Source organism: Dipteris shenzhenensis, chromosome 13 (assembly GCF_047967505.1).
Source record: "Dipteris shenzhenensis isolate YYH24624 ecotype China chromosome 13, Dip_SZ_1.0, whole genome shotgun sequence".
Taxonomy (NCBI): Eukaryota; Viridiplantae; Streptophyta; class Polypodiopsida; order Gleicheniales; family Dipteridaceae; genus Dipteris; species Dipteris shenzhenensis.
In genome coordinates, this window is record NC_141608.1 from 37,432,644 (window position 1) to 37,721,001 (window position 288,358).

At 42.2% G+C, this 288,358-nt stretch overlaps 3 protein-coding genes and 1 long non-coding RNA gene across 8 annotated transcripts; 1 reads left to right on the forward strand and 3 right to left on the reverse strand.

Annotated features, from left to right (window-relative positions):
* Positions 1 to 10,368: 10,368 nt before the first annotated feature.
* On the reverse strand, positions 10,369 to 13,197 carry LOC147895370 (metacaspase-6-like). Of its 2 annotated transcripts, XM_087383521.1 has the most exons (4): positions 12,523 to 13,197; positions 12,240 to 12,356; positions 11,784 to 11,857; positions 10,369 to 11,571 (listed from the first exon to the last, which is right to left on the reverse strand). In XM_087383521.1, the coding sequence occupies exons 1-4, from the start codon at positions 12,866 to 12,868 to the stop codon at positions 10,888 to 10,890; spliced, it is 1,221 nt and encodes a 406-aa protein (XP_087239647.1). In that variant the 5' UTR covers positions 12,869 to 13,197; the 3' UTR covers positions 10,369 to 10,887. The 2 variants fall into 2 exon arrangements, with proteins under 2 accessions (XP_087239647.1, XP_087239646.1); XM_087383520.1 differs by having other exon boundaries at positions 10,369 to 12,356.
* A 41,192-nt stretch (positions 13,198 to 54,389) lies between these two features.
* Positions 54,390 to 189,257, forward strand: LOC147895371 (putative gamma-glutamyl hydrolase 3). 4 transcript variants are annotated; one of them, XM_087383637.1, is made up of 13 exons: positions 54,390 to 55,373; positions 55,458 to 55,532; positions 70,844 to 70,910; positions 85,873 to 86,053; positions 97,558 to 97,650; positions 123,308 to 123,397; positions 123,758 to 123,852; positions 143,158 to 143,218; positions 165,413 to 165,502; positions 182,627 to 182,689; positions 183,267 to 183,355; positions 183,444 to 183,536; positions 188,210 to 188,266. In XM_087383637.1, the coding sequence occupies exons 3-13, from the start codon at positions 70,900 to 70,902 to the stop codon at positions 188,253 to 188,255; spliced, it is 912 nt and encodes a 303-aa protein (XP_087239763.1). In that variant the 5' UTR covers positions 54,390 to 55,373; positions 55,458 to 55,532; positions 70,844 to 70,899; the 3' UTR covers positions 188,256 to 188,266. The 4 variants fall into 4 exon arrangements, with proteins under 4 accessions (XP_087239763.1, XP_087239764.1, XP_087239762.1 ...); XM_087383638.1 differs by having other exon boundaries at positions 54,390 to 55,355; XM_087383636.1 differs by lacking the exons at positions 54,390 to 55,373; positions 55,458 to 55,532; positions 70,844 to 70,910; positions 188,210 to 188,266 and adding an exon at positions 188,874 to 189,257 and having other exon boundaries at positions 85,679 to 86,053.
* A 36,746-nt stretch (positions 189,258 to 226,003) lies between these two features.
* On the reverse strand, positions 226,004 to 228,835 carry LOC147895372 (uncharacterized). The gene has a single exon (XM_087384290.1). The coding sequence runs from the start codon at positions 228,199 to 228,201 to the stop codon at positions 226,294 to 226,296; it is 1,908 nt and encodes a 635-aa protein (XP_087240416.1). The 5' UTR covers positions 228,202 to 228,835; the 3' UTR covers positions 226,004 to 226,293.
* A 22,739-nt stretch (positions 228,836 to 251,574) lies between these two features.
* LOC147895373 (uncharacterized) lies at positions 251,575 to 252,991 on the reverse strand. Its single transcript, XR_015542025.1, has 3 exons — positions 252,248 to 252,991; positions 251,978 to 252,062; positions 251,575 to 251,762 (listed from the first exon to the last, which is right to left on the reverse strand). It is a non-coding gene; the product is annotated as an uncharacterized LOC147895373 (long non-coding RNA).
* Between the last annotated feature and the right edge of the window lie 35,367 nt (positions 252,992 to 288,358).

A 288,358-nucleotide genomic window follows, 5' to 3' on the forward strand; every position in this document is an offset into this window, starting at 1 on the left:
AAGTCATGCATTGTAAGATATATGTTCAATATAGAGGTAGGTTTTTTGTCAACTAGTTGGTGGTTCATCGAAAAAGTGGTGCATTCATTCTATGCATTAAATACTCATCCTATCCTTGCCACACCATCACCCACTTGCATCCAAGCATACCCATCACATCAATTTTAAATGCGAGTTTTAATAACCCATAGCTATTAGTAATCGTAATGATGATTACGTAATAAGAATTTATGGCCCTTAGAAACATGCTCTAGAGGTGGACCAATGGGCATGATACATTGAAGAAAGACATGCTCTCTACTATTTGTCTTTATTGCTTGGAACATATACTCATGGGTTATGCCTATGGGAATGGTTGCAAGTGGAGATTCTCATTATCATTATGTAGGCAAAAGTCCATGCAATTATTTAGGGGACTAATTTGAGGTTCACTCTACTTGGTTGGGGATCACTTCACTGTAATAGGTTGGTCATCATTTCGCTCCACTTGGTTGGGGCCACATGGCTTCCTTTTTATGTCAAGAGTGCCTCCTTTTCTGCCTCTTTTTATGTCAAGAGTGCCTCCTTTTTTTGGAGGATTCAACTTGCCTTACACTTTTATAAGGGCATTATCTAGTACATCCACAAAGGTTCAATCAACAAGTTAATGGTGGCATAGCCATGGTGATGATGAAGCATGCGATGTCCATATTGCCTAATCACAATCTTTCAACTTGGGCTGCTATTGTTGGAGGGAATTTGGAGCATTGCCAAGGTGATTCCATGATCACCTTGAAGACTTTTTAACAAACCTAATACAATTTTTAATGTTCCGAAAGCACTATCGCTACACCTAGTTGAATATACCTAGATGCTTTCTTTTTTGTTCTTTATGTTGATTTGTAGTTTGGCTTCCCAACTTAACTTGCTCTAGCACTCACATTCAAGACTGTTGCCATTAAGGCAAGATTTTTAAATGTTCTCCTTTTTTTGGGAGTAAGGACCAGTTTTAACTACTTTGAATGCACTGTGTTATGCGCACCTTAGACAATCTCTCTCTATGTAGGCATCTTAATTAGGCCAATTAGGTTACTAATTCAAGCATTGTGGCATGCTTCCGAATCGCGATTTCATTTTAAGAAAAACAACATCAAGCTTCACAAGCATGGGAATACGTTTGTGCATCAACCCACCCTTCCGATTATGGATGTATCGACAAACATAAGCCATCCTAGATTGTGTGTAAAAGTCCCTGTTCCTAGGTAGTATTTCCCTCAATAGGGCCTCCATTAACGGGGTGGTTGTATTGATCCACTTTTGATGATCATAACCTATACCGTTTCAGTTATGGATGCATTGATAGCCCTATTCCTAGGTAGTGTCACTCTCAATAGAGCTACGCAACTTTAAACTTTTTGTTACAATGATTGTATTGTATAATGTTTTTGGTGGTTATGAAAACTATCCTCTTCTTTTCTGCAGTCATTGATGCTTTATTATGTTTGGTCACAAGTTAGCTCCTTCACATCTTTATCACGCGAGGGTTACTATATGTTCATAATGCTTAAAGAAAGCACCACCTTATTGACATTGCAAGAAAAGCTCACAAAAAAATTGCCCCCGAACAACACATGGCATAGTGCCACATGTATGGTGCAGAAAATTATTATTGCACCATCCTCTCAAGGACCTAACACTTTTTCATTGAACTAGAGTTGAATTCTTGATTGAAATGCCTTTGCAATCCATGAGGGAATTATCCTATCCATGATGAGCATAAGCCCAACAATCACCCCACAATGCTAAATGGTTGTAGTAGTCTGACTTGATTCTTAAATATTCAATTCTCATGCATTGTCAATCACCCTTTGAAGAAACAATTATCCTATATACCAAGGAGATGCGTACATAGGAAAATTTTCTCCTTTGCTAGGAATATAGCTACTGGATTGTCGATAGAACATAGATCCTCTAAAACTTGTTCTTTTTTCACCAGTTCACGAATGAAGTAAGACCCTCGTGTGCTATGCCAACTCATGAAATAACCTTTTGAAGCTAGACCGCTTTGCATACTGCCGCATTTGTTGCCATGTACCTAGGTGTGTGGTTCTTCTATAGTTGGCCCAAATTTGTCATTTCAAACTCTTTGCATATTGTTGTCTTAAGCTGCTCTAGTTTTGATCATTGGCTATAATGATAATATCATCCACACAGAGCATGACAAGTATGAAGCTATCATTAGTATGTAGCATAAGAGATTGGGATTAGAAGTTGTATTTTTCATGACAAGTATGAAGCTATCATTTTTATGTAGCATAAGAGATTGGGATCTGAAGTTGTATTTTTCATGTCAAACCTTTTCAAGAAGGCATCGGTGCTTGCTTGCGCCCTTTGAAGCTTGCAAACCTTCTGCTCTTGCCCCTTCTACACAAAGCTAAGCGGCTAATCGATATAAATCTCTTGATCCAAATCCAAAAAGGTTGATTTGACATCCATTGTAATAAAGGCCATGAAACATTTGTCGGCTTGTCCATTTTTTGCCATTGTTTTGGAACATGTGCATAACGAATACATCCAAAAACTCTCAAATGGATGACCCTTGGCCTCTTTTTTTACCAAGCTTCACAAGGTATCATGTTCTTTAGTACTTTGGTGGGGGACACCTATTAATCACATATGCAACTACAAGCGAAAGATCAACACTTTCATGGAGACTTGGAACTTTTTTGAGTTTATATTCATTGAATATATAGTGAATTTTATCACGAGTTCAAGAAAACTAATTGAAACTCTTCATTGGTTCTTCAGGATTTAAGTGAGTTTTCTCTTGATCTATGATGTATAAGAAGGGTGTTGGGATGAGCGTTTGGAGCTTTCTGATCGCTTTATTTTCATTATCGAGATGTATTGTATATCCCCCTCTTAATAGAATTAGGGTTTTATTTATCTCAAGTTCTACTAATTTGAATCAAATGTTGTCTTGAACATTGTCATCATCTTATCCAAATGTCTAGCGTGACAATGATAGGCTAGGGTTTGCGAAACTTTAAATCTATGAAAGGTTCATAGTGAAGGCCACATGTCACACATGCACACCACAACACATGCACCAAGCATGAGGGTCCCACATCCTGCCCCATAGCCATGCAAGGCCTCGAGCTCCCAAAAGATTATGGGACTGATTGCTCAAGAGGCCACACTACCACGTATATATATATCCAAGCTACACATATGGTCATTTATCTATATGGGACTAAATACCCCCCAAGTCCACGTGTCCCATAGTTCTTCAATGACCTTTCTTTTCCCCCTTCCCATAGTAACTACAACGGACTCATAGGGCCTCCATTTTCCTATGCAGGGTTGGACTCCACATGCTCCAATATCCCCTCATGGACTAGCAGTAAAACTACTAAAAGCCACCCACACAGCCATGCTGCAATTTCAAGTCAAAATTCAACCACCACATAATGGACCCTAGTTCCCACCTCCTCCCATTGTTACAATGTTGGCCCTCAATGTCTCAAAGGCATGCATGCTCTATGAGAAATGTGTTGAAATCAAGTCCCGATACCAATGCATTGTTTACCTCAATGCCCAGCTCCCTGAAGCTCAAGAACCAAGCCAATACATCAATACAACCATAGCACTATCTCGCAATGGCACTATCATATGTCGTCATGAACATGCGTTTCACACCATCTAATTCAAGTACGATCTCTAGGTACACCCAATTGTCCCCCTATAAATTTAAGAACCAACTAGACCTTGAAAGGCACCAAGTCCTTTGGGTCTTTTTTATTCCCTTATGCAATTTGCATGAATCACAAGATACTTCCAAAAACCCTAAAATCACTCCAAGTGGTCTCTAAACATAAGCTCTGAGTGAGCTCCTCTCAAGTTCAAGCCTTGACACCACCAAAGTCATCCTTGAGAAGTCTTCATCATTAGTATCACCTAAAAGTACCAACTCCGTTGAGCTACCCACACCAACAAGATCCACCAAGAACAAAAGGCTCCAAGTGCCTCTGTCAAGAAAGCTCCTCTTGTACTTGTTATGAGCAACATACACTATCCTCCTTATCTTCTAGCAAACTTGGATTTATTTACCATTGCTCTATACTAAACAGTAGTGCTATCACACCTAGATCTATGCATCCTATCAACGTGATACATGGTGTAGTCACCAAGAACAACTCACCTTCAATAGTATGAGTTGAAGCTTTTTCACGTTCATGTCCCTTGGACTTTTTTCCTTGCTTCTTATTTTGACCAACCTTTTTCTTTGGACAATCTCTTGCCATATGTCTAGGCATATCACAATAGTAGCGCATTTTCATCTTCCTCTTCTTACTTTCTCCGTTAAAAAAGTTTTCGTCCTCGGAAGTGTCATTTTTCTTTTGGGCTTGCCTTTCCCTTTACTTTTAATGATGTTGAACTGCCATCATCCTCATGCAACTTGTGCCTTTCTTCCTCCTGGAGCAACAAGGGACAAAGTTCCTCGAAGGTCAATGGCCTTAATCTCTTCCAATTGTTAGGCTTGTCAATAACCTGGTGAACCTCCTTGGCAATTTCCTCTGCATGAACATGGCCAACTGATTGCTATCCACCTTATGACCTACAATTTACTCTGCATGAGCATGGCCAACTGATTGCTATCCACCTTATGACCTACATTAGCCATTTTATCCTTCAAGACTTTTACACTAGATGATCACTCAAGACTTTTATCCTTCAAGACTTTTACACTAGATGATCACTCACCAGGTTTTCTTCCATGTTCAACATGAATAGCTCATTTTAGCATTATGATGCAACCGATCCTATCTCGTACAAGTCTCTCAAGATCATTCATGCCTCAAGTGAGGTCTCCGCCAATTAAATGTGCAGATACACCAAACCTTCAGTCATCCCGATGATTATTACCAATGACTCAGCATCCTTCTTCATCCATTCCTCTACATCATTTGGATCTATGCTTTGCTTGGTTACCTTCTCTATCGCATCCTTTATGTCTAGCAGTTTTGTATCTCTTCCTTTAGTAATATCCCACAAACTACGCGTAACCATGTGACTCTTGATCTTGAACTTCCAGTTTGGGTGATGTGTCACCCCGTGTCACACCAAAATTTGGTATCCTCAAGGTCCCCATCCGCACGTGAAATTTTACTTCAAGGAGGATTCTTACACAAACAGTGACCTTGTCACCTAATCAAAAGTTGCCTTCCTCTTTTAGTTGTCGAATTCAATATCTTACTTGGATGGCTTGATCACCAAGGCATACACCAAGAGGCTTTAGATTCCTACTTCCAAGGCAACCCTAGTCTCACAGATCTCACTCCCAAGCACACTACCGTCGCACAGCTCTCCACATAGGCAGTCATGGCTCTTATACCATGTTAGAAAACTAAGTCTTTATTGTGCTAGTTTTCTCACACAATGGAATATAGTAGATGGTTAAGGTATGTGCCACACAAGAAACTATAGGAGAGAAGGGAATGCTGTAAATCACAACTTTTGATTATGCGTCTACAAGATAGAGCTCACAAAACACCAAACTTAAGAGAAAGAGACAAATGGGAGAGTAATTTGCAAAACCACTCAAAATATATTGCAAAATTTGAGTCAAGACAAGCTTCACAAGAGATCCCAAAACCTGTAGCAATCTGCTGCCCAGATGTTGTGTGGTGAGCACAAATTTTGCTACTACTTTTATCCTTGCAATCTCCTTAATTGCGTGCTCCTACATGAGCTTCACTGAGCTCGTGTAGTACTAATTCCTTGGACAGCTTCCTCTTGCAAACTTATGCTATTCTATTGGATGTAGGTATGCATGATGAACTTGTGCTATTCTACTAGATGTAGGTATGCATCGGAATCATGAGGCATCACAGTGTCGATATCCTAAGATCATTCCCCAGCCAATGTACTAGTAATAGCTACCTCCTACTATCTTTACTTGTGATCCATGGATGTCCTTTTGAGGGCTAGAAACCCACTAGACTGATTGACTTGGTCTATGGATTAGCCAACCCACTCTGCCAGCCCATCAGCCAACCAAAAGGCTTTGCTGGTAGCCCTGTTGAGTGCACAATCTTCTAGCATAGTTTTGGCCTACCTCAACCTACATATGTTGACTGCACCTTCTCCAAAGAGGCACTAACTTGTCACGTGGTAGCCCTAGTGTAGTTGACTCCTTTCTGCCTTGTGATGCCTTGCTTGGGCACCTTGACCTACTCCATTTCTTGTCTATTTGTTGCATACTCTGCAGCCCACTCGCATTCAACCTACAGCTTCAATTACATGGCCAAGAATGCTCTCTACTACTCCACGTAGGTGTTGATGTCATTGCATTTGCTTGATAGTCTTCCAAGCTCTCTTTCCTCTTTGACCTGCCCATGTGACATCGATGTTTGATGCCCACAGAATAGGCTCTCAAACCCCCCCAAACTACCTTGGTACCATGTCCCCTTACTCTCCTCAGTTAGGGGCTTACAATTGGGACAATGGACCCTAATTCCCAACACCTTTGTGGTAGATATTGAACTCCTTGCTTGTGGGAATTCAGGTGGATTGTTACCCCATGGAAGCTACCACTGCTAAAGTTGTTGCCTTATAGCTCGAGCCACAATAATCTTGAGTTGTCGCCATTGATATTGTCCTTGCTTCCATGTCCCCATGTTAGATGGTTCTGTCTCTAAGCGTGGTTTGTGGGGCTCTCCACTCTCTCCTTGTTACCTTTGTCAGTGTCCCTTGTTAGCTTTCAAGTGTCAGTAAGGTTCCCACACTACATCCCATAGCTGTGCAAGGCGAAATTCCAAAAGATTCTAGGAGGGATTTCTCAAGACACCAATATATGTCGATGTATGTATAACTGACTAAGTGTCTCCCAATTCCACATGTCCATAGTTCTTCAAGGGCCTTTTTTGTCTTGTATCAACCATAGTGGGCCTATAGGGCCTCCATTTAGAGTTGGGCGATATATGCTCTAACACAAATTTCCCTTTCTAATTTGCAAGTTCTTTTTTTGTGTCATTAATCCTTGCATATCTTCCAAATATTTCAATCTCTACTCCACGATGCAATGCATGTTTGGGATAATTCATATCATTTATAGAGATGGTGTGCAATCTGTGTGCATAGTTGGCGCTCAAATTGACTCAGTTGGGCTCTAGTTTATAAACGTCCCCAAAATAGATATTGTCTGGCTTCTCGTCGCCACAAAGGATACTATCCATAAAGATTTCCTTTGAGAAGGTACAATGCAATCAACCTCAAACAAGGAGGTCCGTCCTTATGCAATCACCTCTATCTTGGTCAGTACATGTGGAGGTGATTGCATAAGGACGAACAACAGTGTCAAATTAAGCAATAGAGCTTGACAATGTACCTCCAATGTGAGCTTTAGGGTAACATCCCTTGAGCCTCAAGAAACATTGTTTCTCAAGTGACACATCAAAAAGATGTTTCAAGGAACAAAAATTTCGTATATTTTTGGTAACCCATAATTTTATGATCTATTTACAAGGTGTTCAAAAGTTTTTTGAAAAAAACAATCCTCAACAAATCTTACGGTTACATTCAGATTTTCCATGTAGCATGCATGCTTGATTTGCTTAGGTGTGCTTGTAGTTAAAACATTACCAAGTTCCATCATCTCTTCCATATGCAATTGAACTCATGATATAGTAATGCATTGTTTGTTTGAGATTAATTGTTTCTCTCTTTTTTTAGCAAAATTTGTACATTCCTTCTTAAGTATAGCTATCTGCATTTTAGCTAATGACATGCATATCATTTCATGCAGGTCTACGTCAGGTGCCCTTGTTGAAGGAGAAGATGCTTCAGAAGAGTTCAATATATGTCCTGTACTAAGTAGAAGAAATTATTCTTCTTCAACATGCAAACTTGGTGCATGATTGCAACACTTGTGTATAGATATTCTAGATAAAGAATTACCAGATGCTCACAAGGTAATAAATGAATATACAATTGTGAATAACTTGGATCACCACAGAATTTATGTACGAGACAAAAAGTTTGGCCAATCAGTCAGGTCATACATACTAATGCTACCCATCTATCATCCATGTCTATTGACCCTCTACAAGCCTCTCTGTTGTTCATGGTCATTCTTCTAACACTACTGTTGCTCAGGGACACTCTTCAGACACCTCTGCTGCTCCTACATCAGATGCTCGGGAAGATACTTTCAGCTTCTCATTTCATCCTTGAGATGTTTGCTATAGGAGTTTATACTTTTGCTCAAGATGTAAGGGCTATGTTAGCCACAACAGACACTTCTGGTTCTATCTTTTTTGGATGTATGACATGATATAAATTAATAAATGCACGCTACTTTTTCTACCCCAAAAAAAAGAAAGTTTGGCGAATCTATCCTTGTATCTATTTCAAGAGCAATCCATCCACAATTTGATTACTTGTTGATTACGGTGATGACATACTTGTTTGTTACGGTGATGATAAAAGCAATAATGCTCATGACGATGAGTCATATTCAGTCACATTTTGGACACTAGTTTCGACTTGTTCTACGAGCTCAAAATTGGCTGCATTGTTTGTGTTTTCATCGGAAAGCCTCTCTCTCTCTCTCTCTCTCTCTATTTTTTAGCATACAAGAAGAACACTCCAATATGTGAAATGCATCTTTCCCAGGTTTACGTATTCATGTCTGTTTATGGCAATTAATTATGGGTTGGACTCGCTTTGACAAGGCTCATATTCAATGCTAGATCTCATTCATGGGAATAGTCTTCATTTTCTTACCTTTGTGAGACCTAATAAGAGTGGTCATTTGTGAGCCAATTCGATGTACTTGTGGCAAATCCTTTGAACTTTCCATCTGATCTTAAATATCATAGTAGTATGGCCAAGTGGCTCAAGCAGAAAAGTCCATGGACAATTGAACACCAGGACATTAGCAATATTACCTTCCACGTCAGTTTTAAGTAAGGAGATCGGGTTTATGTGTGAATGGGAATGTAGCAAGGGAGGAGAAGTTATGCACCTTGAAGGTGGAAGGATGCTGGTGGGAGCTTACTAGATTTCCATTACTGGAGCTGTTCTACTACAACCTAATTATCATATAGCTTGGACATCATAAAAGACCTCTTCTAATTCAATGAAATAGCTTCACAATTTTTGTTTTGCTATTCTTTACAAGCCATGCCCAAATACTAAGAAATATATGTCTTGATTAATTGTCCCACCAATATTTCATCAGATTAATAGGATTTTCTGATAGGTAACTATCTTCTTTACAAAGAAGTGTGCATCATGTACAAGAGTTTGTCGTTCATGAAATAGATGCACCTTATATGAAGGTGCAAGTAGAAAGAGTGCCACAATGCTTAAACTTAAAATGACCTAATGAAGAAATAGACCGAATCAAAGATTGTCGTATCACATTATACTATTGCAATCACAGTCATTAGAACAAGTCTTTACTTCTTGAAAAGCGTACAAAGTCTTGATTGTGAGTTTTAGAGCAACCTAAGTCGAGAATCCTAACCGCCCTTACTCAGTCAAATTACAAAACAACATAAATAAAAGGAAAGAAAAAACCTAGATAGATTCATCTAGGCATAGTGATAGTGGCAATGAATATCTTGTATGCTTGTGGAACATAAAAAATTGTGTTAAGGTGTGAAAGGCCTATAGGGTGCTCACCTTGTCAATGCTCAAAGTTCCCCATCGATAGCCTAATTTGAAAGGTTGTGATGAGGCAATATGGACATAACATGTGCAAACTAGCTTATGGATCATCATCATGGCTATGCCAACAATTACTAGATGTGCTAGGTTAATTGATAACCTTATAAAAGCATAAGGCAAGTTGAATCCTCTCAAGACAACTATGCTATAGCTTCTTGAGACACCTATGCTATAGCTTCTTAGGAGATATAAAAGGACTTGTGATCCCAAATGAATTGGAGTGAAGCAATCCCCGATATTTAAATAATCCCCTTCGCTATGCCTAGTGGCAAATTTACTAAGTTTTGAGTCCGTGGGAACGGCCTCTAAATGGCTATGTAGTATGGGTACTATAAAATTGATGATGCAAGGAAGGCACACAATAAATGCACCTGTATTACAATAACTTACCAAAGAGTTGACAATAAACTACCTCACTTTTCAAGTCCAACGTAAATTCAAATTAGTTTGAAATTACTTTAGAGTAAAGCATTTATAACGAGTACAGAATTTTAGAACCAATATCTCTCTTTGAGAGGACGACGCAAACAGATTGAGGGAACATAAGAAAATCAGAAAGCTAACAAGGGCACGGAAAATCGGCTACTCTGCGTTTATGCTGGAAACTTGAATGACATCGAAAGAAAACATTTTTGTGATGAAAACATTCCAACATGAAAAGACAACAAGTTTTACAAAGAATTCGAACTCAAGCTTTTAAAGCGTACAAAATTTGAGAGGGAAGGAGAACAACGGAGAAAAGTAGAGATGCGCCCAATCGCCAGCGATGATGAACGGCAACGCCCAGTCGCCAGCGATGATGAACGGATTCAGCGTTGTCGTCGGTGCAGTAGGGCTCGAAGCACTTCATGAAGCTAAACATGTCTCGAATTTGGAGAAAAACGGCACTACAGTCGCCAGCGACGATGACCACACAGTCCAGACAGACGACAGAAAACGAAGGAGCTGAAAGGCAAAGCAAAAAGGGGCACTTTCTGTGAGAAAAAGATGGGTTGGTGTTGTCGGCGAAATGTGGAGGACCGCGGAGAAAAAGTGGAGGACGGCGGAGATGATGAACACAGCGTACAGACGACGGAAACGAAATGTGGAGGGAGGACGGCAACGATGAACACAGCGTCGAACAGACGACGGAAACGAAAGGCAAAGGCAAAGGCGCTAATTCAAGATTGGGTTCTAACAGATGAAGACGGAATCGGCGAAATCGTCGGTGCAGTAGAGCCCGGGATGTTGGGTGAAGCCCTGGGAGGCGAGGAGGCGACGGACTTCCAGAACGAGCTGGCGGTTGGAGATGGGACGGCCGGAAGAGGAAGCGAGGACGGATTGGATGGCGTTGCTGCAAGCGCCGTAAGCCTGGGCGGGGTTACCGGAAGGATTGGCGTCGGCGGAGGTCTGGTCAGATTGGCAACCACTAACGAGGATTCCGCGATCGGCTTTGACGGAAGGAATTGAGACGCCGGCGTAGGCGGCTTTACGGCCGGGGGTGGGCGTTTGGAGGGCCGGTTGGGCGTAATCATCGGGCTGATCTTCCAATTTCTGCTGGAGAAATTGGCCCGCGAGGGAGGAGACCATGTTCATGATGCCGGAACTACCGCCGGAACCACCAGTTCCGCCGCTTCCGCTGCCGGAACCGCCGCCGTAGAATGCCGACATCGCTCCTCCCAGGCCTCCCGCGCCGCCCCCCCCGCCGCTCGCCGCCAGTCCTCCCATCAACACCTTGACGAACATCTTCACTTTAGAGCTCGAATCCTCGCCGAACATGTCGTAGAGCGTCGGACGGATGCTCCCGATTTGGATATCCTGTCGTCCGGTCTTCTCCTTGAGCATCTCCAGCAGCGTCTCCAGCGGTAGTCCCCGGCTCTTGGTCCCCCGCGGTTGCATATGGTGCTGCTGCTCGCTCTGGCTATGGCTATAGCTATGGCTATGGCTTTGGCTATGGCGATACTCCTCCTCGTACCCTCCATGGCGCCTCTCCTCATTCTCATGCCTCCGCCGCCCTTCCTCCCCTTCATACCTTCGTCGCTCCTGCTCGCCATACCTCCCGCCTTCCTCCTCCTCCTCCTCCTCGTAGCCCCCACGGCGTCGTCTTCCATGCTCGTGCTCATGCTCATGCTCTCCGTAGCGTCGCCTTTGCTCCTCTTCATGCCTTCGCCCCCCATACCGCCTTGCTTCCTCCTCCTCCTCCTCGTACCCTCCATGCCGCCTTTGCTCATGATGCTCATACCCCCCCCCATACTCCCCCTCTCCCCCCCCATAGCTTCTTTCACTTACCCCGTAGCTGCGCTCGTTGCCTCCGTAGCTGCGCTCGCCTCCCTGATGCTTCTGCTCATGCCCTCCCATCCATCCCTTCACATCGATCCCCCTCTTCTCCATCGCCTCCTGCACCACCCCGCTCTCCAACGCTTGCTTCATCCCTTGCTTCAGCATATCCCCCCAGCCCCCTCCCCCCCCTCCTCCTCCTCTGGTGCCGACCCCCCTTGACCCGCTTTGCTGATCTGCCCCTCGTATCTCTCCGTGCTGCGTGTTGCTATTCCCAATCTGCTCCTTCTCATGGGCGATCAAGCCCCCGCTGTGGCAAGAGTCTGACACTATGGTGAGCGTGACCCCTTGAGGCAATTTATCCACGAATTCACGGAAATCCTCGTCTGCACAAACAAGGACACAGTCAGTTGCCACTGCAAGAAAGCTCGGAACATTTTCGCTCCTTAACACAAATTTCTGTGTAAAAACAGGAGCTCCCCAAACTCCTCCAGAGTTTAGACATTCTTGCCTAATTTAGAAACCACAAATGGATCGAGATCAAGGGCATACCGTTCATTAGATTCATGTCGCAGGGCACAATGCACTCATCATAGCCTGTGTCGTCCTCTTCACCCGTCTCTGCAGGTAAGCGTGTTCCATGACCACTGTAGTGGAAAAACAGAACGTCTCCAGGTCTAGACTCGGATATCAGCTTGTTCAAAGCCCTCTTGATGTTTGCGCCTGTGGGCTCGGTGTACCGCCTATCCGTGTCGATTAGAACTGTGATGTCTTGCTGGTTGAACCCGAATCGTTCGACGAGGGCTTTGTGCATTCTCCAGACGTCGTTGACACAACCGTGAAGCTCGGCCTTAGTGCCGGGGTAATTGCAACCCACAAGAATGGCCTTCTTCGCCATGAGCGCCTACGAAACGAAGACAACCAGAACTTGGCTCCTCCTAAGTGTTGTAAACTGGATCTGGGCTACTCTGCTCTCTCAGGCCGCCTCCAACGCACCCTGACGTATACTATCCACCCAAACAAAGGTCGCACGACCTCACGATCTACGATCTGGATGAGTCGAACTGTTCGGCAAGAATCGTCGAATGTTCTGCAAGAACCACGAAGGTGTTCAACGACTCAAGGTGATTCTTGCCATGCTGCCTTAAATGCGATAGAGAAACACGGTTTGGATGAACGGGACAGATGCTGGAAGCGCGTCCAAGGAGGAAGGGAAGATTGAAGGGAATGGGGCAAATCGACATACTATGTGTCGGTGATCCGAATCATGGAAGGATTTAAGGTACCCTCACTTTTCCTGTGAAACGAATATAATTTTTAGAGGTAATCGACCATGGGATGTGATTGTTGAATGGAATTAGCTCAACTAATTGCATGGTTTTTGGCTACAAAATGGGAGCAAGAGTAATTTTTAGAGGTAATCCACCATAGGATGTGATTGTTGAATGGAATTAGCTCAACTATTTGCATGGTTTTTGGCTACAAAATGGGAGCAAGAGTTAGCCGGCAGCTTAAAACTTCTCTCAAGGTTTCAAGAATATCTACTCTCAGATTCACATTCTTAGATTTTCCAAAAATTTATTTCATGTTGTGGACTTCCTCGTCCACATCCTTATGGTGGCTGAGGCCCTCTTCTACTCGCTCGTTCGGAGTCATGGAAAAATACAAAGATTTTTCAGATGGTGTATTTGTTTTTCAATCAGAGACACATGTATAAGCTGGCCATAGCTTACCAAATTTATCACGTGCTTGTTCCCATGTGATGTGAAGATCTTGCTGGGCACAAGATCCTTGCACTCTTTGGCTTTTGCCTTAGCCTTTGAAGTCTTAATGGCGGACTTTCCCACACGGGATGCTATGGTAGAACCTATGGCTTGAGAGTCTATTAAAGGAGGTGAAGTGTTCATTGTCACTACTTAGGAGAGCAAGGAAGAATACATTGATAGAGGGTTAACATCTTGCGTGGAAGGCACAACATCTATGCTATGATCATATATAAACTCTTGAGAGTCAAAATTAAGATCCACAATTGCAACACGAATAGTGGTGAAGGGTAGATGTGCAAGATGGGTGGCTGGTGGATTCATGAAATAGGCACATTGCCAATCACCTATGTGTCATTGTGTTGCATATAGGGGCATGCAAAGGAGAGGAATGTGTAAAAGAAAAGGGGGGGGGGGCGGGGGCGGGGGGTTTGGGAGCAAGGAGGCTCAGAGAGGCATGCACTGGAAGGGATTTGGAAAAGAGGAATGGGGGGGTTGTTGGGAGCGAGAAGGTTGAGGGGGTGAGGAACTCGAGTAGCCAAATTGAAGTTGATAGGCCATCTTTGCTCTGCATACACAACGATAAAAGGCATAAGTACTGGCTACCCAGGTTAGCAGGCAACTCAGGCAATGGTGCATTTGCCCACCTGAGCTAGCAGCATAGGCAACCGGCAAATGTGCCTCTCGTAATTAGCCATGGGTGTGTGAGTAGTGTGTTCTCGGACAGGGGGGGGCGAGGGTGGGGAGCAGAGGGCACTTTGACAAGAGTTGAAAACTCATTCGATTCAATGAAGTGATAGAGCACCTTTCATCCTCCTTATTCCTCCTCGATTTCACGATGTTAAAGTCCTATGCCTTGGTGCAAAGGGTGAAAATCTCGATTTTGGGTTCCCACAAATGCTAAAATCCTTAGTTCCTTGAAGTGGGAATGTGCTCTTAGAAAATACATAAAATTTTACTCTAAAATTGCACATTGGAGTGCTCCTCACAGACTCCGACCACTAAATAGCGGTCCCCGGCAAGAAAAACTCGCCATTAATTAATTAGACAATGAGGGGGGGGGGATTAACGTAAGCGACCTTCGATTAAAGTAAGGCGGCTGTCGATTAAAGTGAGAGCGTTGTGGTTCTTCTAAAAGCGTCCTCATCTAGAACGTTCTAATGCTCTATGTAGTATAAAAGGAGGAGGGGGGGGGGGGGGGACCGAGGGTAGAGTCAGTGAAGGGGGGCTGTGAAAGCCTCTCAAAGACAAGGAGGAAGAGAGGGGGTTTTGAGCAGAAGACAGGGGAAAAGGGGAGGAAGGCAGAGAGAGGGGGGAAGGGAGAGGAGTGGGAGAACTGAGAGACGTGAGGGGGAGGAGGGAGGGGGGAGAAGGGGAAGCTGTGGCTAAGCACAAGGAGAGGACGGGGAGGGAGAGCAGTAGTAGGGGAGCGGCACACGGTGAGATTAATCGATGAATAGAATATGCGAATATATTATTAGAATGAATAGATTAATCAACACAGTGGAAAAGAGCATGAAGAAATTAATAAATAAAATAGGTTGCAATGCAAATAGGGTGCAAGACACCAACTGAATTAGGCTATGGTTATAAAGTGACCAAATAAATTGGAAATTCATGGCATCGTACTACCTAAATGTTCGGGTGCTACCATAAAGTGACTTTTATGCATATCAGTTGAAGCAACCCATATTAAAAAATTCAAGGTCAGCCTTTGAAGAATCAGAGTCAAGTTCATCTTGAATGGAAATACAATACTTCAGTCACTACCAAAAAGTCTGCTTTGCACACATAGCAATCAATAGTGGAAAAACCACAGTCATCTATGTTCACAAGTTAACACATCTGGCAAACATCTTAAACATGGTCATGCCATGCCTTACTTAGTTGTAATGCAAAGTTAATTATTTGGCAAAATTCATCTTAAATACGGTCATGCCATCTGCCTTAGTTTGTAATGCAAAGTTAATTATTTAGCTGTGGTGGCTAATTAAATGAGGTTACACATAAGATGAGTGTACCTATCTAGTTCCTTCACCCATCATGTGTGCAACCTATGATTGTTGCAATGCCCTACTTCAAAAAAAGGTTACATATAAGAAATCTATAGTCACATTTCCCTCACTTTAATTTGGGCCTCTCTAGCCTCATGCATCCCATTAATGACTGCTTACATGAGTATTTCTAATAATCAATGAGGGACAACACCTCTCCCCATTCACAACTTGAGCTTGTAAATGGAGGTTTGTAAAAATAGAGGAAACAATGTGGATTCTATAAGAGGCAACAACGTGGATTCTATAAGAGCCCTTATTGTATAGTTGCTTTGGAGAGAATCCCTAATTGAGTTAATCCTCTTACCTAAACGGAATTGTGAGAAGCGTTCTTCATGCCTGTCTAGCTTTCTTATTGAGTTTTGTCTAACCATCCCCATCACTTCTCAATCTACCTCCTAGTAGGGCTTACCCCTTGTAGCTTCCACCTCACCCATGTCCCATTTTGGGTTGAAAATTAGTAAGTGCAAAGTGGGGCATCTTGCTACCAACTTAGTTATTCATCAAGGTGACTTGTCTTGACTCTTAAGCACAAGCATTTTTTTAAATTTGAATGTGGTTATATCTCATTGTCATATAAGGTCCCTAAGGGTACTCATATGCTTGCTCTTTGTACAATAAGAGGGGTCTATGGTCACCTTGCACAACTTATTTACAGATGAAAAAGTCTTTTCGGTTAACTCTGTGTCATCCTTTGAAATGAGTGTACACATGATCACTTAAGGAATGTTGCTATATGAATTCGGCATAGATACTATCGGCATCATGTGCTATCTCCTTCAAATTGATGGGTAAAGAGGCCTATTCACACCTACTTGTTTAGGCAAAGATGCTTCAATTCTTTTGGTTTTCAGAATACAGTCACAGTTTTGGTAAAGTGTGCATCATTTACATAAGTAATATGCTCTTGAAAAGGACATAGCTTACTTAAATGAGCTAAAGCAACATAGCAAAAGAACACTTTCTATGACATGAAATCATTCTGATTACTATGGAATACTAGTATGAAACATTAGCCTATATGTTGGCAATTCAATATCTCATAGCATAATGCCTTGTTGAGCCCAAAGAAAACCTTTCACCACCATCAATATTTTGGTAGACCATGTTGAATAACATTACTTCAACAATGGTAGGATGATCCAAGGTAAAAGATAAGAGGGGAGCAATTCACATATCCAAGAAACTTGTGAATGAGATACTAACTAATTAAAACAATTAGGAATGAGATACTTTGATCAAGGCTCCAAACCTATGTCTACGGAAGCATATATCAAGACCATGTCGATATGTATATGTATATGATATATATATAACTAGGCAAACTTAGCTCCAATGTAATTGAACTATTGGAACTTAGTTTCTAGAACTATTGAAAGGTAGTGGTTTTGACCATCAAAGTGTGGGCTATCAACTTGTGTGCTAACTAGATATGATGAATTAACTAGGATAAGATGAACTAACTAGTTAGTGAAATTGGTGTGCTAACTCATGAGTCGTCTAATTGCATAATTCCAACTACCAATTGGGATGTAACTAGATAAGGCTAACTAGCAGTTAAAGGATAGTTGCCAAAGTTGTGGGCCACAAAATTTTGGGCTCCAAGTTATGGTCTTGATATTGTAGGCTCAAAACGCGTGGGCTAACTAGGAAACCAAGTTGGATCCAAAGCAAGAGATCTCTATATAAAGGGGAATACCCCCTAGTTTGAGAACACTCTACCCCATATGGGGTCAATGCACCCCGATGCTCCTAAAAAGGGATCTATAAGTATAATTTAAATATTTGAAGGTTCTTATGGTATCCTTTAACCCTTTTTCTTGAAATTAGCATGAATTACAACATAATGAACAATCAAAATAAGGTTTGAATCTGGTCTTTTACATGATATTAAGTTCCCTAAAAATTCATGCTACTCCATAATATCCTATGGAAGACATATACAAAGTATGGTTGAGTTTAGAGCTTGTTAGGCATGTCAAAGAATGTGCAAAAGGTCAAATTTTGCCTTGCTGTCAACATTTACTAAAATTACATTTGAGGCCATAGATCATAATAAGTATGATATCCAGGTCCAAAGCAATCTAGACATATGTGTTATAGTTGTCCTTAGACTCTAGGACTTATAGACTCTAAAAAACCTCATTCTAATTTCAGTAATATGGCCATTTTATCTCAAAGCTGAGAAAATACTAGTTAGGTTGACCTTAGAACTTTAGGTAGAACTCAAAGTACTAGGTGCAAGTTCCAATCCACAATAATTTCAGCATAAAAGCTATTATGGCAAATTATCAAAAACCCCCAAAGAAGTGGCTAAGTTAATAGGACAAAAAAGTGCCCTAGGATATTTTATTGTTCTTTTACCAAACTAGTGTTAAGGAAGAAATGATGACTATGTTTCAATTACTATGTACATGAGAGCATTCCCATATGCATATGCATATGCATATTATGAAACCTTATCCATGCATAACACTAAGAAAGTATATATGATTATTACTATGAATTCTCAATTAAGAAATGGGTTCCATTTTCATTTATTAAGAGATAATTCATTAGCATCATGGATTGAGTAAAGGACTACTAACTGGAGGTGGATACACATGCACCTCTAACCATGGCTGGTAACATAAGGTATAAGAGCACAAAATATTGTGCCTATGAATTGTTCAACTCTTTTTCTTGAGTTATGAATGCAAGGAGATGGATTGCCAAGTTGGCACAAGAAGAATTGAAATTACTTTTTCTTCCAAAGTGCGGGAATCAAGGATAGCATAAAGTCGGTTACCGAATTCATAATCGAGCCTTCCACAAGAGCCAAGAATTTATTCCCCTTTTTTGCCTCTCTCCCCCCTTTCATAATTTTCCTAGTAGGTAGCTTCTCCAAGGGTATATTAAGTGAGACCTTGTACGTTAGTGGGCAAGAAAACATTCTATTCATTTTTTCCACAATTAAGAAAAGAGTGAGGAAATGGATTTTGAAGACTGTATGCACTACATGGAAATCTCCCCTAACAATGAATATTGTCTTGGAATCTCCACTAGTCAGGTGGTTGTGCCTCTAAGAGGCATGTGATAGGGAAACCTATGTCCCCATTGTCAACAATGAGAGAATCCCTTTTGTATAACCATCAAAATATGTGTTGTGATACATGATATTAAAAGTGATTGTGTTTTCTCCTCTCCTCAAAGTGACTTTTCAATTAATAAGTACTCATGCCGCTAAGAGATGATGGAAAAACCTATCATGCATGGACCATGTCCCATTTCCCACTTGTGAAAGCTCCATTTGGAGAAGGGAATATTATGTTGGGATATACATAAATAAAATTATTTTTCCCATACTTTTGGCTCATATGTTCCATCTTCTTAGGAATCCTCATCAGGCAAGCAACAAAGTCACTAAGTGATATCATATCAATGTCCACACAATGACGAGGAGAATTCTTCCCCAAAAGATGTTGTAATGTAGACTATATATAAGTACTCTCTTCTCACAAGAGAAGAAGGTTGTGTATCATATGAACTTTGTACCCCTAGAATGGACTCTATTAATTGTCTAACATCACAACTACTATGGAAAATCCTTCAACCCATTAGAAGTGGCTCAACCCCCATGGTTATGGTGTGCCATTTGCAATGTTGTGGGCAATGACATAAATACATGTTCCTACAATATGAGGGTAGCAAAACCTCAACCCCAACAATACCAACAGCCGCCAATCCCAGTATATAGGCAATCGGCATTAGCACCCCAACAATACCAACAGCCGCCAATCCCAGTATACAGGCAACCAGCATTAGCACCTAATGCACAAGTGCCATGGTTGAACCCCCTCCCAGTGAGGGAACAAGTGCCTCAACTATTGAGGAATCCCAATCGTTCGCAATATCCTCAAGCTCCCAATCTTGCTCCAGTAGCTCCAGTGTAACAACTCCAACCTGAAGAGCTCAAACCTCACTATGAGTATGAAACAGAATACCCTATGTGTCGGACTCATTCCAGTGTATGCAAATCAAGTAAGTCCCATAACATATCGAACAACCATCAAGTGTTTCAGTTGTGGGGAAAACCATCGCATAGCAGAATGCCCACATAAGGGTAACCCCATTACATTTGAACCTGTGTGCAAAGAATGTGGAGTTCGGCATGCATGCATGGACTACCCACTAAGAGAAAAAGACTCAAACAACCAAGGAAGTAAAACCTGATGTATCCCTGGGGATGATCAGTGTGGCAACACAAAGTGTGGTATCATAGTCAGTCTTAATCATAACAAGACAGCAGAATGAAGGGGCATGGAAAAAACTCCTTTCCACTCAAAAAGCAAAGAGCACTCTAGCAAAACAGGCCATGCCAATGCCACAACAACTCAGTGAGGCCATGCCTAGCACATCTATGGATAATGCCACCCAAGAAACAAAGGAGCATACCCCAATGCTAAAACTAAGAAAGCTCATTATCAAGCCTTAAAGCAATGGGTACAATGAGAGCAAGAGAAATTCGAGGCGACAAGACAACAACAGAAGAGTTTGGAGCACTCTCATCCCCAGTATTGACACAGTGATTGACCTTCCATAGGGTACTTGAGCAAGATGTAATACATCCCCAATTGGATGGTACCGCACTAGCCAACTTGATAAGCTACCCTGAAATGATGCCAATTGGAACCCTATTGAGAAATTGCCCTATAACATGGGATATTTTCAAGGGATGGATAGAATCTTCACAATGTCTGCCCTTACCTAAAGAAAAGGAAATGGTTGTTTCAATAAAATTGAGTGCTAGGGATGACATAAAAAATGTAACCATCCTGCTGGAGCATAAAGCCTTTGGCCAATACCCTGCAATAGTGGATGACAGGGCCGATGTAAAGATTTTAGCAAAAGATCTTGATGAAGAATGGGGCATACCTCCAATGCAAAAGGCTACATTCAACATCCACCTAAGCTGACCATGCTTAAATGAAGGGCATCCTTGACAATGTGTCAAAAACATTTGCTAGAGTCAGGTTCACTCTGCAGTTTACTATCTTGGATCTTCCCAAGGGAGCCACAACATACTAGATATTGTTGGGAAGACCATGGCTTTGGGAAGCTTCAGTACTCTATGATTGGGGCACTGATAGAATCATAATCCAAAATAGAGAAACTGCCGTCAAGATGAATTTGGGACAGGGGAAATCAAACCCACTATTCCCAGAAATGTTGAAGACACTTCTTCCACTACAGCCACTAGTCATGCATCCTCTGTACCTACAAATGTACTAAAACCCATAGAAGGGGATACACAAAGTGACATCAACAATTGGATACATGCATTGGCTACAATAGATAACTGTAAAACAACACATATGTCAAAGCTTTTCAAGAAGGCATCGGTGCTTGTTTAAGCCGTTTGAAGCTTGCAAACCTTTTTCTCTTGCCCCTTCTACACAAAGCCAAGCAGTTGATCGATATAAATCTCTTAATCCAAATCCAAAAAGGTTGATTTGAAATAGTATTGTGCCCATTGGATATGCTTTGCATGGTCGATCACGCATTATGCACCGTTTTCCCCCTAGTGTTATGCACAACCGTAAAAAATGTGCTCCCAGGTGTGTTTTGTGAACAAGTACTTATGGGATGGGCACGCCACTTTGCATGCAAGTAAATACCACCTAGGTTGAGGTGCGTGCAAAGTATTGTGCCCATCGGATAGGCTTTGCATTGTCGATCGAGCATTAAACACTATTTCTACCTCAGTGTGATGCACATCCGTAAAAAAACACACTCTTCTAAGTGTGTTATTCGAACAAGTACTTATCGGATGGGTGCATCACATTGCATGCAACTCAATACCACCTAGGTTGAGGTGCGTGTAGAGTATTGTGCCCATCGGATATGCTATGCATGATACACCATTTTTCCCCTAGTGTTATGCACAACCATCAAAAAACGTGCTCCCAGGGGTGTTATCTGAACAAGTACTTATGGGATGGGTGCCCCACTTTGAATGAAAGTAAATACAACCTAGTTTGAAGTGTGTGCAAAGTATTGTGCCCATTCGATATTCTTTGCATGGTCGATTCTCACATTAAACATCGTTTTTGCTTCAATGTGATGCACATCTGCTGTCAAAAAACACGCTCCTAGGCATGTTATCCAAACAAGTACTTATCGAATGGGTGTGCCACTTTGCATGCAAGTCAATACCAAAACCCTAGCCTGTCATTGTCATGTCAGACATTTGGATAAGATGTTGACACTTTCAGGACAACATTTGATTCAAATTAGTAGAACTCGAGATAAATAAAACCCTAACTCTATTACTTGTTGGATATACAATACATCTCAATAATGAAATCAGAAAGCTCCAAACACTCATTCCACAACCCTTCTTATTCATCATAGATCAAGAGAAAACTCACACAAATCATGAAGAACCAATGAAGAGTTCTTGAGTTCTCTTGGCCTGTTGGTATAAGATCTTGCAATCCTCGATCATGTAGGCCTTACAATGGGCAAGTACCTATCATAGATCCTCCTTCTCTTCGTCCTCCTCCACTCCCCTTTGGGGGGTATTCCTCTTGGGCCAAGAGGGAGCCTTTGGGCTTTTGGAGGTTGGCAGCTTCACGCCTAAATGATCCAGCTAGAAGCACTAATCTGGGATGACGAATTAGAAAACGTGGAAATACCAGGTTTCATGGCAAGTGTCGAGTGGGACAATGATCTTAAAGAGGCCATAATTGAAGATTACAGTGCAGACTTTGATTGGGATCTAGTAACAGAAACTGATAATGCCACCTTGGAAGGCCAAGTATTTGACAATGACTTGGCAATCCTGTAGGCACTCATGGTCATAGAATACCCCAAGATAGACACTCTAGCACTAGCCAATAGCAATCGGTCAAGGAAAAAGAAGGAGGGTGTTCAACACCAAAAGGCCAAGATAGAGCACTTTAATGAATTTGAAAGAATGCAAACTAGAGTGGTGAAATTGTATTTAACTAGACCCACAAAAGCACCTGAGCCCCAAATTTTGAATGGGATCCTACACACACACACACTCTCTCTCTCTCTCTCTCTCTCTCTCTCTCTCTCTCTCTCCCCACTTTATCATGGTACCAAAGCCAATGGTGCTCTCAAGCCCCTTGCTTCGTTGTCAAGGCACCAAGTCCTCCTTGTGTGAGGCATTATCTGATCTTTGTGAGAGTTTTCTGTTAGAGAGAACACAAGCCCTTGTTCCATCAAGGGATACAAGAACTTGATTCATTGAGGCAGTTTGCCCTTCATTTAAGGCACCTTCTTCATCCTCTCTAGCTCTTCGTGTAGAGCTCATTCTTCTCTCCATTTTGGTTTAGAAAGCTCAAGAATCCACTTCCTAGAGCTTGAGATCTAGTCTTTTGAGTGATTATGGTTCTTGTGAGGTCTTATTCTTCATGCTAGAGATTTTTTTCTTTAATAGATTTTGGGTTGAGAGTGAAAGAAAATTCCTTCTTCTTTCTTCCATGAGATATAGAGGTTTTTTTTAGTGTTCACTCAGTTGATTGAGAGAAAGAGATCCAAGTTCAAGATTCAAGATAGAAAGAGAGAGCTTCTCCTTGTTCTCTATCCTGCTAAGAGTTCCTTACAATCCAAGGCAACCAAACAATAGCACAACGTGCAATCTTTAACAACCACAAAGGGCTGCATCAACTAAGGCTCCTCCAACTAGCACCACACTTAGCTTCTCTAACTACTCCAACATCTATTTGAAGGTGCATGTATGGCCAAAGAACCTCTCCTTAGGAGTGAGACTCCTATTAAAAATCCATCACTAGTCTCACAAAGCAAAAAACTTTGCAACTTCAAACCCAATGTGAGAATGAAGAGTGAAATTATGAAAATTAGGAAAAAATAAGAGCAACAGGACACAACTGAATTGGATCAAACATCTTCCACTGCATCCAGTGGAGCTCGCAGCCAAGCAAGCACCTCAAAGTGCCATGAAGGCCTAAGGGAAGTTACAGATTACTTCAAAAACTACACCAGGGGAGAAGCAACAATAGCAATGCCTAGGCCACAATCATGGAATTAGAGATCACAGAAATAGAGTATATTGAGGATACCCCAGTGTATGAAGGACCCGCCAAGACAAGGAAACTGAATCTTGCCTGGGATGGAGAAGAAGAAAAGCTTGTATACATCGGCGGCGGTGAACAGCTCATTCTAGAAGAAGAACAAGAATCAAAAGCATTGCTGATGGAATATAGAGATTATATGGCTTGGTCCTACAAATAAATGAAAGGGATTTCTTCTGTAGTTGCAGTACATACCATACCAATTAGGGAAGGATCCAAAGCTAAGGTATGTAGACCCTATAGGACAAATCCCAAATATGTCACCCAGGTCTATGAAGAACTAGAAAAGTTACTGGATGCCGGTTTCATTTATGAGATCAAGCATACCAATTGGGTGTCACCGATTGTGATTGCATGCAAAGAGCTATATCAAATGAAAATTTTTGAGTCTTTTTACTATCGGTTTGAGTCTCGATAGTCACCACTATGTAGGCGCTGATTTCAACCCGTCAATTGCATTTTTTTGCCATTTTTGGGCTACGAAGGTCGGAATCAATTACAGATTTCAAAGTCAAATGCACTCACTTGAAAGCTACAATTAGGAATTGTGTATGCACCTCAGATCTAGACGAAGACTAGAACTTGCATACTTTCACGAACTTTCTTCTGCCCTCGACACTCTCCAAGAATTCAATCTCTCACCATCGACAAGAAGCATGGAGGACCTAAGGGTTGAAGAAGAAATAGATAAGGACGATATGCATCTCGCAGATAACTTTGGTCAATGACACAACTGAAACAACAACAACAATGGCATAAGACACTTTGGCAAATTGGAAATGCCAAAGTACTATGGGTGAGGGGATCCCATCAGATTCCTCCTTCGACGTAGCATGTTGTGCTGGGGGTTATCGATCAAATGAAACCAAAGCCGTTGGGTTTCTGATGGCCCTAACTGATGAGGCCTCTGAATGGTACCTCAACCTTCTCGTGGAAGAAAAAGCCACATGGGCACTGCTATCTGAGCAATTCAAAAGAAGGTTCCAAACAAAAAGGCTACAAGATGACCTCGCATTGCAACTAGGAAATATAGAAGTGCCCAAGAAAGAAAAGGTCAGAACATACTTAGGAAAAAAATGAAAAGATTAATAGCGAAGTTTGTTCCCCATTCGAACAACAAGTACCTCATAGCATGGTTTATCTCTGGACTGAAAAAACCCATTTGTAAGGACATGAAAAAAGTCAGTAGCTATGCACATTTCAGCAACGCAAATGAAGCTACAATTGAAATTGAGGATGGCATGATTCTGACAGTGATGGTGATGACTATAAATCAAGTCATCGCGACAAGAAATCTTCAAAGAAGGGAAACACTTCCAACAAGGATCACACTACCGATGAGGACAAAGTGGAAGCCATGGCCTTGAGAGTAAAAGATGAAATGATGTAGGCCATCGAGCAAAAGTTGCTCGTCTCTCAACCACCACAGTACCCACGAAGAGAAAATGTTTGGTGCCCAGGACACTAGAATGGATAAGAGTGGCGGACCATAAATAATGGGAAGCATGTTGTGTTTCTCTTGCAAGTGAGACAATGGCCAAATGTATCGATATGGAAATCTCCAAATATTCTCTTATAGTGTGTGACCTTTACACTTACAACCTACTCCATTATGTAAAAGGTTTCCTATTTGGGAAGGGGAATGAAGAATAACTTTTTCATGTTTCCTATAAAGATAAAGGTCAACTTTGCATGGATTCTTACTTGGGAAAAGAAATTAAAGTTATCTTATCATGTTTTCCTATTTGGCAAAGGAAATGATTAAGAGTATTTACTCTTTATGTTTTCTTTTGAGGTGGAAGGCCTGTATTTACCTTCCAAGACTAACATTTGACGTTAGATGTGCAAGGTTAAGCCAATTCTACTAAGCAACAATGATGAGCTAAGTATACCTTAGTGTGGGTGGGCCTTTAAAATGGGGCAAGACTATGGGTAGCTAATAAGTTAGATGAATATCTCAATTGAATGAAAGGTATGACCATATGGCTACCTATGCCACTAAGGAAAAGACTAATACAATCAGGAATATGACCTATGGGTAGCTCTAATGATGAAGTATGTACAATCTATTGAGAGCTTCTAGATTAAAAACTAACTATGGTATTAGAGTTCTTACCTATATGACTGGAGTTTGGTGTTAGAGACACTAGTGAGTCACATATATTAGAGAAGTCTTTTGCATCATGCTTGATGGTGATATATAAGACAAGTCATTTTCTCTCTTGACAAGATTTTGAGATATTCACAACTTCATGAGATCAGAATGACACTCACTATGGACTGAGATGAAAAAATATAGGGTCTAATAATAAGTACTTTTACGATTCTCTTAAAACAACATTGCCATGGTACAAGCATACCCTACCTCAAATGGATGGATTTAGTGGGTGAATGATGCTCAGTATGGATTCATGAAAAAATGATGAGAATCATTCTGGTTCATTGGGTGGAAGCAAGAAGAGGTGGAAAAAAACGTGTATCCTTGACATTGCTTTTTTGTCTTCATTCAGTTCATAATTGAAGATTGGTTAGTTGTATATGCATGGAATTAAATGTGATGGCCAAGCACCACCTTAGTAGCCCCATGTTTACATACTCTCCATTCCCTTCTTTCAGCTGCTCGATTTGAGTTACGTAGTACTCCAATTCCACAACCCTCAAATACAGATACTTTTGAAAGATATTTTACTTGATTGTTGGCAATCTCTCTCTCTCTCTCTCTCTCTCTCTCTCTCTCTCTCTCTCTCTCTCTCTCTCTCTCTCTCTCTTCTTCCTGGTATATAAGCCATCCTTCCCCACCAAGTTTAGTAAAACCCGCGTGGGTCTTGGTGGTTAAGGCTCTAGTTCTTGTCGTTGGGTGTATTGTGTTCGATCCCCCGGGATCGCGTCGGATGAGTCAGACTGGCTCCTTGGGATTGTTCCTACGACGTAAAAAGACTCTTCTTCCTGGTGTATAAGCCATCCTTCCCCACCAAGTTTAGTAAAACCCGCGTGGGTCTTGGTGGTTAAGGCTCTGGTTCTTGTCGTTGGGTGTGTTGTGTTCGATCCCCCAGGATCGCGTCGGATGAGTCAGACTGGCTCCTTGGGATTGTTCCTACGACATAAAAAGACTCTTCTTCCTGGTGTATAAGCCATCCTTCCCCACCAAGTTTAGTAAAACCCGCGTGGGTCTTGGTGGTTAAGGCTCTGGTTCTTGTTGTTGGGTGTGTTGTGTTCGATCCCCCGGGATCGCGTCGGATGAGTCAGATTGGCTCCTTGGGATTGTTCCTACAACATAAAAAGACTCTTCTTCCTGGTCTATAAGCCATCCTTCCCCACCAAGTTTAGTAAAACCCGTGTGGGTCTTGGTGGTTAAGGCTCTGGTTCTTATCATTGGGTGTGTTGTGTTCGATCCCCCGGGATCGCATCGGATGAGTCAGACTGGCTCCTTGGGATTGTTCCTACGACATAAAAAGACTCTTCTTCTTGGTGTATAAGCCATCCTTCCCCACCAAGTTTAGTAAAACCCGCGTGGGTCTTGGTGGTTAAGGCTCTGGTTCTTGTCGTTGGGTGTGTCATGTTCGATCCCCGGGGATCGCATCGGATGAGTCAGACTGGCTCCTTGGGATTGTTCCTACGAGTAAAAAGACTCTTCTTCTTCTTCTTCTTCTCTCTCTCTCTCTCTCTCTATCCTTCACAGTTTTCTTCTCAATCCCTCTCTCTATCATTATCCTGCTCTTCTTGTTTGGATATTATGTCTTTGCTTTTATCTTTTTGAACATGAATTTTTTGTCTACATCTATGCTTTGGGGTCGAGTTTCCTTTGTCTGGTAGTTGACACGTGGGTGTATGCCATGGAACCAAGGCTAGGGTGGAGGCGAAGGTGGAATTTGATGCTGACGACGATGACAGTACAGAACGTTGACAGAATTTTTGGTGGCAGTGACAGAGTGGGGTAGCACCCAACGGTGCTCTCGTGCATGTGCATCATGCGACGCATTGCATGCCTGACAGCACTGTGCACTTGTGCAATGCAGCCATCGAGAGCTACACACACACGAGCATGGTGCTCATGTGCACGTTGAGAGATACACACACATGTGCACGGTGCTCATGTGTGCTTGTGAGACGCAACCACCGAGAGTGATGTGCACACGAGCACGACATTATGTATGTGTGCAATGCAAAGGGTTGTGTGCTCTCGTGACACGATTCTCGAAGGGCCGATGCATGAGGCATTGTGCCTACATGCGGCACGGCCATCGAGGGTTGCATGCCTAGGTGCAACATGACTGTTGTTGAGGTGCTCCACCTAAGGCGGCGCATTTGTCGAGGGGATTGCCTACAAGGGCATGCATGGGGGTGCATGCGGGGTGAGGGATGGGGTGGGAGTGAGAGAGAGATGGGGCGGGGGTGAGAGAGACGGGAGAGAGGAGGCGCTGAGAGAGGGAGGGAGTGGTATGTTGTCTCTATTTCTCCCAAGTGCAGGTTCTAAGGGTGTTGGTCACCTACAATCGTGTCATTGTTCATTGTAGCATGGATGTTCACAACTGTAGCATAGGTCCTCGGGTCGTAATCCGGTGAGAGGTGTAGGCTAAAGCATAGAAAACAGAACTCATGCATGCATGGGTGAGAAAGAGGGCTTGATCACAATGATGGATGGAGGCTCTTGCCTCCACAAGAGTTCAAGGGTTTAGAAGGGGGTTGTAGGGTTCAAAAAGGGGACATGGTTGAGAGAGCTATCTCGGAGTTCCAAGGTTCAGAGGGGATTGCATCTCATCGTTGTTGCCCTAGACTGCACTTCTGGCCCTTGTTGCCACAGGGTTAACAGGTATCATAAAGTTTTACTTTAAACATGCACATTGGAATGCTCCTCTCACAAATGATCACTAATCTTACAATACCCCAGTACGCAAGCTAATTCAGGCTAGATGGGGATAGAGTGGCCCAATAAATTTAAATTCATGGCATCGTAATACTTCAATGCTCAGATGCTCCCAGAAAGTGACGTTTGCACATATCAGTTGAAGCAACCCATAGTAGAAAATTCAAGGCAAGCCTTGTGCAAAATTGGAGTGAAGTCCATTATGAATGGCACCACAATACTTCAATATCCTAAGGACACTGACAAAAAGTGCACTTTGCGCACATAGCAATCGATAGCAAAAGGCCATGGTCATTATGTTCACAAGTTGACACATTTGGAAATATTCATCTTGAATATGGTCATGCCATCTGCCTTTGTTTATTTAGTGGTGGCAGTTAATTAAATGAGGTTACACATAAGATAAGTGTACCTATCTAGTTCCTTCACCCTTTGACATGTGTTCACCCTATGAATGCCGCAAAGCTCTGTTTGAAAAAAAGGTTACATACAGAAAATTTGTAGTCCATCTCCCTCACTTTAATTTCAAGCCTCTTTAGCCTTATGCATCGCATTAATGATTGCTTACATGAGTATTTCTAATGACCAATGAGGGACAACAACAACTCCCCAATTCACAACTTGAGCTTGTGAAGGGAGCTTTGCAAAAATGGAGGCAACAAGGTGGATGTCATAAGAGCCCTTAATATATAGTTGCTTTGGAGAGAACCCCTAACTAAGTTAACCCTATTACCCATCCCTTGTAGCTTCTACCATGCCCATGTCCCATTTTGGGACTTGAAAATTAGAAGGTGTAAAGTGGGGCCTCTTGCTACCAACTTAGCTATTCATCAACTTGCAACGAAGGAGACTTGTGTCTTAAGCATAAGCATTTGTTTTAAGTTTTAATGTGGTTATATCCCATTGTAAGGGTACTCATATATTATGCTTGCTCTTTTGACAATAAGAGGGTTTATGGTCAACTCGTTTACAAATGAAAAAGTCTTTTTGGTTGACTCTCTGTTATCCTTTGAAATGAGTGTATACATGATCACTTAGGGAATGTTGATGTATGTCTTTGGTATGGACACATTGGGCAGCACATACTATCTCCTTTGAATTGATGGGTGAAGACGATTACTTCCTCCTATTTATTTGGGCTAAGATGGCTCAATTCTACTTGTTTTAAGAACATGGTCATAGTTTTTGCATCATTTATGTAAGTAATATGCTCTTCAAAAGGACATAGCTTGCTTAAAGGAGCTAAAGCAACATAGCAAGATAAGCCTTGGCATGACATAAAATCTTTCTGATGATTGTAGAGCAATGGCAGAAACAATAGCCTACACATTGGAAATCCAATATGTCATAGCATAATGCCTTTAGTGAGTCCAAATAAAACCTTTCACCATCAAACTGTTGGCATGCCATGTTGAATGATGTTACTTCAGCAAGGGTAGGATAACCCAAGATAAAAGATAAGAGGGGAGCATAGTCTCAGCATAGTTATGGAAGTGTAGGTCATTGGGTAAATCTTTTCATAACATGTCTATGGAAGTGTATATCATTGGGTGAAACTTTCCCCAATATAGAGTTACAAATATTAGCCCATGCTACCATTTTCAAGGCTGCAATGGGTTTGAGTATACTCAAACTTCATATACATGTTTTTAATAAGCTAAAGATTGAAAATTTTAACATTATAGGCCATAGTACATGAATGTGTCATTTTGCCCTTATTTTTGTGTCTTTTTAAATGATGATTCAAGAAACAACATGCATTTTGTTACATGTATGGTTCAAATAACCATAACTTTACACATAGGAAGGGTTAAAGCTCCCCTTACATGTGGAATTTATATGCAAACCTTGACCATGGACCAAGGTTAATATAATGCAAATTGGATCACAAATCTCTACACCATTGAGTTACTACCATGATAGTTACTATGACAAAGCTGTAACATGATATGATATGCCCTATAAATCTTCTCTATACTCTAAAATGATAAAGAGTACAAAATTAGTGATATGAACATTCACTTTTAAGTTATCATATTGCACAAGGCATGATCCATGTTAGGGCGTACAATGGCCATATCCTAGGGAAAGGTAGGTAATGATTATATCCCTAGTAAGGGCAAGGATTTCATATGAAGAGCCATATGCTCGTGAGGCTAATCCTACCAATGTCTAGAGGGAAAAACATTTGTTAAATGTTGCAATGTACATGTGCCAAGGCTTTGGAGACACCAATAGCCCAATTTACTAACTGACACACTTATGAGAAATGTGAACCTTTGATGATTTACATAATTACATTTGAATGGATACTCGAGAAAAGCTAAACTTCAAGAAAAGCCCTACATAGACATGCATGTGCACATGCACGCACACATGCATGCATGCATGCACACAGGCACGTGCATGTGTGCACGTGTGCACACACACACACACACACATGTATGCACACACGCATGCACACATTTACACACACACACACCCTTTTGGAACTAAGCTCCACTATCTCAATTACATTGGAGCTTAGTTTACCATGTAGTTGAATGGGAACTAGACATCCAAAATGGGAGTCAGAATTGGCATCTAGACATCCAAAAATAGAAACTGCTTCCATCATGAGGTAGCCAAGATAGGAAGGTGGCACCCTCACTGAGCAGATTGCACCAAAAGACAAGGGCAAGGCCATGGTTGAGCCACTAGGTGACCAACACCAACATTGTGAGCCAAGCCTCATCCCTAGCAATCTCCCTTTGACCAAGCACTATTTCTGCCACCTAGTGCCTCTGAGAAACTAGGCATGGAGACATTTTTCTTTAAGGAAGTAGGTGTTTCTATGGCTGAGCTACAGGAAATTTGATGCGCCTTATGCATAGAAGGAGGCAACACTCTAAGGATTTGTGAAGTATCAGGTCCCCCTTGGATGCTCAGAGGTGCTAGTAGCAAGTAATATGGGACCCAAGAGATGGTCACGTAGGCAGCCCTCACTCAGCTCTAGATAGAAAATGAGCCTCTTAAGGTTGCGTTAATGTCTCTAAGAGAGATGAATGAAAAGCTCCAGGCCATGGAATGATTTTTCCAAGTTATATTTGTTAAGAATATAAACTTTTACGTTGGTGTCGAAAGTTTGTATGCCCTACAAAAAATAAACATTTGAAACATTCGCCAAGATTTGAAACTTTTATGCAAAAAAATTTAAAGATTCCTGAGGATTTACATTTTTTACTTCAAAATTCACAAGAAAATATATATAAGAGTACTCCGTGCTATCAATATTGTGAAACTAAAAAAATGAGTTTCATAAACTTTTGCCAAGATTAATATATAAGGCGTAGCTTTGATAAAAATATCCATACTCTAGGCCATCAATAAATCCTTTACTCTTCAAGTGCAAGAGCACTAGACCTCTCTGTACACCTTGGAAATGGAGCTAGCAGATGCCTAGAAAGGGGGGTGGACTCAAAAACAAGTGGCAATGATAGAACAAACTCCAACTATTGCCTCTTCAAAAGAAGTGACTCGGTTTCAGATCCAAGAATGCCATGCTAAAGGATAAGAACAAAGTGCTCTAAGACAGGTTGCACACTTTGGAATAAATCAAGCAATTTATGCAAATTTTATTAGCACCAGACGAGCATCCCAACAAGAGGCCAAGCTGATGGCTCCCCAATGATGAGTTTGATCCTTCCCTTTGATGCCTACAAGATTTTCTAGCCTTTGGACATCTAGGTCCTCTTTTCTTTGGTTGGCCTTGGGATTTTCATCCCTATCCACTCCATAAGACCTAATCAAAATGGTAAGATTGCTACGTTGGATGCCTTTGCATACTTAGATATCATTTCCAAACCATCTCATGCATGCCACATCTATATGCCTTCTAACACTTTGGGAGACAATTCATATGAGAAATATGACATAGTGAGGATGGGGTGGCAAAGGTCGAGATTGCAGTGGAGGATGGTTTGGAGTGCATTGGGAGGAAGGGGGGCAGTGAGGTCTATGTGGAAGATGAGGTTTTGTGCATGGAGTGTGTCGAAGTGCATTTGGAGTGTTTGGGGGACGGTGCGTGGGGCAAGAGTGTACATGGCAAGTTGTGGAGAGACCTCTCGATACATCTGGAACTCATGTTGCTCCCTGTCTTCCAATGTTGATTCCTTTGGGCGGCCAGAGGTACACAAGTGCTCATTTTCTACTTGCATGCTTGAGCTTGGTGATGGAGACTTCCAGATCTTCCACCTTGGTTTGATACTCCTTCGCTTTGTCGAGGGCAGTTTGCACTGTAGCTTGTGTGGCGACCATAAGCGTGTGGCTATCATGTGTGCTAAATTGTGTTGGAGGAGAGTGGAGGATAGCTGGGAGGCGTGCTCTTGCCTCCTTTTCAAAATAGTTTGCACCACCTGTGGGAGCTAGGCCATCGCATCCAGCAGCAAAGCTGGAGCTCCATTTGATCGACGTGGGAGTTGTTCAACTGACATGGTGCTATAGCCGCCTATGGTTTGATATACTGGGGTGCACTACAAAATTGGAGGGCCTCTATGAGCCTAGCCCATGGGGACGAGGAGGAGCCGATGATGAAGGAGGTGGTCTCCAGGGAATGGGCAAAAGCTGAGAGGCCGAGACTTGGAGAGCAAAGGGGTGGCCTAAGTGCCTTGGGCTCTGGGGTGGAGGCTAATGTGAACAGTGTCATACCCAGGGAAGTCATCAATTTCGATGGGGTTTTGGGTGGTGGCCTTGCCCTTGGAGTGTGGATCGAAGTGTTCGATTCTTAGTGATTCCTACATAGGAATTCCTGCACCTATCAGTCTTTGTATTGGGCGTACATCTGGTTGTGAAGAGACGGCTAAGTGGGGCGACTGGTAGGGGTGGCACTTGACTCTGTCCTTGGTTGCTTTGGTATGACCATTGCCTCTTCCTCAATGGCTTGCACGGATCCTATGGTTGCTTTATCGGACAGTCCATATCCCATTGGCTTGCACAGATCCTATGGTTGCTTTGTCGACTAGTCCATATCCTACATGCCAGTCCACATGCTGCAGCATGTGGTAGAGCACTGGCATGTAGAGCATGGGGTTGCCGAGGGCTTCACTATGTGTCTTAAGGTCCTCCCACATTTAGGTGCAGAAGTAGTCTGCCTAGTTGGTGACCTATGGCATTGCCAATCATGTGAGGATGTTGGGCATGATGGATTGGTTTCTCCAACTCTGGCTTGAGAAGTGGATGCAGCCCTTGCTCTTCTTCCAGTCATAGTTGCAGATCTGGCCAAGGGCTTCGTGCATCTTTTCTTTTTGAGAGTACTTCTCTCCGATGATGGGGAGGCCGAAGGTAGTGCGCACCACATCCACATTGAGGTGGTAGAAGTGGGGGGTGCCTATTGTGTCGTGCAGGATGCCGACATTGGTGTTTGAGTTGTAGGCCTGGAGGAATTCCCCAAGTAGCTTCATGTCCAGGTGACAAGGGAGGTGGTCTGCCATGGATCCAAGACCTATCAATGTTAGGGAGGCTTGAACCTTTGGCTCCTTCAGGGCTTGAGACACGGCCACCTTGTGGTAGTGGAGGGTATAGTCATGCCCCTTGTAGGCATATCGAGAGTAGATCATGCATCCATTGTGTTGATCCAGCTAGGCTTCTCCAAGTGGCGAGTACGTCTGGGGCCACACAATCTTGTACTCTGTTTGCATTGGAGCTAGAGTACGCTTTTTGGATGTCTTGGAGGGAGTAGTTACAGCTGTCATTGATGGATCCTGAGTGGCCTGCTGTGTCACTGGAGTACGCTTTTTGAATGTCTTGGAGGGAGTAGTTATAGCTGCTGTTGACGGATCCTAAGTGGCGTGTGTGTCAAGATCTCTTTCTCCATTTAGAGGTCCTCTACTCGAATGTCAGAGGGCATTCAAATTGTCCCTAAGGGTGTACTCTGGGATTCGGAGGGGCCAATGGGCTATGGATTTAGGGGGTGGAGTCTGAGCTCAGCGTTGAATTCGAAGAATTTTTTCTCAGGATCCATGGGGAAAAATGCATGAGAAGAGAGTCAATGGAGGAGGAGGAGGCTAAGGACATTCAATGGGGGCTAGAATGTAGGCTGGAAGAGGTCATAGGGCTAGGGAAGGTCTGGTAGAAATTTGACAGAGTTTTGTTGATTTTGCTAAGGTGATGATCCAGGGGGATAGGGGGGCCTTTTATAATTTTTGGTATCCCTACGATCAGGGGGATAGTGTAAGGAAACGGGTCATGGGGATATGAGCTATGGCAACAGTTGTTGGTGGGATGGGAGTTATGGCAACGGTTGGCAGGTTTGTAGCTATGGCCACGGTCAGCATGTCAATAGCTATGGCAACAGGCCCTGGGGATAACAGAAAGGCAATGATCGGTAGGATAGAAGCTATGGAAATGGGTCGTGGGGATAACAGAAAGGCAACGGCGGATGCTATGGCAACGGGCCATAGGGATAACAAAAAGGCGATGATCAACAGGATAGAAGCTATGGAAATAGGTCGTGGGGATAACAAAAAGGCGACGACCGATGGGATAGACCACATGCCAAGCGTGTGGAAGGCATGTGGAGGAGTGTGAAGTTAAGAGGAATCCTTCTAGAACTCCTATGTGGAATAAGGAGGACATGGACATGTGGAAAAGAGAGGGTCCCTATGGGCTCCATGTGAGGAGACTCTTGACTTTCTCAATATTTTAAGAGTCTTGAGCATCTTGTGATGGGACACATGGCAAGAGTAGCCAAAAAGGACATGGATGGTGACATACGTGCTTATGTGATTGATGGGGAAAGGAATCTACAGGCAGCAATTATAAATGGGTGAAGGAGGGTAACAAAATCTCTATAAAAGGAGCCCTCCTCTCCCTTGTTCATCAATCTCTTCCACCATTAGGCCTCATGTTGTTGTAGCTCTAGTCTCCCCAAGCCTCTTCCATGAGCCTTCTCTCCCTCTTGTAGATATTCTCTTATGTAGACTCTTAAGTCCATCTCTCTCTAGTTTATTCTCTCTCTATAAGTAGTCTTGGAGCTTCCGCTCCCTCTTGTATGTATGAAACCTCTTCTTCTCCCTTGTGTTTGTAGTGTTGGAGTGGATTCTCACTCTATTTGTAATGAAGGTCACTTCAGGTTCTCTCTCTCTTGAGTGTCTCTTCCCTGTTCTTTCTTTCAAAGCCTTAAAAGTTCTTTCTATTCGGCTACTCACTGTGCACACATGGTCCATCTGTTTCTCGAGCCACCATGCAAACTTCTTTCCCTCTTCTAGACGAAATCTATGAGGGGTGGATCGTTGATGAAGGTCGAGTCTTGAGGGAGCATCCTGCTCAGGCGAATTAGCATGGGTGGAGGGTAGTTTTCATGATAGTTTGACCCCCTGTTAGTATTTTGCTCATAACTTTCTGCTCGATAGTCCGATTTTAATAAAATTTATATCAGCACAAAGCTCTCTTTAAGGCGCATGTTTATATGTGATCAGATCTTGAATCAGATACTGCTGCAAAAAGTTATGATTCTCTATGTCTGATAGTCTGTTTTCATGACAATTTTTACCCCGTCTAGTAAACTGTCCATAACTTTTTAGCTGCTTCTCTGTTTCTTATGAAACATATATCAGCGCAAAGCTCAATTTAAGGCGCATGTCTCTAGGTGCTTAGATCTTGAATCAGATACCGCTGCAAAATGTTATGAGTCTTTGTGTCTCACAGTCTATTTTCATGATAGTTTTTACCCCCTTCCAGTAAACTATCCATATCTCTTCAACCGTCTATTTGTTTTTAATGAAACTTATATCAGCATGAAGCCCATATTAAGGTATATCTCTTTGTGTGCTTGAATCTTTAATATCATGTCTCTACTGAAAGTTATAGGCCTTTGTGTCTAATGACAGTTTGTAGAGTGTTTTGAGCTAAGTGTAAAGGTGTCTATGAAGGAGGTGCAATGTTACCTCGGAATCTACCCATCCGACCTAATCAGCCCCTTCAAACTCCTCGATATATATCAATTCATGTCATGTTGAGCCACAAGATCTTCTTTTAACAACGTATCGCTCTTCTCTTTGGTGCAGACCGGCTCGCTGAGATTATGGCCTCTGCTGATCCTTTCCTTCTCCCTATGCTTGATTACAACATCACTTGGGATGTTACCATCTTCATTCTCATATGAGGGAGGAAAGTATAGTGTGGTATCTTGGCATAAAAGCTTCTTTTTAATGTCCCATTCTCAATGATAAATATCTTTGTCAGTCAGTTCGAAAGCAGCAGGAAGTGAAGAGGTGCGTGAAGTTTATTACCCCCAACTTCATGTCACACTGTCATAATAGAATTGGGAATGCACCATCACACCTGGTAGCTAGTGTGTTATGATAGTATTGTAGAAAATCCTTACTGCTATAGTGGAATTGGGAATGCACCATCACTCCTCCAAGCGCTTGCAGTAATTAGCACCAAGAGGCATGAAGCGTGTAATCCAGATCCATGTAGTTTTTGATTGATTTCACGTCTGCGGTGTGGTTTTTCTTTGTGGGGTTGGATGTAGAGTGCTGAGCAGATTGCTCACCTTAGGATTCGGCTAGAATTTGGATGGATCCATCTCAGAGGGAAGGGAAACAGAGATGGAGCAAGACCTGGAGGGTGTGGTAAAGGTCGGAAAGAAGGAGAAAGCTTCCTTACTTGGAATCTCTCGCTCAAATCCAAAGATTAGCTCGTCGCTCAAAAAGAGATCATTTACCCCCATGGAGTATGTGGAATATTCAAATTTCAAACATAAGTCGAGAAAGTCGGGAGGCAGTTTGGAAGGTAGGTGGAAGATGGGTAAAATCTACAGAAAATTTGTAGTGTTTTGGTACAATTGCTAATGCAACAACTGAGGGGTGGACTGGCTCCTTATACAGAAAATGAGCTAGCGCAGTAGGTTGACATTAGCCATAATGCAGTGGGTAGGCATTCTATTACAGTGAGTCAACATTAGATCATAGAGGGACAACTTTATATTGCAATGGTTGGAAGTCATTGTGTTGACCTTACAGCTACTAGGGTCATAGCGTTATCCAGTTGTTGCATTAGCCTTATTGCAGTGGTTGGAGTTAGATTGCAGTGGGTCACCATTATATCAAAATGGGTTGGAAGTTACTACATTGCCCTTAAAGCTATGACTTGGATGTCACTACATTAGCAATCTCACCACATTGGTAGTCTCGTTGTGTTTAGCATAATGCAGTGAATTGATTCCTCTAGCCTGTTTAGGGTTTTGACTAAATGTGGACCTTCCTAGATATCACCCACGGACTTGTGAGTGCATGGGGGGAAAGCTTCATGACACTATGATTGACCTTTGTGGCTAGAACAACTCACCTGACATTAATTGTGGCAGGAATGACCTAGGGACCCTCAAACTTGAACTGTCTGTAATCCTGAACCCTAGTCACCTAAGTTGATTCATGAGATGCTAATTTGCTAATTATGGGCTTGCTGTGCTCGAGTTGATCTCAAGAGGGTGCTATTTTCACCTTAGACCCGGGATTCTATTGTGACGATATCTTGTTTTCACCTATCCTTTGGACCTTCTATTTTTATCTAGCCCCTATAACTTGATAAATGAAATCATAATTATGGATGCTTGGGGAACCTTTCCTCCTTCCAAGTCACATATGTGTTGGGAGCACCCTTAAGTAGGGTGGATAGTGATCTTAACCCATCATCTCACCAATTGCTTTAGAGTTTGACTTGTCTCATGATGTAGCAGGTTCTTGTGTCTCCACGCCCTTTTTAAGAGTAGGTTCTTATGGGATTGCCATGGTTGTTGATGACATTCTCCCTTGCAACATAAGGATTCGAGGGCAAAGTGATGTCATATGTGACTTTGTAGGAGTGGTCCTCATTATTCGATTAATAGGTTCTTGTGGTGCTACCTCCTTTTTAGAGGTAGGTTCTTGTGGGTCTATTGATGTGGTGCCACTTGATGAGGTAGAGGATTATCGAGTCCTTTTGGCCTCCATTTGGGTTGCTATAGAGAGTAGGATTCTTGTGCCTTGGGGTGGTTGATGGGAGGTGGGGTAGCCATGTGGTGGGTCCTTGGTACCTAAATATAAGCATTACCATCATAGTAGCTTGAGCTTTAGGGATCCATAGGGGATGAATTTATTTCTTGCTAGGATTCAGTGCTCGTCTTCTTCTTTGGGGTTTCCTTTGTCTGGAGGCTTGAACTTGGTTCGGCATGGGAAGCAAGGTTGGAAGTGAAGTTGCATGTTGAGGCTATAGTTCCTTAGGCACTCTGGTCTACCTTACGAATGAGTTTACCATGTTGAATCAGACCAACTAAACCTCCCCATAATGTTGGAGATTGATTCCCTGAGCCGTGGGGCTGTAGTTGAAGGTGTGGGGAAATGGGGTCTAATTGAACTAGATTTAGGGGCCATAGAGGCCCTAGGATTTGAGTTTTCATCCATTTCTACTTCAAATCTCATTGAGTTCTTAGAGCTCAAGATGTTAGTGTGTGCGGGACCATGCATGAAGTTTGAGCTTAGAGCTAAGATTCCAAATGGGATTGACACTAAGGTGGATACTTGGCCAGGTATAATATTATCGAAAGCACTATCCTCCAACTTTGGTTCAAATTCAAGCACTCTACCAAACCTCAGATGCATGTGTTGGTCACCCTAACAAGATGCTACAGTCAATTTCAATCATTGTGCGTACCTGGTCTTATAGCAGCAAGTTGCTACATTAGCCTTGAAGCAACAACTTGGAAGTCGCTACTTTAGACTCGGTCGTTGCATTGCAGTGGGACCCTTAAAGCAATGAATCAAATAAAGCAACAAGTTGGATAAAGCAGTGACCTTGATAAAGCCATGACTTGATTAATGCAATGGCTTGGGAGTCACTATTGACGTAGAAGAGGGAGAGAGTAGGAGTTTGGGAGTGAGGAAAGGAGACAAACCCACAGTAGACACCAATAGGTGGGGATAAACAATGAGTGGTACCTCCCCAAGTACACACAGTAGTATATATATCTTTGGATAAGGCTAGGACCACTAGGCACACTAAGTACAATGCATACTTAGTGTACTTAGCAGTACTAGACTAAAAACTGTTACATAGGGTGGCCAGTGCCTTTACCCCAACAACCTCCCACTTAAAGGCAATGTGCCCTCAAGAGAAAGAAAAGAAAGAACAGCATATACATCATAATGTACAAGACCAGTAGACTGGCCTTAACCTATACCCATTAGCCGTCTGCAATGTGCAAACCGCTCAGCAGCCAATCCTTTGGTCAACAGATCTGCTAGATTGTCATCAGTGTGAACTTTCACAAGCTGAAGTTGCTTGTTCTCAAGCACCTCCCTGATAAAATGATACTTCACGTCGATGTGCTTCGTCTTTGCATGAAAAACACGATTTCGTGCCAACTGGCCAACTGCATGGCACTCTGACTGTCACAATGCAACAATGGAGTATCACTAGAGTAGCCCAAATCTGCCACTAGCTGAGATAGCCATATAGCTTCCTTGCATGCCTCAGTGGCTGCAATATATTCAGCTTCTGTAGTAGACAGAGCAATGCACTGCTGCATTCTAGATACCCACGACACTGCACCTCTAGTGAAAGTGAAAACATATCCGGTAGTAGACTTCCGGGTATCAGGGTGACCGGCATAATCAGAGTCTGTATAACCCTGCACTTTTGCATCTTGACTACCGAAACATATACACAAATCTTGTGTACCCTTCAGGTCTCTCATGACACCTTTCACTGCATTCCAATGCTTCTTGCCGGGGTTTGCCATGTATCTACTAACCACTCCCACTACAAATGCAATATCAGGCCTGGTTGCAGCCATAGCATACATAAGACTGCCACAAGCTGATGCATACGGAATCTTTGACATCTCAGCTCTTTCAGCATCTGAATGAGGGCTGTCCAAAGCACTGATTTTCACATAAGGAGGCAATGGAGTACCAATACTCTTCCCCCCTTCCATGTGAAATCTCTGCAAGACCTTGCCAATGTATTCCTTTTGAGACAAGTATAGCAACCGCTTTTCCCTATCCCAAAGTATCTGCATGCCCGGTATATGGTTGGCATCACCAAGATCCTTCATATCAAAGGTCTGATGCAATCTCTTTTTTAAGGCATTCATCTCTTTATGAGATTTTCCAGCAATTAACATGTCATCCACATACAAAATGAGGATCAGTAAACTGCCATCTGAAGCTTTCTTGGTATACAAGCAGTGATCAATGTCACTTCTCCTATAACCTTGGGTTCGCATGAATGTATCAAACTTATGATACCATTCTCTGGGTGCCTGCTTAAGACCATAAAGACTTTTCTTCAGTCTGCACACAAGCTTCTCCTTTCCCTTCACTGTAAAACCTTCTGGCTGCTGCATAAAAATCTATTCATGTAAATCACCATGAAGAAATGCCGTCTTGACATCCATTTGGACCAAGTCCATATTTGCATGTGCAACCAATGCTAATACAGTTCTGAGAGTTGTCATCTTAACGACAGGAGAGAATATCTCATCAAAGTCAACACCATATTCCTGCTTGAACCCCTTGGCAACCAGTCTGGCTTTATGCCTTGGCTTTTCACCAAGTGTGACTTTAAGTCGATAAACCCATTTGCATGGCAGTACTTTCTTACCAGTAGGCAAGGGTACCAATTCCCAAGTGCCATTTTTGTGAAGACTGTCCATTTCAGACTTCATGGCAAGATCCCATTGAACCTTGTCTGCCCTCTGCCTAGCCTCTCTGTAGCATGAAGGCTCTCCACAATCAGTGAGCATTAGATAATCAAAGCCAGGAATAAATCTGTCTGGCTGCTGTGTCGATCTGGTTGACCTTCTAACCTGATGACCATCATCGTGAGGTGGCTGTCTAGCCTATTCATTACCCAGTTCTGGCTGCATTTGCATGTCAGGAAGATCATTTAACTGTGGTACATCCATTGGGATATCATCTGCCATATCTGGCTGTCCATTTGGACCTGCTGTAGCATCATTTAATGGCTGATTATGCTGCTGTTGTGGCTGATTTACAGCCGGTCTGTGTTGCCCATGATGCCTGTCATCATCAATAGTTACTTTTAAAGGTCCCTGTTGTACAACAGGTTCCTTGAACATGATGGTTTCATCAAACACGACATCATTGCTGCGTATAAGTTTTCTGTTTGTGGGATCCCATAGTCTGTAGCCCATCTCACCTTTGTCACCATACCCTAGGAAAATGCATTTCAGAGACTTTGGATCCAATTTAGTCCTATCTTCCCTACGTACATGCACATACGCGACACAACCAAAGACCCGTAGGTGTTTGTAAGACGGAGGCTTACCCGTCCATGCCTCTTCAGGCACACCACCACATAATCTCTTATTCGGTGACCTATTTATAAGGTGCACAGCTGTCTTTACATCTTCAGCCCAAAAAATGTGGGGCAATGCAGCATGTGACAACATAGATCTGACCTTTTCTTGTGGTCCTGAACATTTTCTCAGCGGTACCATTCTGTGGGGGATCATACGGTGCAGATAACACCCTTTGAATGCCCTTTGTCTCACAGAATTCCTGGAACTCTTTGGACAAATACTCTCCACCATTGTCAGACCTCAAAGCTTTCAGTTTCTTGCCTGTCTCATTTTCGACCAGTGCAACAAATTTAGTGAAAGCAGTAAAGGTATCACTCTTTCTTTTAAGAGTGTAAACCCACACTTTGCGGGTGGCATCATCTATAAATGACAAAATGTACTTTGCTCCTCCTAAAGATACAGTAGGCATCTCACATACATCGGTATGGACAAGCCCCAAGAGCTGTAATTTCTGATTTGATGCCCTCTTATGAGGAATCTATACTTGATGACCGTAGAGACAAAATTCACATTTCTTTAAATCTGAAAATTTTAGACTCGGCAAGTAACCAAAATGAGCCAGTTGCTCCATTCCCTTAACACTCATATGGCCAAGCCGGCTATGCCACAATGAAATCTTTGGCAGCTCGGCAGCATTTACATCGGAATGCAGACAATGTCCTGCATGAAGTGAATACAAAGTATCAAGTTTAGGACCTCTGGCTATAGCCATTGCCCCTTTGCTGATTTTCCACTTCTGATTACCAAAGGTGGTATGATAACCATCGTCATCCAACAACCCTGTGGAAATCAAGTTCTTCTTCACCTCAGGAACATGCCTGACCCCTTTGAGCATTAACTGCTGGCCATTTTCAAGAACAAGCCTGACATCACCTATGCCAGTGATGGAACATGCATGGTTATCACCAAGAAAAACAACTCCCTTTTGCCCACCTGCATATCTGACAAACAGATCTCTGTAGGGTGTCACATGAAAGGAAGCACCTGAATCTATAATCCAGGAAAGCATATCTGATCCATCTCCAGCATGAAGTGTATGAGCCTTCAGTGATGAAGTGAAGCATACCTCACGTCCACTGTCACTGTCACTAACATAAGTAACATGCAGCTCCTCTTTTTCTTTGCCCTTTGACTTGCCTTGAGCCTTGCCTTCTTTGGCTCTTTCGTCGTTCTTTTTCTGAAAACATTTTTTCTCTACATGTCCCTTCTTGCCACAATAATTGCAGACAAGATCTTTCTTCGAGCGGGACTTGCTCCTTTCTCTTTCTTTGTCTTTTCCACGTGTTTTGGACCTGCTGCGTGCATTCAAAGCATTTGACTTCCCAACAGCATTGTTCTTTCTGTTCATCTCTTCCTGTAGAAGAGTGCTCTCCACATCAGCAAATAACAGAATGGCATTCGAGTTGCTAGTAGAAGTCCTGAATGTATCCCATGACTCAGGTAGAGAACATAGGATGAGTGTAGCTTTCAGCTCATCATCGAGCTTCAACCCTTGGTTGATCACCTGGCTGAATATGCTGTTGAACTCAATAATATGAGTGGACATAGGTGTCCCCTCCTTCATCTGAAGCCCAACAAGCTTCTTCAACCAGTAAGCTTTGCCCGTGGCACTTTTCTTGGCATATGTATCCTCAAGACGCTGCCACATTCTCCACGCAGTAGGTTCATCTCTGATGCCTACAACTAGTGAATCAACAACTGTAAGCATTATGGTTGACATGGCCAAGTTGTCCATCTTCTCCCACTGCTCACTCCCACTGCTCATCAGTAATGTTGGAGGGCTTAACACCCTTCTCCTTTATAGGTTTGTACTGGTCCTTCTGCATCAACACATTGTAGCACTGTGTCCTCCATATGTCGTAGTTTTTAGCTCCTTCGAGCTTCTTTATCTGAAACAAGGACGACACGTCGCTGCTGGAACTCATGGTAAAGAAAGAAGAGTTTGTTCCTCAATGGAACTACCTGACTCCCTGAATGTATGTGCAGTGAAGCACAAATAAAAGATCTCTCCCGCAAGCGGAAGCTTCAATGAAAAGAACTCTGTTTTTGTGGCATAAACCACTCTTCCCCCGTGCTGTAGAAACAGTACAGCAGCCTGTTTTTGTCGTCCAGAGTGTACAAAAAATAGTACAGCTGTAATAAAACAGCCTTCGAACAGTCCAGCAACTTTATGGATTATTTTGGAGGCAAATGACACTGTTATAACAGTGATTACAGAACTGATTTGATTGTCATAACAGTCCCAAAACTATCATTTAATATTCAGACCTGCATTATGGCACGGTTGCCCAAAAAAAAAACTGCTGTAAAGTGACCCGTATTGACTTGGAACAGTCCTTCTACTGCAATTATACAGTATAGGACTGGAAGCCAACAAAAGCCCCTTGTTTGAACAGGGATTTTGAGGGATTTTGTCACAATTTTAGAAATGCACGGGTTCCAATGTAGAATGAGAAGAGCATTAGCTTCCCCCCAAACAGTAATACACTGGAGCAGGTGCAAAGCCCCAAATTTTAGAGTGCTGCTGTGCTCTAGAATGGCATTTTTTACAACATTTTGTAGACTGCCTGCATTTACTGCATGTGTGGGTAACACCCCTGACTAATGCATCTGTCTCTGTCAACGAATAAGCATACACACTGCAAGTGACAATGCATACACCGCATCAAGATGGCATAGAATTCTGCTCAGGTAATAGGCATACACACTGCAAATCTGTCAATGCATATGCTATGTAACCCTTCACTGGCCAAGTGAATAACCTGTCTCAACTCTGTTTGCGGCATAAGCTAAGCCTCAGAGTTGAGTGATGCCCTGCCATTGTAGAACACCTGTACATGCCTTTGCAGTACAAGATGCGTATTGAAATGACAGAAAATCACAGGATACAGTGCATAAGAAAGTAAAGTACCTGGCAGTTACAAAATAGGGCTTGCACAGTAATGCGTCTCTCTTTTCAAGAGTAGTGAAGATAACTTGCAATTTTCAGCTTGACAAAACCTGTGTAAAACAGGAAAAGTACAGCAAGTACAGTTGTACCTGCGTACCTTGCTGCGTCGCAGAATTTTCTACGTAATGTGCCTGTTGCACGTTTTCCAAGGAAAAGTACAGCTGAAGCTGCTATAGCTGCTCCAAAAGTATGTGGACACGGGTACGGTTGTACTTTCGTGATGTTCTGCTGCTGCACGTTGGCTGGCTGAGAACAAGCGTGACTCGTGAGGATGGAGGGGATCGGGAGAGGAGTAGTAGAGCAGTGGCTCTGATACCAGTTGACGTAGAAGAGGGAGAGAGTAGGAGTTTGGGAGTGAGGAAAGGAGACACACCCACAGTAGACACCAATAGGTGGGGATAAACAATGAGTGGTACCTCCCCAAGTACACACAATAGTATATATATCTTTGGATAAGGCTAGGACTACTAGGCACTAAGTACAATGCATACTTAGTGTACTTAGCAGTACTAGACTAAAAACTGTTACATAGGGTGGCCAGTGCCTTTACCCCAACAACTATGTTGGCCTTAAAGCAACGACTTGGATATAGCAGCGAGTATTAACACTGTGCGAGAGTTATAGCAGCAAGTCGCTACTTATATAATGCAATGGGTCAAATATAGCAACAACTTAAATATAGGAACGACTTAATTAATGCATCGAGTTGGAAGCCGCTGTGTTAATCAATGGCTAGTGATAGGTGAACTATCAATGGTAAATAGGTGCGAGAATTTAATGCATTAGGACATTGCATTATTAATGCAACAACTTTAGAACTCGTTGCATTAGCTTAACGCAATGACACATAGGCACACATTTTTGTCGAGTATTTTTTGTTATTTTCTTGATTTTTAGAGTTTTTATTCAGGGTTTGTGGGCAATGGGGGATGCTATACTACCTAATCTACCTATTCAATACAAACAACAACAACAAACAATAAATTTTAAGATACAAATGAGAGATTTTTTGAAAAGATGACTGTCTACTCCTTTCAAACCACTCCTAGATTCATTTCTAAGTATCTTTGATTGGATTTGTCCTTGCAAACTGCTTAGCAATCACCTTAACTGCACACTCCTATGATTTAACAACAAAAAACATACTAAACAAGCCCCATTCACTAAAAAATGCTTTCCAATTGAAAAAACAGCACTCTCACTTTTCTCTCCTAAACCACTTCCTGTACACCAACTTCAACACTCCTAGTTAAGCTATATAGGTTGAGCAATGTTTTGTTTAACAAAAGAAATCAGAACACAATGCAAAAGCATACTTGGCTAATCCTTGACAATGGCGGCAAAAATGTGGTCTCTTGGGTGTGACTCGCATGTCATGGGGAATTTCACCAATATGCCGAGGGAACTCCCTTCTCAACTCCCATGAAGAGGAGTGATGCATAAATTGTTGAAAACTTTTGTCATGTAAGGAAACTTCAAGATTGTTGCAATGTGACTCCACAAGAGGGAAAGGGGAGAGGGGAGAAGAGAGGGGAGGAGGAGCGCAAGATGGGGAAGAAGGGGGAAAAAAGTGGCCATCAAAAGGACATTATGAAAAAACACGAGGACTCAAGACAACTCATGGAAGAGAGAAAGAGAGCTTGTATTCCAAATGTGTACATACAACAATTAAGATCAAAGTCAAATCTTTGGCTATTCATAGATTCCACCTTTTGAAGGGAGGGTCAACCCTATTCTTTCTTACCACTCTCTCTCTTTCTTATTTTTACAAGGCACTTGGCTTTGGTTATTGCAACCACACATCTAAGGTATTTTAGCTACTAGATTTGTTCCCAACAGACATTTTCTCACCTTGATAGAGATTTTGAATCCATTAGATGCTTTGGTAGACCAATCATTTCTTCCTTTTTTGGGAGAAATGGCTGGTAGCATTAGCAACTAATTAAATAATCCAATCTCTTGGTTGGATCACACATTTAATTCTCTACTTTTGGTACTTAAGCTACTATATTTAAAAACTATCTCATCTTGGTGGAGATTGTGAACCCACTAGACACTTGTTGAGCCCACCTTTTTTCCTTTTTTCGGAGAGATGGTTGCTTGCATTAGCTACTAGATTAAAGGATCCAATCGCTTAGTTGGATCATATATTTATTTGTATCTCTATTTTTTACCAAGGATACTTGGAATCTATATGATCTATTTTTTAAACCTTGATGGTTTATATGAAGTTTTAAACCATGGTTGATTATCTTAAAACATTTTTTATCAAATCTTAAATTATATGGTTAAGGGATTTATCTTATATACCTTATACGAATATTACTTGAGACATAAGGTTTCATAATTAATCACATGTTGTAAGGTTTCGCAATTGATGACATGGTCAATGATTAACATGGATTTTGAACTCATTGTTAACATCTACTACCAAATCTTTGGCTTTCAATGCTAAAGTTTCATTCATTCTTTTAAAGAATGTTTTAAATATATTCGCTTGGTTCCATCTTATTCCCTCAACATGATTTTGTACTGAATTTAGATTTGATTTGATAGATCTTTATGTATCATATGATTATCAAGGTTTATCTTACAGGGTCACAAAATCTTCCATGAAGGATCTTTGTATATCTTACGGATTCACAAAGTCTTCCATGAGGGACCTTGATGTCGATTGCATAACTACAATGTATTTGAAATATGTAACACTTGTATCATTGATAAAGAAGAATTCAATGTAGTGACTATAGTGTGGAAGTGTACTAGTTCATATACCTTATCAATTTACTAACCAATAGGAGGTAAACAAATGCTAACCAAAATGGATTTAAAAAGTTAAATGGATTAGGCTTTGTTTTCTTTTTCTAGAATGTTCATGTAAAAAATTTCTTGGGTAAATCTTTATCCTAAGAAGATAAAATATATTTTTTAAGTTTCCTTACGAATTTCAACTTATATTTGTTTCAAAAGTCCTTATGTAAAACGTTACTCAGTGAATGTGTATATAGTAGTAGAAAATTAACCTTTTTTGTCTTCTTATTAAAAGTTGGCCATGTTTGTGAACTATTCATAAGACCCTTAAATAGCATGGAAGCATGCTTAAAGAATGAAATGAAAAAGTAGAGTTTGAATGCTTGGCTAGACTCTAATTAATTGCTTCATGATGCTAAAAGAAAAGTTGAGTAAGCTTATACCAATATAAATTTCTTAAAGTGTAGCTTATGTTAAAACACAATGATCTTGGCAAAATTGAATGGTGAACATGACACTTGCTTGTACTTGTTTGATTTTAATAGTAATAACATAAGAGAACTTCACTTATGTTTAGTAAAAAAATTAAAGACTTGTAAGTATTTTCGAAGTCAAGGTCATGTTGTAAAGCAATGCACATCTTTTATATTATTATTTTGTGCTAATTAATTAATAAAGGGGTGGTGATGAAAACCTAAAAATAGAGATAAGGACATTGTATTGAAAAAAAAAGCTATATCAACTTTTGAAGATAAGCTTGATAATGAGTATTGTTGACATTTTGCTATTATTTTTGGCATTGATCCATGAGGGGTGGATAAATTTGCATAATCCTAATGATGAGTCCATCCAAGTGAGCCTGTCATTCTATATGCACAAGATATGCATAGTGTTAGGTTTGTTTTCATAAGATAGATTACTTCTATGTTTTTGTCAATTGGGATTGCACATATACCTTTTATTTAAGTTAATGCTTATAGTTTCAAGTGATGGTTGGTGTAAATGAACAATTGGCGCTCTCAATAGCACAACAAATATTCAAGCATTCGACTAGTGATCCTTTTGATATCCTTGCCATGTGAAGTTAGTTTTCGCGCATTGTAATAAAATTGGATACTTTTTCACTTTGAGACTTAATTATTGTTTGGATAGATGTAGTAGAGAGGTAATGGTTAATGTGATCTAAAAAAAAACTTACTATCTTCTCTCAAATAAAACTACATACCATTACAAGGCAATTAAAACTAATTCTAGTGTGGTAAATACAGAAACTTGCATCATCTTGTGCTCAAATTTACTCTTGATAAGGTGGGTTTATTGACCCCCTCAAGAAAGGAGCGTCTAGCTATGAATGTTTTGCTAGTCCATGCCCCATATATCTCTTTCCTGCTGATGGTGATATGTTCTAAACTTCATTTGTATATACCCAATTTTCCCTCACTCTTATGTTTTCTAAATTGATGGATTGTCCACAATCCCTTTTATGATGCATTTAGGAATCATTTGGGGAATTATCTAAGACAGTGTGCCACACAAGAACAACCTTTAATGAATTTGTGTGTGTGTGTGTGGCGTATGTGTACATGTGCACATACATATACATACTCATACATACATACATACTTACTTACTTACTTACATACACACAAACACACACACACAATAATTTTGATTAGTAAATGTATCTCACACACACAAACACTTATTTCTTTACACACACACACACATGTATACTTCCCCAACTATGAATTGTTCTTTTATGTAGCCCCCGTGAAATCTCCCCTTTACACTCTCTTTTTAACCACCCCACACACCAAGCACACTAATCCTCCCATACCTGCACTAATCCCTTCTCAACCTATGCACTCATTCTCTCATTACTCCACTTGTGACTTACTTTCTTTTAATTATCTAAGAATCCATATGGTTGTCTATAGGGTTGTCTATATTCCTAGGTAAAGCGATAACAAGCCGGGGAAAACAAGCATTACTTGTCTTTATTATCTAAGAAAACTTAAACTTAATTATCTAAGAATCCATATGGTTTTCTATATTCCTAGGTAAAGCAATAACAAGCCGGGGGGAACAAGCATTGCCTATCTACCCAAACGTAACTATGATGTTCTAACACTTAGTTTGTTTGGATGGTGGCAGGTAAGTGGACCCCAACCTCGGACCCTGGACTACCTGAGGATTTCACATCTTTTTTCACATCCATTGGATAATTCTCTAGCATGGATAATCCCTAGTCATTTTGTGATCCAACTTATTGTTTACTAACTTTTGTATCTATTTTGTAGAAGTGGTTAATGCATTTACTATTGACATCATTCTTTCATTTTGACACTTATCATACAGTTCCACTTTTATTCACTTATTATCAATAGGTGGGGAATAAGTTCCACATGGTGGACTTACTCCCCACCATGTGGTCTTACCGTCTAGGTTGGGGGTGGGCCACACACACACACACAATAATTTTTATTAGGAAATGTATTTCACACACACAAACACTTATTTCTTTACACACACACATGTATAATTCCCCAACTATGAATTGTTCTCCCCTTTACACTCTCTTTTTAACTGCCCCACACACCAAGCACACTAATCCTCCCATACCTCCACTAATCCCTTCTCAATCTATGCACTCATTGGTGGGTCCATACCCCACTTGTGACTTAAAACTTTTTTTAATCATCTAAGAATCCATATGGTTGTTTATATTCCTAGATAAAGCGATAACAAGCCACCAAATGTAACTATGATGTTCTAACACCTAGTTTGTTTGGATGGTGCAGGTAAGTGGATCCTAACCTCGGAACCTAGATTGCCTGAGGATTCGACATCTTTTGTCAATATTGTATTCGTGAGACTCAATATAACTAAAAGTTCTTAATTTAGGTGGAATTTTTTGCAAACTCTAGTTGTTGCATTTTTCAACTTAGATGTCTCAAACATTTTTTTAAATATGTTTCCCTTTTTTTTACTTTTTATCCGATTGATGGACTTAATTGTATGGCTCAATTATTGATGGGACTTTTTAATCTACACACACACACACACACACACACACACACACACACACACACACACACACACACACACACACACACATGCATACACACATACATACATATATGTGTGTGTGTGTATAATATATATATAAATACATATACATATATATATATGTATATGTATGTATACATATATATGTACATGTATACATACATATACATATATATATATGTGTATGTATACATATATATATTATACATAATATATATATGTATACACATACATATATATATATATATGTATATGTATGTATACATGTATATGTATATGTATACATACATATACATATATATATATGTATATGTATACATATATATATTATACACACACACACATTGAATTTTTTTGCACCATGTCACTGATTTCAAGTGTCTAATTGGTACCCAACTTGTAGAGCAAAACAAGATTGATGTTAAAAAAACACCTCCCAACTAATTGTGATGACTATCCCTCAAAATATTTGGAAAATGTTGCTCTTGATCAATGAGAAAGCGGGGAGAAAGCTATCCCATTATTTTGTTTTTACCATGACCTCGTCATCTAATGCCATCATTTTTTGTGCACCACACTAACAAAAAGCACTAAAAAAGGATCTATCTCATGTTAATAAAGTCAAGGTGAATTTTGGCTCACATCTGCATGATGGTTATTTTTCTTTATCCAAATAATCACTTTAAAATTTAAAGTAATGAAAGTGGAACATGGATCTACTTAAAATGGACCTTATAAATGGAATCTCTTTTCTTATTATTGACAACCATATTTAATGCTTTATAAAACAAATAAGGATAGGTACATTTATTTTGCACGTACGTTTTATTTTCAAAAGAGGTGGTCCATGACATGCTCCTTTGGTAGCATATTATAACTTGAGTCTTATTTTTATAAGTATTATGTTACCCAAAACTTATCATATAAACAATTTTTGCACGTAAGCTTAGTATTTAAAAGAGTAGTCCATGGCATTTTCTTTTGATAACATATTCTAACTTGAGTCTTATTTTGTGCACATTCTACTCCCCAAACCTTATCTAAATGATAGGTTTTATAGCCAAGTAGATATAATATCTCTTATAGAGATCTTACTTGGAGAACTAGAGTTGACTGGAATAAAATTTGCATGAGTTTGTGTATTTTACGTCTACTAAAGAAATAGCCTTTACTAGCATCGGGATTGGCCAAGTCTATCCCGATTGCCAAAATTTTTAAAGGGAACACAAAGGCTACATCTCTCTTGAAAAGATGGTTAGGGTATAAGTTTGTTTACAATAATGCTTTGATCTTGTGAGCAACACTGGCTAGAAGCAAGGTACGCACTGTGATTGCAAAAGTAATCCTTGACCAAGGCTACTGATATAATTGTATAGAGTATTTAATGTATAAAGTATATAGATTGGCACCTATGTTAATAAAGCCATGCTTTACATATGTGTGAGTCACCATAGGTTAACTATATAGAAATTTCAAATGTATAAAGTATATAGATTGATAGCTAGGTTAATAAAGCCATGCTTTACATAGGTACTACTGGTCAACAATATCATACAAACTGTTCATAGGATCCCTAGACATGGGAAATCTCTCTTTATACTAATATTATTGCCACCCTTATTCTATTAGAAAGTTCTTTTTCCACTATAAAAGAGGAGGGTTGCACACTATGGTTGATAATAAATAGTAAAAAGGAAAAGAGCAACTCTTAGTAAGAAAGCTATCAAAATTTAAGATTTTTTATTAATATGATCTAATGGTAATATAAACCATAATAAATGACGTGCATCAACAAGTTGGCCTAAAAGACAAATACAATTTTGCATCAATAAAACTTAATGTATCCTTAAGGTTCTCAAACACTAGCATGACAATGTCTCATATTGGTGGAAGGCATCTCATGGTGATGTGATGTAGATGAAATAGGAGGCATATAATTGGGTGGGCTTTGGGAAATTGAAAGACTTGGTAGGGTTCTGAGCAAGTGAAAGGAATTTACATATAAATCCTATGAGATGAGCATGTGGGATCATAAAGATGAGCATACTAGTTCTACAAAGGTTGGTTCCTATACACAGTACTTTGGTGAGATTATACCTTTTCTAGTCCTCATCCTTGCTCCAACAACCACTACATTCAAGGTTGGGTTGGAGATTAAGATTCATCTTTCCAAAGATGCCATTCTTACCGTGGTTTCAACATTTTTTATTAAGTGTTTAACTAGTGGAAATGGACAAGGTGTATGGCTTCTTGGCCTAGGTGCCCACACATGGGACTTAGCAAAATTCAAAGAAAAATGTGAGCACTCAAAAAATCAAGCATATAGAAAATGAGAAGAAAGAAGGCATCGAAGTGTACTCCAACATGAAATATTATTTCTTGCATCAAGCTTGGTGAATTCACAAAACATAATCATGCACTCTTAAAGTTATAAGATAGTTGAAAATGCACACACCCTTTAAAGGTACAGTACTCTGTGCACATATCAAGTCCTATAAGATAATATTAACATAATGATGAAGGGACACACAAGATACTTCATTGCCAAGGTCACCATGTGCATGTAAAGGTGTAAGAAACATGCACATGAGCAAATTTTGTATGGATGGGACTTGATTCTTTATAAAGGTCCCAAGGTTGGTGGACATAGTGTCAACTTGCATAACCACCTAATTTTGAAGGGAGTAGGGACTAGGGGGCACTAGAGGAAGTGGAGTGCAAAAAGAAATGTATGTAAAGGAAGAGGTATGGTAAAAAATGTATGTAAAGGAAGAGGTATGGACAAAAAGAATGGGCAAGTACTCCCAACAGATTCATAGAAGATGCCTAGAGTCCTATAGTGGAATCTTGCTGGTATGTACAACCTTAGGATCTTGCATGGAAATTGGGCAACTAGTAAATTGCATGAGGTTTGAGAACTACCCTTAACATGGGTAATATGGTATGAAATGGGAATGGGCATGTAAGAATAATCAATCTTGCAAGGCAACATTCTTTGTAATTCTACTAAGGTATATAAATAGGCACTTTGTAATAGCGGGCTTGCAAGTTCGAAAAAAATGGCTAAACATGGCAGGTGTTGCTACATATTAGTGTGTGTGGTGTGTGGAATGACCATAATTCTTGGAGAACTAATAGAGTCCTAATAAGATCTCATCATTATATAGGGTTGCACTATGGGTAGCAACACCACTATATGAAATGTGAATCATGCAATAACCAATCCTGAGTCTTGGATAGAAGTACCATTTTGAGCTCTCTCTACTTTCTCATTCCTTTTATTCCTAAGCTGAAAAAGTGTGTTTGTATTTTAAATTTAAGATCCCACACTTACATCATGAGTGCAAAAGGTTGCACCATACGAGTGCTTTTTCACAAAGAAGTGCATCTTGAGAAGGGAGGTCTTTCTCATTCTGATGAAGATTTTGAGCTGTGTGATTTGAGAGCTGTCTCTCTGATTTTGAGCTCTGTCTTTCTCATTCTTGCACATTCTGGGAGAGTCTTGCATAGATGAAGGTTTTGAGTTCTCTGATTGGAGCTCTCTCTTTCTGATTCTCTGATTTTGAGCTCTGTTTTTCTCATTCTCTGATTTTGAGCTCTATTTTTCTCATTCTTGCAGAGGCAGATGACTCTGTCTCTGTAATATTTGTGTTGTGTTGCCTGAGGGACAGTCTAAGTAGATGTGGAAAATTTCTGTTGTGTCTGTGTTTTGTGTTTGCATGTGACTCACGTGCCTGCCCTCTGTGCATTATATCCATTTGATGTCTCTATTTCCTGGAGATTTGTTGGGCATTCGACGAACACACACCTTGCAAGCATTACAGCCTCAACAATAGCTCTCCCCACATACGCTCATTGCTCACTGTTTCCTGTCATTCCGTCTTCAATTCAATTCAATTTAATCCAATTTACAACAGATTCGGCCTCTAATCGGATGCTGGAAGACGATATCTTTTTGCTTGCCCGTCAATTCAATTCAATCCAATCCAATTTACTTCAGATTCTGCCTTCTCTCGGATACTGGAAGACGCTATCTTCTTGCTTGTCCGTGCTACTGCATATCCGTGCAATTTGAAAAGCCTGTAACCGTAAAACGTTCTGGTTGCATCGCAGCACCATCATTACCACTCCTGACGTGCCGCAAACCCTGCTGTCCGCTCTCCTCTTGTGCTCAGACGCCATTTTCTGGCCATCTCCTTCACTTCTGCGAGGTCTCTACATCACACCTCTGCTGCCCACAGCGAATTCCGTCCGTCCCCTCTGCACAAGTCACTCCATTCTTTGCCTGTTACATTGAAATGGTAATGGGTGCTGCCTAGGATTGCACAAATGGGCAATGCGTGCGCAACTCGATTGGCTTAGAGGGAATTCATGGTGCCAATAATCTATCCCACACGCATTGCGGGCAAGAACGTCTCAACAAGCAAACAACAATCTGAGGTCGCCGTTTGGAATGCCCCTCATTGTTTCGCTTGCACTACAGTTTCGCGGTGGGCTCTTCTATTCCAGTAAGTTAACGTGCGTGTAATTGGCATTCGTATGTTTGAGAGCTTTTGACGTCGACTCTCTAATATGTTGACTGCTGCTATCAGGTTCTTTGCTGAAGGTGCTAAGCAGACGAATTATTTTGTTTTCTGCTGTCTTGATTCAGACATCCACCAGACGCGGTCAGTCCCACTTTTAACACGCCAAGTGATAAAATGTGAAGTTTGATCATTAGGGAAGTTATATGTGCAGAACGCATCAGCCATTTCTGTTCAGATATAGCGCTAACGATCCTTTCACTCCGAAACTCACGCCTTCAGTCACAGGAAATATTACTTTTTCACCATTTTGACTGTGCGTGAATTACGTGCAGAGGCGTGGTGATGGGCCAATGATTATATACATGACAGACCCACTGTCTACGTTGCTATAGATATCTACCTTCCACTGAAATTCCTGTCAGCTTTCTTTGTAGGATCCCAACCAATACACAGTCAGAGAGAATGTCAATGCTAGAATGAGATTCTCGTTACCAAATTGCATGAATGCTCGGCCACTGCGTTGTGGTTTATTGGGGATGAGAGTTCTGTATGAACTATGGGGAGAACGAGTGCACGCTCAAAACGCTTAAAACCCATTCTCAAAATAGAGCTAGGGGAGGACAATCAGTCAACACATAGGAGTAGAGCAACTATAAATTCTGGAAAATGTCAAAAACATGCGGATTCCAAAGACGAAATATTGAAAGTTTTAACCGACTACATTGATTGATTTTGTATAATTCACAGAACGTTTTGTAGCTAAGTGAAACGGAGCATCATAAAAACGGCTGATGAAAACCAATGTGAGATGTTTGCAGGCAAAACCTGGAATGGTTGTAATTCCTAATCCTCAGGAGAACAAGAGTGCAGCATAGGTCTCTTCGTTGAACAAAGGTGCCTTTAAAAAATAGTCGTTATGCATTAGGTCCAGTAAGTAGTCGTTATGCATTAGATCCAGTAAGTAAAGATTTAATTCCACACACAGAGGCAGCCGTAGTTGAAACAAGGTACTGACCAATAATAAATCTAAGAATTTCTTGCAGATATTCATTTTGAGCATGGCACCAAGCTAAACAGGTCCCCACATCTCTTTTGGCAAACAAATGTGGTCCTAAGTCCTTTGGCACCAATTCTTCTCATATCGATGAAGGTCTAGAGTCGTTTGATATGGCCAAATAGTGTACTAGGCCAGAACGTAATCTCTTTGAATGGTTTTGTATCTCATGGAAGTTTTGTCTTTGTCAACGAGGAAATGTTGGGGATGATAATCGCCGTGGAAATATAATAATGCATATACACTGTGTCCATAGACTGTATCAGCACTCACAGATGACCTGGTTTTCAATTTGAAACTGTCAGGGAAACAATTACACTGAAGACTGGTTCATGGAGATCAGTTTTACAATATTTTTCTAGCTAGGTGAAGTCCTGCATTTTCTGCAAAGGACTTCTTAAGCGTCAAAGCCTTCTATCATTTTGTGAACTCTTCCTTTGGGGTGAATGTTGAAGAATTTAATCATGCATCTAGTTCAAATCCTGGCTTCTAGCACCATGTTAGAACAGGTGGCGTAAAATAAATCATCAACGAGATCACACTTGAGAACTCTAGATTGTACTGGAGATGTGCACACATACATGTAAACGAATACCATACTCAGAACTAAAGTAGATACAAAAGTGCACTCGCTATCTGCACACTGTGGACAGCAGGGTGCTGCTCCACTAGTGCTAGATCTGAAGCACGTAGTTTGCCCTATCTGCGCTCACTACTGCTGCTGCATGCCTCTCCTACAAGGTCTTCAGTGGCTTAGGGAGGAGCCCAAAAACTCTCCATCGGCACTCTTTCTGCCCTGAGGCAATCCGTTCACCTTATGAGCTCTCCATGTAGGCTAAGGGATGCTGAATCTGCTGGTGCCTCTGCTGCACCCTGCTGGAATCTCTGTCTGCACCTTCTCTGGTGTCTTTCCTGCACTTCTGAGGGCTGGATCATGGCTGACTGTAGTGCCTTTCCTGCTGCCTGGATCTGCTTCTTCTAGTGCCTTCTGTGCACTCCTGAAGAGCTGGACTGCAGCCTGCAATGAGCACTTGTAATGACGTTGTGCCCCCAATGGGGGCCTTACATAGAGGGCTGGGAGCCTCTGTTCTGGCCGACTATCTGCCCCTCAGCCGGGCCAGATTCAGGGTTTGGCTGACTGAGACAGACTGCTGGCTGAGCAGAGCAGGCCCTTGTGTCCTTTAAATACCCCCCCTGCCCCCAGTCTGGGCTGCATACCTGCCTACATGCAGGCCTATGCACAACCCTTCATGCCCCTCCAATGGGGTGATATTCTGGCTGCAATCCTGCCCCCTGGGCATGTGTGGCCCATGTCCACTGTGGGACAGATCTTCCCTTAAGAGATGGATCATGATAAAACTCAACAAGGAAGTCTGTGAACTGCCCACATGGCAGCCTTTCTCTTCCCTCCATGTTACCCCTATCATGCTACAGGTCTAGCTATTGGCTCAAAATCGCTCACTCATTTTGCATAAAAATTAAGCACGTGGCTATGTGTAGTAAAAAATAAACATGCTCAGAGAGGCCTGTGAAATGGTTTCCAGTGCTAGCAAGCTCCAGCAAGGGGAGCGAATAGCTTGCAAACAGTGAGATGTATGCAACTCTTGTTCCAGTTTGATTGGCATATGATGATACAGTATTGTCCTTCAGTTATAAGCAATTTCTGAATTGTCTTAAAACTATCATTTTCTAAGGATTGACATCAAGGATGTTTTGCTTAGAAAAAGGAACATCGTGCTGCTGGGGAATGAGTGCGTAGGTGAGGCCCAAGTTCCATCAAGCAGTCGACAGAGCACAAAATGGCTTGCAGCCACTCTATCTAGCCTCAGGGAACTGGGTACTTGTTTCACTTAAGCTGCATCATGGGAGCTAATAGGGAAGTATTCTACCCTAATCTCAGAAACTAGTTTCATCTCACATAGGACTTGAATGATTGATACATAGGAGGTGGTTTATTTACACCACAAATGTCATCGGCTTTTGAGAGGACAATCCCAGATTTCAGATGTAGCTCTAGACCTACTAACTCGTCCAGAAAATGTGAGCATGACTTTTTAAACATCTTTGGTGTGTACTTAACACCCATTTGGACTGGATATATAAGGTGGCAAACTGTGAGTTCATGTGCTAATTGTGAGAGTCATCCAGAAAGTCTTCCAATACAAGCCCAGGTGCCAATTGGGTTAGTTTTAACCTAATCTCTGATACAACCTGAGATGGCCCAGTGATGGCTACATGGGGTTGAGTTAGGAAGTGACAGTTATAGTCAGCGATTACTTGAATCTACAATTAAAGATTTAGGTACACAGACAAATTGAAGTCTGACACCAGTTGACAGGCCAAGGTAGAGCTCCCTTCCCAGAAGGCCATTTTATGCAACACAATACACCTTTGTGCAAAATGCAACAAGACTGTGGGAACCAAGACACATGCAAAACAATGACTGCACACTAACAAGATCAGGCTCAACATAAATGAGCCAGGCCTGTTATAATAGGCTTGGCCTCAAAAACACATATGAATAAGGTCGAAGACCAGAACATTGTGGTCAATCGTCTAGAAAGAGGTGTGGAAGATTCTCTGACTTTCTCTGATACATTGCAGCCAAAAGAATTGAAAACTTGTGGCTCAAAATCCTTTCAATATCGACTATAATCAAGCGGCCGCCTTGTAGGAATGAAATCAGGTCAGTGGTTGCAGCACCAATAGGTACTTCAAAACAGTCAAGAGAGGTGATGAAAAACAGTCTCTTATTTTATTGGCCTTCAGTTGGAACAATTTTGCAGCCACATAGCCACCTCAATGAAGTTAGAAAGGTGCCCTCAGATTCCTCAGCACAATGAGCAGATGTTTTTCAACAAAAAGAGCAGTGCATACTAAAAGTGCCGAAGGAGTCCTCAAAGCCATAGCTGAGTGCATGCAAAGATTTCTGCAGAGCACATGCCTTTTTTTTTCCCATTTTCCTTATGCAACAAGGACTTGTGTTTGGGAAACATGGAACAAACTTCAAGTAGAGCAGCAATGAGAGCTGAGAGCTCCAAGTCCAGCACAACCTCAGAGAAATCCTTACAGAAGAAAGTTGTTTTCTTCTCTGTTCAATCCAGCAACAATTCTCCATGCTTTGGGGTTTGATCCAAGCCCTTGTGTATTGAAGCAAAGTGCAACACTTGCAGAGGTACCCATGACTTGTTGTAATTGAAAAACCAGCTTCAAGGATGTATCAAAATCATTTCAATGAGTCATTTTGCCCCTGGTCGAGGCTGAGCAATGAGTTTCTGGAGAGGAGGGCAGGATGGCTGGAAATGAGAGTGCAGCTGCTAGAATGGGGCTTCCATGCAGGTCAGCAGCAAAAAGGAGGTGATGGGTGGTAACATGGGCTTAAAGGAGGAGACGAAGATGGCAACCTTCTGAGAAGGAGCTGCAGGTATGGCGGCAGGTGTGGGGGAAACAAACAGGCTAGGTGAAGTTGCCAAGCAGGGCAGAGAGGATGGAGAAGATGGCAACTGACCAGGGAGAGGGCAGGGGCTGTTGTGGAAGGCCTGGGGGTGAGGAAGAGCTGATGGAGGGGCTGTTTGTGAGCCAGCTGTCAAAGCGTGGGAAGAGGAATGAGGGAGAAGGAGCCCAGGGGTGGGCCTTTTGTAAAGGTACAACCTGCATGTAAACAGAGTGAATTTCTTGGTGAGGTTTTCCCCCTAGTACATACAAGCCTATATCATCTTGGTCTTGCCACCTTATGGGTTGTATTGTTTTAATCCCTCAATTGCAAGGTACAGCGAAACACCCACAAACCGTATCAATCTGTGTTAGGATATCTAGCAACCCCATATTCAAAGAGACTTGGAGGCGGGGGCATGTATGGGAGGCATCCAGCAATCATCTCAGACACAGAATACACTTCTAGCTGGGTTGCACGTTGGGTTCTAACTGAACTAGTTTGAGCGTGCCTTAACCACAGCTGGTCTCCTAACCATGATGGTTCGAGGGCAGGGCTTCCGTTACCCAACTCCAGACCTTTCACCCCATAGTTACAATTGGGGTGGACTTCGCGTCCCCAACCCAAGCATCATCAATGATATCTGAAATTGCAAATAAGGGAAATTTAAAAATCATAGAAGAAGAATACTTATTGCTGCCATGAGGCGCGAGGAGTGGCAGAGGCATGGAGGTACTCCAGGCACGCAATTATGTTCTGAAAGATGTTGAGGATAAGCTCACGGTGCACAAGTTGAAAGGGCACACTTGAACCTCTAATGAGCTTGAGTAGTGGATCACAAAGCTAGAAGATTATTTGTGCTTCTATCTCAAAGATTTGAGGAGCGAATTATCTTTTTTGGTATGCATTTACAGGATTATGCCCACACTTGCTGGTGCTACATGAGAGATTCCCAGTTATCTAGTTTGCAGTACTGCAGCCCATTGCAGCCCACAGCAGTGGGACAGCAGCAGTCCATGTGGCCTGCACAAGTACAACAGCAACAGACGGGGCAGTAACAAGGAGCACAGTACCAGGGCAGGAGGGGGCTATTTATAGGCCTCCCCAGTCAGTCTATGGATTTACAGACTCAGCCAGTCTGTCGAAGGAGTTTACCCTAAAGGTGCAATGAAGGAGAAGGGGCAGATTTGGGAAGGCCAAAGATGGCAGAAAAGGGGGAGAGGGTAGGGGAGAGGGAGGAGGAGAGAGAGAGAGAGAGAGAGAGAGAGAGAGAGAGAGGATGAGGGGAAGAGGAAGATAGAGAGAGATTGGGGAAGAGAGTGTAGGCAGCATGTAGGACAAAGGAGTTGGGAGTAGAAAGGGCCTCTAAATTGGCCCTTTTCCCCCCTTCATTACAGCCATCCCTCCATAGATTTTTGCCCTCAATATTTCACATCCTGGCTGTCCAAAAAGTGCAGCAAACAGCAACTACTAATCAGCCTGGTAGAAGGTAGGGGTGGTCATGAACAATGCTTTATGGCTGCCATGAATCCTCATCCTCTAGGAGTCCCCAGCACTTGATGAGATACTCTATGTAGACCTTGTTTCGGAGTACATGGTCTCTGAAACCCATGATGCGCTCCGGGACATAGAGGATGTGACCCTCCTCATCCATAGGTGGTAGCTCAGAAAGAACTTGGACATGCTGTCCTACATGCGGCTTCAGCAAGGACACATGGAAAACATTATGAATCTTGGAGGTTCTGGGAAGTTCCAACTCATATGCCACCTCTCCAACTTTGCAGATGATCTTGTAGGGACCGTAATACCTATGAGCAAGCTTCGTGTTGGTGCTACCTTTCAGCGAGGCATAACGGTTCTATGGCGGCATAAATGCACATAATCTCCTTCAAAAGACAGAGCAGTAGGCTTGCTTCCTGGCTTGGCATCTGATGGCCTGCATGGCTTAGCATAGGGCATCTTACTCCCTGAAATAGTAGGAAACCGTGGAAAAGGTGTTGCTGCAAATTTCCTATCATTCCAATCAGTCACCTTAGGCTTCTTCTCAGCCTCATTTGCATTCCCGTATGTGCTACCCGCTGCTATTTTATACTTGCTGACATATTTGGGCTCAAACACTTATGCAAGTTGGGATGCCCTCTCAATAGTCTAAGGGTTATGTGCCTTCAGATCTGCAGCTATGGATGAAACGCAGCAACTTCCCTTTCTCAGATACGTCCTATACAAACAAGGAAAGTCTCCAAAAGCGTTGCAGAAACTCTTGGACTGTACCAGTCTGCGACAATGCATAGAATTCAGCCCCAAGTACCGATCCAAGTTGAGTGGGGATACGAAGGTAGTAACCATCATTTCTTTAAAACCCCTCCATGTGGTTGGCCTTTGAGGTGAATCCCTCATATACCGCCACCAAGTATGTGCATAGTCCTGCATGTGCATACCTGCAAAGATTATGTGGTCCTCATCCTCTTATGGGTAGAAGCGGAAATAATCTTCCAGCTTCGTAAGCCACTCCTCCAGCTCAATAGGTGTGCGACTATCTCCTTTGAACTTATGTAGTATGAGTTTGTCCTTGACATCCTTGGCTGCAAATTTCCTGTGTGCGTAACCTCCAGAAGTGCGGGCATCATCACGCTTGAGGTTCACATAATTGGAGAAAGACATCTCAAGTTTGATGGCCTCAGGTAGGGCCTTATATGAATGCAAGGAATCTGATAGCATCTCATCCAAAGTGGCCTGCTGCCCACCACTAACCCCCTGCTGCGTAGTAGCTGCTATAGTTTGATGCACTGGCTTCGTCTAGTTGTTTGTGCTCACTGGCAGAGCGATAGGTGCATGAACCCCTGGCTGGGTCTCTCTACCAAATGCATCTCTCCAAAATGATTGCATGCTAACGGGTTGAGAAATGGGCATCGGAAACAGGTGCAAGAGATTTTGTCTGTCAAGCCGAAATCTATGGCAGTGGATCCGTCCCGATTGTTGGAGCTTGGTGAGGCATCTTTGTTCGTGTGGGCTTGCAAAGCTTGGTGTTTGTTGTGAGTCACGGGACATATGGGAGCAGCCGTTCGTGTTGGTTGCATCTGTGTTTGGAGAGCCGCCGCTCGAGTGTTGATGGCAGAGTCGTGGCGTTGATGAAGCTCGACGGCGTTTGCGTTGGTGGAGGCTATGGAGCTTGTTGTTCGCTTGCTTCAGGCCTGGTGAAGCTGTCGATTTGAAGTTGTTGAGAGCATGGTTTGCTGCGTTGCAGGGCCAAGACGCCGCATGGATGTGAGCGCAGTTTGCCAATCGAGCTGGCGTGAGAGCTTCATCCATTGATGGAGCGGCTGAGTCGTTGATGGATTCGTAGAAGGAGGCGCTGTTGTGGCTGCGAGTTGCTGATGAAGCCGTTTGTGTAGAAGATGGCATCACTTGTAGTGAAGCTTAGGTGACGGCTTACAACAGTGGACTTGGCGATCGACAGCAGTGCGTTGCAACCCGCAATCCTCATGGGATTTTCAGTTGATTTTGAAGCTGATCGTCGACACTGTTTTGCTCCATCTTGCAGTTGGTCTTCGTTATACTTGCTTGACGCTGAACTGCTTCTGCTTGCATGGAGTCTGTCTGGTAGACAGCACTGAGAATGAGAAGCACAGGGCCCTAGGAAGGAGCTCTGATACCAATGCAATGAAGGAGAAGGGACAGATTTGGGAAGGCCAAAGATGGCAGAAAAGGGGGAGGGAGAGAGAGAGAGAGGGAGAGAGAGAGAGAGAGAGGGGAAGAGGAAGATAGAGAGAGATTGGGGAAGAGAGTGTATGCAGAACGTAGGAGGAAGAAGGTGGGAGTAGATAGGATTAGATGTCACATCAAAAAGTGTACAATAGGGGTGGATGGGGACTTATGTAGTCCCTCCACATTTTCCACCTAAAAGGCCTCTAAAGGGCCTCTAAATTGGCCCTTTTTCCCCCATCATTACAAAATGCCTATATAAGGGTCATTTCCGCTCATTCCATTCATCAGCCCTTTAGTCTCAAGACATCCCTCAGTAGCCTGCAGCCTCCAGCAACTGCAGGGAGGACCAGCAGGTTTTGAGCGGTAGATAGGGAGAGGGAGAAGAGGAGCAGTCTGCCTCTCTCTGTCTCCTCAACCTCAACTCCCAAAGATACGATGGCATGAAGGATGTCAGAAAGCTCTTTCTTCCACCAACATACTCGGTACTTGTTTGGAGACTTAATTCTTTGAACTGTCCCAGGGCCCCAGTAAATCAGCTAACCACTATGTCAACCAATTCAAATGGTAGCCATTCAACTACAAAAAGAGGAATGAGAGAAGATCACAAAGGTTCCTCATGGCCGTGATCAGACATAAAGGGGTGCATTCGCAGCTTTCGTCCCAAAGAGTATGACACTACTTACGATCTTGCCTAGAATTTCGAGCTCATGTGCAAGGGTCAAGAACCCGGGTCGGCCCTGAGCAAGTAGGATTGGACTCTCTCTGGAGACAACATATCGAACAATGAAAATAAGCTTGGAAACATATGGAGGATTCTTGGATGCCAAGGCATGTGTTGGATGCAACAACGGAAATGGCAATGGGTCTAACTCTACATCGTGAAGAAAAGACTCAAGAAGATTGGGAAGAAGTGTTTGAAGATCTCACATCAAAGCTTTGGACCCTTTCTGATAATTCAGGTCATCGATGAAGTTTCCATCAAGTTGCAGTTACCTACAACATGAACCATGCCTCCACTGTTCAGTTTGTCTTGGCTCAAGCCTTATGTGGTCGTGGCACTAACAGTGATCCCAGATGTGGAGCAGCTTGAGATCGTGGACGGGGAGAGGTGGTTGAGCTAGAGGAGATTTTGCTTCATCGGTTCAAGAAAGGTATAGTTAATGGCCAACATTTGTACATCGAGGCTCCCACAAAGCAGAGTTTTTCTTCATCAGTTCAAGAAAGGTACAAGTGGCTGCTAGTGCTTGTACGCAGTCACGCTCAATCATCGAGGCTCCCGTGAAGCACCATTGGTGGACAAGGGTTTCTTTTCAGATTATCCTGTAGTGTACAAGGAGGCTTTGCATCTTCCTTATTCCAGCTTCGGCAGAAGGGGATGTGATGGGCATCTATAGCCCATGGCATGGGTGTCTATGTGGCAGCCCTGCAGCCCACTGTAGCTCACAACAGGAAACAACAACAATCAATGTGGCCTGCACAGGTACATCAGCGGCAGGGTACCAGGGCAGACGTGGCTATTTATAGGACTTCCCAGTCAGTTTGGATTTACAGACTCAGCCAGTGTATAGATATACAGATTCTATCTGTAAATCTACAGGCTCAGTCTGTGGATTTACAGGCTCAGTCTGCGGAAGGAGTTTACCCTAAAGGCCTATATAAATGGCCATTTCCCCTCATTCCATGCATTATTCCTTGTAGCCTCAGTACATACTTTAGAAGCCCGCAGCCTCCAACAGCTCCAGGGAGGACCAACAGGTTTTAAGCAGCAGATAGGGAGAGGGAGAAGAGGGGCAGTCTGACTCTCTCCGTCTCAACCTATCGGAAGGGATCTCCCTTCACCTATAGTTGTTTTTCTCAGCCCTTTGGGTTATAGTTGTTTTGGCAAACAGTAATAAGAACAGTAAATATTCTCTACAGAGATCTGGCTTGTAGAGGATGCCCATTCGGGTTCTTTGGCAAGGCCATTCAAAGATGTAGTGCAGAGTTGCAATCCCAGGCCCTGACACATAGACAGGCTTAGGGGAGAGAGAGGGCCCTCAGGTTTTGGCATCTATAGAGAGGTTGAGGAAGCAAGAGTGGGACTCTCAATATCTTGTAGATAGATATGAGTGTGTCCACTTGACTCTGCAGGGATCGAGGCTAGACATGCAGATACTTTACCACTCCTCACTGCATGTTGGGTACAACAGGGCGAGGTGCTTTCAGACTACAAGTCTACGGTATGTTCACAGCTCCAGAGGGTGAGAGATGAGATGGGGCAGCCCCACTCCAATCCTCAAGAGATCTTAGAGATGTCTACTTCCTTCTACTGCCAGGTATTCTAGGTAGAGGAGGAGAGTCCACAGGTGTGGGAAGCCAAGGGGGAGTATGAGCCCACATCCCCTCAATGGTTCATCCATAGATGATGAGTGACTTGGAGAACCTTTTCACTGACGTAGAGCTTCTCAAGACCCTCAAGCCCCCCAGTGTAGAAATGTTCTAGGGAAGACGCCCTCTGCCTTCCTCCGAACTCTTGGGAGAACCTGGGCACGTTGTTGCACTTGGCTTTTCTGAAGACTTTTGACTCTAGCCTGAATCCCTTGCCCATTGATGGATTTCCCTGATCCGGAAAGGGGGAGGACAAACATTTGACAGTGTTGCCCAATCACTCTTTTGGATAGATCTGAGACCAAGATCGCACTAGAGTAGGGTGATAAGGCTGATGGGCACAAGACAGCCTTCCACACAGAAAGGAGCTTGTATGAGTTCAAACTGATGCCACTGGGATTGACCAATGCACCAGCCACCTTTAGGCATCGTTGAGAAGATATGCAGCCACTTCTATTCTAATATGTGTTGGCTTTTTCTAATGACATCCTCACTTACAACAAAAACAAATAGGAGCACATTGAGCATGTCAAACAGGTGCTGGAAATCTTGAGGTTACAACAGCTGCTAGCCGGCAAAATGCACTTTTTATACCCCCTCTCTCTCACCCTCTTCAGCCTTTACATAGATGAGTTGGCCTCCTTTGTAGACACAGTAGGAGGTCGAGGATAGACTCTAGCATAGTGTGTCATACCAGTGTCATACCCATCCTACTATATGCAAATGATGTAGTGTTGACATGAGAGACAACATAGGGACTACAGATGCACTTGACAGCCTAACCAGGTTTTTGTAGTGGTAGAAACATGAAGGTCAACCTGGGTAAATACAAGATTATGATCTTTAATACTAATAAGTCTCAGCTCCAACGGGAAGCCCCCACACTTGTAGAGGTTGATTGCAATGGGATAGTCAAATCGTACTTTCATCATCTGAGCAGCTTTTAGCTAAGGGGCATAAGCAGTTGATACATGTGAGTCTCCAAATGGTTCCATTCGTAGGGCATGTCTATTGATCACTTGTTGCCATACCAATACTCACTAGATGCTCCTTTCTTGTGCATGAAACAAAAAGAGAATCATCAGATCATTTGGGATGACCTTTTGGCATGAATACATCCCTGAGGCTGCCTCACACCACTCACGAGTGCATCCTTCAGAGAGGATCAAAGGACATCAGCCATAGATTTTAGACATGTTTCAGGGACACTGCAGCTCCAAATGGCATCGTAGTCAGGCCCATGCAGAGCTCAGGTCACTCATGCTCGACACATGATATAAGACACATGACAGGTTATGACAGGAACTCCTCGAACTGAGAGTTTCTTTCGTGTAATTCCCACTTTCATCAGTAAGAACTACACGAAAGAAACGCTCTGAGACATGATATAGGACACATGACAGGTTATGACAGGAATTCCTTGAACAAAGAGTTTCTTTCATGTAGTTCCTACTGTCATCAGTAGTTCTTTCTATAGAGATCTGATAAACACCTGTAGTATCTTCCATAGGGGTTGTATTCTTATGATGATTTTAGATTCTCTGGTCTCATAGGCTTATTTGGCCTTCTTTAGACATTAATAAACACCTCTCTCTCTCTCTCTCTCTCTCTCCCCCGCTCCCCCCCCCCCTTCTATTCCATGTCCTTTCCCATATCTACTCCATCCCCCTCTTCTACATTACCTTGCCACCATAGCAAGAGAGCATGCAAGGAGCAAGATGCAAGGATGAACAAAGGAAGATCAAAGAAGCAAAAGTTATTCAACTCTAGGTTAGGATTGGAACGAGCCAAGTGGAAACCTGAAAGCTAAGAATGTTAAAGCTAGCCAATCATTTTGACAAATGTTGCATAGATTAACTAGAGTTAAGTTTTAGAAAGAACTATACTTTAGTGTATCATTAAGGTTGAGTAAACATTAATAGTACTGTAAAACATTTTCCCACGAGTCAGCTACTCTTACATCTAACTAATGTTTTCAAGTCAAATTTCATAGTTAAAACACTAGAAATCTTTGTTATATTGCAAAATTTGGCCATAGTCTATTGTTAAGCTTGACAAGTGCATGGGTTAAAGCTTGACAAGTGCATGGGTTAACCTAGACAACTATCAAATGCTCAAGGCTAACTTGCTTATAGGTCACTTCACTATCACTCTCATAGGTATTCACCTTACCTCAACTTGCCCATCAACTTTTAATCTCAAGGATGAAGGTGCTAGAAACTACTCAAGTGGACATGGAAATTCGTGGATGTGTGGAGCTCAATCTCATACTGCATGTTGATCTATGAGCAGATGGAGGGTGATATTGGTGTAGGAACTTTGAATCGAGCTCATCGCCCATAATGCAAAGCAAGAATAGAATCAACCCCATGCTTGTCTCCAAGGAAGGTGACTCATCTACACACAAAAACATAAGGATATCGAAAGTGGCCAAGTAAAACAGATGGTGCTACAAAGAGCTTGTCATTATAGCAAAAACGGTGAAAGCCAATACACATGTCAAGAAATCTCTAATGATGTCTGACTAGACATTATGTAAGGAACACTCACACAAGGTCAGAAGCATAGGTTAAAAAGATAACATGAAATGTGATTATATTTCATTGAAAGGACTTGGTAATGAAGTGGGCTTTTACAATTATCCAAAGGAACTTTGTTATTAATATACATAGGCAACTAGCAATCTATAAGGAAAGGCATTTTTGCCCTCAAAGACCAAAGATGCTTTTCATAAGGAACTGATGCTTGATGTTGTAGCCAAAACTTTAATTTTGAGGGAAAGGAGCTAGAGATAAGAAAGACCCAAGGGGGCAAGAATCAAGGGATGTTTCATAGATTGAAGGGAAGAGACTTGGCACAAAGGTCTTGTTAGAGCATGGTAGCGAAACATGGAGGTAAGTACACATAAAAAACAATGGATTGAATCCTATGCAAAATCATAGTTATGGTGCAAATTGAGAGAATCACTATGAAAATAGAAGAGTGTAGGGACTTTGCGTAAAAGACTTGCATAACAAGGGACCATCTTATAATAGCTAGATTTGATATATGTTTCTTTGGATTTATGTATATATCAATATATCTGTGTATGTCTTTGGATTTAGTGCTAGCCTTCGTCATGGCTGAGTTTGCCCTTCACCTCCAAAGTGCCGACAGAAACTCAGTACGAAGACTTTGTATAAATGGATGCTCAAGTATGTGTGGGTGTGTGGATTTGTATGTGTGAGAGCATACTTTTATACTATGGTCTACACCCACTATTGGGCGCTGATGACGTCAGTGGGGATGTCATAGTAGCTAGTCCCTGCTATGCGTGATGGAGTTTATGGTTTTCAATCTGATGAGTGACTCTCGTGAGATTGAAACTGCACTATGTTGTGTTTTTATAGGATGAGTTTGGGAATGTTCCTGGATTCATCTAGGTATATACATATGCATGTGTATATGTAAGTAATTGTGTGTGTGTGCGCATGCGTGTGTGTGTGTGTCCCAAGGGGTTCAATATTCAAAAACCATAAACACAGGAACTCAATGATCCTGAAAGACGGAACCTCTTTGTCAGAACTTGGAACTTGAAACCTTACACCTCTTTGTTGGGGATCCAAAACACTCTTGCTGAGACTCAGATTCCAAAACTTCAACCCTAAAAACCTCTTTAAGGACCCCAAGATCAGCTTGTCAAAACCCAAGACTTTGGAACATGGAACCCATATCTTGAATTCCAAAACCCGAAAATCCTTATATCATTAGAATGTGCCAGAAAAGAACAGATAGCCGCGAAAACAGAAACCCAAAAAATTCACCCTCTTTGTTGAAACCCAAAAGCCTCTTGTTGAAGCTAGAACCCACTGCTAGGAACTCAAAGCCCATTTGATGGAATTTGGGGCACTCTTACTAAAGACCAAGACCCAAATTTGGGAGCTCATAATCCCCATGGAACAACCTGAAACCTGGAAGCCTCTTGTCAAAATGCAGACTACGAAAACCAAAAGCTAGAATCAAAAAATCTATTAGTTGTTGTTGGGTCTTTGTGAAGCAGAGGAAAAACCTTAAGGGTTCGTATCCTCATTGTTAAAAATGAATGTGCTTTTGGAGATCCATATGAATCAGAGTGGATGGGATCTTATATGTTTGCATTCTTCTCTCTAGGTCTTTGAGGTTCTAGGTTTTGATGAGAGAATGTTGTCCCATGAGATGGGATTCAAGTATCTAGTTCTAGGATTTCCATCTCTGGCATCATACCTTCTAGCTAACAGCCTTCATTTGAGCTACTTTATAATGTGTGCTTAGGGTTTTATGATATGCTAGTTTATCCCAATGTATAGTGTATCTCAAAATGTGAGTGCCTTTTTTATAATATAATATCAAAGTGTTTTTGTGTGAAACCCTAGATAGCACGTGCATTCAAAGGGTCAAATTTAACACGCTTACGCTTTCATCCCAATCCTTCACAGAATTTCAACTTTTTTCTAAAGTCTAATTTTAAATCACTTCTATAAGTATACTTGTGTAAAAAAATATGTGCAAAATGTGCAATCAATAAACCCCTTCTGATGAATACATGTGCTATCTTATGCATTTCTTAATCCCCTAGAGGGTGTGTATGTATGTGATGCTCTTCTTGTGCGATCTTTAGATGTTGGAATGAATACTTTTTAAGAAGGGATGTTTGGAAACTTATATGTGAATGACTTAGATTGTGGCGGTGTACCCCTGTGTTCTTTGTCCTTGTATGTTTAAGGTCTTTTTTTGCTTGTTCTTCTTTCTTTTTTCCTTCTTTCACTTGTATTCAAGTATCTTATAGTATCCTACATTTTAGAAAAATAGTAAACATAATTTTTGAATGAGGGAATTTACCAATATGCTCCCAATAGTTGTTTGCTTTATTGGCAGAGTGAAGGAGGGTGTTGTCTCCCATTTTGGACAGTTGGTGTGCAAGCTTAGCAAGTATGGTAACTAGGTGGGAACTCCATAGACCCTTCTCCTCATGTCAAAATCTTATTGTTCTAGTTTTGAAAAGATTAATGAAAGAAGCTTTTCTAAGATAGTCATCTCTTTATCTATTTTCACATTACTTTGTTTCCATAAAGTTTCTCAAAAAAAGAAACAAGGGGAGGCTGAGAAGGGGGGGGGGAGTGTGGACCTAAAACTTCACATGAGTTTTCATAAAGGAACCTCTCATTCATTAGATAGAACATGCTTTGATAGGCTTAGACTCAATTCATTGGATGCAACATGTCCATTGAACAAAAGTCTTGGCAAGGAATGTTGGCCCTGATGTTTATTAAAGGCTTACATGCTATGAACTTTAAATAGATAATAGAGAAGCTTATATGAACATAGCTTGCATGGACCTTTCGCATGGAAAATCTTCCTCCCCCTTCCCTCTTTTAAGAGGTTGTCATAATTTGCTTCAAGCTAGTTCTTAGAGCCTCGCTAAATGCATAGATAACCCTTATCAGGCTATTGACAAAAATAGACTTGATGACTTCAAATGCTAATTCATTTACATGAAACATAATATCACTTCTTTGTTTCTTCTTGTAGATGATTGGGAGACTTTTTCCCATTTTGCGATGCACTCATTCTCATCCCTATGCTTTTCAATGTTGGATGCCAAGTATGCCTTAGGCAAGTATACCACAATTAAGGAGTTGCTGGCATAATTTCCTTCTTTCTTTAGCGCTAGGTTAGTTCCTCAAACTTTTTGTTTATAGTCTCAAACTATTTGCACTCACTCTCATCCCTATGCTTTTCAATCATTTCAATGTTGGATGCCAAGCATGCCTCAAGGCAAGTATACCACAATTAAGGAGTTGCTGGCATAATTTCCTTCTTTCCTTAGCGCTAGGTTAGCTCCTCAAACTTTTTGTTTATAGTCTCATTGGTAGCAATATTCTTTGTTAGAGAATGCGATACGTGCATACATAACCAAATTTCCCTACAAATGCTATAGAAAGGGTCTATCAAGAACCAAGCTGCCTTCACATGGAAAATAAGTTAAAGAGTATTTAATATTTAGGCACACCTTAGAGGAATAAAAACCATTTGGAACATTTACAAGCCAAAGTGCATATTATTTAATGAAAATTCCCAAGCACAAGCTTTTATATGTTTTTAATTTGGACATCCATTATGGGGCTTGAGTATAAGCTTAACCACAATCCAATCATCATAGCCACAATAAACACCTTTTAACCCAACTTAACAATTTATGAGTGATAAGCAATCAAGAGAAGTGTTGCAAAATCATCTTGTAGATAAGGGACGACATGGAAATGTTGATTAAATTAGAAATGTCAAATTTTTGCATGGTTGTTAACTTTAAATAAAAGATAAAGTGAGAAGCAAATGCATTCCCTTTAATACATCTCTCTCTCTCTCTCTCTCTCTAACTAAAAAGGGATCCATCTAAAAAGGTCAAACCAAGACTGATCACGATGAGAGAGGAGGGTGTTAGAGATGGGGGTTGAAGGAGCATGCATAAGCCATGTTGAACGTTGGGGATAAAAAGGAAGCTCCATGATAGTAGCTTGAGGTCTTCTCATTGAGATTCGAGGAAAGGTGCCACGGCAGTCGCTTGAGTTCTTCTCATCTATACTAGACTCTGATTGTGTGCACCACTACTGCTTATTTAATGAGATATATAACAATTTGTGTCAAGTGTTCACCCCACAATAACTCGTTGTTGGGAAGAGAAGCACATAAAATAAAGATGAGCAAATGAATGGAGTTGGGTGGCATCTGTGGGCGCAATGAGCAATGTGACAATCTGTGACGAGAACTAGATAGAGAAAGCTGTTATAATGTTTCCACTGCTTTCCTTGCTCCCCCAACGGCAGCCTTTGGAAATTCTAACAAGGCAGCAAACATGAAAAATCGTGTATTAATTAATGGCTTGTCAAGGCGAGAGGGTGGCAAAAAATAAGCTAAGCAAATGGGCACTAAAATTAAGGTAATTTGGGGTGGCATATTCGAAAAACAGGTGGCGTATTCTGGAAACCCCTAAGGGACTATATAGGGATGTGAATGAGTGACGGAGAGAGAGAGCGAGAGGGAGGTGAGTGGAGAGATTTGAGTGAGCGGCTCAAAGGGAGAGCGACAGGCAGGTGAGCAGAGGTAGGGGATGTGAGTAAGGGAGAGTGACAGGGAGGTGAGTGAGAGGGTTGAGTAGAGGGAGTGAAGGCAAGGAGGAGCTTAGCTCAATTTTTTCCATTAAAGGTGAGCGATCACGGCAGAGCTAATTAATACATAAGAATTTTTAGAGCGAATGTGCCCCTAGCACAAATAAAAAATTGTGTGCTAATTAATGGCTTGTCGAGGCGGGAGGGTGGCAAAAATTAGGCTAAGTGAATGGGTGCTAAAATTAAGGCAATTGTGTATCTTTTGGAATGGCATATTCGAGAAATGGGTGGCGTATTCTAGAAGCTAGCCCCTGAGGGACTATATAGGCATCTGAGTGAGCGATGGGTGAGCGTAAGATGTGAGTGAGCGGTAGAGAGGGAGAGCAAGAGGCAGTGGAGATGTGAGTGAGCAATGGAGAGGGAGAGCAAGAGGCAGGTGAGCGAAGGAAAGGGATGTGAGTGGGGGAGAGCGAGAGGGAGGTGAGCAAGAGGGGGCTAAGCAGAGGGAGCAGAGGTGAGGAGGGGTTGAGCGGAGGTGAGGAGGGGCTGAGGAGATTAGCTTAATTTTTGCCATTATAGGTACCTGATCAATCACGCGGCAAAGCTATTGAATACATAAGAATTTTTTCAAGTGATAATGTACCTGAGCGTGCGGATTGAATTGAGCAACATGGCTTGACAAGCGCTTTTTATGTGACATTAAACTTGTGTTTTATGTCACCTAAAACTTTTGCTCACCTCCCTCTCGCTCTCCCTCTCCATCGCTCACTCACATCCCTATGTAGTCCCTTGGGGGTTAGCTTCTAGAATACACCACCCGTTTCTCGAATATGCCATTCCAGAAGATATGCAATCGCCTTAATTTTAGTGCCCTTTCACTTAGCTTAATTTCTGCCAGCCTCTCGCCTTGACAAGCGAATAATTAATAGACAATTTTTCATTTGCTAAGGAGAGGGAACGGCGGTGAGCAACAAGTAGCCAGAAGTGTCCAGAGCCATCGATGAATCACACCATTTTTTACTTACCTTAATCAAGTCTATCAACATCCACCAATAAATGAATAACTCATCGTGGGGGCCTATTTGGGATGCTAGATAACAAGTTGCTTTGTCTCAAGGGACAGATTTTTTGAATTTGCGTGTGTCTAGGATTGGAAGGCCATTTTGCTATAATAAAGTTCTACACCCTTGGGTCGTGTATTCCTCTCCCACCTAAGAAAGAGAGAGACAAAAATAAGAGCAAGCCCAATGGGCTTGAGTCTACAAAATTGGTACAACCTCTCTTTCCCTCCCTACTTCCATTCTGCTTATGAACAGAAAACGTGAGTGCGTCCATTGATAAAACATACATGACTAGCTGTCAAATTATCCGATGTGTTGACCCTATAGAAAGCGGCATCGAATTGTCTGTCACCCATCTGATAAATTGTGTCTCTAATGCTTCCTGATAGCTGTGAGCAGAAGGATATGTGGCAAAAATTTCGAGCACAAGACATCAAATAATAAACGCACCAAGCTTAAGCTAACAAAAATGGCCAAAAGCAAAAACATTATACTCACAAGTCACCACAAGCCTATTTAGATGACAAACTTAGTGTTATGCGGATGCGGAACCCAATTCATCTGGTGAGACTCTTGGTTAATTCAACCTTACCATGTGCTTATTGTTTCAAGGTGAATGGAGAGCTAAGACCCTTCTAGTGGCATATCTCAAGATACAGCAGGTGAGGCATACTTGCAAGGGCAGCTCTTTGCTCTTGGGGAAAAAGCACCAAACAGACAACACCACATCGAGTCACCATATAAGGCAACCTTCCTTGCAACTAAAGGCTTCATAACATTCTAGTAGTTTTTACACCATTGAGGTCATGCCAAACAAGACAATGGCACATGGAGAGTTAGGTGACTTCATGACTACTTAGCAACCAAAAGGCTAGAAAGACATAGCAACATAGTAACATGCTCTTTTAGAGTGGGCTTTTACTCGCGGATGGGGACCAAATTCTAGTAGCTTTTCTTCTAACATGACACTTTAGTTCTTTGCCTCTCACAAAGGCGATGCACCAATTCCATGGCCATGCATATTGTTGAAATCATGAGCATCAAGCAATAACTTTTATGGCAAGTTCATACAATTAGTCATGCCAATCTCTAGGAGTATCGCTGCTCAACTGCACACACATATTGCGCACATGTACCAATCTCTTATACCTTTGTTTTTTGTAAAGGCAACAAACTATGAGAGAATGCTACGCTTAACATAGGGGCGATCCTAGGTCTAAGCAATAAACTAGAGGTACATATGGAAAGCCCAAAGAGGGCATCAAATTTCTATGGCCTTTGGAGGATCTCGCAAGAACCCACACCACAATCATTGGGCTAGGTAGCCTTAAACCTAAACATAATCCTAATTCTAATCCTAGCCCTAACCCTAAAGAGTTTGTATATATTGATTCTTACAACAACTAATCTAGGATACAATGAGTCATTTGTGAAGTGCTCTCTAGTTGTGCCCCCTCTTTTTACCTTCATTCTTCTCCTCTCCCTTTGATGTAGTCCATCTTTGCTACTAGTGCATAAGTCTCATCATAACCCGTCCATATTGCTATGCAAAACCTTTTGGTACAAGCTTGGATTTGTATCTCTCAATGGTGCCTTTTGGAGCATACTTTAGTTTGTAAATCCACTTGTTTGCAATTGCCTTCTTTCATTGCTGCCACTTCACATATAAAATCATCTACATACATAAGTGCAATGGTGATATTTTGCCCATGAAATTTGTAGTAGGGAGTCTGGTATGCATTGAACTTTATGTATTCCAAATCAGCAAAATACTTGTCAATTTTGCTATACCAACTTCCAGCTGCTTGTTTTAATTCATAAAGACTTTTCTTGAGTTGGCAAACTTGATTCCCTTTGCCATGTTCCCGCCATGTTCAACCACTAAGTTCAACATACCCTGGTGGTTGTTGCATGTATACTTCATCATCTTAGTAGCCATAAAGCATCTTTGACATCTAGCTGATATACATCCATTCGTTGAGTGTGGCTAAGGACATCGAAAGTTTGATGGAGACCCTTCTTGTTCTAGACGACAATGGGAGTATGCTTGTCAATTTTGCTTTTGGATGCTAGCTCTAATCCTTAGAGATTTTTCTAAAGTGTGGAGACTGCCGGTATATCTTCCATTTGCTGAGTGTGGCTAGAAAATAGATGGTCTACTCCTATACCATCTAGTAACCCCATAGTGCATCCTGCCACTGCTAAGCGTAGGCAGAATGGGATAAGAAAGACAATGTGCTTACCACTTAATCAAGCAGAATGTTGAGGATGTTGTGCTTGGATAATATAATACAGTTATCACATCCAAGGTAGCATGTGGTGTGTTTCTCACTCTTTGTAAATCCAAGAACACTTCCTAAGATTTTGACACTAAAAAAATGAGATTAGTCAAACATTTCCACAATAGTAATGATTGTGGTCATGCTTGTGTATTCAAATTCAAGGATATCAACAATCACTTGTAGCTTGGCAAAAGAGAATATGAAGTCAACAAAAATAGTCCAAGTCATCCTTAATAGACTTGGTGAAGGTTATGGAAATTTAGTCTAGAATATTACCATGCAAAAGCAAGTTCCATCACTTGGAGAAGTATAATTAGTTTTACTCAGTATGCAACTCAGGACACAAGCCATTGAAGCAAGAAAAGGTCAAGCAAATGAATAAGCATTTATAAGCCTCAAATAGAGGTAGAGGAAGAGGTAGATCATCATCTCATAGAGTGGAGATCAGCATTGATAGACAAGTCAATAGCACAATATGAATCATGGCAACAATCAGCATTAACATTCAAGAGGTAACTCTTCAAATACTGAAATATTTCAAGGAAGAGGCAATTTTTCTAGCAACATGTCGAACATAGTGCAACAAGTGCCATAAGTTTTGGCATTATGAGAGAGGTCGCCACAAGAAGCAATATGATCTAACGAATTAATCAACAACAATTGAGGAAACTTTTGTGAAAAGGAAATCATCATGCAAGACAACAAAGTCAAAGTCATTATGCTGATTGATCTGACAGAATGTATCTTGTGATTGAGCGTATGCAAACTGATAGTAAAAGTTGAGAATATGCAAACTGGCAGTGAATCCATAGTTGGGTGTAATTGTCATGTTGACAATGCAATAGAGGGAGATCAAGTTCCATAGAACATTGATAGTCATGTATCATCTCATATGATAGGTCACTAAGAATGGTTTACAAAGATCAAATGATTAAAATGATTTAAGAATGTTGTTTACATTGCAGATACTCTATGTTCCTAAACTTAGCGAGAATCTCTTGTCAGTTGGACAAATGACAAAACACAATTATCAACTCATCTTGGAGTGTATAATCCAAGACAAATCCGAGCGAGTCTGCTAGTTGGAAAAGTAATGCAAGAAGGACATTGATTCCAAATGCTAGCATCAGTATCATATGCCATGTAAGTTGAGTATCAACGTATGCCCCTCTTATGCCACTTTCCACAACATGGCACAAGAGGCAAAGACATGTCAAGTTTTGAACTTCATTGGAGTTGAAAAATCAAGATATGGTAGTCAACACTCTAAAAAATCAGGATATGGCAGTCAACACTCTGAAACTTACATTTCTTAAAAAATCTTGCAAAGCATGGCAAACAATCAAGAGCCAGCTTTGGAAGAAACACTTCTAGGGCAAGACGGACTCGTGATTTGATTCACGTAGATGTTTAGGGTTATGTACAATTGCAACACAAATGGTTCAGTATGCTACCATTATGGCTACAAAAGAGCTTGTGTATTTTTGACAATGTAGTGGACAAGCCAACATGACAAACTGGTATGAATTAAGAAATAGATGTCTTGTACAAGAACAACAGTTCATATTTATGTGACTTGCCACTAGGACAAAAGGCAATTGTTAATAAGTGGGTTTACAAAGTAAAGTGCAATCCAGATGGCAACATTAACAGAGATGAACTCCAAAAATTTTTGCATGGTATCTCTAGCTATAGAGATACCAAATGGAATGTGTACCAATCAGATGTCAAAAATGCTTTGTGAATGGCTATTTAAATAATGAAACAACCACTAGGTATGTTGAACATGGCAAAGAGAATCAGGTTTGTCGACTCAACTTATGGATTAAAGCAAGTAACCAGAAGTTGGTGTAGCGAAATTGACAAGTATTTTGATGATCTAGATCACATTAAGTCCAATGCCAATCATACTCTCTACTACAAAGTTCATGGGAAAGACATCACCATTGTACTTTTGTATAGATGATCCAACTATAACTGGTAGCAAATAAAAGCTTCATCATGGAAGTATAGCAAGAATTATTTGTAGAGCATAAAAGATCTTGGATTTATGAATCATTATCTTAGCATTGAGTTTTGGGAGACACAAAAAACATATTTATGAGCTAGGATAAATATGTGGACAACCTTTAAAATAACTTTCATATGGCAGATTGCAAAATTGCAACTAGTCCAAAGGTGCAAAATTTGAATTTGAAACTAACAAAAGATCTAGAAAAGCCTACCATAAATGACAAGTTTTATACTAAGCTCATCAGATCTATTATATATTTGACTATCACAAGGCAAGATATTTGTTATGCAGTAGTTCACTAGCATAGTTCATGGCAAATCCCAAACAGTCTCAATGGAATGCAGCCAAGAAATTCTTGAGGTATAGCAAAGATACAAGATACTTTGGAATCGAGAATACAGAGGCAATCACCTAAGGTTGCATGGATATTGTGATGTCGAAAACCACGAGACCAAGAGATCCACATAAGGACATGGGTTTTTTCTTGGTTAAGAGCCAATATCATGGCTGTCCAACAAATAACCACTGTATTATTTGTCTTCAACCAAAGAAAAATATAGAGCTCTCACAATAGATGCATGTGAGGCTATATGGATTAGAAGACTAAAGTCATAAACAAATTATCTAGATGACACATAACAAACAACCATATACTATAATAATCAATTGGCTCAAGCCTTATCCAAAATATGTATATCATTCAAGGACAAAGCACATTGATGTCAGTGAGTACTTCATTAGAGAAAGACTGTTACTTAGTGGCATCATATTGCAACATTGTGACAGCAAAGATAAGGTTGAACAAATCTTTACCAAAGGAAATAGCTTTTTGAGAAACACAAAAGTTTGACTCAAAGGAAGGACGTTCCCATTAAGGGGGTGTCATGGAATATAATGCTTAGTCCTTCGTTCCCTATAATAATTGTCTTAAAGGATTACCTATTTCATGATGTTGATCGTGAGAGAAGGTGTTGAGGATCCATCTCAACATCATATTTTATATTGTGAATAAGCACTAACCCAAAAGAGTGCTAAATTGAAAAAAGGGTCAGAACCCCAACCCTAAGCCTAAAGGGTATGTATATATTGATTCTTTATAACCAATCTAGGGTACAATTAGTCATTTGCGGTGTGCTCTCTAGCTGTCCCCTCTCTCATCATCTCCACTTTCTCTTCTCCCTCTTCTCCATCTTCATACCTTATCCTGGGCTTATCTCAATAGACTTTCAGGCTTGTGTCAGCTTTGGCGAGATCATTTTAAAAAGGAGCCCAAATGTCAATTGTGGAGTTGTGGCATATTGGCAACCAACAAGTACTTGGTCAACTTCCAAGTAGACCCTTAGAATGTTTTGAGGTAATGTCAAAGCATAATAGATGGCTTCAAATATCTTTTTATCAATGTGAGCTGTGTGTTTTATCTTGGAGATTCGTGGAACTTGTTAAAAAAGGAAACTACCAACAAAGATAGGGACACACACACACACACACATGGAGTTTCACATGGGCTACATCAGATTTTCAAACATTAAAGTTGGCTCATAGTTTTGAGTCTCTACAAACCTTAGCAATCTGCCACTTGAATGGGGATGAAGAGCATCAAGATCACAAGGCTAAGTTGATTATCTTGTTCAAACTAGTTGGCAAGGAGGTTCTTACGATGCATGCCTAGGATTGAATGAAGGAGGTTGTAACAATGCATAACTAGGATTCAATGAAGGAGCTAGGAGCTCATTGGTCCATGGGTCAGGACATAATTTTGAAAAGTTGATGAAAAGAGGTGCAGCTGAGTAGATATCGAATGGAATAAAAGACACGATAAGCCTATGAAAAGCAAAGAGGCATGATTGAGTGACTTGTAGAGGCAACTAGTATAGGCAGAGACAAAGACAAGATAAAAATCTCATCGATTCTATCATAAAATCATTTGTGGAGTTGAACAAGGTGATTTGGCATAAAATCCATATCACATTAAGCTAAAAATTCATGTTACATCCTGTCTTTGTCATTTCTTTTTTGGTTATTTTCCACCACTTGAATTTCATTTTTGCAACTTGGTTATCTTCTAAATACTAAACTTGAGTCCAAGAGCCATACGATGCATATTAGGAGTTACAGGAAGCAGTATCAAGGCAAGGAATCTTGAGCTATGTTATTAGCTTTAATTTTCAAAGCAATTATCAATCCAAGGCCTTGAATTAAATAAGAGGAAGTGGAATATGATTCTTCTTTTATAAACAAATTTTTTTTCAGAAGAAAATTTCTTTTATTTTGGAACAAAGAAAAGATTTCTCGTATTTTATTATGGAGAGCATAGATGTAGAGGAAAGAGGGAGTGCCAAGCGGCAAAGGATGGGGCGAGCAAAGGGTGGGGGGGGGAGGAGGGTTCGTGGGGGGGGAGTAAGGAAGGGGTTCAACATGGACACATTGATGGGGGGGGGGGATAGGGAAGGGGTTCAACATGGACACACTACATGAGGTGATGAAATGTTAACCTTCAAGCATTATGGAATACTATAGTTGGAATATACCAAAGTCAAGAGTCTAACTGCTGAAGTGGAAAATCAGTTAGAGACCATTTCAATTACGCTTTAAATTCTTACTAGTAGTTTACAAAAGTTAGCTGATTATCAATTACCCAATCCAAGTGTTATTACAATATAGTCTCTACCATATGCAAAGGTACATCTCGCTCAAGGGAACTTGCAATATTATGGACCCATTAATGCATTTATCCAAAGTAGCAAGAGTTAAAGAAATAAAAAATACTCCACTAGAATCCCAATTGGGTAGTCCATCTCTTAAAAATAAGACCTTACAATTGGCACACCTAGAGAAAATGATAAAACTTCTAGGACATGGGCTGAATTTTAACAAGCTTTCTTGATAGAGCTTGAGTGAGCATGGGAGGCATGGGATCACAACATCATACGTACAATCCCTTAAATTATTATGTTGTAATTATAGGATGGTTATGCTCAAGCTTAAGGCCATAGATGAATGCCAAAAGATATGGGTTTGTGAGGTGACTCAAAGATGCAAATTTGAGGTAAATTCTCCAAAGATTTTGGATCTAGCCCTAATGCATGCCTATATACATCATGATATGATAGTGAAACAAAAAAGGAGTTAATGATGATCAAATGGGGTTTATACCCACATCGATAACCAAAACCAAAATTTACATCCAAGACACTTGGTTTCCATGTGACAAAAAGAAAGGGGCCATTCAGAAAGACATTTCTCATGTACCACCTAAGAAACTAAACAGTAAAGGATATCCATTCCTAAAATGGGAATACTTTGAGAAAGCAAAATAAGAGAAACTATGTTTAAAGTTATACATAAAGACCATTATGCTTGGAAATTATCCCGAAAATCCAAGAGTGGGGACTAGTAACTCTTTATTAATCTTAACAAAAACAATTGCATATCAATACAAATATTATCATTACTGGGCACTGAAAATAATAAAAAGGTGAGATGATCACAATGACAGTTTTTATATGTGTTGGCTATCATCGGCAATATGGAAGCCCACTTTTGGACTGAATGGAGTGCACACAAATATCCTTAATTATGCTAGATTTTTCGCATTTAGATTTTAAAAAGCATTCACATCTAATTAATATAAGTTGTAGCTTTTCAAAAATTGTAAGGGAATCCTTTTTGCCAAAAAGAGAAGTCATATTAAATTTGCCCCTTTCTCTTGTCTCCTCTTAGATTTTTACTTTTTGGGAGCATTGTGGACACCTATTTCAACTTCTTTTCCCTTCTATTAAAGTGTGAATATTTCATTAGTATCTTAAAGAAGGAGCAGGTAAACGAGGGATGAGGAGCAACTGCACATCAATTGAAACATAGGTTACCTTCTAGAGCTTACTAAAGAATGTATCATTGTAAAGCTCTTATGCTATTTTTTATTTTCTCCAAGCTCAAGTTCCCAAGATGATTCAAACTCGGGTTGTATAGATATATCTAGAGCCCATCTATAGGCAACCTCATTATTCATCTAGAATTATTTGGACAAAGTGTTCACAAATAACAACCTCAACCCCTACACAAGCATTGCATGTTTTCTATCTTTTCATATTGGTAGACGAAGCTCTTCTTTTAAAGGTTTTAGTGATTCTTTAGTCAATGGGATGAAATGAAGTGAACAAGGAGTTATTCGAAATAGTTTACGAATTGTTAAACAAATGAGCTGCTATCTTTGATTGTAAAAATGCTAGAATTATCCTTGTTCTTCAATTTCTCTACAATTCGCTAATTTGTTGTGGAAAATGGGTTGGAGGATGGAGTTGCACGTATACACCTACTAGGTGACGTACTTACGTACACGCATATGTGTGCACATGCACATGCACGCGTAAACGCACGTGCATGCACACGAACACACACAGACGCGCACGCACGCACACACACACACAATTTGAGCACATGTCTCCTAGGCTTAATAGAAGGGAAGCCCACCTAATTTGGCAATTGGGTTTCTCTTTTTAGCTCTCTCACTTTGCCCCTTCTTCTCTTTTCCCCTTGCCCATTTTCGGAGTGCATATGGGAACTAAGAGGCCCCAAATAAGGCCCTAGTTTGCAAAGTCTGAAAGATTGAATTGCATGACATGGGTCAAAGAGTAAGATTGGTGATAATAGACCATAATGGTCTAGCTTTCTAGGATATGTTGTATACACAAGATGGGAGTGTGGTGAGTAGTACATGGATTTACACACATATATGCTCCAATAAGCACTTAACACATGGTCAAAAGAAGAAGAAGAAGAAGAAGAAGAAGAAGCAGGAGGAGGAGGAGGAGGAGGAGGAGGAGGAGGAGGATGAGAAGTAGGGGAAGGAGAAATAGTAGGAGTAGTAAGAGCAATTGTACGAGTAGTACGAAGTAGGAGAACGAGAAATAGTAGGAGTAGTAAGAGGAGAAGGTGAGATGCACAAGGATGAGGAGGAGATTTTTATGTCATTCGGATAGCTCTCACCTAAGGGTATGTGTGTGTGTGAAAGAGAGAGAGAGAGAGAGAGAGAGAGAGAGAGAGAGAGAGAGAATGCTTATTAACACTACTTAGTGTTGAGGAAAGTGGTTTAATGATAGCTTGAAATTATGAATTTCCACAGTATTTTGTTTTTTGAAGAATGTCTCACACCTCATTGTTGATGCCATGGTAGGTTTTCGATATGCCTTGCTAAGGGTCTATGGAAAGATGGAGATTTTTTTCGCTAATCAAGACCAATGTTGGAAAACTAGTTCAAAACATCATGTTGACTTTCTTAATGTTGCTTAGTGTTAGTTAAAATTTGAGCTAGTGGCAATTTAGTTGATAATAAAGGATTGCGTTTTTGGCCTTATATGGAATTATCTTGTCTTTAAGCATCTTTATTGAAAGCATGTTATTACGTCTCAACTCATATTGAATAGTAGATCGCCTCTCTCCTCTCCTCTCTTTTTACTCATCTGCCTTTTCCCATATTTATTCACCTTCAATTGGTTTTTTCTCTTTCCCTTTGTTTCCAATTTGCACCTTTCCTTGCCCTTCTACAAATTATTAGAAAATTCTATTGTAATATTTATCCAAGCTACTTTACATTTTCTCTAAATATGGACTTAGTGATTGCCTTGTTAAAAGTAGAGCCGTAGTGGTTTGCCACCTTGTTTATGTTAGGCTTTCTACCTCCCTCTTTCCACCCTTGATAACTCAGTGTTGCTCTCATAAATAAGCCACTTGGTAAAAAGCAAACTTGCAAAGAATCCAAAATTAAAAGCAAGCTTACATTAAATCTAAGCAATTGGACTTGCAACTTTCCAATAATTGTTTGTAAAGTTATTTGGTTGAAATGGAGAGTTAATTTATAACATATTCCGCGCCTAGCCCTCCCCCTCCCGCTCCCCCTCCCTCTTCCTCCCCTTCTCTTGCGACCTGCCAGCCGCATCCTTTTTGTCTCTTAAGAATATTTCATTGATATTTAGTAGGGGGAGGTAAAACAATGAGGAGGTATGTAATTGTTTAGAGTTGTTTAAATAATCTAAGCTATTTTTGAATATCATGCATTTTTTTCTAACCTTTCATATTGGTGAACTAGGTTTCTCTTTTACGAGGTTTTAGTAAACTTTTTAAAGGGTTGAACAATGGGATGAAATCAAGTGGTATTGGAATTACTCTATGAAATGTTGTCTGCAAGTATGCTATAATTTCTATCGTTGTTTAATTTCTTTAAAAATTGCAGATTTTAATGCAAGTTTGGATTATTACATATTTAATTGAAGTAATTGCACGTGCACACACTTATGGGTAGAGGTCTACTAGCCTTAGGAAAGGGGAAGCCCACCTAGTATGAAAGTTCTTTTCCTTTTTTTTGGTGTCCCTCTTACCCTCTCTTATCTTCTCCCCTTGCCCCTTTTTTTTTGGTGGAGGGCAAAGAGGATTATTTCCCAAGAGTGAGACCACGAAAGGCCCTTATTGGGTGCAACCCTAAAGATTGAAATGCAAGACATGAGTGAATGAGCAATATTGTGGGAAAAGAAAAGAAAACGTAATCATCTTGTGTACACGAAGTAGTATTCTAGAATTGATGGTAGAGGCCCCAGAGTAATTTTTTGTATTGTTTTTGATAGCTAGCTTTTTCCGCACCCACCAGACTTCTCATGGAGAACTCTTTCCTCGTGATTATCCATTCGGTGCCACCTCAAGTGATGGGTCCACACAAGTTAAGGTTGGTAGCATATGCTCCAATTAGTAATTGACACGTGTCCAGTCCTTGGGTGGTGGTGATACGAAAAAAGAGAAGACGGTGGTTCGGAAACCGGTTTCCAAAAATCGCGATTTTTCAAAAACGATTCCGATTTTCCAGAAAACCGAAAGCATTCGGGTTGTTTGGTTTGGTATGAGAGGTGATGTTTCTGTGTGTGGGATTGGCACCCATCATGGGGGAAATTACCGCCCCACCCGACCGCACCCCCCAAACCCTCGCTTTCATATATGTATTCACTGCCAAGTGGGTGTAGATTCTACACACAAATGGGTTGGTAGAATGCTCCAATTAATTGGTTGGGGAAAAAAAGAATGCTCCAATTAACAATGGACACGTGTGCAGATTTATTGTGTTATATTATAGCGGAGATAGCGGAGAAGAGGGGAAACCCGTTTTTCAAAACCGCCGGTTTTCGAGAAAAAGGCTAGCGGTTTTCCAAAACCACTTTTGGGCCAATGCCATATATATATATGCTGCAGTGTGGGAGCTCGCATCTGCCATTTTGGCTATGGCGATGCGCAGCTTCATCGCACTTCTGTTGCTTTTTGTTGCCTTCTTTGTTGCCCTTTCTTCTTCCCAATCTCCCTGCCTTTGCGATCCTTCCCACTTCGACCCTTTCATCGATCAATTTCGCTCCCCTTTGCTTTACTCCTGCCCTGATGATCTTTCTCCCGACCTCCATTTCAGGCCCCTCATCGGTATCCTCTCCCAGCCCGGTGACGGCGACCGCGGGCTCATCATCAAGCGTAAAGGCTGGAAGAGCGACAACGTCTCCTACATCGCTGCTTCCTACGTCAAGTTTGTGGAGATGGGAGGCGCTCGCGCGGTGCCCCTCATTTATAACGAGCCAGAAGACATTCTGCTACGGGTTTGAATCTCGGTTTTCTCTCAAGCCTATCTTTTGTTTCTGCTGCGTCTTTATGCTTTCAATTTCACTTGTTTAATAAGCTATCTGCATACACACGGTATTTCAATTTCTTGTTATGGTCCAATTGATTGATCGCAATCGTGTTTCGGAGATTGTCTTTTCTATTGCTATAATATGCAGTCGTGATAAAAGGTTAATGCTTAAGTTTCTCACACCTAGCTGTTTTATGAAGCGAGTTCTGGAAAGTCCTCGCTTCTCGGTGTTTACTAGACCCTACCATAGCTGGAGGCTGTTATGGGCCTCTGGATGAACGTGCACAGCGTACGGGGCGTAGAGCGTGTGTTTATACCTTTTTTACAAATTTATAATCGTTTGAAATGGAGGTGGCAGCAAGCAGCGTGGTGTACTCTGGTGGTGAGCTATGTCCAATATCCATTATTTGCACATTTTTTGTGTCCAAACATTATGTACAGATTGCACACTTGCGGGTGTACGCATTTGTATGCAATTTGTGAACGTATTTGTCCACAAAGTGTTATATGCAAGTGAGACGTGTGTAGCTTGGGTAAACTCGGGATTTTCTTTAGCTTCGTCCAATTCCCCTAGTATATTTTCCACAAGATCATGGTCCGAGGAGCCTTTCACGCTTAAAACAAAAGAGTAAGCATGTCGAAAATTGTCCTTGGCCGTTTGGCCCGTTGTCATAGTAGCTAGTCCCTGCTATGCATGATGGAGTTTATGGTTTTCAACCTTGTGAGTGACTATCATGAGATTGAAACTGCACTATGTTGTGTTTTTAGAGGATGAGTTTGGGAATGTTCCTAGATTCATCTAGGTATATTGCAAATGAACTGAGTGCATAACGAAATAGATCAGCACTCATTTCCTTCATCCATTTCACTCCATAAAGTTTGGATACATATCGTTCAAAATAAGATAGTTTGCACACATATCGTTCAAAATAAGATACTGGAAGTGATCTCCATAATGATGCTTGTATTAAAAGGGGATGGTGATGATCTTGATTTGAATTGGTAGAATTGTTGTCAGTCTTTACAAAGAATTATCGCTATTATTGGTGCATAGTTTGTCTCTTAGATGGTCTGTTAGAGAAGATGATGGTATCCATCTACAAACTTGTATCTAGGTTAAGTGCCACCCCACCAACAATATTTTTACTCTTTCCCACTAGTCCTTGTACAGAAATATGTACATATAGAGATTCAAAAAAACCAATGAGGTAAAGTGTAATGCCATCTCATATAAGGAAGATGACAAGATCTCACTTTAGTCAATCTTCCACTTCCAAGGAACATTGTTACTCTTGCTCAAGCTCTCAGTTGTGCATTTGACTCTCTTGGATCAATAGTCTTTGACTCGATATCCATTTCCTTCATCCAATCACCCCAAATTAGTTATACAGTTTTCACATAAATCAAAGATACTTGAAGTGATCTCCATAATGATTCTTGTATTAGAGGGGGATGGCGATGATCTTGGTTTGAATTGGTAGATGATCCCATAAATTGCCTCCCCATGCAACAATTGTCGGTCTTTACAAAGAATTATCGCTATTATTGGTTCATAGTTTGTCTCTTAGATGGTCTTTTAGAGAAGATGAGGGTATCCATCTACAATACCCTCATCTACAAACTTGTATCTAGGTGGTCCACAGTTAAGCGCCACCCACCAACAATATTTTGTAGTGTCCCTTTTTTTTGACAATATATGGAGTCATTTCTTCCCAATTCCATAGATTTTCCCGCCTTTGTACAACTAAGGAGTCTTTTATCACTCATTGTAGTAATTTGATCACTTTACTATTACACAAGAGGTATAATCCAAGGAAAATAATGAAAAAAGTTCGCACATTCTTAGATATGAAGTCTTTTATCTATGGTGTTTCGGCCTTAGGTTTGTTTAGAATGATTGAACTTAAGCTGAAAACAAAAAGCGGGGAGCTGAATAGCCCGTTTTTCTTTTAGTTTCAAAAGAGAGTTTGTTTGAGTATACTTGTGCTTTCTAAGTTAGAAATGTATTTTTGCCTCTTTGCAGAAACGAGACATAAGTGTAAAGTGCCTTTTAACTTTTTATGTTTTAAATAAGAGAGAGAGAGAGAGAGAGAGAGAGAGAGAGAGAGAGAGAGAGAGAGAGAGAGAGAGATATTCTAGTTTTTTGGAAGTTTTTGTTTCTTGACTTGCTTGTTTATTTTTGCTTAAGTCACCTGCTTCGTTTCTTCTTTATTTCTTGTTTTCATTCTCTTTTGTTTATTTGACGTATTTTAGCAAGCACTGGGTTTGCCCAAGAGACTCCGCGGGTCTTTAGAAACCCAGTATAGCTGCTTATGCTTGGGCACTGATGACGACATAAGTGTTGCTTTGCTTGCTAAGTATGTCTTCCTTTTGCTTTTCATAAAAGTTTTTGTTTACCTCTTTTTTCTTCTCTTTCATTTTCTCTTTTATTTTCTTTGTAGATTTTTGATCTTTAGAACAACAAAAAATTCTAAATTTGTATGATTGGACTTATTCTAGTCTTACAAAGGTATATTTCATTGAATGTTGTTCCTATTCCTTTGATCACTTGATCTAACATCTTGATCGAGAACCATATATACTTGCAGCTAGTTCACTAGTTATGTTATATCCTAGACCAATCAATAGGTGTTTTATTTTTTTAAATTGCATTCATTGTGAATAAGTCAAAGATGTGGTCCTATTGGCATGCAAATTGAGTCAAAAAATTTGAGAAGATTCTGGATCATGTGATTTTTGACATTATGAAACTATAAGGTAGTTTACACGTTCATGTACACGTCAGAAAATGAATACTAAGAGAAGAATAGAGTCATTTAAGTAGCAGCAAGGTGCATGCTTGACACTTTGGGTAGAAGCTGGTAACAGTTTAGTATCTTTGATGAATAAAGCCATGACAATATAAGAAGCTTTCACAGGACTAACACAAAGAGCCAACATTTGCGGACCTTTGGATCATTGGTTCATTTGCAGGTGGACTTTCTAAAATCAATAGAGGGAGAGTCGTGATGTCAAATTGAGGTTGTGCATATGGATAAAGAGAAGAGCTTAAATGTGGAAGCTGATAATACTGCAGTATTTTGATGAACAAAAGCCTAAAGCACCATCTTACTACAAGAAGCTTTCTTAGGAGTAATGCAAAGAGTCAATATTTGAGGACCTTTGGATCATTGGTTCATTAGCATGTGGAGTTTCTAGATCATGAAAGGGAGAATTTTGATGTTGAATTTTGGTTGTGCATATACTATTCGATAAAGTGAAGGGCTAAAAGCTTAGACTGATTGATCCATAAAAAATGATGATATTTTAAGAGATTTCATTGCTGAATTAAGTCATACCAAGGAGTACCAATTCCATACAATAGTGGACAATCCTCGTTAATAATGGCCACAATGGCAAAATCAGTCATTCATGAGATTAAGGACAATGTGAACACAACCAACCAAGTAGAGAGTTCATCAATACAATTGAGAAGAGAAAAAAAAGCAACAGAACACCTAGAGAAATTGACATGGCTTTGGATGAAGTTTTCACCACTCTCTTTGGCAAGAAATAAGGGAGTAGATTACATATATTGGAATTAGATGCTATAAGATTTATTTGAGTTAAAAAATATAATTGGTTGCAAATGGATTTACAGAGTGGAAGTGAACATTAATGGTTCAATAGAAGATGTTTGAATGTGCTAGGTATTACACAAAATTTGTTGCATTAGAGCAAGAAGAGTAGAGGTCATACCATCAAAGATTGAAAGATTATTAATATATAAATATTGTGGCTCAACGATTAAAGTTGGTGGATCGTTTAAAATGATGTATGTCAATAGGCGCTAGTTGCATATCATCAAACTATTAAGTCTTTCTTAGTTCCACTTTGGCACAAAAATTTATAGCCATGTGGATCACAAAGGCCCTATCTAGAGCAAACATAGTACATGGTCTTTCCCCCAAGCTGATGTACCCGATGCCTGGGAGCCCCTTTGATGTAGATATACATCATACTTGCATGGGAGGTGGAATTGACCTGCTTTTTACAAGAGCAGGTTTGCTTCACTCAGGAGCAAGCATGTATCTTACAACAGTAGGCTAGTCTCATACAACAGCTTAGGCATGATATTTTACAGCTCCGAAAGGAGGTGGGAACAGCCTCGGGGGTACACCGGTAATAGAGGCTTAGAGAGCCACCATGCAGTCAGCTATTGCAGAGACATCCATATGGGTGGGCGTGGCAAAACAAGAACTTGCAAAGGCAATTGTCTCAGCCACTCTCTTGGAGCAACGAGGCTCTTAATATCAGAGTTCGTGAGATTCCTCGTATTGTTGCCGCACTGATGGACGATGTGACCACCTTTGTGGCTACCACCCTATGGGTCTCGGAGCATGCAATTGAGGGAGCCTGGCATGTGGGGAGAGACCCAACCGAGAGTAGCATCTTGTCATATGCTTCCGCACTCAGCCCCGATTGGTAGCTCTATGCCATAAATCGGTCTTGTGGGACCACCCATCGATTTCCATGGACGAGGACCTGACACCCCTAGAGATTAAGGAGAGACGCATTTTGATACAGTAGCCGGACCTTGCACTTGGCCTGCAAGGAGAGGTAAGTGTACGGTAGTACCAGATGGATGACCCCCCCTCGGGCACCTGCACATAGGGGGGCAGGGTCTATGAGACTCAGGATACCAAGACCCTATCCTGCACCATTTGGAACTGGTCGGAGCTAGAAACTTCTTGGAGTCCTACACAAGACGAGACATAGTCTTTTATACAGACACATCAGAGCCCAGAGCGCCCACTACTTGTGGTTTGCGGATACACTTGGAAGACAACAAACATAGATGAGACGAGGGATACACACAGAGTGGCGGTACTTTATAGATCATTCCTTATCTGGGCAATCTCAGTACAGAGGAGGGACACATTTCAGATTCATCTGGATTCGGATTCTACGCACAGCTAGTCAAGACCTTTTTATCGCAATATGCTATTTCCCACCTGAGGCATCCCACTTTGCGAGAGATGTACGTGAGGAGGCCGAGACATCACCATAGCAGGCCTTCATCCACATATAATAGACTTCTTGAGCCATGGAGAAGTCCTTCTTGTTGGGGACTTCAATGCAAGGATAGGCACACGTCGGGTACCGTTTCTGGAGTCTCGAGACAATGCCATCTTATTCTTGATCTAGATGATGCAGGAATGATCCGAGTTTCTGCTAATAGATAGGCCCCAGTCGCATTATACGGGCATGCGCTTTTGGATATGAGTATAGTGCATGATCTTATCATTGACAATGGTCTTCTCATGTGGTTGCACCTATTTCCCACATGGGGGGGGTGTAGCATAGTTGGGTACATCGTGGGATCCCGAGCGTTCACATCCCATATCACTGACTTCACTGTTTCACCCCCCTTTCCAGGGGCATACCACACGTACCTCTTCCTTAGCATCTCTACTCCTCGTCTCACGACACTACCCACACTACCAATCACTCACACCACCTACCATGATATACACTTTGATCGTAATCTCTCACCCAAATATGTTTCTGATGTGACCACGGGACCATGGATCACATACTTACACTCAAGAGTGTCATTGAGGAGGCCAGGGCGCGGAGGCAGAGGGTCTATTGTTGCTTTGTGGATTTTGGCAAAGCCTTTGACACAGTACTGAGGGCTTGTCTTATTAGATTATTATAGGAGGGTTACGACTAGGAGATCATATGGGCTGTTGTGGCACTCTGTCTCAGGCAGAGTTCGGAAAGGGCCTAGATGGACAGAGGAGATCATGAGCACTAACTATTGGCGTGAAACAAGGCTGCCTACTATACCAACCCTGTTTGGCCTTTACATAGACGAGCTCGAGATATTTGTGGAGACACTAGCTGGGGCTGGATGCTCTCTCGCTGGCTCCTTGATTTAGATCGTATTATATGCATATGACGTGGTGCTATTATCTGATTATGTAGAGGGCCTCTAGAGACACCTAGATGCGCTATAGGCATTGTCTGTTGTACGATTTGAGGGTCAACCTCGGTAAGACCAAGGTTATGATCTCCAACACATCTCGGGCAGCTATGCATAGAGTGCGGTTCAATTTTGATGGATCACTGGTAAAGATTGTTTCATCATATACTTATTTAGTTCTCTTCTCTGGTTCTATTTTCATGATAAGTGGATCTGATTTGATATGATGATGATGATGTCGTCATGACTATGTAGCACTTAGCATTTAGCATGGGTGATGATGCTCGTTTAGTAGCTCCAACCTTTCAGCTTAAGTTCCAAATTTCAACACTTTCAATGCCAGTTTGAAAATATTAAAGAGCCAAGACTCAAACTTGAGTCAAAATAAATATGAACATAGATGGTCCATGGATCATAAGTTCATAACCCCCCCCCCAAAAAAAGAGTAGCTAGAGCCTGCAGTGCGTTGCCTACTCTCTAAACCTGAGGGCCCAGAGTCTAGAGCTAGTACCTACTCTAAGGTTTGCGCTAGTACCCTCAACCCAAATGCTATCTCCTTTGAAGGGAAATATGAATAAATATAATCCTTAAACCAATCCCTCGCTTGCATTTGGTCTTACTCCTCCCCTGAATTGACTTTGACATCTGTAGGGGCTGAATCCTGAATCTGAACTGCCTCCCCAATCTGCACCTCAGCTTTCCTCTGGTGTTATTTGTGGATAGAAGTCCTTGGGTCTCCTTGAGAAGAAGTTTGTGCTACCGGGTCTTGCAGTCATCATTATATCAGTCATTTTGCTGGAGTATCCCTGGTGTCATTGTTGTGCTGGTCTGTATTGAGCATTTGTAACCCATGTGGTTTTGTGCCAGGTTGTTTGGTAGCATGATTAATCCTCCACAAAATCAATTAAATGTACCTCTTCCTCACGTTGCAAGTGCTTCGGGGATACATTCACCATGTATGCGTTTGCTGTTTCTTTCCATGCATCCAGCTTTTGGTGGCTTGCCAACTGACAGTCCACCTACAATCGATGGCAAGATACTTGTAGTTCTTGAGTGATCTCTCTCTCTCTCTCTCTCTCTCTCTCTCAGCTTCTCTCTCTTCTCACTCAACACAAACACCAGGGCCCAGGACGACGGACCCCCCCCTTCCCCCCCACCCCAAAACCCCCCCCAAAGGTCTTTATTAATTGAGAGAATCTGAATACAGGTTTTCACTGCACAGGCTGTTCTTACAAAATCATACGCGAGTCATTTTTTACAAAGAGCTCTCGGCTCTCTATCTTGGCAACATGCCACTTGTCAGAATCTTAGACTAAATTTTAGTTACATGCCTCAAAAGGGCAAACTCTGGAGTCTTCGTAGCCCGCGTCACATGGGCATCTCCTGGTAGCCTGCTAGGCTTCATACTTGGTGGATATTCAACCAGACTATTCCTAGTCACTGCGGTTGTCCCACTAAGCACATGTGCACACATAACATAGAGAGGTTGACCGAGGCTAACCCTCTTGACCTGAATGAAGGTGCTTTGACTGAGGTCAAGGCGCCTTAATTAAAGCCAAAACTCTCTGACCGCGGGGTCGGGAATAACTTGGTTGACCCGTAGTCAACTCTCCTTGGCTGAAGCCAAGTCTTGTTGGTCGAAACCAACACTCTTTGACCGAAGTCAGCTATGAAATACTTTGGTTAATTGTAGTTAACCCTCTTGGCGTGAGCCAAGTCTCCCTAACCAAGGTTAGACTTACTTAACCAAGGTTAAGTAACTTTGATTGAAGTCGTTACTTTGACTAATTAGAAAATAACTCTTTGACCATAAGTATATAAATGGAGAACTCTATAACTATGATCGAATAAATGGTCAATTGAAACTTTGACTTGGAGTATTTACAACTTGGTGACACCACCGACTTTGGCAGGTTTCTGTGCTTCTGTGGAAGATTTGGACTGTGCATCAACCACTTTGAATAAGCACACTTGTGTGCAATAATTATTGGCTTGATGTTGAAATGTGTTTGATGATTGAGATCAGTCTTCAAGTCTTGACGTTGAAATATGTTTGATGATTAAGATCAGTCCTTTTAATCTTTTGAGTCGTCAAGCCCATGGTGCCTGTCATTATCAGCTGTATCTCCCTAACTCTTCTTGAAAAGAGGGACTCCCGGGTTTTCAGTCAATGAGATCCCAAACGAGAGTTGCTAGTACATTAATGGTTATATGAGGTGGCTCTATGTGGCGTTTGTTCATGCACGTTTATAGAAGTCGGCGTTCCTGATGTAGTGGATAGAAGGTTGAGTCGCAATTGTCAGAGTTGATGGCAAAATCAGAGAATTGATGGCAAGGTAAGGCAACATGGAGCGGTGCAAATCAAGGCTTCCCTTGAGCTATTCCGATTTGGCATAACAACATTAGTAAGGTCTATCCTACAATATTGGTTATTGTATACTATCTCCGTGTCTTCTGTTCAACCATGAGAGCTATATTTCTTTTGTTTTGCTACAGTTCAATGTTGCATATGCTCAGATGCTAAGTGAGAGACGTTTTATCAGCTATAATATCTGCCCTCAAGTAACTTTGAGCCATAGGCCTAACCATTGTATGCTGCTCTGTGTGTACTGCTCCTTAGACATAGCACCCTATATCAACCATTGGGTGCCAATTTCGTCCCCACTACAAGTCTTTGATCTGCTCCTGCAAACATTTGAGCGCTATGTACAACATTGGCAGACTTGCATTTTAAGGTTAAAAGCCACAATAGTCTGCTTTGAATCTTGCATGGCTTGAGACTTGGGACTATGGTGTGCATGCCTTTGTCCCTTACTTTAGCAATGGCTGAACTTTGGTGGTACAAAGTAGCATCACTTGTAATGGAAATCATGCATCATCTATTGATAGGGGAGATGCAAAAGATGTCCATTCTGCCACGGGAGTGGTGCGGCTGCAAAGTGTGAAGTGCACCTGCTGTGGCAGCCTGGCCATAACTGCCTTGCCCATTTTGGAATTAAGCTAGTGGAGTGTATTCGACGAAAGATTCGGAAGAGCCTTGACCTCTTGTGTGTGACTTTTAGAGGGAGTCTTTGCCTCTTCTGCACCGTATACCTTATAGCGCATCTAGTGGTTACAGTACAACTTCATGCCAACAGGAATTAAATTCTCTTTTTTACATGATGAGCATCTAGTCATGCGGATGGTCTGATATAACTTGACTTTCAAAGTCTTTGGCACCTTGAGACGAGGGCAATGGTGGATGCAGTGGTTGCTTAAAGGGAAAATTTTTTGGTCTCTAATGGAAGTATCTGAGTTAAATGCCGAGGTTGTTCCTCCTTTTACTCCTGCAAATTGTCATTCCTTATGGACTAAGCGCTTGTCTGAGGAAGATTGAAGCATCTAGAGCAATTGAGCCTTCTTGTTGGAGATGTGAAGTGTGGACTGTGTGCAAAGGGTTCAACAAATGTTTATTGCTTTTCTTTGCAAGGCACCCTTGTGGCATGCCAAGGAAACACCTACTTGTGCAGTCTGTTGAGGGAGAATTCAGGCAAAGCATATGCCTCAACATTTTGGTCATCCTGGGAGGCTCCCTCATGCATAGATTGCTCTTCTTGCTCATCTTGGGAGGACTGCCCCTCCATATCCTGGAGTTGTGTGACCCCACATGGGCTGCTGGCAACAACTCCAAGTCTTATGCAGGTGTTTGAAAAGAGAGATGGATACCTATTGCCACTGGGGTGTGAGAGCAGAGCCCAGCAGGGTTGAGGCCTTCTAAGAGTGGGAAATGCATTGAATGCAAGTGAGATTGAATTCACTGTGTATCTTATTTGCTGGTCTCTCCAATTAATAAAGAAATACCGAAAGGGGTGCCAAGGGTTTGCGACCAATCTGAGAAGGAGCACTCTAGCTCCCAATCTGTGTTTAAGATATTTGCTGAATATTTTTTAATCTGAAAGCATTGGCTGGTTAGTTGTCTAATACCGCCCTCTTGTTCGCCTTGAGGCCAGTTTCATGGTTCCATTGCCGGGACATCACCATATTCCTTAAGGAGGTGAGCCTCTGATTGTCGAGGGTGAAGTATTGCCTACTGTAATTGGATTACAGCAAAGAGGAATTCAGCAAATATGTCTCTTACAGATGATGATCCCTTATTGCCGCAGGTTTCCACGGATTCACTGAAATACCCAAGCAATTGGTGAAAGCATAACTGGTCTGCCCACAATGTCGGAAGCAAGAACTTGAACTGCAAGCATCCACGGTGGACCACTTTGCCAACTAGGCCTCTCCAACACAGTTCGCAACCAAAGAGCAAAATCAAGAGGAAGCAACCAGCTTGTCCTGGTCATTCTGGGCGCTTCCAACTAAGCTCATACACGAGCTTGTGCAACCCAGTCTCAATGATGCATTATCCTGCCTGTAAATCAGCATAACCTGCCCGTACAACAGCAATGACTGAGGAAGAGAAAGAGAAAGAGAAAGAGATGATGGAATACGACCAGCCCTTTCTAGAGCAATTCCTGCCCCGTGAACTTGGCCCTGTGAGCAGCCAGGCCCTCTAACAGTGGAGCAGTCAGCCCAGGGCATTCCGGTCGTGTCTTTGTGTGTCTGTGTGTGAGAGAGTGGAAGCGGGAAGAACAGGAGTAGGGGCGTGTGCTCCTCAATTTTGCATACTGGGAAGTCAGGTGGTCTATTTAAGGTGCCATCGGCAGAACTCTGCCACATTGACCTTGTCTGCTACATATACCATGTGTTGTCCATGTGGCAGCCTTGCTTTCTCAGTTAGTCCTGCCCATGTGGCAGGCTCAAACTCTGCCCACATGTTAACTAACCTAACCTGGTCCACCTCCCCCAAGCATGCCTCATTTGGGGGCTCACATGGGGAGGTGACAATCTAAACTGCAACAATTTGTTTACTCATATTAAACTTTGCCTTTGGTGATTTGTGGGTATTAAAGATGATAGCTCCCTCTTGATACCTTGTTGTTTGTTATGTAACTCCATTGAGCTCATCTTTTTATTTCAAAATAGTTTGCATATTGGTGTGTGCATGAGCTATAGAAAAGGTCGAATTCTTTTATTTATTACCTGTAGAGGACTATCGAAAAAGGGTGAAGGAACTTATTAAGCAGTAATTGATTACACAGAAGATCAGTTTTCTCTTGGAATGGCCAGAATCCATGTTACTGTTTGTGAAAAGAAGAAGCATTCAGATTGATGTATGCAATGATGCATGTTCTTTTTGGAATCACAGCTATAGTTGTGTTTTGGCTACAAATTAATCGACTGTACAAGTGACTACAACATACCTGTTTTTGCAGTGTGAATTTGTTTTTTCCAGAGACCTTACTAACATTCTTAAGGAAACCCTGCAGAATTCTTGCGAACAGAATTTTCTGGTTTTATGGATTTCCAAATGCTTTAGGGTGATTCAAAATTTCCTCTCATTTAGTAATCTAAATACTTTCTTGACATCAGTCTGGGTTACTCTTAGCTACTATGCTGATACAGTTTCTGTCTCTCAGAAATTTGCAGCAATTAATGGGATCTTATTTCCAGGAGGATCTGCTAGTCTGCAAGATGGCCCATTCTATAGGACAGCAGAAAAACTTTTCAAGGTGATTGAACAACATGATTCCTCTAGAAGTCATATTCATAAGCTGTGTTCTGTAAAGTGAATCTGCTAGGCACCACTATGTGAAATTATGCTTTTCCTAGTTATTAAGAATCGGCTTTGAGTTGCTTTTCCAAGGTATTGCACACAGTATCCAGAAAGTGGAAAAGATTTTAATGATGTAGTGAGTTTCCTTGCTTGTTGATCACAGATATAATGCTAGGTGGGTACAATCAATAAATGTGCTATGTGAGTTTTGTTCTTTAAACTGACAGTCCTATTTAGTTGGTACACTTGTTATGGTGCAGTTTTTTTAACCAAAAGGCTTTTAAGCATCCCTTGGGATTTGCCCACTCGGATTACAAAATGTTATATACCAGTACTTGCCTTGTAAAAGTTTTTTTGGTTGCTTGCAAGCACCTGAAGCTCCTTTTTAGGCCATTGTATCACCTCTAAACAGGTTTTGCAGCCCCAAGTGCACTTTTGACTCCCCCTTCCCCTAACAAACCCCCGCCCCCGTGGCACTGCCCAACGGCGGAACAACCAACCAAACCCCCTTCTTTATAACGTTTTCGGCTTCTTTTTTTGAGGGTCCTAGTTGATCCTGTTTCCTTAAAGACAATTGTTTAAACAAAGATAAGATTATTACAGTAGTTTGTAAGGTTAGAATGGGTACAAGAGGCTAGACCAAAATGTCCAAGCGTAAATCTTCAGGCTGTAGGGAAGCTCCCTCCTGCCTTCTTTTGGTTCAGGGTTCTGGACTATCTTGAGCTTGTTAATGCAGTGACAGATGGCAATCTTCATCTGAAGTTTGGTGCAGGGAGTATTGAAGCATATCTAACTGGCGCAATTCATAAGATGAACCTCAAAAACAAAGGAGTGATATGGTCATTCTGTGGTCGAGTCAGACATACAATAATGAAATGTTGGAAGCATAAGTATTGCAAAGGAAAGGCAAGCCCATGATAGAAAACAAAGGCAGCATATGTGACTGAAGAAAGTTCGAATGATGGTGGTGCTGCAATACCTCTTTGACAGTTGTGTAGACATGTTTGTATTACTAGAGCTAGTAGAAATGCACCATGAAGCTCATCTTGGATGGCACTCTTAATTGCTATTTATCCTTGGTAGTCTCTATCATGCTCGTTTAAATTAGACTCAACAAACTCTTCATAGCCTCAATGGTAGGAATTTTAGACTTCATAAGCCACGCCATTTCGTTATTACCTTTTTTTTCTCCTTTTTCCAGAGAAAATAACTTTCTCCTTTTTCTAGAGAAAAGAACTTTCTTGATAAAACCAACCATACAAATCTGTCATCTGTGAGGCGCCGATTGAAGAAGAAAACATGAGGAGAAAAACCAGTTGCCAACCATCCCGTTTTCAGAGAATCTAGCTTATTGCGTAGGGAATCTATGAAATAGGGGCCAACAACTAGGGTGGAGGAGAATACATTCAGTGAATGCCTTGCTCAGTGAATACCTTGCTCAGTGAATACATAGAAGACACTTGCAGGCCAAGCCTCGCGGAAACACGCCCACCTCTGAACAGTCCTCTGAGATCCTAACTTCTTGGGCTTCGATATAGCATGCGGGGTGTAGATGATGTCTTTCTAAAGGGCAAAGGAGGTGGCTTCCTCCCATCACCAAACTGTAGCGGGCGACCCAGATGTTCCAAGCAGTGATGCTGGACACCGTCTCCCATAAAACTATACTATGGCAATGCCACAAGACGTGGTTGGGGAGGATTCGCGTTCTGTGTCTCAATCCTTCTGTGCTACAAGGCAGCTCCAAAGACAATGTAGGATTGTCTCCAAGTCACTTTATTCATGCAGCGATGGCACTTCCGCACATTTGCTCCAGCCAAGGACTGACAGGCAATTCTCCATGGGCAACTATCCCGAAGAAATATGTAATCTTTTGTGGCCTACGGCTGGTTCACAAGCGTGACCAAAATCTAGAGGTAACCTCGTGGGGCACTTGCTGCTTAATCGAATGCCAGCTGTTGAGGGAGTCCAGTCAACGACCAATACGTGTTGGGTACAAGAAGAAGGACATCTCAACAACCCTCACCAAGTGCCCTAATGCTGTGTAGGTCAAAGCTACTCTCCCGCATCCCCCTACACCTGACGATGAGGCCGGCCCTCCCATAATTGACGATGCCACCATGGCCCAACTTTGAGATGCCGTGATTGGCACTGGGTCAATGGTTCGGTCTTGGCCTACTACCTTGATCCTTTGCCTCCTGAGCAAATCCATGGCCCCATCCATCTTTGGGTCTCCATCTCTCTTTGGCTGTAGAAGGCCTCTAAGCCCCACTCTATGATGCTTGGAGCGGAAAGAGCCGAGGGCTTGATGCAAAACTGAATCCTCAAAGGCATCCCTATCCTAGAGAATTGACCATACTAGTGTGGCAAAGTTAAGGCTTGTGCAAACCATCCCTCCATGACTAGGATGGTAGGGGCAATCTCTAATATCCGATGTGCTTGGACGTCTGTCTCGTGGGGAGACTGCTCCATGCTCCGAATGAATTTGCCGAGCCACCATCCCATTGCATCCAACCAATGTTCTTGCTGTCCCGGCACGAAGCCCTCTTGATCTCAAACCTCTGGATGCTAAAGAAGGGACTGGCGCTCAAACTCCTCATGGCACTGAGGGCTGGTCCAAATAAGTCCTTTAGACAAACGCTGCCAAACTCTATGAAGACTTCTCATGGGGGGTGAGCCCTTCCCGGGGAGAGGGGTCTTGGAGAAGATCCACCAACGGGATTGCTGCCACATGCCTCCTATGCGGGGGGTGTGTATGAGAAGCCCCTTTTGGAGCAAGAGCTTGTTGTATCTCTATGTCAATGATGCCAAGTCCTTCCTCCGCCTAGGGTATGATCACCGTTTGCCAAGCAACCCTGGCTGTGATGTTTCTCATGCCATCCATTCATACCAACAAGAAGTTGCGCACCAAGAGCCTGAGCTGTCCCATGCATCCCCTGTGAGAACACTAGCACGAGGCTATGCAGCAAGTTTTGGTGAGAACACGAGGGCTCGTCTTGCAAGGGAGTGTTTTGCCGAGTTCAGATACAAAGCTTGTGCCACACACTTTCTAGCATAGGGGCAATCTACCGCTTTGTTGAGATGTCAAGGTCCCACTCAAGTATCTTGCTCTGTGAGCTCATGGAATTTAACGGAAGCCAACCTTAGCCCTCCAATCTCGGATCTCCTGAACCTTCTCTGTTGTTGTGAGGAAGTTGATTGATTTGGTCTAGATGATCCTACCCATAGATGCCAAACAATACGGCTCAAGGGCTCCCGAGACTCCCTTTAGGGGTCATTGCCTTGCCCTTCACAAGAAGTGCCATGTATTTGTAAACTCCAAGTTTGGTAGCTTCTCCTCTTGGGGATCATGAGCCGCATCCTATTGAGGCCTGCTACTTGGGTGAGCAAAAAAGAAGCTAGAGTCTCTACCACAAAGAGAAATAGGAAAGGAGCAAGAGGGAGCCCTACCATTCTAACCAGGAAAGGGAGAAGGCCTCTCCCGTATGATCCCCAAAAGGCGCGCGATTGGTTGGCACTCCTTGTATACAATGTAGAGACCCCCCGAATCCATCCGTTCGAGAAACCCATCCTTTGGGAGAGAGGGGGGGAAGAAAGTGGGGGTGGAGAGGAGGGGATTTAGGGGCGGGGAGGGGGGGCTGAGGGACATGGGTTGGGGGCTTGGGAAGGGCCATCTTCCTTGAGCCTGAGCCTAGAGTGAACTTTTGAGCTGGTTGGGAGAGCTAGGGCGTGGTTGGAAGAATAGGGTTTGCTAGAAGATCAAAGAAGACCTTCTCCTCAGATGTCTGTGGTCGACTTGTGAGGGTTCCCTCAACTTGCTCCTCCCAAGTTCTGGGAGCTGGTGAGGGTCTCACCTTCGCTTGCTATCAATGTTGTGCTTGGCGTCTGCGATTTTTTGCAGCTAGCTTGGATGGTTTTTTCAATTCACCCGAGTCCAAGCCCCCTTGGAAGGCTCAACCCACAGAGTTTGTGTCTCATGCTGTTGCTGATAGGTTTCGCAGCACAGGCCTCCTATCGCTATCCCGAACAAGGCGGCGGTTGGGTGGCGGCTTGACCTGCATTGCGAGGGCAAGATCTCGCAAGGTGCCTCATGTGTTGGCGGTGAAGGCACTACCATGGGAGTCTTGAAACCTCGACCCTCTGATTGAAGGAGCTTCCATCCAAGGTCTCAAGCAATATTTCCTCAGGCAGGGATTTTGGGTACTTTGCTATCACCCTGAGTCAAGGGACCCATGGTCTGCTAGTATCGTGGGTGGAGACTCTGGCACTGTGCCAAATAGCCCTCTGATATAAGACAAAAATGGAGCGATACTCCTTTGGAAGGCTGGGAAACCTGAGATTCACTGGAAAGCGTGGCACATTGTGCATTGAAACCATGTCATCCACAGGCTCTATAGTACCGCGGCATGATGAACACCAAATGTGGGCTGACAAAGATTGGGAGAAGAGGGGGAAAAAGGCAAAAGGCCCTGCAGATTTGCAGGAAACCAGAGCTAAAAAACCCAAAAAAAACCTGTACACAGGGATTGCAGCAAGGCGGGGGTGCCTTGCTTCAACCCCTATTGGATTGGCAGCCTAGTGCTGTGACGAAGATTGAAAATCTTCAAAAAGCGTCACATAAAAGCAACGTTAAAATAAAAAAGCCTCTGCTGCCAAGACGGCTAAGGCCAACCAAGGATGGGGGAGAGCCCTATGATGATAGCCACATGCAGTATATACAAGTAACTGTTCTGTATGCTAAGGTGTTCTTAATGTATTAACGTCTAGGAGCAATTGTCAAGGTTTAGTTCGACTAAGCTTCCTGACTTTGCTATAATATAGGTCAGGTACTAATCCTTTCTTGTCTTCCTTACTTTGCGATAAACTAGGTAGGGTGTTATAGAATTGTCAATGTTAAGTTAAACTCAGCTTCCTTACTTTGATCCTTTCTTATCTTTGGGCCACCAGTTTAGTCCTAATTTTCAGAATATTCTGAGTATTTGTGGCAAACATAACAATGGCACATGGTGACTTTGATTGCCATGCAGATTTCACAGAATTTCATGTGGCATTTCAATGTCCTAGGCGGCCCTAAAAGCCAAGCCATCAAGTATATGCTCAAGAATCTTGACCTATAAGATCAGAGCTCTATGTGTGGGCACGTGCATGCATTTATTTCTTTATGAATCTAGGCAGACAGGCATGTATGCATGCATCCATGGATGGATGTCATATGTATATATGTAGGCATTTAAAAATGCATAGGAGTTCTAAATATCAATTGGTATGCATTACAGAAGTCACAACTACTTTTGGGATTCTTGGCCTGTTGTGATATGTACTTCTATTGGATCAGGGTTATTGTCGACCAAAAAGTTGATAACTGTGACATGTATTACTTATTGGATCAGGGTCATTGCTGACAAAAAATTGATGGCTACTCTGATTCCATGCTAAAACAGAGGAATGAAATCTATTTTCTTCCTTGTGTACTTACTAATATACTTAAAGAATCTACAGGAAGCTGCCCTTAATGCAGTGATAGAATGTAAAGATAGGATGATCACATGTAATTTTAAAACTGCATAAAAATTGAGAACATGCTATATACTGGGAGCCCCAGAATAAAAATTGATGTACCCACTTCCTCCTTGTTCGACCACCTGTTGGGGTAAAGGCACATTGCCACCCTTTAAAAGTTATGACCCCTATGACTGTCTTAGGGTGAATCCCTAATCCTAATAAAACCTTTGAGTTTGTGGTGTGGCTCAACACTTTTTACACACCCACACTTCCTTGTGTCTCTCTCTCCCATCGTTCCACTCCCCCTTTTCCCTCACAAGTGGTATCAGAGCCACTCTCCCACTCCGGTCTACCCCTCCCTCTACCCCTTCCTCTCCCCTCGGGCCTCGTGCCCTCAGCAGCGAGCAGGGCGCGGCAGCAGCGAGCAGGGCGCAGCCAGCACGCGCAGCGCGCAGGAGCAGCTGTGCGCAGCATTTGCGCAAGCAGCTATAGCTGCAGCAGCAGCTAGCTGCTACAAGGTGGCCGCAGCCAGCGGCTGCAGCCAGCCGTACGCGGCTGTACGGACGCCGCGACAGCCAGCCGTACCGGCTGTATGGACGCCGCGACAGGCAGCCCTCAGCCAGACCTTCGACATTTTTTTTTGGGGGATCTGTGCCCTCGCAGGTATAGAAATTTCAAAATTTTTTTTGGGGATCCGTGCCCTTGCCAGTACAGGGTACAGCAGGTACACTGTGCAGGTACAGCAGGTACTTGCAGGTACAGCAGGCACAGAAATTTTTTTTTGGGGAAGAAGGAAAAAGGGAGAGCATTGCGCTCTTTTGCGTGGTACTTGCAAGTACACGCAGGTACAAAAGTACAACGAGGTTTTTTCTTGATGCATTCCTGGAATTTTTCAGTTCTAAAACTGTGTGTTTGAGGTACAGCAAGTACAGTCGTGTCCCTCGTGCTTGAGGTGACTAGTGCCACAGTGTGTGGTGGTTGCACAATTATTTTGTTTCGGGGAGGTCAGATGCCTTAATTTGCAGAGGGCTTTTATGCTTTTGCTGAGTGCAAATCTCAGTTTTCGGGTGACAATTTCAAAGGACTTTTGCTTGGAAGTGTATGCAGTGTATGCCTTGAGGTAGTGTGGAGCCAGGGTGCCCACATTGGTCTTGTTTTCCGCAGTGTATCAGTGACATTTCTTTGCAGGTCACATTTTGTGTACAGCACTTAGAAAATCTCAGTTGAGCCACGCTTGGCCAGGGCGCATCGAGTTTACTCGGTCCCTAACTGTCCATCGTTGACAGTGCTCAAAAGATCTTCTTTTCGGTGTTTGTATGTTGGGATCTGTGTTGCTACTGTGCACACAGGCAGTTTATGCATTACATTGTCAGGTGAAAGTGCCAGGAGAGCGCTGAATTTTGTATGCTACCTCATAGTTGAGGGTGTTTTTCACTTGGTACAGGTGTCAAATCAAGGGGCTTTTGCCCAGATTATTGTGCTTGAGAGCATTTTGGTCACTGTGTAGAGACTTCAGATGTCTTTTATCCCCTTGACATAAGGGTGATTGGTTGGGATTTGTCCCATACTTTGTTGCAGGTTTGTGACAGGCTGAGGTGTTTGGAGCCTTTTTCAGTGGACAAAACAGTGTATGACAAGTGGTTTATGCATATAAAATCAGTGCAATACCTCATCTGAGGTGGGAGAAGTGATCAGGACATCAGTGTTTTGTGTTTCGTCAGATGATGATGCACTTGTAAAGCACTTGTGGAACAGCTGCAGCATTCTGTGGTTACTGTTTTATGCCTATTTGAGCACGGTACAGTGTGTCAGAAGGTACAGTGACTGGAGGGAAAATTTTCTGTTTTGCTGCAGGATTTTTTGACAGTACAAAACAGTACTATTGTGAGTGCTCCTGGCTCTTGATAGAGCAGGTTTTCTGAGAAATCAGAATTTTATTTAGTCATTTTTTTTGACTTACAAGGAGTCAGGCACTTTCCTTGTCTGATATGGCATCAGGGGGAAGTGAATCCTCAATACTGAACATAAAGAAATTGGAAGGGGCACACAATTATGCATTATGGGCAGAACAGTGTTTGAATGTACTTCTGCTAAAGAAGATTTCTAAGCCCATAAGGGTGAAGGGTGTCAAGCCATCTGGGATGGCAGATGATGAGTGGGAGGAGCTTGATTTGTCCGCTAGGGCAGCTATCATGCTTACTCTCACTTTTTTTTGCCGAAAAAACAGTGCTAATTATATTACTTCGAGAGCAAGATACAAAAGGTCAGCTTGTAGCTGACGGGCTGCGTTCACAAATCGGACACAGCCCTAAAAGGTAACAAAATAAATCACTCTCTCACGGCGGGATAAGGCGAGTGTGAATGAACAGCCATCGGGGTGGTGAGTAGCGCCACCGAAGGCCCTGCGAAGTCTGCTCGAAGAAGAGGCCCTGTGTGTCCCAAGCCCGGAGGAAGCGTCTCCGCTTCTCCCGACCGGTCCGGGAATCTCCCTGAATCTGGTCCCACTGGCCTCTGAGGGTATGAATAATCTCGCTCCAAATATCAGTCATGATCTGGGCAGTCGATAAGGAGGTGCCACCGAGGATCTGCGCGCAACGCGAGGTCCAAATGTGCCACCCTGCAATGCTGCTAATAATCTCCCAGACTGGCTGCTTCTCCTGAACTCCTGTATCGGCCTCTGCTAGGTGCTGTGGGATGCCCTCGAGCGGCCTCCACGTTCCCTGTGTGATAAGGAAAGTGGGGTCCTGCTGGCATGCCTCGAATAAGTGATGAAGACCAGGTGCGGTGCTGCACCAACAGAACGCGCCCCAGGTGATCAAACCTAGCTCCGGTGCTGCGCGAGTGAGAATCCCGAAAGTCCACCTCCACACTTCCTGGGCGCGAGTGCAGCTCCACAGGCAGTGTTTTGGTGACTCCTCATCGTCATGGCATATCTGGCAGCGTCCGTCCTGGCCTATCTGTCGCAACCAGCTCCCCACTGGAAGACCTTTGTGGGCAAGAAGCCACAGGAAGTAGGAGATCTTCCGCGGCCGCCAGCTCTCCCACAAGTCATTCCAGAAGGCCTGCAAAAAGAATCTGGAAATACCCTGTGCATACCAGTTGGGCCGCTGGGTGGGGGGGCGGCTCTGCATCCTCCTAAGAACTCGCCTGCCCAAAGTCGTGCTGTAGGCAAAGAAGGAGGTCGGCCCCTGTCCTGTCACAATCTCTGGCCAACTCCACTCTCCTGGGTCCCAATCAAGCTCTGACAAGGCCCGCCCCTCCCAGAGCCAGAGTCGCCAAAGCTGCATCTGATCCTGCTCAATGCTAGGATCGGTACGCCAGACCTTCCCCAAAAGGCCTACGACCCGAACCCTCTGCCATGGGAGTAGGGGGTCGATGAGCGCATCCTCTCTCCTGAGGCGTCCATCCCCCATAACCGCGAAGAAGGAAATAGAGGAGTCGTCCATGTGTCCTGCGACCACCAGTGGGATGCCACGGGGGGTGAACTGTCCCAGCCAACGGTCGTCACCAGGCATGAGGATCTGAGGCTCAGGTGGAACCAACCAATCAGCTGGGATCGCGCCGTCGATCTCCGTGCATCTCGCCTGGGCTCCACGTGCACCTCCAATTGCGTCTGCGAGATCAACCGTCTCCAAATGTCTGTACGTGTCCCTCCAGACTCGAAGGGACCGGGCTGGCCCCCTCATCCAACCATCCCACCTGATATGTGATCTCTCCCCCAACTGAAGGCCCTCGGCATCTCTGACCTGATCATTCCAGATAAGCGGCTGGCGATCGAACTCCTCCTGACAACGGGGAGGGGACTGAATGAGACTGAGGCGGAGCCGCCTCCAAACCATGAAGAGGCTACGAACGAGTGGGGAACGGGGCTGAGTGAGCGGGGCGGAAGTGAAGATCCACCTGAGGGACGGGAGCCACTCTCCATCTCGGCGCGGGACACAAGAACCGACCCCCTGCTGAAGTAGCATCTTCCACGTCTGCCCCCCCGGGGTCAAACCGCGGATGACTAACTTGCCTAACAAGGCCTGACTCTAAAGCTCTGGATCGATGACCCCCAGGCCTCCCTCAGCCTGCGGAAGAATGACTGTCTGCCAAGCAACCCTGGCTCTAGTATCTCTGAGGCCATCCTCCCCAGACCAAAGGAAGTTCCGAACCAGCCTCCTAAGCTGTGCCACGCTGGATCTCGAGAAACACCAATAGGAAGCCACATACCAAGCCGTGGCTAGGAGGACTTGGTTGACTACCAAGGCACGACCTGCAAGGGAAAGCTTAGCAGTGCTCCAGAAAGCCAGCTTCCGTCGGATGGAATCTAGCACCGGGAGAAACTGTTGAGCTGGCGTGATGTCCAGGCCGACCTGAAAACCCAGGTATCTAGCTGTCTGTCCCCGTGGGATCCACCTGAAACCCAAAAACCTCCCCCACTGAGAACGCGCCCCGGGGTCTGTGAGAAAACCAACTGATTTGTTCCAGTTGATTTTCGCACCAGCAGCCGAACAGAAGACCTCCAGGGCCATCCTCACCCTCTCCAACATCATCTCATCGTCCTGGACATACAGGGCTGTGTCATCTGCGTACTCCGAGTCCAAGAGCTCCGTGTCCTCCCGGAAGGGAAGGCGAACATCCCTGATCCCTGTAGACCTCGCCCGAAGGTAGTAAGTCATAGCCTCGGCGAAGAAGAGAAACAGGTAAGGAGCAAGGGGGCAGCCCTGACGCACTGATCTCTCCAAGCTAAAACGCTCACCCATCCTGCCTCCAATGATGACTCTGCTAGAAGCTGTCCTGTACAAAGCTGAAATACCCTGAATCCAACCTGCTGGGAAACCTAGCCGCTCCAGAGTCCCCTCCAGAAAGGACCAGTCCACTCGATCGTAGGCCTTCTCAAAGTCGAGAAGTAGGATGGCAAGGTGTGATCCGCTGTGCTGAGCCCACTCCGCCACCTCTGAAAAGGTGAAGACATTATCCAGGATACTGCGATCCTGGACAAAGCCTGTATGAGTGTCATGAATGAGGTCTGGGAGTAGAGGCCGAACTCTGGCGCTCATCATCTTGGCGAGGATTTTGTAGGCAGTGGTAAGGAGAGTGATCGGGCGCCACTGACGGATCTCCTGTCTATCTCCTCCCTTCGGGATGAGGCAGATCAGTCCCGAGGAGAGGCTCTCTGGCATATAACCGCTGCTGAAAATCCTCTGAAGAGCCGCTAGGAGGGGTTGATGGATCTGGTCCCAGAAGGAGGTGAAGAATGTCCGGGATAGCCCATCCTCACCTGGGCACTTCTGTCCATCGATGGCCATCAAGGCCTCCAGCATCTCATCCGTGTTAAACGGTGCCAACAACGTCGCCTGCATGCTAGGCTGGACCAGGGAAGGAGTGTGCCTCCACACCCACTAACATAAAATGTGTCCAGCCTCTCAAGGAGTCTGCCTCCTTCCCTGCGGAAGCCCCACGAGAAGTCCAAGCTCCCGTGCCAACGCCGGAAGGACGGGTCTCGCCAACAGTCCCTTCCTCCTGTCGCAAAGATAAAAGAGTCCCAAGCGGATTGCTCTGCCTGAGACATACCTGTAAACTCCGGTCCTCTGCCCTGCTGGTCCTTCAAGGTCTCCAGATTGTTGAAGTCACCTCCAACAATCCAGGAATCCATGTCTGGGAGAATCCCTGTAAGTGTCCTCCAGAAGGTGGCTCTACAACGGAGATCTGTGGGAGCATAAATATTGAGGATTCCAACTCTGGAGCCCTCCAGTTCCAGGCCTATCCAAAGGGCGCGACGTGGTATCAACGTGCCATGACCGAAAACTCCCTGGGCTAGCTGCTCTCCCACGGAAGTACAGACACCACCACTCCTCCCTAGTGCGCCGATCGAGGGCTCCCAATAAGTGTGAGAGCGTCCAGGGAGAATCTTCCCGCATCTACGGGAGTGAGCCGCAGAAAGCTTGTGCTCTTGGAGCAGAAGTACATCCAAACGACCAATCACTGTTGGCTGAAGTTCCTGTCTCAAAATGAGCTTCCTAGGACCACGGGTGCCAGAAGAGTGAAACCCGTTCACATTCCAGGAAACGAGGCGTAGGCTCATGGTGAGGACTGGGAGGCTGCGAACAACTGTCTGCTCGCAGTCGAAGTCGAAGAAGAAGCTGACATTTCGGAGTGGAGGCGCTGACGCTTATGGGAAGGTTTAGAGGGGGAAGCGGGGTCGTCTTGCCCGTCCTTCAACACCTTCAGCAAAGGCGAGATGCCTTTGGTACCATGAACGAAAGCTTTCTCGAGCCAGCTCGATATCTCTGAGGTGGACATCCCGTAGAAGGCACGGAGTTTCTGAGGAGTCCAGGCTCTGACATCTTGGGGGAGGGGCCAAGACAGGGGGGGCCAAGACAGGGGGGCCTGAGGATCACAATCAGTCTGAAGCGTTTGGCGGTGCAACGCCACCGCAGGCGCACGTCACCCTCGGACCACTGAGTCTCGAGAAGCTGCCCACCGGACGGGCCTATCCAGGAGCAAACCTGAGCATGCGTCTGCTCCCTGAGAGCCTCCCAGACCGAGTCGTCTGTCTACGTCTCGGTGCCGTCGCTAAGGAACGTGAAAGCAAAGCTAGGGCCATCCCTAGGGGCCAAGGCGGCTATCTTCCCATCCGCCCCTTTGCGGAGCAGGAAGATACTAATGTCGAGGCAAGCAGGGAAAGTCCCGAGGTCGGCCACATCCAAGTAGTCCCAGGGGCCAGATCTGTAAAAGTCGCGGGGGAGCTCTCTCTCCTGAAGCTGAGGCCCGTCAGAGTCTGCCACTGAGGGGCTAGCGGACGGAGAAGCCTGCTCCGGTGGTGGTGTAGACTCAAGTGTCCTGCCAGCGGAGGGGGAGGAGGCTGGGGAATAGGCAGCTCAGACTCCTCAGGGGCGGCTAGCGGAGGAGGAGGAGGAGGAGGGGGAGCGGGGGCTGCCCTCGGCTGAGGAACCGTCGGTGCAGCTAGCTCTGCGGGAGAGCTGAAAGAGGCGGGGGGGGGATGGGGCTGCATCTGGAGCTGGGGCTGAGAAGGAGGGGGAGAAGACTGAGGAGGACAAGGAGGGGGCTGAAGCTGCAGGTCGGGAGATATGGGGTGTAGTTGGGGGATGGGCTGGGGCTGAATGGGAAGAGGCTGGGGAGAGGAAGAGAGGGGGACCTGAGGCTGTGGAGGGCGGGCTACCATCGAAGAAGATGCTCTCCCAGGTCCCTGGGGCGGCTGCCTGTCGGGTCTCTGAGGTGCAGCTGCAGGTTGGGTAACCTCTGCCTCCTTGCCTTTATCAGAAATCTTCTTGTTCTTTCCTCTTTTCCTTCTAACCTCAGTCCAGCCGCCAGCTATCTCTGGTCCGGGCTCCGGCTGCCTCTGCTCCTCCTGGCGTGGCTGCCCGGAGGGGGGGGAGGGGGCGGAGAGGGGGGGGCGGGGGAGGCCGAGAAGAGCTGGCGAAGCGTGGACAAACAGCCGCCAGGTGCCCAAAGCCGTGACACCTCAGACACTGTCTTGGCTGTCCGGTGACTACCATGCTCTGGGTGATGCTGCCGGCACCTGTCACGATCTCGATCACTGTCGGGAGAGTCGTAGGATCCGCCACAGCCACACCGACTCGGGGGGCTCTTGTCGTAGTCACCGCATCGGCGAAAGTATCGTGCATAACCTGGAAAAACTAGCGTCACTGGATGGCGAGGTATACGGAACCGAACATCAAAATCCGCTGCGCTGAATCCACGGTACCATGGGACTATCATGATAATCTTTCCATCCACTGACGTGGGGGAGCCAGCAATCAGGTTGCTCGCAGCTTTCGCATTGGAGAGTTTGAGCCAGAAGATGCCTCTTTCCATAAGGGCCACCTCCTCAATATGGCCGTCCTCTAGCATGAGAGTGGACTGGAGCCAGTCCCTGATGGCTGATTTGGAGGGGGAATGTCCAATGACTCTGCCATAGACAGAGGTAAGGGCAAAGTCATTGGCAACCTCCTGAACCCGAGATGATTGTTGCTCTGTCAGGATGACGCGGTAGGCATCTGGAGAGGGAGGGACCGTCTGGGCCTCCGGTTCCGGGCAGGGAGCCGCCATACCGCCAAGACAAACTGCGAGGCTTCCGATGAGGAAGAGGCTGCCACCCAAAAAGGGGGGGTAGATGCGGGAGGGTGGAGCCTGGGTGTGGCGGGAACGGAGGTGGCACGGGGTGGAGGAGTGGAGGCGGGGAACGGGTGAGGTGGGGAGGCGGGAGCGAAAGCGGGGGCGGGGGAGAGGCGGAGTGGGGCGAGAGGACGGACGGGGGGCGGGGGAAGGGTGGGACGGAGGGGCGGGGTGGAGCGAATGGGCGGGGGGGCGGGGGTGAAGGCGGGAGGGGAGGCGGGGGTGGAACGGAAGGGCGGAGAGGCGAGCGGGGGCGGGGGCGGAAGGCGAGGGGTGAGGGGCGGAATGGGAGGCGGGGGGTGAGCGGAGCGGTAGCGGGGCGGGGTGGAGCGGAAGGGGTAGCGGGGTGGAGCGGAAGGGGTAGCGGGGCGGGGGTGAGCGGAGCGGTAGCGGGGCGGGGGTGGAACGTGGCGAGGGGGGGGGCGGAGCGAGGCGGGGGTGAGGGCGGGGGGCTGCGGTGAGGGGGGGGGAGAGACGGAAGTGTGAGGGGGTTGAGCGGAGGTGCGAGGGGGGGGTGAGGACGGAGGGCAGGGGTGAGGCGGAGGTGGGGCGGGCGTGGCGAGAGAGGGCGCGGTGGCAGCGGCGGGTGAGGGGAGGTGAGGGCGGAGGGGTAGGGGCGGGGGAGGGCGAGGCAAGGAGGGGCTAGGGGAGGTAGAGGTACGGAGGGGGAGGGGAAGCTCGCAGGAGCTGGAGGTCATGCTTACTCTCACGGATTCTCTTGTGTTCAATGTTCAGGCAGAAAAGACCTCTTATGGCCTATGGCAGAGGCTAGAAGAGTTGTATGCCCAAAAGAGTTCAGCCAGTAAGGTTTATTGGTTGAAGAAGCTTGTCGACCTTCGCATGAAGGAAGGTACAGCTATGACCTCACACTTGAGTGAGTTCAATGCCATCTTTACACAGCTTATTGCACAGGGATTGAACCTTGATGAGGAGTTCAAGGCTACTTTCTTGTTGTGTACCCTCCCTGAGAGTTGGGACACTTTCAAGACCACTTTGTCAAATTCAAATGTCACTCTTATGTATGCTGATGTGGAGAGCTCTCTCCTTATGGAGGAGATGAGCAGGAAGAACAATATGGGCAGCAAGTCTTCCAATGCTTTGCAGGTACAGGAAAGAGGTAGGACTCAGCAGAAGGGGAGATCTGCTGGCAAGTCCAAATCCCGCAGTCATTCCCGTGGCAAAAAGGATATTGAATGCTTTTACTGTTGCAAGAAGGGACACGTGAAGTCTAAGTGCTTCAAGTTTATACGGGATCAGAAAGCCAAGAAGGCTGAGACAAAGGATGCAGGCAGTGGAAGCAAAGGCAAAGGCAAGGCCAAGGCAGATGACTTGGATGCAGTGAATGTTGCAGCAGAGGACAGTGACAGTGACAGACATGATGTATTATGTTCTTCTGCTGTAATTGCACATACATTGGTTGTTGATGGCCATGACATGCACACCTGGCTCTTGGATTCAGGTGCTTCTTTTCATGTTACGCCTCATAGGGAGTGGTTTACTTCCTACACAGGTACTCATGGAGTTGTTCACCTTGGGAACAACTATGCATGTCAGATTGCAGGGATTGGCAGTATACAAATAGTATTTCCTGATGGACGCATATTTATGCTTGATGGTGTTCGCCATGTGTCGCAAATCAAGAAAAATCTGATTAGCACTAGCTTGTTGGATGACAGTGGTTACCACACCACATTTGGGGATTCCAAATGGGTGATTACTGATGGCCAGGTTGTAGCGGCTGAGGGTTATAAGAGTGATACCTTGTACCCTCTTTATGTTTCCAGTGTAGGTAATCATGTTGTTGCCATAATTGAGCTGCCGAAGGTTTCATTGTGGCATAGCCGGTTGGGACACATGTCCGTTAAAGGAATGCAAGAACTGTCACCTTTGGGTTATCTGCCGTCTCTTTCATTTTCAGATTTGCCTACTTGTGATCATTGCATTTTTGGAAAGCATTCTATGACTCCTCATAAGAGGAGAACTCCCCAGAATAGAGCACCACTTGATCTAGTGCACACTGATTTGTGTGAGATGCCACAGCTATCACTAGGGGGTGCAAAGTATTTCATTTCTTGAAGCATAAGAGTGATGCCTTAGATGCTTTCAAGAAGTTTGTCGCTCAGGTTGAGAATCAGACAGGACGCAGGCTGAAATGCCTCAGATCCGATAATGGGAGTGAGTATGTGTCACATGCTTTTGTACAGTTATGCGAAGCTAAGGGCATTAAACAGGAACTCACAGCCCCTCATAATGCATCTCAAAATGGTGTGAGTGAGCGGATGAATCGAACTATTCAGGAGAAAGTTCGATGTATGTTGTCTTATGCTGCACTGCCCCATGGCTTTTGGGCAGAAGCCGTGCAAACAGCAGTTCACCTAATTAACAGGTCGCCGAACAAGGCTTTGGAGTTGAAAGTGCTAGAGGAGGTGTGGTCTGGCAAGCCACCTTCATATAAGCACTTACGTGTGTTTGGCTGCGAGTGCTTTGCTCATGTACGCAAAGAACTGCGCACCAAACTGGAGCCAAAGTCTTTCAGATGCATCTTCATGGGTTACGGTGACGAAGGTGAAATGGGGTACAGGTTATGGGATCCCGTCAAACAGAAGATTATACGCAGCAATGACGTCATCTTTAAAGAGGATAGTGTACACAAAGAACCCGTGCAACCTGTGGAATACAGAAGGGTTGTTTATGATGATGTCGGACAGCAAAGAATGCCCATTAATATGCAGCAGCAGGCTGCTGTAAATAACCCTGTTCAAGAGGGTATACAGGCTGAAAATCAGCCAGACAATTTTGCCAATGATGCACCACTGGATATGCCAGCAAATGGCGTTGTAGAACAGCCAAATATGGTGGTACAGCCACCCGTCATGCATGACGAACAGGCTAGACAGCAGCCTAATACGGAACATTTTGTTAGGAGGAGCACCCGTGTACAACGGCCTCCTGATAGGTTTGTTCCAGGAGCCAATAATGTGGCTGATTTTATCATGCTGACAGATTGTGGTGAGCCTTCTAGCTTCAGGGAAGCTATGGGAAGAACAGAGAAAAGGAAGTGGGAGAAAGCCATGCAGTCAGAAATGGACTCCCTACTTCAAAATGATACATGGGACTTGGTGCAGCTACATGCAGGCAGAAAGGTTTTGTCATGCAAGTGGGTTTACAAAGTCAAAGTGGATTCAAATGCTTTACCGAGGTATAAGGCCAGATTGGTTGCCAAGGGATTTAAGCAGGAGAAGGGCATTGACTTTGATGAGATCTTTTCCCCTGTAGTCAAGATGACTACTTTGAGAGCAGTGTTAGCTCTTGTTGCTCATGAGGACATGGATTTATGTCAGATGGATGTGAAGACTGCTTTTCTTCACGGAGATCTCCATGATGAGATCTACATGAGTCAGCCAGAGGGATATGCTGTTAAAGGGAAAGAGCAGCTTGTGTGTAAGCTCAAGAGGAGCTTGTATGGACTCAAGCAGGCGCCAAGAGAATGGTACAAGAAGTTTGATGCCTTCATGCAGTCCCAAGGGTATCATAGGTGTGAGACCGATCACTGCTTGTACACCAAACGGGCAAAGGATGGCAGTTTGATGCTACTCATTCTATATGTGGATGACATGCTGATTGCCAGCAAATCTCAGCAGGAGATTATTGCTTTGAAGTGAGAGGGCTAAGTAGAGTTGAAAGGGGAGCAAGAGAGAGTGAGAGTGAGAGAGACACACTATTGCGGGTGTGAAGAGATGAGTGAGCCACACCACAAACTCACTTAAGTTTTATTAGGATTAGGTTTACCCTATGACTGTCTTAAGACAGTCATAGGTGTCCTATCTTTAATTCTTTAATATAAGGGTTGGCAATGTGCCTTTAACCCCAACAACCTCCCACCTAAAGGCCAATGTGCCTAAAGGGGAGTAAAGAATAAAAATTACAGCAATATACAGTTACTGTATACAGGACCATAAAATAAGAATGGTCTCATCCTAATCCCATGATGTGGCGGCAATGTGCAAACCGCTCTGTAGGCAAGCTCTTAGTGAGCAAATCTGCAGGATTATCATCAGTATGTACTTTCACAAGCTCAAGACGCTTGTCTTCCAGTACCTCCCTGATGAAATGATATTTCACTTCTATGTGCTTGGTCTTCTGATGAAAAACCGGATTCTTTGCCAACATGATAGCACTCTGACTATCACAATGCAAAACTGGCATATCTCCTGTAATGCCCAAATCTCCCACCAGCCGAGTAAGCCATATTGCTTCCTTGCAAGCCTCAGTGGCTGCAACATATTCAGCTTCTGTGGTTGACAGTGCAACGCATTTCTGCAACCGAGACACCCATGATATAGCACCTCCTGCAAATGTAAAAATATAACCGGTAGTAGACTTCCGGTTATCTGCATTCCCTGCATAGTCTGAATCTGTAAAACCATGCACCAATGCATCCTGCCTACCATAGCATATGCACAAGTCTTTGGTACCTTTGAGATACCTCAAGACACCTTTCACTGCTTCCCAATGCCGCTTGCCTGGATTTGCCATATACCTGCTGATGACTCCCACCGCAAAAGCAATATCCGGACGAGTGGCAACCATGGCATACATCAAAGATCCAACTGCAGATGCATACGGAACCTTGGCCATTTCAGCCTTATCATCATGTGATCTGGGGCTGTCCTTACTGCTGAGTTTTAAATGTGAAGGCAACGGGGTACTAATGGACTTCCCCCCCTCCATTTTAAACCTCTGCAGTACTTTGTCAATGTACTCTTTCTGTGACAGAAACAAAAGTCCCTTGGACCTGTCACGAGTAATACGCATGCCAAGAATATGATTTGCATCACCCAAGTCTTTCATGTCAAAAGACTTATGCAGTTGTTTCTTCAAAGCACTAATCTCATGCTGAGATTTACTGGCAATAAGCATGTCATCCACATATAGAATGAGTAGCATCAAACTGCCATCCTTTGCCCGTTTGGTGTACAAGCAATGATCGGTCTCACACCTATGATACCCTTGGGACTGCATGAATGCATCAAACTTCTTGTACCATTCTCTTGGTGCCTGCTTGAGTCCATACAAGCTCCTTTTGAGCTTACACACAAGCTGCTCTTTCCCTTTAACAGCATATCCCTCTGGCTGACTCATATAGATCTCATCATGGAGATCTCCGTGAAGAAAAGCTGTCTTCACATCCATCTGACATAAATCCATGTCAGCATGAGCAACAAGAGCCAACACTGCTCTCAAAGTAGTCATCTTGACTACAGGGGAAAAGATCTCATCAAAGTCAATGCCCTTCTCCTGCTTAAATCCCTTGGCAACCAATCTGGCCTTATACCTCGGTAAAGCATTGGAATCCACTTTGACTTTATAAACCCACTTACATGGCAAAACTTTTCTGCCTGCAGGTAACTGCACCAAGTCCCATGTATCATTCTGAAGTAGAGAATCCATTTCTGACTGCATGGCTTTCTCCCACTTCTTTTTCTCTGATCTTCCCATAGCTTCCTTGAAGCTGGAAGGCTCACCACAATCTGTTAACATGATAAAATCAGCCACATTATTGGCTCCTGGAACAAACCTGGCAGGAGGCCGCTGTGCACGGGTGCTCCTCCTAACAAACTGTTCGGGATTAGGCTGCTGTCCAGCCTGTTCTTCATGCATAACAGGTGGCTGTACCACCGTATCTGGCTGTTCTACAGCCCCATCTGTTGGCACATCCAGTGGTGGATTATTGGCAAAATTTTCAGGCTGATTTTCAGCCTGTATACCCTCTTGAACAGGGTGATCTGCAGCAGCCTGCTGCTGCATATATATAGGCATTCTTTGCTGTCCAACATCATCATAAATAACCCGCCTGTATTCCACAGGTTGCACGGGTTCCTTGTGTACACAATCTTCTTTAAAGATGACATCATTGCTGCGTATAATCTTCCGTTTAACGGGATCCCATAATCTGTACCCCATTTCACCGTCATCACCATATCCCATAAAGATGCATCTGATAGACTTTGGATCCAGTTTGGTGCGGAGATCTTTGCGTACATGAGCAAAGCACTCGCAGCCAAATACCCGTAAGTGTTTATATGAGGGTGGCTTGCCAGACCACACCTCCTCTGGCACTTTCAATTCCAAAGCCTTATTTGGTGACCTGTTAATAATGTGAACTGCTGTTTGCACGGCTTCTGCCCAAAAGCCATGGGGTAATGCAGCATAAGACAACATACATCGAACCTTTTCCTGAACAGTTCGATTCATCCGCTCACTTGCACCATTTTGAGATGCATTATGAGGGGCTGTGAGTTCCTGTTTGATGCCCTTAGCTTGGCAAAACTGCACAAAAGCATGTGACACATACTCACCCCCATTATCGGATCTGAGGCATTTCAGCCTACGACCTGTCCGATTTTCAACCTGAGCGACAAACCTCTTGAAAGCATCTAGGGCATCTCCCTTATGCTTCAAGAAATAGACCCACACCTTGCGTGTGGCATCATCAATGAAAGTAATAAAATATTTGGCACCCCCTAGTGATAACTGTGGCATCTCACACAAATCAGTGTGCACTAGATCAAGTGGTGCTCTATTCTGGGGAGTTCTCCTTTTATGAGGAGTCACAGAATGCTTGCCAAAAATACAATGATCACAAGTAGGCAAATCTGAAAATGAAAGAGACGGCAGATAACCCAAACGTGACAGTTCTTTCATTCCTTTAACAGACATGTGTCCCAACCGGCTATGCCACAATGAAACCTTTGGCAGCTCGGTTATGGCAACAACATGATTACCCACGCTGGAAACATAAAGAGGGTACAAGGTATCACTCTTAAAACCCTCAGCCACTACTGTCTGGCCATCAGTAATCACCCATTTGGAATCCCCAAATGTGGTGTGGTAACCACTGTCATCCAATAAGCCAGTGCTAATCAGATTTTTCTTGATTTCCGGCACATGGCGAACACCATCAAGCATAAATGACTGTCCATCAGGAAATACTATCTGAATACTGCCAATCCCTGCAATCTGACATGCATAGTTGTTCCCAAGATGAACAACTCCATGAGTACCTGTATAGGAAGTAAACCACTCCCTGTGAGGTGTAACATGAAAAGAGGCACCTGAATCTAAGAGCCAGGTGTGCATGTCATGGCCATCAATAACCACAGCATGTGCTATTACAGCAGAAGAGCATAAAACATCATGTATGTCACTGTCACTGTCCTCTGCTGCAACATTCACTGCATCTAACTCAACTAGCGTGGCCTTGCCTTTGCCTTTGCTTGCATTTCCTGTATCCTGTGATTCAGCCTTCTTGGCTTTCTGATCCCGTATGAACTTGAAGCACTTCGACTTCACATGTCCCTTCTTGCCACAATAAAAGCATTCAATGTCCTTTTTGCCACGGGACTGACTGCGGGATTTGGACTTACTAGCAGATTTCCCCTTCTGCTGAGTCCTGCCTCTATCCTGTACCTGCAAAGCATTTGAAGACTTGCTGCCCGCATTATTCTTCCTGCTCATCTCCTCCATAAGAAGAGAGCTCTCTACATCAGCATACATAAGAGTAATATTCGAATTAGACAGGGTGGTCTTGAAAGTGTCCCAACTCTCAGGGAGGGTACACAACAAGAAAGTGGCCTTGAACTCCTCATCAAGATTCAACCCCTGTGCAATCAGCTGTGTAAAGATAGCATTAAACTCACTCAAGTGTGAGGTCATAGCTGTACCTTCCTTCATGCGAAGATCGACCAGCTTCTTCAGCCAATAAACTTTACTGGCTGAGCTCTTTTGGGCATACAATTCCTCTAGTCTCTGCCATAGACCATAAGAGGTCTTTTCAGCCTGTACATTGAACACAAGAGTGTCTGAAATAGTGAGCATAATAGCTGCCCTCGCAGACAAATCAAGCTCTTCCCAATCATCAGCTGCCATATCAGATGGCTTGACACCCTTTACCCTTATGGGCTTAGCAATCTTCTTTAACAGAAGAACATTCAAGCACTGTTCTGCCCATAATGCATAGTTATGTGCTCCTTCCAGTTTCTTTATGTTCAGAATTGAAGAATCACCTCCTCCTGATGCCATATCAGATGAGGAAAGTACCTGACTCCCTGGAAGTAAAAAAAACTGAATAATAAAGTTCTGATTTCTCAGAAAAGTCTGCTCTATTCAAGAGCCAGTAGCACTCTCAAAAGTGCTGTTTTTACTGTCAGTAAAATCTGCAGCAAAACAGTAAATGTCCCTGCAAGTACTGTACCTTCTGACAAACTGTTCTGAGCTTAAAGAGGCATAAAAACAGTAATTTCAGACTGCTGCTGCTGCTCAACAAGAGCTTAACAGTGCATAATTATCTGACAAAACCACTCAGACGGCTGTAAACACTGCTGTACTGACTGTACTGATCACTTCTCCCACCTCAGATGAGGTATGTCACTGTCTCAAATTGCAGAAATCACTTGACAAACACCCAAAAAAAAAATAAATGACCCTTCAGCCTGTCACAAAACCTGCAACAGGAAATGGGATGAATCCCAAGCAATCACCCTTATACCAAGGGGAGAAAATGCATCTGAAGATCTCTGTTGGTAACCCAAGTGTTGTCAAACAAAGTCTGGGCAAAAGCCCCTTGATCTGACACCTGAATCAAGTGCAAAATGAAAATCTCTCTGACTCTTGTACCTGACAATGTGCAAAGCATAAACTGCCTCTGTGTACTCAGTAACAACACAAACCACAAAGTACAAACACCCAGAAGAAAATCTTTTGAGCACTGTCAACGATGGGCAGTTAGGGACCGAGTAAACTCGATGCGCCCTGACCAAGCGTGGCTCAACTGAGATTTTCAGAGTGTGTACAAAGAATGTGATCTGCAACAAATGTCACCAAATGCACTGCGGAAATAAAGCAAATGTGTGCTCCCTGGCTACACACTGCCTCAAGGCATAGACTGCAAACACATCTAGGCAAAAGCCCTTTGATAAGATCACCCAAAACTGAGAATTTCACTCAGTAAATGCATATATCCTCTTGCAAAATCAAGGCATTACCTTCCCAGAACAAAATAGATGTGCAATCAACCACACACTGTGGTTCTCTTCACCTCAAGCACGAGATGAAGGAAAGTACTTGCTGTACTGTCAAGATAGCACAGTTCTGAGAACAACAAAAAAAACCTTGAATCAAGAGCAGAGAGCTTTTGATCTTTCTTTTCTTCCCAAAAAAAAAACGCGGACTCAGATCCCGGATGAATCGAGATGGTGTATCTCCCTGCTGTGCAAAAATCCGAAAACAGCTTCCTGTACCTGCGTGGAGATTTGTACGGCTGTACGGCTCCTGTACGGAATCCGTACAGCAGGTACGGAATCCGTACTTGAGTGTGCGCGCTGCGCGCTCTGGTCCCGCACAGCCTAGTGCTGTGCACAGGCTGATCCTGCGCACCCTGCGCAAGCTAGCAGCTAGCAGCTGCTATGCAAAAAAAAAAGCCCGCGCCCGAACTGCGCCCGTGACCACGCCTTGATCTGCTGCCCCGCAGCACTGCCCCACACCCTGCCTTCGCAATGCGCTGCCGCCCTGCAGCCTGCGCCGCCGTACTGCCTTCGCGATGCCGCCCTGCAGCCTGCGCCGCCGTACTGTCTTCGCGATGCCGCCCTGCACCACAGTTCGCTGCTCGAGCTCCGTCCGTACGGTTGTACGGACGCCGTACAGCCGTACGGATCTGTCCGTACGGTGGGTGCAGTTGAGGGTGGGCTAGGGAGGAAGGGTAGGCTAGGGAGTGAAGAGAGGTTAGGCTCTGATACCAGTTGAGAGGGCTAAGTAGAGTTGAAAGGGGAGCAAGAGAGAGTGAGAGTGAGAGAGACACACTATTGCGGGTGTGAAGAGATGAGTGAGCCACACCACAAACTCACTTAAGTTTTATTAGGATTAGGTTTACCCTATGACTGTCTTAAGACAGTCATAGGTGTCCTATCTTTAATTCTTTAATATAAGGGTTGGCAATGTGCCTTTAACCCCAACATGAAGAAGCAACTACATAAGTCTTTTGACATGAAAGACTTGGGTGATGCAAACCATATTCTTGGTATGCGGATTATTCGTGACAGGTCCAAGGGACTTTTGTTTTTGTCACAGAAGGAGTACATTGACAAAGTACTGTAGAGGTTTAAAATGGAGGGGGGGAAGTCTATTAGTACCCCGTTGCCTCCTCATTTAAAACTCAGCAGTAAGGACAGCCCCAGATCAGATGATGATAAGGCTGAGATGGCCAAGGTTCCGTATGCATCTGCAGTTGGTTCTTTGATGTATGCCATGGTTGCCACTCGTCCGGATATTGCTTTTGCGGTGGGAGTCATCAGCAGGTATATGGCAAATCCAGGCAAGCGGCACTGGGAAGCAGTGAAAGGCGTCTTGAGGTATCTCAAGGGTACCTAAGACTTGTGCATATGCTATGGTAGGCAGGATGCATTGGTGCATGGTTTTACAGATTCAGACTATGCAGGGAATGCAGATAACCGGAAGTCTACTACCGGTTATATTTTCACATTTGCAGGAGGTGCTATATCATGGGTGTCTCGGTTGCAGAAATGCATTGCACTGTCAACCACTGAAGCTGAATATGTTGCAGCCACTGAGGCTTGCAAGGAAGCAATATGGCTTACTCGGTTGGTGGGAGATTTGGGCATTACAGGAGATATGCCAGTTTTGCATTGTGATAGTCAGAGTGCTATCATGTTGGCAAAGAATCCGGTCTTTCATCAGAAGACCAAGCACATAGATGTGAAATACCATTTCATTAGGGAGGTACTGGAAGACAAGCGGCTTGAGCTTGTGAAGGTGCATACTGATGATAATCCTGCAGATTTGCTCACTAAGAGCTTGCCTACAGAGCGGTTTGCACATTGTCGCCACATCATGGGATTAGGATGAGACCATTCTTATTTTATGGTCTTGTATAGAGTAACTGTATATTGCTGTATTTTTTATTCTTTTCTCCCCTTTAGGCACATTGGCCTTTAGGTGGGAGGTTGTTGGGGTAAAGGCACATTGCCACCCTTTAAAAGTTATGACCCCTATGACTGTCTTAAGACAGTCATAGGGTGAATCCCTAATCCTAATAAAACCTTTGAGTTTGTGGTGTGGCTCAACACTTTTTACACACCCACACTTCCTTGTGTCTGTCGCTCCCATCGTTCCACTCCCCCTTTTCCCTCACACCACCTTCCTTCCACGTGAAACATTTTTAATGCCACATGATCTAGATGATTTCCCATGAATTGGGAAAAATGTAGCAAAAGAGTGTCTTGTCCAAAAAAGAACTGATAATGCAAATGGGTCAGCAGACTGCCACCTTGGTTGCTGATTACAGCAAGTGTAGATGCAAGTATAATGATAAATGATAAGAACTGTAGAATTGTAGTCACTTCTACAACCATGTAGCTCAAGTGCAGAGAAAAGATCTTGTAAATGTTTGACAGTTATTTAATTTCTCTATAAATGGCTAAATGTGTGGCATATAACATGATATCTTTCACTTTGTCTTTCTTTAAATGTTTCATGGTCTGGAGAGCATGCACTTCACTATTGTTAATACACAAAATGGGGAGGCTGCAGATTTGGAGAAGGGATATTGGAGATTGTTGTGGAATGAGTAGGACAGCCAAGCAAGTGGAGAGAAGTGGGAAAGCAAGAATGTGAGAGAGGAAACATCTGTGGAAGTGAGTTGTAGCAGTGGAGTTGGAGGAGGACAAGTAGATGGCAGAGTGTGTTTGACATCACATTATCTGGTATCCTATGAAGTTGCTTCTAAGCACCCAATATCAATCTATGTAGCAATTCAATGTCCCTAATTACCCTCTATGATCCACACCGCAAGCTTGCCAAGCCTATGTATCACGAGATACAGAGTTTAATCCTTTATTACAACATAATTTAAACTTGGTGTCTATTACAAGTCCAGATTGTATGCTCTTCAATCTTATGATTGGTGTTTATGGTTGCAGATTGCTTTAGAGGAAAATGATAAAGGAGAATACTTCCCAGTTTTTGGAACTTGCTTAGGATTTGAGCTCTTGAGTGTGATCATTAGCCAGGCATGTGCTCCCCCTACACCAGGCATGCTTTTCTTTGATATGTGAACGAAGAATGTATCTTCTTCTGGAAATTTGAATTTACTGTGTAGCATTGCCCAATAGTTTGCATCATGTAAATATTGACAAGTAGGCATGCAATCCTTGAGACCAGCATGTCAGTATTTGATGCTGTTTACAGTTGTTTGTTTCTCTATAAGCTCCCATGTTCAATCAGAAGTTGTGCGTATCTGTGTCCATGTCCATTCATACACAATCAAACTCAGGCAAAGCTGGAGGGTAGATAATGGAATGACTGCTGTATTGTTTTGTTTTACATGGCTTCGCCTTTATGCCCAAATCTGATGAATGTATAATCTGCAGGACCATGATATACTTGAGAGATTTTCTGCCAAATCACAACCAGCACCCCTCTTCTTTAACAACGAGTGGTCAAAGCAACGAAGCATGTTTAAATGGTAACAATTTTTTGGCCTTATGGGTGCATCAATTTGTAGCTTTGGATTGACAAATTTTTAATTCTGAAGTGGATATTGCTTAAACTTAACGAAATGTACGTCATATTAGTCCTGATGCTTCGTAATCGATTCCTGCTTTCAGTTTCTTGTGTTTCATTGTAATCCCTTTGGTGGTGAGAATCATTACTCTCCTTGTGCCTCCACCAAACTCATCTGCTGATTTTTTGCTCAACGTTGGTGCTGTACAGTTTCGCCATCAGGCTGCTTACCATGATTGTTCTGTAGCTTTTTGCCACCTTGCTGTCCCCTCCTTTGTGGGGTGGTACAATCCTGTTGAGATTTCATTCTCAGGGAATCCCTCTTTTAAGCTTGATTCATGAGCGTGGTGAGAATTCCCTTTGTCTTGCCTCCCTCCCATGTCAACATCTCACCCATGGGGCCCTCCCATGAGAGAGAGAGAGAGAGAGAGAGAGAGAGAGAGAGAGATGGAGGGAAAAAGAAAGTTGTATTAACCATCTTCGGGAGGCCTCACGGGCCTATGAGACAAAGTACAATCAGCAGAATAACTCATACAAGCCGCCATGGATTGAAGCAAAGGGCTCGCTAAGGCCCTTGCTGAGTGCTAAGCTAAGCTAATGATCTAAAAAACTCAAATCTTGAATACACTCTTTGAGGCTCTTAAGAGACTCCAGTCGGTAGTGCGAAAGCTCAAAGAGAGAGAGAGAGAGAGAGAGAGAGAGAGAGAGAGAGAGAGACGGGGGGGGGGTTGCATTCATGAGCATGGTGAGCATTCCCTTTGTCTTGCGTCCCTCCCATGTCAACATCTTACCCACTAGTCCTTGTGTGTCACGGGCCTTCCCATTAGAGAGAGAAAGAAAGAAAGAATGAAAGAAAGTTTATTAAAGTCTTTGGAAGACCGATGGATCTATGAGACTGTGAAAATCCTGGTACAGACGAGCTGTGAGAGTGGAGCTACTAAAGGAGCATCCACCAATGCAGAATGCAAAAAATGCAGAATGGTAGTACTAAGTACTAAGTACAACATAGTCATGTCGGTGGTCGACTACATATCAATCTCATCATCATCATCATCAGGACATCAGGGTGGATGAGGCAATGGAGGCATGAAATCGGCGATAGAGTGCTGTCAGCCACTCACGGGTGCGGCCCTGTGACGTCTCCTGGTCATAGCTCTTCGCCTAACAAGGGCTACAGTAACCCTTGTCGGCTGGGCTCCGACTCTAAACAGGGAGGGGATATCCCCAAGTGTAATTTGCGCGTCAACCCTCTGTTTGAGCTGTTGAGTCACTGGCTCTGGGTCACGATCATGTGGAGGTGTCGTCTCGTGGGGGTCCATGTGATATGGCTGAAAGAACTCGGTGATAGAGCTCTGAGAGGCATTTGCCAAGGAAGAAGTCTGCTCCTGTCTTTGTGATCGAAGTATCCTCTCGCGGTCCCTGACTACCTCATGAATGAAGCCTACCAAGCATCTTTGGTCTGGATAGGAGAGGAATTGGGACAAAACCCCATAGCTATCTCTGAAGAGGCAGTATAAAATCTCATAGTAAGCATGACACCTGAAGATGAAGTGCTCCTCCGTCTCAACCTCCTGCATGTCACATAATGTGCATATGTGCCTCTCCCTGGGTAGGCGCTCTACTCTGCCGCTCTCGATATGAAGTCTATGTGAAGAGACCCGGAACTGCCCAATAGAGATCCTTAGTGAGTGGGGTAAGTGGATCTACGTGTATCTTGGTGGGTCAATGAAACCCTCCTCTGTGATATGTAAGCAGTTGTTACGGAAATTATATTTATGATATATCTTGCTTTGGACATTTATTATTTTTAGTCGAGTGTGACTATGGCAAAGTACTCCATAGGAGCGCATCGGACGCGGCGGGGGTCCTAGTGGATACTTTGTGTGGTTAGTTGGGGACTCCTGACTAGCTTGTGTTTTGCCATGCTAGATGGTCGGTATTGTGGGTGATTCCATGTTAATACTGATGTCGCTAGTGTTATTGGTGTTGTGCTTTGAGCGCGGTTATGTTGGGATCGGTTGATTCGGTGATTCGTTCAATCGATTGTTAATAACTAATGTAATTCAGGTGATGGAACTCATAGCGAGGATTGGAGTTAGTGCGAGGGTAGCGATCGAGGTGTTGCACAGCGCATTATTTATGGCCATGGGCCAATTTTGTATTTGTTTTATATTTGCAAGTTTGAGCAATATATTTTAGTGGACATAATTCATTTTTGGGCCCTAAGATGGCTATGTAAAGCAAATCCCTCATTTTTGGATGAGAGGGATAATTTTGGCTCCTTGGTGCTTTTATGAAAAATCATAAATACTCTAGATGAGGAAGCATGAGCCACTCATCTAGGGAGGGGAGATTGTACCCATTCTGCTGTCGCTTCCATGGTGTGATTGTGTTCTTCTTCTCCAATTGATTAGGTGGTGAATTTGTGTGAAAAGAATTACCTTTTGGTTTCAGTGGTATTAGAGCCATGGTGACGCTCTTGTGAAGAAAGAAAAAAAAAAAAAATTGAAGCTTCCTCATGTGGATTCAAGAAGAAAAAGACACCTTGGAAAGAGAAGTTTTGTGGGGGAATTCAAGAGGACAGCTTGACTCGTGTGCAGAATCAGAGCTCATGGGGAGAGGAAGCTTGTACCGAGGAACGTATCCATGCATGTGTTATGGAACGTTGTTGGCTACGCCGTTCTCAAAGCTCTGTAGTTCTAAGGGACTCCAAAGATCCCTTGATTTATAAAAGACTAAAGGCTCACTTAGTCTTGGGCGAATACACTTCGAAGTCTGCACCAAGCAACGCATAGGCTACAATTGCCATATATAATTAATCTTCCTCGGCCGCATCAGTTCCTACTCGTTTGAGTTTGATGCGCGTAGACTCATCTGCCGCCAGGACCTCAGTAGCCTCCTGTAGACTGCAACGAGGGTCATGAATTACCCTCCTCTCTGCCTCGGGCATTGAGAAACTTATGGTCCCATCGCCTCCAGCCCTCCATAATTTGCGCAGCAGCTGCCTTTGGTAACCTCGAGACCTGGGAGTCTTCTCTTTGTTTGCGCACCCGTCTGCAGAGTCCAGTCCCACAGTCAAAAGTAGCTGGGTTATAAAGAAATCTCTGCGCACGCCCATCTACAGTCACGGAGGACTGGCAGTCAGACTCGGCTGCGCGCAGTGCAGCCGTGCACTCAAGCAGTCCCGAGGACGCTGTGCAGCCAGCCACCTGCAATATTTCGGCTCCCATGCTCTTGTACTCCAAATTTCGAAGTGGGCAATCTTTGGTCCTTGGACCTCTATCATCGCAGACATCGCTGAGCGGTAGACTCCATAGCGTCGCCCTTGGGGAAGCAGTCTCTACAAAGCCGCCACCGCCATCATCTTTATAGTCCTACTGGCTCGTGCAGCTCCTGCTCACGCCATTTCAGTTCATGGATTATGCCATTGCAAGAAGCAGATGGTTAGGAATCAGCAGTCTCTCAGAGTTCCTACAGTTAACGTGTTCGTGCAACCTTCTTAAGTCAAAGGACTTCTTTGACTTCCTACAAAGCAAGGATAAAGGACCCCAAGTTTTTCTTTCAGAGATCTTCTACACAAAGTGCGAGGCCACTCCACCGACCAGCAAAGAAGCAAAGCAAAATCTGAAGCAGCTTGAATCAAGAAGGCGATTGGAACTACGAAATCACCGAGCAATTAATTGGAGATCAGTCGAGCGCATAAATGACTACGAGCGGCATCATTGGTCACATATCTCCCACTCTAGTCCTTTTCACTTCCGATAAGAGAGTGAGATAAGTGATTTCTTTTGCTTTATATTTCATACACTTAGTATCTTCCGCCATCTATTTCTTGCCATACACTCGAAACACACTTTTTCATCCGTTTAATTCTCATACACTTAGTATCTTTATTTTTTCTCCGCTCCGCTTTATTTGTACTTATCGCAATATCATGGCACATGAGCCACAACCACCCACGCTCCAAGAGCAGTTAGACGCACTTCAGGCACAGTTGGCCGATGAGCGTGAGCATAGGGAGAGATTGGAAAAGAAAATCAATGGTAAGAAAAGGAAGAGACATTCATCTGATGATGAGTCATCCGACGATGATACTATTATTAGGACAGTCAAAGCCACACTGAGAGCACAAAATCCAAGGAAGAAGAGTAAGATAAGTAGAAAAGCTTTCTCATTTCAAAATTTTGATGGAAAGAAAGAAGCACGCACTGTCTTGTCTTGGATCAGTCAGCTAGATGATTATTTTTCGGGGGATAAATTCTCTGAAAAAGATAAGATTAAATGTGCTGCAAATCATTTAGTAGAAGTGCTGCACTTTGGTGGAACATCACTAAGCACAGTAAAAGGCGACCAAAATCTTGGAAGTCTTTTCAAAAGCTCATCAAGAGAGATTTCCTTCCCTCACATTTCAAAGCAAAAGCGAGACAACAATGGGATACTTTCAGGCAGTTCGATAAGGAAACGATCTCCATATATACTAATAGATTTTGGCAAACGTTGATCCAATTACAATCTTTAGAGAAAGTTAATGAGCGAGATCAACGCAGGAAGTATGTGGCAGGTCTAAAGTCTAAGTTGAGAGCCGAGATTAACATGTTTCATCCTCGCTCACTGAGCTCAATAATCTCTCTTGCAATGAATTGTGAAAGGAAGAATGGGATCCCAAAAGAAGGAAAAGATCAGGAACGGCATGTACCCTTCCATAAGAAAAAGAGATTTGAGAAAAAGCCCTTCTTTAAATCTAAAAATGGTTTTGTACCATAGAAGACAGATTCTTCTTTGAAGCCGAACGGTGGGACTTTTCCAAAGAAAGAAATAAGGTGTTTCAAATGCAACAAGCTGGGACACATAGCCACCCTACAAGGATACACGAGACTTTCTAGTGGCACTCCTACAGGGAGTGGACATCATCTTAGGATTGCCATGGAGGCATCAATACAATCGAAGATAGATTACGATTCACATCAGATGTGGATTGAGTAGGACAGACAAGAAATATGTATGAAAAGCTCAATGAAATCTAAGGTCAGTCTTTTACTTAACCACACAAGCAAAAAGAGCAATTAGAAAACGTAAGAAGACATATCTTATTTTGGTGAACACGGTTACGGCTACTCAGTCAAACACTAAGCCTACGCACCAAAAATTTCTTTCTCAATTTTCAGATTGTTTCTTAGAGGATTTACCGCCTGGACTACCATGTTCTCGACTTGAAGATCATAGGATAGAAATCCTACCGGACACTCCACCTTGCAAAGCTCCCTATAGAGTCAACCAGCTAGAGCAAAAGGAAATACAAAAGCAAGTGGAGGAACTGATAGAGAGGATTGATAAGACCCAGCAGTTCTCCTTATGGAGCACTTGTCTTATTAGTCAAAAAGAAAAATGGAACCTACCGAATGTGCATAGACTATCGTGCACTGAACAAAATCACAGTGAAGAACAGATATCCAATCCCTAGGATTGATGATCTTTTGGACAAATTGAAAGGGGCCAAGGTCTTCAGTAAGATAGATCTCAAATCCGGCTATCCATACTCTGGTGTAGAATGGAATATCCAAGGCACACGGATTCGAGCACTTCAACAGCATGAGTAAAGAATGTGTGGCAACATTGACTGCATCCTTTGCCAAAGTGCTATCTTTTGCAAAACGTTGGAATACATTTTGGAGGTCGCCAACCACATCGACTGCCATTTGCCTCCACTCAGTTTCAATCCCAATGAATGGATCACGATCCTCAGATTACAACCCGACTCTATCAAAGAGTCATCTTCTTAGAAGCATGCCACATATCTCTGTTCGAACAAATGGTGGATACATGCTACTGGAAATAGAGCAAAAATTGTATGGTGCCAAGGCTTTACAGCAGGATCGACTGGCACACCACAAGTTTCACAACCACTGGATTACACGCATGGCATTCCAACTCTATGATCACAAGTATCGTAGAAGAGGATATATACAAGACTGCCTTTAGAACTCAAACGGGACATTATGAGTTCTTAGTTATGGCCTTTGGGCTAACTAATGCTCGAGCTACTTTTAGTAGAATGATGAACCGAATCTTTATTAAACACCAAGATTGTGTGGTAGTATTTTTCGATGATATTCTGGTGTTTAGCAAAGATGTTCAGGAGCATAAGGAACATTTGAAGCTAGTCTTTTCACTCTTGAAAGAAAATCAATTGTACATAAATCCTGAAAAGAGCAGTTTCTTTCAAGAGTAGATAGAGTATTTGGGTCACATTGTATCCGTCGATGGGATTCAAGTAGATCCAAAGAAGATTGAGTGCATAGTCACATGGCCTAAACCCCGAGATATACATGAATTAAGATCATTCCTGGGATTGTGTAGCTTTTACAGAAAGTTTGTCAAGAATTTCGCATACATTGCAGATCCATTGACAGACCTTCTTAGAAAAGCTAAGCATTTCTTATGGACTGAGCGTCAAGATAAATCTTTTACAGCTTTGAAAGAAGCTCTCACACAAGCTCCTGTGTTGCAATTACCTGATTTCTCTAGATCATTCTTTGTAGTTGTAACTGATGCTAGTGGATATGGAATTGGAGCCGTACTTATGTAAGATGGACATACAATAGCATATGAGAGCTAAAAATTAACATTAGCAGAATGCAATTATAGCACATATGATAAAGAATTAACCGTTGTTGTGCATGCCTTACGAATGTGGAAACATTATTTGATGGGATCTGAGTTTCTTATTAAAACTGATCAGCAAAGTATCAAGCATTTGTTAACTCAGTCACTAATATCCGATAGGCACATCAAGTGGGCATCATTTATACAGAGTTTTCAGCCCATGATTCAGTATCAACCTGGAAAGGAAAATGTAGTTGCTGATGCTCTTAGCAGAAAGCCAAGTATTGATCACATCACTGCTGTAGAGACCCAGCCTTTTGAAGGTATGAAGAATTCTTATCAAGGGGATCGAGACTTTTCCGATATATGGAACAAATTAGAGAATAACAATTGGAATCCTATGTTGGACTATTCATGCAATGATGGATACCTCTTTTATCAAAAGAAATTATGCATCACTCGACCCTTTAGACAAATTGTAATGGAGGAAATGCACCAACCACCATATATGGGACATAGGGGAGTGACTGCCACTTTATTAGTGATAGCAAGAGAATTTCATTGGCCTACTATAAGAAAAGATGTGGCTAAGTTTGTAGCCGAATGCCTCACTTGTCAGAAAATCAAGAGTTCAAAGGCAAGACCCCAGGATTGCTAATGCCTTTGTCTATTCCTACGCAACCTTGGGAACAAATATCTATGGATTTCATAACAGGTTTTCCCACTACAGCGAATCAAAATGATATGATTTGGACGATAGTAGATCGCTTTAGTAAGCAAGCTTATTTCATCCCATGCAAGAAGACTTTAACAACTCAGCAAGCTGCACATTTATTCATCAAGCATATCTTTGTTCATCATGGCTTGCTAAAGATTATAGTGTCTGGTGGAGATTCGAAGTTTTGTAGTAATTTTTGGACGTCATTATTTCATAATCTAGGCACTAAATTAGACTTTTCATCAGCTTTTCATCCAGAATCGAATGGACAAACTGAAGTTACAAACAATACTATTCTGGATATGATAAGAGCTTATGGAGGAAGTCAACCAAAGACTTGGGATAAATACATTCATCTCTTACAGTTTGCTTATAATAATACTTCTCATTCTGCAACTGGAAGAGCACCCTTTGAGATTATCTATGGGAAGGTTTTACCTATTCCTATCACACGATTAACCCATAGAGTGGAAGCAGTAGATGCATTTACCCATGATTATCAAAATATTCTCAAAGAAGTTCGAGAAGCGATTGCAATAGCTCAAGAGAAGTATACTAAACAAGCTAATAAGAAACAGAAAAACATGCTTTTCAAAGAAGACGATTATGTACTTCTTTGGATTGAGAAAAGAAGATTGAAGAGTGTTGAGAAATGGCTAGTAATCAAGATGTCACCACGTTTTTATGGAGCATTCAAGGTGATTCAGAAAATCAATGATCTAGCTTATAGGCTTGAATTACCTGATAATTGAAAAATACATAATGCTTTCCATATCAGCCTCTTAAACCCCTTCAAAGGACCTTTACCTATTCATCCTATCTATGAAGAGGCCCCATTGATTGTTGATGAAGAAGAAATTCTAGAACCCGAATTCATTGTTAATCATCAACAGACCTCGACCCGAAAAGGAAATGTCTATACTAAATACTTGCTCAAATTTAAGAACCATCCAAGAGACGATGCTTAGTGGATGCCTGAGCGGTTCTTTCGAACTTTTCCATACCTCCTTAGTTCCTATAATCAAACACGCAACTGAGGTCAGTTGCAATCCAAGCAAGATGGATGTTACGGAAATTATATTTATGATATATCTTGCTTTGGACATTATTATTTTTAGTTGAGTGTGACTATGGCAAAGTACTCCATAGGAGCGCACCGGACGCGGCGGGAGTCCTAGTGGATACTTTGTGTGGTTAGTTGGGGACGCCTGACTAGCTTGTGTTTTGCCATGCTAGATGGTCGGTATTGTGGGTGATTCCATGTTAATACTGATGTCGCTAGTGTTATTGGTGTTGTGCTTGATTATTGTGCTTTGAGCGCGGTTATGTTGGGATCGGTTGATTCGGTGATTCGTTCAATCGATTGTTAATAACTGATGTAATTGGCGGCTTGAGTACAGGTGATGAAACTCATAGCGAGGATTGGAGTTAGTACGAGGGTAGCGATCGAGGTGTCGCACAGCGCATTATTTATGGCCATGGGCCAAATTTGTATTTGTTTTATTATTGCAAGTTTGAGCAATATATTTTAGTGGACATAATTCATTTTTGGGCCCTAAGATGGCTATGTAAAGCAAATCCCTCATTTTTGGATGAGAGGGATAATTTTGGCTCCTTGGTGCTTTTATGAAAAATCATAAATACTCTAGATGAGGAAGCGTGAGCCACTCATCTAGGGGGGGGAGATTGTACCCATTCTGCTGTCGCTTCCATGGTGTGATTGTGTTCTTCTCCTCCAATTGATTAGGTGGTGAATTTGTGTGATAAGAATTACCTTTTGGTTTTAGCAGTGATCTCTGTAGAAGCTAAGCTTCATTGGGAGTTTGCTCGGTCCCAACCAAGTCCGGAAAATGTGTAGTTGTAAGAGATCCTCATGGATTACCTAGTTAACCTTGTGTGACAGGAGGGGAGAAAACGGAGTGTCCATACTGTACTGGAAGGGAGGGAGTCTATCCATGTGGAGCCCCAATTGCTCAAACCATCTCTTTGTGCGTGCATACAAGCATCTCTGGTCACCTCCTGCTGTAAGTGCCATAGAGGAGGACAATGCTAGCCATCGTAGCTTGCTGCGCCCAGAAGTGTAATCCCCATACTTTTTGACTCGGTACAGATACGTGATGATCTGTAATGCAACATCTAGTTGTAATGGGAATGACCCAAACTCAGCCTGAATGATCTGGTGAGGAACAGATGACTTACCACGAATTATCCATAGCATGAGAACCTGTAGCTGCTTCACACGAGCCCACTCTATATCCGACAAGTCTGGCCCCCGGCAAGGGCTGCCATACATCCCCGTTGGACGGACCAAGGAGTGAAAAAGCAGCCCCTTGGTTCGTGGATCTTGAAAGTGCGAGCGTAAGCACTGCCTCTCTAGTCTGGCCAATGAAGCGTATCCTCTGCATAGGCGTGCTTGCATTGCGGGTCTGATAGTGAAGATGGGTCCGGAGAGGACAACCCCAAGATACGTGTGATGAAACTATCTCAACAGGTGACCCATCAAACGTGAACTGCTCCTGGCGCATGACGGCTCGAGATGTATTGAAGATCATAACCTTGGTTTTACCCAGGTTGACCTTCAAATCATGAGACTCACAAAAGGACTGTAGTGGGTCAAGGTGTCTTTGGAGCCCCTCTACTGAGGAAGACAAAAGAGCCACGTCATCTGCACAAAGCAATATCCGGATCAGCGTCCCAACAAGAGAGCAATAATCCCCCTCTTGTGTCTGCATTACTGTCTTGAGCTCGTCTATGTAGAGGCCAAACAGGGTAGGTGATAAAATAGACTCTTGTTTGACCCCAATAGTGCTCATGGTCTCCTCTGTCCACCCAGATCCTGTCCGGACTCTACTTGAGACTCTCTCGTAAAGTGCCATGACAGCCCAAATGATCTCCTGGTCATAACCCAAATCCTGTAGGTGCTGTAGGAGGCGGGCTCTTGGAACCATGTCAAATGCCTTGCGGAATCCACAAAGCAACTGTAAACCCTGTGTTTCTGTGCCCTCACCTCCGAGAGAGAGAGAGAGAGAGAGAGAGAGAGAGAGAGAGAGGTGTATTCATGAGCATGGTGAGCATTCCCTTTGTCTTGCGTCCCTCCCATGTCAACATCTTACCCACTAGTCCTTGTGTGTCTCGGGCCTTCCCAAGAGAGAGAGAGAGAGAGAGAGAGAGAGAGAGAACGTCCGTGGAAGGCCTAGTGGGCCTATGGGACAAAGTGCGCAAAAAAGTAGACTCATACAAGCATCAGTGGGCTGGAGCAAAGTTCGCGCTAGGGCCCTTGCTGAGTAATCTATGCTAACAAAATCATAATCAGTCCAGCACAAGCTGAATCAAGTCAATCTCGGAGCTGGGACTTAGAAACCGATGCCTGGCACAGTGATGACTCTCTGGTGAGCTGTGAAAATATCTCGTATGTGCGTCTGTGGAGCTGTCTCTCATTGTGGCGCGAGCCGCGGTTTCTCAATGCATGAAATCCCTAGGATGAACTTGGCAACAATCTTGCAAGCCAGCAGCCTGAAGCAACCTACGGAAAGCTTTTGGCAACACCAAGACACTCCTTCCAACAAACTATGGAATCCCAATGCCACACTCAGTGCAAGAACAGGAAATCTTATGCCACAACGTAGTGCCAACTCTCTTCTTGCATGTGCACACACAAGCCCACAACAACACTTGGAAACCAGTGCCAAAAACTGTCACAATATCTCTCAACCACCTGCCAATCCTTGCAGAAGCAATAACTTTTGATACAGAAGTCAGATTGATGCACTGTAAAAACGAAAATTGTACCCTCAAGCTGTCCTACTACTTTTTTTTAGAAAGCATGTTGAAATTCGATGTGTAGCTCAAGATATAGTGTCTGCATTGCTCGCCTATCTGTGAAAACTGCATGTATAAACCAGCTCCCACGGTCTCTTTTGCCTGAGAATCTCTTCCAAAAACAGCTCTGTGACCCAAATCAGCTCGTTTGTTTGTGAAAAACCATGACCTCCTTAGCTTTTTGGCACTACAAATCCCTCCAAAAGCAGCTTATCATGCAAAAAACAACCTTAGATCTATTTTTAGCTGACATGCACCCATGTACTATCTGCTTTTTCAGTTTTTGCTAAAGATGTCTCCAAGTAAACCACATGACCACATGTAGCTAACCGACCCTCGTCATAAATACTCTAGTAGAGTGTGCTCATCTCTCAGTACTTCCCTTAGTCTCTATCGTCCTCATCATATGCATTTAGTTGCTAGTTTCCCAAGATCCACAATTAGAAGTTTGTGAGTGTGCCAGTTATCCGTGAGTGGCCATGAGCACTTCATTATCAGTTCCTGTAATCAGGGTCTCCCCAAAATCTCATAATAGGAAAATCATGATTACATACAAAGCAAAACAAAAAACTCTTATAGGCTCTCTATTGCTACTTCCTAGCTCTCGTACCTAGAGCTAATCCACACTAGCCTAGTTTTGCGCCTACGAGTGCTAATCCTACCTACCTGCTGGTGCTCCTATATGTCATATATACATCATATAGCATATTTGCAGTGATTTCTTGGGCTCCAAAAATAGGCCCATCATACTTTCCCCTCTCCGTACTGCTAGGACATTCATGTCAATAGCACTTTGCTTCCTTGTTGGATGCTTTGGCTCAGTCAAACACAACCTCTGCCTTTTTTGTTTTTGCTAAAAATGTCTCCAAGTAAACCACAAGACCACATGTAGGTAACCGGCCTCGTCATAAAGACACTAGTAGAGTGCACTCCTCTCTCAGTACTTTCCTTAGTCTCCATCGTCCTCATCATATGTACTTAGTTGCTAGTTTCCTAAGATCCACAATTAGAAGTCTGTGAGTGTGCTAGTTATGTGTGAGTGGCCATGAGCACTTCATCATCACTTCTTGTAATGAGGATCTCCCCACAATATCATATTAGGAAAATCATGATTATTTACGAAAGCAAAACAAAAAACTCTTATAGGCCCTCTATTGCTACTACCTAGCTCTCATACCTAGATCTAATCTAATTTAGCCTAGATTTGCGCCTAGCAGTGCTAATCCTACCTACCTACTGGTGCTCCTATGTGTGATATATACATCATGTGCCATGTTACAGTGATTTCGTGGGCTCCAAAAATAGGTCCATCATATTTTGCCCTCTCCCCACAGCTAGGGCATTCATGTCCAGCAACAAAGTACCTCGCTGTTGGATGCTTTGGCTTAGTCACGACGCTATGCCCAGTCAACCTCTACGTCCTGTGGTCTAGCCGCCTCTTGTTGCTCTCTGATCTATCGCAGTAGTGTCTCGTTGTGCCAGCGCATCTCCATCAAATAGAGCCCAATATCGACATGATCTTGGAAATGGATCAATTGTGATAGTGGACCAAAGCCACTCCCCTCCAGGTAGAGACAGTGTGGTGTCCTGGTATCTCATAATAGGTTGGGAAAATACATAGAAAATGCTCCCCTGTCTCATTCGGCCCCCAACATACATAGCATGCAAATCCTCTGCTCTCTGGGTATAGCTGCAGCTCTCCCCGCCTCAATCCTCAGCTGATGGGACGAAACCCACATTTGTCCAATGGCAATCCTTAGTGCATGCGAGTCTCCTCTATCCTCGAGATACTGGGGTCTGATGATGAATCCCTCCTTCGATACTGTCAGGAAGTGGTCGCGAAAGAGCTAGATCTTGGTGGGGAACTCTTGGTCCCCTCCCCAAGTCTGAGATGTGTCGAGCTGGAGAAGATCTAACCGTATGATACGGCTGATCTCATCTCGTGGGATCGGTTCAGGAGAAGCGTCCATGTTGTTCAGGATAATGTGCCTGGTAAGCTAGGTGGATATACTAATGTCTACATAACAAGCGAGACTTTCTAAGATCTTGATTTTGCCTCCTGGATGATGGACCACAAAGTGAAGATGTGATCTAAAGTCTTGTCTCTAGAGCCGAGTCTGTTCCCAAAACCTGTTGCTCGAGTTTTTTTGAAAGTGCTAATTTGTATAGAGACCATAGACCTTGGCCTCGGATGCTATCGAATGTCCCAGAGCTTGCTCGCCTGTGAGGTAGGTCTCATCTCTTGATACTCAACATCAAACTACGAGTTTTGGTGCATCTTCTTGGCAAGAGGACATGTTGTAGATTGGCATGTGCATGAGAATGATTTGAAGGCAGCATCTAGAACCGTTGATACTAGGGTGTCCAAGGTATGGGCAAGATCTACATCATCTCCAAGGAAGGTCGATAGCTTATGAGACAAGTGGCTCTCATAGATAACATGAAAGGCATGATCAAAGTGTATCTAGACATGGTGGTGGTAGGGGGATCGGAACCTATGTCAAGTTTAATAGATGAGATGGCGAATGCTAGATAGGAATGGTTGGTGTCGAGCAGGAGGGGGACTATAAAGTCGTATAACGTGCTACAAAGTCTAGGGACCCCATAAAATAGGCTATTGTGCTTGTCCCCTTACGATGTGGCCAACAAGTAAGGTCTCTAGATAACGGCCATCAATGAAGGCCATTATAGATGATGAAGTCGCGTACCGCCCCTATCTCATACAAGTAACGCCATACCCTGTCACCTGTGGTGCGTCATCTGAGTGCCTCACCCCTAGCTCTACTTGATCCACTTCTGGTACTTTGAGGGGGTCATGTACAAAATCTAGCAGGCCAACCTGCTTGCTCCCCATGTGTGCATTGAAGTCCCCTAGGAGGAGGTTCTCCCCTTGCCTAGAGAACTTCGGGATGTCATTGCGTATTGTCTCATTTGGTCTATGGTTCTCTGCAGTGACCTCATGCACATTGGACGATGTATCCGAAAGTAACACACTTCGATGAAGATAGGGTGTGCAATCACGTTAGATGTTTGAACTCGTATCCAAGATGCATGATGTGCCACACATGCTTCTCCTTTCGCACCACAGGTATGAGCGGTCTCAGTTGTGCTATGAAAAGAACTGCTATATCTCTAGAACCTCGTACCCACTACCTCTTCTCATCTTCTTCTAGACTCCCACATGTATGGTCACTATGGGTATCCCTCTCTCAAGCCTCTCGACTCTTTTGTGTCTCAGTATAAAAGATAACATGTCTATCATTGTACGTCTCTGAGAACCCCCTTGGATTAGACGATAACGTACCGTTTTAACTCCTCACAGCCATGTGTAATCTGTTCGATACCCCTGTCCCATAGTCCTGACACCGTCATGTGGCTTATTATAGGTTTCATAAGACCAAAGGGTCTTTAAGATTGAAGAAAACTAGATACAATAAATAACCAAAGGGTGGAGCCCTGAAGTGGTCTCTCACACCTACAATTGGTATCAAAAACCCAAAAAAGAAGAGGTAGAGAGATATACTGTGATGTCTCTACAAGAGGGTGTACTTAGAATATCGTTTCGATATGAAAGAGAGCCATAGAAGATCACTGAGAAACTGAATTGTCGCACTAGGTGTTAGATCCTCTCTATGATGTTTGGGAGACCAGGGCCATCACTTGGTGGAAGATAGAGGAAATAATCTCGATTGGCAATAGCTCTGGGGAAGGTTGGCATTGTTGAGGAATGAAGTCAATGCTAGGCCGTTGTTGGTGATCAACCTGTAGGGTACTCGTGCCCCTCTTCTCCTTTGTGGTCTTTGAGAGAGAGCTTGCCGTCTAGCAAGCGTAACCATCTCTCCTGTCACGTGTCTCCGTAAGGAGGGGATATCTATGGGTCAATAGGCTGACATGTGTTTTGTGGTGTGCTCTTTGGGGCTCATAAGCCTTGTGCCCAATGACCTCTAGTTAGTGTCTCCCGAGTGCAAGAAGTCTGAGATCGTGCTCTGGTTGGGCTCCATTAGGAACTCTAGATCTCATTTGTGCACTCTGAGCAATCGATCTGTGTCATTGGTCCTTTTGTAGAAAAGTTGCCACACGTCTCTAATTTGGGTGGACCAGGAATGTTAAGAGTGGCCCTAATCTGCTCTTGAATAGGCAGTGGCGGTCTTGTCCTCGGATCCCATAATATTCAGGGCATCTAAAGGCAAAGTGCTCCTCTGACTCAACCTCCTACGTGTCGCATTAGGTGCAGAGCCGTCCTTCATAGGAGAGGCCTTCTATGTGTTTTTATCTTAACACGCCGTTGGTAGAGGGCAGGCGAAACTGCTCACTTGAGATGTGGAAGATGGATTCAAGTATAGCGAGAGGATTGATGAAACCCCCCTTTGAGATCTACAGACAATGATCTTTGTAGAAGTTGAGTTATACCGGAAGTTTGTGGGGTGCTAACCGGGTCCTTTATGTGTGGAGTTGTAGGAGAGCCTTCCTAATGACCTGGTTTGTCTCATGATAGGTGAGCAGGATATATGGGGTCTCCAAGCTATATTGAAACGGTGGAAAATTTTCCATGTGGAGCTGTAGGCTTGCAAACAATCTGCTATACCAACTCCTGTGGTTTCCCTCTGCCACTAGTGCCATAGACAAGGTCAAGGCCCAGCAAGGTAGCTTGCTCCGTCTTGATGTCATGGTACCAAATTTTAACTCTATGGAGATATGTGGCTACCTGAAAGGTTGCATCAAGCAGTAGGGGGATGTCTTTAAACTCTAGCAGAAGGATCGGATATGAGACCAGCGGATTACCTGTACAAACAATAAAGCCTGCACCCTCTCTCTCTGGATGTGTGTACCTCTAATAGGTCTGGGCCCTGAAGGGGCTGCCATACATCCCAGGTGGGGGACAAGAGAATCGAAGAGCAGAGACTTGGTGCTGGGATCCTGAAAGTAGGTTGGAAACAATATCGCTCAAGTTTGGTGAGTGCGGCATACATTCTGCTCACTTGGGCTTGCATGGCTGGTCTCATGGTGAAGATCGGGCCTGAAAAGACAATTCCCAAGTATGTATAAGACATGACTATCTCCATAGTGCCCCATTGAAAGTGAACTGCCAGAAAGTCTGAAGTGTGTCCAAATGTCACTGGAGTCCCTTGGTAGAAGAGGAGAGTGAGGTCACATCATTTGCATGTAGGAGAATCGAGACAAGAGATCCAGCTAAGGTTGGGCCGCCCAGTGTCACAATCAATGACTCAAGCTCATTGATGTACAGTCCAAAACGAGGTCGGTGGTAAAGGAAATCCTTGCTTGACCCCAATTGTACTCATGTCCTCCTCCGTTCACCCAGCCACTCTCCAAACTCTGCTTGATACCTGCTCGTAGATTGTTATGACTGCCCAAATAATATCCAGACTGTACCCTAATTCTTATAGACGGTCTGGCAGAAATGCCTCAGACATTACTGCACCCATTTATGACCCTCTCTGACTGACCATTTGTCTTAGGATGGTATATTGTACTTGGGAGTGAGTATATCACCCAAAGCAGTAAATAGCTCCTGCCAAAGTAGGCTATGAGTTTCACACTGATAAACATCTGTGCAAATACTTGGTGTTTAAACACATTGATAGCCAACTTGAGATGCTGAATAATGTGTCTGGTGGGGATGAAATGGGCCTGTTTATTAAGCATGTCAACTACCATACACCATAAGTCTTTGTGGATGCCCGTATGCCCTGCCATCGGACATGAATGCATTTCTCTGAAAGCCAATGTTTTATATTGTGAGTTTGGAACCAGCTAAATCCTGTTGCGGAGCCACAATAGGCCATTTGCACAGTGATTTCAGCATGATTCTCACATGAGTGGTCCTGCAAATCTGAAAATATGGCTTCTTCCCTCATTCTGCATGTGCTCTCCTGAATGCCATGCACACAACCTTGCTTGGTTTATAATGTGAGACTACAGACAATGTGTGAGCCCACATGCTAGACAACGCATTTGCAACCATATTACCATTCTCAAATACGACAGGGCTTAAAAATGAAATAGGAATGTGGGATCACTGCTCCTTCCTGCTCAACCTTGGTCCCTTTCCCTCTCTTTTCTTACAGCAAGTCCTATTGTTCTTCTTCTTCATCCCCTTGCTGTCTTCATCTGCCCTCGCATTTATCCACACCCTGGTCTGCTGCCCTTTGCTTTTAGAGTGCAACAAATGTTGACAGATAATGCTGACAATGAGACCTGTCCTGCTCTATCTGTTGCAATGGGATTAAGAGCCCATGACTTGCCAGGGATGAGCTGGCATCCATGAGCTAGCAGATGGAAGATGCTGTGTACAGATGCGCAAGTGCTAGTCGATTGAACCAAACCCAGAAAGGTAGGAGAGATGGCGTCCATGAGCTAGCCGATGGAATATGCTGTGTACAGATGCGCAAGTGCTAGTCGATTGAACCAAACCCACACCCTGGTCTGCTGCCCTTTGCTTTTAGAGTGCAACAAATGTTGACAGATAATGCTGACAATGAGACCTGTCCTGCTCTATCTGTTGCAATGGGATGAAGAGCCCATGACTTGCCAGGGATGAGCTGGCGTCCATGAGCTAGCCGATGGAATATGCTGTGTACAGATGCGCAAGTGCTAGTCGATTGAAGCAAACCCAGAAAGGTAGGAGAGAACAGCGGACAGTTCCTCTACCTAGCAGACGATTCATTCACCTCACCAAGAAGACAGAGGTTGGAAGGGTAGTGAGTGGCTGTTTTTTTGGTGGGCGGGGGGCAGAGGGAGCAGCAAAGGAGATGAAGGTGCTAGGATGGTGGAGGAAAAAGGAAAAGTGGGAATTGGAGGGCTGACAGGAAGAAGATTTTAGTAAGGGAAGGGGATGTGGCAAAATTGCATGCTTTTTTTTGGGGGGGGGGGGGGGGGCGGGGTTCCGGATGAAGAGGGGTGGTACAGTGTGTTGATGAAAGGTAGCATCTGGGCTTGAGCTAAAACAGGGGCACGAGAGATGGTGTGAGAAGCAAGTGAGGGGGAGTAAGATTTCAGCATTTAGGTATAAGGAAAAAGGGGGGATAAAATTGCATCAAAGGGGAAGATGGGGAAATCAATTGTTAATGGAAAGGGCACCAGAGAAAGATTTCAGCTGGTTAAGGGATGGAGAAGGGCAGCAGAGGGAGAGGTTGATGATGATTTTAAAAATCTTTCCCAGAGATATGGCCTATGCAATCCAAAAAAGTGACAATCTCTTTGACCTAGGAGGCTGCTGCTTTTTTTTTTCATAAAAAATATTACTTCATTAAGTATGAATGAAAACCGCAAGAGCAAGCTCTAATGCAGGAGTACATCATGCCATGCATGAGAAAAAAAAAACCAGCTCAAAAAGAGCTAACAAAAATCCAAGGTGGAGGCTGAAAATGCCACCTCAACCCTGAAGGAGACTCAGAGAAGAAAGGAGATCTTCTCCAAACTCTGAAAAAAGTCTCTCTCCTGGCTGTATTTGCTCCTAGAGGATACCTGCATGCTCGCCCAGATGGCCATCAATGTGTGTATAGTATCAGTCCATATACTGGGCATAGACGGAAGGGTGAACTAGCGAACCCTCCATCGTCTCCGTGCATCTGGCCCTCCAAATATGCCAAGCTGCAATGCTAGCCTTTGTTTCATATGGTGTGAGATTCTTTCTTGCATGCATGAATTTGTCACAGGCCATGCAGACTTTCTGTTTCTGTGTCAAGATTATACTAAAAAAAGAAATAGTTATTTTTTCATGCAATGATTAGATTGATTCAGTATTTGGTATGCCTCCTGTGTATTTCACTAAAACAGAGAAAGGATTGGAAGGAACTTTTGTCTCCTACGAAGTTGTCGGATCCTAAGTAGGACGTTTTGATTAGAATAGTCTAGGCTATTACTTCTACATGCTCATGTATGGGGCAGTTTCAACGACATCCTTTGCATTGGTTACAGGATTGATTTTTTAAAATTTCTCTGAAAATTATCGACGGTGATATGCACGATAACACTCAATAGTATCATACATTAATCAAATTATAGATGTTCAAATAATTTCAACCTTTGAATGTGTTCTGCATTCTCAGTGAGATCTCAAGAAAAGGATACAAAATGAGTTTTTGTAGATGCTGTGTCATTCTGCAGGTTTCCTACAAGGATAATTGAGAAGCTTAGCTCAGAATGCCTTGCTATGGAGAACCATCAAGTAAGCAAAAGCGTATATTGCCAAGTTTCACACTGTGCTTTTAGAAGTACATAGAGGGACAATGAGAAAACACCTAGACTGTTTGGTTGAGAGTGAACCTACTTTTGGGCTCTGTGATAGGATCTCATAGTATGTATTACATTTGTATGCAAAGATTGGATCGTGTAAGAGAAATTTGGGGTGAACCACCAGAGTGGTCAACTGCTATTGTCATACAGATGCAGTTTCTTCCTTTGAGATGATTGTTGGAGTCTGAAGTCTGGTTTACATTGGTTCTTTGGCTTTTATGATGATTGCAAGTCTCTTTGCAATTGTTATGGCTGAATGTGTTGCTTAACTTGCCTATCCTAATGTTAATCCTGCTACCATATAGGTAGTGGTGCCATTTCTCGAAAGCATGCAGAATGGTCAGCATTTCCTGATCATAAATATGACAGTTCAATTCCTTGGCTGTAATTTTCTGCTCTCGAAAGCTATAACTCCATGCTGCTTTCTCAGAACAGACCCCAGGCCTGTGCCACTTGCATCCGTCTCTACAATGAAAGGGCATGAAAAATCAGGGCACACTAATACAGGTGCATTACTCAAGGCATGTTTGAGGTCCTCAAAACTGAGTTGTGCTTCTCCTAACCATTTGAAAGCATCCTTTTCAACAAGTCAGTGAGAGGGGCTGCTGTCCTCTTGGCAATAAATCTCCTGTAGAAAGAAGTCAGACCCAAAAAGCCTCTGATTTTGGTGGGATTTTGCGGCTGTGGCCAGTCCCTTATGCATTTTACCTTGGCTGGATCCACCCGAATTCCATCCTTGCGCACAATGTGGCCAAGATATTCAACCTCTTCCACCATGAAAGTGCATTTGCTGGCTTTAGCATAAAGCCGATGCAATCTCAAGATCTCCAGGACTTGTTTGACATGTCTGATATGTTCCTGCTTGTCCTTGCTGTAATGAGGATGTCATAAAAAAAACCAGCACATATTTGTAAAGAAGAGGCTGCAAAATCTTATTCATGAGTGCTTGGAAAGTAGCCGGTGCATTGGTCAATCCAAAAGGCATAACTTTGAACTTATATAAACCTCTTTCTGTGCGAAAGGTGCTCATCTCCTTCTCTCATTCTGATTTGGTGGTAGCCTGACCTCAAATCAATCTTAGTGAAAAATCGAGCACCCTTGAGTTCATCCAATAGGTCATCTATCCTAGGGATCATAAACCTGTTCTTGATAGTAGCCTTATTCAAGTCTCTGTAGTCAATGCACATGCAGTATGAACCGTCTTTCTTTCACCAGGAGCACTGGGGATGCAAAAGGAGAAGTGCTATGAGAGATAAAGTTCTTCTCAAGCAATTCTCGCACCTGGGTGGACACTTCTTCTCGTTCTACCTTCGAGAGACGGTACAGAGCCTTATTAATTGGCTTGCTACCAGGCTCAAGAAATATGGCATGATCAACATCTCTTCATGGAGACAACTGTGAAGGCATATCAACAAACACATCTGTAAATTCTGAGAGCAATTTCTACCTATCACAATCCTCCACATGGGAAATGCTACCCTCCTGAGAAACTGACACATTCAATGCATAGATGGCACACTCCCTCTTGCCAGCTGCTTCGCTGAAATGACCTGCAATTTGGGGGTTGCAATACCATGCAATGTTATGGATCTTCGCCTGTGAACAAAGCTGAGTGACAAGGCATTTAAGTCCATGCTGATTTTGCCCAAGGATTTCAGCCAATCACAGCCCAGGACAGGATCATGGTCAATCTCAGTAGCAATCAGTCCCACCTTGTGTAAGGTCTTAGAATTGATGAAACTATGAGTGCTACCGCTGTTCACAAGCATGTGAACAATCATGCCATTAATTTTCCCTTTCAATCTGATAGTGTCAGCACTTTTAGCACCCATCAAGGCATGAAAAGAGATAGCATAAATTGTTTGCTGCACATCCCAATAGATCTCCTCCTCGTCCACAGGAGCATTTCCATTTGCATCTTCTCGTGCAAGAAAAGACATAGCAACCTGATGCTCCACAAGAAAAGACGTAGGTCTACGAACTCGCATGCCACCAGTGGGCTAAATGTCCAGTGATGACATATCATATCATGACCAGTTGCACCAGCCGGATCAAAGGGGAAATCAATCCCCTTCATGGCTCATTGTCAGGAGCCTCATCCGCATCATGTGTCTTGTTGTCTCATCATGAGAGGCATCGAATGAATCTGTGGCATCAACCAAATCCTCATCATCAGAGATTTCAACGATCATATTGAGCTTGGCTGACCCAGCATTCCGCATCTTGCAAACATCTCGATGCTCAGGGGTCCATTTCTCCCCACACTTAAAAGCACAAGTTTGCCTTTTTTTTTGCTGTCCATTATGGCCCTGGTATACTGCTTAATTTCTGATTGTTCATTTTCAGAAATAGGCTTAGTTCCGGGCTTGGCATCTGATGGCCTGTATGGCCTGGCATAGGGCATTTTACTACCTGAAATAGTAAGAAACCTTGGAAAGGGCGCTGCTGTAAATTTTTTATCATGCCAATCAGTCACCTTAGGCTTCTTCTCAGCCTCATTTGCATTCCCATATGCGCTGCCCGCTGTCATCTTAGACTTGCTGGTATATTTAGGCTCAAATACTTTTGCCAATTGGGCTGCACGCTCAATTGTTTGAGGGTTATGTGCCTTCACATCTGCAGCAAGAGAAGGACTCAATCCCTAGATGAAACGCAACAACTTCCCTCTCTCAGAGACGTCTTGTACTTTCAATGAAAGTCTCAAAAAACGCTGCAAGTACTCTTGGATATTTGCGATAATGCATAGAATTCAGCCAGATATTGCTCCATCATGAGTGGGGATACAAATGTGGTGATCATCAACTCCTTGAATTCTTTCCATGTGGCTGGCCTCTGAGGGGAGTCCCTCATATAACGCCACCAAGTTATGTGCATAGTCCTGCATGTGCATACCTGCAAAGTTTATGCGATCCTCATCCTGTTTTGGGTAGAGGGGAAAATTATCTTCCAACTTCGTAAGCCATTCCTCCAACTCATTAGGTGTGCAAGTGTCCCCTTTGATATCCTTGGTTGCATAATTCTTGTGTGTGTAACCTCCAGAAGTGCGGGCATCATCACGCTTGAGGTTCACATAATCGGAGGACATCTCAAGTTTGATGGCCTCAGGTTGGGTCTTATATGAACGCAAAGAATCCGCCAGCATTTCATCAAAAGTGGCTTGTTGCCCACCACCACCCCCCTGTTGTGTAGTAGCTGTTGCCATCTGATGCATTGGTTGCGTCTGGCTACATGTGCTCGTTGGCGGAGCGATAGGTGCATGGACCTCGGCCTGGGTCTCTTTGCCAAATGTATCTTTTTGAAATGATGGCATACCAAAGGGCTGAGAAGAGGACTGATCTCTCTCCCAGAGGTGTGGGTTGCCATATGAACCCAAGCCAGCTCCAGGTATACTCGCTGGTGCGGTGAAAGCAGCACTAACTGGATGCACACCAACGGGTCGGCCCAAATGAGATAGCATACAGTAAGGCACTAAGGGGACATCCTTGATGAACTGAACTACGAAGAGCCCATTCTTCCGAGATGTCTCTAGAAAGAATACAAGCAACGTTGCTATCCGTGTAGAGCCAATAAATGACCTGCTGCATTTTAAATCCAAAGCCCAAGGATCGCATTGTTTGCGAGATGAACTCCCATTGAACTGTGTCAAAAGCTTTGGCAATGCCAATCTGTAAGAGTAAAACATCCTGTTGTGTGTACTTGGCATATTCAATCCCAACATAAGCATTGGCAATATTGTCTATGATGTGCCTACGAGGAACGAAGCCATATTGAGAAGGATGCAGCTCATCATGCAGATAGCCTTTGATACGGTTAACAAGTAGTTTAGCTATGACCTTGTAAATGACTGCCAAAAGCGTGATTGGTCTCCAATCAGTGATAAAATCAGAAATTTGCTTCTTAGGAAGGAGCTTTACCAGTCCCTTTTTCCATGAGAGGGGCATTTGCTGATTTTCCCAAGCTGAATTAGCCATTTAAAGGAGGGGGGATTTGAGGCTATCCCAAAAAGCAAGAAAGAATTCAATAGTGAGGTCATTCCATCCTGGAGATTTCCATCTACCACAGGATTTAACTGTATCTGACAATTCCTGTTCAGTGAAGGGAAGTTCCAGCTCCAAGGCCTGAGCTTGAGAAAGAATTGGATGGACATGTTGTAAAAGGAGCTGACGTGCAGACAAAATCTCAAGAGAAGGAAAGTCCACATGCCCAAAATGGGAAGAGAAGTGCTGCACGCAAAATCAGCAAGTTCAGAGCGAGATGATGACCAAGAACCATGAGGCATCCGGACCCAACGAATATTTGCACCTTGTCGTTTGTAATGCAAACTTTTGAAAAATTGCTTCGAAGAGCAACCTTTATCCAAAAAAGCCCTTTGTAGAAAGAAAAGCTCTATGCAAGAAGCATGTATATCACCCTCATGGCAGGCATCATATAAGGATTGCCGCAATGAGGCTCGGAAAGATTCATATGACTTGTGAATCTGCCGACCCAAGTATGCGAAATCATGCTCACTCGAGATTGTCCAAAGAGCCCAATATCTCACCCATGAGAGAAATAGTGAGTATTGAGACAAAGACCTCATAAATCTGCCAAATAACCAAAAGTGTTTCCTAAATCTGTGACTCGGGAAACGGAGCCGAAGATGATCTGAAATTCTCCCAAGAAGGTTCCTAGAACCCGGGCAGTGCCAAAGCAAATGAGGGAGAGTCTCTGAAGGAGCTTGACATCGTAAACATGTGGATGGTGCAATGTGACGTTTGGCAAGTGTGATTCCCACTAACAATGTGCCTGTCATGCATCTCCAAAGAAAAAGTCTTTGTTTCAAAGGCATTTTACACTTCCATAATATCTGGAGATTCTTCCGCCACCATGAGAGGGGCTTCCTGATATGCCACAGAGTATTAGCATATTGCTGAATCCATGGAGCAGGCTGAAGAAGCGTGTAGGCTTTGATGGAGGTCAAGGCAGGCAGAGGAACAGGATGAGAGCATGTAGCAGAGGGTTGCAATTGCCAATCCATAAGCCTGTCTGTGCCAGCCATAGGAGGAACAGGTAGAAAAGGAAGTAACAAATCAGCAATTTTTTCCCATATCGACCTATGATGCATTCCCAATGCATAGGAAGCAGTGGCCTGAGGAAAAGATAAGACATAGCCCTGATCATCTACCACATCATTGATGTATCTAATTCCCAATTTCATGAGATTATATGCCCGAACAGGTTGCTGTAAAGCAAGTGGAATGTCAAAGATGGCACTCCAATGAATACTTTTTTTCCTCATTGAGTTTGTCCCCGAGCGATTATCGGGAGCCCATTTGACCTTAGAAAGTACCTGTTTCCAATCAAGTATTAGAGCAGTAGAGAAAGGACAGCCAAGTATCTTCCCTACAAATCTCCCAATGACAACCTCCCAATGATCAGTAGTCCAATGGCCATAAGCAGATGTCCTCATGTTGACACACATGGATGCTATCATACAAGTCCATGGCTGTTGTTGACGGGAAAAAGTATGGAGCATAGTCGCCTTCCTTGCAAGTACATGATATCTTATATTGAGAACATTAAGTCCACCATGCATCCTAGGAGAGCACACCATTTCCATCTTCATCAGTCTCAATGCTTTCGCAGCAGTTTTTGTCCTCCATAACAGCTCCATAGCTTGAGACATAAAGGCTGAAATATCTCTGGAGGACCAATGTAGCAAAGGCAAAAAGAATTGAACATAGGACATTACAATGGACTGTACTATTCTGAGCCTGACATGAAGTGGCCAAGTAGAGATTTTCCAATATTCCAGTTTATGTTGAAGTCTTTGGAAGATCCATTTTAACTGCTGCTTCCTGGTGATATGCCATCCTATAGGATATCCCAAATGCCTGACTACATCTTTGGAATGCACTACCTGACCTGGCGAGAGAATAGAATGCCAGTCACATTGTTTCAGGGGAAGCAATTTAGATTTGTCAAAATTGACATGCAATCCCGCTGCTAATCCATACAATGATAGTGTGGTCATAAGCATGTGAACTTCCCGAGGAGAGTTTTGTGGCATAAAGAAGGAATCATCAGCATATGCTTGTGCCAAAAAAGATGCAGCCCCAGGGATTTTAAGACCAGTCATCTGTCCTGGGTTAGTAAGATGATCAAGATACATCAAGAGGGGATGGGTCGCAATGGCATAGAAGAGAGCACTAAGAGGGCAGCCCTGTCTAACTGATCTAGCCAATGTCCATGACCAAGATAGATGACCCCTAAGAATGCATTGAGAAGTAGAGCCAGAATAAAGCCAATAAATTGCATTTGCTATCTTGGGACCAAAGCCTAACTTTGTCATGATTTGAGAGATAAAATCCCATTGAACAGTGTCAAATGCCTTAGCAATATCTACCTGCAATATGAGCACATCTTGATGCGAGTACTTAGCATATTCAATTGCAGTCAATGCATTGGAGATATTGTCATGGATTTGTCTTCGTGGCACAAACCCATACTGATGAGGATGAAGGCCCGCATTCAGTATCCCGTGAAGCCTATACACAATCATTTTGGCAATGAGTTTGTAAACTACAGGCATCAAAGTAATAGGCCTCCAATCTGACATATGGTCACACAGATGTTTTTTGGGCACAAGTTTGATTATGCCATGCTTCCAAAGGTGCGGCAAGTGATTTTCTTGCCAGGCAACATTGATCATTTGCAAAAGGACATCTTTCAAATCATCCCAAAAAGAAATATAAAATCCCACCGTAAGGCCATCCCAGCCAGGGGACTTGTATTTGCTGAGGTGGGACAATGCATTATCAAGTTCTGTGTCAGTAAAAGGTCTCTCCAATGTAAGTGCATCATCCATTTCCACTATCTCAGAAACATATTGAAGAAATTCAGTCCTCGCATCAGTCATTTGAGTTGATGGGGAACCAGGAGCAGAGAACAATTTCTGAAAATAATTTTGGCATTCATCTTGGAGATCAGAGAAAGAGTGCGTCCAAGAGCCATCTAGCTTCCTTACCCTTAGACATGAGTTTTTCTTTCGAGTAGCATGCAGGCCCTGGAAGAAGGCTTTTGATGAGCAGCCCTTGTCCATGAGGGGCTTCATTCTTGCTCTAATTTGCCATTTGTGCAATTTCCTCTTATCATTATCAGTTAGTTTGATCCGAGCATGTGAAAGGGAATCATTTTCTGATTCAGAGAGAGGCCTTAAATGTGAAAATTCAGTCAATTGTTGTGCTGTCCTTTTTGCCCATTTAACCTCATTGCTCCATTTAGTCATATGCCAGTTTCCATACTCCCTAATGACATTCTGTATACGAGAGACAAAACTGTTCCAAGCATAATCCATGTCCTCTTGGGCATGCGGGATGAATTGCAAGTCTGATCATTTGCTGGAAATATTGATGTCGGAGATAAGCCTGATTAAGCAGTAATCTACTGGAAAGAGGTGGCAAATCATCCAGTGGCATACCAAGTTGCAGATTTATCCATAATGGGGCATGATCTGACAAGCCCAATGAGAAATCTATGAGGAGATGAGGGCTAAAATCTGCATATTGTTGTGGGTAAAACAAATACCATCTGTCAAGTCTTGCCCAGTATGTAGTAAATGCATTATGATGAAAAGTATATCCAGGCACTGACCCTTGGAGAAGCAGCCATAAATCTTCAGCCTGCACAGAAAGAAGCATGCTATCCCATTTCTGCCTTTCGGATGCTATTGCACAGAAAGAAGCATGCTATCCCATTTCTGCCTTTCGGATGATAGCATATGAGATCTTGAAGTGGTGTTATCTCTCGGCAGAGGGGAATTATTAAAATCTCCACATATAAATGCATTAGATCTCCATGGATATTTGCTTAAAGAATCCCATAAAGAAGCCATCATGGCAGAGGTCTGGGAGGCATAGACTGATGCAAACTCAAGAATATCACCATTGACATTACATTGTATAACCATCCATCTGCCACTGCTGTCATTGAAGGCTAACTGAGGCTCCAGCTCATGTCTAACCATTATGCATACACCTGAGTAGGTAGTGGTACCAGCATAATATATATCATAGCCGCCTAAGTAATCATGATGACCAGCCTTAGAGTGTTGATTATGCTCTTGCAAACAAACAATATCTGGCTGCATTTTATGTACATAATTGCTGAAAACACACACACACACACACACACACACACACACACTTTTTTTTGTGTGGGTGAAATCTTATATTTTTGTGTGGGAAACCCCAAGAGAGGTAAAAACCCACCAATAAGTACAAGGAAAAAATTTACAAGTAAAGCCTCAGAGCAAAAGTCAAGTTGCCAAGGCGGAGCTGCTGAGTTGGTGACAATGGGTTGGAGCGTCGAGTTAAGCCACAAGCATGAAGAGCCTGAATCAGAAGATGGAACCGTCAATAGAGATTTCTATCCGGAAAATTGATATCCCGAGTCCCATTTACAGTCGATCATCTCCATCAGGCCCGGAACGGGGGCCCCCCCGCCCCTATCCGCGCCCTCCGCATCAGACTCGGGAACGATGATCTACCCGTTGATGTGAAAAAAAAAGGAAACACAGGATTGTCCTCAGAGAAACACAAAATGACTCAGTGCTTTTCTGACCCCATACAGTCATACATTTTTCTCCCTGAATGTTTTTTGAACAAACTCTCTAAGGCAAACAAACAAGTACACAAAATCATGCCTAACATCCCGCTTTATTCAAAGACCAGAACACAACTTTTACAATGTGTCTTCCTCTTCACAAAACTGGTAAGCTACTTTCATCTACTGTCAATCCCTCCCACTCTTCATCCCTCAACTGCACTAAAATTGTCCACTGACCATCAAAATACTCTTCAGACAGTAAATTTCTACATGAAAGCCTACAAACAGTATCATATCCACTTCTTCAGAATCCAACTCTAGAGACAAAATCATATCTTCAGGACTTCCCCGGGATCAGTACTGTAATGTGGTAGCTCTCAAGGTAGAGCTTATGCACCGACTTCCAGAGCAGGTATCCAACCGACCACAGGACTCCACACAAATCTAAAGTATAAACGGTACACTGAACACTCTCACATCAACACAACCATCAAGCAAAGCCAAGTTCCAGGATAAGCAAAGACACAAGAACAACTTCACTTTTCCCCTTCTGACATTTCTCAAACAAAATGATGCCCATGCAACTTGTCAATTCTGTAATGATCAGCTCTCAATTCAGCAACTTCTTCACTGAGCATGCACACCAGATTTCTGTCCGGCTATTAGTCAACTTCCCAAGCTTAATATCAAGCATGGACCAAGTTCCTTTTGTCCACAAGATCAAAGCAGCCCGCCACTTAAGAAAACTAACGCAGATTTCATGAGCAGAAAACACCACACGTAGAGATCTTTGACGATTATTGATCCTCTTGTTCCCAGGAAACAATTTGACAAATTCCTTGACTTATTGCGACGTCCCTTTCCTGTTGCTTGCACGTAAGCTCAACACGCTCTCTATGCTCAGCGACGTACTCAGTACCCGTCGTCCCTTTCCAAGACTCTTTGTATGCTATCAGCTCTCCTTTCACAGAAGACCCACCACAACGTACGTAGGCCGCTCTTCCCAATAGCCCACGTAATCAGTCGGCAGCTCCTCCAAAATCGATTCCGTTGACAGGCCGCCTTCAGTCCATCGTGGTTTTCTTCAGTGTATCTTCTTCTTTTCCCTTACGCACCTGGGTATGTGAACCGTGGACAGTCCGTCGTCTTTTTTTCTCTCCCAGTCGCACTGCGAATGCAATTCCCCATCACGTTCCTTTGCACCACCTCCGTCTCCCTTATTCAGCAACCTCTACGTGCATGGCCAGGCTGCCACCTCCTACCTTCCTAACACCCCTCAGCTGCCACGTGCATGCATGGTATTTTCAGAAAAAAATGTCCATTTTATTCCATACGCTATTCTTCATATGGTAATTGACAGCTTCACCCTCTAGGTGCTTCTTCCAGCCACCTCACCATAAGCATTTTACCACTCTTCCAATCCACATGAAATAACAGCAAGGCACATTTCAATGCACATTGAACTTTTAGATCACCACTCAAACCTTTCACAAGCTTTCCATACACAACCTTAGTTGCATGAACACACAAGTGACCACATTAAATGCTCTATCACATGGCATATAAAAAACAAATCCAACACATGGGTAGTCACATTGCCCACCATAGAACGGAAACCACAAGTAACAACATAATGACATGACAAAGGAACATTGATTGACACTGATATTCCCACATTGACATCACATGGATACCCTTTTGCTCTGGAAATCTCGGTGTTCCCACACTATCTATCATCATTTCCCAAGTAAGTACCTGCAAAAAAACTTTTAGTCTCTCAAGTTCAAAATAAAAAGGTCTTTTACATGTGCAGCTAGTTACATTGGCTTATTCACACACAACTCGCAAATTAACACTATCATGTGTTCAGTGTCTACCCTCATGCACAATCTACGTGGAGAAAAATATATATAGATTTTATCCTATCATATTAGCCCAACCAAAAAGCTGCAAACATTCATGTTTGACAGCTTGAAGCCAACATAAGCTGCACGGCAACAAGTATATCTTCAGTCAAAACTTCACTGGATGCATCTTCCTCCATCACAACTGGCCCACATGTCGACACTTGCATTATTCTTATCACATACTTCTTCAACCGGTACCCATTCACTCGATTGGTGTGCAAACTTCCATCCAAATCATTCAACTGATATGATCCATTTGAATACTTCTTAAACACACTGAAAGGACCCACCCACTTTGTCACAAATTTAGTCTTGAAAGTACTATCCAGTTTACTGTCATATCTTAACACAAGGTCTCCTTCTTTGATGTTCTTATCCTTATACTTCAAATTAGCTTTCATTTGATTCTTTTCCTGAGTCTGAGCATAGTGTTCAACTGCTTTCATTCTATCAAGCTGAGCTTCCTGTAGTTCAACCAACCTTCTTTCATACTCGGTGTTAGGTTCTTCATCCATTTTCATGAGCAACTTCAAAGCTGGAATTTCTACTTCCAATGGCAACATAGCTTCTTTTCCATATACAAGATGAAAAGGAGAAAACTGTGTACCTTCCTTGACTGCTATTCGGTAAGCCCACAGTGCTTGTGGCACAACTTGATCCCAGCTTTTCCCATGCATCTTCATGATCTTACTCATCATATTAATCAACTCTCCGTTGAAATATTCAGTCTTACTGTTACACTGAGGATAATAAGGAGTAGCATATCTATGCTTAATCCTGAGCTTCTCACACAACAAGTCAACTACCTCACTCCTAAATCCAGGCCCTTTATCACTTACCAATTCCAGAGGCATTCCAAATCTACAACATATATCTTCATACATGAACTTGCTCACTTGTTTAGAATTGACTGAAGCAACTGCTCGTGCTTCTGCCCATCTCGAAAGATACTCTACCGCAGTGAGAATGTAACACTTACCTCCTGAAGTCATGGGAAGTGGACCGATTGCATCAATCCCCCACTTTTCGAATATGTTGTATGCTATGATGAGATTTCTCAACTCTGGATGTAATACTCTTCTTCCCATCTGTTGGCATTGTAAACAGGATCTGCACCAATGCTTTATATCTCTCTGTAGAGAGGGCCAGATATACCCTTCCATTAGTATCTTTCTCAGCATTGTCTTGAATGCGAAATGTCCGCCACAAATCCCCTCATGATTTGCCTCAAGCACATGCATGATCTCAGCTTGCCATGGGATTCTTCTCAAGACTAAATCTGCACCCTTCATATACAAAACATTGTCAATAAGACAATAAGGCTCAGACGTCTTAACAAATCTATATCTCTTTTCTTTCGGAACCTCTTCTGGCACTTTTCCTGTGAGCAAGAAAGCCTCCACATTCGAAAGATACTCTCTCCCTCTGTACAAAGGTTCTTGAACTTTTACTACACACACCTGAACATTTTCCTCTCCACAAGCAGCATCATGTGCTTCATGATTCAAGTTTCTGTCCACATGCTGTAACAACCATGCATCAAAATGTCTGAGTAACTTTTTAATAATGCTAACCCAATTCTTTAAATGTTCATGCTTTGTCTTCCACACCCCCAAAATCTGTTTTACAACCAGCATTGAATCACCTTTTATGGTCAGTCTTTTTATTCCCATCTTCAAACATAATTGCAAGCCTTCAACTAAAGCAGCATATTCAGCTTCATTATTACTGCTTACCTTCAAGGGAAAACCTGATTTCCGAATTATCTTACCATCAAGATCATAGACAACCATTCCACCGGTTGCTTTGTCAATACTCTTCTTGTAAGAACCATCAAAAAACAAGGTATAGCTGTCTTCTAAATTTTTTTCCTGCTCTCTTTCAGTATGTTCTTCCACTTCTTTGACCAAAATAGGAGTATCTTTGTAAGTAAGCAAATCAGCCAGGGTTGCTTTGGTTGAGTTCTCTACCAGGAAAGTAAAAGTATACTCGTGCAATTCTGTTACCCATCTCACCATACTTTGTGAAAAATTAATACCATGCACAAGTTGTGGCAAAAGAGTACAACTGGTAAGTTCCACAAAAGAATGAGGCAATAAATAATTCCGAAATCTTCTACATGCAAATACAAAGCTGGCTAATACCAATTCAGCAGCTGAATACTTCTTCTCTGCTTCACTTTTTATCCTACTAGCAAAAAACATAGGTCTCATATACCTTGATTGCTCTCCCTGCTGCAATAAAATGGCTCCCAATGCATCCAGCCCCACTGAGGGATTGACATAGAAAGTCTTATCGAAATCAGGAGCTTTAACACTTGACACTCTTCCAACAATCTCTTTAACTGCTTTAAAAACCTCTCCACATTCATTTGTCCATTGCAAGGGCACCTTCTTCACTGCTTGTTGTAATGGATACAAAACTTGAGAAAGCATAGAAATGAATCTTGAAAGATACTTAACCTTTTGCAAGAAAGTATGCAACTGCCTTGTCTCTATTGGAGGTGCTAGAGTAACCAATGCTTTGATCTTCTGAGGGTCTGGCTCTATTCCATTCTCAGAAACAACATGACCCAATACTTTAATACTTGGCCGTGCCAACTTACATTTTTTGGGATTAAGTTGTCCTCCACTATCATCAATTCTCCCAAGTACTTGATCCAACTTGGAACAATGATCCTTCCGATCACTAAAAATACAAATATCATCAATAAAAGCCTTGCAAAATTTATCAAGAAAAGGGGCAAGTACCTCATTTGTGTTCTCCTGACAATGCGAGGGAGCATTCTTCAAACCAAAAGGCATCTTCTTATAAGAAAAGCAGCCCCAGGGAGTAATGAAAGTTGTCTTTGTCTGGTCTTCAGGAGCAATTGCAATCTGAAAATAGCCCGAATACCCATCACATAAACTATACAACTCATGACCGGCTATCTTATCCAGTATATCATCCACATGTGGGAGAGGATAGTGATTACTCTTCGTCATAGCATTCAACGGTTTGTAATTAACACATACTCTCCATCGTCCATCTTTCTTTGGTATGATAACCATAGGGCTGGCCTAGTCAGAGTGAACAATGGAAAAAATTATATCAGCCTTAAGCAATTTGACTACCTCCTCTCGAAGTATCCTCACTTGCTCAGGACTCAATCTTTTCATTTTCTGAAATACCGGCCTTGCATCTTCTTTTAATTCAATCTTCAAAGGCTTCCCTTTAAACCCTCTAATCTCTTCATACGAAGTGATAAATAAATGGGGATACCTGCGCAGCATGGCTGAATGCTCTTCCTTTTCTTTCAGGGTAAGATCTGGATTAATCATTTGCTGTACTAATTCCTGTGTTGAGACAGGTGCCTCTTTAGATTGCATAAACTCCTCCATTGCTTCAAATCTGTCCTCTTCTAACTGATGTACAGTTTCAGCCTGCTCACTTGTACCCAAAAAGTTCACTCCCTCAATGAAAGCAACCTGAGCTTCATCACTGTCAGAAGTAGTACTACTTTCTTTTTCACTCGTGGTCTCACTCTGCTTTTCTTCTTCTTCGATTGGGCTTGATATCTCAGCATGACTTACCATATCAAAACTGAACTTTTTACCATTAGATGTATATATTGAGATTATTCCCTTCCCCCAATTTTGAATAGCTCCCACTTTTCTCAACCAAGGTCTGCCTAAAATGAGAGGGTAAGCACCCATACCTGCCGGCATAACATGACAATCTATTCTGCAATGCACATTGAAGACTTCTACATCCAAATCCTTCACTATCCCCAAACTCTTCACTCTGGCATGGTTGGCCATTCTTATTCGGAAGTGAGAAGGATCAGTAACCTCCAAACCCAACCTCTCAACACAAGATTGAGTCATCACACATATCTGGGCACCTCCATCAATGTATGCCTCTCCAAGCTCATATCCTTTATGCCATGCCTCCACTGAAGGACAAATATCAGGAAGCTCCGAAATAGACATAATATTTTTTGCTACTTTATGCACAACTCTCTTCTTACCTGGATTTACAGCTTTCCTCCATTCTTTCTTCAGCCTTGGACAGAGCCCAACCATCTGTGCAAAAGTAATATCCACCTTTCTGTTAGACAAATCAGCAATCAAGTCATATTCAGCCTGCTCCTTCCCCAAGGGATAATTAGCTGTTCTGTACTTCTGCCTAGGCTTCCTTACCTTTTTCCTCTGGTAAGTAACAACATCTTCAGCGTGCTTACTCTTTTTTACACTTGGCTCTCCTTCTTCATCCCTGTCTCTCTTCCCAAGAGGCAAAACATTCAAATCACTCTCTTCCAATCCAAGCACACTGACAAACTTACCTTTCCTCTTATCTTCAAAAGAAATCTTCTTTACTCCGTTACTACTTGAAGGTCCAGGCTCTTTTATCTCCACTCCATGATCAGTTGACCTGTCATTTAAATTTGAAGGAAGTGGATACACATCACCGCCAACTCTGGGAGGCTTATCACATTGTGTACTATAATGTCCCCAATCTAGACAATTGAAGCATTGCACATACGGAGCATACACTCCCCGTCCTCTCCCGGCTTGCAAAGGTGCTTGAACACTTGAATTGGATGCATTACCTGCTCCTCTACCACCTAGAGTCCGACCTCGTCCTCTTCCTGCCATAAGGTTTAAGCTAAGATTCTTCATTAATTCAGCCATTTCATGAATTTCATCCTTCATTGATCCCTCTTTCTTTTGTTCTGGCCTCACTGGCTCAATTAGATTCTGCACAGGCATCTCCATAACAGAAGGAACAACAGGCACGCCATACTCCAACTGAATTATCCTTCTTTGCTTCCTCTCTTTCTCCTTAGCTACTCTCAGGGCTTTCTCAAAGGTTGGCAGGTCCTTCACCTCAACCTTCATCCGTATCTCAGGCTTTAATCCTGCAATAAATCTGTCCTTCTTTATGACACGAGGTGGTACTTCTGGCAAAAGAATTGACTGCCATTTATTCCACATGACCATAAATCTACTCACATAATCATCCACAGTTTGGTCTTTCCTTTGATGCAAAGCACGTAACTCCCTCCATACTCCATGTGCATCCCTGGTACATGCAAACGGTGCTAAAAAACCACTTCTTACCTCTCCATAAGTGAGATTCCTGCGTTCTCGTTGCTCATTTTGAAAACTGGCCTGAAATTCCTGCAACCATGTACGGGCTTCTCCCATCAAGCAAAAAAATAAAACTTGCAGCATCACTTCGGGTGCATTCCTGTCTTTTATGAGAGCTGTGAACTCCATACTCTCAATAAACTTTTCGGGGTCTTCATTGGGTAAACCATAAAATCTTGCAAAATCTTGAGCCATTTTCCAAGATCACTGAGTACTCCTTGACTTGGGTGGACTTTCACTCACCAAAACAAGGGCTCTGTCCCAAGCAGGATCGCCAAAACAATGATGTGAAAAAAAAAGGAAACACAGGACTATCCTTAGACAAACACAAAATGACTCAGTGCTTTACTGCTGACCCCATACAGTCATACATTTTTCTCCCTGAATGTTTTTTGAACAAACTCTCTAAGGCAAACAAACAAGTACACAAAATCAAGCCTAACATCCCGCTTTATTCAAAGACCAGAACACAACTTTTACAATGTGTCTTCCTCTTCACAAAACTCAAAGTGTAAAACAAGATCTGCTAAGCTACTTTCATCTACTGTCAATCCCTCCCACTCTTCATCCCTCTTCATCCCTCAACTGTACTAAAATTGTCCACTGACCATCAAAATACTCTTCAGACAGTAAATTTCTACATGAAAGCCTACAAACAGTATCATATCCACTTCTTCAGAATCCAACTCTAGAGACAAAATCATATCTTCAGGATTTCCCTGGGATCAGTACTGTAATGTGGTAGCTCTCAAGGTAGAGCTTATGTACCGACTTCCAGAGCAGGTATCCAACCGACCACAGGACTCCACACAAATCTCAAGTATAAACGGTACAGTGAACACTCTCACATCAACACAACCATCAAGCAAAGCCAAGCTCCAGGATAAGCACAGACACAAGAACAACTGCACTTTTCCCCTTCTGACATTTCTCAAACAAAACGATGCCCATGCAACATGTCAATTCTGTAATGATCAGCTCTCAATTCAGCAACTTCTTCACTGAGCATGCACACCAGGTTTCTGTCCGGCTATTAGTCAGCTTCCCAAGCTTAATATCAAACATGGACCAAGTTCCTTTTGTCCACAAGATCAAAGCAGCCCGCCACTTAAGAAAACTAACGCATATTTCATGAGCAGAAAACACCACACGTAGAGATCTTTGACGATTATTGATCCTCTTGTTCCCAGGCAACAATTTGACAAATTCCTTGACTTATTGCGACGTCCCTTTGTTGTTGCTTGCATGTAAGCTCAACACGCTCTCTATGCTCAGCGACGTACTCAGTACCCGTCGTCCCTTTCCAAGACTCTTTGTATGCTATCAGCTCTCCTTTCACAGAAGACCCACCACAACATATATCACTTACGTAGGCCGCTCTTCCCAATAGCCCACGTAATCAGCCGGCAGCTCCTCCAAAATCGATTCCGTTGATAGGCCGCCTTCAGTCCATTGTGGTTTTCCTTCAGCATATCTTCTTCTTTTCCCTTACGCACCTGGGTATGTCAACCGTGGACAGTGCGTCGTCTTTTTTTCTCTCCCAGTCGCACCGTGAATGCAATCCCCCATCACGTTCCTTTGCACCGCCTTCGTCTCCCTTATTCAGCAACCTCTACGTGCATGGCCAAGCTGCCACCTCCTACCTTCCTAACACCCCTCAGCTGCCACGTGCATGCGTGGTATTTTCAGAAAAAAATGTCCATTTTATTCCATACGCGATTCTTCATATGGTAATTGACACCTTCACCCTCTAGGTGCTTCTTCCAGCCACCTCACCATAAGCATTTTACCACTCTTCCAATCCACATGAAATAACACCAAGGCACATTTTAATGCACATTGAACTTTTAGATCACCACTCAAACCTTTCACAAGCTTTCCATACACAACCTTAGTTGCATGGACACACAAGTGACCACATTAAATGCCCTATCACATGGCATATAAAAAACAAATCCAACACATGGGTAGTCACATTGCCCACCATAGAACGGAAACCACAAGTAACAACATAATGACATGACAAAGGAACATTGATTGACACATTGATATTCCCACATTGACATCACATGGATACCCTTTTGCTCTGGAAATCTCGGTGTTCCCACACTATCTATCATCATTTCCCAAGTAAGTCCCTGCAAAAAAAGTTTTAGTCTCTCAAGTTCAAAATAAAAAGGTCTTTTACATGTGCAGCCAGTTACATTGGCTTATTCACACACAACTCGCAAATTAACACTATCATGTGTTCAGTGTCTACCCTCATGCACAATCTATGTGGAGAAAAATATATAGAGATTTTATCCTATCACCGTCTTTGGGTTACAGTAGAACCCGGGGAAAAAGGGAAGCATGGTACTTATCCAGTGCAAAAGTGAAGACATGAGGAAGCCAATTAAAAAGTTACATATCAAGTTGGAGGAGGATCAAACACAACATCCTCTAGCTTCAGATTATACTTTGTAAAAACTGATGCAGTGTAGAAACCACACCATCAATAAAAACAAGCTGTTTTTTGCCCTTGTGGTTTTTCTTAATATAGCCCGGCACCCGAAATTTCTGAATCACAGGGTCAAAAACATGTTGTAACATGGGATGAAAAGAATCTAGTGAAAAGGGAACATCTGCATCCCGAACAGAAGAAGACTTTGGCACATGCATCAGAGGTAAAGGAGCTAGATCAACATCTGTATCCTCTGACGAAAGAGCTGCATCTGATAAAGCAGGACTCAGCATTTCAGCTTCATTCTGAGGATCAACCTGAGAAAAAGCATGTGTAACATCCTATATGATCCCCTTTGCAAGGGGCACATCCATATCGTGAGGAGGAGAGGCTGATGATGCGCAACAAGAGTCGGATCCTGAAGTTCTTCAGCAAGAGAAAGATTGGCCTGTGATTTTTCTACATTCCTCAAGTAATGCTTCGGAGCAGTAAAAGAAGGCTTATCCAGTAAAGCCTTAGCAGAAACCGGAGGAGAAGGAAGAGTAACCTTCATAGTTGAAGAAGGAGCAGGAGGAGCGGTCATGGAAGCAGAAGGGCAAGCACGAGCAAAATGACTAACCTGCCGGCACCGATAACATGCTGTAGGAAAAGAGTCAAAATGCAGCCTGATGCGCATTGGATGGGCAAATCCCAAATCAAGATCCAGAGTAGAGGGCACAGGCTGCATCATATCCCATAGAATACAAAGGCGAACATCCTGGGTGGGCTGCAAAAACTCGTCTCGAAACATGTAGAGGCCTCCCTAAAAGCACTGCAAGAGTAGGAAGATGCTGAAGAAGAGGCAGAGGCAACGCTTTGAGGGTAATCCAGATCGGAGAGTGAGTCAGAAGAGAGACAGACATATCAAAAAGCGGATCCCAAGGCATCACATAAGCAAAGAAACCAGCCCCATGAATACTAGCACGACTGACAAGTTGCTCCACTACATCAGTCGAAGAGCAGTGGGCATAATAAAAACCTTTGCCCAGAAAGACAAACGAGGAAAGGCAATCCTGACCCACTGCAACTTCAGCCCAACGACGAAGTTGAGCTGCAGATAAAACCCTGTCCATAAAGTATTGACAGACCTTAAATTGTTGAGCCTGTCAAAGACCGGAAACCAGTAGGTCAGACTCCAAAGAACAAACAAGCGGTGAGCCCGATGAAGGAACATTTGTGATAGAAGCAAGACACATCTGGCGAAGAAGGTCCAGCTGGAGGGAAGACGAAGGACCATCTGCGATATCCAGCTTTGTCGATTTAACCAAAGTGGAGGGAGACAAACCACTACGCTTCTGCCAAAAGAAGACACGTGCAGGAGGAGCAGAGGCAGAAGGGGGGGCTGAAGTAGAGAAAACGAAAGAGCCGTCTGTCGGAGGAGATAGAAGAGGGGAGGAAGAGACATCGGCATGAGAGGAGCAAAAAGCTGCATGGATGGGGGGGCATGTACGGACGACCGTACAGCAGGTACGGCTTGCGTAGGGACAAAGGAAGGGGTAGAAGCAAACGAGAACGCTAAGGGGATAGGGAAGAATGGTAGGGAAGGAGGCGGCCTGTGCAGAAGGTATGGGTAGCAGCAGGCCTAGTACAGATGCAGACAGAGGGTGTACGGGGGCTGACAGAGGGGGTACGGATGCAGGCGGAGCAGCAAGAGCAGGCTGCGGGCAAGGTACAGAGACAGGCGAGGGAGAGGCTAAGGCTGAGTTCGCCATCGCTCACCTCTCTACACACATTTTTTTTGGGGTGAAATCTTTGATTGATTATATTATATGAGTAGCAACCTCAAAATAAGGTGCTAGAATTACATCAACTGAAAATTTCAGTATATGCCAAAAAGACCTCATGATCTATGCAGCGGGTCTGCAAGCAATTAGAGATTGCTGCAAAGAACGCCTAAAAAAGCCAAATAGAGAGAAAGTAGGATCACCAAAGACTTTACAATTCCTATATGTCCATAAAGTCCCTAGTGCTCAGTAGCGAACCCAAACGAAGAAAAGATGAAACTCCGGTCTCGATGGATGAAACCCAAATAGCGAGAAGAACTTCCCAAACGGAACAGATGGGAATCTTGCTCGCAGGCGCTGTCGAAGAGATCAAAAAACTCACGAGAGCACGGACAATGCCAAAACAAGTGAGGCACAGTCTCCGAAGAAGCAGAACATCTGTGGCAAAGTGTAGGAGCAATGTGTCGATGAGCTAATAGCTGTCCAGATGGAAACACTCCATCGCATCTTCACAAGTATGTGGACAGTGCCAGAAAATGTGAGGCACAGATTCATCAGAATGTAGACATTGGTGGCAAACAACCGAGGCGATATGTCTATGCGCGAGTAACTGCCCAGATGTTGCCGAAGAGGGACTTTATAATGCCAAAGAAGATGCAGCCGCTTTCTCCACCACTGTGATGGGCGATCCATATGCCAAACAGAATTGGCTCTGTCAGAAACCCAAGACGGAGGTAACAACACTTTATACAGAGAAGGCACTATGATATGTGACAGCTTCAAAGGACCTCTACACACACACACACACACACAAACATCACACACAGGCACACACACACACACACCCACCCACCTACACACACCACACACACTTTTTTTTTTTTGGGGGGGGGGGGTTGAAAAATTGAGTTGCTTATATTACAAAATCATTATCCTAGAATAGGATGATGAGGAATACATCAAGAGAAAACCTCAATATAAGATAGATTTACATCATGAGATATGCGCGCACAGTTGCGCGTGCACTCACACACAAAATATTCATATGTGCGTGCGTGTGTGTGTACTCTCTCTCTCCCTCTCTCTCTCTCTGTGTGTGTGTTGATACCGCTGCTGCAACTCCTTCTCCAAAACTCAGTGTGCTTCTAGAGAGCTGAAGAAGTCTTGACCTTTCTTTCCTCCTTTGTTCCCACTATCTTTGTTCCCCCAATGGGTTGCCTGAAGATTTTGCATCTGACAGAAAGACTACTAAGAATGAACCGAAGCAATATATTATGGTGGGTAAGAGGATCTTGATGATTTCATCATAGGTCGCAGATAAAACTTCTCTAGCCCTTCTTGTCAAGGACGAGCCCTTCATTTGGAATTTTATACATCTTTACTTGATAGATATTCTATGTATGCAAAGGATCTTGATGATTTTGTCACAGGTCGTGGGTAAAACCACTTTAGCCCTTCTTGTCAAGGGAGAGCCCTTCATTTGGAATTTTATAAATCTTTGTTTACTTGATAGATATTCTATATATGCAAGGAAGGTATTTGTTGTAGGTGATATCTGGAATTGACCTGCTAAAGCTCAGCTGCATTATTTTCATTCAACCATGCTTTGATTATTTTCTTTCTTAAATCCTAAGTTTTTCACTACTATCAAGTGTCATTCATGAATCCCGGAGTGGATGTAGCTTAACAATGATTAGGGCAATGGAAGTATCTGATATCTTTGGAGATGATTAATTTATGTTCTTTAGTCATCCATAAACTTGTGAAAAGTCTTTTAGACCCTCTTGACTGACCTTGCCACAGTTCTGAGTAAACTGAGAGAAACCGGGGTATCGTTTTTTACATCAAAATATGCTTAGATTTTGGTGGATAACACTGTGAAATGCTGGAGATTTAAGCCATTTGACCATGTCATTATAATCAGTACCGTCTGATTTATTTAACCTGCCTTAAACTGCAAGCCCCTCCATTTGTCATGCTTTGTTAATCACTAGAAGAGAATGCAGCTGTATTGAGTACCTGGGATTGTTTGGAAGATAATGAATGTTGCCTCTCGTGCACTTGAATGACCTTGATGACTAAGGGAGACGATGCCATTATGCCTTGTCTTATAACTCTCACTCTTCCTGTTTTCTGCGAATATAGTAAACACTTGTGAACTTTTTTGAATATGTTTGAAATGCGTGATATTGTAAAATTGGTGGAAATTCAGTAAGTGGATTGTTGGATATTCTTAGTTATTCTTGAGCCTGCTCTTGAATATGTTTCTCAGATCTCTTGGACTGGTGTTTGCAGTTTGGTATTTCCCCTCAAAAAATGGCAGCAAATGGGCCACTTTCAAGTTTTTTCCGAGTGCTAACAACCAGTCCAGATAAAAACAACAAGGTAACATTGTTTCCTAAAGTTGAAGATGCTAGGATGAGGATCCGAGCTTATTTCATGCCTTTATCTGTACAATGACGTGTTGTAGCAAGAGAAATCATAATAAAGATGTTTTCAATTTCTTACTGCAGTTCTTGATCAGAAAGATAATGTATGCGTGCAGGGACTGTTCAAGCAAGCAATATAAAGTTTTGGGTATTCCAAAAGAGACTTGGCTCTCACTGAACTGTCCTTGAAATGAGTGTAGAGTAACATGGGTTAGTCACCTGAGTCAGATCTCTGCATAACATACTTATTGGAGCTTGCCAGGTGCAGATTTGTCAGATTGGGCACACACGAGCTGAAGAGCAGGTCACATCTTGGTGTCTTGAAATTGCCATCATCTAGCCGCGTGCCAGCCCTAGAGCACCTGGCAAGGCTAAGAAAGATGCTCATAGTGGGATCAACCACCACGTTATATCTTAAGCATATTTGTATGACATAGGTGTATTTTTTACGTAATCTGTATGTAAGACTATCACTATGCGTTATTGTCATGGGCATCTGCAGCCAATGGTATGACTTCCTACATAGCAACCCTGCATCATGCAGCCCATAGCAGCAGACAGCAGTTCTGCAATAGCAGGTACACAGCAAGTACAGGTGCAAGATAGGCCTGTGCAAATCAGCAAGTCAGCAGACATACATGCCGGCAGAGCAGGCGGCAGCCAACCAGAGGCTGCTATGTAGATATGCAGACAACACAAAAACAGAAGCCTGTCAGTACCAGGGCTGCTTTTACTAGGCCTTCTCAGCCCGTCTGTGGATTAACAGGCTCAGCCAGCCTGCAGATTTAAGGCTCAGTCTGTGGACGAGGGCCTCTGCCGCTCCAGGGCGGCCTGAGCAAGCCGTAGGATCTAGCAGTTCTGGGAAGGACCAGCAGGTCCTGAACAATGGAGACAGAGAGGGAGAGGAGGAGCAGTCAGACTCTCCATCTCCAGCTACAGGAAGGGATCCCGCTTCATCTGTAGTGTCCTTTTCTCAGCAATTGGGCAAATAGTTGTTCCAAAGGAAGCTCAATCTCAGCTATATGTGGCAGAGTTCCTGAAGGACATCAGGGCATGCTTCCGTCCACGACAATACCTGGACCAGTTGGAGACAATTCTTCAAGCTTTCCCATGGTCCCAGCGAATCGGTCAACCATCACGCCAACCAATTCACACAGGTAGCCATCCAGCTAACAAAAGAGAAAGATATGACCATGAAATTCCTTCATGGCCTGCGTTCAGACATCCAGTGGTACGTTTGCAGCTTCTGTCTCAAAGAGTACGACAGTGTTGATGGGCTTGCTCATAGTTTTGAACTCTAGAGCAAGGGTCAAGGACCTGAGTTGGCCCTCAGCAGAATTACTAGGACTCCAGCTTTTCTGGAGATAGTAGCACCATGAGTGGGAAGAAGCAAGGGGATTCTTCAACAAGGGGGCAGTCAAAGGCTTCTAGCTAGGAAGAGTCCAACAGGAGGCCATAATTGGATAGGGGTAGCAGATTATTTTGAAGTGGGGACCAGCACTGGTGGAGAACACTGTAGCAACATTTGTTTGTGAGTCCACCTTTTGTGGAGATAGTAGCTCCGTTAGTGGGAAGAAGCAAGAGATTCTTCAACAGTGGGGCAGTCAAATGCTCCTAGCTAGGAAGAGTCCAACAGGAGGCCATAATTAGATAGGGGCAGCAGATAAATTTGAAATTGGGACCAGCACTGGTGGAGAACATTGTAGCACAATTTGTTTGTGAGTCCAGCCCTGTACAAGTAGAGTACAAAGACTCAAAGCCAATCATTTTTAGTAAGATGGCTTCCACCTTAAGGGAGGTACAGCCCTCAGCGGAAGGGAAGGTTGTAGGTCACGTAAAATCTGTCCAGTCTCTTGAGCAATCCATCATGTCTTCGTTGGTCGAAGGAGCAATGGAGGCTTAGAGAACTTTGTCTCTCACTAGGGATCACGGTCACTAATCACGAAGATTAACTGATCCCATGTGCTGTGCTCTGACGATGACATTGCCGAGAAGGCGGCTCCCCTTGCTTGTACTTCTCAAACTTTGAAGCTGTTGATAGGACAGGTAGAGAAACTGCCTTTATAGTATCAAAGATATGTCATGTTTCATAGAGAACTTGAGCATATGCGCACATCAACCTCTCATAAACCACAAAATCCGAGAGCTCTAAAACAAGAAGGAGATCTACTCAGCAAATCATACAACACTGAAGAAAAACTGCAAACTTATAGGGAAACCCCCACAGGATCAGATAGGAAGCTATGCGCACATCAACCTCCCATAAACCATAAAATCCTAGAGCTCTAAAACAAGAAGGCAATCTTGTCACCAAGATGTAAATACTCCAAAGAAAAAGATTTAGATGACCAATTATTTGATCATGATTAAATGTTCTCAATATATTTAATTGTGTTCAAAGAGGAATATTTATTGGTCAAAGAATTGACTTCGGTCAAAGAACCTAACTTCGAGTTAGGAAGACTTGGTTCAATTAACCAAGATGTGCCAACTTCGGTTGGAGAGACTCGGCATTAATTAAAGTGCTTTGATGCCTTTAATTATTTATCTAGAGGGGTTAATCTCGGTTAACCCAAGAATCTGTTTATATGTTTTGGGCACATGTGATTAGAGGGGGATGCCCCAAGTGACTAGGATTAGTCAGAGTTTATTTTATTTATTTGCATGCAAAGACTAACGATTAATGGGTGCCTAGTTGAAATGTATTTAGAAAATGTTTCAGTTACCAAAGATGGGTTTAAAATACTCCAAGATTGAGGAGCCTAGTAAAGAAACGAAAAATGGTTTATGTGACCCCAAAAAAGAGGCCCTTTGAGGCTTGTATTCTAGAAATAGGCTAGAATAGTGACATGTGGCATGTTGCCAAGAAAGGGAGCTAGTCTCCTTGTAGAATTTACTCTATTCATGTTTTTACACAGTTTTTGTACTGAGGTTTCTGTAACCTTTTACGGAGAAATATATATAAGCCCGAAAGGGGGATCTAGGAGAGCAAGTTGCCCTTGGGTCTAATGCTATGTGTGAGAGAGAGAGTTTTGTTACATCGTGAGTTTTGCTTCAATTGGTATCAGAGCCTACATCGTGAGTTTTGCTTCAATTGGTATCAGAGCCTCGAAATACTGCTTTCCTTGGCAGTGACGATCCAGGTTGCGAGAGTTGGCGCTGACGAAGATACTACATTGGTTGAGTGGAGTATGGCCGAAATTGATATCGCTCTGTAAAGACAAATCCTTGCCTGAGGGAAGGACTGGCGAAAGCAGTGCAGGGACTCGTAGTAGATGCCTATGCCAAACAGAGTTCTGTCGGGGAGTCATTGGTCAGGCGCAGATGATTTCTGGAGATCTACGTCACATGCGGCAACCTAAGGAGCGTATCTGCCAATGGATGGTTCTGTGAGCACTGTCGACGATGCTTTTGGCGTTTGCCATTGAGAGCAGAAATTTATTGAATTGAAGAGAGAGCATCCTACACCATACGTATGATGAACAGATCGTTAAAAGGCATCGTGAGCAATAATTGAAGATTCTCCAGTCAAGTCCTTCTCAGGTGCTCCGTCTTGCAAACAGGCGGACTACATTGTGGTCATGCACCAGCATCTCGGAAGCTCATAGCGAAGCTTGAAGCAAAGGTCTATGGCGGAGTTTTGGTCCCGCCAGCTAGGCGACCTGACGTGGACCGTCGTGGCATCCAACAGGTTTGACACGTGGCAGGTAGATGTGGCATTCGCACGTGTTGTTACATGGAGGTGACGTGGCAGTCCATGTAGGCAGCCTTGGTGATGTCGCTTTCACACGTGTCAGCTGATGTGGCAGGCCAGTGCCAAGGTTAGTTTGACCACATTTGGCTAGTGAACCCTTGGGTGTAGTTAATCGGACCAAGGCCAGTTAATTTGACCACATAGTGGGAAGGCACAGTTGGGGAGCCAACCAGACCAGAACAGAACCAGTCTGGTCAGACTGACCAGAGTGTAACCATCCAGTTACAGACTAACCAAACCAGAACCAGTCAGTCTGGTTAGTGTAACCAGCCAGTTACTGTCCGGGAAAAAAAAAGAAAAGACAGTTGCAGAGACAGTTTCTGCCATCAGTTTCCACCTACCTGTCAGACTTTTTCCTGTCAGAAAAACAGCAGAAAAATCAGTAAAATCAGAGATTTGCATAAGTAAAGAAACGCATGCCTTTGTGCATAGAGTGCATAGAGAAAATAGATGCACTATGAGTGCTTTTTGCAACAGCCAAGAAAGGGGCAACACAGTTGTCGATGCTTTAGCAACCTTGTGGGTTTATGCTTTGAGTTGACAGCCCGGCACTGGCATAGGTGTGTGAATGCAATACTCCTCTAGTTGAGGTATTTTCTCTTTGAAAAGAAAAGGTTGAGTGCATCAGTTGCATACACAGTGTGTGTGAGAGCTTGCAAATCTCAGATAAGTTGTAGAAATATGGCTCAATCACCTATCCAATGGGATTCACAAAATAGGGATGCACATCCAAGACAAAGAATTGTGCAGCAAACTCAGCAGAAAGGATCCAAGAGCTTAGCATCTGTTTCAAGCAGAAACTATGCCTAGTGCAGCTTATGATGGGCCAATGCTAGAGGCACACTCTTGTGCACAGCCCGAGAAAGAGGGATCTCATAGGGGACGGTCTCATAGCAGGAAGAGATCGAGGCATCATCACCGATCTCCAAGCCCTTCACCATCTACTTCAAGCTCAACTTCTGTATCTTCTACTTCGTCAGATAAACCATCCAGGAAAAGAAGGAAACACAAGAGGTCTAGGAAGAGCAAGTCTTCCAGGACCAAGGAGTTCAAAGATGGAGGTAAATTTGTTAGGTTTATTACCTTTAATGGTCAGTATGGTCATACAGAGAAGGCAGTGCAGTTCATTAGGTAGTTTGATGCTGCATTTGGTACATAAAACTTTTCAGAATCCTCCAAGTTGAGAATGGTTAGCTTGCACTTGACAGGGACAGCTAGTGCATGGTGGAGTGCACAAACCACAGATGGGTCAGCCCCAAAGAGGTGGAAGAGCTTCAAGAAAGCCTTTTATAACGAGTTCATGCCTAAACAGTTCAGAGATCATGTCCTTCATGGTTGGGACAGTTTACATATGGATGTAGGAGATACAGTGGAGGTGTACAATCAAAAGTTTTGGGATGCTTATTTGCAGGTTGCACCTTTCAAAAAGATCTCCAAAAGAACCCAACTGAGAAAGTACAGGGCATGTGTCAATTCAAAAATTCAGGGAGTGGTGAATACTCAGAGGTTGAAGAGCATTCAAGACATTATGCATTCAGCTTCAGTAGCCATTCTCATGCATATGCAAGATCCAGCCACAATGCCATCCTTGCAAGTAGGAGGTACTGAAAGGAAGAAACCTGATTTTTCAAAATTAGAAAAGAAAGAGTATCCCAAGGTTGAGAAGAAAGGGTTTCAGCCTCAGAAGTCGAGGGGTACTCAGTTTTCAAAGACATGTAAAGGCAAATCCCAATTCACTCCTGAACAGATAGCTCAATTCCCCAGAGATGGGAAATGCTTAAGATGTGGGAAAGAGGGGCAACCAGCGTTTAGTTACTAGGAATAAAGGGGAAACTATTCCCATTGTATCTGCTATTACATGTGGTAAAGCAATAAAGTCTGCAATTTCCGCGTACATGGTTTTTGTAAAAGAAAAAGAAAATGATATGCATGCTTAAATGAATGATGCAAACAATGATAAATTTCAGTTTCTTGTGAACTTTAAAGATTGTTTTTTAGATGCTTTGCCAGGGGAGTTACCCCCAGAGAGCCCAGAAGATCATCAGATAGAGTTAATGCCTGGTAGTGAGCCACCAAATAGACCACCTTATAGAGTGAGTGCGACTCAGAGAGAGGAGATTATGGCTCAGGTGCAAGACTTGCTGTCCACAGGGTTGATTCAGCCCAGCTCATCTCCTTTTTGCTCATCGGTACTTTTAGTACAGAAGAAAGATGGTTCTTTTCGAATGTGTGTTGATTATCGCGCATTAAATAAGATGACCATCAAGAACAGATTTCCGATACCACACATAGATGATGTGCTTGACCAGCTCAGAGGAGCAACCGTTTTCAACATGATAGATTTGAAGAGTGGTTATCATCAAGTCAGAATACAACCACAAGATGTGCATAAGACAGCTTTTTGCACCACATTTGGATTGTATGAATACTTAGTGATGCCTTTTGGGTTAACAAATGCTCCAGCCACATTCAATAGAATGATGGATCGCATCTTTTGGAAGTACAGGCACTTCATTGGTACTTTCTTTGATGATATCTTAGTTTTCTCAAAGATAGAAGAAGAGCACAGAGAACATCTTACTTTGGTGTTTCAAGAACTTCAAAATCATCAGCTTTTTGCCAACAGCAAGAAAAGTGAATTCTTTTTGGAAGAGATCCGTTATCTGGGGTACATAATATCCAAGAATGGGACACAGATGGATCCTGCAAAGATCCAAGCCATCCAAGAATGGCCAGAGCTGAAAAATGTGCATGAAGTCCGTAGCTTGTTGGGACTTTGTTTCTATTATAGGAGATTCATCAGGCATTTTGCTAATATTGCAGCTCCACTACATGTCTTACCAAGAAAAATGCAGCCTTCACATGGGGAATGTCATAGAAGAAAGCATTCAATACACTCAAGGAGAAGTTGACTACAGAGCCTATTCTTGTAGTCTCGGATCTCTATCAATCTTTTGATGTTGATTGTGATGCTTGTGGAGAGTGTGTTGGGGCTGCATTGCATCAGAATGGACATGTAGTAGCATATGAAAGCCGAAGATTGCGTGATGCTGAGAGATACTTGGGAATCTATGAAAAAGAATTGTTGGCTATAGTTCATGCTGTGAATACATGGAAGCATTATCTTTTGGGTGCAGATTTTATTGTCAAAACTGATCACCAAAGTCTAAGTTATTTCTTATTACAGACTAAGCTCCCTGAAATGCATATGAAATGGGCAAACATGCTGTGAATGTATTATTTTCAGATTGTCCATACTCCAGGAGCAAGAAATAGAGTGGCTGATGCTTTGTCTCGAAGACCTTAGGCACATAATGTGACAATTGCACATCACAGGGATGGAAATGAGGGAGCAATATGCCAATGATGTTGATTTTGGTAAAATATTTTAGCAAATACAAGAGGGACAGTCATCTAGTCAATATTCAATGAAAGATGGGTACTTGATGAAAGATGACTATTGATGCATCACCCAAGAGATGAGGCGAAAGATTTTGGATTAATGCCATGCACCTTTGTATGCAGGACACCGAGGGATTGCAGCCACAACCCAAGCTATTGAGAGGTATTTTTATTGGCCAGGTATGCGCAAGGACATACATCAGTTTGTCACAGAATGCCTTACTTGTCAGAAAGGCAAGTATGACAGACATAAGGCACCTAGTTTATTGATGCCTCTTCTCGTGCCTCAAGCACCATGGGAAAGTATTGCAATGGATTTTATCTTTGACTTGCCACGGCCAAAGTCTAGAAATGATGGATTATGGACTATCATTGATAGATTCAGTAAGCAAGCCCATTTTATTCTAGTGCGCAAAACTATAAAGGCTGATCACATGGCCAAGCTTTTTTTAGCACAGATTTTCAAGCATCATGGTATGCCTAAATCCATTGTCAGTGATCGAGACCCCAAGATGACTAGTTTATTCTGGAGAGCTTTATTTGATAATATGGGGACAAAACTGAAATTTTCCTCTTCTTTTCATCCCCAAACAGATGGTCAGAGTAAAGTGGCAAATTCAATAGTTTTGGATTTGCTAAAATACTACGTGGCTGAGTAGAAATCAGATTGGGTAAAGTATGTCCCACTGGTGGAGTTTGCTTATAATAATAGAGTTCACAGCTCTATTGGAAAAACTCCATTTGAGGTCATTTATGGGAAGGTGGTTCTTCCACCCATACTCAAGACCAAAGATGAGATATTTACAGTTGATGAGTATGTAAGAGACCTTGAAACAACTTTCAGCCAGGTTCGGACAGTCATTGAAAGATCTCAGGAAAAGCACAAGAAGGCTGAAGATAAGCACAGAAGGCAGATGGATCTCAAAGAAGGAGACTGGGTACTCCTAAAGTTTGAGAAAGCAAGGCTCAGGAAGCTCAAGGGTAAAGAAAAAGTTTATGTTAAGCTATCTCTAAGGTATTATGAATCTTTTCAGGTTACAAAAGAGAGAAATGAGGTGGCTTTCAGATTGGACTTACCAGAGCATTGGAAAATTCACAATGCTTTTTATATAAGTCTTCTTAAGAAATTTCAGGGACTTGAGCAATGCCAAGTGGATGGATGAGGATATGCTATCAGATCATCCACAGCTCTTGGGTATTTACAAAGAGGCTTTTCAGTTGAGGTCAACTGAATAGAAGCCGAGGGGATGTAAATACTCCAAAGAAAAAAGATTATTTGATCATGATTAAATGTTCTCAATATATTTAATTGTGTTCAAAGAGAAATATTTGTTGGTCAAAGAATAGACTTCGGTCAAATAACCTAACTTGGGTTGGGAAGACTTGGTTTCATTAACCAAGATGTGCCAACTTCGGTTCGAGAGACTCGGCATTAATTAAAGTGCTTTGATGAATAATCAAGCCTTTAATTATTTATCTAGAGGGGTTAATCTCGGTTAACCCAAGAATTTGTTTATATGTTTTGGGCACATGTGATTAGAGGGGGACACCCCAAGTGACTAGGATTACTCAGAGTTTATTTTATTTATTTGCGTGCAAAGACTAACGATTAATGGGTGCCTAGTCGAAATGCATTTAGAAAATGTTTCAGGTACCAAAGATGGGTTTAAAATACCCCGAGATCGAGGAGCATGGTAAAGAAACGGAAAATGGTCCATGTGACCCCGAAAAAGAGGCCCTTTGAGGCTTGTAATCTAGAAATAGGCTGGAATAGTGACATGTGGCATGTTGCCGAGAAAGGGAGCTAGTCTCCTTGTAAATTCTACTCTATTCACATTTTTACACAGTTTTTGTACTGAGGTTTCTGTAACCTTTTATTGAGAAATAAATATAAGCCCGAAAGGGGGATCCGGGAGAGCGAGTTGCCCTTGGATCTAATGTTGTGTCTGAGAGAGAGAGAGTTTTGTTTCAATCTATTCAGCAAAGCATATAAGACCAAAGAAAAACCGTAAACTTATAGGGAGACCCCCACAGGATCAGATAGGAAGCTCTCTTCCACTCAAATTGGACAACTGGTGCCCACGGAACCTTTGAAAGTTTCTCTGGTACACTTGTCAATCCTGCAAATCGATTTTGTTACTGCTTCTCCACAATTCTTTTCGTCAACTCTTTACAAAACTCCCCAAAAACCTGTTTCTCAACACATGAAATCTCTAGGATGAACTTGGCAACAATCTTGCAAGCTAGCAGCCTGAAGCAACCTATGGAAAGCTTTTGGCAACACCAATACACTTCTTCCAACAAACTCCGGAATTCCAACGCCACACTCAGTGCAAGAACAGGAAACCTTAGGCCACAACATACCGCCAACTCTCTTCTTGCATGTGTGCACACAAGCCCACAACACCACCTGGAAATCAGTGCGAAAAACTGTCACAAGATCTCTTAACCACCCGCCAATCCTTGCAAAAGCGATAACTTTTGATACGAGGTCGGATTGATGCACTGTAAAAACAAAAATTGTACCCTCAAGCTGCCCTACAACTTTCCTTTAGAAAGCATGTTGAAACTCGATGTGTAGCTCAAGATATAGTCTATGCATTGCTTGCCTATTTGTGAAAACTGCACTCTTGTATGAGAATCTCTTCCAAAAACGGCTCTGTGACCCAAATCAGCTTGTCTATCTGTGAAAAACCACGACCTCCTCAGCTTTTTGTCACTACAAATCCCTCCAGTGCAAAAAACAACCTTAGATCTATTTTTAGCTGACATGCACCCATGCAATATCTTCTTTTTCAGTTTTTGCTAAAGATGTCTCCAAGTAAACCACAAGACCACATGTAGCTAAGTGACCCTCGTCATAAGTACTCCAGTAGAGTGTGCTCATCTCTCAGTACTTCCCTTAGTCTCCATCGTCCTCATCATATGCATTTAGCTACTAGTTTCCCAAGATCCACAATTAGAAGTCTGTGAGTGTGCCAGTTATCCGTGAGTGGCCATGAGCAGTTCATCATCACTTCCTGTAATCAGGGTCTCCCCAAAAAATAATATTAGGAAAATCATGATTATATACAAAAGCAAAACAAAAAACTCTTATAGGTTCTTTATTGCTACTTCCTAGCTCTCGTACCTAGAGCTAATCCACAATAACCTAGATTTGCTCCTAGCAGTGCTAATCCTACCTACCTACTGGTGCTCCTATGTGTGATGTATACATCATATACCATATTTACAATGATTTCTTGGACTCCAAAAATAGGCCCGCTCAGTCAAACACAACCTCTTCCTTTTTGGTTTTTGCTGAAATTTTCCCAAGTAAACCACAGGACCACATGTAGCAAAGTGACCTTCGTCATTAAGACTCCAGTAGAGTGCGCTCATCTCTCAGTACTTTTCCTAGTCTCCATTGTTCTCATCATATGCACTTAGTTGCTAGTTTCCTAAGATCCACACTTAGAAGTCTGTGATTGTGCTAGTTATTCGTGAGTGGGCATGAGCACTTCATCATTACTTCTTGTAATGAGGGTGTCCCCACAATATCATATTAGGAAAATCATGATTATTTACGAAAGCAAAACAGAAAACTCTTATAGGTTCTCTATTGCTACTTCCTAGCTCTCATACCTAGAGCTAATCCACACTAGCCTAGATTTGCGCCTAGCAGTTCTAATCCTACCTACCTATTGGTGCTCCTATGTGTGATATGTATATCATGTGCCATGTTTATAGTGATGTCCTGGGCTCCAAAAATAGGCCCATCATATTTTGCCCTCTCCCCATGGCTAGGGCATTCATGTCTAGTAGCACTTTGCTTCCGTGCTGGATGCTTTGGCTCAGTCAATTGTCAAACACAACCTCGGTTTATCAAATGTCTGAATCCACATCCTCCCCTCGTTTGAGTTTGCCAATTCAATTTCAGCTTCACATACTTGTGCCATAAATGTATCCCACACACTATTGGACGCAACACTATCTTGTACCTATAGTCGATAGGAAAGTACAACACTCTTTCTCTTCTAGATGGTTCTCACTTTCTGGTTCTTGGTTAGCATTCACAATGAGTGCTTCGTTATCTAGTTGCTTGTTTTCTTCTTTCTTGATGATGTCCTTGTCTCTTGCAATATCACTATGGCTTGGAACTTCATCTTCACATATAAAATCTGCAAGACGATCAGCAAATGGAATAGGAGAAACACCATCTTCTTTAAAGACACAAGCTGGCTCATATGGAATCTCTACACATTGAAGAGTTGGCTCATAAGGGCTCACTTCTCTCTCTCCATCCTTTCGGTCAAACACATTGCAAACTTTTTCATCATCACCAATTAGACATGCCTCATGGTCCACTTTTGTACGCTTTAACATGTGATCATGAACCTCTTGATTCTTTGGCAATACATCAACCTCACGCACAAGTTGTGTTAACAGAAGAGCCTCACCCTGCACTTTTTCACCATTTGGTACATTAAAAAAGGACTGGACCACACAGACACACGCAGTAAAGACTTCCTTCTAAAGCTGGCATAGTCATGAGCCCTAGTTATGTAACTTCCATTCTTTTATTCTTGCAATTTCTAGTGCCCTATCAAAGGTTCTTGGATACTTCAACTCTATCTTGACCCTTAACACTTCTCTTATCCTTGCAACATACTGGTTTACTTTAAGCATTTTTAGGGGTTTCTCCTCTTGAAGAGCCACCATAAGTTGTTGAAGAGCTTGGTATAATCTTCGACAGGTTGTTATTCATATTGGATTAAGCCCAAAATATTATACCTAAGAATAGAGGGATCTTCCACTTCCTTAAAAAACTCTAAAAATGCATGCTTTGTAGCATTATACTCCTTTGTTGCTTGGTGAGCAGCTTCATAATCGTGCCATCACCTCTTTGTCTCATCTTGTAAGCAAAACACAAACACTTGCAAAAGCTTTCCTGGATCTTCAATATCCTTCAGAAGACATTTGATCTCAAACAAATCCACAAACTTTTTCGCATCTTCAGTTGGCCTTTCACAAAACAAAGGCAGATCTGATGTCATGTTTGACCCTTACAATAGCAGCTAGAACTATTGGTACGCCTAGCCAGAGACCAATCCTCTGTGGAGGCACAAAAAATGTGATAGGATGGGTAGAGTAACAAGGAAACTACCTTTATAAACTTGAGCATATGCACACATTAACCTTTCATGAACAAAAAAATCCGAGAACTCCAAAGAAAAAACACAATCTACTCAGCAAATCATACAACATCACTGAAGAAAAACCGTAAAGTTGTAGGAAAACTCCCACAGGATCAGATAGGAAGCTCTTTTCCACTCAATTTGGACAACCGGTGCTCACAGATCTGTTTCCTCAACTCTTTACAAAACTTCCCAAATACGTGCTTCTCAACGTTTAAAATCTCTGGCATGAACCCGGCAACAATCTTGCAAGTCAAGAGCCTGCGGCGGGAACCTACGGAAAGCTCTTGGCAACACCAAGACACTCCTTCCAATTTCAGACTCAGCGCAAGAAGAGGAACCTTACACCACAAAACAGTGCCAACTCTCTTGCTGCATGTGCACACACAAGCCCACAACAACACTTGGAAACTAGTGCCAAAAACTGACGCAATATCTCTCAACCACTTGCCGATCCTTGTAGAAGCGATGACTTTACCTGTCCAGATTGATGCACTTTAAAATCGAAAATTGTAGCTCTTGAGCCGCTCTACAACTTTACTTTAGAAAGCACATTGAAATTCGATATGCAGCTCAAGATATGGTCTATGCATTGCTCGCCTATCTGTGAAAACTGCATGTATGAAGCAGCTCCCATGGGTCTCTTGTGCCAGAATCTCTTCCAAAAACAGCTCATGGACCTCCAAAATCAGCTCGTCCATTTGTGAAAAACCATGGCCTCCTTAGCTTTTTGACACTACAAATCCCTCCAAAGGTATCTCGTTATCCAAAAAGACCTCAGATCTATTTTTAGCTTATATGCACCCATACAACCTCTGCTTTTTCAGGTTTTGCTAAAGATGTCTCCAAGTAAACCACAGGATCACATGTAGACTGCTGACCCTAAACTGTTGGCTGCTCATGCAAACTTCCAGTAACCATGCAACCACTACATTTGTCATAAAGACTCTAGTTGAGTGCTCTCATCTCTCAGTACTTTCCTCAATCTCCATTGTCCTCATTACAGGCACTTATCTGCCAGTTTCCCAAGATCACCATCAGAAGTCTATGAGTATGCCAGTTATCCGTGGGTGGCCGTGAGCAATTAGGGAAACTCGTGATTATTACAAAAGCAAAACCAAGGTCCGAAAGCTCTTATAGCTTCGTTATTGCTACTTTCTAGCTCCCGTACCAAGAGCTAATCCACACTGGCCTAGATTCAAGATTCTGATCTTGGAGTCTCCCGTCCTCAAGCCAATCCACACCACCTGTTCTCCTAGGAGCTCTCCTTGATCAAACACCTTTTGGGCTAGAGTCTAGGCTACTAAAATGCAAATGCCCCCGCTCTCCTGCTCACTATTGGAGACCAAATCTCTGGACTTCTCCTTGGGAGGACACGGCTCCGTCATCTGACATCCGAAAGTTGAAAACATACGCTCTTGAATCATGAGAATGTCAATTAGATGTCCAACTAAAACGTGCTGCAACTCTTGGCGAAGTATCAGGCTTCAGCTGGTGCGGTTCCTAACGTGCACGATCATGTAGACCATGCATGTCCCAACTCTCAGTCGAAGCCTGTGTGACAGTCATGGAGTCTAGGACATCTGTGGGGTTTGGATGGAAAGTAGTTCATGTTCATGCAATGGCACGCCAAAGGCATGGCTAGCTCAATGCCTACCTTCAGGGTTCATTGCATCACGAAAGAGGTCTCCACTCCTAGCCTGTTGGCGCACTAGTTTAGTAGCCAGTATGGGACGTGTCAAAGCTGCTCGTGGGGTCCCCAATGGATAGGGGTGACTAATAAACCCAAGCCTCGTCTCTCTCTCTCTCTCTCTCTCTCTCTCTCTCTCTCTCTCTCAAGCTGAAAAGTAGCAATATGACCATGGGTGACCACAATCTTCTTCCCTTGTTGTCCCAACCACTCCATCATGTGAAACATTTGATCGCATATCATAAAGTCGAGCTGAAGGAGGGTTTATCGTTCCTTCCTTGTGGTAGCGAAATTAAATCCCTAGAAAGGATGGTAAGGGATCCCAAATGCTTTAATTGATCCCCCTTTAGGAGGCTCCAAGGTCAAGGCCGACATCTCTAGTTCTATGGGGTAACGATATGGGACATCAAAGTAGTTCGAGGGTCCCACCCGCCAGAACTCTCTCTCGAGGGGCTGCAAGGTTTCAACCATGGGCACCGAGAGAAAATAGGAGTCTCTTGTACTGGCACCTTGGGAGCCATCCTTGACCTGATGAAGGGGCGGGATGGGGCTATGACAAGTTGATCTTTGGCGAGAGTGCCTTCGACAAGGATGGATGTTGTGAGGTAGGAGAAGTGGGAAGTCAAGGCTACGGGGGGGAGGAGGGAAACAAGAACGGATGACTGGGGGCAGATGTTGAGGGTGATCACCAAATGCACTGTTAGGAGAGGGAAGGGGGGGAGGGAGGGGAGGAAAGGGGGGGAGAAGAAGAAGAGACTAAAGGTGACAGAGTGATTGAGGGTGGGGGCACAAGGGGACACCAAACAGGGCTCCAGAGGTTCAACTAGGTTGGATGCTCTTCCTTATATACCCCAAGCTCAGGCCATAGGCCATACTTCGAATCCTGTAGGATGTCTCCTGTTGCCTACTAGATGGTTGGAAAAGCAATTGTTTCGTCAGCAAGTGGGAAAGTTGAGAGGCCAAGAAAGTGCCCCAAAAGCAGGCTCCCTTGGCCTGATTTTGGGTCACTCTCCTCCAGGAAAGTACTTCTTTTAACCAAAAAACATGAAACTGGAGAGTGGCATGTTAGTTTTTTCCATGTATAAAATTGGAGGAGGTGGTAGACAAAATGGGGCTGGAGGCAGGCGTGGGATGAATGATGGTAAGGGGTTGACCAAGGTGCGCTTCTCTTGCATTGACGTCGGGGTAGTCTCATCTGCTGATTGGAACCCTTAGATGTTGGGAGGAGAGTATTTGTTGCTGGAAGATTGAAGAAGACCGCTTCTTAGGTATTGGAGTCAGCACCAAGATTATAATCCCCAAATGCAACAAGAGCTGCTCTTGTGAGGAAAAAAGGGAAAAAGGGGGAAGGTAGGAGGGAGGGAAGACTAGGCTGGTAAGGAGGGAAGGCGGAAGGAAGACTAGGCCGCTAAGGCAGCCTGAAGGGGAAAGGTAAGCTGAAGCGACAAAAGGAGGGAAGGAAAAAGGGGCAGGAATAAAGATGGAAAGGGGGAAAAAAAGCGGGGGGGGGGGGGGGGGGGGGGGGGGTCTGCAAAATACAGGGCGAAATGCCAAGTAGGTGAGGTGCAAGCTGGGAAGCAGGAGGGAGGGGGAAGGGGGCGATGTGACGGGGGCGGGGAGGGAAGAGGGGGCTAGCAGGAGGGGAGCTTGAAGTAGGGAGAGCAGGTTGTAGTGTACTGACACCACATAGTTATATTTGGCCTTGGGGAGGGACATAGGCTGTTCCTCTAGTATTTTATGCATTGTGTTGTACTTTGTCTCATAGCCATTTGGTTTTCTGCTCTTGTGGATGCTTGTATTGAATGAGATGCACCAAATTATATCAGGTTTGGGGGAGATTCATAGGTACTAGGATGCACTAGAACTTCTATTGGGTCCAAGTTGGCCCATTTGGAGCTCAGATTACTCTTTGAGAAGTTAGAACACATGACAAGAATCATGGAACACGGAGTCTATTCCTTTGTCTAGGTTGCATTCGAGTTTTGGTTTACACATTAGACTCTTAAGGGTGTACTAGACACCTTTAGATCCCCAATAGGGTTGTAATTTTCCCCATATGTTGCAATCTGATTGCCTTCTTGGCCTTATGCAGACATTAATAAATCTCTGTGTGTGTGTGTGCGCTTTGCATGCTCTGTAGGCTCTCTCGTTGCTTGCTTCAAGCTCTTCGAGCATATACAAGGCACATCCAACTGAAAAAGGGAATTTGTTGTGAGGATTGATTTGCAAGGTGTTCTCCAAAGCAGCCTCTTTTATAGGGTTGAAACTTATCATACTTGAGAGAAACTCCCTTAAATTTGTAATCAACTGCTCAGCAACTGTATGGCATGAAGTAAAGTACAGCCCATCTCTATCTTGTAGAGGTCATCCTTGTTGAAATCCTTTTTTCTAAACAAGTCAACAGAGCTGTCTACAACTGAAAACATGTAAACCCATGAACTCCAATGACCTTCAAGGTTATTTTACCATCCAGTACGACTGCATGACTTCCAAAATGATTTTCTGGTCCATGTTTCTGACCTCCTCACTCTAATATCCCCCCCGCCCGCTGGCTTCCCGCTCTCCCCTCTTTTTCCCTTGACATAGACTTCTGTTCAGTATGAAAGAAAGAGCCCAGAGAATAAACTCAAGGCATAGATACATCATGCAGAACGTGAAGGTGATATACCACTTGAAAAAGAGAGCAAATGATAACCTTATAAGAACCAGGACTGGGCCTGGAAAATGCAATGCCTGTGATGGTCTCAGAAAAGAAAGGATAACCTCTCCACTCTGAGAAAACCGTCCTCCTGGCTGAGGCATACCTAGAAGATCCGTGCATCCTCGAAGCCATCAAGCTGTGTACAATATCTATCCAGATACTGGCCATGGTAGCTGGGTGCACCTGGGTGTGATCAATAATCTTCTATAATACATTTTGTACCGATCCTATATTTAAAAACGTTTCCTAAGCAGCTATATTTTCTTTGGATGATATGTTTTTTTCTTTTTGACTAAATAACCAGGAAAAAACGGAAATTTAGTTTGGTGGTAAGTTTTTTTTTGGTCTCATTGCAGGTCTATGTTTCGACTGTTGAAGGGCGCAAGTACCCTGTTACAGCTGCTCAATGGCATCCAGAGGTACCTAAGCTCCTCACCACAAGATGTATCTAGCATGTTACTGACAGATAAACTGCTTGTTTTAAGTGACCATATCAAAGTCCTCAATATTATTTTCAAAGCTTGTATTTAGAACTCAATTATGGTGTAGAAATGTAAATTATAAAAGCACCTTTCTTTGAGGAAAATGTGTGTGGGGCAGAGGACCTGTGTGAATTCTGTGTTGGATCAGTATGGTTTCCTTGTATTCTCTATTATGTGTGAATGTTATGGTGAACTTTGTTAGCGCAGATTTCCTGGTGTTACAGAGGACTGCGATACTTGGAAATTTTTGTTTTCTTTGCTCCTCATTAATGTATTGGTATCAAACACAACTAATAATAAAATGATACCTTTCTTTTTATAGTTTGTCAGCCAGTCCATCAAGGGTCAAATGTAAATGTAAGAGAACTTCTGAATGTCTGGCCTTTTAAGTATATTGTATTGTGCGTTGCTTAGAGTGTTCTCTCGAAATAGGAGCAAATGGATAGAGCTTGTTCTCCTTGTTTTGTTTATTTTGTTTTCACTCTTGAATGGAGATTGAAAACCTATGGTGCAGAAAAATGCATTTGAATGGGGAGTTTCAAATATTCCTCATTCTGCTGAAGCTATTCAAGTTTCTCAGAGTGTTGCCAACTTTCTAGTGAGGTATGTTCTTCATTTGATTGTTTATAAAATGTAACTATCGTCCTCTAAATAATTGGGAAATGATTTTAACCTGCTATCTACAATGCAGTGAAGCAAGGAAGTCTCATCATAGGCCAAGCAAGCAAGACGAGGAAGAGTTTCTCATTTATAATTACAATCCCTTTTACACAGGCAAAGATGGGTACGGTCTCCTCATTCTACTCTTTTCATTCAAATGGAGTATGCTCTGTATTTATTGGTACTAATAATGTAAGCCATTGAACCTTTCTGAAAGGGTCAATGGAAGTAGCAAGAAATACTATTCGTCTAATTTATTTTTCAGTTGAAATGTAAAAGTTTGTAGCTAAGAAGCATACCGAAAACGAAAGGTAGTAAACAGTGAACAGGGATCTTCTTTATTATCAATACAATGTCTAGGGATGGGGTACTCTCCCAACGCAGTCTTCGATGCTAGCTCCCAACTCTTACACCATAAGGTTTTCTTTTTCAACTGGGCATGGTTATCCCTATGCTTTTTTTTTTTTGGGTGGGGGGGGGTTTCAGCAGGCTTGTTTAGCGAGCACTCATATTAGCATGAGTCTCTCAGCTGTTGTGGGTGCGGTTGAGCCTGCAAGAAAAGGTGCTCCCAGTTTTTTCAAACGAAGTGGTTCAGTATGCAAGCAAAAGCTTGCCTATTAGTCTGCAAAACTAAAAGGTGGTCCCAATTTTTATAAACGGTCTGGCTCATTTTCAAGCAAAAGCTGGTTATATCAAACCATAATAAGGGGTGCACCTATGAACTACGCCATTAATGTGCCCCTTTTGTTAGAGACTGTAGTTGCTCTTTGTAGGAGTTAGAGATCTTCTTTGTAATTGCCTCTCTAAGTAGGGACACATACACAAACAAGGTCTGACGTGTCTCCTCACACGCGAATAAACCCATGCAATCTGCCACAACCATTTGAAACTTCCTTGAGGCGATTCTGTATTCTTTGTTATCCCAAAGAACGTGGAAGTTTTTTTGGCAGCCACACATGTGGGGTAATTCTTACATTCCATGTCTTAATCTTCGGCCAACTTGCTCATGCAGACTTAAATACGCAGCAGCAGCTTAGCTATTGATGATGCTTCAAGATGGCAAGTATACAATGAAGAAGCAAGTGTCCTCTGCGCATGTCTATGGTGGGATCTATGATAAAGGACCACCCGTTTGTCCCCAATCATGCTCATGATTTCCTCTATTCACCCGGTTGTGGTCCCGCTGATGCCCCCTTGTAGAGTGTCTAGACTGCCCAAAATGATGTCAGGATTTTACCCTAAATCATGCAAGTGCCTGACTCGTGGCACCCTGTCAGAAGCCTTTCGAAAATTCACAAAGCAACGATAGGCCCTCTGCTTCCATGCCCTGGCCTCCTCTATAATCCCTCTCAAAGTGAAAATGTGGTCCACCGTCGTATGGTCTACTCGGAAGCCTTCCTGGCCAACACCCTGAAACCCCCCACGATCTGCAAAGTGACTAACCTGTGTTAAATGCTAAGGCATAATGGGCCTTTAGTTTTCTAGACTTATGGGATGGCATGTCTTATGGATTGAGACAATGATAATAAGGGTCCAGGTGTGAGGGACACCAATGCAATCTGGCTTTGTTAAATAGCTTTGCTAAGCTCAGGGCTAGGGTATTAAGTCCATGTGCATTATACTTAGTCATAGCTCCACATGATCTTTGACTTGGCCATGGTCTAGCATGAGGGTTGCGTATGAGATATCACAGGTGGTGGAGTGAACAAAGGTAGGGCATAGTAGCTGTAAAAGATCTGGTGTTGGATGTCAAGGGGTGTTGTAGAGGATGCTTGGGTATGCGTGCTAGATGATTGGGTCAGTCAATGGGATAAGGACCTCTGTGTGCTAGATGATTGGGTCAGTCAATGGGATAAGGACCTCTGTTCGAGAAATTTTTGCCAGAAGTCCTTGGAGTTCCTGTGAACCATAATGCGTAATAATTCTTCCTCATTCTAGTGAATGAAATCCCTTTTTTTTAAAATGGACCAGACGGTGATATTCTCATTTGGTCTCCATCTCTCTCACAAGGTGATGCTTGGTCTCGAATCTGAGTTGACAGTGCAAGGCCTTACACTCATCATCACTCCAACTATTGCATGGGACCATTCCAATGGGTTGCGGATGGGTGGATTCAATAGCATAGGAAAAGACTACAGAGTGACATCAGGGAGTTGTAGGGAGTGGCAGAGACAACAGGGAGTGGGCGGCGGATTTGCAAGGGGCAGCCAAGGTGGTGTGGGGGAGCTCAAATGGGGCAGGGAGCTACAAGGAGGGGTGGAAGGCAGTAGGCAGGAGTGCAGGAGCTGTAGGGGGTGGCGAAGGTCGTGACTTGTGACCAATCATGCTCATGCCAGTCATTTACAAGATCATAGCCAAAATGGTTGTTGATCGTATTAAAGGTTATTTGCATGATGGGCTGCATCCTTCGCAATATGGCTTCATTCCCCGTAGGCATATCACCAATAATATTGCCAATGGTTATATTGGGATTAAATATGCCAAATACATGCAAGAGGATGTTCTGCTCTTACAGGTGGATATTGCAAAAGCCTTTGATACAGTTCAATGGGAATTGATCTGGCAAACAATTTGATCTTTGGGGTTTGGAACAAAAAAGCAGCAGATTATTTACTGGCTTTATAGGGACAGCAATGCAGCTTGCATTCTTTTTGGAGATCTCTCTAATGAATGGACTCTTCGTTGTTCGGTTCGTCAGGGATGTCCCCTTAGTGCTTTATTGTATGCCATTGCTACTCATCCTATGCTGCAATATATTGATCATCTCGTGGCTACAGGCTTCCTTCATGGTTTGGAATTGGATGCAAATCGCAGCATGGTTGCTCAAGCCTATGCTAATGATTCCTTCTTTACCCCGAAGAATACGCAGAATGATCTTCGCTTTGATGCATGCTCTCTTTGTTTATGGTTTGGCAACTGGTCTTCATGTAAATTTTTAAAAGTCCAAGCTGCTCCCATTGCATTCTAAAGACTGGCATAGTCTTTTGTGGCCCGGGGAAATCATTACACCCACTCAGATTGTTCGTCACCTTGGTGACCCTTTGGGATGGGGTTTCACTTGTCGTCAACAAACTGATTGGGTGATGGTCAAGCTTCGGAAAAAGCTAGAATATTGGAAATTGGCAACTTGGCCTTAGCATGTTCGGCTTCGGATAGTGCAGTCCATCCTTGTGGCATATATTCAATTTTATTTGTCTTTGATACTATTCACCAAGGCAGATCTTACTTCTTTCATGTCTACCATTATGGAAATCTTCTGGCGTTTTCCAAACATGACTGAAAGGATATCAGACTACTTTCAGTGCATCAACTTTGTTCTCCTAAGATGGATGGTGGTTTGAACATCACGAATATCCAAGTGCACATCCTTGCTCACAGGGGAAAAATGTTGCTGCAATTTCTGCAAGGTGATCAGCCTTGGGCTCTTATGATTAAGTCTCTAGTCACATATATCAGTATTTCTGCCTTTGGTCACTGACAAATCAATTATTGGGATTTTTTATTTGGTCGCATGGATGGCACTTTGCCTGGCTGCCCTTTAGTCTCCAGTTTGCTTCTTGATTGGAAGCACGTCCTTTCTCATCTGAAATGCAATGGTCGACAATCTTTGCTAGGCAATTCCTTGCGAGCTGAAAGCATTCACTGGTCGACAGTTTTTCAATCTCCATTGGCTTAACAAGAACCTCGCCGTTCCTACTTTGTTTCCTTTAAGGGCATCACATCTGTTGTTGATGTTATTCAGGATGATGGCTCTGTGTTACCTTTTTCTCTGGCAGCTACACGGTATGGCTTGGGCTCTCATTATCGTGCTTTGTACCAGAAACATTTTTAGAAACACGCTCCAAGAGTTTCGAACAAGAGTCTTGCCTACACATAACATACATATATACATATGCATACCCCCCCCCCCCCCCCCCCCCTCTCTCTCTCACTTTTTTTCTTTTTTTTTGTGGTGAATGGATTATATTACAAGAGTAGCGACCTCAAAAACGAGGCAGCCATAAGTACATCAACTGAAACTCCCAGTGTATGCTAGATATACATCATGATCTATGCAATGCGTTTGCAAGCAATCAAAGAAGGATTGCTGCAGAGAACGCTTAAAAAAGCCAAACAGAGAAAATTTGGGATCACCAAAGACTTTACAGTTCATGTCTGTCCATAAAGTCTAGAGTGCCCAATAGCGAACCCAAACAAAGAAAAGATGAAACTCCGGTCCGAGTGGATGAAAACCAAAGAGCCACAATGACTTCCCAAAAGGAAGAGTCCGGAATCTTGCTCGTAGGCGCTGCCGAAGATCAATGAACTCACGAGAACATGGACAAAACTGGCACAGTCTCTTGAGAGCTCAAGCATCTGTGGCAACGAGCAGGAGCAATATGTCTACGAGCCAACCTCTGTCCAGATGGAAAAATGCCCAGAAGCACTCGCCAAAAGAAAACATGTTGCCAAAGAGGAGTTTTGTAGGCCCAAATCTACTGTAATCTCTTTCTCCACCACTTGGCTAGGCGATGCATTGCCTTTCTCTGAAACCCAGGGTTGAGGCAAAAGGATTCTATACAATGCAAGCACCGTAATCTCAGATAACCTCAAAGGGCGAGCAGAGGACCCTAGTGAAGTCAAAGTCCAATCCTCCAACCTGTCCTAAAGTTCCAAGGAATCGGAACAAAAGACGAAAGTATACTAGCAACTTGTTGCCGACACTGCTTTATCCTCAAGGGGGACTTCCATGGCACCATCAACTTCATATAACGAGCTAGCTGCTCCTTTACTAGTTCCTTATCATCTTCTTGGCAGGTTGCCTGCTGCTCATTGTCCATCCGCTGTGGGATCCAGTGATTGAGACAACTTCATCCAACAGGCTGCTAGTTGACAGCCTGTTGTAGTCATCCATCTGTACTTTCAGAAAATCAAGAAGGGCTAAGACATTTTTTTTGACCAAAATTTTGGAAACTATTTCTTACGTATAGAAGAATCAGATGTGAAGAAAAGAGGGTTAAGCTGTGACTAATGTAGGGAGAAGGTTTCTACACCTAGTAAAGAAGAAGCCAGAAGCAAATGTATTTTACAAGGGCCTAGCGAGACATGCCTCTAAAAAACATCTAACCTTCAATAATAATCAAATTTGCATCTTTCTGTCAGTTTGTTTGATACCAGGGTCCAGAAAGCAGTTGCAACACTTGATGATGCCATTAAAATCTTGCCTTGCACAGCTTTATGCACAAGGACAATGATTTAGAGTATAGTTTATTCCAACTGTCTGTGGGCCCGTGTGTGCGTGCATGCACGTGAGGAAGCCAATTGTTTCAATTGTGCTAGAGCTTTACTGTCTCTGCATGTGGCTTCTCTGGCAGAGAGAGCATTTCACAATTGCACATACTTTTTGGAAATTTGTATGTTATTTTTAGAAGACCTTTCTTGATGCTGTATTCACTTTATAGTTGCTGTGATGATGTGGCAGGAGTGGACATTTTGATCAATCATATGTGTTCCCATGAAAGCGTGATATTTTCATTTCAATTTCTTCTTTGTACATGACATTCTTTCAAGTATATCTTGAATGTATAAATGTAAACTATTGCTATAGCGTGGCACTCAAAGCTATGGATGACAGTCATGTCAAAAGCATATTGATACAACAGATGCCGGTTGGTGCCCCTTGGCATCATAATCACTCCGATAAGGAGCTTGTGACACAATGGCATCACCATTGACAATGTATTGCTAATAGTTGATGTACAGAGGCTGTTTTTAGTTCTATCACATTGTTGATACCAGCTTACCTTATCTCATAATTATGGAAGAATTTAGAGGCTAGAATCTTACTAAATGCTTCATGTTAGGGAAAAAGGTTTAGCATTTGTTGTGAAGGTAGTTCATGAATTCCAATAGCAAGGCGCGCCTATTTACTTTACTGTCAGAAATGTGAAAACACAAAGAAGTGACTCAATACTTCATTACTCTTGTTGAAATATAGATGCTTGTTATAAGAATTGCTTGTTTGGGATTTGGGAAAAGGAGCTTTAGTTAAGGACCGACTAGCATGCATTAAGCCTCCATGGAAGGTTTTTCGAGTATTTTGTGACAAATCATCCTCTTTTATGCTACTATAACTAGCCAAAGACGATGCACATGGCAATCTACGCATTACACAAGTACACGAGATTGTAATTATTACAAGAAAATACACGAGATTGCCAATATTCGAGTACGTCCATGCGTGTTATCTCATATGTGTATTCTCATCTTGCATAAAATCCCATCCCCCTCACATCACCATCCCATAAGCAAAAAACAAGTCCTTTAGATGTCAAAAGCGAGTTGCTAACTAAGCATATAAGATGTTGAGCCACACAAAACATAGGCTATAGTTCTTGGAAGGGATGGGTTTTCATGCGGCACAAGTATATAGTGCTTATGGACAAAGTTAAATAATGGTAATCTCATGTATATTCTTGTAAAACTAGAAATTTCATGTATAAGTGCAAGACTTGATTACTTGTATAGTTGCAATGTATGGGGGCATTCCCAAGTTTGGAAAGAGATATGCCATGCTTGCAAGGAAACACGTTATGTTTAAAAAGAGAAATCATGCTTGAAAGGAGATCCTACTTTAATACTGACCCACGTCTTAGTGCAATATTGAATATATAACAATATCTCAATGTAAATGGACATTTAACCAAATTTGAGGATTTTCTAGAATGAGCCTAGCAAATGGTGAAGTGAAGCATAATGTTTTGAGGCACCGCATATGTAGAAATGTAAAGTGCATGTTCGAGTCATTATGATGACTAATTGATCATGGTAGCTTAGGTATAAGTAGCATCCTATCAAACTATAAAAGAGTTGTTCCACGTTCTCTGTGTTTTTTCTTTTTCTCTAGGAAGCCAAGGTGCTCAAAGTTTCTACAAAATATGACATACGTCCTTGCGTCTCAAAATATCAATCTCTCTCAAAATATCAATCGAAATATCAATCTTTCGACTGTGGACATCCCAAATTTAGAGTTAGAGAGAATAACCCTAACACAAGGCCCCCCAATCAATCTTGATTTCCTATGCTAGTGAAGTAGGTGGACTAGGAAGCAAGCACCCTAGGGAGAAGGTGATGATAGGCCTATGGAAGTCCTAGAAGCTAGATGAAAGAGAGAAATAACAGATCTTTCTTTTTTTACATGGTGAAATATCAAATAAAAAGGAAAACAAAAAACTAGGAGCTAAGGGGATTAGTTCCTAACACTTTTGGCATGGACTTGGGAGAATATAATATTATTTGGCAAAAGTGTCTTCCCAAATGAAGAACACGTGTCAAATTTTCTAAAAGGTCTAGAGGGAGAGCTCAACCAACCTTTTCCTTAGGATGAGAATTAAGAATGCAAGCAAAGAGAGTGGTTGCATTCTTTACTTGAACATAAATCTTGAGTTACTTTAACTCACCTTCAAAGAAAATACATGTTCTCATGAGATAGAGGGGTGGAAGCATGGCTAGTTAAATATGAGGCCATCATTCACCAATCCTTGTATGTAAGGATGACTTGAGACTCCTTTTTCTACCAATCCTAGGATGGAAATCTCTACAAAGGACCATAAAGTCTTGTTTTATAAGAAAGGGAGCCATGGGGAGGGGATGGACAGAGGCTATAAAGCTTATATGAAAGGATATACATTCTTGCATGAGGGGCTGCGGGAATGGAGGGGGGTTGCAAGGATGAGAAAAGTGGATATATGGAGGGGTTGAGGGGTATGACAAGGAGAGAAATGGCTATAGCATCAGTCTCTTAAGGTGATGGAGAGGTAGAAGGTGATGGACGATAGGGGTGGGAGGCTATGGAGAAGAATGACTTGCCTGGGTAGAAATGGGGAGTAGCTAAGGGCTATAAGCTTTGGAACCTCATAAGTAGAAACATCATGATTAGTCAAGATGTTTTTTATCAAGAGAAAGGTAGGGCCTCCCAATAAGTCAAGAGAGTAGATTTCAAAGTTTTAAATGCTTTTCTTGAATTAATAGTCCAAGCATAACACATTTGTTGGCACTACCTTCGAGTTGCTGGTACTGTGATCTAATCGTCCATTCAATGTGTCAATACATAAGTTGAAGACAATATAGCATAGCAAAAAATCACAAAACAAAACTCCATGAAAGAGAGCACAGTTGTGCTTATCTCGAGGGGCTCGCTAAAGAATTTGTAAAATAAAGGAATATAGAAATACATTTACTTGTAGAAGGGATTTTAAAGTTGAACTTTAGGAAAAAGTTAAAAGTTTGTAAAGGATTAGGATAAAATCATATGTATGGTATTATTAAATAAAATTGCTTGTAACAATTCTTTTTAATCATGAATATGATTTAAAGTTGAATATAAATTTTGTCACCTAAATTTTATATAATAGTACTAAACACATCCAACAATGTTACATTTCTTTGATATACATCCAATATACAATTGCAACAGCAATACAATGGGTGACAAGCCTTTATAATTGGCCATATTTAGGTTCTTGTTATATTAGAAATAAAATAAACGAAAACTTCAATAGATAACAAATATTTCATTATGTTCATTGTCTAACCCCTTGGGGTGGGAGGGATACTTAGAGGTTGAGAAGTGATTGTCCTTCTACACGAGGTGCAATGGTAAAACACAAAATTATGCAACTAAACAAGGTGCAATGGCAGAGGACACACCATCATGCAACCAACCAAGGTAGTCATTGCAAGTAAATCCAGTATACAAAAGATCAATATTATTGAGAATCACATGGCTCTAACATAAGATTGTTTTGATATTTAAAAAACCATTATATTCTCAAGATCATTAAAAAACCACAACTCTTCTCTCTCTCTCTCTCTCTCTCTCTCTATATATATATATATATATATATATAATATAAATGTAAATATAAATAAATGTATAAATAAATAAATAAATAAATGTGTGTGTGTGTGTGTTTCTACACACACACACGCACGCACACACACATATATATAATGGTTGCCTACTTTTTTCTACTCCATGAATTAATAATAGGTCAAGTAGAAAAAAACCTTGTTGTGGAATCTTTATTGTTGGTATCACATACCCAATATGCATATGCATATCCTAAAAGATTTGGAGAAATCCAATGAACATCCGAGATAGCACATGAATCTCAAGAGTCCATAGGGTTTGAGTTGAGGTCAAAATCTATGAGCCATATAGGATCGAGGAGTGGGAACCAAACAATGGAGTAATTTTCATATATATAAAAAATACAATTAATTATGGGCTCAAGTATGAAGATTTGTTTTCAACCTTGACTTCGATTCGCCATCCATATTGAAATGTAGGTTGCATAGATTCGCCAATGTTCCACCTACCAAATCAAGGGGATGATTTTGAATATTATAAGTATTGGCTTTGTATAACGTTAAGTTGGCACTATAGACTTTTACCTTACGTTTAGTAAAACTAAATCCAAAAAGTTCACCTATTAAAAATTAACAAGCTGCTAAAAACTAATATTAATTCAACCCATTAATAACTAGCCAACCAAGGCTATTATAAACCAACCTATTAAAAAGTAATAAGCTAACGTATTAGTAAGTAATAGACTAGTGAACTAATAAATCAACAAACCTTTTCAACAATGTAATAATCACCATAACGGCCATTTAACAAAGTAAGATCTTTGTTATGTGTATCCTTCCTTGGATTTTCACCTATTTCTTAGTAGTCTAAACTTTGCATAGATCCTTGATTTTGTTCTTCCATACTTTTTGTAGGTTTAGGAACTCATAAAGAGTTGTATTAAGTTGCCCTATGAAATTTGGGGCTTTTGCTTGCATTTTTGGCCCTTGTGCCAGGTGGAAATTTGTTTGCAAGGACTATCAAATTGCATTTATCTAGTTAATCTTGTCCTGCTATGTCAATGTTTTATTTGGTGTAAAAACCATTCACAGTAAGTGACTTTTATGGCAATTTTGTGTAATGGCTAAGAATGCTAGCTTATGTGGTGGAGCTTTGTCTCAAGAAGACAAGTTTGATGGCAACAATTACTCCTTATGGAGTTTCATGGTCGAAATTCTATTGGTTGACAAAGAATTATGGGGACTTGTAAATGGGGATAATCCCCATCCGTAAGATGTTTCTCCCAATTCTCCACCACACTTGGTAGAAACCAATTTATGCTAGTGGTTGGACCTACACTTGCAACATTTGTAGTAGCAACTTCTATAGCTAAAACTAGATTTGCGGTGGCAGGCAGTCTTTCCATCATGGAGCAAGTAACTACTAACTCGAAATTGAAGTTGAATCGTACTATTTTAAGGAAAAAAGAGAATGAGTAAAATAGTGGACATGAGACACGACATAGGGTCCACTCAATCCTCCCTATAAATGTCAGGGGTGGTGGTTTATTATTGATTTTGTGATGTCCATATTTTGGAAGCTGAAGTCCAACAAATACATGAATAAGCCTTCACAATAACTGATCCTCGTTGTAGTGTTTACAATATTGTCACACGAACTACAACCATATGAATAAAGGTGTAGTCATCCTTCAATCTTGCATCCATCTTGGATTTCCTTGCTCCCTCGCATCGATAACATGCATTAAACGAGAGGAATGTTGCAAGAATTCATATTGAAAGCAAGAAATTTTGAATGGACTAGTAATTGAAAGTATTTATATTATGATATATATAATTATTATAACCACACATAGTGTGGGTGGGGAGGCAGTGCACTTCCTTCCCCAAAGAGTTATGATTTAAGGGAATGGGCCCTTCCCTAGGTGCCGAGATAATGCTGAGAATATTAGTGCCAAGGATAAGTCTCATGAATATATAAGAAATTGGCATATTACCTGAATGTCAATAATCGTAATCGTAGTCGAGACAATGTCTAAAAAACTTGCCAATGTGACCCTGAGAGGATCTACGTGTGTCCTTGAGCAGGATGATTTCAACATTCTTAGATTGTTCATTAGTAGACTCTAGACAGCACAAAAAATACAATTATCATTAGAGGAAGTCCGAAGTAGAGGACGTAGCATTCTCACTCTCCACTTAGCCATCGTTACGTGCCTCTCCAACCTCGAGAAATTGGGAGTTTTATCATTGTAGTAAGTCGAGCCTTTAGGATTATGAGAGTAGACCATAAGGTCATCGCAAGGCTCTCCAAAGCTTCACATGCCAATAAGCCCAAACTTGCAAATCAAGTAGACCATCTCTTCAAATCGAATAGGTTTGAAACGTTTATATAGTCTTTTTACTATGAAAAGCACCTATATGCCTTTAGTACTTTGGTCAAATGATTAGCTTTTGCATCAAACGAAATCAAGGGCATAAGATGAAACCAAATCAAGGGCTTAGATTCATGACACGTGGCTCAAGAGGGTGTGAGAAAACCTGAACATCTCCCTAGGCTACCTGCCATAATAAAGAAGATGGGATGCTCATGATGCACAATCTCTTGTCTTGATTTCTTTATCTGTCAAGAGATTCATTTTTCCTCACTTTAGGTCTTGTAGAGACTTCTTTGCATTCTTGGTGTCTTGCAAGCAATGAAGATGAGGCAAGGTTCTCATTTCTTAAGAAAGAACATGAGAATTTGAATATGCATGAGGGTGTTGCTATGCTTGTGCTACATACAGTCTTGCAGCCTCTTTTTTTGCTGTTTCCCTTCATTGTTGTTCTTGATGGGATCTGTAGGCCTTCTTTCTTTGGCCTCTTTTGCTGCCCTGCCCTTGGTTGCATCGTTCTCTATTTTGGCATTGCCCTTGTTGAATTGCAACTGGCGCTTTGTCTTGTAACGGGACATCAAGGGATCTTGGAATGAATTCCTTAGCGTCCAATCCCAAAGCTCTGCATGGGAAGTCGCATTCCCCCATCATGTGATATATGATTGGCATGAGGATCATTAAATTGCCAATTTTAAAGTCGTGGTGTACGTAGAATCTTTTGTGAAGAACATGTACAAATTGTTGGTGGGCTGGGGTTGATGGAAGCAAGCCAGCAGATTGGGAGTAATATTGTTGGGATGATCTATCATCTCCACTTCGGTAAGGAATTGGAGAGCACGAGCTGCCTTGATTAGAGTGGGGATTTTGATGGCATCAAAGGGGATGCCACCTCAATGCTTTTTTGTGGTGTAATCCACCACCCCTTTCGGCTAGACTGCAGACAATCGGGCAAGTTTTTGAGGGCTCCAACCCTACATAAAGGGCAAGGGCAAAGCCCTTGTCATTTGTATCAATCAGTTGTGCCTCACAATAGGTTGTCTTGGAGAGCAACAAGGAGGCTAGCATCGATTGTTGGTGGGCCAAAGAACGCATAGCAGTCTGGAGCAGCAAAGAAGGCCACACAACATGCAGTCAGCTCACATGACATAGAAAGCTATATGAAATTTCCACATGCACAATTATTGCATATGCATAATCAACGAAGTTCAGCTACTAATTGCAGCAATTTGTGCCTTAAGTTATCTACTTGATTCAATCACGTCCTTTGTAGATTACCTCGTACGGTCTGCATAAGAATAGATAGCTATTCTAATGCAAACTCATCTAAATAAGGCATATATTATAAATGTGCATGGCTCATTGAATAAACAAAAGTTCACAAAATTTAAACTGAATAAACAAACAACTGAAACCCTTAGTATGACATGAGATACTTGGATGAACCTCTCATGACTATTTTTTCATGAAAATGTCTCAATCATAGCTCTAAATAAGAAATCTTCAAAAATGCTCTCCAGCTTATAGGGTGGCAGCATGTACAACATTTGACTAAGGATTTAAGATCTTAGAGAGCGAGTCCCAATATTGATGAGCTCATCTTTTTAAAAGATAATCTCTAGGACATTCCGATCACTGTTGAAGTCCTACTTGCACTTCCACATGTCTCTCACATTGTCTTTGAGAGGCAATGCTCAGCTTTGAAAGTTTGAGGAGCTTAGTGGTTAGTTATTGCAAGAGGAATAGACAAGGAAGAATATGTCTTCCTCTTCCTGTAGAAGTGATCAAGCGCTTGCTGTTCATGAGAGAAGTCAAGGCAAGCCTAAATGTGGTTCTCAATTTAAGGCTCCGCAACCTAAAGGTGGTTCTCAATTTAAGGCTACTTGTAGATAGCCATCGATGCAAGAAAAGAAACGAAGAAGGGAAGATGCCAATACTATAAGAATACATGCCCTCATATCAATTAATGCAAGAAAATATTAGAGAAAGAGAAGAAGAAGGAAGCTAGATAGTTTGTCTTAGTTCCAAATGAATCTAATGCTGACAAAGATAATGATTTAATAACTACATGGTGTTGAGACAAGTGGGAGATGTGTGGGAGAATTTGATAAGAGAAGTGGGAGAATTTGTGTGAGAAAGAGGAGGAGGAAGTAGCCACCACAAGCCAAATATCTCCATACAATTGTACACTCATGCTATTGCACATGATGAGGTTACAACCTTTAAAACGTTATATAAACAACCCTAACTAGGAGAACCCTAGTTTCTAAGTTCTCTTTAGATATATAGTCTATGCCTGTAGGACCATTTCCTTTCATACCACTTTTTCACGTACTATATGCAATTTACATCCTCAACACCCCCTCTTAAAGATGAGGATGGAGCCTGAAAGAAAAATTGTGTCAAGAACAAAAACTTGTAAACTTTGATGTTATTCAGAGCTTAGATACAAAATTTATTGGAACAAAATTGTAACGTTACTACCCCTCTTAAGTTGCAAGAGGTTTGGACAAATATTGAGTTGAGTTTGGAAGTAGGACAACTTGTCAAAGCTGAAGGGCTCAGTGAATGTATGTACCACTTACCAATTGGTGTAGTAGCACACCAACTCAACTTCCTCAAAAAGTTTATTGTCTTAGATGTAGTATTGATGCACCTCAATGTGCTAGGTGCGGGCATGAAAAACTAGGATTCTTTCAAGTAAGTACTACTCATATTCCTACATATATGGGAGCTGGATTTCCATCAAAGACTTTAGAACAATATAGCTTCAAAAGATGTGTACATTGCAACACAATAATTTGACTTCTATAGAGGACAAGGTACCTATGGGCTACTTCTTACTTTGCCATGAGATAGCTATGAAACTAAGAAGAGAGTTGAAATCATTGGTATATCTATGAATGCTACCAACCCAACCCAATTTGTATATATGAAAGCTGATAGTTGAAGTGTTGAATAATTGTTATACTTCATACCAAATTCAATTGTCCCTTTCACATATGTGATCAATTTACATGCTTTATGAAGATGAACCCTCCTCAAATATTACATATATTGGTTGAGTACAACAAGGTCACGACTAAGGTTGGGTTTTGTCATAATTGCGTAGATGAGACTACTAATAAGTTGACAATATTGCCTTGGATTTGTGTTTGAGAAAGTGGCAACTTGAGGCTACATTGGATTGAAGTGAGAACTTGAGGCTATATTCGATTGAAGTGAGAACTTGAGGTTGCATTCAATTGGAGTGCCAACTTGAGGATGCATTCAATTAGTGTGACACCTTGAGATTGCATTCGATTAGAGTGTCAGAGGGATTTCTATCCAATAGGTGGAGTGCCTTTAAGAGTTTTCTGACATATTGAGCATAACAAGATGGTGAAGTGGTGTCCTTAGGTGGCATTTGCAAAATAAGATGAATATGAATGGTTCGCATGGAAATAAAAATACTTAGAGAGAGAGAATGTATCCTAGGGATATATGTCTGATGCTCTTGAAGCAAAAGCACTCAAGACTTGTAGAATCGATGGTGGGGGCTCTCGAAGAAGTGGTATCCTTGGGTGGCATTAACATCATATGTGCAACATGAATGGTTACCAATGCGCCACTGATATTTTCATAATGGAATATAAATAATCTATAACAATGATAGAATTATCTTAGACACGATGAATGATAACCTTTGTCAGAGGTGGGTGGTAGCTCAAGATGGTAGAGTACAAGAACCATACCCAAATTTAGAAATTTGTGTACCTCTTTCATTAAGTCAAGTTCAATAATCTCAGAATTTCTCTATCTCGTCCAAGGTAGGAGGATCTTGGGCAAGAGGATCTAGGTGCAGGATGATTTAGGGTAGGGGGATTTGAGAGTAAGATCAATCTGAATGCAAGAAAATCCAAGAGGTGGATGGATCTAGGGAGGGGGATGGATCAAAGAGCTTAGGCATAGTGCAAAATCCAAGTTAAGCTAGCTTAGAACCTGGATGTAGAATTTGGGCAAATTTATAGGTGAATCTAGACCAAAATCTAGGAAGGAACCTGAAGGAAAATTTGTCAAATCATAAATGAAAATCTAGGTAGATCCAAAATTAGGAACCAAGGAAAAATTTGGGAAGCCAAGTTTGAAAAGATTTGGTCCTCTATGCAATTTTTGAGGTGCAACTTGTGTAGAATTTAGAGCATATTGTTAAATATAGGAGTCTTCTCTCTCTATGTAATGACGCCAAGGTGTTCACTTTGTAAAAACCCCCTACATTCAAGGGGTATTTAAGAAAACCCATACCTATTAATTTTTCTGACTATATACACCATCTTGTAATTTTGAGTTGATAGAAGTACCCATTTTGTATGCAAATGTTCACTTCTTGAATTAAAAAAGCCTTGATGTATGTATAATTTTTGTTAAAAACCCCTTCTTTCAAGGGGTATTTAAGAAAACCCCTACTTATTAATTTTTCTAATTGTATACACCATATTGTAAATTGAGATGATAAATATACCGATTTTGTATGGAAATGTTCACTTCTTGAATTAAAATGCCTTGATGTATGTATGATTTTTGTAACTCCCTAATAAAATAAAATTTTTCTATTGAATGCATGCTATCTTACATATTTCTTAGTGAACTCCTTGGGATCATGCTGTGAGGCTTGCACTGTGTGATGGTGTGTCTTAAAACTAGGTCAAGCTTAAGTTAGAATCAAATAGACCAAGCATGTACTTGAGCAAATAAAATCAAACTTCCTTAGAAATTCAAAATCAACAAGCAATTGAAGGAGGGTTCACACCAAACTACTCATAATCTAACACAAGAATAGCATGGGTTTCTAGGCAAGTTTTATAAGAGATAACTAAAAAATGCTTTGGTTGTTTGAGGGCTCTCAACTTTCTGAAATATGCACGAGTTGGTTGCAAACATAAAATTCCAAAAAGTGGCAAACAACATGCCTGTGTGGTGAATTGGAGTAGCTACAATTTGTGCACTCGATCATGAGAATTGCTTGCAAACAAATAGGGCAAGAAGATTGTGCATGTGTATGCAAATGGGAGAGGGGAGAGCCCATTGATGGCGATCTTGCTATGTGGGTAAAATCTAACCTTCTAGGTCCAGTCCATTGCATGATAATCATGTTCTTGAATAGGTAGAAGGTAGTTCTGATGATAGCAATGCGGATCATGACATTGTGTTTAGGAAATTTTTGTCAAAAGTTTTGAATGACAATATAGTTGTTATGCAACTACTTGTTTACCAAAGTTACTATGATTATGGGATGCATCAATAGATAAACCCATTCAATGAAATTGCGAACATATTAAAATGGACCCTTTGAACACGTATGCTATCTAGGGTTTTTAAAATCATATGTATGGTAAGGTTATTAAAGTGGACCCTTCAACACATAGATAAACCCATTTGATGAAATTGCAAACATATTAAAATGGACCCTTTGAACACGTATGCTATTATTTAGGGTTTTTTAAATCATATGTATGGTAAGGTTATTAAAATGGACCCTTGAACATGTATGTTATCTAGGGTTTTTAAATAGTGAACCCCTCAAGGATCTTATATACACTCATAAGTGACCTCCTTTCTAGAAGTTAGAGGTCATTGTCTAAAGTAGTCTTTTTAGTTCACTCATATTTTGTAGGCATTTCTACTCTCTTCCTTTTCGCCACTCTATTACATATTTCCTCACAATAGTATTTCACTCATATTAACAAAGATCCTCACTACGTAGTTACTCAAACACTCAATGAAGATTTGTCATGACATATATCCCTCCTCAAGAAAAATTTCATAGAAGAGAATTTTCATTACGATCATTATCCCCTCTTAATGAAATTTCTAGAGTTGAAGACATCAGTTTTGTCAAAATTATATAAATTCGTTGTTGTAAGCCAATGTCTTTGTGAAGATATTTATGGGGTTACAATCTAAGATATTACTATAGCATGATTAAGCCCTCTTGATTTGTTCCTAGATATGAAAGTTGTATGATTTTCTCTTGCATGCAAAATTGGATATATTGCTATAGTGAAATAGTATTTTCATTATTTTGTGGATTTGGATGTTTTCAAGAATCATTATATGCCAAATTTCTTCACATACAGTAGTTGTTGCTATTTTGTATTTTGCTTCACTTGAAGAGATACACACACACACACACATTTTTTTGGGTGAAATCTTATATTTCTGCGTGGGAAACCCCAAAAGAGGTAAAAACCCACCAATAAGTATAAAGAAAATATTTACAAGTAAAGCCTCAGAGCAAAAGTCATGAGGCAGCCAAGCAAAAAGTTACATATCAAGGTGGAGGAGGATCAAACACAACATCATCCAGCTTCAGATTATTGCTTTATAAAAATTGATGCAGTGTAGAAACCACACCATCAATAAAAACAAGCTGTTTTTTGCCCTTGTGGTTCTTCTTAATATAGCTCGGCACCCAAAATTTTTGAATCATAGGGTCAAAAACCTATTGTAACATGGGATGAAAAGAATCTAGTGAAAATGGCACATTTGCATTTTGAATAGAAGAAGACTCTATCTAGCATAGGCATCAGAGGCAAAGGAGCTAGATCAACATCTGTATCCTCCGACGAAAGAGCTGCATATGATAAAGCAGGACTTAGCATTTCAGCTTCACTTCGAGGATTAACCTGAGAAGGAGATGTGCAACATCTTGTATGATCCCCTCTGCAAGGGGCACATCCATATCTTGAGGAGAAGGAGGCTGATGATGCTCAACAGGAGTCGGATCCTGAAGTTCTTCACCAAGAGAAAGATTGGCCTGTGATTTTTCAACCTTCTTCCAGTAATGCTTCAGAGCAGTAAAATAAGGCTTATCCCTAGTAAAGCCTTAGCAAAAACCAGAGGAGAAGGAAGAGTAACCTTCACAGTTGAAGAAGGAGCAGGAGGAGTTGGCATGGAAGTAGAAGGGCAAGCACGTGCAAAATGACCAACCTGCCGACACCGATAACATGTTGTAGGAAAAGAGGCAAAATGCAGCGTGATGCGCATCGGATGGGCAAATCCCAAATCAAGATCTAGAGTAGAGGGCACGGGTTACATCATATCCCATAAAATACAATTTCTTTTCATGCGTAGCTCCTTCTCGGTGGACCTTACGTGGTTATTTTGTAGACTGATTTTAGGTAGACAAGCTCTCCTCTTTGCATTGATTTTTTTCCTCATTGAAGGATGCTCACGAAAATGTTTGCTTTGCTTCAAACTTGGAGGCATTGACACGTTTGCTAGATGGTTGATCCCCTTTTCACGTTTAGATAGAATTGGAATAGTATGATATGCTCTCAAAGAAAATTTGTACTTTTAAATGGCATTCATGCATTCTCATTTAGTGTATTCTCTTATGTAGTTTCTCTGTATAAATTTTATCTCTTTTGTATTAATATTTATGTATTAAATTTCTCTCTTTATAATTTTACACTCTTTATGTATAAAGTGGCCCTTTATGAAATTCTTCTCGCTCTATAAATTTCAAGTTATTTTTATTTTCCTTGTTTACTCTCCACTAATTTACTCTTCTTCTTTTCTGGTTTTAAATATATATGCAACACCATATATCTCCCCAATTATATATAAAATTGATATGGCTTTCTTGAGTAATGGCTTACTTTGGTTTGCCTATTTAAAGTGTTACATACAAAGTTTTTTCTTATATACTTCTAAAAGTAGTAATTTTTCTAGACCTTTCACAAGCCCCTTACCTTATATATATATATTTGCATATTTGCTTGCTTACATGTTTCTTAGGTATATAAAAAATTTTGAGACTTTTTTATTGTTTTGTAAGGTCATTCTTCATTAATTTTTATTGTTTGATTAAATTGATACTTTTTACCTCATTTTAGTTAACCTGTTTCTAGGTATTTCTAGTTCCTCTATAGGCTTTTACTTCTCAAAGTTTCTCTATTTATAATTATCTGACATTTTTTCGTTAGTAAAAAATTATAAGGATCCCTTTTAGTCCCATCCTAATTTTTTCTCTATCCTTCATACTTCATAATATTTTGCAAAATTTTATCATTTTTGTATTCATTTAAAAGTTATTCATTGTGTAATTACTTGATTTATTCCTACAAAACATTGCTTATATTTTCTTCAATTGCTTATATTCCTTAATTATCTTTCATGGGAGTGGAGTACCCCCCATCTTTAATCCATTTTATTTGTTTGGGACGTGGATTACCCCCCTTCTTTAACTAATATATTCATGCATTTCTTCACTCTTGGATGTGGATTACCCCCCTTAAGTGTTTTTCACTTTATTAGAATGCTTTATGGTGAAAACCCCCATTATGTTCTTAAAATACCTTAGGCTTAAAAAAAAAAGAATTCTAAAAGGTTTGTGCATGTTCTTTGGTAAAGCGATAACAAGCTAGGGGATATAGGCATTACCTGTCTACCCAAATTCATCTCATTGTTCTAACAACTGGTTGGTTTGAATGGTGGCAAGTAAGTGGACCCTGACCTTGGAGCTTGGACTACCTGACGGATTCGACATTTTTGTACTAATTCTAGTCAGCAAACTCAATAGAAAGAAAATTTCCTATTTTCTTTTTTATAAAAGTTTTGGATTGCAATATTGTCAAAAGGTAATTCAATTTAGTTTTATTTATTTATATTTTCTAACTAGTGCTTTTTTATCCTAATGATTGGATTAATTGTATGGTTCATTTATTGATGAGATTATTAAATCTACACACACACACACTACCCCTTGCTTCGGCCTCAAGCAAGCTTGATGAGGAATGAAATGAATTAATATGATGGCATCATCCTATAGGATTATTCACTTTGAGTACCCATGGGGCAAAATAAAACCTAGTAATTAAAACTTCCCCTTGTTTAGGCCTCAAGTAAGATTGATGGGTAATGAAACAAATTAATATGATGGCATTATCCTATAGGATTATTCACTTTGAGTATCAATGGGGCAAGATAGAACCTAGTAATTGACAATGATATACTATACTCCTAGGAAATATCCTTTTAAGAAAACTACTCATGAATAGCGAACACATATGTCGACTTAGGAACCACTATGATATGTTGACACAAACGGATTGGATGCATGGTTATGTAACTACTATGGATCTCTTGGGACTTGAATGTACTTAACCATGGTTGTATCTTTGTGATTTAATACCATATGGTGCAATTAATCAGGATCTGTATAATGACTTACTACACATGCCCATTATTTTGAGCTGAATACGAGAACTAAGCAGTAGCATGTGGAGGGTTGTAAGCCTTGTCATCAACACATGGATTGGTATTAGAGAATCGAGGGCTAATAGGTACAATAATTGTGACTCGAACACCAGTGGTTGAAGCATATATGGACACTCCGCAATGGAAACTTGTAATGCGTCCAAGGTGCCATCGAGAGTGCTAGTATATCACTTGCATCACAATAAGACATTTATTAATTAGAACACTTGGTAGTAACCCATAACAAATAGGAATGGTTATTGTAATTGTTATTGGCCTAATGGAGGATTAAGTTGGGCATGAGTTAAACATGGAGTCGTTTAAATAGCATCCCCTGGAATGATTTAGAATGTAGCATCCTCTTCGAATGCTACAGTTCACACTACCACACTGGTAGAGCATGGGAAATTGTTCCACTTAGAGCATTTATGGATCCACATGAGGGTCCTTGTACCACATGGTGAGGTGAAATGGTGCACTCAAAATTAGACACTGGTCAATGAATTGGGTATCTAAAGCCAGGTCCATACACTAGAATCAAGGATAGACAAAGAAAACCATTGTATACTCCTTCATGACAAAGCTAGCACAAAACTCAGGGTGCCAAACATCTGACTGGAGACTTCTAGTGTGGTCCATGTGAAGCACCGTTGTTGCTGAGACTGAGGAACAAACAAGTAATTGCATAATCTGCAACTATAGATATCGAGGCACTTCATGACAAATGGGACCTAGAAGACATGCCATTGAGCAGCACCAATGGATTCACCACAGTAGCCAGGCTCAATTGGGGCTCAAGGTGTCTGAGTATCCACTATTTTCTCTGCTAGTACCAATGACTATGGAAACCTATCGAGTGCAAACTATGGAGCCACTTAGTACTATCAACTTGAACTTATGCCCAACTCCTGAGGCTTGTGCCCCACCATAGCTTCCTTTTCTACCACCTTCTCTTTTGTCAACTCTATCAGACTTCGGACACTTTGCTCTCATGTAATGATGAGATTATGCTTGAGCACTTCCTCTCTTCTTCTAAACGTTCTGACTCTAAGGCATGGTAGGAGGAAGGCCTCTCCAACCCGATGAGCATCTGCATCCTCGCATGAAACCACATTGCAACAATTCGGAGGCTGCTTGAGTGACACTTGCGGATGGATCGTGCTATATACTGGGTACATAGCTTTGTGGACGATGCAGTATTTGATCCTTACATGAAACGTGTATACATGGGAGAACCTTGTCTCCACCACAGAAGAGGTCACATGATTGGAGTCTAGTTTACATCCACACTATTGCAAAAGACATTTTTACCGAGTCTTTGTTTGTGAATGTTGATCTTACATAGTCCTACTTGAGTATGATCTACATCCGAATGATGCCATATTATTAGAATGAGCTTGGGCATGTCTATTGGAAGGAGCGCTCCTCCATGCATGCTTTTGCAACTCACTCACTACTGGTATGCTGCATATGAACAATATACATAGTAGATAAGGAATACTCTTTCAACATCAACATAAAACTCTGATCCATACAAATAATGTCTCCATGTTTTTAGAGCATGGACAACAACATACAACTCTAATTCATGAGTTGGCCAATTTCGTTGAGAGGGAGAAAGCTTCTTGCTTTCAAAAGCTAGATGTTATTACTCATATGGAATTGGGGTAGGGAATATGGAGAGGTAGATTGATAGATATTGATGTAGTTTACAATTTGTTATACTAAAGATTGTGAAGGATGAGCATGGGGAATGGATTTCTCAGCTCTACAGAAAATATTCGTAGATCTTTATGTAAATGAAAAGAAAACTGTACTGTGTATGGTAAGACTTGAATATTTAGGATTCATTATTACTCTTGATGGGATAGAAATGGATCCAAAGAAAGTGGCTGCGATACTGACTTGGCCTATCCCTTAGAGTTTGACTGCTTTTGCGATCATTCTTGGGATTTGTCCAATTTTAGCGAAGGCATATCAAAGGATATTCCGAAATAGTATCGCCATTGACTGATCTGACCTCAGATAAAGTATCTTTTATATGGGGATAGAATCAACAGAAAAGTTTCAACACCATAAAACAAGCTGTGGTCTCAGGACCGGTGTTAAAAATAGTTGATCCCCAGTAACCGTTCAACCATAAATAAATATAATAATCATTCCTCAAAACTCTCTCTCTCTCTCTCTCTCTCTCTCTCTCTCTGTGTCTATTTGTCTCTCTCTCTGTCTCTCTCTCTCCCTCTCTCTCTCTCTCCCCCCCTTCTTCCTCCCTCCCTCCCTCCCTCCCCCCCCTCCCCCCCCCCTCTCTCCCTCTCTCTTCCCCCCCCTCTCCCTCCCTCTCTAGCCCTCTCCCTCCTTCTCTCTGTCCCTCCTCTACCAGAGAAGAAACAAATGTTGAAATAATGTTATGGCTCTAGATATCATCCACCTCTATCTTCTCTTCCTCTCTACGTTCTTGCAACAAACATATAGATGAATTGTGAGACAAAAATGTAATAATGGGAGAATTTTCAAAGCAAAATCACTTCATTATCCTAAAACTATGTGTTCTTTCTTCTGAAGTTGATTCTTTCTGCTCCAAGAAGGCAGAGAAAGAGGGGAAAATGATAGAACACCCTTTCTTCGTACTTCTTCTGAGAAGAATCTGGTCACACCTTTGGTTTCTCTCTCTCTCTCTCTCTCTCTCTCTCTCTCTCTCTCTCCATCCCTCTCTCTTTCTCTCTCTCTCTCTCTCTCTCTCTCTCTCTCTCTCTCTCTCTCTCTCTCTCTCTCTCTCTCTCTCTCTCTCCCCCTCTCCCTCTCCTTCTCCCTCTCTCCCTCCCTCTCTCCCTCCCTCTTTCCACTAGAGAAGAAACAAATGTTGAAGTATTGTTATCTCTCTAAATATCATCTGCCTCTACGTTCTCTTACTCTCTACTCTTTTGCAACAAATATATAGAGGAATTGTGAGACAAAAATGTAATAAAGAGACAATTTTCAAAGCGAACTCAGCTCATTACCTTTAAACTATGTGTTCTTTCTTTTAAAGTTGATCCTCTATGCTCTAATAAGGTAGAGAAAGATGCAAAAATGATAGAACACCCTATTTTGTACTTCTTTTGAGAAGAATTAGGTCGAGTAGTAATGTACATATGACTGAAAGTAATAATGAAATAGGAAAGAAGAGGGACGAATAGAGCCTAGACGGAAGTTTTCTCTGAGAGATTTTTGCAGGTGTAAAAAACGTGACAAAGAAGAGGGAAAATGACTAATCAAAAGTAGAATAGAGATAGTTTGAAAGAATGTTTTAGAGATGGTGAGAACGTGTTTTTTGAGTGCCTGCCAAGAGGCGAAACATTTGGAAGAGAGAGAACAAAGAGGGTTTTGGTTTAGAAGTCAAAGTTGGTTGAACTAGAAGAAAAACATGAGCATAGTTCTAGTTTAGGGCTAGTTTGGATGGGAGGAAAACAAGGATGCCTGACCTGGTCAAGCCCAGACTTGCCATGGTTAGGCCTAGATCTGCCATGGTCAGGCCAGACTTGCCATGGACAATATTTTATTATGAAGCACCAATGATGTTTTTTGGGGTAATATGGGGAAAAAATCGAATTTCTTCTAGAATTGGGGAGCCTATGTTAAGGAGAAGTCCACATGGCATAATCTCCTTGATGGATTCCATATTCCTTTATCTAGGCCCTTATATTTTAACAGTTCTTTAAAGGGCCCCTTTTTGAGTCCAATTTTTTGTAATGGATGATATGAATCTTGCGACTGCTCTTCATGATCAGATGCCCAAAGAGTTCTAGATGTAAACCTTTGATTCCACCTTGGCAAATGGGTGCATATTGATTTCCTTGGGGAAGAGAATTAAGTGGATGGTGGTTCGAGAAGGGATCAAAAACATGAGGAAGAGATTGGATGAATCAAAGTATGGAGGGGGATCAAAGGAGCTCACATGGCAGTCAAGGTGGGGCTGTGAATCATAGGAGTATAGGGACGAATGAAATAGAAGGATTTTACATGGAATAAAGGAGTGGACAATGTAGAACAAAACTATCAGTTGTGCATAAATAAGAAGGGTCATCGATTTGGTTTATAGGCATCTTCTTGCTCATCTCATAGAGTTTTCATAAGCTTTGTGCTCATTTCGGCTCATCGTGGTAGTAAAGGAAGGGATGATTTCATTTTTGGAAGAATATCCACCATCATAGAGGTATTCTAGGTGGAAGAACTGGGTTTGAGATGTCTTGTTCATCCTAGTAGAGGTTGCAGAGTCGAGCGTTGGGTTTTGGCCGTACTGACACTTCTGCTTTTCCATAGAACTAATAGCGAGCACAAGAAGTTTGATTTCATTTTTCTGGAACTGATTTATTTTTTTTGGAGCTTTTGGATTTCTTTGATTAGTTCTTGAGTAGCTTTGGGCTCATTTCGGTTCATAGTCGGGTGTGGGAATGCAAGAACTGGAGAGAGTAGCTATCTTGTACCAAGTTTTTGTGAGAGCAATAGATCTAGTTTGTGAGCTTGTGGGTTGTTCAGTTGCATCAGTGATCACAATGGGTGGCCAATTTTAGGTTGCCAGTCTTTGCTTACGCCAAATCACTGTGGGTGGCCAATTTGAGGTCCCCAACCTTTGCTTCTTCTAGATGAGTTATGCGAGGCCATTTTTGAGGTGTGGAGCTATTTGGTTTGTTTGATGAGATGTGGGTACACCAAAAACAAGGAGGAGTCATTGTTGTTATTTTGCATGCTTTGGATGATGTTGTCCAATTGATTAGGAGGGATCACAAGGTTGCAGGTGAAGCCATATGTTCAAGAGAGTTGGTAATTCTTACTTGTACAATCTTTCATTTTTGAGATCAGGCACAATCCAAGTCCTATCTAATCTCTTTGGCATTCAATAGGCAGGTGACAATAGATATCCTTTTTTATCCTATACAGGGCCTCTTATATAAATATCATTGTGATATTTTCTCATTGATTATATCCTATGATTTACAAGTGCTAGTGTTTAGTGTTTGCAGTTGTTGAGATTTGTGTTTTGGTTATGTTCTTCTTTTAGTTCATGGTAATTGTGGATTGTCCTGGTGGCTATAAGGCATTTCAAGGTTTGCTCTACTGTCTCATCATCGTCTTGCAAGAGGCTTACAATGAAGTCACTAAAGTATTTGAAGAGGTTTGATTTGCCACAACTGGAAGAATCAAATAGAGCTATTATTTCTAGTGAAAACCAAGTAGAGCAGTTGAAAGAGAACATCTACACTCTTAGGATATGGTAAGAAGAAATCAAGAAATATATTTCTCATGTACAAGGTGAGACTATGATACTAATAGCCATAATAGTTAAGATTCAGTAGGGTCGTACATACAAAATCTATCGTAGGCACATTATAGATGAGTGCCAAATTTGATGGCTCTAGTGTGACTACTCTGTGCATGTGTTTTGCATTGTGGGAATTTGTGCATGCTACCTCTACATGTAGAGCTGATCATATGCCTTTTTTCAAGTAGTGGAGAGACCAAATGTGACTACCTGCCTGCAATGATCTATTGAGAGAGTAGCGAACTGCATGTGCAATGACCGCAAAAAGAAAGCTCCATTTGATGAAGGGAAGATGCAGACCTTGATAAAGGGAAGAAGAAGGCCCCTCATGAAGGGATGAAGCAGCCCCCTCATGAAGGGAAGAAGAAGCCCAAGCTTGATCCCCTTGATGAAGGGCAGAAGCACAAGGTCAAGCCCCTCTTAGCTCGTACGCCATTCTAACGGTTTTACAACACTTTCTAAGATGTACATGTTCAAATTTTAATGAAACCATTTTGCTAGAGCTCTTGTATATTTAGAATGGGATGGCTTCATTTCCATTTTTCTTGTCTGTAATGTTACTCTTGTCTCGCATGTGCTAGTAAGTTTTTACATGAATGAAAAAAAAGAAAAAGGTCTTGTGTGCTGAGGAAGTTTTGGTTTGATAATTTCTTGCTGTTTAAGACAACAATTTGGATATTAGATGAGCATCTTTGTCGAAATAGTTCTGGGCTCTAGTTTTCAATCTCGGGTTTGCTTTTGTACTTTTCTTTGTTGTACTTTAAATTTTAATCGATACACAAATCTTTTTTCTTTGCTAAAAAAAAAAGGGATAAGAAATCGCTTGTATCAAAATTGTCACTTTGGATAAATTTCCCTCTACACCGTAAGCAAAGATGCCATGTATGAAAAAGATGTGGGTTGCTTGGAAGGTATAACCTAGATGTCTTCGATAGGAGTTGACAAAGATTACCCTTGCGTTTTGTATTAAGCCCTCAAGAGAGTGAAAATGGAGGAGGATGTGTTGAGCCCCTCAAAACAAAAGCACGTCGTGTAATGCAAAAGAATAGTGTTTTAAGAGCCTCGGTTTTCAAGCCATCTATAGGAAGTAATCAGAAAAAGGTCATGCTCATCGGATGCACACGCGGACATGTTGGAGAGGGTTTGGAAGAACATCAATTGCATTCAGGGGAGGAGGAGAGGGATGAGGCGATGCTTGTGAACAACCTCAATCTTAGGCTAGATGGTTCATCAATTGTTGATGACATTGGATATATGGGGTTATAGCCATATAGAAACCCACTATAGTTGCTTATGCTTAGGCACTGATGATGACATAAGTGTTGCTTTGCTTGCTAAGTATGTCTTCCTTTTGTTTTTCATAAAAAAATTTCTTCTCCTTCATTTTCCCTTTTATGTTCTATGTAGATTTTTGGTCTTTAGAACAAAAAATCTAAATTTGTATGATTGGACTTATTCTAGTCTTACAAAGGTATGTGGGGTTACAGCCAGTTTTTTACTGAGTTATAATTTTATAAGAGCCTTCGATGCTGAAGGTGACGAGCATTTACACCCAATGAGCTTTGTAGAGGTGGAGGAGGGGGCATCGAAGGTGATGGAGGAGGCGTAGATGGCAGACGGGGCAATAGAGGCAGAGGCGCGGGCAACGAAGGCAGAAGGGTAGGAGGTGCGGACGGAGGGGAGCAATGTTACACAAGTTGAGGTAACATGACATCAGAAGGGTCAGTGGACATTTTCCTTTAAAGGATCAATGTTTGCAGTATATTTGTTTGACAAAGAATATGCAAAAATGTCTAGCTTGACACATAGTCATCCACTTTGCTCAAAAAACATATAGTCACCCACAAATGTATGATAGTAACAAGTTCATTCACAATATGTTGTGGAAAATGCACATCACTTTATTAGCCTCATTTGTAAGATTCTATGTGAGGATTCGTATAATTTCCAAGCTATTTACAAAAGGATAAGAAAAAACTATAGTTTAGTCACATTCATTCATATGGAATGTGAAGAGAATGGTCAAAATTTTCATATCCATGTAGATAGAAACCACAATTTTCTCATTTTATATTATAAACGTAAAACCCTCTTTTCCATTTAATTAGAAACCAATGCCAAATCAGTCCATATCAAGATTTCATCATCTTTCCATTATAAAATTACAAATGATTTCTACGTACATTGCAATCCAATACAATAACCCTTTTCAAATAGTTTTATTCAAAATTTGTATAATAACCAAGAAACAATCTACTCACAAGCTACATGGTTTACTATACAAGGATATGTTGAAGATTTACACAAAGAAATACATCTTTCTTTTTAGATCTTGAAGATCACTTTCGTAATCATCAAAGATATCTAGGCTTCTTTTCTTTTTCTTTTCTAATAGCCAATTTAAAGAAGAGACTTATTGGTATGCATGAGAGAATTGTATAAAAGCAAATTTATTCTTACAACAAACAATTGAATGACTTTCTATAATCATATGCATGCATTTTACTAATATAAGTACATGTTGCTAATATGGCATATTGTTTAACATTTGTAATTTAGTAGGGTGTGAAAACAACAATTTTTAGGCCCTTAACTTATTTTCTTGGATCTTTAAAATTACATATTCCAAATTTCCACTTAGATTTTATTGACGAAAGGTTGGCCTAAAATTAACTATTATTCAATCAAAATCACAAAAGGATGGAACGTGAAGGACATTTATGTCATGAACAAGTACCCAATTAGAGACCACTACAATTAGGTAGGCCTAAGCTTAACTATAATTGAATCAAAATCACAAGGAACAAAAGGATGGAATGTGAAGGACATTTATGTAATGAACGAGTACCCAATTAGAGACCACTATAATTAGTAATTCGTCGTCATATCATCATAATATACAAGAACAATTTCTCTTCTTAGATTACCAAAATATTTACTGAAAGCCTACTCAACTTCTTTGAAGCTCATTTTCACATATTTATAATGTTTTGATATGTGAGAGACCCCTAATGTACCAAAATATTCTCAAGATATTTTAAAGGGAAATTTTTGCATGTTAAAGTCAAATCGATAATCATTGAACAAGACTTCCACATGATCCCATGTGCACATTACATTTCAAAAAGGTGAATAATACAATTAGAACTATGATTTTAGATTCATGATAATGCAGTATTACATGTTTCTATACTTTGACATAAATGTATTGGTGCACTTTTTATTGATTTTGAATTTCCATCAAATTCTTTAACAAATCCTCCTTGGCCTCAAGGAATTTGTATTGTAAGAAATGATATCTCTTTCCAACTACTTAATATGAAAGATGCAAACTCTTGACATAGAAGAGATATACTAATTTCTTATTGAAAAAAGATACACCCATATTGGCGTAAGATGGATGTGAATGAGATATAAACTAGCATTATGAATGTGTTGATATAAATGAGTGCTATTATAAATGGCAAACACCATGATTGTGCACATTGTAATTAAGCTCACCTAGAGATGGTACACATAGAGGGAGTAGAAGAAAAGGGAGAGGACACAAGCATTATTGAGATACTCATGTCCTAGTTTATTTGAAATTTATCCAGTGTCTAAGGCAATAACTCTAGCATCTATATATCCATTCTTGAACATGGGCCACAAATTATAGCTAGATTGATGCATCAATCGATTTCACTCCAAAAAATAGTGATGAATTGAAACTTTGTGTTTATGTCCTCAAGTACGCCCCTCCCTTTGCTTCCCATCCTAATTATTTTATACATTTGCTAGGAATTATGTTTTGCACTTATCACTACCACTATAATGTGTGGCCTTATGTCTACTTAACATTTAATACCATATAAAGATATTATAAGAAATGCTATTGTAATACCATATAAAGCTATTATAAGAAATGTTATTAAAGGCATAATGAATGAAATTCTATATTCACACTCAAGACTTTTTAAGGACTTTATGCTTTTACTCTAAGACCATGTACCTAGAACACATACTTAGCTTATCCTAGTAGGTTATTTGGATCAATGACAATAGTGAGGCATTGGCATTTCATACATTGACCTTGGAGGTATCGATTAAGATACATTTGCAAGATGTCTGATGTGTAAAATTATGTGTACAACATTGAGCTAAAACTCATAATGCATGTATTAGAACCCTCCCCTTATTTTCATAGTTGTAATTTAAAGGTGTTAGTTAAGGTTAAAATCTAGACATGCCTAAAAGCTTGATAAGAACATGCACTTTGATTTAAATTGCATGGAAAACTAAATGAATGAGAGAGAGAGAGAGAGAGAGAGTCTGGTGTATATTTGAAACACATTATTTTGAACATAAGCTTATATGTTCACATAGAGCTACATTTTTAAATCCTAATTTGAATGATCATACAAGTCTGTATGCAATAATACAAAAATTGTTTAGATCCTAATGCATATGTCAAACCGATAAGAAATAACCAAGAGACGATCAATTAATTATAAGCCATAAAAATTAGCATCATTGTGCTCAACATGGTTGATGGTCACATTCTTTGCATGTTCTGAAAAGGATCATAAAATTTTCGCACAAGGAGGTTAGAAAATGAATGTTGTACTTGATGTGGTGAAGACTAATGTTTGTGAAATTCATGATGTTCCTAAAGGGTGCTTGTGATAAATGCATCTGAATAATGTAAGCCTTTACATACAAGGTAGATTGCCTATAATGTAGAAATGGTGTGGCATGTTGTTGGGGTATAGCCAATAGCATTACAACCTAAGTTAGTAGATCCTTATCGATGTGGTAGATTTGATGGGCAACACATCAGCTGGTTAATGATAAGTGTCTCCATTATCAATACATGTGCACACTTGTTGCTATGTACCTTGCACCTTCCAACAACCACCACATGCAACTTAAGAGTCCTATTGAGGAGGGGGGTACTTTTTGCTCGTGGATTGAACTAACTTCTATTAAATGCCCCAAGGTCTTTTAGTCGAATGATTGTGTAACATGTCGCATATTTTTGTATATCGAAATGCACATATGTGCACATTTAAATTCAAGGAAAGAGTCTCCATAGGGACCTATAACTACTATTGGTGTTTGAAGGTAAAAGCACACTAGAACATGGAGGCAATTGCATAATTAGGTTTGCAAGAGATGAAACTTTTGAGCTAGGGGGACTAGAGAAATTCTTGTAAGGCGAGAACAGAGGGGGAGAGAGAGAGAGAGAGAGAGAGAGAGAGAGAGAGAGAGAGAGAGAGATGATATGATTCTATTAAAGTCTGCCTAATGATAGTGGCTCTTTTATATCCGAGTGATACATTTCCTGGTAAATCCGATGTGGGTTGTATGTGCTTGGTCAATCTATGAGCCATGTCCAAAATTTCACTAGAGTCATAGAGATTCCTTAATGTATTCACAAGAGAGAGAGAGAGAGAGAGAGAGAGAGAGAGGTAGAGGTACAATAATGTGAGCTAAAACCTAGAGGCCCCAGTGGCATTCTAAGTGCACGCCACAAGGGTCACAAGGGCCACAAGAGAGGAGTGTTGGTGGGTCAGGGATGAAAAAAGGCGTCAGCCAGGTGGTTACAAAAATCCCCAACCGACTTTGATCACATTTTATAAATCAAAACCGTCCTTCAAGCATTGCTTTAATAATCATCCCGCATTTTTGTCTCCTTTTGCCTTTTCTTTAATCCATTAAATTCCCAACCTCCTCCTCATCATTCAGCGCGCCGGCAAAATAGTGCACTGGTGACTGCACGTTCTGCGGTGAAGAATTTTCTTAACAAGAAAGCAGGCATCCCTTCTTTTCCGTTTCTTTTTTGGTTCAAGGGAAATAACATGTGCTCTTTGTGCAGGCATTTGTTTAGCATTTGCTGTGTAGCCTCAATCTTGTCCAAGTTGATTGAGCTGCATTGTGTTGAGATGTCATTCGGTCCGTTGTAGTCTCATCTTGTGCTTTATAGCACCACAAAAAATACAGTTTCTGTCTTAATTATCAGTGGACAAGTGTCGTGTTATGTGCTGCAGGAATTGAGGCATCTGCTCCTGATGACTTAAAGAATATTTTCTTCCGCTCAACTGGTGTTGAGATGTCATTCTGTTGTGAATTCAGCTGCATCTTTGTTGAAGTAAAGTATGTGCCAGCTGAATGGCGTCCAGATGTTCTTGTAGGCATCGAGAATGGATCTCTCTATTTTGGGCTAACTGCGTCTAGGGGAATCGCCTCAAAAGATGTCATCCGACGCATCGTGTTCTTCATTTTGGGCAGAGAGAATCGCGTATCCTTGTTCAGCTCAATTTTTAGGGAGTAAAGTATTTGTAGCGGAATCGGTTTGAGATGATAGTCTCTGCATCGTGTTCTTGCTTTTTGGCAGAGCAAGCAAAGTATTTATATTTATAGCTGACTTGTGTTGCGATGTCATTCTGTGCATTGTTTTTCTGTATCTTTTGCTTCCATGGATCATATACGGTTGGGCGGTGGACCTTTCGCACCGCCCGGTTTTCTGTCCACACTCGTATCTTTATATAATATGTATAGACTCCGTCCTGTCGCGCAGTCAATCGAATGTTTCGTCCAGAATCAGGAACCTCCCGTGTAATGCTCTCAGCTCGCAGAGATTCCAGAGTATTTTAATTGTCCACCGGATCGAATTTTGCTTTCCAAATGAGGGGCCAGGGCCACTTTTCATCACCGGGTTATTTTTTGGAATCTGGATGCTAGTGCCTCTTTTTTAATTGCTGAAGGCGGTGCTCGAGATCGGAAGAAGAACAATTTTCACGCGAGGAGATGATCAGTCACGGCCTTTGATTCTAATTATTTGCCTACTTAATGTGATCCACTTCCGTTACTATTTTGTGGCAAACGTCTTCCCAGAATTTACAGGGGTCTGTGATCTTTGGATGGCGACTTGATTCCTTGAATCTCGTTGGAGCACCGTGTCGTCCGTTGCTATAAGCTCCTTCGTCAAAAATCTTTACCGTTGTGGAGAATACTCTAAAAATATGCTCTAGAGTCTACCTACAACAAAAGAAGAAAACGCCATAAGTCCATAAGTCAACGGCTACAGTAGCATTTCTTTGGTAGACCGTAGGTCGAAGACTTAAACAATGAGTGGCATACTAGGGCTACTACTGCCCACTGCCACTGCCCGCGGGTGCAGATTCCATAATTCCTAGGTACAGTGTTTGGAAATTGCGAGTAGATATCGGAACTGTATCCTGATATCGTGGTAAATAGCAGTATCATATTACTCTAAGCTGGAAGCCTGGAACTTGGAAGGTCACTTACTATTTACAAACTACCGCACAAGCTGACTGTTACATCGTACCGCAGGTGTTAATCAATGGTCTTCATCGAGGATTCGAGGATAAGGATTGAGCGGCTAGCCGTGAAATACGAGTTATAAAGTCAGATTTCGATGTGAAACATGCACACAAGATGATCTCGAGTGTCTGATGCAGGATTGAATGTGCAGAATCAGGAGATAGTATCATACTCTGTCCGGGGACAAGCCGAGCCGGAACGAGTCCCAACTCACTCCTGCCGCTTCCAGGCTCCAGCAGAACTAGCTGTCAGAAGATGGTGTTTGACAGTGTAAATTTGTCATCAGTGAACTTAACTTCTTTTAACTGTTGTTTAAGGTCGTCACTTATAATATGTGAGGAATCAGGATTCAGGACGTAGGGATGAGCGCGCAGATTACTACTTACTCTCACATTTCCATTTCCATTTCCTCTCTAAATCCATCAATCCATCAATCAAGACTCAATAGTCGAGTGACCGACTGAGTGACTTTGTATGACTTGCGTCTCCAGTGCGAACTCCCTTTGGAGCCCAGACTCCAGACTCAAAACATTCAATATCAATGGCTTATTATTAATTGAAGGCCACATAGTACCATACCACAGCCTACGCCATTTTAATTTTTTAAGGTGGAGCAGACCCGTGAACTGCCAACAACGTGAGAGGGAAAAGCATCCAAAGTGCAAGGATTGTCTCGCGAACTACACGAAGTCGCTGCAAACGAGGTATATAATATATAGCCAGAGTCCAGAGACGCAACCGCAAGGTTCGGATGGGCTCGAACGAACCAGTAAAACCGAAGCTTGAGCCCATCAGTACTCACGACTTGGTCGATGACTCATCGGCCGCACGAAGCCGGAACTTAAGAAAAGACAACAAACAACGCCCGAGAAGACGACGACTTTGAAGTTCCAATGGCATCCGGACTCCGGAGAAGCTGCAGCTGAGATACTTTACAAAATCGATGTTGAGAATTTGTTACTTGATGAAAAGGAAAGAAGACGGCGATGAACCCAACAACAAAGACACGATATGCACGTTGGTGTGTATATGGGATGTACAGGAATTCCACGTGTCGTGCATGCAGTCGTTCTATCCAAGCCTTGCATGCAACTCAATAATCTTAGTTTGAAGATTATCTTTACGGCAAGTTCTCATAGGCAACGAGAACTTGGATCAGATGCGGGTTCCAATCCCGCCAATGGCTGAGAGGTATAGCTGACTCCCGGCCTTGATGAAAGAATGGCCACTCTTTAAGCCATGTGTCGTGATTATAGCTATGCGTTGATCTTTATGAAGATCCAAGGGTTTGAAACGTGCTTTCTTAAAAAGCAAACTTTTGTGAGCTCTCCTTAAGCCACATGTACAATTTTAGGCCCTTGATTTTAGATTGACTAAAACACTCTTTCCAAATTTGACCCAAAAGCATACTTTTTAATTCATTCTTTGCGCAAATCTATTATATAAGGAGGGAGATAATTGCATGTTTTCTTTCTTGCCATCACTTGATTGAGTAATTGTTGGACAAAGCTATTGCAATACCTTGCTAGTGAAACCTCAATTGAATAATAGTGAGGATTCAGGACCAGTTTGGAGTTAGAGCCGCCATGACGGAAAGGCTACCTACCGCAACCTAGTTTTTTTAAATCCCGTGAAGATAAAATTGTATTGAGAGACAAAAGAGGGAAACTGCAAAAAGAGAAAAGTTAGAGAGTAAGGCAATTACAAAGATATCATATTCCATAGGATTTGAGACTGCCTATGGCCAAGGTCAACTCCATGAAACAAAACATTCTCTCCATTAACAAGAGAAAAGCCATTCTAATAGAGCCCTTCATTAGAGATATCATAGCCCTTTCATCAAACTTGGAAATAACCAACCATTAAATTACTTTTTAGGGGAAGAATTAAATTTGGGCACAAACTAATCCAACTAATTTTTAGGATCTCCAAGAGATAAGATCCCTAGGCAAAAAAAGGGTGACTATGGAGACGAAATGTCCAACGATTTCAAAAGCAGAAAACCGAGAGACCTTGGAGATCAAACACCAAGAAATTAATTTTTGATATAAAAATGTAAAGTGTTAAATCGAACATAGACTTACAAGTTCATGGTCACGATGTGGGGTTCCTCATGAAGATTGAAGATCCTATAAGATATGATAGACAAATTTCATTGTATGTGCTACTTGGTGACAATGAGGTCAATCACATGCTGGTACCTCGGATGAAGCAACTACACTATGCAATCAGGTTTCAATTGTGTGGGCCTAGGGTTTGTTGCCTACTCTGTGGCCAAGTTTTGTAAGAGGACCTCCCCATGCATCTTCCAGAGCTCAAATCTCAGCATTGCAATGCTAGAGATAGCATGGCAGAAATGAGTTCCCACGAAGGCTTGGGGACATGTGAAAGGGACATTGATGATGCTTCAGAGTGTTCTGGCAGACTGGTCGACCAATGTGATGAAAGGTGACAGTGCTTCACCTAATGGCAGTGCTTGGGTGTTGCACTGCTTTGCTAGCAAGCCCTCAATCAAGCCCACTGGACTGGCATTGCAGGGCTAAGTTCTAGCATCCAAAGCAGTGTGGGACGCAGTTATTTTTCTGGTGGTGGGGCTAAACCAGCCTTGCTAGACATCGCAGGGAGGTCCTCTAAGCATTTCTTTAGGGACTAACCGGCCCCCTTTTCTTCTTAAAATATGCGCCTGTTTATCCCCCCAAATAAACACCAAGTTATTGTTGGTAATATCTCAAATATTTCAATCTTTTTTCTTCGATTGTCAATATGAATAAGCAATGTGGGGAGTGATTGTGTATTTAGACAATGAACTTTCAAATTTTATCATGCATTAAAGGGCTGAACCATTAAACCCTAATAGGAATGCTTGAGGCGATGCATACTACATGTTGGCATTATTTGTTCATAGAAATGAAATAGTATGAAGCCAAGATGGATGCATTGTTCTTTGATTTCTATAGTACATATTGAAATTGCAAATCGTGAAGCCCATGGCTTGCCATGTTTTTGTATGACAGTAATCTCATAACAAGAGATAAGCATAAATGTTGGTGGGCAATATCTTAGATTAGTTTATTTGGAATCGAAACTAAAAGAGAGAGAGAGAGAGAGAGAGAGAGAAACATAAATGCTGGTGGGCAATATCTTAGATTAGTTTATTTGGAATCAAAACAGAGAGAGAGAGAGAGAGAGAGAGAGAGATGTCTAAAAGAGTCACTCTCAGATACTAACATGGGAGTTTTTAAAAACCATTTCACTCCGTGTTATGCCATATACAAGTAATTTTAATCACATATAGAAAAATTAATTAAATCAAGTTCAATCACTCTTTTAAAACAAGTGATTTAAATCTCTTAATACTAAGTTATGTAAGAGAATGAGATAACATGAATGCTCATGGGCACTACGTCCTAGTTTATTCCAAGCAAATTATGGAGAGAGAGAGAGAGAGAGAGAGAGAGAGAGAGAGAGAGAGCCACACTAGAAAAGGTCATTTCAAAATTTATAGCTAAGATAGAAAAAGCTAACAATTATCTTGAAAAATAAAGTAACTCTCAAGTCTCCACCAAAGTACTACTACAGTGGAGCAATGCTAATAACTATAAACTTAAAACTTTTACCTAGTAAAATTATGTAACACCTCGTCAATGCATTTAACAAATTTTTCAAACCATGGAAAACCAATAGGCTATAGCACACCTTGTTTTAGCGAATGGACTTGGCATGCTCCTACAAATTGTACTCTAAAATCATTATGAGTATAGTGGTACAATTTGGGAAAATAATGTCACTAAGGCAACACTTCAGTATTTTGATGCCAAGTTAAGTTGTAGAAGGGTATGAAGTGTAGGAATCTATGAAATCTATTAAGTAAGGCTAATGGTCAAGGAGTGGGACTATAATGGTCATGGGTTGGAAGGTAGGACCTCTACATGTGCATTTTTTGGAAGCAATAACAAATATTTATGATGAAACTTAGGGTTCATAACCACTAAATTAGATGTAGAGACCATAAGACAATTTTAGGTTGGTCTTGAGACTTAATGTAAATATGCTTTAGCGAATCCTTGAAAATGTTATTATCTTCTTTATATGGACATTGTTCTTGGCTTGCAACTTTTCCAAAGTCTTATGTGAATGTCAAATAGCCAAAATATGTAAGCACCAAGTTCATAGCTTTGAAATGCACCATGCGATTGGACTCTGATGTCTTGACTAGATGTGTAAAACTCATGATTGACTATGGTTTGTTTTTAGAATAGTAGCACTCATAGATTGGCTGTTTGAGGCATAAGACATGTCCAATTAATCATCATTGACCTCATGAACTTTGAAGAAGTTGCAAGGGCTTTTGTAAAGGCATAAATTCATACTTGTGTAAGCTGGCAATGTTGTCTAAGATGGTATGTCATGATCATGTTTGTGTGTGAAGAAATAAAAAAAGGCAGAAATGTTTCCAATCTTCAAAAAAATGTACTTCTGCATGGGCATGGAACAATGATCACATCAACATATTGATGACATTGGGCCCTCCACACTGCCAATCCTTGCATTGCAAATTTAGCAAAATGCTAAGGAACAAAACTATGTGACCAATATAATTCATGGCTTTGAGTAAACACAACTAAAGTCAATGATGTTAATTCTTTGGAATTGTAATTGCAAGTCCATTATGCCAATGGTACTAGTGTGGTGGAAGAGTGGCAAATCTATCCCTAAAAATTATGAAGACTAGTGGATATTAATGCTATTATCAAAGAAACCTATACTACAAACAATTTGTGCATCCTTGGAAGGCTTAGTTGCACCACAATTGTAATGTATACACAAGGAGTTGTGGCAAAATTTATATTTTCATGAAAAATATGCAAGGATATACTCTAATTTAATCGTGTCACATGAACTCTCTCTTTCTTTTTAAATTACTTCATCTATAATTTTAATTTTTGGGGGGGTATTTAAAGACATTTATACCTCTAGATTTGCACACAAGAAGAACTTTTAAAAACCAATTCCATAAAAGTACATAGATTTTTATTTCTCTTTGTGAAATAATTCAAACCATTGTCTACATAGGGGATCTTATTTCCCCCTTAATGGTAGCGTGGTTGCATGATCAAGCAGTCCTAGACAGAGCACCATTAGCAACTACTATTATGGAGATTTAGGGTACCTAAAAATAAGTTGACAAAAATGATTGTGATTTTTAATATCATAGCCAATTGCATATCTTCATTCTCTAAATTGACAATTCAAGGCCAATAATAGTGCTTATCTCTATATTAGAAAAAAAATGGACCACCTTAGTGTGTGTGTGTGTGTGTGTGCACGCACGAGAGAGAGAGAGAGAGAGAGAGAGAGAGAGAGAGAGAGAGCACCTTCTTGTAAATTTAATGCTAGTACGCTGCACTAGGCTAGCAATGTAGTAAAAACCTAGTGAACATAGCAACGTGGTATTATGTTAGCAACAATGGTTGGAATATGCTAAATTCTTGACATGATGTGGTGAATCAAGGATACTTGGGGCTAGATAGTAAGGTAGTGGACAATTTTATGCATGCTTGTTTCTTTGATTGTCATTGCTTTTCTTAGGCTATTGTACCCATTCATCACCCAAATGTTAGCCCTTTATTTGAGGCATTATAGTAAATTCTACACCCTTGGTTAAAGCTCAAATGTCTCAATAAGATTATTATATCTCACATATAATGCTTTACTCAAGGAGCTCAAGAGCTGGTGTAGATAATAAATGATACAACTTCAACTTCTACTACTTTGGGCTAGTTTTACATCCAACACATGTTCTAGCCAATCAATCATTTTTATGGGGTTTAGTTTTTCCTATATCAGCGAATCTTCAACTACACGAGTTGGTGATTAAAATGAAGATTCACCTATACTTCCAACATGTTGTAGATATATTTTTTAGAGCCAAGCTAACAACTTGCCGCTCGTTTCAGAATCGGCATCCAACAGTATTCAATATACACAGAATTTCTAGAATCTCTTTTGCTTGCCAAGCAACTAGAGCTTGTTTGCCCATCATTGAGTTATCATGGAGCATATCATCAAATCTCCTAGGTAGCTTCCTCTATATCAATGACCATTATGTGAAGATACATGTTAGTAGCAGCATATTAACCTAGGTTGCTATGGAGTTGAAGGACAACTTATTTTTAACTTTCTAAATGGTCGAGAGGGTAGATCTTTAAGGGCCTTATCATGCATTGCTAAGCAAATGTAAAAAAATTGCATTAAATGTAAAAGAGAATAAGGTACGCATAAATTAACTTAGGTGTTCTCTCTTTGAGATTGGGTGTTGAACACATTTGAACCCCAACAAATGCACGAGCAACTAATTGTGATACAATGAAGGTGCTCTAAATACAATATTGCTACAATAACTTTCAATCTCTTTTATTTTCTCATAGGTGTAACTAGTCCTCCCCTCCACTTCATCAATTTGTGAATAAAGAAGAGCTGACTGACTCTAAGGGTCTTAGCAAACAAGATGGGAATGAGAAAAGGTGGTCCCATCCACATTCAAATTTATTTATATCCTATTCCTAGGCCACCATGTACTGGCAGTCAAAAGAACTAGGGACAGATTAGGTGGGAGAGGACGCATGGCATCATGTCATGTGTTTAGGAGATGGAGACAAGGACACATGTTATTATTATGTGCTTTCCAATCGCTAAAAATGGGGATCCCATTGCGGTTACAAGGGTCTCCAAGCCATGGTTTAGGATGGAACAAAAAGTGTCCCAAGCCCACCATCCTAGACCAAATTGGTCCAGGATGAGATAGTATTGATGACAAATGATAGTTCTATCTGTGTGCTAAGTCCCTTAGAGATACGAGATAGGAATTTGCCACTAAACCTCTGAGCATTAAAGCTAGCATTTCAATGCAGGAATGCACTAGCCTAGCCTTGGCAAAATTAATCTCCAAATTGCAGGAATGCACTAGCCTAACCTTGGCAATATCGGCCTTACAAGCCCAACTTGGGCTGTTGTTAGAAGGGAGGGAAAGAAATGCCCCTTTGCAAAAACCTAAAGAGAAAGTTGGGATCATTGGGCCAGTGGGCAGCAAGTTAGTAGGGTTGGAGGCTACACATGGGGACACTTAGTGAGATTGCTAGCTCAGTAGCTCAAGGCTTGCTAAGACTCAGCAGCCCAAGGCTAGCTCTCGAGTCTTACCAAAGGCTGCACAGAAACAAGAATAGGATGCGTGCATATTAAAGTTGATGATCTCCTCTCTTTAAAAAAAAAACTATACTATACTATTATTAAATTAAATTATATATTAAAGTTAATGATCTCTTATAGCAGCTCCATCCACATTAAACCATGTTTTTGACAAATTGTACTCTTTATAAACTTTGCATTAGAGACATCACTTCATTGTGAAATAACTGCCAAGTTCGATTCACTCTTTTGCACTATATTTACGTTACACGTAAACGAATTTGCAGCGTTTGTTAAACGATTGATGGATTGACAACGTTTGTTAAACGATTGATGGATTGCAGCGTTTGTTAAACGAGTAAACGATTGATGGGTTGACAATAGGAACTCTACCGTGGTCCGGAGGAAGACGCAATTGAGCTTCGCAAGAAATCTGAATTCCGCTAGCCGCATTTGCAACACCTGGACTCTGGACGGTCTGAATCGATGGACAGCTCATTGATGGATGCACGAAAGTTGGAAAGTGCGTCGGCTCTTTTTGCCGGGAGGCCACTCGATTGGACACTATGACGTAGAAATACAACTAATTAAGAGGACAGCAGGCGTAGATCCCTGGAGGCTGCAGTGTTGGCGGGACAACACCACCAAAAACAAGAGTTATTCATGAATACGACTTACAAGGCTATTAAGGATGCAAGTGAAGTTTTACGAGGACGGTATGTTCAAGAAAAGAGCAGTCTGAATCCGGCTGAAAATTAGAGAGAGAGCCTTGTTATTTCGCGGGAAAATCAACATATGTGCAGACTGGAGTTCTTTAATTTCGTTCTGGACCAATTATCCCACAAAGTACCAACTGCCATCCCAACCACATGAAATCTAGAGGCAGCCAGGGGCCAGAAACCGCCAGAATTGCCCAGAAACCACGTCCCAGGAGCCAGGAGTCCGGAGTCAGGTCTCCCTGGACCTCAGGACCCGCCTCCTCCTGCAAGCTCTGCAAATCTCCAACATAACCCACATTTGCCATTTGCAGGTCCTTCACTATATAGGTGTGCACTGTGGCATTGGTGTGTCTATCTACGATTCTGATAATTTACACTTTACAAGCGGCTCTACCACCTCTTCCTGCTGTACCTTAGCACATGCTTCCACTTTGTTGCTGAAAGTTTGAACTCTTTTCTCTCTCGCTCTTGCAGGTAGCCCATGATCCATCTCTCCCTCGCTTTTCTGTCATGTCAACGCACAAAGTTGCTTTACAGTTTTGTACCTCCCGGCACTCTCTCTTTCAGAGAGTTTCTCTCTCTCTCTCTCTCTCTCTCTCTCTCTCTTTCAATATGGAAATTGGAATTATTTGAAAGCTGTAGGGATATTTCGAAACTCGGAAGCCAAACGATGCGGATGGATAGAGCTAGACTGTCTAGACTCTAGTCCCGAGCCTGCTATTATCTGGAGACTGCAACCTTGTCACTTCAGCACACAAAACCAAGAATGAAGGACTGATCATTGATCGTTCTACCCTTAAAAGTTCATAGAGCTTGAGATTTACGAAAAATTGATTATATTCCCATCAAGTCCAGTCAAGACTGGTTGCACTGTTGCAGGTGGATATAAAAATCTAACCTCGTTAACGTCGAGGAGGAAATACGAGTCACGACAGCTTCTAGCTTCTATCCTATTAACCTGGCAAATTGGCAATGGGTTTTGCCAAAACGACAAAGAAATTGCCACGCTGTTCCCCGGGGTCCCAACTTCGCTCTCAAAGCGGTTGCCTCTCTCTGTTGACAAGTTATTGAGAAAGGCACAAAAATGAATCGCACGATTAAATCGAACGTAATTCGAGAGAAAACCTTACTTCTTTCCTACGCTGTTATATATTAATGGTATTCCGTGTATCTTCTGCTCGCTAGTCGCGAACACACATTGTCACTGATGCTTGAAGGACGTGTTACTGAGAAGGGGACACAGAATGACGTGTTACTGAGACACAGAAATGGATCGCACGATTACATAGAACATAATTCGAGAGAAACCCTGATGCGCCCCTATCATCTATGCTTGTATAATGCTGTTGAGTGTATCTTTTTGGCGATGGCCTGGGCTCGCGGGTCTATGCGAATAGAGCAAAGTTTAGCTAGACCCTTCCGTCCACTTCCCAGCTGGATTTGCAGAGCCACTAGAAAAGAGACGAATCCGTGCAATTCTTCCCAAAAAACAACGCATACGAGTCTATAGAGCGAGTAGGGTATAAAAAATGGAATTCTCTGAATTCTCTATAAATTTGATGCATCACCGTTTGATTAAATTTTCATCCGAAGCCAGCAACGTTTCGGGCGATGCTAATTTTACAAAGCAAACAGGAAAGACACATAGCAACAATTTCTCTTGGTTCTCAAGATACATTACTGTCTACATTAAGTCCTGAAGGACTGACACACACTGATGATTCATTTCATCCGCTACACCGACCAGTGATGATCAGACTTTGCAAGGTAAATATGTTGGCTTAGATCCTGCTGCTTTGGGCCTTGAAAACCCATCCGAACTGAAAGATAATAGATTTGCTACTCTGTAAACGCCTTACGTTACCAAAATACAAGCAAATTGCAATGCGCCTAGACACGGTGAAACAAATCTGACCACACCTCACTGAATACTTTCACGATAGTATCGTGGTATTTTTCAGAGTTTAACGTGAGATAGCACTGCAGCAGCTCTACCAGATCGCTTGAGGTATGAAGCTCTTTCTCAATTATCATCTCCACCATGGAGTCTTTGAAATCCTGGCGTGGATCATAAGAACATTTCACCATCGCAAAACTGTCAAAGACTCTGCTGTGAGCTTTGGAAGGGAATTGTTTGTGATACAAACTCTGCTCTCTGGTCTTTTCCTTGACGACCCTCAAGGTTCCTTTATACCAGCTCGGTTCTTCAATGACACCCGCTGAGCCGATCCCTCCAGTGTTCTGATAAGAACTCCGACTATCAGTAGAAGATCTTCTGCTGGAACTCTTAGAATGTGAAGAGTTGTCTTCGTGACTCTTGCGCATTGCCGGGACTTCAGGCTCTGCGTATTGCTTGGACGAAACTTTATAGAGGCCAGGATCAGGCGAACGCGCTAGCATGTCGAGATTTCCACGGAGCTTACCTCCAAGTCGCTGCTTCAGCTTAAACCTGGTGTAATTTTTGGAGGCAGTTTCTAATTCACTTTCACTCAGAGCAGAGTCACTACACTGGTCGAAGCTCAACCTGCCAGAAAGTAATCTATCCTTGCTCTCCGAATAAGAGAATTCATTCGACAACCCCCTCCTATGTCGGCCTTTACGATCATCACACTCGTATTCAAGCATTGACAGGTTGCATTCTTCATACTTCAGCAGATTTTTGAGAGACTGTTCAGCTTGCACCTGCAAGTACTTCAGAGAGTCGGTTCGTCTCCCTGGCTGCATCTCCAGAATGCCGCTTGATGATGTCTTTGCTTGCATTTTGTTGCCCTTGATTGTGCCCCTACTCGACTTGCCATCGTCCGGCCTTTTTTTGTTCAGGAAATCATGACTGGCGTAAAAGAAAGGGCCTAATTCAGCTACCTTAGATGACTTCGAGGAGTGACGTTTCTTCTCCTTCGGCTTCCGATGTTGTCGAATCGACCTTTGCAGCAGAGAAGAATCGATCTCATCGATTGTTGTGAAAAGATCACTTCCCTCACTGGTGAGGGAAAAGACATCTCTCTCCCACAGAGAACTAGAAGCTCTGTCAAGCCCAGTATCCGACGACGATGTGCTTTGCCTGAAACTCGTAGACGCATTTGAGCTTCGAGCAGCTTCACACGGCTTGCTCTCTTCGTAGACCGCTTTCGTGGTACAGCATCCCTCTTCCCCAAATACGGATGAATCCAGTAAATCAAGGCATTCCTGCGGAGCATTGACCTGGGAAGCACCATCTAGTATCGGACTTGGCAACGCAACAGAAAACATAGGACTATTGTAATACTTTCTCCTCTCTTCTGATCCAAGAGCTTTCAATCTGCGCTCCAATTCGCGCACGTCAAAACAAACCCCATTGCCCCATTCGGCCAGTTTACCTCCTGAAGCAGAAGGATTGGCGGCGGCGTCTTCGTCTACCTCCAAGTCTTGATCGAGGCTGAAAGCTAAGAAAGGCCTACTAGTACATGCAACTCCGTCTGCTGATGGGCTACAAGTGATCAGAGCTTGAGAGGTCTTCTTCTTTGAGACATTGGAGGTCGTAGAGGTGTTGTTCGTCATGCCAGCTGATTCGTCACCCTTGAGGCTTTGATTAAGAGGGCTTCTCTTTGGGGTCTCAGGGAAGGATATGTCGATTGCCTTGTGATTGACTGGAGATGTATATATTCTTCCCAGGGACCCCGACTTCGCGGAACGCACTGCAGCCGCGTTGTGCTGCGAAGACTTACTGTGAGAATGTTCGCCTGCTTTGCCTATTTCTTTCAGCTTGTAGAACCAAACGTGAGGCATAACGTGAGACAGTTTGAACCGCAATTTCCCCATCGCTCTCACTTTACTGTATGCTGCCGACTACAATAGGGACTCAATGATTCTACCGCAAGAAAATAGCTCTCGACGATGACTGAAGGAATTGTTTAAGCGAAGAATGGAGAAAGAATTGGAATAAGATTTTGCAAACGGCATAGTGTAAGACTCCCGAGAGCACAATCCTCGATTGCTGTTTGGAAGCGAACCTCTCGCCTCAGAACCCGCCCTCTTCTATGATTGGCATCGGCAGTTGGAACCTTCCTCCAGCTTTTGACACCAGTAATAAGCCTACACTACCAGTGTTGACAAATTCTCTCGAACTACACGTAGCTTTCGTGCTGCATTCATCCTCACACGATGAGCTAACTTTTCGGCCCCAGAGACGATCCATCTGGGAGCCGGCGATGAGGCGATCCTCCTCACAGATTGTCGGACAAACTACTGGCCGGCTCAGTGCTGGGCTGAGCCCAACAACAGGCAAGGAAGGCTTTCTGGAGAGCCGCACTGGGTCATTGTGGGGGATGCAAAGCAATGTGGAAGCTACTGCCGAAAGCTGAAGAGGAGGGGAGGCAACAAACGACAGGGGTGGGTGGGGGGCGGGAGAGAAGAAGGACGTGGGAGCTTGAGTTGGGAGGGGAGTACGAGCTGCAAGGGGCGAAGGCGTGGGGAGCGATGGGAGCTACGTGCAGGAGGAAGGGCCCTGAGTAGGTAGCGGGCACGAAGGGGGCCTGAAGAGCAAGACCCAACAAGGGAAAGCAATAGAAACCAGTAGATTTCACGAAGAAACGCTTGTTTTAGGAAGAGAGAGAAGATAACGAAGAGAGAGAGAGAGACCATCTCCCTACTATAAGATAATAGATAAGCGGTTTTTGTTGCAGTTTCACGTAAAGCGGTTTTGTTTATTCTGGTTTCCGGTTTTCTCATTTTCTAACTGTAAGGTTTTCAACCCTTCAGGACATCACCGTGAGACAGACCTTTTAACTGCCCCTTTAAAGAGCTGCTTTACAATCTCATTTAACGCCGCTCTGTTTGGGCCCTTTTGTTAATTGCCCCTCCCTTGACCTTGTCGCTTCCGTATCATCAATGAACAACATTGTGAATTGTGCAGTTGTTGTTGTTGCAAACTAACACACTACGTTCATATACCCACGTTTTGGGAGTATCAAAGTGCACTCAGACCCATACTTTAAAGTTTTGAAGACCTCTAAGGGGAAACCATTGCATGCCAAACAAGAGAGCCATTAAGAGACCACGGATTGCACAATGTGCACTACATGCTTTTACAATATCTCAAAAAATCTTGACAATATCTTATGTAGAATAGACTTGTTCATACACCAAGTTTTGGGAGTATCAAATGATGCTCGGACGTGTACTTTTGAAGACATCTCAGCAGAAACCCTTGCATGCCAAACAAGAGAGCCATTAAGAGATCAAGGATTGAGCAATGTGCACTACATGCTTTTACAAGATCTCAAAAAATCTTGACAATATCTTATAGTGAAGCCAGCGTTTCTTCCTATTTTAAAAGAAGAGACTCGTTCATACATCAAGTTTTGAGGAGTATCAAACAATGCTTAAACCAAGACTCTTTAAGACCTGTGAGTTGAACTCGCTACAATTCATGAACAAGGGTTTCTACAGTGGCTTTGCAACTTTGGAGCAAGTGAGAAAATATCATTTGTCATAAGTCATAAGTCACTTTCCTTTTGGGGCACCATGGTGCTACCCATTCCCTAAATGCCAACATTTTCTCCTTATGGATTTATTCTAATGGAATGCCTATTATGGGCTTCTTGCCCTCTTTAAATGCTTAATACCTTCCATTGGGTTGCACCTTTGATGGGCAAGGTCCTCACCAAAGCTTTTTCTCCACATGATGTAAAGAGAGTGTAATGTTGTACCTTCTATAGGCAAGGTCCTCCCTCCATAGCTTTTTCATTGCGAGGTGTGAAAGTGTGGATCCTATGGGATCACTCAAAAGATTTGGTGGATCATGTGGTTGTACATCTTCTTAGAGGGTCTACGTGGTCCCTAAAGGTAAGGTTTGATACTTCTGCTACATTTGTAATAAGGGTGGTCATTTTGCTCGCAAAATCGCCTTTCTCAAGCAAAAAATGGTGAGCATCCTTAAGTGGATTTTGCCCGTTCTCAAGGACACAAGCCCCATTGTGAGGATCTCCTGGACTTGATGTCTCAATAGGTTCAGGCTCTAAAATTGAGGCCACTAGGCCATTTGTTACCCCCATATTTCCCAATACAAGGGGCATTGCATCAAGTTGGAATCGGTGGGAAACTTTAAGGAAAAATTTGCCAATTTTCCCTCTGTTAATGCTAGTTCCTTCAGTCTTGCAAATACTTAACAAATGCTAGGAACAGGGAACATCTTGAAGTGGGGTTTAGGGATCAATTTACTAACTTTCTCCTTCAAGTGATTCATGCCCCTTTCTAAGGAGAAAGCATGGTAAGGTGTGCCTCCTTAAGTGGATTTTTCTCATTCTCAAGGACACAAGCCCCATTGTGAGGATCTCCTAGTCTTGATGTCTCAATAAGTTCAGGCTCTAAAATTGAGGCCACTAGGTCATTTGTTACCCCCATATTTCCCAATACAAGGGGCATTGCTTCAAGTTGGAACTTGGTGGGAAAGACAAAATCTCCCAATTTTCCCTTTGTTAATGCTAGTTCCTTCCGCCTTGCAAATACTTAACAAATGCTAGGAATAGGGAGCATATTGAAGTGGGGTTTAGGGATCAATTCACTAACTTTATCTCTTCATTGAGTGATTCATGCCCCTTTCTAAGGAGGAAGCATGGTAAGGTGGCTAGCTTTTTTAACTATATAGTACGAGGCTATAGCAGGAAACTATAACACACATCATAGCACAAAAAGCAACACAAAAGAAAGAACTTCTGTATAAAAATTCAAATTCAAATAAGAAAGGATATTCGTTGCATGATGAGTAAGCATGTTTCCACTTCAAATAACTAAAAGACTAGCATGCTATTTTTGTAGCGAGTAGCTAGCATTCATTCATCCCATCGAAGTTACTCACACTACTTTTGCTCTATCCTACACATAGGCAAAATCATGCATCTCGGACTCTATCGGGTGCTTCGACTCCATCTGTTTCTTCTATGTTAGCTCCTTCAATCTAAGGTATTTAGTTGTTTCATCATTATGGCACCTAGTATAGCTTATATAAAGTGGCATAAAAGATTTGCCTCATGGAGATGCATGCCTAAAAGAAGTCTTAAAGGCATGCTCATGAGTTTTGTGAGGAGTACTGGCTAATCATTTCAAGATTAAATCAAAGGAATTGAGACCAAGATCAAGCAAAATAGAAAAGATAGAAAGGACCACCACTGGAGAGCTCAAGGTGGCAAGACGACAAAATGAGGACATGAAAAGCAATTCCACAGCTATGACAACAACAAGCCATCTTTGACAACAAAGACGGAACTGTTATTGCTTGTCTCCAAATGTAGTTCATGCATGACAAAGTAAGAGCATGAAAAAAGAAACAGAGCCAGCCAAAGAAGCAAGACTAAAGCTTGAGGATGTTACCACAACGTACCCAATGCACAATGAACTGAAAGAGCTATGAAGGTGCTAAGGTGTATCTTGGGCAACTACCTCAAGAAACAAGCCGAACATAAGGTGGAAGAAGGTCTGACTAAATAGTAGTCCAAGCCAATAGTAAAGAAGCTCTCTAGAAGATCGAGATGGCAACTTCAACGAACACTGGTGAACAAAGACGTAAACAATACTAGCAAATCTGTAACTTTTGCAAGCCGCCTCATCATCTATCCTACAAACACAAGTGAAGATCATTCCGACATAGTTATTATGTTTCATGGAGGCACTCCGAGCAAATGTTGGAAGAAACTGAGTACCCACCATCACCAAATCGAGTTGGTTTACTATACTTTACATGAAATAGAGCAAGATCTGAAGCCAAATGTTGGACAGATCCAGATGCTAATAGAGTCTTAGAGGATCTTGACTACATACCAAGTGGAGCAAGTTCATCAACAAAGTCAGTTCAAAGCTCGGAAAGAAGGCAGAAACAATCTTGAGTCTTGAATGTGTGTTGACTGAAACTTTCTTATGAATAACACTCAGTACACACTTAGATGCAGGCCTATTCATTATTACTCAAAGATAGCGGAATTTCAATCCCTTGCCACCCCAACCGAGAAGGCATGTACTTGTTCCACAACTTGTCAGGATGCAGAACCCACTAGTTAAAGCAACAAAATTAGATGGGAAGAAAGGACTAGACCTAGATAACCATGTCGGGTAATTCGAGACCCGTTGGACTGCCGGCAGATTTGGGGTGCTACACCTGATGCAGTGAAGAAGAAACAATTTACAGCTACATTTGAAGATAAGGCAATGAGTTGATTTATCTAGTACGGTCTTGCTCATTTTGCAGATTATGATACTTTGAAGAATTCATTGAACTTGAGTCCATTCCAAAAAGAAAAAAATCCAGAAGTATTGCTTAAGAAGCTTTGGAATATGAAACAAAAAGACCTATCAATGGAGGACTATGCACACAAGTTGAGAAATCTAAAGCAGAGGCTAGCTGTCCCACAAAGACCTACCCAAGAGCAACTTGGTGGCTACTTTTGCAAAGGGATGAACAAACAATTAAAGACTACAGTAGCAGCATGAGACCAGTCGGTAGGAGCAAAGGACTTCAATCACTTGGTGGAAGCAGCCCAAAGAGCTGAGAGAAGATGTGGATCCAAGAAGAAAGACCATGACTCTAACACAAATTTAGACATAGCAACTGATTCTAATGCAAAGGATGAGGAAAGTGAAGACTCAGAATCAGATAGCTCTAATGAACACTGTGATGATGAGAAATCTAGCAAAAGAAAAAAGAAGAAAAAAGACAAGAAGTCAAAGAAGGCAAAGATAAAAAAGAAAGAGGATAAGAGCTTAAAAGGAGACTCTAGATTGGAACAAATGATCAAGGAGCAATTTTAGAACCCGAGGTTGTCACCAAATCGAGACAAGATTTCTTGTGAATACCTGTGGCAAAGACAACCATGATAAAGACAAGTGTTGGTACAACCCAAATTTCAGAGGGAGAGTACCCCATCATATTCAAGTAGCAAACAATGCAGTCTCACCACATGTAGTGAATTAGATTGGAATGGGAGGACCGATGCAATAAAGGTTCAATAATATGGCACCAAAAAGTCCAAACAACCAGAGTTGGGTAGCTCAGCAACGACCCAATATGAATCAACCTTATTGTGGAGTGGATGGGCATAGGCAAGGTCCACAATGTGAACTATGGTGTAAGCACATGGATGAAAGAGGCATCCCAATTGTGCAATATAATGCAAGAGGAAACCCAAATCCACAAGCACAATCACCAGCAAGAGTTAATATGGTGTTCCTGACGAGACATTAAAGAATCGAAGGAGACTAGTCATCATGACACTAGTCGACCGGTCACAACAATCAATACCAGCAAACAAGACAACTCATGCAATAACTCGTGCCCTGAAGAGGAAGGTGAAGGCACAACAGTTAGGACAAACAAGTATATTACTAAAGCTAACATAGACATGGATGCAATGGCAGTAACAAGATCAAAGGGAAAACAACCACTGCCAAGCTTGGTAGAAACTCGCAAATTGATTGGATTGAACAAGAACAAGTTAGAAAAAAGGCCTTAGAGTGAATTCTGCAAATCAATGTAGCAAAGGACACGAGAAGCTGAAATACACAAAAAGGGAAAGGCAACAACAGATTCAATGCCAAAAATACTATTGTTCGACCTCAAGCTACCGAAAGTGTTACCAAGAATCAATGAGACTCCCATTCATGCAAAAGATGATAGAGCTACAAGTATGCCCAGCCACCATAAGAACATAGTAGAGCATTTAGCTAAGCCAAAACAAGAAAGGAACAGCCAGTTGACTCAAATATATGCCCCTAAAGTAGAGATTTTGAATGTTGTTGGACTTAAACCAAATAGTGATTACAATGAAGGGACCAGCAACAATCGACAACTAGCTAAGCAACTGCAAGGAGACATGCCAGACTTCAATAAAAGCACTATGGTCCTGAAGGAAGACAATGCTGACAATGCAAAAGGTCATGGTTGGCTTGATGCTTTCTTCAAAGAACTACTACACTCAAAGGTACAAATTACCCTGGACCAGCTTTTGAATCTTGTACTTGCATTCAAAGGCCTACAAGGAGACAATCTACCAAAGGCACCTAATGACATACTCAAGGAGGATGAAGAAGAAGCTACATACATCTACACTCAACTATGGAAGAGGTGGATTATAGAGTACCCACAATTGATGTGGAATACAAAAGAGAGAGGATTCCTGATGTACTTATTGACAACGGATCTGGAGTAAACATATTGTTTGAAGAATTGTTCAATAAATTTTGCTCTAATGAGCTTGATCAACCACCCTTTCAAGTAAGAATGGCTGATCAAAGAAGGATACAGCCACTTGGAATTCTCAGAGGTCAAGAAATTAGAATATGGGGATTAAGTTTCATTGTGACATTTGTTGTACTCCATAAGGAGGAAAGAGATAGTTCCTACTCCATGCTCTTAGGTAGACCTTGGCTCCGAGCTACAAAAGTAAAACAAGATTGGGGATTTGAGAGGATTACCATAAAAAGGGCAAGAAAAAATTCAAGATCTCTCTAACAACAAAAAAGAGTTTCCCTAGACATATGCAGCCATTAGAGGCAAAAGGAATCAACATGGTGGCTAAACTAGAGGAAGATGAGGAGGAAATGTTCCTAAGGAGAAACCCATCAGTGGTACCTCTATTCAAGGTGGATGTTCAAAGCATTGTCAAGCAATACATCAATACAAATGGCCAACCATAAAATCTTGGTCAGATTGTGCAAACTCCATAGGCACACATAATCCTACAGAAATCGGATACCGATTCTATAACTATACAGCATAATGATGCAACTAAACCAGACAATGAGGATATTGAATTGGATGACAATCTCAAAACACATGTGCAAGCAATCATTGAGGCATAGAAACAGTTTGAAGAACATTTGAAAAGAAGTGCAAGAGTAAAAGAGGATGATCTCGAGGCAATGAATCCTGGAGACCCTAGTGACCCAAAAATAGTGCTTGTAAGCACTGGACTTCAAGAACCATTCAAAGAACACCTCAAACAATTGCTAATCAAATTCAAAGATGTATTTGCATGGCATTATACAGATATGAAAGGGGTAGATCCTACATTTTACCAAGACAGGATCAATCTGAGGAAGGATGCAACCCCAATAATCCAACATAGGTACAAAATGAACCCCAATTATGACAGACAAGTAAAAGAGAAACTAGATAAACTACTCAAGGCTGGATTCATTTATCCATTGGATCATGTGACATGGTTGTCACCCATTGTCATTGTTCCCAAAAAGAATGGAAAACTTAGGATATGTGTAGATTATAGAAAGTTGAATGCTACCACAATTACTGATCCATTTCCACTACCATTTTGTGACTCAGTCTTAGATGTTGTTGTAGGACACAAAATTTATAGTTTTCTTGATGGATTCACTAGTGGCTATAATCAGATTAGAATGGCCCTAGAAGACAAGGGCAAAACAACATTTGAGAAGGTAGACATATCATCTTTCAACAATTTGCTGATGACACCAACCTAACCCTGCACAACGACGAGTAATCAGTGGGATTGATGCCTTGGAATGCCTAAATTTTTTTTGTCTAGCCTTAGGCTCCAAAATTAACCACGAAAAAATAGGCATACATGGTGCCAGGAACACTCCTCCTCAACCCCTCTTAGATAAAGGATGCAAAGTTATAAGGGAAAGAGAAATTTTAAGACTTCTTGGAATCCCGATGGACTTCAGATGCTCGCTAAATGATCAGTAAGACTGGGTAGTAGATAAAGTAAAGGATAAACTCAACAAGTGGCAAGGCCTACAGCCAACTCTAGCAAGAAGAAAGCTTGTTCTTAACCATTACATCTATCTGTCAATCCTTTAACTCCTACTGGACCCCAACCAAGAAGAGCTCGAGAAAAATCAACAGTCTTTTTCGTTTTTTCCTGTGGGAGGGGGACACTGACCACCACAAGATGTCCAAGGTTAAATTGCAAGTACGCATGATGCCCAAAGATGCAAGAGGGTTGGGGATAGTGAACATTGAGAGATCTGTGGCAAGGTTCATAAATCAATGGATAACTAAGGCATTTCTAGACCCTGAACCAATCTGGGCAATATTAATTATACACAATCTTTAAAAAGTCAGACTCAAGAGATGCACACATACCCTTTGAGGTGGCACCCTTGGGTAATGAAATGTGTACAGCCAAAGGGACAAAACTATGGAAGGGAATGTAGCAACCTTCGGCACACAAATATCCTTAATTATGCTAGATTTTTCGCATTTAGATTTTAAAAAGCATTCACATCTAATTAATATAAGTTGTAGCTTTTCAAAAATTGTAAGGGAATCCTTTTTGCTAAAAAGAGAAGTCATATTAAATTTGCCCCTTTCTCTTGTCTCCTCTTAGCTAATTAATTTTTTACTTTTTGGGAGCATTGTGGACACCTATTTCAACTTCTTTTCCCTTCTATTAAAGTGTGAATATTTCATTAGTATCTTAAAGAAGGAGCAGGTAAACGAGGGATGAGGAGCAATTGCACATCAATTGAAACATAGGTTACCTTCTAGAGCTTACTAAAGAATGTATCATTGTAAAGCTCTTATGCTATTTTTTATTTTCTCCAAGCTCAAGTTCCCAAGGTGATTCAAACTCGGGTTGTATAGATATATCTAGAGCCCATCTATAGGCAACCTCATTATCCATCTAGAATTATTTGGACAAAGTGTTCACGAATAACAACCTCAACCCCTACACAAGCATTGCATGTTTTCTATCTTTTCATATTGGTAGATGAAGCTCTTCTTTTAAAGGTTTTAGTGATTCTTTAGTCAATGGGATGAAATGAAGTGAACAAGGAGTTATTTGAAATAGTTTACGAATCGTTAAACAAATGAGTTGCTATCTTTTATTATAAAAATGCTAGAATTATCCTTGTTCTTCAATTTCTATACAATTCACTAATTTGTTGTGGAAAATGGGTTGGAGGATGGAGTTGCATGTATACACCTACTAGGTGATGTACTTACGCCCTTCTTGTTGAGACTGAGAGCTCCTTTCAAGTCCTCATTGCTTACCTCATCGCTTACCGGTGCAGTCGGCCAGATTATAGGGAACCATACTGAGTCTTGACTACAGAAGGTACTCGTCTTTCTTGAAAAGCCTTTTCACTTGATATATGATCGTGTTGACAACTTGCCAAAACAAAGGATCGTTGACTCAATTCAATAGGCAAGACATGATTTGGCTATTGACTTGGCCTTCATCACCAGCAACAAAGTTACTTCATTAACTTGCAGTCTTAATATGTAAGACTGAATGATGGAAGTCGTCATTTGCTTCAATGACAAAACCATTTCAAGAATACTTTCTAGGCTTTCTTCAAGCAAGTTGTCCTTTCCCAAGTTCAACTCATTATAATACTTTTAAAGCATTTCTATACCACATGTTCTTTTTTTCAAAATTAGCACTTCCATATATCATCTCTTGCTTTGTATCACATGCAATTTTATGTCACATACAATGCCTCCATAAGTTGATTAATAGAGGTTCTCATTTGTCTTCTTTCTTCCTCCAATAAGAGTCCTTCTAGACTTTCCAAGCTAGGAGATGTAGTATAGGTGGTGTGAATGTAAGAGAACTTGTATGTGCAAGTACACTTGTATGTGTACGCATATGCTCGATGTATGCTATAGGCATATGCATGGGTATGTTTATGTCTATGGGTACATGTATGCATATGCATATACTTAGATATTACACCCAAGCATGGACCCATTTACACATTTACAAGGCCCTCATTCATATAATGATCACTCTATGCCTTCTCATTCAATCAATTTTCTCATCACCCTCTTTTGGCATCTCCCATGATATGTCATTCATTTTTGTTGCAATTTGTAGGACCTTCAACTATTGAAATTGGCTTTTATTCCTAACCATGTGCTTTTCTCATTGTATTCATTTCTTGAGGTACTCTATGGTTTGATAAATCCTTAGGTAAGAGTGAAACAAAGGTAAAGGTTGCTAAGTGATCAACTAAAGCAACTACAATGCTAATGGATAATTCACTATTATGAAGTGAAAATCTAGCACTGTAATTGGGATAGATGACTTTAATATTATACTAAAGCAATCTAATTGATGGTACAATTATGTTATTTCTTGGTTAAAAAAACTTATGATGCTATTGTGCTCAAGTGGATCATCGCAATGTATTGATAAGCATACTAGTAATTTCACTATTGTGTGTATTGTAATTCTAACACATGTTGCCATGTCATATAAATTGATAAGTTGTCAATAGGGCTTAGGATAATGGAGTATTGAAAGCTTTAGAAATGCCAAATGAACCATTAACCATCTATTCCCATGACTACTTTAGCAATGATAGTACAACCCTACTAACAATTGGTCAACAACGTTGGCTTAATAGAGATTAGCATATAGCAACATAAGACAACAAAGCCATTCGAGATTTAATGAAACCATATAACTAGGATTTGGTGCAACATATTAGTATTATAACAATGAAACTCCTATTTACTAAGCCGTATTGAGCATACAATCCAATGGTGGTGTTGTGTGACAATAGAATAGTCCTGCATAATAGTGTCCTATTACCTATTCTGCAAGCTACCTTATTTGATCCGCTATCAGCACCAAAATAGTATCGCAAGGCAACTTCATGTAACATTAGATGGAAACACACTACTACAACACACACAACTACGACAATAGATGTAGCCTTTTTCTTTTTGCACGAGAGAGGGTAACCTCATCCCAAAGAAGGGGTGTGCGCCTCCAAATAAGAAGTCGCAAGTTCAAACCCCACGCAAGTATTGTTGGGGTAAAGGCACATTGCCACCCTTTAAAATGTTACGACCCCTATGACTGTCTTAAGACAATCATAGGGTGAATACCTAATCCTAATAAAACCTTTGAGTTTGTGGTGTGGCTCAACACATTTTTTACACACCCACACTCCTGGTGTCTCTCTCTCCATCGTTCCACTCCCTCCCTCTTTACCTCACAAGTGGTATCAGAGCCACTCTCTCCCTCTCACTCCGGTCTACCCCCTCCCTCTCCCCTCGGGTCTCGTGCCCTCTGTTAGAAGGTGCGCGAGCAGGGCGCAGCAGGGTAGCAGCGCGCGAGCAGGCGCGCGAGCAGGGTGCAGCCCAGCATGCGCAGCGCGCAGGAGCAGCCGCGCGCAGCAGTTGCGTGAGCAGCTATAGCTGCAGCAGCAGCTAGCTGCTGCTAGCTGCTACCAGCAACCAGGCGGCTGCAGCCAGTCGTACCGGCTGTACGGACGCCGCCACAGGCAGCGTACCGACTGTACGGACGCGTGCACGTACAGGTACAGCCATACCGGCTGTACCCTCAACCAAGGAATTGCGACATTTTTTTTTGGGGGATCCGTGCCCTCGCAAGTACAGGGTACAGCAGGTACTTGCAGGTGCAACAGGCACATAAATTTTTTTTTAGGGGAAGAAGGAAAAAGTGAGAGCACTCTGCTCTTTTGCGTGGTACTTGCAAGTACACGCAAGTACAGAAGTGCAACGAGGTTCTTTTTCTTGATGCATTCCTGGAATTTTTCAGTTCTAAAACTGTGTGTTTGAGATACAGCAAGTACACTCGTGTCCCTCGTGCTTGAGGTGACTAGTGCCACAGTGTGTGGTGGTTGCACAGTTATTTTTTCGGGAAGGTCAGATGCCTTGATTTGCAGAGGGCTTTTATGCTTACACTGAGTGCAAATCTCAGTTTTTGGGTGACACTTTCATAAGGCTTTTGCCTGGAAGTGTATGCAGTGTATGCCTTTAGGCAGTGTGGAGCCAGGGTGCCCACATTGGTCTTGTTTCCGCAGTGTATCAGTGACATTTCTTTGCAGGTCACATTTTGTGTATGGCACTTAGAAAATCTCAGTTGAGCCACGCTTGGCCAGGGCGCATCGAGTTTACTCGGTCCCTAACTGTCCATCGTTGACAGTGCTCAAAAGATTTTCTTTTTGGTGTTTGTACGTTGGGATCTGTGTTGTTACTGTGCACACAGGCAGTTTATGCATTACATGCTATGTAAAGATGGCATTGAACTCACTCAAGTGTGAGGTCATAGCTGTACCTTCCTTCATGCGAAGGTCGACAAGCTTCTTCAACCAATAAACCTTACTGGCTGAACTCTTTTGGGCATACAACTCTTCTAGCCTCTGCCATAGGCCATAAGAGGTCTTTTCTGCCTGAACATTGAACACAAGAGAATCAGTGAGAGTAAGCATGATAGCCGCCCTTGCGGACAAATCAAGCTCCTCCCACTCATCATCTGCCATCCCAGATGGCTTGACACCCTTCACCCTTATGGGCTTAGAAATCTTCTTTAGCAGAAGTACATTCAAACACTGTTCTACCCATAATGCATAATTGTGTGCCCCTTCCAATTTCTTTATGTTCAGTATTGAGGATTCACTTCCCCCTGATGCCATATTAGACAAGGAAAGTGCCTGACTCCCTGTAAGTCAAAAAATGACTAAATAAAATTCTGATTTCTCAGAAAACCTGCTCTATCAAGAGCCAGGAGCACTCACAATAGTTTTTTACTGTCAAAAAACATGCAGCAAAACAGAAAATTTTCCCTCCAGTCACTGTACCTTCTGACACACTGTACCATGCTCAAATAGGCATAAAACAGTAACTACAGAATGCTGTAGCTGTTCCACAAGTGTTTTATCAGTGCATCATCATCTGACGAAGCACAAAACACTGCTATCATGGACACTTCTCCCACCTCAGATGAGGTATTGCACTGATTTTATATGCATAAACCACTTGGCATACACTGTTTTGTCCACTGAAAAAGGCTCCAAACACCTCAGCCTGTCACAAAACCTGCAACAAAGTATGGGACAAATCCCAAGCAATCACCCTTCTGCCAAGGAGATAAAAGGCATCTGAAGTTCTCAAACAGTAACTCAAGTGCTCACAAGCAAAATCTGGGCAAAAGCCCCTTGATTTGACACCTGTACCAAGTGAAAAAACACCCTCAACAATGAGGTAGCATACAAAATTCAGCGCTCTCCTGGTTATCGCACAGGGATTGAACCTTGATGAGGAGTTCAAGGCTACTTTCTTGTTGTGTACCCTCCCTGAGAGTTGGGACACTTTCAAGACCACTCTGTCAAATTCAAATGTCACTCTTATGTATGCTGATGTGGAGAGCTCTCTCCTTATGGAGGAGATGAGCACGAAGAATAATATGGGCAACAAGTCTTCCAATGCTTTGCAGGTACAGGAAAGAGGTAGGACTCAGCAGAAGGGGAGATCTGCTGGCAAGTCCAAATCCCGCAGTCATTCCCGTGGCAAAAAGGATATTGAATGCTTTTACTGTGGCAAGAAGGGACATGTGAAGTCTAAGTGCTTCAAGTTTATACGGGATCAGAAAGCCAAGAAGGATGAGACAAAGGATGCAGGCAGTGGAAGCAAAGGCAAAGGCAAGGCAAAGGGGGATGACACTGATGCAGTGAATGTTGCAGCAGAGGACAGTGACAGTGACAGACATGATGTATTATGTTCTTCTGCTGTAATTGCACATACATTGGTTGTTGATGGCCATGACATGCACACCTGGCTCTTGGATTCAGGTGCTTCTTTTCATGTTACGTCTCATAGGGAGTGGTTTACTTCCTACACAGGTACTCATGGAGTTGTTCACCTTGGGAACAACTATGCATGTCAGATTGCAGGGATTGGCAGTATACAGATAGTATTCCCTGACGGACGCATATTTATGCTTGATGGTGTTCGCCATGTGCCGCAAATCAAGAAAAATCTGATTAGCACTGGCTTGTTGGATGACAGTGGTTATCACACCACATTTGGGGATTCCAAATGGGTAATTACTGATGGCCAGGTTGTAGTGGCTGAGGGTTATAAGAGTGATACCTTGTACCCTCTTTATGTTTCCAGTGTAGGTAATCATGTTGTTGCCATAACCGAGCTGCCAAAGGTTTCATTGTGGCATAGCCGGTTGGGACACATGTCCGTTAAAGGAATGCAAGAACTGTCACGTTTGGGTTATCTGCCGTCTCTTTCTTTTTCAGATTTGCCTACTTGTGATCATTGCATTTTTGGAAAGCATTCTATGACTCCTCATAAGAGGAGAACTCCCTAGAATAGAGCACCGCTTGATCTAGTGCACACTGATTTGTGTGAGATGCCACACCTATCACTAGGGGGTGCAAAGTATTTCATTACTTTTATTGATGATGCCACACGCAAAGTGTGGGTCTATTTCTTGAAGCATAAGAGCGATGCCTTAGATGCTTTCAAGAAGTTTGTCGCTCTGGTTGAGAATCGGACAAGATGCAAGCTGAAATGCCTCAGATCCGATAATGGGGGTGAGTATGTGTCACATGCTTTTGTACAGTTATGCGAAGCTAAGGGCATTAAACAGGAACTCACAGCCCCTCATAATGCATCTCAAAATGGTGTGAGTGAGCGGATGAATCAAACTATTCAGGAGAAAGTTCGATGTATGTTGTCTTATGCTGCATTGCCCCATGGCTTTTGGGCAGAAGCCGTGCAAACAGTAGTTCACCTAATTAACAGGTCGCCGAACAAGGCTTTGGAGCTGAAAGTGCCAGAGGAGGTGCGGTCTGGCAAGCCACCTTCATACAAGCACTTACGTGTGTTTGGCTGCGAGTGCTTTGCTCATGTACGCAAAGAACTGCGCACCAAACTGGAGCCAAAGTCTTTCAGATGCATCTTCATGGGTTACGGTGACGAAGGTGAAATGGGGTACAGGTTATGGGATCCCGTCAAACGGAAGATTATACGCAGCAATGACGTCATCTTTAAAGAGGATAGAGTACACAAAGAACCTGTGCAACCTATGGAATACAGGGGGGTTGTTTATGATGATGTCGGACAGCAAAGAATGCCCATTAATATGCAGCAGCAGGCTACTGTAAATAACCCTGTTCAAGAGGGTATACAGGCTGAAAATCAGCCAGACAATTTTGCCAATGATGCACCACTGGATATGCCAACGAATGGCGCTGTAGAACAACCAAATATGGTGGTACAGCCACCCGTCATGCATGACGAACAGGCTAGACAGCAACCTAATACGGAGCATTTTGTTAGGAGGAGCACCCGTGTACAACGGCCTCCTGACAGGTTTGTTCCAGGAGCCAATAATGTGGCTGATTTTATCATGCTGACAGATTGTGGTGAGCCTTCCAGCTTCAGGGAAGCTATGGGAAGAACAGAGAAAAGGAAGTGGGAGAAAGCCATGCAATCAGAAATGGACTCCCTACTTCAAAATGATACATGGGACTTGGTGCAGCTACCTGCAGGCAGAAAGGTTTTGCCATGCAAGTGGGTTTACAAAGTCAAAGTGGATTCAAATGCTTTACCGAGGTATAAGGCCAGATTGGTTGCCAAGGGATTTAAGCAAGAGAAGGGCATTGACTTTGATGAGATCTTTTCCCCTGTAGTCAAGATGACTACTTTGAGAGCAGTGTTAGCTCTTGTTGCTCATGAGGACATGGATTTATGTCAGATGGATGTGAAGACTGCTTTTCTTCACGGAGATCTCGATGATGAGATCTACATGAGTCAGCCAGAGGGATATGCTGTTAAAGGGAAAGAGCAGCTTGTGTGTAAGCTCAAGAGGAGCTTGTATGGACTCGAGCAGGCGCCAAGGGAATGGTACAAGAAGTTTGATGCCTTCATGCAGTCCCAAGGGTATCATAGGTGTGAGACCGATCACTGCTTGTACACCAAACGGGCAAAGGATGGCAGTTTGATGCTACTCATTCTATATGTGGATGACATGCTGATTGCCAGCAAATCTCAGCAGGAGATCATTGCTTTGAAGGAGGAAATACATAAGCCTTTTGACATGAAAGACTTGGGTGATGCAAATCACATACTAGGTATGCGGATTACTCGTGACAGGTCTAAGGGACTTTTGTTTCTGTCACAGGAAGAGTACATTGGCAAGGTACTGCAGAGGTTTAAAATGGAGGGGGGGAAGTCTATTAGTACCCTGTTGCCTCCACATTTAAAACTCAGCAGTAAGGACAGCCCCAGATCAGATGATGATAAGGCTGAGATGGCCAAGGTTCCGTATGCATCTGCAGTTGGTTCTTTGATGTATGCCATGGTTGCCACTCGTCCGGATATTGCTTTTGCGGTGGGAGTCATCAGCAGGTATATGGCAAATCCAGGCAAGCGGCACTGGGAAGCAGTGAAAGGCATCTTGAGGTATCTCAAGGGTACCAAAGACTTGTGCATATGCTATGGTAGGCAGGATGCATTGATGGTTTTACAGATTCAGACTATGCAGGGAATGCAGATAACCGGAAGTCTACTACCGGTTATATTTTCACATTTGCAGGAGGTCTATATCATGGGTGTCTCGGTTGTAGAAATGCATTGCACTGTCAACCACTGAAGCTGAATATATTGCAGCCACTGAGGCTTGCAAGGAAGCAATATGGCTTACTCGGCTGGTGGGAGATTTGGGCATTACAAGAGATATGCCAGTTTTGCATTGTGATAGTCAGAGTGCTATCATGTTGGCAAAGAATCCGGTCTTTCATCAGAAGACCAAGCACATAGATGTGAGATACCATTTCATCGGGGAGGTACTGGAAGACAAGCGGCTTGAGCTTGTGAAGGTGCATACTGATGATAATCCTGCAGATTTGCTCACTAAGAGCTTGCCCACAAAGCGGTTTACACATTGTTGCCACATCATGGGATTAGGATGAGACCATTCTTATTTAATGGTCTTGTATACAGTAACTCTATATTGCTGTAATTTTTATTCTTTTCTCCCCTTTAGGCACATTGGCCTTTAGGTGGGAGGTTGTTGGGGTAAAGGCACATTGCCACCCTTTAAAATGTTACGACCCCTATGACTGTCTTAAGACAGTCATAGGGTGAATACCTAATCCTAATAAAACCTTTGAGTTTGTGGTGTGGCTCAACACATTTTTTACACACCCACACCCCTGGTGTCTCTCTCTCCATCGTTCCACTCCCTCCCTCTTTCCCTCACAAGTATTACTAGGTTGAAATCCTTGCTTTAAAAATCCATTGCCCAAAAAAGAGAAAAATCATAGTCTATTATAAAATGTCCAAATTGGTTGACAACATCTCTGACCACATTTTCTTGAAGAGAAACACATTGATTACGAAAAAAACGGTTATATTCTCTAACTTTTATGCAATGCTTCTCATACCTTCATCTACCTTACCATGGATTTCCCAACCCCATTGGAAGGCACTTATACTTTCATCTATTTTAATATAAAAGGAGGTATTTTTTACATAGTTATGACGATGTTTCTTATGTGGCTCTTTAAGATGCAGATCCATCTTGGTATGCCAACATCTTCCAGTGAAAAATCATGAGTGTTACAGGGCAATGACATAATCAAGTGCTTGTTGCGGCTGATGAGGACCCAACTTGAGGCACTTCTAAATGAAAGCAAACCTTGTGAAGTCCCCACATAGGACCTTAGTAACAACTGCCTATTCAATCTCCTTTTTTTTAATGGATTTATTTAGGAATCACAACCTAATAATACCAAATAGGTTGTGAACATGCAACTTCTCCATTCAAAGGCATAGACACACTGTACAGAACATGGAGTAATCCTGGATCTGCCCTTCCACCCAATCATTCAAAGTTCAAACTATTAATTTAGCCTATCCATTCTCTATTTATTTACAACAAAGAAAGTGAGTGCCTAGTCCAATCACATAAATAGGAGTGCTACAAATATGCTTCGAGTGCACATTGTAGAACATGGAGTGCTCCTAGACCTGCCCTTTCACGTGATCAGTCAAAGTTCAAACAATTGATTTAGCCCTTCATTCTCTATTTATTTGCACCTTAGAGATAGTGAGTGCCACCCGAAGATGGTGTCATGTACTCCAATTGTGCGCCTCTGTGTACCAAATGTTGTGTGATTTTTCATGGAAATGCTCATACACTAGCACTTGCGGTAAGCTAAAAATATCAAAACACATGTAGAGACCACCCTTCTTCTACAAACGTTGATGTACCTAGAGGACATTTTCTAAACAACAAGCAAAGCCAACTGCACCTTATAACAATACAGTGATCGGAGGTCACAAAACTTAAACTCTCACAAAAAGACTAACAACGAAATTCACAAGTATCCCTGCCAACCTGATCAGCCCAATCATTGATTGCACATGTGCACAGGCATACATATTGTGTTCAAAGCATAAGTGAGACACCTATTACAGTTTTTTTATACAAGGCTAAAAAGAAACATTGTTCTTTCATGCAAGCTTCAAAATGTTCCACAAAGCTTACAAGCCAGTAAAAACAAAATCATGAACCAAGGCTCCTAAACTACTCACACAAAAAGATCTAATTGTAAAAGTGGCTCTACTTGCAGCAGCTATATAGATACTGATTTCACATAACTAAAGCTTTATGTCTTTCACCTCTTGAGGTCAAAGCTGATAGTAAATATTGGGTTCTTCTGAACAATTCCTTAAATTCAAGGACAATGATTTCTTCAATTTGCTAACCATAAGCCATTCTCATCTCGTCATAAAGCAAGGTTCCTGAGTCCTTCAGATCTGTATCAGAAGACTGCAAGGATTACTGACCTAATCTGCTGTGGAATTGAGGAGTGTGCAATCAGTGATGGAAGGAAGCTCTCCAACCTGGAGGGCACCAGGCATGTTGTTCCACACACAAGAGCCAAGCTCCAATGGCTACATGAAGTACCCCACTCCCAGATTGCAAGGTTTGTACACTTGTCAAACCTAGGGTATATAGTCCAACAAGAAAACAAGAGGTGATAATTAAGAGTTGGCGGAAAGGTTCACCTGCTGCAGGAAACACAGCCAACAAAGCAGAATTGCCGCATGTAATGGATTAAGAGTCCTCACATTTCACAGTTTCCTTCAGGTCATCGTTGAAGAGTGTGAGAGACAAACCACCCAGAAAGAAAGGGGATCAACGTCTCCCATCCAGTGAGATCTTTGAGTGTTATTAGCAGCAACTCTTGCTGCATCAGAAGTGTTTCTGGAGGTCATGACCAGAAGTTGGTCTACCTGATCCATCCCGTCCAAGCCTTGAGCCTGGTGAAGCAGTGTATGGTGAAACAGACATAGAATCAGAGTAATATGGCCTGATGCAACCAGGAGCAGCACATAAAAATGCAGCTAGGCAGCCTTGTCCAGCTTCACATAGCTAGGTCATGGTTTCTTCAGGAGAATGTGACCACTTTAAAAAATCCAATCCAATCAGTTCAACTTCAAGGGAGACCAGCTCTATGACTTGCCTGCAAGTAGGCGGTGACTGCAACACAACTTACAAGTCATACCATTGCCTACCTACTTCTACCCTTCATGGAGCTTGGACAAAAGCTAATCAAACTCACAAGCAGCTTGCAAATAGGTAAGCTTTCATCAATAGCTTGGATCCTTCTCTTAAGGATAATCCAACTTGTCGCCCACCCATAGCCTCATGCACATATGGAGCATACTGTTGACCCATATAACATGTGCAGCCCTAAGGAGCATACAATAACACCTCTGTAGTTTGTTCTTGAATTCACCCAATTGGTACATTAGCAGCTCCATCGCCTCACAATGAGATTCACAGAATGCTAATGAATACCAAAAGAGGAGGCACCCTCATATCTACACATAATTAGCTCATGGTACTACTAAAGGGAAGAATTTGACAAGCCTACAGGTAGTCCAGTCAACCATGCATTCATTCATGGGACAGCTAGCTCACAAAGGACCTTCACACATGTTGCAGTGTGAAATACAAACGTCTTCACGGCCCCTACATCTAAGAGCATATGTGCAGCAATCAACTGTCAGTCCAGGCTTCCACACCTGTATGGTAGGCAACCAACACCCATGGGACCCCACACCATGTGTCCATTCTATCACAAGATCCCCAACACACTATTACTTGAAATAGAAGCATTTGCAGAAAATGAGGTCAAGGTTTGAGAGATGGTACAGTTTAAAGCAAAAGCATTCATGAGTGCATGCCTTTTGGCTAAAAAGGGGATGGTACAGTTTAAAGCAAAAACATTCATGAGTGCAAGAATTTGTAGTTAGTAGATGGCAAAAGGAGAATTGCAGATTCAAACCAGTAATGGGTGAGCCTCAAAGGTCACTCAATACATCAAAATCATGGACCAACCAGAACTCAAAGAAGAACTTCAAGCTTATTACAAAAATGTTGGCTCTAGAAAAGTTATTTCCTTTCTTTGCGCATCAGTGACCCATGCCATGTTCACTCACTTGACTGAGGTCAAATGAACTAGGGATCGACTTGTTGCAATTGAAGAGCTAATTTAGCACCAAGGATCTCATTCCAAAATCTCCTCAAGTCTTAAGGCCTTAATTTACTTCCCACGTTATAGGAGAGATTATACAAACGCTCACACATGATCAGCAGATAAACTAACATGGCGATAATTAGCACAATCAAGCATTGACCTCTCACAGGACAAGCACACTCAATGTGAAAATCCCAGGGCAAGGAAACAATTTCTTGCAACCAGTCACATTTCGGAAGGCTTCTTGACATGTGCTTTAGTGAAGCAGCCAAATCTTTAGTGGTGGAGGATATGCATGCAGTCCCAACTTCCAAGCGCAGCCTCACACACTCACATGCAGCCCACAGCAATGCACAAACGGGCCCACATTGAGCAGGTCTGAACAGCAATACAAAACAAAGGTGCTTTATGTGACAGGCTTTCAAACTCTATCATCAAAAGGGAATACATCTTTCAGGCACCTGACTGCAGGCTGAAACAAAGGTTTTGTTATAAAGGCGAGTTCAAAGGCAAAGAATCTAGAAAGCACTTATATATGGGAACAACGTTCTGCAAGATTTGGGGAAAAATATCAAGATCCAGCCCCGTTTTGAGGGACGCCTTGCAGATTAAAGAGATGAGATAAATTATCATGTGGCAAAACTTCTTGAAATCGAAGGCTATCCAATCTTACAGTTGTCGTCCTCGTTGGTAGTGGTGGAGGAGCAGCCAAATCAGTCTCAGAGATGGGGTGGCTTGGCAAAGCATGGCAGGATGCAAAGGGGCTGGATAAGGCAGAACTAGGAGTGCCAGCACTGTCTGCAGACTCGGCTGCCAATTGGACTGCGGGGAGCTCAACTTTCAGGCTCGACAAGATGGGCCTGGGAATGGAGAAAGGTGTGCAGCCGATGCCATCGTGGGTGAGAAGGTGAGCAACTCAGAAAAGCAAGTTGAAGGACCAGAAGAGCAAAAAAGGAAATCGATGACGTGTCCTCTGCTTTCAACAGGTTTGTCCGCTTTCCAAGGGAATTCATGCCTGATGCAATAATAGCCTGCCCCTAGAGGGGCCGTGGTTAAAAAGGACTTGGGATCTTGTCACCTTGCCACATGGAAAGAATGTCACCTTGCCACATGGAAAGAATGTTGTTGGATGCAAGTGGGTATACAAGATCAAGCAAAGGTCTGATCTGATGGGACAATTGACATGCATAAGGCAAGGTTGGTAGCAAAAGGCTACAGTCAAGAGGAGAGGGTTGATCACTATGAGACCTTTATCCCAATTGCTAAACCAACCACAGTAAATGCTTTCACTTGCAGCTCATTGCCAATAGCTTTTGTGGCAGCTGGATGTCAAGTTTGCCTTTCTCAATGGTGACTAGGAAGAGGAGGCGTGCATGGAGCAACCTCAAGGCTTTGACGAACAAGGGAAAGAGCACGTGGTAGACTGACTTAGAAAGTCTTTGTCTTAAACTAGACACCCAAATCAAGGGCTTGCAGCATCATAAGAGCAAATCAGACCTGAATCTGTGTACCTGAATTTGTATGTGCTATAAGATTACGGCATCATGGTCATTGTTGTGCTCCATGTGAATGATTTGATCATTACTAGCAGCAACCGCTGCCAGGGCATAGTTGGGGTTTCAGCCAACACACTTGCTCACACACACACACATGCCACCAAGCTATGACGCCATTGGCACTCATTTCAAAAGCTGGTGTTTCCTTTGCACTTGGTTGTGCTAGTCAGTTCATGGCATATCCAAAGGACACCTATTGCAAGGCAGCCAAAAGAATCCGTAGGTACATCAAGTACATTGCATTATGAGACTCTCTACAGGCATGCAGGACAAGTGCAATTGTCCGGTCATTGTGATAGTGATTGCAGGTAATAAAGATAAAGATTCAACAACTGTCTATGCTTTTCTTGGGTCAGCCAAAAAAATGCCGCTTTTGCACTTTCTTAGAGGCAAAGTATACAGCAATGACTATAGCAGTATGTGGCTGCACAGATTGTTGTTTGATCCTAGCCTCAGGGTTCTATTTCGATTGGTTGATTGTGCATGTCCTTGGCTAAGAACCCAAATGGATCATATAGGACCAGGCGCTTTGACAGCTGCCATCACTTCATTAGAGACAAAGTAGAATCTAAATAGGTCTTGCTGTCTTATTGTCCTAAGGAGGGAGATCCCTTCACCAAGGCACTTCATAGACCAGTTCTTCTTGTACAGAGACATGTTGGACTATTAACCCTTGAGGGGAGGATTGATAAGATGTATAATCATGGTTGTAGCCCAGGGCTAGTATAGCCTTGGATAGACTAGGTTTCAATTTTTAAGTTAAGAGGTTGCTAGATCACTTTGGTGCCGCATCACCTTGTCTGGTACCAGGATAGCTTAGTGGCTTTCTATTCTGCACTTTCCCTCTTGCAATACAGAGTGCTTCCTGCATCTCTGGTGTAGCTCCCTTCAACCCTGTCTCCTTCATTATTGGATTGCGTTGCTCACCTGTAAGAAGTCCATACACTAACCTCATTCATACTCATTAATCATAGAGCTTTGCAGCACATGGTTGGTTACATGAAACTGTAACCTTTTAAGCTGGGTGCTCAAATCCTCACTAGAAGAGGATGGCCAGCAGGGAGGCTAAGTTTTAGCTATATGCTTTTTTGATTCAGCCCATGCTGCAGCTTCAGATTACGTAGGTATTCCTTTAAACTCAATCAGATATGTCCTTTCTGTTGTGGACTGGAGGCTTGTAAGGCATTTGCCTGCTCTTTTTCTCTATTAATAAACTCATACTACACTTTGAAAAACACAAAACAAAGCACTGGGACTTCTTACTGACTTCAAATTGGCATGCAAGATTTTGGATAAATATGCAGCACCAAATATCAACAGCTGATGAAAGGAAAGGGAGCTAGAATGCAACTTTGTGGTTCTTTCAAACTGACTACACACTCCAAAATACAACTCCAAAACTAAAAGTGAGTACTCAAACTAACACCATCATCCATGAACCCATACAGGAAAAGGGTGGGACGTGCCGCAGTTATCAAAATCAAGAAAACGCAAAACAGTAACCTCTTACTCGATGCCATGACCCTGAAACAAAGAGACTTGCGTTAGAAAATAAATAAACAAGAACATACAATGTCTTATCTCTCCCTAAGAGTTCAAAGCAATCAACACGATCCGACTTCAATATGAAACAAAAGCCCCTAATCACATCACGTCCTTGTCTTTTTCTTTTGCGAGTGTATGCTTGCATCTACATATGTCTACATGACCAGGAGCTTTAAAAAGGTTTTTTACTTCACCTGCTATATCGAGGTCAGCCACATTTTCTGCCTCGCATAGAGATACGCAATGTGTTGGAACGCTCCGGTGCCACCCAACAAAACGCTGTCAATCAAGAATTCGCATTACTGAGGTTCTTGACGGAGGGGGAGATTATGAACGCTCCTTCAATGCGGTCGGGCTGAACATAGTAATATTGCAGTGCTGCTCTCAATCCTCGTTCTACTTGGATAAACTTGTAGAGAAGTTTAGAGGATCTCGTGGATTCAGGTGCTGTAGGGTGTACGTACTTGTCGTTGCAGACGCCCAAGATTCGGGTGTTTTCTCCCACGATGAAACTGCTTAAACTCACCCCTCCAAATCTTCCATTGTCTCTGTCGTAGCAGACGAGCTCGCTTCATCAGGAGGGGGAAGAGCGGATTGCTCGTGCTCCTCCTCCCTCTTCTGAGCTCCATCTTCCTCCTGCACGCTCACTTCATCAAGGGGCTCTTTCTCCTCCCGGCTCATTTCATCAAGCGGCTCTTTCTCCTTCCGGCTCACTTCGGCTCGTTTCTCCTTCCTGCTCACTTCATCAAGCGGCTCTTTCTCCTCCTGCTTTGCTGCTGCATCCTCCCTCAACGGTCTACCCTCTTTCTCCTCCTCCTCCCTTTTATTTGCTGCTACATCCTCCTCCCTCAACAATCTACGCTGTTGGCGGAAGGCCGGCTCTCTCTCTGAATCACCTGAGAGGCACCGTCTCGATAGATTTTCGTGGTAGAATCGTGGACGAAAATGTAATATCGGAAGGGATACAACTCCTCGGCAGAGTATTCGGGAACCAAACAGTCAATTTCTAGTGCGGGCACCAAAGCTTGGCATTGGAATGCATTGTAGATTTTCTGTGAATGCCAAGCTCGAATTGCGTCGCTTATGTTTCAAACTGCCCACAGACATCCCATAGACTTACTGAGCTGCCCACAGACATCCCATAGACATCCCACAGCCATCCCATAGGCATGGGCAAGAAGAAAGACGAGCTTCCTTGTTCCGGTGGAGATACTTTGAGCCTGCGCTGAGTATGGTTATGGCCGTCCTAGCACCCCCCGGTTTATGGAGTTTTAGCGTGGTGAGTTGGAGGCCTGGACGTCCAAGGCACGTCCCTCATGCTTGCGTCCGTTAGGACCCTGGTATCTTCTCCGCTCCCTAGTTTCAATTTCTGCACCAGGTCCACACTTGAGGTGGCGCCGAATACATAAGGCGGGGGAAAGAGTTCTCCATGAGATGTCTAGTGGGTGTAAGCGCCTCACACAGCAAAGCCGGCTCTCAAAACAAAACTTGAGAAAGGGAGGAAGCTTGGGAAGGAAAGGTTCAAGCGACTTTCTTACCTAGGCGAGGGAGGAGAAAGTCTTGGTTTTCACGAGACCGTACCGGTTTACATTCTCAACTTGTATGCACCCCCCTCCTCCCATATTGTTGATGGTTTCAAAGTCACTAAGAAATATGCCATGTATTTTTGGTTCCTCTTGCTATAGTTCCCCAATCTTTTACCTCCATTATGAAATGAATATCAACATGATAATGAGTCACAATACTTATATATCAAGTGACATATACATGTTCATGTTTCTCTTGCAACCTCTGTTTCGCTTGCAGCTTTTCAAACACGGCTCTTGAAATGCAACATCAAAACTTGAGATGCCTTCTTGGCAAGTCTCTACTTCTGGCATACTAAAGATCAACCTTACCTGCTAGAACCTCCTTCCTCACAAAGTGATAATGCACCTCAATGTGCTTTGTTCTAGCATGATAGGCTGGGTTATTAGTTAGCATAATGTTGCTAATGTTTTCACAATAAATGACAACTGCTCCCTGCACTAACTAGGCCATATCTGCAAGTAGCTTCTGTAACCAAGCTATCTCACATGCAACCATAGTTGCACCTCTGTACTCAGCCTCTATGCTTGACAAGGCAACTGTCGATTGCTTCTTGCTGCTCCGCACTCCCAAGAGAAAACATAAACTGCTAGTAGATCTCCTGTCTGAGATACCACCAGCCAAGTCTAAACTCAAATTGCTTGAGCTTCTTGTTTTGCTACTTGCACCAAATTGTATATCCCTCAACTTCATCTTTCAATTGAAAAACATGTTCTACATAGTAATCATGCCCTTTGGTTAGGCTATTTACACACCAAAGCACCCATCAATGGCCGGTCTTCCAACAACCAATAAGAGGGTGAGGAGGAGGATGGCGGCCGGAGTGTCTTTATAGACTGCCCAAGTAAAATGTTTTGGGTGGCTGACATGGTTGTTGACTGTGGGCCCATCAAATTGAAATTCCTGGGCGACCAAGCTTGATCACCCAAGCTTGGGCACCCACTTATCCACCAATCACAATAATTTTTAAGTTTCTTATTTCATCTCTATCCTATTAACCACATATAGATAGGTGCCACATGGCAGCCTGTGGTGAGTAAGAGATGTCACAGAAATAAAATGACAGTTCTCAGTTTAGAGGTTCAGATGTCAAAGAATAAAATGACCATGAAATTGAATCGACGCCATCTTCTTGATTAGAATGATTGCCTCTCAGAAGCTAGGCAAGTGACTTCGATGCAGGTATGGAGTATATAAGTTCCTTCATGAACATCCACACCCCTACCATCTTCAGGATCAAAATGAGTGCCTCCCTAGAACAACGTTGATGTAGCTATGGAGTATACAAGTTCTACAAACTTGCAATGCAGCTATGGAGTATACAACCTTGAACTTTCCTGATAAAGGCAGGATGGGCGATGCCTATTTAAAGTGAACCTCACCAGTGCATAGTAGAAATGAAGGGTTGTTCGAGCTGGTGACATGAGATCTTAACAAAGAGCGCTGATAAGGATGAACATATTCACGGTGAGCTTCACATGCTGGTACTTTTTTTGATTGTGGGTCATCTCTTGGAGCAAAATCATGGCTTTCTCTCTCTAACCTATAGTCATTAATCTCCCAGCCCCATTTCCCATGCTCAGGCCGCTAGGCCTCCTCTAAAATAATGTGTCCCGTGCTCCTTTATCTGACCTTCTCACCTGGCTCTTCCCCAAATGGAAAAATAACACGCTCTTGTAGGGCCCTAAAGCTTGGTGGCAGGCCTCGAGGCACCCAAGATATCAGAGACCATGTCCACAGACCATGTCCACACTGAAAGTGAGGCTGGAAGCTGCGGTTATGCAAAGAGATTGAACCGGCATGGGCTAATGGGCTCCACAACACATCAAGGAGACTGGTGATGGGCACATCAATGTTGGAGGTCAAGAAACATGGTGCACTCCACTCAACACCCATAATAGCTCAATCTAATCAATGGGGCAGGCAGTTAGCCGACAAAGTGCTAGCTTTGCACATAGGCAAGCAATGAACATGCGCATAGCAGGCTCACCAATGCATGGGTGGAGAAGAACTTTGAGGGTGGTATCATCGAGAGCTCAATGTTAAGTCAATCTACGCCATAATCCAGTGACTAAATCTAATGTGGATGCCTCACACTTTTCAAACTTCGATACGAATTGGATGCAAGGCATTTCACAGAGCCACATCTACACGCACAATTCTGTCATCCTTCCAAGAGAGTTAGTGGAGTGAACACATTGGTACAAGGCTTTGGAGTCCAGTAAATTCTTGCTAATTTTCACTTCAATTTTGTGATTGTATTCGAAGGTGATCATATCTTTTAAATTTGAAAAAATTTAGGCTCAATCATGGGCACAAATTACACACGAATTACAATCAACCCCATCCTTAAGGGAGCGGTTACAACTTACCACAACATGTATTATTTGCTTTTGGTGCCTTTTTTAGTCTTTTTGTTTTATCATAAGGTGACACATCGTGTATGCTTTATATGTACTTTGATGGTATTTCTAGGCGGCTGATGTTTTTACAAAGGCATTGGGTACAGAGAAGCTTCGTAGATTCAAAAGCTTGCTTGGTATACTTGAGTTGGATTTGAGCTTGAGGGGGAGTGTTGAGATATCAAGCTCCACCCCCGATGTATCTCCTGGGTGACTGTCATTTATGTCACCCACATGGTTAGTTGTAGTTGTGGCATAGTTAGCTAGACAAGTATGTTGGTTTAGGCTCACACATGAACCATGTACTTTAGGTTTAGTCATATAGGGTATACCCTCTCTCATATCGTTACGTTGTTGTGTGCTATTGGCAACTAAGAAGAAGAAGATACTCCAACCTCCATCTTGCGTCTTCCCCCTTTGTGTATGTTGTGAAGAAAGCTGAAAATGACTCTCCTCTCTCTCTCCCGCAATCTCTTCAATCACATCATGGCTGCATGTGATCTTCTTCCCTTCTAGATCCCAGAGACGATAGCCCATCCCTCCACTTTCACCATACCCCAGAAAGATGCATTTCTTAGATTTCAAATCTAGCTTCTTCCAAGCTCTTTTGGCACATGTGCATATGCCTCACACCCAAACATACACAAGTGATTATAAGAGGGCTTCTTGCCACTCCATGCCTCTTTAGGTATACCACCGTTCAAACTCTTATTGGGTGATCTATTAATCACATGTACTGCAGTCTTCATTGCCTCAGCCTAAAATCCACCATATAAACTAGCATTAGAAAGCATACAATTGATCCTTTCTTGAACGGTGCAGTTCATCTTTTCTGCAACTACGTTTTGGGCTAGAATATGAGGGGGAGTGAGCTCCCTCTTTATCCCATGTGTATCATAGAAATGTTGAAACTCATTGGAGATATACTCTCCACCAGTATCGGTCCATAGGCATTTAAGCTTTCTACCTGACTGATTCTTAACCAAAGCCAACCATTTCTAAAACTAATTAAACACATCACTTTTACGAGCCATAGCATAGGCCCAAACTTTTCTAGTTGCATCATCTATAAACGTAACAAAGGATTCTTCCCTGCTAATGACAGGGTAGGCATAGGTCCATGTACGTTTGAATGAACCAAGTCTATCTCCTCTAACTCTTTCTTAGCCTGTCTTTTATGGACTGATTTAGATTGCTTGCCATAAACAGAGTGTTCACAAAATTCAAAGTTAAAAAATCTCAAATGCAGTACATAGCCCAAACAACACAAAAGTTTCATTCCATTCTGGCTCATATGGCCCAACTGGCAATGCCACAAGGAAGTGCTTGGCTACTCGGTTATTGCAACAACATTATCAGTCACACATGATACATGTAAGAGATACAATGTCCCATACTTGGCACCGCTTGCCAAAACCATGGAGCCCTTCTATTTTTCCAATTTTGAAAACCAAAAGTAGTCTGATAACCACTATCATCCAACTAACCAACTGATATGATACTCTTGGTGCTACAGGAGAGTCTTCTAGGGATCATGGAATGCACGCATCAATCATCTATGAAGATCCAAGTAAGTAATCAGTGGCATATTGATAAATGTCATTATCGTTACGTTGACTACCAAGTTGTGAGGTTTCCCTCAGCTTAGGTGCATGTCGTACATTTTTTCAGAACAAATGAGGAGCCATTTGCAAAAGAGAACTTGATGTCACCTACTCCCACTATGTCACATGCATAGTTGTTTCCAAGATGGACACAACCATTCTTTCCATTGTCATAAGTGGAGAACCATTCCCTATGGGGAGTGACATGAAATGAAGCACTAGAGTTGAGCCTGAGAATATCCATCATCTGAAGTGGCCAGCAATTTGCAGGTAGACTAGACATGAAAAGTCCCCGGGGGTCACTTTTCACAAAACCCATATAGCACTTGAGAGCAAGCATGTATAAGAAATACCCCTATTTTTTTATTTTTTAATGTAATTGATTAGCCCCATCTTGCATGTATACATTTTCAACTTGAAAATTTAGACAACCCCCCATAAATCTACAAGTATAAATTACACTAAGTTGCTATTTTATAATCGCCCCATGCATGTAAATGGTAGGTATGTCCCCCTATTAAAAAAATACCCCTATGTGCATTAACGTGCTATATTACATGTTTTTGAGTGATCCCCTCAGGTGAAAAGTATGTCATTGTCACTATCAGCGATGACTACATTGACTTCCTCAATCTTTGCCTTTCCTTTGTCATCCTTCTCCCCCTCTTACTTCTTCTTTGCATCCTTTTTCTTGTCCTTTTGCTCTCGTCTTCACTTGTAGCAATCCTTTTTAATGTGTCTCCTCTTTTCGTAGTGGTAATATTCAATGTTTCTTGGCTTGATTTGCTACGAGATTTCCCTCCCCCTAAACTGAGTTCTCTCTCTTTAACCATTTAATGCTGCATCCTACTTGTAGTGTTCCATAGACTTTCTTCTAATCTCTTCTGCCAACAAGCTACCCACAACATCATCAAAGCTTAGTGTAGATTTATTGATAGTTGTACAGGAGGTATCCCATGAGGGTGGCAATGAACATAAGAGGAATATTGACTTAATCCCCACATTAAAATTTAGCTTTTGAGGTTGAAGCTAGTTGAATGTGTGGGCACATCGAAGGTTTTAAGAAATTCAGTTAATTAGTTGGTGTGAGGGGGAGAGGTATATGATTGACAATATGTATAATGTGAGCACTTGAATTAAAGGGGGGAGGGGGAGGGACAATAATTAAATTTGACTCCCACGTGGGGGGAGGGAAAGAGGAGGACTCGTGGGAATGGGGAGACTCATTAAAGAGGAAAAGACATGTAAAAGGGGGATGGGGGGATATAATAATATTATATTCCCCCATCCCCATCCCCCCTTTTCTTATAGTTATTATTTCCTTAGATGTACCTAATATTTCCTTATAGCCTAGTGATAAGACTCATGCATGTGTAGATAAGGGTTTTGGGTTCGAGTCTTTTGGGGAAGCCCCCCCTTAACATAGTCTATGTCTAAAATAAATTGGGAATAAATTAAGTCATGGTAAAACATGGGCTAATTAATGAATAAACAAATAGGAGAGCAAGAGAGGCTAATTAAAGCATAAAATAGGTTAATCAAGCACAAATGAATTAAGCAATAGAAAACCATAGGTTAATTAAAGTGTGGAAAAATTGACCCATAGAAGAACATAGCTTAATTAAGCAATATGAGAGGTGGAAGTAATTAATTAATAGAGATGAATTACGAGAGGAGAATATGAATATGATATTGAATTCATTCAAATGAGAAGCTATGGATACCCCTTCCTTCATCTACAACTCAAATAATATCTTCAAGAGATAAACTTTATTAGAGGGGCACAGGCTCTTTCTCATATGTGGAAGATAATTTCTTCCACAAATCTTTCATCGTCTTCTCATTTACGATGTGAAATAAACTGACTCTACCAGATGAAGTCTAACAGAATACTTTGCTAATGCATCCAACTCATTCCAACCATCTATAGACATGTTGCAGGCTTAGTTGCAATCCCTTGCAATGGTTTTATTTGCTTCTTCTGAATGAGTACATCCTATATTTGTTCTTTCCACATAGAAAACTTTGCCCCATTAGTCTTTTTGATGGTGAAAATCTCCCTGTTTGATGTGGAAGAGGATGCTAGTACAATAAAAGCACAAGTGCAAGCAAAAGTCACACAAAGTACCAAGTACAATCAAATATGTTTGCCAACCACATTAGAGAGCAATGTAGAATGTCACCAAGACTCAAAGCTCATAACATGAGAATGCATCTAAATCATATGCATAGACCGTGCAATCAACTAATATTATCAAGAATGCATAGTTACCGGGCATCAATGCATCTGATATCTCAACATAACCATTGTCAACAATTGGCTATGATAAACCTGCAAGAAAAGTATGCACGTATAGACTCGCTTACTAGGTAGAGATATCCAAGATCTATGACAAGGGTATGAAAGGGCCAGGAGGCATCGCTTGTATATATGAATGCAGGGGAAGGAAGAGAATATTGGTGAAGCAAGCAGACTGCAGTGTAGTAGAATGCAACTTTTTGCAGTACTGCAAGTCCTATAACTTTTTGTGTACAACTCAGATTGAAAAACTTTCAAATGCAAAGTTGTAGCGTGTCCACTTATCTCCAAGTTCTTAGTTTAGATCCATGCTTGATTATGCACAGATAAGGAGATATTGACTCCGGAAAATGATTGTTTAGTCATTAAAAAAACTTTTTTGCCTATTTTAGCAACATCACAACTCTTGTTACATATTGCAGATCGGTTTGCTTCCAAGAGCAAAGTTGTAGCTGTTTCAATTTTCTCCAACTTTCAAGTTTGGCTCCAAGCTCAATTCTACATAGATTGATAATTATTTACTTCCAAAAATGATTGTTCGACAAATTCGGAGCAAGAAAAACAACAGCAAGAATTTCTTCATATTCTCATTTTATAAGTGCCATTAGCCATTTCAAGGATAGATAGCATCACAAGCACATACTCTGCAAAATGCATATCCCATATGCAGATAATATCCGAGTGATCACCTCAAATTTGAGACATCTCTTGCTACAACATCTATTGCATCAACATATGACTCAATGGCATCAACATTCCTTATAGCACGAGCTAGATCTCAACAAGGTTTGTGCAATCTACAACATCATGAATCCGGGCATTGATTTGGTCTTCTAAACATTGCTCTTGAAATAGCAGCGCGGCTTGCAAAAATCTTGTAAGAATTTGCAGCCCACAAAAGACCAACTTCAGAAGCTTAGCTCAGAATGAAATTTTGATTGCACGAACAGCTCTGAGAGGGGGGTAAGACCCCAAGGCATTTGCCTACAAAGCTGCCAGACCATTGGGATTGATACCAAGAGTAAAACTCCACCAAAGAGCCTACAAGTTGCGCATGCATGGCAGAATAGAGTTGAACCAAGATCTGATACCAGTAGTGGGGGAAGGCTATGTAACGGAGAGTGAGAGACAACCATTAGCCATCGGGATTAATACCAAGAACAAAACTCCACCAAACAAGCTGTGCGTGCATGAAAATGTGCCAACAAAATAGAGCTGAACCAAGCTAAGATACCAGTTGTGGGGGAAGGCTATGCAACGAAGAGTGAGAGAGACATAGGGGGGGGGGAGAGAGAGAGAGAGAGAGAGAGAGAGAGATGTGGTGGGTGCAGTCATCCTTATCTTCTTTGTCTTTCATTATATATGAACATGTATGAATATTACATGTACATTGGGTCTAGGCCATTCTTCATCTTTACCCCAACACTAACATCCAGAATCCTTCTTTGCAATGGAAGAAATGGTTCAGCCCAACAGATTCATGCGATATTGTGACAAAGGTTGGATGTACTCGCTCAACGTTTCTATTGCAATGACAGTGGAACTATAGTCTTGATGTAGATTGTTGAAGCTAGATATTGGTTGAAATTATTCTGCTACCAATCAATCAAGTCAATGAAGTGCATCATGTGTCTTGTTGTGATCTTTCTGAATAGTTTTGCTCTGGGCCTCCAATTGCAAGAACGTGAACTTCAAGGTTTCTTAATGTTGAATTTTCAAATAGATCAAATCCTAAGCACCCATTTAATTGAATCATGCTTGTAGGTGCTATCCGCCTCCGTCATCCTACAATCAAAGCATTTGAGATGTCTAGAGAGACCTTGGCACTAGTGCTTTCCCTGATGGGCTCCACCCCTCAAGTTATCCAACATACATTCTTGGATCACTCTCATTGATAATCTACACACTCACCTCATACCAATGATCAAATACATCTGCATTGTTATGTGGGCCAATGACAATGGGGATGGTATGTTAAAGATTCCTATGTCTCTTGTCTTTTTGAGACACACTGGTGATTCCCATCATGGCAAATTGAATCTTTACAGCCATTTGTGCTCTGCAGGTGGCACAATGCAAAATTAGCAGCCTCATGTCGAGCATGGAGTATCCCCCATCAACGTTCAAAATAGTTGAAGCACATATAATCAAATCCTTCCCTTTGAAGATCTATGAGCAAAACAGATTGTTCAGTTGAGATTCCCAACATGTGGTTGGGAAATAGCAAGAACGTAGATGGAGAATTTACTCATGGGAGGAAAATTTTGGAGATTCGGTAAGGAATCCTACATCCTTCGATCCTAGCAGTGGTTGTGTTGCATCACTTGAGTTCTTGGGATTTCCATCCTGAAGCAAAGGAACTAGGGAGTTTGTATTGTAGAAAAGATTTGCTAGTTTCAACAACACCACAAGTTGGCCTGGGTGAGACATATGTGCACGGTGTGTATCGGCACTTTTGCATCTGAACAAAAGATGCCATAATAGAATTCAATAAACAACTTAAAGTAGAGGAGCATTGACAACAAAATATATAACTGTTGCCACAATGATGTACATTAACAACTAAATCCACACCGAGTTGAAGGTTGCAAAAGAGATCAATGGTGACTTAAAACTCAGCAAAGTGCAGCTCGATCCGAATGAATTGCATCATGATTTAGTTGATGATGGTGTTGTAGATATGCAAGGGAAGCCTGGAGAAAGCTTGTGTGTTAATCTTAGGTAATTTTAGAAATACAAATGGTCTATCATATGGTCACCCACTTGGCATTGCATGATTTGAAGCTTGGATTTAATTTGAAGCCTTACTAATCTATGGCCTTAAATTGATGCCAACCATTTATTAGCTACCTATTTTGATACATGTTGGGAAGTATGCGACAGGGTGGCATTTTGTGGTCTCTTCACAAACTCAGTTATCCATCTCATGATGTAGATGAGAGACCACAAACTCAGTTATCCATCTCACGATGTAGATGAATGAGGGTGTAATTTTGTTAGCTCCCCTATGATATCTCAACCTTGAGAGATTGGCTGTAGCTTGTAAGAATTTGTGGTAGTTACAACAAATCTATTAAAGGGGAGCAACTTCAAGGCTAAAAGGGGTTGTGAAATAGGGAAGGAATGCAGAATTTTTACATTCGACATGGAAACATTGTTATGGTGATCAATGGTGGTCATAACCAACAAATAATTAGTGTCATGTTGAAGGGAGGGTAGGGGGTAGCAATTGTATTCCTTCACAGACTGACTATAGAGTTTTAGTAAAGCTTTAAGAGTGGCCACATCTTCCCAATCTTGACTACCTTCATTCCACTTGGACTTTAGCTAGAGTAGCAGTGCACTCAAGCTAAAGGCCCTTTATGACTAAGAGAGTAGAGCTAAGCATCAATGCTCCATCCTCCCCTACCTTGAGCTCTTAGGAAGTGGTAATCATGCTATTCTGACCCATTAAGGGCATTCTCATGGGCAACTAGGCTAGCATATATGCCAATGTTCTTGGTGGTTAGTGACCAAGCTTGGAAACCATTCCCACGAGGCCATTTTGCTAGCCCAACCTTCATGATCAAATACGAGGCTCATAGTGGACTGGAATTAAAAGAATTGATTGGTTCTACATAGCCAAGCACCTAAATGCCTCATATGGAGTTAGTTTCCATCTCCCCTAAGTGGAGATGGAAACTTTCTCTCTCTAATGGGGCTCCCATATTACCTTTTGGGACCTGTTGTGGGAAGGGCTTAAGTGGAAGCATACAAACTAGTCTATAAGTTGTTTGTGTGTGTCCTAGATAATTTCTCTGCATGAGAGAGATTTTATACTTTTGTATGCTTTTGTACTTGGGTGGTAGCAAGCTAATGGTGTCCACTTTTTGGCCACTTTCCATGGCTTGGGAGGGGGTAGAACATCCTTTTTTGCACACAAATTGGGAAATCTGATCTAGTTCCCTAAGTATTTAGTTCTCGAAGTCTTAAGACAAAACACCACACATGCCTTTGTGCACATAATGGTGTGATCCGATAAAAAATTCGAGTTACTCATAAAAACTTTGTTTGCGGCCAACTTAAGGGTCATAGTGCCTGTCACACTTTTTCAAAAACAGACACTATGACACTAAATTCACAATTTCTCCCTTGTTATACATCAAATGAATGTGAAACTTGATAGGAAGTGTGTTCACATATGGTGGAACTTAACTTGATTTTTTGGAAGGGTTATATAAATAATATTAATTTTTGTAAATTTATGAAGGATAAAAAAAGGCACATTTTTTTGTACCACAACATTTTTTTAGTATTATAATTAGTTGAACAAATCCAATTTGATAGAGGGTTAGTGGACACACAAGGTCATGTGCTAGAATTGAAAGATCACAAATTTAATGGTTGGATTTTGAGAGATCTGAGATTAATTTTTACTTTCACTTGTTAGAGGAGTGGTAAAGGAAAAATGAAATAAATATAATAACTTGTGCACATAACCAATTATGTCAAAATTCACATATGTTAACCTCCTCCATGTGATGAATCCAAGGAAAATTTTTTTGTTAAAATTGATATAGGAAAGGGTCAATTTTGGCCTCCCCATGTTAAAATCTCCCCTTTTAGGGAAAAGGGGCCAGCCAAGCCAAATACCAAGCCTAATTAGGCTTGGAAAGTAGACTTGGTAGATCATGAATCCTAGTGGCCACCATTTGGGGGGTGGCATGGTGCACATGTGGAAAAGACAGCTCATCTAAATTGTGTCATCATCCCGCCATGTAAGCAAGTTTGACTATGGTCACCCATGCCACCTCCCCACCTCTTGCCACCTCACACATCATCACTATCCACATCATCAACTCACCCTCTTCCACATCATCACATGAGCTACCACATCACCTTGGCAGTACGGATGTGGAATGTCTGAAACGTCTACTGAAGGTCCTCATAACCACCTAGTCGACGTAGACCATCAATGAAACATCCTCTGCCTGTGACTGAAACGTCTGTTGAAGGTCCTCATAACCACCTAGTCAATGTAGACCATCAATAACTACATCCACACTCGCGACAAGGGCCCCAGCATCCTGTAGAGTCCTCATTTCGACTCTTAAAATCTCAATCTGCTGCTGCTACTATACAATGGCGGGAGTTGCGTCAGGTCTGCACAAATAAAAACATACGTCTAAGGTCACTAATTCAAGTTGCATATGTACGTTTGCATGTGTCTACCCACATACACATGCATGCTTAGGTGTAAAACCCAAAGGTGATCTACATGGATTTGGATTCAGCTCCATAATTTCAAGCACTAACACAAATTAGTGCTCCATATCAACAACATTGGCATCCCTAGAGGATCAAGTCTTTGCTACATGTTTTGGGGTATTCTACATGTTTCTATCCATGAATATCATCAAGTGTAACTGCTCTTCTATCTCTCCATAATATCTATGGACAATTATTTCATTTTTACATTTTTCTACTTCAAATGAAAGTGATAATACAAGTGAAAAAAAGCAAAATCCTGATGAAGGGTATAATGATTTCTTTGTTGACTTTGAAAGTTTATTGCTCTTGGATGAATAGCTCGATCGCTATTGCCTCTATTAAAATTATCTACTAAACCTATAATATGTGTTGGCCGCTATTCAACGAGGTGAATTGGGTTCTACCATTGTAGAAGGTGAGTCTATTTGTCAAGTGAGTAGTCAAGTGTTGCTTGACTCCTTACATTATGCTAGAGATGCATAAACTATGGCATTGAAATTCTTGAGAGAAAGCAGGAGGGACTAGACTCCCACTTGCTAACATGTACATATAGGCGCCTCCTTTTAATACGAGGAGGGGCTGCCACATGGCACTACCATGTGGCCCTTATGCTAACCTCCTAAATTAATAATACTAAAATGGAATTAATATAGAAGTTGTGGTGTGTGAGCTTAGCAAAGTCGCACAAAGACTTCAGAGGTATATGCTCCGAGAGAACAAGGCCTATTTCTACCTTGCACACTCTAACAAAACTACATGGGGGACCTCTATTCTTGATACATGTTGCAATCATCAGGTAATCCATTTGTAGAAATTAAGGCAACCTAAGATGCAAACCTTTAAATTGGACAAAGGTGGATGGTCAGCTTGTCTACCGACAAGTCATTCTACTCGTGACTATAATTGCATTGACGATAAAGATGTGAGTCAACAAAAGACTTAAGCATTCAAAGACAAATACTTGTAACATCAAACCAAACCCAGACTCAAGTACAATCCATTATAAAAGCTCATTCCATCACTATACCATCCAACAGACTCGTTGACTTGTTAAACATCATAACTTAAGCTCTATGCTTAACAAATTCCAATGACTAATGTACATCTCAAAATCTCATGTTCACTAGTTCCAAATTTTATAACAGACAAACATGAGAAGAGATAATCTATCTAGCAAAACAACCCTCTACATTTCTTTTTGAGCAAATGAGAGAAACCCTTTGCACACATTTTTAGATCTTTTTTGGATAATGTTTCTCATCATTACTATTAGAATACGTCACTTCATTGGGGTACACAAGGATGTTGTCACTTCATTGGGGTACACGAGGATGCTTTGAAAAGACACAACCCACTCTCGTTACCACTATATGTGATTTGGTTCTATAAAATTTCCAGCTATGAAGAAAAGTTCTCACAAGACTATGTATTTGTTATCATATACTGTGGAAGTCTACACTTACAAACCTTATCAAATCATACATTATGAGAGAACCAAATTAAACTATCTAAACTTGGATATTATTCAGTGTCTTTATGCCTTTTCAAAAATAAAAATCTCGCTTACTAGAAATAAGAGCATAGATTGCCATTGGGATTTGAATTCATAGCACGAAGATTAAACTTACAATTCCCAAATAAGGACATGAAAAATGCAACATTAACATAACTGATGTCTAAACTTATAGACAAGTGGTATCCACTGATCGATATGGTTGCCCATGCATTTGATAACAGCATTTTCGCGAGTCAATTGATAACAATCAATATGATAACGTGCATTTTGGTGAGTACATGCATCGTAACAACATAGCCTAACAACTGGACATGCAAACATGCCCAACGATTGGGATTTCCACCCAAAATTTGCCCCAATGCATGCCTCTCGCTCCCCCCTTCCTCCACCTACACCTCCACCTTCACATCTGTGCCTCCATCTACCTCTCCCCCCCCCTATGCCTCCACCTCCCTCCCCACTTCCTCCACCACCCTCCCTCCCCTCTCCCTCTAGCCTTCCCTCAGCCACCCTCCCTATGCCTCCACCTCCCTCCCCACTCCCTCCACCCCCCCCTTGCCACAGCCACCCTCCCTATGCCTCCACCACCTCCCTCCATACTCCCTCTACCTCCCTCCCCACTCCTTATGCCTCCCTCCATACAGCTCCACCTCCCTCCATACGCCTCCACCTCCCTCCCCACTCCCTCCTCCTCCCCCTTCCCTCAGCCACCCTGGGTCTCATCGTAGAAAAACATAGAAGGAAGTGCCCTATTGAAACACATTATGCATGAGGGCCAACTTGGAATCTTGGGCACCCCTCGCATCATCACGCCGCCCCCCCTCGTCGTGTTGCCCTGCATCTAGATCGTCTCTGCTCGCCATGTCTGTTTGAGATGTCCGTCAGCAATTTTCGTCAAAAAGTTGCAATTACCACCTCGATCCTAGTTTTGGACAACTCCGGACACATGTCAGCCTCCCCGTGGTAATCACAATGGCTTATCATAGTCGATTACCTCGATTGTGGTAATTGGCAGGGCACACCATATAATCAATACCTTGATAGCAGATTTGATGTGACATCCATGCATGCAAGGGATGTATGAACATACCACGATCGAGGTTTCCTTCACACATGTATGCATGTGAGGCATGAAGAACCATACCACGATCGAGGTCTACATGCAAAACCTATGCATGTGAAGGATCCATGAAACAACCACGATCGAGGTTTTCTCTACCAACTCAGCATGCCAACTTACCTCGATCAAGGTAGTTCTATGACCACGCAAGCATACCACGTAGGATTTGCCTTGCCAAATGTTGAACATATGCCACGTCAACATACCTCGTTCGAGGTAATTGGAATGCCGACTCACTGCCACGGGTGCAAGATGTGTCATCCATCCATACCACGATCGAGGTATTAAATACCATGATTGAGGTAGGAAATACTACGATCGTGGTATGAAATACCTCAATCGTGGTATTTGACTTGCCAGCTCACTACCACTGGTGCTAGCATGGGTGCCCAGAGTGTCATGCCTAGATACCATGATTGAGGTTTTTAGATGCACATGTAGGCTGCCACACACTTCGAATGAGGTAGGCACACTGGATGACACATAATCACGTTTGAGGTTTATTTGCTGAGCTGTGATTTTTGCACAATACCACGATCAAGCTTATTGATCCTCCTGAACCTCCACTCGTCAACTCCCGAACCTCCACGTGTTGAAGCTCGATTGCATGCAGTACCACGATCGAGGTAGTGCAATCCTTTGTATTTGCGAGTTGGGGGTGTTACACTTTGCTGGAGTGGTCAAAAAGTGGACACCCTTAGCTTGCTACCACCCACTTTGATCTTAATTAGTATGACATTTGGTGTCATCAAGCCTCCCAAGAAGCAATCTTGTGCAAGAGGCATTGGACAAGTGTTCACTATTCAATTGGGTAATGTGTTCACAATTGGCCAAGGTATTAAGCCATGGGTGACTCTTCCTAGAGGAAAAGTTATCGAGTTGTCTATCATAGAAGAAGGAAAAAATCATGCAAGCATTTTGAAATCTCTTGTAGTGTCATGCGTGCACCCTTAGGTACTAGAGACAGTTATCAATAGTTTTTGAGGCTAGTTTTGAGAAAATCCATATTTTTTATTGCTGAGTTTTTAAAAAAAACTGATCATGCATGTTCTTTATTCAAGGAAGAGAACTTATAGTTTCTTTATTTGCAATGCTTTGCCTCTCATTTAATTGACCTTTCTTTGATGCATTTACTTTTCATAATGTTAAGAATCAAATTTGAGGTTATATTTGCACATCTCCCCTTTGTGCATTGGTTTGTAGTTCATCTCTACTTCCTCAAGGCAAGGTGGCACATGGCAAGCAATGGGGGTGCCACATGGCACCCTCTCCTTGCCAGTAGTTCCCATTCCATCAAAAGACACCTGTTCCATCCACATCGAAAGAGGAGCATTAACCTGAAATTTGAAATTCAAAATAGTTTTGTGTGTGAAGGAAGAATGGTGTGGCCAAGAGTTATCATGGATGCACCTCCCTTACGTAGCTCTCCACCTTGCTCAATGTCCCTTAAGTAGCCTCTCACATAGCCCGCATCACCCACATCCCCCTCACGTAGCTCAAGCAACTTAGCTTTATTTACACACCCCCAACTTGCTTCAAACACTCTTACTTGTATAGGGGTACCCTCTCTAGCCTATTGCACTTGGATTGTCCCACACCATGGCTCACAAGAATAGATAGTGGATTTTCATCCTCCTAGGTGCTCAAGCTTTAGAAATATTTTTTCTAATGCCATTTGTCATTTGTCTACACACACAAGAATAGATAGTGGATTTTCATCCTCCTAAGGGCTCAAGCTTTAGAAGTATATTTTCCTAGGAGGATTTTCATGCTCCTAGGTGCTCAAGCTTTAGAAATAAATTTTTCCTATGTCATTTGTCTACACAAGGAAGACTTTGTCGATTCTTTGGAAGAATCAAGATTGGTGTATTATGGTTTTGCTGAAGTGAGATGATCAAGATGCCTCTCTACTTCCTTCTTTTGTACTATGGTGGCCAACTATGGGTATGGCTTCTTTTGGCACTTTTACCAACATTTGCTATGATGGAACTAGACTTCACTCCCACCCCAATGTAGTCGTGGACACTTTGTCATCATAAGACAATCATATATCATCTTACTTTGTGAACCAAAGCCAAGTCCCAAGGTTTTACCTTCAGCTTTTAAGATTCTCATCCGACAAAAAAGGATTGGTCTAAAGGTGGGAGAGGCTTGGGTAAATGTTGGTATTATGGAGTGTAGAGGGTTTTGCATTATTGTGTGCATGATTGTGATTGTCCTATTGTGGTGGTACAATATCCTAACGAGGGAAAAGAGGGTGATGGACTAGGAACTTTGGAGAAACTCCATAAAAAGAAGATAGAAGGAGAGGAGGATTTTATGATGCAATTGTAGATGAAAATTAAGAGAAAATGCAATTTGCAGAGGCAAAAGAAAGTGGAACTATGCGGTTGGAGAAAGCCCCACTAGAAGCTTAGAACAATTTTGTTGGAAAGCTCTAAATGGACAATTTGTGATGGCAAATCTGCCATTTTAGAGATGGATCAAAGAAGCCATCACTTTGTTGACCCCAAATTCATATCTTTTGTAGCTTTAAGTTTGTAGTATTGATGTAGTTGGATTGCAAACTCAGCTTACTTTGATGAAGCAAATTTAATTTTCAAGAAGGAATATGCTGTCATGTTGTAAAAAAACAAACAAAAAATGAGTTAATTTCACAGAACAAGGTCAGAGCGATATGTATCAACAACTAAAGTTAGAGTGTGAGATGGGAATGTGTCATCCTCTCTCAACCAACATTCTTTTGGAAAGATGGATCCACCACGATGCCACTCAACATATAAAGGGCCTTAACAAAATTCCTCCTTCACCAGAAAGTAGGACAACTCACAACACACTCAAGACATGTCTTTGCGAATCAAGGCAGTGGTTCAAAAATGTTTCAAGGAGCTTAAAGAAGTGTTGGAGGCTAACATATATGACATCATGAAAGAGACATTTTGTAAAATAAACAGATTACAGTAGGTCAATTTCCACTTATTTGTAAAAAGGAAGAATGGAAGGGGAAGGGATGCATAATAATGAACTTGTCCAATTTCCTCCATTGCCTCAAGGAGAGAGGGAAATGAGAGGAGAAATGAGTTCATCCAAGTCTAAGGTAATGAGTTTACACCTTTAGCATAAATTTTCACACACATGGATTATAATTTAAATGCAAAGGGAAGAGAGCAAGGGTCTCCCATTGATAAGCTTAGTAATATGATTGAGCAGTCCATAAGGGCAAAGTTAGGAACAAAGAGGGCTCTCAATTTTGGGGAGGAAGAGCTGAGTAGTCCTCCAAAAATAATTAAGTTTCAACACAAGAGAGAATTGAATCCCCTATAATGATGGGGCAAGGAAGGCTAATACAACCCGATTCATCATTTCGAGCCTTATTGTTCCCATCATGATAAGACCGATCAAGAGAAGCTTGCTCTTGCTACATTGCATCTACAAAAAGATGCTTTAATGTGGTGGTCATAGATACAAATAAAAAAGAGCCTATCATTGAATGGGCTAAGGTTGTGGAGCAGTTGAAAGGCCACTTTCATGTCACCAAGGCATGAAGAGAACTTGACCTTCCATTGGGAAAGATTCAGGCAATATGACAATGAGACTATTCCTGAATTTATAGTCAATTTGGAAACTCTTCTTGGAATTACTTGGAAAGAGTGAGGAAGGTAGAAAAAAGAAATATCTGACAACCCTAAACCCTAATGTGAGTTATGAGGTTGAAATGTTCAACCCAATCACTCTTAGAGACCTCACTAACTAGCATAAATAGCTAAAAGAAAGTCAAATCGTCATAAACCCTCCAATAAGGATAGACCAACAATATACCAATGTCTAGGGAGCCAAGAACAATAAGGAAAAGGGAAAGGCTCTTGTACCAAATGTATATAGCCAATCATGTCTTGAATGGGTGCTATTTCCTTCCATCACCAATGAAGAAAAGAAGAGGCTAATTAAGACATAACACTTTCTTCACATTCTCAAATACAACATTACACTCATTAGTCCACACCAACTTTTTTTGTTTTGCCACCTATTGTAGAGGGTATAATAAGTATGATGCATAGAAATGCACCTGGCCATGTACTTAACTTTTTTAATAAATGTTAACAACTGCTTTACATCCACTAGTGTGGTAAAAGAAGTAGAGATTTTACCTTATCCTCGCCTGACTCAACACTATTCTTTGAAACCATATGCCCAAGCAGTTTGATCCTTCTTCTAGCTATGAAACACTTACTAGGGTTAAGTTGACCACCTTGAGAGTGTAACCTCACTAGAGCCATCTCCAACCTGACATAATGCAAATATCATCCATGAAAATCTTGACAAACTTTCTATGAATGAGGCAAACACATAATTTGCCTTCCTCTAGTAGTGGGATAGTCCATCTTTAAGGCCAAAAGAAAGCACACAGTGCGAAAACATCGCCATGATGTAATGAAAGTGGTTGTCTTATGATCCTTAGGAGCTATCCTTTGCTAAAAATAGTTGAAATAGCCATCACAAATACTATAACACTTGTGACCTGCTATTGAATCAAGGATCTCATCAACATAAGGCAGTGGATAATGTTCCTTCTTTGTTGCAGCATTGAGTGTCTTATAGTCGATGATGCATATTTTTCCATTCTTTTTCCTCCCCATAGCCATAGAGTTCACCATCTCAGCATTTGATAATGGATAAATGAAGTCGGCCTTCAATAGTTTCTCCACTTCATCCCTTAGGACATCTTGTTTCTCTTTGCACAGTGGTCTCAACCTTTGGCATACTGGCCTGGCTCCTACCTTTAATTTTATCCAAAGATCTTCTCCCTAAAAGATCCTAATCTCCTCATATGAAGTGATGAAGAGTCTGGGGAACTGAACCGACATCTTCTTATGAGTCCTATTCACCTCAAGTCAAGTCAATATCAGGCATTTAAAAAAAAGAACCTTCTTGGTGGTCAACCTTAGGCTCTAAGAATGCCTTCATCTCCTTAATACTCCACCTCTCCTATCTACCCCACAAACCCCTCATTCTCTTCTTCTTCTCCTTCTAGGAATAGCTCCCACCTCATCTCCACTCGAATTTATAATTTCACTCTCGCTCTCACTTTCACTAGAGTTTTCTTCACTTTCTTGTTTTTCTTCCTCTTCTTCCTTAAGTAGCTTCCTGTCCACCATATTAAAATTTTATCTAGAAGAGTGAGTGTTTTTAGTTGTGTGTTCATGGTCTTGTACTACCTTCATTAGTCTCAATCATGGCCTACTTAGAATGAGTGGAAAGGCTCCCAATTTAGTTGGCATCACATGACAATCAATTTTAACATCAACAACAAAATCTCGCTCATCCAACTAATTCAGAATCCTCAAACATTTTTCCTTGGCATGGTTTGCTAGTCGGATCTTGTAACCTGAAACACATTTAGCTTGACAATGCCTAACCTTTTAACACTAGATTGTGTGATCATACATACTTGAGCTCTAAAATCAACATAGGCTCCACCTATTGACTGCCTTTTATGCCAAGTATCATCACAAGGCATATGTCTAGTAACTCTCCCAAAGAGTGAATCTTCACCATTTTCTTTTTCTCTTGCTTGGGCATCTCTTCCATTCTCTCCTTAAAGCTATGAACATGACTCGTTGGAATGTGGCCGAGGCATTACAAAGGCCGAATGGCATGACTCTATATGCAAAAATACCCCATTCTGTAGCAAATGCGAGCTTTGGGACACTGCTACTGGGGTGGACGTGAGGCCAGTTACACGAGAGTGGAGCATTGATATCTAACACATTTTAGTAAAGGGAATTTATTATCAAGTAGACGTTGCTGGACAAAAAACTACCTGGCTTACTCCTCACATTCTAAGTCAAGTAATTCCTGGTGATGTGGATATTCAAGTGATGCTAACTTTTGTTGAGTTCTACTAGACCCTTGTGAAATTTGTGAATTTCAAGCTTCATGCCTACAAGCTTCTATCTCCACTATTCTACTAGTGGAAGGTGGATCGTTGATGAAGGTGGAGTCTTGAGGGAGCATCCTACTCAGGCAAAATTAGCATGGGTGGAGGGCGATTTTCATGACAGTTTGACCCCCTGTTAGTATTTTGCTCTTAACTTTCTGCTCGATAGTCCGATTTTAATGAAATTTATATCAACATGACGCTCTCTTTAAGGCGCATGTTTGTATGAGATCAAATACTGGTGCAAAAAGTTATGAGTCAATGTGTTTGATAGTATATTTTCATGACAGTTTTTACCCCCATCTAGTAAACTATCCATAACTTTTTGGCCGCTTCTCTGTTTCTTATGAAACATATATCAACTCGAAGCTCTCTTAAAGGCGCGTGTCGTTAGGTGCTTAGATCTTGAATAAGATATTATTGCAAAATGTTATGAGTCTCTGTGTCTGATAGTCTGTTTTCATGACAATTTTTTACCTCCTTCCAGTAAACTGTCCATATCTCTTCAACCGTCTGTCTGTTTTCAATGAAACTTATATCAACGTGAAGCCCATATTAAGGCACATCTCTTCATATGCTTGAATCTCTGATATCATGTCTCTACTGAAAGTTATATGCCTCTGTGTCTAATGACAGTTTGTAGAGTGTTTTGAGCTAAGTGTAAAGGTGTCTATGAAGGAGGTGCAATGTTTCCTCGGAATCTACCCATCTGACCTAATCAGCCCTTTCAAACTCCTTAATATATATCAGTTCATGTCATGTTAAGCCGCAAGATCTTCTTTCAACAACGTATCGCTCTTCTCTTTGGCACAGACCGGCTCGCTGAGATTATGGTTTCTGCTGATCCTTTTCTTCTCCCTATGCTTGATTACAACATCACTTGGATGTTGCCATCTTCATTCTCATCTGAGGGAGGAAAGTATAGTGTGGTATCTTGCATAAAAGCTTCTTTCTAATGTCCCATTCTCAATGATAAATATCTTTGTCAGTCAGTTCGAAAGCAGCAGGAAGTGAAGAGGTGCGTGAAGTTTATTACCCCCAACTTCATGTCACATCTTTTGGTGGAGACACCGGTTACGTTTGGTATTGGATTCATCCCACCTTACTAAATGGTCTCGAGTGTACTTGATTGCATGTTATGCCTAGTATAGGCATGTGTTTTTGATGAGATAAAGAAAATTCCTAGAAGAACTCCATTAGAAAAGATTGCAGCCCGTTTAAGAGAACTTGAAGATTGTGAAGGTGATGCTCAGGCTATCCGCACAGTCACCATGATCATATCCTTTATGTTTGCATTATTGAATATGTTGGTGAATCGACAATGCCGACAGTAGGCACAATGATAGATTGGGGATTGTTCCATGCACTGGTAGCTTGGTGTGAAGAAGAGTTGAGTCTTTGGGTAGTTTTTGACTATAACAGTGGAGTGGTGATTCTTAATGCTTTCAACTTCTTTTGCTATGCAAATGATGAAGAGTACAATATCTTGAAGCTTTTATGTGCAGTTCCTATTGTGAGAAGGGTGATTCTAGAATGCATGTATACACAATGTTTTCATGGTGCTGGTTGGTCACTTATTTTTGAAGATTTTGTTGAGGATCACATTGTAGAGGGTTTTCAACAAGTGGTTATGCCTAATAAGTTGGTCTTGGTATACTAAGGCTCTGTGGGATCTTGTTCGGATCTTGTTTGGGATATTATTTGGATCTTGGTGTTTTCTTTTTGTGTTTCATCATGGTGAAGATTCCAGTGTTTCGAGGGACCCAAGGGGAAGACCCGGAGTCTTATCTTTGGGATTTTGTTCAAGGATGCCAGCTTTCTGGATGGTCCATGAAGGATCGGGTGGAGATTTTGCCTGATTTTCTTGAAGGTGTAGCCTTGAGTTGGCATGAGACCTTGCCGGACTCTACCAAGGAGGACTGGGACCAAGTGGTGGCAGCAATGAAGCAGAGATTTGGGGCAGTGGGGTCGCCATATGCTTTGATGCTGCAGTTGGACCGGTTCTATCAAGGAGAGGGTGAGTTGGTCTCTGCGTTGGCAATCTGATATGAAACTTTATGGACAAAGTATGAAAGGGCAGCTTTGCGAGCTGTGGCATCTGCATCATCGGCCCCTCAAAGTCTCTCAGGGATGGAGCACTTAAAGATGAGCAAATTTTTTATGGCTTTGGAGCCTCGTCTTCGCTCAAAAATAATGAGTAAAGATCCAACAACATATGTGGAGGCACTTCGCATTGCGACCAAGAAAGAAGCTTCTCTAAAGATCAACTCCTCTTTTGTGTCTTCAACAGCTTCAACTTCTAAGGTGGAGGTAATGGGCACTCCTCAGGTACCAAAGTCCTTTGAGTTAAATCATAATATCTCCCAATTGATGGTGGAGTTTGCTGATTTGAAATTGCATTTGGTTAATGCACGATGACCTAGAGCACGAAAAAGTGAAGATAGGCCTCGAGATAGGAGTGGGGTCACTTGCTATGAATGTAATGAAAAAGGTCACTATCACCCCGAGTGTCCTAGATTGGGAAAGAAAGAAGAAAAACAAGTATCCTCATTAGAAGCTTCTTCAGGGGATGAGGAAAGAGAGGTTATGATGGCTAAACGGGGGCATGGTAAAGCAAAAGAAGAAGAAGAAAGCAAGGAAGAAGTAGATGAGTAACATCAGGAAGAGGAACACCGTAGTAAGAAAAAGAACGCATCTAGAAGGAGAATTAGCCAGTCAGACTTTCCTTTAGGACAAGGAATTGGAAGCTATGACTTGTTGTCTGACCTTAAAGAAAAGGAAGTTCATATCACCTTTGGTCAATTACTTGCTTTGTCTCCAAAACTATGGAAGGAATGGGGAAAACTAGCAAGCACAAGAGTGTCAAAGAAGAAAAAGAAGAAAAGTGCCATTCCTGTAGTTCAAAAGGTAGATATAGATGTTGGTGATGATGTACTTGTGGTTGATGTGATCATTGATGGTCAAGTGATTTCTAATGTGTACATTGATGGAGGTGCATCGATTAATGTTATGAGTGAGAAGACCATGATAGATGCTGATTTAAAATACTCTAGTACTACCTCTCCTTATTGCATCAAATTGGCTGACAACACTAGGGTTAAGACCTTGGGAGTTGTGAAGAATCTAGAAGTGGATGTATGTGGAATTTCTGTGCCGACTACTTTTCAGGTGATCCCTACCAAGCCAAATGAACGTGCCTATCCATTGATTTTGGGAAGGCCCTGGCTACGCAAGGTGAAGGCTGTTCAAAAGTGGGATACTGGAGAATTGATTTTGCAGGGAAATGATAAGAAGGTGTGCTACAACATCAGAAGCCGCAAAAAGGAGGTTGTCAAGGAGGAGTCTTCAACATCAGAGAGTTCAAGCTCTGACTTAATCGATGAAGAAGAAGAGATAGGGTGTAGCTCCGAGGAGTCCAACTTAGAGGGTGAGGTGGAGGGAGTGGCCTTTGGTCTTTGTCTTGGTGCTGATCGGGATGAGTCAGGAAGGAACAAGGTGGTGGTGCAAGAAGATCCTGTAGAGACACTTCATGTGGAGGATGTGGAGCACACTAAACAACACCAACGCAATGAAGAGCTTCTTGGTGATTCTCTATCAGGTAGTGAGAAGCTCCAATACTTGGATATGTTAGATGATTTTCCATGTCTCTTTGCAACAAGCTATTCACAGGTTCGACCAGTCTCTCTTGTGGAACACAAGATTGAGTTGAAGCCAGAAAGCAAGCCAGTTGTGCAACGCTTAAGGCGATTAGGGGTGATCCAAGCTAAGGCACTAAAGAAAGAGGTAACATGGTTACTTGAGGCAGGATTCATCTTTCCTATTGATGATTCAGAATGGATATCTCCTATAGTTGTCACACCAAAGAAAGGAAATAAGTGGCGGGTTTGTGTGGACTTTTGTCCTTTGAATGCATGTACTAAAAGGGATCATTTTCCTTTGCCATTCCAAGATGAAATACTAGACCAAGTAGTAGGGCATGAGATGTATTCTATATGTGATGGCTATTCTGGGTACTTTCAAATTCGTATTCGGGAGAAAGATCAAAGAAAACATCATTTATCACACCTTGGGGAGTTTTTGCTTACATAGTGATGCCTTTTGGGTTCACCAATGCACCAGCTACATTTCAAAGGTTCATGAATCAAGTCTTGGAGCCTTACTTGGGAAAGTTCATAAAGGTGTTTTTGGATGATTTTTGCATTTATTCTCAGCGCATAGATTACATGGAGAAGTTAAAGATGGCCTTAGCTAGGATTAATGAAGCAAAAGGGTGTCTAAATCCGAGAAAGTGTCATTTGGCTCAAACAAAAGTAGTCTTGTTGGAGCATATTGTGTCTGAAGAAGGCCTGCAAATGGATCCTGACAAGGTTCAAGCAATCATGGCATTGCCAAGTCCTGAGAATGTCACTGGTGTTCGCAGAATTATAGGAAAGAGCAAGTATTATCAACGCTTTTGTGATGATTTCACAGAGATAGTGCATCCCATGAACTTGTTCACAAGAAAAGGAGTTTCTTTCCAATGGGGTGTGGAGCAACAAGAGTCTTTCTAGCAACTTAAGGAGGCCATGAGCAAGGGCCCAATATTGAAGCTCCCTGATTAGTCTCAAGACTTCTATGTAAATCCAAGTGTATCTTTGCATTCAGTTGGTGCTGTATTGCTACAACAAGAAGAGGCAGGTAGAATGCAACCCATCTATTATGCCAACCGACAGCTTACAGATGTGGAAACAAGGTATGAAGAAATGGAGCAGCAAGCTCTCTCTTTGGTGTTTTCCATCAGAAAGTTTCGCTCCTATTTATTACCTCGACCATTTTTCTTTCTTACCTCTCAGTCTGTATTAGAATATCGAGTTCACAAGCCTAATCCTAGGGGGAGATTTGCAAAATGGTTGTCAGAGCTTCAAGAGTTCTCTTTCTCTTTTGTCATTGAAAATACCACTAGGTCCACTATGGCAGATTTGCTCACAGGACGGGAGGATCTAGGAGAAGAAAAGAAATGTAAGGAGAACATTAAAGATGAAAGGGATACACCACCAACAGCTTTTGTTTTGTATTTTGATGGGGCTTTTAGTCCTTCATGCCAACAAGGAGCCGGGGGGATAGTCTTGATGAATCCTGAAGGTCAAGAGGTATGGGCAAGAGGACAAGAGCTTCCAGGTATCACAACTAACAATGCAGCTGAGTATAATGCTTTGATTCTTAGTCTGGAGGGTTGTCTTCAAAGTCAAGTTAAAGAATTGGAAGTAAGAGGAGATTCTCAGCTTATGATAAAGCAAATGCAAGGGCATTACAAGACAAGAAGTCCTCATTTGAAGCAGCTTAATCAAAAGGCTATGGCACTATGTAGTCAATTTGATTTTTGCAAGTTTGTTCATATAAACAGAAAAGAAAATTAAAGGGCAGATGAGCTAGATACTCAAGGCATTGTAGTCCAAGACTGGGGGTGGGTTTCTTTGGTAGACACTGGATGGCCAAAACTGCAAGATGTTCAGCAATATGTGGAAGAAGGCATGTTTCCTTGAGGGTAAACTCCACAATAGAAGTAGAGATTGGTTACTTTTGGCCACGCCTCCATAAGGATGTATATGAATGTCACGAATGGAACCTATCAGCTCGAGGATGTTGATGGCATGGTGATACCCAGACGCACCAATGAGTATCGCCTTAAATTCTTCTATGCTCGACCACCTTGAGGGCCAACAGACCCTCTTTGTACTAGAGAGGATCTACTGGGGGGAAAGATGTGACGCCAAAAATTGATATTTTTAATTTGGCATTGGTATTGTTTTTCTCTATGTTTGATAAGAGTTTGAGTATCAACTGATAGCCTAGCGGCTCTCACTTATTTCTATTTTCTATGATATTGTATGGGATGGAGAGGATGAGTGGAATGGCTCATTGTAAATACCATCGGTATGAATTATAAATAATTGGTATGGGGTGAGAGTTATTTGTGTATGGGATATTATGGAGTTTTTTAGAAAATAGGAAGATGAGTCATATAAAGAGGTGGGCTCATGTACATGTGTTCCAATAATATAAGAGAGGCCACATGCCAGGCGTGTGGAAGGCATGTGGAGGAGTGTGAAGTCAAGAGGAATCCTTCTAGAATTCCTATGTGGAATAAGGAGGATGTGGACATGCGGAAAAGAGAGGGTCCCTATGGGCTCCATGTGGGGAGACTCTTGACTTTCTCAATATTTTAAGAGTCTTGAGCATCTTGTGATGGGACACATGGCAAGAGTAGCCAAAAAGGACATGGATGGTGACATACGTGCTTATGTGATTGATGGGGAAAGGAATCTACAGGCAACAATTGTAAATGGGTGAAGGAGGGTAATAAAATCTCTAAAAAAAGAGCCCTCCTCTCCTTTGTTCATCAATCTCTTCCACCATTAGGCTTCATGCTGCTGTAGCTCTAGTCTTCCCAAGCCTCTTCCATGAGCCTTCTCTCCCTCTTGTAGATATTCTCTTATGTAGACTCTGGAGTCCATCTCTCTCTAGTTTATTCTCTCTCTATGAGTAGTCTTGGAGCTTCGGCTCCCTCGTGTATGTATGAAACCTCTTCTTCTCCCTTGTGTTTGTAGGGTTGGAGTGGATTCTCACTCTATTGGTAATGAAGGTCACTTCAGGTTCTCTCTCTCTTGAGTGTCTCTTCCCTTTTCCTTCTTTCAAAGCCTTAAAAGTTGTTTCTATTCGGCTGCTCACTGTGCACACATGGTCCATATGTTTCCCGAGCCACCATGCAAACTTCTTCCCCTCTTCTAGGCAAAATCTAAATCTCTGGTAGCACCAAATGCTTTGCATATTTACTCAAATTGCTCCACGAGGGAGACAAGATCTCCTTCCATGAGAAATTTAGTTATTAGCTTGGAGATGGCTCTTGAAAAACTTCAATCAAGAGCCAATGCCTCAATGCAAATAGCCTCACACACTTGATTAAGTGCATATAGCATCACATAGGCTACTAAGGGCCCATTGGCATTGCATCAGGAATGGTGTTGAGTTGCACACACCCTGCATTTAGAATTCCTTATGAAATAGGCAACAGTTTACCTCAAAGCTCACTGCAATTGAGAAAAATACAAAGAGTGTGATGAGTAGCTAAAAGAGGCAAGCCATTGGTGCAGTGAACTTCTGCAAATGGAGAAATTGAAATGGTTGTACTCATAATACTGAGGATCGAGGGCAATATAGGGCCTCATTGCAGCCAAGGATACCGTTGCTGGTGCAGAAACAGGGAGTGCTGCTCTTGTCTACGATGTAAAATAGAGCAAGAGACACAATAGCCAAGCGGCGAGAAGAAAAGAATATTACAGCAAGCACGGAGGAAGATCTGAATCGAAGAAATCTATCTCTGAAGGGTCATAGCTCCACAGCCTCCCATGAAGTAAGTAGCGTATGAAATTCCATCCACCAAAAGCAAGCCAATATACATTGTAAGGAATGTGCCCTCCCTATTATGCAATCTTCCAGTGGAATAGGGGGAGAGGCTTCATTAAGATATGGGAGAGACCTTGTATCTCAAACATCTAAGCATGTTGAAGATCACTTGGATGGCCTCCCTACCATAAGATATTGGAGAGACCTTGTATCTCAAGTTGAGAGGCTTCAATAAGATATGGGAGAGACCTTGTATCTCATGGCTGCCCATATGCTTTACTCATGGCTGCCCACTATGCTACCTAGCCTCACAGCTTCAGATAGAAGTAGAGGCAGAGGTAGAGGTAGAGGTAGAGGATTACCAAAAAGTGAGCAGAGAAAAGCGAGTGGTCCCAAATAAGTGAGCAAGATTAAATAGGTTTCAAGCGAGCAAGCCCCTCATCTAGTATCTTATTCCTATCAATATAATTGGAACAATTGATGTGATCATAAGCAAATCAAACATATTCCAACAATGAAGACATGCCTGAAACTCACAATTAACTTCTCTTTCATCCTCATACTATCGCATTTGAGTCATTGTGGAGAGGTAGAGACACAACAATACATAAAATTTGCGATAAAAAAAGCAAACACTACTCAAATTGAACATCCACACATCAAGATAATGATAGATCACAAGGTAGAATATATGATTGAAAATATGTAAACATGATCATGTGCTACATATACATATCATGTCTTCCATGCTTGCAGAAGATCATCCATACATTTGATCTAAAAACATGGAATCAAAACCAACTATGTCAAAAGAAAAACCAACTAGACATGAAAACCATCTAAATTGGCTCTTGCCGTTTGATTTGATATATGACACGACCCCATTTGGATTTGTAAGTCTAAAGATACGCGGTCCTACTTTTAGGGCATGAATGCCTATTTCATGGGGTCATGTCATATATCAAATCGAATGGCAAGAGCCAAATTAGATGGTTTTCATGCCTATTTTCTCCATCTATCAGAACTGTATGCATGAATATATACATCAATATATGTATACATACATACATACACGCGCGCGCGCGCACACACACACACACACACACACACGCACACACACACACACACACATATACATACATACATACATACATACATAGAATGTATGTATGTATGTATATATATACATACATATATATACATATAAAGATACATATGTATGTACATACATATATACATACATACATACAGCAAAAGTAGAACCCCATTGGTTACCTATTTCATGCATTTTGTTGTCTGATGAGCATAAGAACAAGCACTTGTGTTCCTTACCTTTCTTTCCAACAATGGGGGTCTTGATTTTGGAGGGGGTATGCCAAAAATTGATAAACAACATTATTTGATGAATATAGTTTTAGTAGATGGAGAAATTGGACATGGAAACCATTTAAATTGGCTCTCTCAATTCAATTTGATATATGACATGACCCCATTTGGATTTGTAAGATCAAAGATACAAGTGCTTGCTTTTAGGGCCTGAATGCCTGAAATACGTAGCGCGTCAACGCGCTACCTATTTCATGCAATTAGGCCTCAAAAGTAGGACCCCATTTGTTGCCAAATGGGGTCCTACTTTCAAGATGCCTAACTACATGAAACAAATGGGGTCTTACTTTTGAGGCCTAACTACATGAAATAGGCTGTGTGCTGACATGTTAGCAACAAATGCGGTCCTACTTTTAAGGCCTAATTGCATGAAATAGGTAGCACATTGATGCGCTACCTATTTCAAGCATTCAGGCCCTAAAAGCAAGACCCTGTATCTTTGGACTTACAAATCCAAATGGATGTCATATATCAAATCGAATGACGAGCCAATTTAGATGGTTTTCATGTCCATTTTCTTCGTCTATCAAAATTGTATGCATCAATATAGTGGGATCTTTAGGAGGGACCGTTACGGAAGCATGGAGTGATGGTGATAGTAGCCCTCCACCATTACCTCATGAAGCCGTGGAGGAGGAGGTGTTTGATGATATGGTGCGGGATTTATATGTCCATCAAGGGAGGGATAATAGCATGGAGCAGGATGATCTTTTTACTGCAGCATCGACTCCACTGTTTGAGGGGTGCACATTCTCTGTTCTACGTGCCTCCCTTGAGTTACTAAACTTGCAAACCATCTATGGATGGAGCAATGCAAGTTTGAATGCATTACTCAAGTAAGCTTTAAAGTCGATTTTGCAAACATGGTGAATTATGCTAGTGGGTCAATTACTCGAATGCTTTTCCTCATTTATGGTCTTCACGTGCAGGCTATTGTGTAAAATGCTTCTAAGGGAGAATAAATTACTGACCTCAAGAGATATGGCAAGGCAACATGTGACCTCTCTTGGAGGATTAGATTACAAGCGCATCCATGCATGTGTCAACGATTGCGTTTTGTTTCGTGGACTACATAAGGATGCAAGAGAGTGTCCTACTTGTGGAGAGGCAAGATATAGAGCAGATCTCAAAACCTTGGACGTGCCTCGTAAGGTATTGCGACATTTTCCCATAATCCCTCGCATCCAACATATGTTCAAGTGCAAATCTATTGCAGAGCTCATGTCATGGCATTCCTCCCATCGATCAACCGATGGTAAGTGGAGAACTCCCGCGGACTCTCCTGCGTGGAAGCATATTGAAGACACATGGCCAAGCTTCAAGGAAGAACCTAGGAGCTTGAGACTTGGATTGGGTATGGACGGTGTGAACCCATTTGGTCTCAAAAGCACGTCTTACAGTGTATGGCCAGTGGTATTGGTGAATTACAATCTTCCACCCTCTATGGCTATTAAGAAAGGACATGTCATGCTGTCCCTTCTAATTCCAGGGAAACATAAAGTCAAAAACCTTGATGTTTATTTGGAGCCTTTGATTGATGAGCTAGAGATACTTTGGAGAGGTATCGAGGTGCATGATGTGAGCAGGCCTCCCTCGTCATGAGACTTCAACTGCAAAGCAGTCTTGATGTGGACAATGCATGACTTCCCAGGCTATGGCGAGTGTTCAGGTAAGCATTGCATTTTTTAATTATGAATAGGCAAAGGACGTGGCACCCTAAACCCACCTTCCACTCTTAATTGCATCTATTGTTTCAGGTCTCACTACATCGGGTTACCATGCATGTCCTGTTTGTGGTCCTTCGCTAGTTGCCTCACGGGCAGACGCATTGAATAAGGTCATCTATGAGAATCACCATCGATTTCTCCCACCTGATCATCCTAGATATGTTGCGCCTTGGAATGAAGTCCTCCCACAATCACTCACCGCGGGAGATTGGATGAGAATTTGGGACGGTTCCACGACTCCTCCACCACTTGGCATGAGCCGGTAAGGATTTGTAACATATTGGCTGGAAGTAAAGATTGGCTATATTGGTTGAAAGTGAAGATTGGCTATATTGGTTGAAAGTGAAGATTGCACGCTAACACTTTATTTTGTTTAGATACTCCATCTTTTATCGTTTACCATATTGGTACCACCTCAAGATCAATCACCTGCTCGATCCCATGCATATCTTCAAGAATGTGGCATCTACCATTTGGGAGCATTTGAATGGGACACGAGATTCGGCAGGAATAAGGGAGGATCTACGTACCACAGGGAGGATGCGTGAAGCTTGGTCTCAAGAGAGACCAAATGGGCGTGTTTTTTTACCTCGTGCACCGTGGATGTTATCAAAGCTAGAGATGGCGACGGTGAAGCGCGCTATTACTACAATTCGTACTCCCACTAGATGCATGAGGTGTTTGAAGGGAGCCTTTACAAAGAGCAAGAAAAGAGGTGTAGAGCAATTATATGGCTTGACATCTCATGATTGGCACAAGATGCTCCAAGTAAGTATTTTATATGCATAATATCTTTTTCCTTTCAAATTTGTGAGTGAATAGCTATAAGCAACTAATCAACCACCTCCTCGCGGGTTCAGTTCATACTACCTACTAGCATTTCACATAGTGCATCAAAGGACGTGAAAGATTGTATTTACAAGATGGGCGAGCTTGTGAGGTATGTGAGCTCAAAGGAAATAGATCCCACCACGCTTGAGAATGCTCGAGTTATGTCAGTGGAGGCGGTTTGTTTAGTGGAGGAGACATTTCCATGTTCTATTCTCACAAGCCAACTACATCTCATAGTACATTTGGTGGATGAGATTGCTATATGCGGTACTATACATGCACGATGGTTGTTCTTCCTCGAGCGCTTCATGAAGACGTTGAAGGGCTTCGTGAGACAAAATGCAAGACCCGAAGGTAGCATGGCCGAGGGTTGGTTGGTACAAGAGTCACTTGTATATATTTCTGAGTTTCTTGTTGATGTGGATAGCTCTCTCCCATGACTATGGAGAGATGATGAAGACCTAAGGATGACCTCTATTGTGCCTCAAGGAAAAGGACGCAACAAAGTAATAGACACGGAGTTGCGTAATAGTATCAACCTCTTTTGCGTGCTTAATAGTGATGTGATGAAAAGATGGGTGACAAGATACGAGGATGCAAAGGCGAGAAGACAAGAAGAAAGGGCCCTCTTTCGTACACACCACGGATCTCGTGTGCCATACCCTTAGCGTCTAAGAGCACTTCCAAAGGATATTCATGTGGATTGGCTACTTGATGAAATGGAGAAAGCAGAGAAAGACGAGGGGATGCATATCACAATGGAAGAATGGGAGTATGCTAGGGGATGCATGAGCAAGGTCGGTATATAGAATGTTATGCATAAGTTAGGAGGTTTTTATAATTTAGATTGCTTATTTAATTGATTTTTTCTTGGTGTAGTGCACTATGTTCAATGCTATATGGTGTGAGGGCAAGCATTTTCGAACACAACGGATTGATGATAAGAGAAACACACAAGATTGCGGCGTTATTGCTAGCTTTGAGGGAGCCAATAGAGCCATGGATGATTATTGTGGCATAATCCAAGATATCATTATGCTTGACTTTCGATGCTTCTTTGTGTATGTTTTGGATGTAAAGTGGTTTAAGGACGTGGTGGAAAGAGGCCCTAACGCAACAATCAAACGCCATGCAAGTGGCTTTGTAACTATTGACTCCACAAAGTTTTGGCAAAGTAGGAAGGACACACTAGTACTACCGCAACAATGTGAACAAGTACTGTGCACACACATAAAAATACTCGCTTTTAAATATTTGATGCAAGAAAAGTAACATGATTGTATTTGTGTTTGAATTAGGTTGTCTATCAACCAATGGTGGATAATAATAGGTGGTGGCATGTCATACCTATTATGCCACGTTCCAGAGTGATGTATAGTACATTTACTAATATGGAGCGTATGGAGGATGATCATGGCCATGGACGTGATGATGACTGTGATACAAGAGAGGAGGATGATCATGAGATAGGAGATATAGATATTGAGGCCGGCATTACCCGTGAGGACGAGCCTACAATTGGAGATCTTGATTTCGATGAGCACATGAGTGGCACAAGTAGTAGTGGGTTGAATGTATTTGTAGATCTAAACACTTGTTTGGATTTTGAAGTAGATAGTTTGGCAAGGGTTGATCTCATTGAGGATGAGATTGAACCATAGCCCCACAATTGATATTGGCAAAACTATTTTACATATTGTTTCATTCTCCTCATTTCCCTTAATTCTTGTATATGTGGGCTTGCAAAAAATTATGTGCTTTGGTAATCATGAGAAATGTTTGGAAAGCAATGATGTACACCAAAATCTCACTTTCTGTATTCTCTGGAGCGCATCTATTTATGCGTCTAAATGCGCGTCTGAGTCTTAGTGTAAACGCGTAAATAAACGCGCAAATACACGTGCAAATAGATGCGCTAATAAATGGGATGTTAGACGGGCCCGTATTTTCTTAGATCTAACGCGCAAATAAACGTGGTGATTTACGCATAAATAGACAAGCGTTTAGCTGCGCCTATAGACGCGCCCGTAATTTCTCTACTAGAGCAACGCCTATAGACGCGCCCGCTATTTTGCGCGTCTACCAAGCGCGTCTATAGTTGCTTTGTGTTGTTGTGACTGAACTGAATCGTATACAGGGAGGGAGTGCGGGTAGCAGGGATCGCAAGGTTTGCACTGAATCCACGGCAAATCGCTGCCGGTATCCACGAGCATGAAGATGGGTTGAACGAGCCCCGTCCCCGGAGCTGAACCGATGCCCAGTTGAACGTAATACTCGGAAACCAATCCCCCTCGAAATTGACCCGTGGTGACGGGGCCCCAAGGGATGTATGGAATGGCTTTGTCTGGAAATTGGGTGGTTTGAGTTCGATTGAAGCGGCTGGCCAACCAATCAAACCAAAGCTGCGAGATGCAAGCATCGTCACAGTCAGGTGGGCGCAATGGGGAATGCGGATTGAAATATGGCTGACGGTGAGGCTCATTGATGGGCTAGGAGAAAGGTCAAGAAAAGCTATTGTAGCGGCTGCAACCGCCATATAAAACATAAGCTGCAAAAAGAAAACGAAGAAGAAGCTGCTGCAACACATATTGCCGGTAACGTGCAAAGTAAGATGATAGCACCTGTATGATCTGTCCATCTAAATTATTTATACAAGGGAGACTTGGAAACCTTGCCTCGTTGAGTACATTGCCATGTTTACTGCCCAGAATATTCTATCGCATATCCCTCCTCGGTGCCATGGTTTTCGTCGCTCGTCTTGTTGTTAGCACCCTCTCTCCTAAAACCAATCCTCATATCCCTCCTCGGTGCCATGGTTTTGGTCGCTCGTCTTGTTGTTAGCATCCTCTCTCCTAAAACCAATTGAGAGCATCTTGATCCTCATAGGAGGTTTAAGTGATTTTGAAATGTTAAGAGAAATGAAAGAACACAAACAAGACAACAAGATACCAAGAAAGAAACGAACTTAACCAAGCAAGTAAGCAACAAGATGCAATCATATCAAGCAACCAAGTAATTAGAAAATTTTGGCAGCATCTCCCCTAGGCCGTAGAAAAATCTCATATTTGCCTTTTGTGCAACCTCAAAGACATAAGAAACATGTAAACACAAAATGTATATTCCAAAGATTATTATAATGCAAATGAAAGGGTTGGGATTCTTACCTAGAAGAAGAAATTTGAAGACAAACCACTCAAAATATCATCCACTTCTTTAGTTCCCAAAATAGAAATCTTCTTCTTCAAGCGTGAGTGGAGGGGAGGGCCAACAGTGGTGTGGGTGGTGTAGGGGTGGTAGGGGAGGGTAGGGAAGAGGCAAAAAGTTGGCAAGATATCAAACAAGAGAGGTGTGGCAAGAAAAGAGGCATTTGGGTTTACTTTTTAAAAGTTTATCTGAGTCGGTATAGGCATCGGTATATACCAGCATCTATACCAATGAAAACAAAGTTTTGTTTTTGCATTTCCTAAAACTTTTAGTACTTCTCTCACTTCTAGTTTCTTACTAGGTTTAATAAATGAGGACATGTATTAAA

What these genes read in the sequence shown, in the direction of transcription:
- LOC147895372 (XM_087384290.1), bottom strand. Translation starts at nt 228,201, where the DNA reads ATGGGGAAATTGCGGTTCAAACTGTCTCACGTTATGCCTCACGTTTGG.
- LOC147895371 (XM_087383635.1), top strand. Translation starts at nt 85,694, where the DNA reads ATGGCGATGCGCAGCTTCATCGCACTTCTGTTGCTTTTTGTTGCCTTC. An exon ending in CAACGAAGCATGTTTAAATG is followed by an intron (nt 123,853 to 143,157) that starts GTAACAATTTTT and finishes GTCATTCTGCAG; the next exon opens with GTTTCCTACAAGGATAATTG. An exon ending in TTGCTATGGAGAACCATCAA is followed by an intron (nt 143,219 to 165,412) that starts GTAAGCAAAAGC and finishes TGGTGTTTGCAG; the next exon opens with TTTGGTATTTCCCCTCAAAA.
- LOC147895370 (XM_087383520.1), bottom strand. Translation starts at nt 12,868, where the DNA reads ATGGCGAAGAAGGCCATTCTTGTGGGTTGCAATTACCCCGGCACTAAG. An exon ending in CGACATGAATCTAATGAACG is followed by an intron (nt 12,357 to 12,522) that starts GTATGCCCTTGA and finishes TTGTTTGTGCAG; the next exon opens with ACGAGGATTTCCGTGAATTC.